Raw genomic sequence first — 223772 nt, forward strand, 5'->3', positions numbered from 1 at the left:
CTTGCTTTAGTTCTCTAAATGCTTTCTTTTTGTCACTTATTGCGCCCCTTACAGCTCTATTTAGCCATAGTGGTTTCCTCCTATTTCTAGCATGTTTATTCCCAAAGAGTATATATTGTGCACAGGTCCTATTCAGGATGTTAATAAATGTCTCCCATTTGCTTTGTGTAGCTTTATGTCTCAGGATATCGTCCCAGTTTATTGCACTAAGATCATCTCTCAACCGTTGGAAATTTGCCTTCCTGAAGTTTAGCGTCCTTGTAACCCCTCTACTACACATCTTATTAAAGGTTACATGAAAACGTATTATTTTGTGATCACTATTACCCAAGTGACCCCCAACTCGTATATTTGATATGCGGTCTGGTCTATTGGTCAATATTAGGTCTAGCAGTGCACCCCTTCTTGCTGGGTCCTGAACCAGTTGTGAAAGGTAATTTTCTCTCATAGTTGTCAAAAACCTATTACCTTTGCTTGAACTACATGTTTCTGTCCCCCAATGTATTTCAGGGTAGTTGAAGTCTCCCATAATAATGACTTCTCCTTGAGTCGCTGCTTCATCTATTTGCTTTACGATGATATTCTCCGCTACTTCCATTATTTTTGGAGACTTATAACAAACCCCTATCAGTAATTTATTATTTTTTCCCCCTCCCCTTATCTCCACCCACAGGGACTCTACATTTTCATTAGATTCACCTATATCCTCCCGCAAGACGGGTTTTAAGGATGATTTTACATATAAACACACATCCCCCCTCGCTTGTTTGTACGGTCATTTCTGAACAGACTATAGCCCTGTAAATTAACTGCCCAGTCATGTCTCTCGTCCAGCCACATCTCAGATATCCCTACTATGTCATAATTATTTTCCTACAAAATTAATTCTAATTCCTCCATTTTGTTGGTGAGGCTTCTGGCATTAGTGTACATTCATTTTATGTATCTCTCTGTACCTCTATTCCTTCTTACTTTATTGACTGTTCTAACCCCACCCCCAATTTCTTTATTTGTGCCCAGGTCACTATCTGCACTATCTTCCCCACCTATAAAATGAATACCCTACCCCCCAATCCCTAGTTTAAACACTCCTCCAACCTTCTAGCCATTTTCTCCCCCAGCACAGCTGCACCCTCCCCATTGAGGTGCAGCCGGTCCCTAGCGTAGAGTCTGTAGCCAACTGAGAAGTCGGCCCAGTTCTCCAGGAACCCAAATCCCTCCTTCCTACACCAGTACTTGAGCCACTTATTTATCTCCCTAATCTCCCGTTGCCTCTCTGGCGTGGCACGTGGTACCGGTAGTATTTCAGAGAATACCACCTTGGAGGTCCTTGCTTTCAGCTTGCAGCCTAATTCCCTGAAATCATCTTTAAGGACCTTCCACCTACCTCTAACTTTGTCATTTGTGGCAATGTGCACCATGACCACTGGGTCCTCACCAGCCCCTCCCAGTAATCTGTCAACCCGATCAGCAATGTGCCGGACTCGAGCGCCTGGTAGGCAGCACACTGTTTGACGATCCCTGTCTTTGTGACAGATTGCCCTATCTGTTCCCCTAATAATTGAGTCCCCCACTACCAGCACCTGCCTGGCCTGCCCTGCTCTCCTATTTCCCTCTTTACTGGAGCTGACACTCCTCTGGCTTTCAGGGGACATGCCTTGCTGCAGCAGTGCTACCCCTGTACCGTCACTCCCCTCATCTGCCAACTTTGCAAACTTATTGGGGTGTGCCAGATCAGGACTAGCCTCCCTGGCACTCTTCCCTCTACCCCCCCTTCTAACTGTCACCCAACTAACGGCCTCACTGTCCTGCAGCTCCCGACTACCACCCTCCCCCACATCTACCCCAGTGAGCTGCTGCTCAGTGAGCAGCAGACTCCTTTCCATATTGTCAATGGATCTCAGTGTTGCCAGCTGCTCATTTAGATCCAGTACCTGGGCTTCCAAACGCACAATGTGCACACAGTAAGCAACCCCGACCGGCTGTTCAAGGAATGCATACATGTGGCCAGATGTACACTGGATAGCATTGTCAATAATGGAGCTCATTTCCTAATGGGGATTGCAATAGACAGAATGTTAAGTAAAAAGAAAAGTAAAGAATTAATAAAATACAGACAGCAATTCAGTCCAAAGTCCTCCCTTCCAAACTCCCTGAATCCAAAGTCACTGAAAAACAAGTCACACACTTACTTTCGTTTGCACTTACTCTCCGGTCACACTCAGCTCGTTCACACTTGCAAACTAAGAGATTTAAAGAGTTTTTTTTTCCCCTTTTCCAGCAATGCACCCTACAGCTCAATGCACTTCCAAAGGACTGGATGCCCAACCAGCTGCCCCTTATAAACCCTTAATTATGACCCCTCCCCCTTAATTAACCCCTTGTGAGGATAGCTACACCTCAGGATTTTAGTGCAATGTAGTTAACCCTTAAATACACAGGTAGTAAACTAAGAAACTTTAAAACACAGTGGTGAATTATAAATTTACATTTGTAATGGTGGGCTGAAAAATAGCTAATTATACATTAATGGTGGGAGCAAGACTGTATTCAGCTGCCTAGGGTGGGGGATTTCTTATTCAGGAAACAAATGTGTACATATTGTTACACGCATGCTGCTAGGTTTAGATAGGGGCGAGACAGGTTATATGAATTCTTTGGAATCCTGGGGGAACCGTTGCTCAGGGCAACCATAGACCATGTGTTGCAGCTTCTCTCCGACACACAGGGGTATTGACCCTCAGGCACAGACAGGTAGGTTGTTTCACTTGCTGACCAGACACACTTGACAAGAGTCCTCATAAACGGTAGAACAGTAGCATTTAATAAGAAGCCGCACAGCCTGTGCAAGTTAAGTCTTATGAGCAACAGGCTCCAGTGACAAACAGTACAGTTTCCTTAGCATCACAGCAGTTCCCAGTAGTACAGGACAGCACAGTTCTAATGCAAAAGCACATTAATGAACACAGCATTCTTTACAGCACAGTGAGATGGAGGGGGGGAGGGTTTGCTGAGGGAGATGATCCCTGTGACACCATTTCTTCCAGTCCTTATCTTTCTGCCTGACAATACTCTGCACTGATAGTTCAGGAACTCTACCTGACCTGTGCTTAGCTTCATTCCTGACTTGAATCCTTTTCACTTGCAGGGGCGCTTCTGTGAGATACAAAACACACACATCACCTTTCTCTTTGGCTCCTGCCAGACAGCAAACAACTTCCCCACAATCCCCCTGGGGCTCTGCTAAAACACTCCCCCTTCTCCTGTGACTGTGTTAACCCCTCTAGTTGCTGGATACTGCTGGAGCACAACACTTCCTGTCTCATGTGCTTGTGTTACATCTAATAGTTGCTGAATGCTTTTAAAGCAACAGCACTACTTCTGCATGTCACACTCTGCAACAGCACTACTTCTACATGTCACACTATATGTGACCTTTCTTATTTTGAGGGGCATGGAGATCATGGCATTAGGACGTGGACATGAAGTTCGACAACATGAAGAAAAAAAAAGCTGTAGTCAGATGAGACGTCAGCAGTAAGTTACTGGATGTAAATATTTCTTCTGTATGGGGGTATGTTTATGTAGCACCCTGAGGATTCGGCTGCTACAGGGGTATTGCACCTCACCCAGAGGTGTGATATTCCACTCCCGGGTAAGGATGGAGTGTGGAACTGAGCTCAGTAGGCTGCATGCACTACACACATCCCATTTCCGGGGGACAGACCAATGGTACTCCCACTAGAGAAATGTGCAGGTACGACAGTGTCTGTCCCTGGCTGGAGTGGGAGGGGGGTGGAACATCCCAGTAGTGTAGGGGCAGATAGGGGGAGCAGTCTGGGTAAAGCTAGGAGCTCATTGGGTGCTGGTCACCTGAGCTCACACATAGAGGGAGTATATAAGGTGGGAACCATCTTAGATCAGGGTCTTTTGTAGAGGTCAGTCAGTCTGTCAGTCTTTGGCAGAGTGAGTCAGAGGAAGAGAGCAGAGGAGAAGAGCAGCTCCAAGGCCAAGAGAGAGAGAGAGGAGAAAGAAGGACCCAGAGGGGGAGAAGAGAGAGAACTCCAAGAACCCAGGATTAGATCAGAGGGTGAAGAGTTGGCACAAGGGTACCGGATCCCAAGCTGGTGGAGGGCACTAATCCTCAGCCAGAGACCGGAGGTCGTGGGCAGGATCTGCCACGACCACCCACTAAATCCACCCGGAAGGCAGACCAAGAATAGGGTCAGGGAACCCAGAGACAAGGGTTTACCAACAAGAGGCCCGAGGGAGCCGGACTTAGGTGGATCCCTGGTGGGGAAGGCCAGAGAGAAGGAACGTCAGAAAGGGAGCTCAGGATCACGCTCCAGAATTACTTGGGAGTTGGCCGAGTCCAGGACCTGGTGGACGCAGCACGGCTCGGGCGGTCACTCAAGGCCGGAGTGACCAGAACAACAGCAGTAAGTAAAGACCCTGAACTGCACAGCCCGACTCTGAGTCTCATTACCATCCTCCCTGCACCTCCACAACCACCATCCTCTACACCTGACCCCCTGAGGCTATACCCCTCCCGTTGGGGGTTATACTACCTAAGCTGCACACACATCACCAGCCTCAGTGGACCCTGCTGCAGCGGCGGCCGTATTGACCGCAATTCAACGGGTGGCATAGTCGACATAAAAGAACATCTAGTAACATCTATAAGGACTGCCACACACTGAGCTTGACACCCTGGGCACGGACCGGGTCACCGCCACTCGGAGACTACAACCCCCATCTGATCCGGCTCCGGGTATCCCCCAAACAACACTGGCCCAGGGGGCGCGTCAACTTTGGCGTAGTCGGCAGGATAACGTGCCCGCAACAACCGGGTACTGCGTGCCTGAAGAAAAGTTCACCGTTACCTTAAAAAGAAGTCTCCCGCCAGTTCCGGAGGGTCCCCGCCAACGGACCCCATCACAGGTCGTTTCCCGCCGGTTGTCCGCCATTTGCAGCTTTTTCCCGCCATCCATGAAGTTTCCCGCCACTGGGAGACGATTCCCGCCATTTCCAAAGATTTCCCGCCTTGGAAGAGCGGACGCCATTATGGGCGTGCCAGAGGGTGGCAAGAGGTCACCTCCCATCGTGGGCCAGGTCGAAGAATGGCGCCAAAAGCGGAAACCGCGCCCACCAACAGAGACTGTGATGCTGGAAGTGTCCATCAGCGTGAGAGAACTGCCCCTGGAACTGACAATCACAAAGTTGCCCCGGGACCACCCTCAATGTGGGCGGAGACAGAACAAGAGAGCAAAGATGGGTGTCGCCTGGAGCAGTCTGGAGAGAGCGCACCCGGAGACAAGAAGTCTGGAGAGGAGTCCAGAGAAAGCCTACCCGGAGATGGAGTGAGAGTCAGGCAGCACCGACCCAGTGGTCAGGAGCCTGCTACAAGCCACAACTCCACTAGGCCTAGTGGAGGTCCTGGCACAGCTCCCCCGAGACCGGGAGTGTGCACAGACTGCGCTGGAGAGCCTCGCACGGAGGATGGCCCGGGTGCAGCGAGAGACGTTGGCGGAGTGGAGCCGAGAGATGGCCCAGCGGACCGAAACCCGACAGCGGAGCACGCCACCCGAGACGAGGAGACAGACCGCCTCTGAGGATGGTGCAGGAGGACTGAAGGCCGGAGACGGCGCCGAGAAGGGAGCTGAACGGACGGAGGCAGGTAAAGGGGACGTCTCTACCCCGAGCCGAGAAACCGTGTACCTGTCCCGGCTCCCCGTCGCAGAGCCCGAAGTTCCCCCTGCCGTGCCCGTCGCTGCATCGTCACCGCCGCCGACTAGGCCTCAACCGGAAGCCGCGGCCGCGACCCCTGTGACGTCACACGCCTCGACCTCGAGCGTGGCCAAGCAGGAAATACCACCGGCCTGGTCGCAAGGCCTAGTACACCCGGGCGCCGCAATTCCAACAGCGCCCCCTACCTCCGCGGAGCCACCGGCCTGGTCGCAGGGCCGAATAACCCAGGGCGCCGCCGTTCTTACGGTGCCCTTTGCCTTTAAGGTGCCCCAGGCCTGGTCGCAAGGCCTGGTTAACCCGGGCGCCGCTACCATCAACGCGCCCTCAACATCTAGAGTGCCGCACCTGGGTGAAGATCTATTCGCCCAGCATACGTGCCCGGATGGGCAGCCCTTCATATGGCCCCAGGAGTATATTCAACTGGAACTCCAAAAGGCAAGGCCCATGTGCGAGCCCCTGATTCCGGCTCCGAAGCCCGTAAAGAGGACCTCGCCCCCGCTGGAGGAGGCACAGTTTGAGTGGGACCCCACCGGAGGAGACCTCATGGGGTTCAATCAGGAGACTCGGGCGGCCGCAGCGGAGCGTGCAGAGTGCTGCCGCCAGCAACTCGAGGTCTTCGAGAAGGAGCGGAGAGAGAGGCGGGTCCGGGAACAGCAAGCACAGATAAGGAGCGCGGAGCAGAAGAGCCGGACCAGGAGGAACCCCCGTGCAGCTCATGGTCCCCGTACCACCGGGACTGTGATAAAATTCAACCTGCAGCATGGGTGGGGCTTCATTAGAGACCATCATACCCCCGGCGACGTCTTTGTAACCCGCAGAGACGTAGAAAGCCATCTGCCGGAGGGACACAGAGGTCGTGACCTGTATGTAGGGGACGAGGTCACCTTCACCCGGCACAAATGTGCCAAAGGACCCTACGCCCTCCATGTGCATCGCCTGACGGAGGAGGAGCTGCGGTGTGAGGAGGAGCAAGAGGACCCGGACGGGTCTGAAACTGAAACCAACCAACAAGAAAGAGCAGGAGGACGCCGTCGTTGAAGTACGGTAGAGAGAGACTGTATAAAGTTGCCCGTCGGGGTACCAAGAACTGTTGCTGATTTAAATATGTCCCCGTTGGGACAAGAGTGAACTGTTAAACCGTGTGTCCCTATTCCCATTATCTGGCCGAGGACTGAGAGCGGCCATACCTCCCCTTGTATATAGTTGCGCTTCCTAAAGCGCCCCCTACTGGTTTTATAGGAAAGCCGAGTTTTTCAAGAAAAGACTGTCGCACTTTACCCGGTCACAAGTTGCACCGTGACCGGAGGAACCAGAAGCAAGAATGTTATTTATGAAAAGTTTTATATGAAAAGTTTTATGCAGATATATATATGATGTTTTATATGTTTATGTTTATGAAAAAAATTGTATGTTTTGGATGTTTTTATCTTTAACAGCCCGAGGACGTGCTGTGATTTACCAGGGGGGAATGTAGCACCCTGAGGATTCGGCTGCTACAGGGGTATTGCACCTCACCCAGAGGTGTGATATTCCACTCCCGGGTAAGGATGGAGTGTGGAACTGAGCTCAGTAGGCTGCATGCACTACACACATCCCATTTCCGGGGGACAGACCAATGGTACTCCCACTAGAGAAATGTGCAGGTACGACAGTGTCTGTCCCTGGCTGGAGTGGGAGGGGGGTGGAACATCCCAGTAGTGTAGGGGCAGATAGGGGGAGCAGTCTGGGTAAAGCTAGGAGCTCATTGGGTGCTGGTCACCTGAGCTCACACATAGAGGGAGTATATAAGGTGGGAACCATCTTAGATCAGGGTCTTTTGTAGAGGTCAGTCAGTCTGTCAGTCTTTGGCAGAGTGAGTCAGAGGAAGAGAGCAGAGGAGAAGAGCAGCTCCAAGGCCAAGAGAGAGAGAGAGGAGAAAGAAGGACCCAGAGGGGGAGAAGAGAGAGAACTCCAAGAACCCAGGATTAGATCAGAGGGTGAAGAGTTGGCACAAGGGTACCGGATCCCAAGCTGGTGGAGGGCACTAATCCTCAGCCAGAGACCGGAGGTCGTGGGCAGGATCTGCCACGACTACCCACTAAATCCACCCGGAAGGCAGACCAAGAATAGGGTCAGGGAACCCAGAGACAAGGGTTTACCAACAAGAGGCCCGAGGGAGCTGGACTTAGGTGGATCCCTGGTGGGGAAGGCCAGAGAGAAGGAACGTCAGAAAGGGAGCTCAGGATCACGCTCCAGAATTACTTGGGAGTTGGCCGAGTCCAGGACCTGGTGGACGCAGCACGGCTCGGGCGGTCACTCAAGGCCGGAGTGACCAGAACAACAGCAGTAAGTAAAGACCCTGAACTGCACAGCCCGACTCTGAGTCTCATTACCATCCTCCCTGCACCTCCACAACCACCATCCTCTACACCTGACCCCCTGAGGCTATACCCCTCCCGTTGGGGGTTATACTACCTAAGCTGCACACACATCACCAGCCTCAGTGGACCCTGCTGCAGCGGCGGCCGTATTGACCGCAATTCAACGGGTGGCGTAGTCGACATAAAAGAACATCTAGTAACATCTATAAGGACTGCCACACACTGAGCTTGACACCCTGGGCACGGACCAGGTCACCGCCACTCGGAGACTACAACCCCCATCTGATCCGGCTCCGGGTATCCCCCAAACAACACTGGCCCAGGGGGCGCGTCATTTACACTGACCGACCGGGGGCACTAAGTGACCACCCATTGGTAAACCATTACCAATCGTCAGTCGTTTACTGTGGTTAGTCTGTTTAAACAGGTTATTAAAGGGGTGGTCCGAAACTAAATTGTATTTTCATCCTAAACTCTATCTATTTAATGTCATCATCTAATCTTTTTTCTTACATACTTTAATTAAAAATTCTCTATCCTTCCCTAACTACACTATCTACCTGCTTTATTTTTTCTTTCTACTATTTTCTCTTTGATGATGCTTTGTTTGAGAATCCCCAGTGCATGCTGTGATACTCAAACAATTCGTCATCAGGCACAGCCTCTGCCTCTACCCTGAAACAAAGCTTCATCAGTGATGTCCGTTTCAGGGGCAGGGCTAGTCCCTGCTCTACTGAGCATGCATCAGTTTTCAATTCCAACAGATGCTCAATAGATCCCTGTCTGTGTGCACTGTTCTTGTTAGTGCACCGTTCTTGTTAGTGCACCGTGACATTGTGCTCTCTCGCCGGCTCTTATCAGAAGTGACCAACTGACAACAGAGCGCACTGTCATTGCACAGTGTAAATAAAGAGCAAGCAGAGACCAGTACTGCCCCAGCAAGTGAAGTCTCTGTCATTTTGCATCTGCAGATGTGCATTAGAGCACCTGTGTGATAATCACGTGACCGTACCTTTTTTATTTTTTGCACATGGAACTGTTTGACGACTTGTTTTTATCATTTATTGTTAGCAAACAAGGTTTGCCTGCCGGCTGCAAGAAAGAGATCCCGTATACAAGGAAAGGACTCAACTGACAACTGAATTCATCCGGCTCTTTTACACCAGGAACAAGAGGTGTCTGCCATCTGCGCCTGATCTGCGCAACCGTGAGTGACCCATCAGCGTGAACTATTAGGGTTTAGCGTAGTTTCCTGTAGCTAGAATGCTGTAGCAGCGTGACCCGACTAGCGGAAAGACAGGGAGAGAATTAGCTCAGAGTAGTTTGTGAAAGTTGTTGTGCACTGTTTGTTCTGATCTCTGCCAAAGTTGTAGCATAGTTTGTGACTTGCTACAGCTATATCTTCCTATGTTCATGTTGATAATATCGTTATTGTAAATCTTGTTATTTTCATCTCCCGGCATATAATTCCTTTGTATATAATAAAGCCGGAGTTTTGTTTCAGTCTTCTCGTCTGCTGTGCTGTACTTGAATCTTGCCTTGCGGTGTTCTTTGGACACCGCTACAAGTGGCGCTGCAAGCAGGGTACGGTCACAGAGATGGAGATGGCTGACAGCAATGTGGCTAATGTGAGTACTGCAGGTAATGGTGAAACCCCTGCAAGGGCCCTCCCTATGAGCATGTTGTTTAGTGTTCTGTCCAAATTTGACGGTCAGAATATACCCCTGACAGACTTGGTCGCTAGATTGCAGAGCGCTGCCAAGATTTATAATGTCAGCCCAGAACTACAAGTTGAAATCGCTCTGGCCGCCCTGGAGGGTGAGGCGCGCAGAAATCTTTTCTTGCAACCGGAAACCACATATAGCACCTTAGAAGAGAAGGTGAAGTTTCTGGAAGAGATATACAGTGAAACGGCTAGTGCGGGGCAGCTTCGGGCAAAATTCTTCTATCGATTGCAGCGAGAAGAGGAGGAAGTTTCCCAAAACGCCACAGCATTGCAGGAAGTACTTGCAGAGGTACAAAACAAGGAGGTAGACAGAGTAGGCGGCATGGGATCTGTAGACCGGATATTACGAGAACAATTTATTCTGGGACTCTACAGTACTTCCCTGAGACAGATTCTGCGTGAGCGAGTGAGAGTGGATCCGGCCTTAAGTTTTTGACAAATATTAGCAGAAGCGGTGACCCGAAGTAAAGAAGACAGCTGTGCCTGCGGAGTGGTGCATACTCAGGCCGTCACAACTGTCGGGGGCGAAGGGAGTGAAGAGACCCTGTTCAGGGTAGTGCAGGACCTGCAGAGTTCCCCGAATATTATACAAGAAAAACTGACACAAATGTAAAGGAGAATGGGAGCCAGCTCCTCCACTGAGATCACATACCCGGCCCTAACAGATCCTTATCAGACCTTCCCTCAGGCCCCTGAACCTAGACCTCTCTACACTGGTCCGTTGAACCCTTACGGTCCCCCGCCTACAACGTCTGTGGGTTGGCCGTGTTATCAAGGTCCTCAATATCCTCCACCAGCGGTCCTCCAGCCTGAGCCACTCTACCCAAGGCCCCAGCTTCTTTCACAGCAGCCAGCTGGTTGGATGTCAAGGGCCCCACTCACACGCGGACAAAGAAAGGGACGTCAGGTTGCACAGTGTTGGCGATGAGGAAGTGAAAGACACTTCGCTAGAGAGTTTCGGAGTGATTTGCAGGGATGTCCAGTGCCGCCGTTAAACTTCCAGCCCCTGCAGTAGAGGGGCATACTGCAGGGGGGGTAGAAGGACAAACCACCCAGCACAATTCTGAACATCTGGTTGCAGGTTGTCCCATCCTGCGAACTGAGTTTGAAGGAATCCCAGTGGACTGTTTGGTGGATACTGGATCACAGGTGATGACTATGCCCGAGTCATACTTCAATCACTACTTCCAGGTGATGGCCAAGCCAGAGCGGGAGACGTTAATTCGGGTGACGGCGGCTAATCAGCAACCGATCCCAGTCACGGGGGTTATGTGGATGAAGGTGCGGTTATGTGGACAAGATGTGGGAAGGAATGGTATCCTGTTGACCATTCAAAGAAGATGTACCAGTGATAATGGGTATGAATATTCTGCGGGAGTTGGACCAGATCATGTTCAGTAAACGGGGGCCTGGCTACTGGAAACAGGCCACCCAGCATAAGCCCACTCAGAAAGCGTTTCAACAGCTGATCCACGTTTGTGGGACTCAGAAGAACGTCCCGATACACCAGTCTGTGGGAATTATCCGAGTGCCGGAAAGGGCGACCCTCACCCTCCCTCCTGGTCAGGAGACCATTCTCCCACTGCCCGTGGGAACTTTCCACAACCTTGAAGGTATGGAGGTGGCTATTGAACCAGTGGGCCTAGGTGAAATAAACCAGAATGCCCTGGTGGCCCGGACCCTGGTTATGGTCCGAGAAGGGAGAGTACCCATCCAAGTCATGAATATGGGGCAGAGAGAAGTCCATTTTCCACTGAGAGTGAAGCTGGCTCGGTTGTACCTACATCGAAGTGAAGTGTTGAGTCCGAGAGACATGACCCTGGCCCCAGTAGATGATGCAGTCTGGACTCTGGCTGTCACGGCCGAAGAGAAGGGGGCATCGACTCCAGAATGGAAAGGGCGAGCCCTCCTGACTTAGATGAGGGTGGATGTGAAAGCCCTAAATTCGGATCAGATACAAGCAGTGGAAGCAATGGTGTGGGAGAATCAGGCCGCGTTCGCCCGTCACGCTGATGACTTTGGCTGCACGGACACCATCACCCTTGAGATACCGACGGGGGACACTCCTCTGATTCGAGAAAGATATCGACAGATACCCCCTAAGTTGTACCAAGAGGTGAAGTCCCTGCTGAAATAGATATTGGATTCGGGAGTGGTGCACAGTAGTCAGAGCCCATGGGTAGCACCAGTTGTGCTTGCCAAGAAGAAGGACGGGACCCTTCATTTCTGCGTGCACTACAGGCGGTTGAATGCGTGCATTGTGCAAGATTCATACCCCTCATACCCCCTGCCCACTATCGAAGAATCTTTGACGGCCCTGGGAAAAGTGAAGTACTTCTCTACTCTGGATTTGGCTAGCGGATACTGGCAAGTACCAGTGGCAGAAAAGGACAAGGAAAAGACAGCGTTCATACTCCCTGTAACATACCTGGCGGCGCCCTTTCATGGTGGTCCATCTCCCACTGTGCAAGAGCGCGCACTTGATCTCCAGTCCAGAATGTCTCTCTGGCTTCCCTCCATGCTGTCTGTTTGTGTCTGTTTCTGCTGCTTAAGGGCGGCGCCCGATCACTTCCTGCTTTTTGTACCTGCTGTGGGTCACACCCCTTGTGCGTCCTCAGCCTATTGCTGTCTGTCACCTGGTATATAACCCAGCTGCTCCAATCAATCCCTGCCTGAGCATTGTGTTTCATTCAGTGTGTGCTTGCACTCTGAAGGTGCCAGGTCCCGTTCTGTGTTTCTCTTGTCTGCCTATCCTGGAGGCTGTATTTCCAGGCCTGTCTGAACATGCTCCTAGCCTGTTCCTCCCACCTTCTAGGGGCCGATTACCTAGACCCGCTCCTGTATCTTGTCTGTCCTGTCTGAACACGCTCCTAGCCTGTTCCTCCCGCCTTCTAGGGGCCGATTACCTAGACCCGCTCCTGTATCTTGTCTGTCCTGTCTGAACACGCTCCTAGTCTGTTCCTCCCGCCTTCTAGGGGCCGATTACCTAGACCCGCTCCTGTATCTTGTCTGTCCTGTCTGAACACGCTCCTAGCCTGTTCCTCCCGCCTTCTAGGGGCCGATTACCTAGACCCGCTCCTGTATCTTGTCTGTCCTGTCTGAACACGCTCCTTGCCTGTTCGTCCCACCTCTCTGGGGGCCGTATTCCCAGACCCGCTCCTGTATCCCGCTGCAGTGTCGGTCTCTTCCGTACACTCAGTTCCAGTCCGAACTCTCTCCTATCCTTTACCTGTTTTGCCTCTATGTCCATTCCTTTCCTTTTTCTGCAGAGTCTGAACTCGTACCTAACTCCTGCTTGTTGTCTCTGTACTCCCGTTTGTGACTTTGTGGTCCACTCGCTACTTCACTGCAAGTACCCTGTGGGTATCTGGCTCTGCCTTTCCCTTCCTGTCTGTTCCGTGTGAACAGAGCCATGTCTCGTCCTGCTCTGCTCTTGCTCACCGCTCCAGGCGGTCTCGTCCTGCTCTGCTCTTGCTCACCGCTCCTGGCGGGCTCGTCCTGCTCTGCTCTTGCTCACCGCTCCAGGCGGTCTCGTCCTGCTCTGCTCTTGCTCACCGCTCCAGGCGGTCTCGTCCTGCTCTGCTCTTGCTCACCGCTCCAGGCGGTCTCGTCCTGCTCTGCTCTTGCTCACCACTCCAGGCGGTCTCGTCCTGCTCTGCTCTTGCTCACCGCTCCAGGCGGTCTCGTCCTGCTCTGCTCTTGCTCACCGCTCCAGGCGGCCTCGTCCTGCTCTGCTCTTGCTCACCGCTCCAGGCGGTCTCGTCCTGCTCTGCTCTTGCTCACCGCTCCTGGCGGTCTCGTCCTGCTCTGCTCTTGCTCACCGCTCCAGGCGGTCTCGTCCTGTTCTGCTCTTGCTCACCGCTCCAGGCGGTCTCATCCTGCTCTGCTCTTGCTCACCGCTCCAGGCGGTCTCGTCCTGCTCTGCTCTTGCTCACCGCTCCAGGCGGCCTCGTCCTGCTCTGCTCTTGCTCACCGCTCCAGGCGGTCTCGTCGTGCTCTGCCCTTGCTCACCGCTCCAGGCGGCCTCGTCCTGCTCTGCTCTTGCTCACCGCTCCAGGCGGTCTCGTCCTGCCCTGCTCTCGCTCACCTCTCTGGGCGGCCTCACTCTGCTGTGTTTGTCCGCCACATCTGTGGTTCTGTTCCTGAGTCCCAGTGTGTACTGGGTCCTATCCCGCCTGTGTTCCTACCTGCTAGTGCCTTCCTGTCTGCACTCTAGCCGTGCTTGCCTGTACCCCCCTGCCTGCATACCCACCTGCCTGCATACCAGTCATGCCTGCCTATTCCCACCAGTCTGTGTGCCAGCCTAACCAGTCTGTTCCTGTATTCCCCTGTGTGGGTCAACATCCGTGTCCGGGGTCTGTCCTGGAGTAGCACCTGGTCCCTCTGCTCGGTTCCTCCTTGGTGCACTGGCGTCGTATGCCGTCGTGCGACCCTGGTCGGATCGGGTGAATACCTAGTTACGCCCCTCCAGGCATTCACTCTCCCGCACGGTCCAGTGGAATCACACGCACACGCCGCTCAGCCCGGGCGTGTGCATTACACTCCCCATGGGACTGTTTGAATTTATTAGGATGCTGTTCGGATTATCCATGCACCGGGGACATTCCAGCGGTTGATAGAGAAGTGTTTGTGTGACCTAAACTTTGACGCTACTCTGATATACCTGGATGATGTCATTGTTTACTCTGCTACTTTTCAGGAACATCTGGACAGACTCTGTCAGGTGCTCAGACGATTGCGGACCCATGGCTTGAAGATAAAAGCGAAGAAGTGTCATCTTTTCAAGAAAGAGATTGAGTACATGGGCCACAAGGTGTCTCAGGATGGAGTCTTGCCTTCCCAAGCGAAAGTTGCTGTGATACAACAATGACCAGCACCTAGAACCCTACCTTGGATTGACTCGGTACTAGCGGCAGTTCATGAAAGACTATGCAAAAATAGCGGGCCCACTGCACGAGCTGCTGAGAGGGACTGATGGGGGACCAAGAAACCAGTGAATACCCTGGGAACAGAAAAAGGAGGAGGCCTTCCAGACACGGAAAGACGCCCTGACATCATCTTGGCCTACGCAGATTTCGACCAACTGTTCCTCTTATAAGCGGAAGGCAGTCTTCATGGACTAGGAGAAGTCCTCTCGCAGATTCAAGACAGCATGAAAGAGTCATCACCTATGCCAGTAGGTCCTTGAGGGATATGGAGCGGAACCCCCATAATTACAGCTCCCTCCGACTGGAACTCCTCGCCTTAGTATGGGCCATGACGGAAAGTTCGCAGAGTACTTAACGGGAGCCAAGATCCAAGTGTGAATGGATAACAACCCGTTGGCCCATCTGGACACTACCAAGCTGGGGACCATGGAGCAGCGCTGGGTTGCCCATCTCGCAAAATTTGAATTCTTGATTCGCTACCGCTCTGCCACGGAGAGTACCAACGCTGATGGATTGTCAAGAATTACCTTCGAGACTCCGGGAGAAGACCGTGATGAGCACCTAGAAGAAGAGGAGATCCCAGATTTCCGCAAATTCACACCCATCGCGGTAGCGGCACAGTCAAGGGGGGAGGTTCGACCTCTACCCAAGTCACTGGGAAGGACTAACGAAGAATGGGGTCGGGTCCAAGATGAGTATGCAGGGTTGCAGCAAGTGAAAAGCTGGGTAGTCCAAGGAAAATGGCCGACAAGGAAGAAAGAGCTACCCTAGATCTCAAAACGAAGTCCGTGACACACCAGTGGGATAGATTGAAAGCTCGAGAAGCTGTTCTATACCGCAACTGGCAACAGCCTGCTGACTTAGAGGTGAGATGGCAAGTAGTAGTCCCTGGAAGAGTGGCATGAGAAATTGCCAAAGAAGCTAATGAGTTTGGCGCTCACTTCGGCCCAGGAAAAACTTACAAGTGGCTGCAGCGTTATGTATATTGCCCCCTGATGGAGGAGACGGTTGAAGAAGAGTGCCGACAGTGTCGAATGTGTGACTTCAACAAAAGCACAGAACAGAGGGCACCCATACAGACCATATGGACCAAAAAGCCATTTGAAGTGTTGATGATATATTACCTCCTAGTGGGACAATCGACTAGAGTTTGGACACACCTTCTCATTTAAAGATTTTTCTGCATTTTCATGACTTTGAAAATTGTACATTCACACTGAAGGCATCAAAACTATGAATTAACACATGTGGAATTATATACTTAACAAAAAAGTGTCAAACAACTGAAAATATGTCTTATATTCTAGGTTCTTCAAAGTAGCCACCTTTTGCTTTGATGACTGCTTTGCACACTCTTGGCATTCTCTTGATGAGGTTCAAGAGGTAGTCACCGGAAATGGTTTTCACTTCACAGGTGTGCCCTGTCAGGTTTAATAAGTGGGATTTCTTGCCTTATAAATGGGGTTGGGACCATCAGTTGTGTTGTGCAGAAGTCAGGTGGATACACAGCTGATAGTCCTACTGAATAGACTGTTAGAATTTGTATTATGGCAAGAAAAAAGCTGCTAAGTAAAGAAAAATGAGTGGCCATCATTACTTTAAGAAATGAATGTCAGTCAGTTCGAAAAATTGTGCAAACTTTGAAAGTGTCCCCAAGTGCAGTTGCAAAAACCATCAAGCGCTACAAAGAAACTGGCTCACATGAGGACCGCCCCAGGAAAGGAAGACCAAGAGTCCCCTCTGCTTCTGAGGATAAGTTTATCCGAGTCACCAGCCTCAGAAATCGCAGGTTAACAGCAGCTCAGATTAGAGACCAGGTCAATGCCATACAGAGTTCTAGCAGCAGACACATCTCTACAGCAACTGTTAAGAGGAAACTTTGTGCAGCAGGCCTTCATGGTAAAATAGCTGCTAGGAAACCACCACTAAGAACAGGTAACAAGCAGAAGAGACTTGTTTGGGCTAAAGAACACAAGGAATGGACATTAGACCAGTGGAAATCTGTGCTTTGGTCTGATGAGTCCAAATTTGAGATCTTTGGTTCCAACCACCGTGTCTTTGTGCGACGCAGAAAAGGTCAACGGATGGACTCTACATGCCTGGCTCCCACCGTGAAGCATGGAGGAGGAGGTGTGATGGTGTGGGGGTGCTTTGCTGGTGACACTGTTGGGGATTTATTCAAAATTGAAGGCATACTGAACCAGCATGGCTACCACAGCATCTTGCAGCGGCATGCTATTCCATCCGGTTTGCGTTTAGTTGGACCATCATTTATTTTTCAACAGGACAATGACCCCAAACACACCTCCAGGCTGTGTAAGGGCTATTTGACCAAGAAGGAGAGTGATGGGGTGCTACGCCTCCACAGTCACCAGACCTGAACCCAATCGAGATGGTTTGGGGTGAGCTGGACCGCAGAGTGAAGGCAAAAGGGCCAACAAGTGTTAAGCATCTCTGGGAACTCCTTCAAGATTGATGGAAGACCATTTCCGGTGACTACCTCTTGAAGCTCATCAAGAGAATGCCAAGAGTGTGCAAAGCAGTCATCAAAGCAAAAGGTGGCTACTTTGAAGAACCTAGAATATAAAACATATTTTCAGTTGTTTCACACTTTGTTGTTACGTATATAATTCCACATGTGTTAATTCATAGTTTTGATGCCTTCAGTGTGAATGTACAATTTTCATAGTCATGAAAATACAGAAAAATCTTTAAATGAGAAGGTGTGTCCAAACTTTTGGTCTGTACTGTATGTGTGTCTGAAGCGGATCCATTCAGACCAAGGAGGGTGTTTTCAGGGTAAAGTGATGGAGGAACTGTACCGACTGTACGGCATTGAAAGATCCCGAACAACCCCATATGACCCCCAAGGGAATGGGGCCTGTGAGCGCTTTAATCGAACTCTGCTTCAAATGTTGAGGACATTAGAAGAAGACAAGAAGATGCATTGGCCTGACTATGTACCCAAACTAGCCTGAACCTATAACAATCGGGTCCACACCATCACAGGTTATACCCCATACACGCTACTGTTTGGTAGAGCCGGCCGAGAAATCATCGAGCTAAATCTGGAACAGCCAGAGGATCTATTTGAACGATCTACCACCTCCTGGGTGTAAGAGCATTGGCGACGACTTCAGACAATTCGCCGACTAGCAGGCCAACGACTACAAGAGAAGATGCACAGCAGTCAACTGCCAATTCAGGACGTTCCGCTCCAGCCTGGAGACCGAGTACTGGTGCAGGAAAAACACCTCAAAGGGAAGCTGAGTGGACATTGGGAGACACAACCACACAAAGTGATCAAGAGAGTGTATCCCAACGGTCCAGTGTACGAAGTGCAAGCCTAAAATGAGGAGTCTGGTCGGAGAACTCTACATAGGAATATGTTACGACCATGCTGCTCCAAGGATCCGACCGGTTTTCCCTGACAGTGACTTTGTTGAAGACTGGTGAACCGTTCCTGAATCCACGGAAGGTCCCCAGTCAGTGTGAATTGACATTCTCGACACGGATGCATTGCCAGCTCGCGGAGAGGAGGAAACCACGGCTCCAGCTGAACATTCAGTTGAGGAGGACAGTCACACGGCCGTTATGCCTATGGAGGACAGTCAAAATCTCCGGCGATCCAGTAGGCCTAATGCAGGGATTTTACCTGAAAGGTACAATGATGATCAGTTTATCCGGTCCACTCATATGTATTGTGATGAAAGTGGTCCTGTGTTGTATACCGCTGCATGAAGCCTTTATTTCTTTCAGCACTATACAGCGAAGCCAAGGACGGCCTTCTTTAAGTGGGTAGGCACGTATGGGATCGGCTCTTTTATTGAACATTGAATACACTGTGACTTTAAGGCATCATGCTCCCCTCTGAGTCTTGTGTTTGGACTAGTCGCCACCCCCTGCTGTGGTTGGTATGTGCTGAGAGAGGTACCTCTTGATTGATTGACAGTTCAGGCCAGCAGCATCATTGTGCTGCTGGCCTGAACTCTGTGCTCCCAATTGCTGCAATGGGAGACAGCTTTGCCTCTGCAGCATTGAAGCCCATGAGAACTAAAGCTGGAAAGGATCAGGAGCTAACAGAACGCCCCAGCTAATCCAGCAAGCTTCAGTGCAGTGTTTAAAAGATCACTTTGAAAGACTTTATAAGCACTGCGCATATTCAATCACCTTGGCACCATTGGCAAAAAACAGTAAATAACATTAAATATATGGGGAGAACAGATCTTAATTTAAAAATATGACAACATTGCTTACTTTAAGGCCACGTTCACATGTTCAGTATTTTTTCAGAATTTTACATCAGTATGTGTAAGCCAAAACAAGGAAAGGAACAGAAGAAAAGTATAATAGAAACACGTCACCACTTCTGAATTTTTCACCCACTCCTGGTTTTGGCTTACAAATACTGAGGTAAAACAGTGACCAAATACCTAACATGTGAACATAGCCTTAGAAGCACTTAGCAAAATGTATCCATCTTAAAAATTTTGAATAACCATTTTAGCCACAATTATATGAACAATACATAGTATAAGTAAAAAATAAAAGATGTAACCTGGTGGACAAAATTGGCGATACCCTTCTGTTAAAATAAGAAAAACCAGCAATGGTCACTGAAATAATTTGAAACTGACAAAAGTAATTTTCAGTGTAAACTTACAGAATATCATCTAATGGAAATCAGACATTGATTCTGAATTGTGGCTCAACAGCAAATTAAAAAAAAAAAACTAATTCAAATAGCCTTGACAAAAGTAATGGTCCCCTTAACTTAATATTTTATGCACAACCTTTGGAAGCAATCACTGCAAACAAACGATTTCTCAATGAGACTTCTGCCCCTGTCCACAGGGATTTTGGACCACTCCTCGTGATCAAACTGCCCCAGCTGTCTCAGGTGTGATGTGCCATCTTCAGACGGCATGTTTCAGCTCCTTCCACAGGGCTCATAGAAGCCACTTCAAAATAGTCCAGTTCTTTGCTCTTAGTCATTCTTTGATATTTTTAGCTCTGTGTTTTGGGGGACCCATGACTAGTGTTGAGCGAATTTGTTCAGCATTTCAAATTCTGGTTCGTGTTCTGGGTTCCGGCTTGTTCACGCCAAAAAATCGGCTCCACCCATGAACATCTCTGATTTGCCACTCTGTCACGCACATCTGTGCCCAAATTTGAAATGCCGAACAAATTCGCTCAACACTACCCATGACCTGTTGGGGACATATGACCTGTTGGGGGATATATGACCTGTGACTCAAACCAAGCTTTCTGACACTGGGCAGCACATTTCGCTCTAGAATGTCTTGAGATTGTACCCTACAGAAATCAAGACAACCTATGTTAGATGCAGCAAAGCAGCTACAAAATATAACTGAGCTTCATGTTTCACTGTAAGCACAATGTTCTTTTATTCTTATGCTTTTTTTCTTCATTTTTGCATCTGTGAACATAGAGCTGATGTGACTGGCCAAAAATCTCCAGTTTTGTCTCATCGGAACCCCTACAGATCATGTGTTGTATCTGATTTTTACAGATACATAGAAATTATTAAAATGGGAAACTGTATTTCATTATGTATATTTTAAAATGTTGATGTATAAATATGGATAACATGTGGATGTAGTATGGACATAAAAAAGGACACATGGATGGAACAGAGATGATAATATGGATGGATATACTCATCTGACCCCTGCCCTAATCTCAGACTAGGGCAAGTATAGATATTAAATACAGCAATCACCCTTTGCTGTTAGCGAGACTTGGCCATAGCGCGAAGATCCAGCATTGTCAATGTCAAAGGGGTTGTCCAATTAATTGCTAGTACAAACCAAGAACAGAATATAGTGTCAGCAGAGGCACAACTACCGGACTTGCAAATTGTTCAGCAGCAGTTGTTAACATTTTTAGATCCTGGAGCACAAATGCACAAGACAAAATATAGAGACAGAACACAATGCATGCTCAGCTGTTGGATGCTTCAGGCTTGTAGAGGCAAATAGACAAGTCAGATGTAACAAATACCATATCAAATTTGGCAGATATGTTTCAGAAAAACATCTGGATAAAGTATGAAAAACCCATTTATTGTAAATAAAAAAATTTATTTAGAGAACAGATTTCAAGATGTAGACAGTTCGACAACAAATTTGCCATGAGTACACTTTTTTAAGCCTCATGCAAACAATATGGAAGCAATAAAGATCCTTTGGGTTCTATATGTACAAATCTCTTCTAAGGATAGTATAAATCCAGCATTTTCTACTGCGCGCTGTATGTTGAAATGCAAATTAAGGGTCATTCATGGGGGAGAGGATAGTGAGTAAGTGATTCCAAAATGTTCACATCAGTTTTGGGATTGTTTTTTTAATTGAAGGTGATATGATTGAAGACTAAACACCAAAGCATTGTGGATGCAGTCCAAGGTAAAGAGATTATAGTGTGGGAGTGGTATGGATATTACAAATCAATATGAAAAAGTGTGGGAGGGAACACAAGATGTCTAGTTTTATATGGGTTAAGTTTCAAGTAGTGTTAACTATTAAATAGGAGACAGGTGAAAGACATCAATCATAACAAAAAGCCAGCATTTATGTGAGGATGTATAGAAACTTGCCATATGTTTTTCATAGCATCTTTGAAAGCAAACAGTCAAGTGATTTAACTTTATTAGGAATATCCTAATCTTCTTTTTATACAGTGAAGACCTGCGGTTTCTATTGGTGTTACTATATGAAGCTTAGAATATTGGTATTTATTTTAGTCAGATCATTAGTAATGTATTTTTCCTTTTCAAACTACTCACGTCATGTGCATTTATAATCATTAAGTTGTAGTGTGAAATACAGAAGCCGATTCATTAAGATTGCTGTTATGCGTGCCAGTCTTAATGACCAGGACCGCTGCAATATGTTGCACCTAATTCATTAAGAACATGCTGCTTAATAAATTAGACAGATTATTTGCAGCATGAGATGGAGCATTGTCATGCATGAAGATGATTTTGTTACGGATGGCACGGTTCTTCTTTTTGTAGAAACTCTATATACTTTGTCAAGGTCATTTTCACAACTTCAGAGACCCTTAAGGGGCCTACCAGCTCTCTCCCCATGATTCTGGTCCAAAACATGAGTCCGCCACCTCCTTGCTGACGTAACAACCTTGTTGGAACATGGTGGATATCCATCAGCCACCCATTACTCCATCCAACTGGACCATCCAGGGTTGCACAGCACTGATCCCATGTATGGGTCCACTGCAACCATTTTTGCTTGTGAGTTTATGGGTGGCCGAATAGTAGGTTTATGCACAACTGCAAGACTCTGGAGGATCCTACACCTTGAGGTTTGTGGGACTCCAGGGGCACCAGCAGCTTCAAATACCTGTTTGCTGCCTTGTATTGGTATTATAATAATAATAATGGTATTATAACAGGTGCTGTCTTAATCCAATGAATATGTTTGACAGAAACCTTCCTCGTTATGCCTTTATCTTCACAAATCTGTCTGGGCTCTGTATCAGCCACAAATCTCTTCACTGTATGATGATCATGCTTAAGTCTTAGGGTCGAAACGTTACTTTTGTTGGATTGCATTATAAATAAAAGCATCACTTCTGACATATTTGAGTGCCGAGTACTTTGCATTAATAGTCTTGTTTTCAGCTATGATCCCTGGCTAACTCTTCAAAATATGCTGGAACATTTCAGAAAATGATATACCTTACTGGAATTAGGCTACCAACTGTGATTCATGGTGCCCATGGCTTAGGCAGCATGAATCAGGTGACAGGTTCCTTTTAAAGCGCCATTAAAAGTACTCCAATCTTAAGCAACAAGTCTGCAGTCACATAGAGTACTGCATGCTGTGATGATTCTCAGACACGAGGAGCTGGCAGGGAGTTATGTGACTGCAAGTATGCAATTTGCATACTTTTGGCTACATTCTGACTAGACTGTACCCTGCCTCGCTCAATACACTGTGCCCATCTATTCGGCACGTGACTGCATGTATGGAAATCACATACAGTGGAATGTAACAGTTTGGGCACCCCTGGTCAAAATTTCTGTTATTATGAACAGTCAAGCAAGTTGAAGATTACATGATCTCTAAAAGGCCTAACCTTAAAGATGAAACATTTGCTTTGTATTTTGGCCAAAAAAAATATTGAATTTTTTTTTTCCATTTTAAAAATGACAAAAAGAAAAATGGGCCGATGCAAAAGTTTGGGCACCCTTGGAGATTTGTGTTCAGATAACTTTGACCTAGGTTTCAGACCTTATTTAGCCTGTTAGGATTATGGTGACTGGCAGTATATACAGGATTTACAGGCAGGTGTAAAGCATAAGGCGCAATGGGTTGTCATCTTTCCCACAGGTACTGGATACAACTTCAGCATGTTTCCCATTCTAAGTGCATGTCAGGATTTCTGTTGCCCTTCTACAGTTTGACCACTAGTGGCCGCTATTGTTCACTTTAATAATTGTGCTGCAGTTTCACTCCTTACCACTGCAGGCTGCTGTTGTGTTCTGCAATTGCCCTTTACCAAGATGGCGAATTCTGACTCTATGGAATCCATCTTGTTTCCTGTTTGGGCCTACTTAAAGCCACATGGAACTCTCACTCATTGCTTCAGTATTGTGTTTAGCTATTAGCCTAGTTTCAGTCTCCAGCTCCTGAACATTCTTACCCAGGCTGTTCTAATTCATTTATGGATTGTTTCCTACAACTCCTTGCTAACTTCAAGAACTTTTGTTACCACTTGCTGTTCCTGCTTGTGCTCCTTCGCCCACTGGTTTCCAGCAGTACTATGCCAGTATCGTGTGGCACCCCTGCGGGGGATTACCACTGGATCCATAGGTGCAGGGAGAGATGTACACTTGGGCACACACAACACCTTCCACCCCAGGTCTGAGCGGAGGAGTCAGTTTCCAGGGAGACAGCAAAAGCGGCAGTAAGTCTAGAGACTGGTGAAGGAGGAGAGAGACAGAGAGCTGTTGGCTGGGGACCAGTTAAGCCCCGAACTAGGAAACTGGACTGAGTTGTGAAGCGCCCTAGAGAGAGGGACGGAGGCTAGAAGGAGAAAGAAAGAGATAAAACTATTATCCCTTTAGCTCACCCGGATTGCTATTAATTCAGGAATAGCATAGAAAACCCGGACAGATCAGGAGGATCTACTTCCCCTGAAGAAGAAGGGGAAAGAGTTGCCAAACTTGACCAAGTATAGGACCAGGGGCTCAGAAAGAGAATTGGTAGCCCCAAGGAAAGGTCCTCATTGTCAGTTGTGGAGGAGGACCCCAAAGAAAGTGAAGGTGGCAGGCTCAGCTTAAGGCAGGACTGATCCCAAACAACGCACACAGTGTTAGAGGAGGCCTCACAAATCTCCAGGGTGAATATCTCTACCTGCACTGAAAACCTGGTTACCCTCCTGAACTGTACCTGTTACCGGACATCAGTAAAAGAAAGGTACTGAAACAAAGACTTAATGTGTGTGTGTGCCTACTTTGACATTACTGCCTATAGCGTTCGTACAAGCCGTATGCCGATCACCTCAGCAACCATACACAGCGCTGGTAACCAATTTTACCAGTTACCACAGGAGGTGTCAGGACACAATACTTCCATCATCCTGACCCCCATCCCTTTACTGACGGTCCAGGGCACGGAACCGGGAACCGACCAACCGTGATCCCCACAGAAGTAACCCATCCATCCCGGTATCCGAGTACCCCTACCCCTGTCGACCGACTCAATCGTAACAGTGAATAATCCCTTCTGCTATCATCTCTAGCCCTAGGGATTCATCTCCACCTCTTGCAGTATTTCTGAATCCTATCTCTCTCCGCCTCTAAGAGTTTGAGTCCTATATCTTCTTCTGCAGCCTCGCAGACAGAATATGCTCCCAGGCCCCGACGTCTACCTCGAGATGCCCAGGCCAGAAAAGGGGACTCGTACGGAGGGGTTCTCTGGCAATCCACTGCACAGGATCCTAGACCCACGTCTACCCAGCCCTTAACGAGAGCTTGCTTCTGGTGACTGGTCACTATACTGCTCAGCACTGACTGTCACTTCCTGGACTTAACAATTACCCAGAGATTCCCAAAGTGCCCACCCACTATGGGCTGTCCTCACACTTAGTTAACTCTCACAACATTGGCTCTGTTCCACTGCTGCTGGCAAAGCTTAACCTTTCACCTGGTTCTACATAGTGACATTTTGTGACCGTGAGTCAGTACTGCAATTTCCAGGGAAATTAACAATTGTTATCACAAAGAAACATAACAGGAACAAAATATTATTCACATTCTATATCACAGCAACATTGATGTCTTCAGGGGGAACACAGCAGCTGATCCATCTACTTACGTTCGGATGGACAGCTACTCCAGTTTTTGCTTGGGAACTCTGCAGCTCCTTCAGCTCCTTAGCGGCCCCCTCTCCCCACAACCTTGTAAATAGCTGGGAACACTTTTTTTGCACATCATCCCACTTCTTCTCTTGTAATCTGCATTTTTTGCAGTTTTGATAAAATCAGTTTTATCTGCTGCTGATCTAATAGGTCTCTGAATGCTGAGCTCTGTATAACCCCACCCACACCGCTGATTGACAGCTTTTTGTGTACACTGTGCATAGGCAGAAAGCTGACAATAAGTATTGGAGGTGGGTTCATACAAAACTCATGAATATGGAGGACTACATGGCAACATGTTTACAAGTCATCTAATGATATTCTCCTGCTGAGAAAACAGTGATTTTATCAAAACAAAAGCAAGTATACCAGTAAGTAACACATTGCTGGATTCAGGGTCTCTGTTTCTACATCATGCTGCTCTCAGATTAGGTAGCAAAAACCTGATGACAGATTCCCTTTAATAAGATCTTCAGATACATTCAACAAATAAATGACCTGTCAATGACCTGTCATGAATGGGATTAAGCGCTTAAGGACACAGCTATTTTGGACCATGAGGGCAAAGAGATTTTTTTTTAAACTGTGTCCAAAAGCCATATTCATTTGTAATGTAACATAAAATAACTATATGAGAGCTTATTTTTGGAGGGGCAAGTTGTGTTAGTCAATGTACATATTGAACTTTATATTTTTTTACAAGGGGGGACCGTAAAAGTTTTTTTTTTTAAGTGTTCACCTTGTGATAATACTGACATGTTAACTATAATCTACTCGTCAATATGATTATGGAGATACTAAATTTACAATGGTTTTAATGTCTTCCTATTTCTGTGTAATAAAATCCATTTAAAACATTTTATGTTGCTATCTTCTATACATTTTTTATTTTTATACATTATGATTTTTCTATCTCTTTTCATTCCACTTTTGGGAAAAACAGAGTCTTATTCACAGTGTGCACCATTGAGGTTAAATCATGCAACATTTTTTACATGAGTTTAGAATGAAAGTGGCAATACTAATTATGTGCTTTGTGTACTATTAAGTTTTATTTCACATAATATATAAATGGTTTAATAGTAACTAGATATGAGCTGATCTTTGGAATTTCAAATTGACCGATTTCACTGAATTTCCCCCAAAAATGTAGATTTGCAGCAAAATAAGTGGGAAGCGCATAAATAAAAATCCTCTAAGGGCCTGCAAAAATGTGTAGAACACTGTGAGTTGCCCTTGGAGTCAATTGAACATGTTTGTTTGCAAACACAGCCTTTTTAATGTCCAAATGATTTACACCTATCTGGCTAGGGATAAATGGAAGATAACCAAAGGTGATGAACAGCATATTTCAAAACAAACTGCAGTATCAGACTTTTTAGGCTACCTAAATTGTATAAACGGTCTAAAAATTATCCCTTTTGTACGGGCAAATGGAAGAAGCAGTGACACTTTCGCACAGTTGGGTGCAACAATTATCACTGTTTGAGGGGTATAAAGATATTTCCACTTAGCAAAATGAAGAAATGATAGCCTTTTTATCAGCCATCCCCCAAATTTTTCCTTTAATAGGGAGACAAAACAGGTGTACTGTACTGTCGATAATAACTTTTAGGATTGCTACTTCCAATAGGTGGCACTAGAGTTCAAGTCCTCTTCCTCTCTGTAGAGGCAATTTGCTTATTTAATTTCCCAGGGGAGCATGCATGGCTTATAAGTCTCCTCACTCTGACATGCCAGGTCTGACTTGTCACTCTCCACAAGGAGAAACATTACCCTTTAGGGTACAAAAACATGAGTACTTTTCCCATCTCAGTAGTATAGTCAAGCACTATAAAACACAGTGGGCAGCCAGGATGCGTGTGACTGGCATTGCTGTGCAGTGGCTGTGGCAGGAGAAGCATGGTAGAGAGTTAAAACGAGGCAGGTAAGGAAATGCTTTGCAGTTTAGGGCAATCAACGGCAGCTCTGGCAGCAGCAGTACAGTCAAGCACTATGAAACACAATGGGCAGCCATGAGGAGTATGGCTGGTATGGCTGTGCAGTGGTAGTGGTAGGAGCCGCATGGTAGAAAAATAAGATTGGGTAGACCATAAAATGCTCAGAAGTTTAGGGCCAGCAATGGCAGCCTCTCCAGCAGCAGTACTACAGTATGCATGACATGATGTACAGGGAAGAGAACAGTGTAGATGACAGTTAACGGACAGACAGGCAGATAGATGGTAAAGCCAATTTAATCATTGACATCAGCCGATGGTGCATGAAAGCCTGCACTGATCCATGCCGGATTCATTTTGACAAATATTAGGTTTTTCTCACTTACAGCGGATAACCTGGTCTGCTTTGGTGAGAAAAATCCACCGGCCATGCTGAACACCCTCTTTGAAATTACACTAGGGCTGGACATGATAGTATGCTCATAGCAAACTAGGCCATTTCTTACCATTGGTCTAATTTGTTGACCCATAAATCCATGGAGTCAGGACTCAGGGCATCTGCTTGAGAAAGGTCACAGTCTAGGTATGACTGAACCTGCCTTTTCAGGTGGTGAAACTCTGCTGATGTGCAACAATTTTGCACCAGCATATAAACCATCTGGTCCATCATGATATACACTGCTCAAAAAAATAAAGGGAACATTCAAATAACACATCCTAGATATGAATGAATGAAATATTCTCAATGAATACTTTGTTCTGTACAAAGTTGATTGTGCTGACAACAAAATCACACAAAAATCATCAATGGAAATCAAATTTATTAACCAATGGAGGCCTGGATTTGGAGTCACCCCCAAAATTAAAGTGGAAAAACACACTACAGGCTTATCCAACTTTGATGTAATGTCTTTAAAACAAGTCAAAATGAGGCTCAGTATTGTGTGTGGCCTCCACGTGCCTGTATGACCTCCCTACAACGCCTGGACATGCTCCTGATGAAGTTGCGGATGGTCTCCTGTGGGATCTCCTCCTAGACCTGGACTAACGCATTCGCCAACTCCTGGACAGTCTGTGGTGCAACGTGACGTTGGTGGATGGAGCGAGACATGATGTCCCAGATGTCCTCAATCAGATTCAGGTCTGGGGAATGGGCGGGCCAGTCCATAGCTTCAATGCCTTCATCTTACTGGAACTGCTGACACACTCCAGCCACATGAGGTCTGGCATTGTCCTGCATTAGGAGGAACCCAGGGCCAACCGCACCAACATATGGTCTCACAAGGGGTCTGAGGATCTCATCTCAGTACCTAATGGCAGTCAGGCTACCTCTGGCGAGCACACGGAGGGCTGTGCTTCCCTCCAAAGAAATGCCACCCCACACCATTACTGACCCACTGAAGGATGTTGCAGGCAGCAGATCGCTCTCCACGGCGTCTTCAGACCCTGTCACATCTGTCACATGTGCTCAGTGTGAACCTGCTTTCATCTGTGAAGAGCACAGGGCGTCAGTGGCGACTTTGCCAATCCTGGTGTTCTGTGGCAAATGCCAAGCGTCCTGCATGGTGTTGGGCTGTGAGCACAACCCCCATCTGTGGACGTCATAGAGTCGGTTTCTAACCGTTTGTGCAGACACATGTGACTCGCCCCCTGGGCCGTGGGGTACCCGGAACCGGGCCTTCTGGTGTACGGTGCTGATGGGGGTAGTAGTGGCAACCCGATCCCGTGGCTCAGGGTGGTCGGACCAAATTGTGGCAGTCTATTTATCAGTGTTTTGAATGTCCAACTACGCCACCCGTGGATTGCGCTCAGGGATAACCGCCGCTGCAAGGCAGACCGCTGAGGCTGGTGTTGGTGTGCAGCACAGGGGTAGGATAACTCCCCACGGGAAGAGTGTAGCCTCAGGGCAGTGTAGGTGGATGCTGGGGGTGATAGTGCAGTCCGCAATAGTAAGAGTTCAGAGTCCGCTTCAAACAGTCCAGGGTCTTTATTGTAGGTATTATTAATGACCCAACAGTAGTACCGGTTAGGAATGGGCCTGGGTATCTGAGAGCATTCAGGCGAGCCCCACTGGTCAGGGTGAGTGTGTAGGCCTACCGTTCTCTCTATGCTCTTTCTGACTATCCCCCTCTTCGTGGTGTAATAGCCCACGTCCCTGAGCTGGCCGTGTACTTCTCGCCTGTATGGCTTGTGACTCGGGCCTTGGGTACCTTTTGCTTTCTCCTCACTGTACTGGTCCCTCTGCGTGGCGGAGCCTCCAGGCTTCTTAGGCCAAGGGACCTGAAATCCCTCACCGGTTGGTTCTCTGCTGCTGGGCTTGATAACCCGGACAGCCTCGGACCCCAATGTCCGGTTAGACTGATTCTCTGCCAGGACCGACTCTTGTCGCCTCTGTCCCTGGCTTGCAGTTTCTCCTCTGCCTCATGGACTCCTCAGCTACAGCTGAACTGTCCCTCTTTCTCTGGGACTAGTCTCAATCCTGAGCTAGGTCGTCCAGTTCTCCCTAACCCTGCCCCCAGTTCCAGCTTTTATAGGGGCAGCCAGCTCCCCCTACTGGCCTGGGACAGGAGGTGCTGTATGCTAATTGTCCCTAACCAGGGAACCTCCCTCCTACTCTCAGACACAGCCTTTAATATTTGTGGCATCGAGGCCTGGGGTGACACATTCCCCCCTAGTAAAATTTAGTACTCCGGACTAAACACAATTTTAGGGAACACAAATACAGGGTATAAATGATAACATAACATATTTACAAGTACATTTTGTCCTTAAGGTCACGGCGCTTCCGTGACCGGGTGTCCATATCACCCAACAAGGTGAAGTTTCGAACGGTGCGGGGACCTGTCTCCATAAACCCCAAGTTCCTGGCCTTGGGCGTGGTGACAAGGCTGAGCTACCTACTTTGGACCACAAGGGAGCCACGCCGGACAGGTTTTTCTTCTGTGGCCATCTTCACAAGAGGGCACCAAGTGCAACTATCTACAAGACAGTTCCGGCCATTCAGTGTCCATGACCTGTCAGTCCATTGTATCTAGGAAAACTGGGAAAACAATATTAATAACCAGGTAATAAACATAAAACATTTGCAATATACAGCATTTAGATCTTATAGCGAGCTGGTATTTGACCCCTAGTGCTCCGGGTTGACCTGCGTAACCCACTGTCTGGTGGTGATCTAACCTGGCTTTCCCCACTAGCATTTAGGGTACAGCTACTAGCTTGGCTTACAGGCAGGGCAGGCAGCTGTCTGCGGGTCCTTTGGTTTACTGCAGGCATGGCAGGTTCACTGTCAGCAGAAGGTTGACTCTCCTGGGCTGCTGGCATGAGTTCTTCTGCCTCCGGGGCTGCTTGTTCCTCTTGTTCTTCCTGCTCTCCTGTAGGTTCCTGCTGGGTTGGTTGAAGGAAGTGTAGGACGGGTACCACTATTGCATCGTTTATCTGAGTCCAGGACTGGGGGAACTCTCCAAGAACTGTGCTGATCATTTCTTCCTTGTCCTCTGCGGGTTCAAGGTCATCTTGATCTTCTCCTGCACTCTGCAGTTGCTCGGGGCACCGTTTCAGGTGGTCTCTGGAGACGGTGCTAGTGGTTTCTCTTCCATCCTTGGTAATTACACATACCTTCGAGTTGTCGTGGTTGGACGGCAGTACTGTGTACGAGTCTCTCTCCCACTGGTCATCTAGCTTGTGAAGCTTTCTCTTCCACTTCAGGACCTGCTCACCAGGTTCCAGGGGAAGAGCTTCTCTTGCTTTTCTCTCGCTTAAGCCAGACTCCTCTCCACACTCTCCTGTACCTTCTTGTACTGTAGCCGCCGTTCCGTATCCCAGTCCGCATCTGGGGAGGTATCCTCGGGTGTCAGGACTCCCATCTCCAGGTCTATCGGCAGCTTACCTGGTCTTGCTCGCATCAGGTAAGCCGGGGTGCAATTTGTAGCATTCACCGGGATATGGTTGTACAAGTCTATCAGGTCTGGCAGCTTCTCCGGCCACAGGCTGCGTTCTTCCAGGGGCAACGGCTTGAGGAGATCAATGACGATATTATTCATTTTCTCACACAGCCCGTTGGTTTGCGGGTGGTAAGGCGTTGTCCGAATCTTCTTACAGCCGTAGAGGTTGCAGAACTCCTGGAAGATTTCTGCCTCGAACGCTGGACCTTGATCTGTCAAGACCTGTTCCGGATACCCATGTGGATGGCAGAAGTGTTGTTGGAAGGCTCTGGCCGCTGTTTGGGCTGTCAAGTCTTTAACAGGAACCACCACCAGGAACCGGGAATAGTGGTCCACTATTGTCAGGGCATAGACGTAGCCCGACCGGCTTGGAGCCAATTTCACATGGTCCAGAGCTACCAGCTCAAGAGGCTGCCTGGTGACGATGGGCCTCAAGGGTGTCTTCTGGCTGGTACAGTCCTTCCTTCTGAGGTTACATGGGCCGTAGTCCCTGCACCACTTCTCAATGGCCCCTCTCATACCGACCCAGAAGAACCGCTCTCTCAGTAGGAACTCCAGTTTCTTCCACCCGAAGTGTCCCGCTCTGTCATGGTAGGTCTCCAGGACCATTGCTGCATCTCGTCTGGGGACCACTACCTGCCAGGTCAGCTCGTGCGTCCGGTGGTTGACAAGCCTTCTGCACAGCTTACCTTCGTAGAGGAATAACCTGCTTTTCTCCTTCCATAACTGCTTGGCTTCCTCTGGAGCGTCCGGGCCAGGGCTAGCGTCTGCCTGGGTTAACAGGTCTTTCACCAGGCGAATTGCAGGGTCACTATCTTGCGTTTCAGCCCAGCCGTGGTGGGGTAAGGGGTTGAACATGACGGTGGTTAGGTCTTTGTCTCTTACCCGGTGAGAATACTGAGGGGCCCCATACCGGTGGAACGCAGGGAGCTCTACTTCCTCCAGCTCTTCCGAGTGTTCTTCTCCCTCGAGTAGGTGGGGCATTCTTGATAGGGCGTCTGCATTGGCGTTGGTTCTGCCTGCCCGGTATTTGATTGTGAAGTCAAAATTTGATAGCCGGGCCATCCACCGCTGTTCTAGGGCACCTAGTCTTGCATTGTCCAGGTGTGTCAACGGGTTGTTGTCCGTGTACACAGTGAACTTTGCGGAGGCCAGGTAATGTTTAAACCGTGCTGTGACGGCCCACACCACTGCCAAGAATTCTAGCTTGAAGGAGCTGTAATTCTCCGGGTTTCTTTCAGTGGGCCTCAGCTTCCGGCTGGCATACGCGATCACCCTTTCTCTGCCCTGTTGGTTCTGTGACAGTACGGCTCCCAGCCCCACATTACTGGCATCGGTGTGGAGGATAAAAGGCTGGCCATAATCGGGGTAGGCCAGGATCTCATCCCCCGTGAGGGCCATCTTCAGCTGGCGGAAGGACTCCTCTTCCGGCTTGTCCCACTTGAAGGGTGGCTTGTGACTTCTGGATTTAGACTGACCTATCAGGAGGTCCTGCATTGGAGATGCCACCATCTTAGTGAACCCGGGGATGAACCTTCGGTAGTAGCCTACCAACCCGAGGAATTGCCTTACTTCTTTGATGTTAGAGGGGCTTGGACAGCTCTTGATGGCTGTAACTTTGTCGGGGTCGGGGGCTACTCCCTCAGCACTCACCATGTGTCCTAGGTACTGTACCTTCGGTTTCAACAGGTGACACTTTGAGGGCTTCACCTTCAGGCCAAAGCCTGCCAAGGCTTCGAACACCTCTGCCAGGTGTTTCAGATGGTCCTCGTAGGTTTTTGAATATACAATCACGTCGTCCAGGTAAAGTAGGACCGTCTCAAAGTTTCGGTGCCCTAGACAGCATTCCATCAGCCTCTGGAAGGTCCCGGGTGCATTGCAGAGCCCGAATGGCATACAGTTGAATTCACTTAATCCCATCGGGGTGGTGAAGGCGGTCTTCTCCTTGTCAGCCTCTGCCACAGGAACCTGCCAGTACCCACTAGTAAGGTCCAAAGTAGAGAAGAAATTAGCTGATTTTAGTGCGGCCAAAGACTCCTCTATTCTAGGCAACGGGTATGCATCTTTATGGGTGATACGATTGACTTGTCTATAGTCCACGCACATTCTCATGGTACCGTCTTTCTTTTTTACCAGAACCAAGGGGGCTGCCCAGGGGCTACAGCTGTCTCTAATGACCCCGGCTTCTTTAATTTCTCTCAGCATGCCCTTTGCGTTCTGATAGTGTGCGGGGGGTACAGGTCTGTATCTCTCTTTTATTGGTGGGTGGCTCCCCGTGGGGATGTGTCGTTCTACCCCTTTCACTCTGCCAAAGTCTAGCGGGTGCTTACTAAAGATTCTCTAGTACTCCTGAACCATCCGGTAGACTCCTTGTTTTTGGTGCAAGGGAGTGGAGTCAGCACCCATGTGGAGTTTCTGGCACCAATCCTCCTTGGGTTTCTGGGAGCCATTATCCTCCGCCTGGGGAGATGGAGGCAAGGGTTCCACGGCCCTGACAGCATTGTGTTCAACAGTATACAATTTGGCTAGTGTAGCGTACCGGGGCAAGCGTACTTCCCTTTCCCCAATGTTTAAGATCCGGACGGGCACCCTTTCATGGCGGACATCGACCACCCCCTGGGCTGTCAAAATGGTGGGCCTGCTGTCTGAGTACACGGGTTCTACCATGGCTTGGTAGTCTCTTCCTCTTAACCCGATTGCAGTCCGACACCAGATCATCATTTCACTTTTGGGAGGCATGGCAATGGGGAACGGGCCGCTCATCCTCACGCTACCAATCTTACCACCAAACAGTTCTACCTGTTGCCGTCTCATCAGGGCTCTTATCTCTTTCTGGAGGACCCTCTGTTGGCTGGAGCTCGCATTCATCGCCACCTGCTGCAAAATTATAATTACTTCTGAAAGACAATTTTCAATCACGCTAGTACCCAAGGTTATTTTAGGGTGACTTTCTCGACGGTCGATGTCCACAATGATCACTCCCTGTGCCGGCAGTTCAACTTTACCAATCCTAATGGTCATCTCTCTGAACCCCACCTGCGGCACGGACTGGCAATTGCTGGCGATGATGCTCAAGTCATTGTCTGGATAGCGGGTTATGTCAGTGTCACTCCAATACTGCTTAAAAAGTACATAGGGGATGGTAGTTACTTGTGACCCGGTATCCAGCAGTGCACTCATGGGGATACCGTCCAGCACTACGGGTAAAACTGGGCGTCCCCCCACGTACTTATCACGCCAATTAGACGGGCCTGATGACCTTATGCCTGGGGGTTGGCCCTCGGCCCCAGGTCGGACCCATTTAAAGTACAGTACCTGGCTATGTGTCCCGGCTGGCTGCAACGGCGGCAAATCGGCTGTCCATCCTCAGTGTAACGGTCGGCGGGCCTCCCTCCTCCGTCGACGCCACGGGACATCCTCCGGACTGGAAGCCAGCTTGATTGGTCCTGACGGGTCCATCTGTAACGACTGTACGGTCCTGGTCAATGCAGCAACACTCTTTGTTAGTTCTTGGACCTGATGGTGCAGGTTTGCAGGCGGGGATGGGTTTAGAGCCTGCGCATCAGCCCCCACAAGGTCTGCGGGGTAGGGCGCCGCCCCCTGGTGGTAAGTGATGGCAGGACGCCGGGAAGCTACAGCGCCACCCGGTGCAGGTTCTCGGAGCACCCGGATGGCCCTATCTTTGAACTGTGCAAAAGTCAAATCGGGGTTCTGTAGGGCCATGAGGCGCAGCTGGGTTCTGTGGGCGCTGGACAGCAGACCTTCTATGAACTGGTCAGTCCATAGTTTATCTGTATCCTGCACACTGCCAGGCTCAGCTTGCTTAATTGCTCCCAAGGCTTCCTGTAAATTTAGGGCATAATCTCTGATGCTATCTTGAGCTCGCTGCTTACATCCATAGGACCGCATTTTGATTTCTGCTGAGGTACGGGTATCAAAGGTGTCCCGTAGACAGGTCAGAACCCCCTTACAGTCCTATTCTCCTCTGCTGTCCAAGACTTTACCTCCCGCTGGGCCGCACCAGTTAACTGCCCTATCAGTATGCTTACTTTCTGTTCTTCTGTCAGGGGATAAACTTTGAACAGGCTATACAGCCTTTCTTTAAAGTCGCCCAAGGTATGCGACTCGCCGGCATACTGTGGCAGCCAGGCCGCTCCAGGGATATAGGGCATGGAAAACGACATCACAGCTGCAGCGGCTACGCTGGTGGTAGAGGGTCCCTCCGCGTCCGACATCTTCCTCCCCCCTAGTTAACCGTGGCCTACCTTCCGGAGATCCTCTTCTGTAGGCCGCGGCTCCGCTCGCGATGCTCTGGGCGAGGACCTTGCGTCGTAGGGTGATGACGTCGGCGTCCGCTGGATCTCCTTCCAGGACCTTGCACAGCGTCTCAGCGTAGGGCGGGGCTTCAGGTCTCGCGCGGTTTTGACGTCCACGCCCCTCTTCTTCCCGCGCGGCTTCCCGAAGATGGCGCCCGATGGCAGGAAATGGCTCCGATTGGCGGGAAATGGCCCCGAATGGCAGGAAACTTCACTCAGGTATGTATATCGCCTCTGTCCCTGGCTTGCAGTTTCTCCTCTGCCTCACGGACTCCTCAGGTACAGCTGAACTGTCCCTCCTTCTCTGGGACTAGACTCAGTCCTGAGCTAGGTCGTCCAGTTCTCCCTAACCCTGCCCCCAGTTCCAGCTTTTATAGGGGCAGCCAGCTCCCCCTACTGGCCTGGGGCAGGAGGTGCTGTATGCTAATTGTCCCTAGCCAGGGAACCTCCCTCCTGCTCTCAGACACAGCCTTTAATATTTGTGGCATCCAGGCCTGGGGTGACACACATGCACATTTGTGGCCTGCTGGAGGTCATTTTGCAGGGCTCTGGCAGTGCTCCTCCTGTTCCTCCTTGCACAAAGGCGGAGGTAGCGGTCCTGCTGCTGGGTTGTTGCCCTCCTACAGCCCCTTCCACATCTCCTGGTGTACTGGCCTGTCTCCTGGTAGCGCCTCCAGACCCTGGACACTACGCTGACAGACACAGCAAACCTTCTTGCCACAGCTGGCATTGATGTGCCATCCTGGATGAGCAGCACTACCTGAGCAACTTCTGTGGGTTGTAGAGTCCGTCTCATGCTACCACAAGTGTGAAAGCACAACCAACATTCAAAAGTGACCAAAATATCAGCCAGAAAGCATTGGTACTGAGATGTGGTCTGTGGTCTCCACCTGCAGAACCACTCCTTTACTGAGGGTGTCTTGATAATTGCCAATAATTTCCACCTATTGTCTATTCCATTTGCACAACAGCATGTGAAATTGATTGTCAATCAGTGTTGCTTCCTAAGCGGACAGTTTGATTTCACAGAAGTTTGATTTACTTGGAGTTATATTCTGTTGTTTAAGTGTTCCCTTTATTTTTTTGAGTAGTGTACATATTGTAATTGGTGTTGCTGCCTCGATTATTTGTAAAATTATAAATTTGGTGAAAGAATATTGCACTTATGGAATTCAAATAATTTAGTTTTGAAATTTTTACACAATTTGACACTTTCTGTTAATTTTTTCCCTTCTGACATGCCTCCTCAGAGGCCACACACACCGAGAAGTGTTGACTCTGCAGGGAGTGGACAGTGGTCACCTGATCATACATGCAGTCGGTAACCGTCCACTGTGCAAATGCTTCACTAATTAGGGAACTCATATTTCCCTGTTAATACGCCAATTTCCTTGCCCAAAAAAATTCTTAAAAATATCTTAAAAAATGTTATTTTTTTATAGAAAATTTCATATAAGGATTGGAATTCAAAGAATTTTGGTTAAATAATTTTAAAAACAATGCCATAGAGAGCAATTAAAAATCCATAAGACATCTCCAGAGAGGGGACATATCACCCTTACATTGAACATATGGAACTAATTATGACTAGGGAAGTGTCACAGGTGTGTCAGATGTGAAAGACAGTCGCCCTGCAGTTGGTTGCAGGAGATCTCTTTGTTTGGCATTACAGACACCTTCTTAGATCTGTCTCACTCTAGGACCCAGCGGCTACCTTCCTCTTGCTAATTAACACCCTGGCCTGGGTGTATAAATACCTTCACTTTGCAATAGGGAGGCGTCGGTGATATTCACATGACCCCTTGTGAAGGCTTGGAGCAAGTGCAGTTCTTACTTCTTCTCTGGTGCTAAGAGGACGTGTGTGCAATCTCTCTGAAGTTGACTCTTGAAGCTAACCTACACTACCGTTCAAAAGTTTGGTTTCACACAGACAATTTTGTGTTTTCCATGAAAACTCATACTTTTATTTATCAAATGAGTTGCAAAATGAATAGAAAATATAGTCCAGACACTGACAAGGTTAGAAATAATGATTTTTATTTGAAAGAATAATTTTCTCCTTCAAACTTTGCTTTTGTCAAAGAATGCTCCCTTTGCAGCAATTACAGCATTGCAGAACTTTGGCACTCTAGCTGTTAATTTGCTGATGTAATCTTGAGAAATTTCACCCCATGCTTACTGAAGCCCCTCCCACAAGTTGGATTGGCTTGATGGGCACTTTTTCCGTACCATACGGTCAAGCTGCTCCCACAACAGCTCAATGGGGTTGAGATCTGGTGACTGCCCAGGCCACTTCATTACAGATAGAATACCAGCTGCCTGCTTCTTCCCTAAATGGCTCATGCATAATTTGGAGGTGTACTTTGGGATATTGTCCTGTTGTAGGGTGAAATTGGCTCCAATCAAGCGCTGTACACACGGTATGGCATGGCGTTGCAAAATGGAGTGATAGCCTTCCTTATTCAAAATTCCCTTTACCTTGTACAAATTTTCCACTTTACCAGCACCAAAGCAACCCCAGACCATCACATTACCTCCACCATGCTTGACAGATGGCGTCAGGCACTCTACCAGCATCTTTTCAGTTGTTCTGCGTCTCACAAATGTTCTTCTGTGTGATCCAAACTCCTCAAACTTTGATTCGCCTGTCCATAAAACTTTTTTCCAATCTTCTTCTGTCCAATGTCTGTGTTCTTTTGCCCATATTAATCTATTCCTTTTATTAGCCAGTCTCAGATATGGCTTTTTCTTTGCCACTTTGCCCTGAAGCCCAGCATCCCGGAGTCATCTCTTCACTGTAGACGTTGACACTGGTATTTTGCATGTACTATTTAATGAAGCTGCCAGTTGAGGAGCTGTGAGGCGTCGATTTCTCAAACTAGAGACTCTAATCTACTTGTCTTGTTGCTCAGTTGTGCAGCGGGGCCTCCCACTTCTCTTTCTACTCTGGTTAGAGCCTGTTTGTGCTCTCCTCTGAAGGGACTAGTACACACCGTTGTAGGAAATCTTCAGTTCTCTTTTTCTGGCCATTTTGAGAGTTTCATAAAACAAACAAATGTAATGCTCCAGATTCTCAACTAGCTCAAAGGAAGGTCAATTTTATAGCTTCTTAAATCAGCCAAACCATTTTCAGCTGGGCTAACATACTTGTGCAAGGGTTTTCTAGGGTTTACTAAACATCCATTAGCCTTCTTACACAGTTAGCAAACACAATGTAACATTATAACACTGGAGTGGTGGTTGTTGGAAATGGGCCTTGTGATGAACCTGTAGCCGCCATCTTGGTAATGATAAATCATATCCAGGGATGGCCACACTTCAGCAGCCCCCACCCTTGGGACCTTCTGTTAAAACGTCAACTAGATAGTTTCCCCCCATCCAGGCTCCTGTAAGATAAGAAGCCTACTTAACACTTGAATGCTAGGAGCTTCAAAGACTTCGAGAGGAAACACAGCCAGCAGGGGGGGGTGCTTCGTCTATCTGTACCTGACCATTTGTCCCATAGGACTAGTTTCTTTGTCTGTCACAAGCATGGAGGCATAAGATATAGAAACATGAATAGTACACGCATGTTGCGTGGGATGGGCCAATAAAAAAATATCACGGCGTCCCGGAGCCATTGCGCACACAAGCCTCCGCGGTAGACGTTTGTACGTGCTCTGGAAGCCAAGATATAGCGCGGAGCCATTCCTGAGGACCGTATGGTATCATAATTGATATCAAAAGGTCGGTTACGGCGGCCCGAATCCATGGGAACCCCTGGGGGTATCATGAGACCATCCCAGAAGAAGTTATTGGGTTCCATAGAATTTGGGCTTCTGATCGAAGTTAGACCTGAGGGTGGAGACTGAGCCAGCTGACCTCACCAGCAGTGGGCGGGACGGGGCAGGTAAGATAGCAGGACAGACAAGAGACAAGTCAGTTTTTGACCCAAGAGTGGGGTGCTGAACATCTGAGCACCAGCTGAGGCCACCAAGGGGAGGAGCAGTTTGACCATGCGGTGGTAGGCCTCAGCCTGTAACAAAGAACCGTGCCTGCGACCGCAGAATCCTCTCCCTGCGTCACAAGAAAATCAAGAAACCGGTAACTGATATGCTGTGGTGATTCTGTGTGTTGTATTCCATTGTTGTATAGTTTAGCCTGACCTTATACCTGTGTATATTTAGTTGTATATCGTGTATCTAGTGTATTATTATAATCAATTACCTCAAGTAATTGTGGGCCTGCCTTTTATTCTGCATAACGAACGCACGTCCGTGTGAGCTCGGCTCAAGCCAAAAACGCTACCCAGGGTTGGTTCCTGACCCGATATAGGCCCATTCACGGACTGGGCGTATATCTAAAATAGGGACTGGTGGCAGCATACCAACTGGGGATTGGGGAAGGCTGGTAGTGACGGTCGGAGGTTCAGATATATATATTCCTGGCGCGGCCAAGGAAGATATATATACCGCCCTCACTACAGAGGGCCCCGATACCCAGTAGGTTACAGGACAGTCTCCCTGGCGACCGCTTATCCTAGGTGCAGTTCCTTGACTGACCTGAGGCTAAGAGGGCGCTAGCGAGTTGTGCTGTGTAGTGACGTTACGGTTTAGTGACGTTGAAGGGATAACACACTACCGTGTTCCCTGCGCTGGTTGCAGCTTCCTGGCACTACTTTCTCTAGGTGCAGTACCTTGACTGACCTGAGAGGTAAGGGGGCGCCAGAGAGCTGCACCCACCGGCCGGCTTTCATCACATTGGTGGCAGAGCGGTGGGATTGCAGAATAATAGTGTTGTGGGACCCCTACTCCCAGGCACTAAAGACTGCCAGTGGTAACTTCCACTGCTGGAGTCTTAAGGTCAGCCCAACGTTAGACGGTCAGGCTAAAAGTATAACAAGGTGTGTGCAAACTCAGGGTTGCAGCGGTGTCGGTTACCAAGATGGCAGACGGCACCAGGAGCAAGACCCTGCAGGAGGCTAATGCTACGGTCCGTGTGGCAGGAGGGGAGGACATTGTTACTCATGGCGAGGAGGAGTCCAGCCCGGGCACCTCAGGGAGCCAGTCCCCAGTATACGGTCCCGCAGTGGGCTGCCCACCACCTACCCAGCCCAGCCTGTCCAGATCACAAGCCCTTTTACAAGCGGCTATGGCAAGTCTCCAGTCTCATGGCGATGCCGTCTACAAAACCCTCCTGGCAGCATCAGAGAAGGCAGCGGAGGAGGAGCGCGAAGCTGCAGAGCGCCGGGAGGCTGCGGAGCGTGAAGCTGCAGAGCGCCGGGAGGCTGCGGAGCGTGCAGAGCGAGCTGCGGAGCGCCAGCACCAACTGGACCTGGCCCAGCGGGGGCTTCCGCTAGAGCAACCAACCCATCAGGAGACCAAGTCGTCCAAAGTCCGAGCTGAGGACTTCCCTCTACTGGAGAAGGATGGGGACCTGGACTCCTTTCTGGTGGCATTTGAACGGACCTGTCTTCAGCACCATCTGGCCCGGGATCAGTGGGCCAGATACCTGACCCCCCGTTTGAGGGGTAAGTCCCTGGATGCCTTGGGGGACTTACCTGCCGGGGAGGTACAGAACTACGACTGCATCAAGCGGGCCCTGATCCGGCAGTACAACCTCACTCCCGAGTCGTACCGCCAGAAGTTCCGGAGCCTGCTGCGTGGCCCCAAGGACACCTGGACCGATCATATGCGGGCGCTGTTGAGAGCCGCAGAGCACTGGACCTCGGGTCTAGCGCTTACTACCCGCCAGGAGGTCCAGGAACTGTTCGTCACGGAGCAGTTTTTGTGGAACTGCCCAGAGGACCTCCGACAGTTCCTCCGTGACCGAAAACCAACAGGGGCTTCTGCTACAGCCGCCCTGGCAGACGAGTATGCCAATAACAGGGCGCCTGAGCTGAAGAAGTCTGCCAGCAGCACCTGGAGAGGGGGTAAGCCCAGTCATGCCCCTGTTTCCCCGGCCCCTAGAACACAAGGGGTGTATCCCCCTGTTGCCCTCTCCAGGCAAGGACCAGACGTAAGACGTTGTCATCTATGCAACAAACCAGGACACTTTAGGGCTGAGTGTCCCCAGCGCCAAAAGACCCCATCCCAGTCCCAGAGAGCGCCCAATGTTTTGTGTGTGGGAGGGGGTGGTGGTAGGTCCCTGGACAACATCCAACCCGTCACCATAGGCCGTTCTGCGGTCATGGGACTGCGAGACACGGGCGCTGAACGAACACTGGTACGGCCTGAGGTGGTGTCCCCCCAGGACTTGGTACCAGGAAAGACTCTTTCCGTCTCCGGGGTTGGAGGCGTGGAGCCGGCACTTCCCGTTGCCATGGTGTATTTGGACTGGGGTGCCGGAAGGGGGATGCGGGAGGTGGGAGTAACGCCAAATATTCCCGCAAATGTTTTATTAGGGACCGACTTGGGGCGTCTAGTATCGCAGTATGTACCCTCTGAACCCCCAAGTTCGGCCCCCCAAGAGTGTATTGATTTGTCTGCTGCTAATGCCAACCATGTTGTATGTAGTGTGTGTCCTGCTGAGGAGGAGGGAGTGAAACCTGAGGGTAACACCTGCACAGACACAACACAAACAGGGTTAGTGAAAGCAGGTGGGGAGTGTGGGGATGCCCGCAGAGGTGCTCAGCCGGCGTGCCGTGACCTCTTGTCCTCCGGTGAGGGAGGGGGCGGGCAGGATTCTGTAGAGGGAAGCTCAGGGATGGAGAGGGGGGCAGCTACCGGCAGTGTAGGGCTCCCAGGGGTATCCAGGCTGCTGAGTATAGGCCCACTGCAGGGGGAGGAACAGGCCATGGGAGGTGGGGGTGTCCCAAGAGAGGAGCCGCCAGGTAAGACCCCAGGGCAGGAGTTCCCCACATCCGAGATGTCCAAAGGCCTAGGAAGCCTGCCTGATCGGGCGGCTTGGTCAGAAACAGAGGGGAAGCAGGCACTACCCACGGTCACAGCGGTCATAGCCGCTGTCACCAGGAGTGGGAGCGCCGGAGCCCAAGGAGCCTTGCAGAGGTCCGACGGCTTCCCCACTTCTGACCAAGTGTCTGCCGGGTCAGACAGCGGCCAGGTGACATGCCCGGAGGGGCTGACGGAGGATGTGGCAGTTTCGTCGATTCTGGCCACATCAAGTCAGGAATTTCAGGCTGCGTTGGAAGCAGACGACAGCCTGAAAGCTCTCAAGGAACAGGCGGCACAGCCTCCCATGGAGTCAGACTGCGAGCGTGTGGTCTGGGACCAGGGACGGCTGTACCGGGTAACGGTCCAGCAGGGTTCACCGGAGGCGTGGCCCAGGGACCGACAGTTAGTGGTACCCTATCCGTTCAGGGCGGAATTGTTGCGGATCGCACACGAGATTCCGATGGCCGGACACCTAGGGATCGCTAAAACCAAGGCCAGGATAGCTCAGCATTTCTACTGGCCTGGGATGGGAGCCGCGGTGGGTGCCTACTGCCGTTCGTGTGACACCTGTCAGAGGGTGGGGAAGGCGGGGCCGCGCCCCAAAGCCCCACTGGTAACTCTGCCAATCATCGAAGAGCCTTTCTCGAGGGTTGCTGTGGATCTTATTGGACCTCTGTCCACTCCCAGCCACTCCGGGAAATGCTTCATACTCACGGTAGTGGACTATGCCACCCGGTACCCGGAAGCGGTAGCTTTGTCGTCCATTCGGGCCGACAAGGTGGCTACCGCCTTACTGGAGATCTTCTCCAGAGTGGGTTTCCCCCAAGAAATGCTCACCGACCGAGGGACCCAGTTCATGTCGCGGCTGATGGAGTCCCTCTGTAAGCAAATGCAGGTGCAACATCTGGTGGCCAGCCCGTATCACCCACAGACTAATGGCCTGTGTGAGCGGTTCAATGGCACCTTAAAGCAGATGCTTAAGATGTTGGTCGACTCCCACGGGAGAGACTGGGAGCGTTACCTCCCACACCTCCTATTTGCTTACCGGGAGGTTCCGCAGGCCTCAACGGGGTTCTCCCCCTTTGAGCTCCTGTACGGGCGACGGGTACGGGGCCCCCTGGCTCTGGTGAAGGAAGCATGGGAAGGGGATTTGGCCACCCCCGAGGTGTCGGTCATCGAGTATGTCGTGCGCCACCGGGACAGGATGATGGCCTTGGCAAAGCTGGTGCAGGACAATATGGCCCAGGCCCAGGCCGACCAGAAGCGGTGGTACGACCAGAATGCTTGTGAGAGGACCTACCAGGTGGGTCAAAAGGTGTGGGTACTGGTCCCCGTACCACAGAACAAGCTTCAGGCAGCCTGGGAAGGTCCCTACTTCGTGCACCAGAAACTCAATGCCGTCACCTATCTGGTCACCCTGGATCACGCCCGTGGAAGGAGGAAGGCCTTCCACGTGAACATGATGAAGGCTCATCATGAGCGGGAAGCGACTGCCCACCCAGTGTGCAACCTTCCCGAGGAAGGAGAGGTAGAAACCCTCCTGGATCTGCTCACCCAAGCCAAGGCGGGTGGGTCCATCGAGGATGTGGGGGTTGGCCACCAGCTCACGGAGGACCAACGGTCCCAGCTGGGGACCACCCTGCACCCCTTCCGGGGGCTGTTCAGCAGCCTGCCCGGAAGGACTGAGATGGCTGTCCACGACGTGGACACTGGCGATCACCCGCCGATCCGGCGTTCAGCATATCGGGTCTCTTTCGAGGTGCAGGGAAACATGCGCCAAGAGATAGACGAGATGCTGAAGCTGGGGGTGATCCAGGCATCCAGCAGCGCGTGGGCCTCGCCTGTAGTCCTCGTACCAAAGAAGGACCGAACTACACGGTTCTGCGTGGACTACCGGGGGCTCAACGCTGTAACGGCCACCGATGCGTTCCCCATACCACGCATCGATGACCTGCTCGATCGGATGGCCGGGGCTAAGTACCTGACCATCATGGATCTGAGCCGGGGGTACTGGCAGATTCCTCTGACCCCCGCGGCAAGGGAACGCTCTGCCTTTATCACCCCTTTTGGACTGTACGAGTCCACAGTGATGCCATTCGGCATGAAGAATGCCCCTGCCACTTTTCAGCGGATGGTCAATACGCTGCTTGAGGGACTTGAAGGGTACGCGGCTGCGTACTTGGACGATATTGCAGTCTTCAGTCCCACTTGGGAGGATCACCTAGAGCACCTGCGGCAGGTGCTCGGTCGGATCCACCGGGCAGGCTTGACCATCAAGCCGGAAAAGTGCCAGCTGGGCATGAGTGAGGTCCTCTACCTGGGTCACCGGGTAGGCGGGGGGGTTCTGAAGCCAGAACCGGGGAAAGTGGATGCCATCGCATCCTGGCCCACTCCTAGGACCAAAAAGCAGGTGATGTCCTTCTTGGGGACCGCCGGGTACTATAGGAGGTTCGTCCCACACTATAGCACCCTGGCCAAGCCCCTGACGGACCTCACCAAGAAGAAGCTGCCCGTCGCAGTCGACTGGACAGTCGCCTGCGAGACAGCTTTCGGGGCACTCAAGGCCGCCCTAAGTAGCTCCCCTGTACTGCAAGCTGCCGACTTCGACCGGCCGTTTGTGGTACAGACCGACGCCAGTGACTTTGGCCTCGGTGCTGTGCTAAGTCAGGTCAACACGACAGGCCAGGAACATCCTGTCTTGTACCTGAGCAGGAAGCTACTGCCCCGGGAGGTGGCTTACTCCACGGTGGAAAAAGAATGCCTGGCAATTGTATGGGCCCTGCAGCGTCTGCAGCCCTACTTGTACGGGAGCCATTTCACCGTGGAGACGGACCACAACCCCCTCAGCTGGTTACACACGGTCTCTGGGTCGAATGGCAGGTTGCTACGCTGGAGCCTCGCTCTCCAGCAGTACCACTTCTCCATTCGCCACAGAAGAGGCCGTGACCACGGTAACGCTGACGGGTTATCCCGGCAAGGGGAGGGTGCAGAAGGACGCACGGGGGAACACAGGAATGTGCTACCCCCTCGCGCCCTCGTATAGGGGGAGGTGTGATGAACCTGTAGCCGCCATCTTGGTAATGATAAATCATATCCAGGGATGGCCACACTTCAGCAGCCCCCACCCTTGGGACCTTCTGTTAAAACGTCAACTAGATAGTTTCCCCCCATCCAGGCTCCTGTAAGATAAGAAGCCTACTTAACACTTGAATGCTAGGAGCTTCAAAGACTTCGAGAGGAAACACAGCCAGCAGGGGGGGGTGCTTCGTCTATCTGTACCTGACCATTTGTCCCATAGGACTAGTTTCTTTGTCTGTCACAAGCATGGAGGCATAAGATATAGAAACATGAATAGTACACGCATGTTGCGTGGGATGGGCCAATAAAAAAATATCACGGCGTCCCGGAGCCATTGCGCACACAAGCCTCCGCGGTAGACGTTTGTACGTGCTCTGGAAGCCAAGATATAGCGCGGAGCCATTCCTGAGGACCGTATGGTATCATAATTGATATCAAAAGGTCGGTTACGGCGGCCCGAATCCATGGGAACCCCTGGGGGTATCATGAGACCATCCCAGAAGAAGTTATTGGGTTCCATAGAATTTGGGCTTCTGATCGAAGTTAGACCTGAGGGTGGAGACTGAGCCAGCTGACCTCACCAGCAGTGGGCGGGACGGGGCAGGTAAGATAGCAGGACAGACAAGAGACAAGTCAGTTTTTGACCCAAGAGTGGGGTGCTGAACATCTGAGCACCAGCTGAGGCCACCAAGGGGAGGAGCAGTTTGACCATGCGGTGGTAGGCCTCAGCCTGTAACAAAGAACCGTGCCTGCGACCGCAGAATCCTCTCCCTGCGTCACAAGAAAATCAAGAAACCGGTAACTGATATGCTGTGGTGATTCTGTGTGTTGTATTCCATTGTTGTATAGTTTAGCCTGACCTTATACCTGTGTATATTTAGTTGTATATCGTGTATCTAGTGTATTATTATAATCAATTACCTCAAGTAATTGTGGGCCTGCCTTTTATTCTGCATAACGAACGCACGTCCGTGTGAGCTCGGCTCAAGCCAAAAACGCTACCCAGGGTTGGTTCCTGACCCGATATAGGCCCATTCACGGACTGGGCGTATATCTAAAATAGGGACTGGTGGCAGCATACCAACTGGGGATTGGGGAAGGCTGGTAGTGACGGTCGGAGGTTCAGATATATATATTCCTGGCGCGGCCAAGGAAGATATATATACCGCCCTCACTACAGAGGGCCCCGATACCCAGTAGGTTACAGGACAGTCTCCCTGGCGACCGCTTATCCTAGGTGCAGTTCCTTGACTGACCTGAGGCTAAGAGGGCGCTAGCGAGTTGTGCTGTGTAGTGACGTTACGGTTTAGTGACGTTGAAGGGATAACACACTACCGTGTTCCCTGCGCTGGTTGCAGCTTCCTGGCACTACTTTCTCTAGGTGCAGTACCTTGACTGACCTGAGAGGTAAGGGGGCGCCAGAGAGCTGCACCCACCGGCCGGCTTTCATCACAGGCCTCTATTCACCTATGTAGATATTGCAATAAAAACAAAGACATTTGCAGCTAGAATAGTCATTTACCACATTAACAATGTATAGAGTGTATTTCTAATTCATTTAATGTTAGCTTCATTGAAAAAAAATGTGCTTTTCTTTAAAAAATAATGACATTTCTAAATGACCCCAAACTTTTGAATGGTAGTGTACTTCCCCGTGTCTGTCTCCCCTTGCTGTCTTTAGTGTTAGTGGGGACTGACTAGTACTCATCCCCCCCATTCCCTAGCCAGACCTTAGCTCTAGGGAGAGACAGGGTTTTAGGTTCCTGCTCGGCGATTGGTGAGCAACCAATATAGGAACGGTAGGGAAGGACAGGGTATTATCAGATCAGCCTAGGAGGTCTCCACCCCCTCTGTCCTTAGTGTCTGGGCTCCCTTCCCCTCATCCCTTCATGTTGCACTTTGTCTTTCCTACACTGTGTGTGACATTATCACCGGCCATGCTCATTTAGAGAAAAAAACAAAAACCTGACACCTGGGTTCAATTGTGTGTTGTTTTTTTCGGGAGTGTTTTTTTTTTTTCCTTTTCCCCCTTGGTATGGGTTCAGTTGCAGAGCTCGCAGAACGGCTGCACAGTCTGTCTCTGGAGGTGAATGACCTCCGCTGTGAGGTTCAGAAACAGGATCAGCGGCTACAGGTCACTAATGTGGGAGTCTCTGCAGGTAGGCCTGTCCAGTCTGAACCCAAGGTTGCCCTCCTAGACAGGTTTTCAGGAGGTAGGGACAAGTTTTTTATATTCAGGGAGGCCTGCAAACAGTATTTTAAACTTCGTCCTTACTCCTCCGGAAATGAGGGGCAACGAGTTGGAATTGTGATCTCTCTATTGCAGGGAGATCCTCAATCGTGGGCATTTTCTTTACCGCATGATTCGGTTTGTTTCCAGTCTGTAGAGGGGTTTTTTTTGGGGCCTTTGGCCCTCATCTGTGATGACCCTGACCGAGTCGCCTTGGCTGAGTCTAGGTAATGTCGCCTTCAGCAGGGGAATCGGTCAGTGGAGACATACAGTTCTGAATTCCGTAGATGAGCAACCAATTTAAGGACGGTAGGGAAGGACAGGGTGATACCAGATCAGCCTAGGAGGTCTCCACCCCCTCTGTCCTTAGTGTCTGGGCTCCCTTCCCCTCATCCCTTCATGTTGCATTGGTCTTTCCTACACTGTGCGTGACAGGGAGAGAGAAACTAATTAAAACAGGGGAAGAGAGAAAGACCTAACACTTCCACCGCCGTTGAAGTAGTGACCTTCAGCAGTGACTAGATAATTACAGCTAAATTTGCTGGGAAAGAGACATCAAGTATGAGATTTGTTTACGCAGAAGTGGGGACGTACGCTTCCAAACCAAAGAGCTTTCTCTGATCAAAGAATCTTTATAGACCTTTTCGAGCCAGTGGTCAGTGATGAATATTGGGGTCTGCATCAATCCGATATTTATGAGAGATATATCTTTGGCTTCACAGCAAATGGACATACATAACGCATTCACTCACATCACTGTAAGGTCGTCGGAACCCCTCCAACTTAATATCAGTAAGATAGATGGTGCTATCTATGCCATGTTTCATCTCTATAGACAGATAAAATCGCAATAAGAAACATGAAGACAATACAACCGAAAACCTCCAGAAGCGAAAATATACTGAAAGTTAGGGATCTCATAAAATTCTAACAGACCTAGCACATCCCACAACCAGCCCACAGATGAGCTCACAAAGGGGAGGTATGAGGGCGTAACCTTGATTTAATAAAAAGAAGAATTTGGGTGTCTGACTTTGTTCATTCGGGAATACATAGTTTCCTGTCACAGTGCTCCATTTTCCTATTTAATTGGAGTGCTTCCCACCGTAAAGATAAGAGCCATTCCTGCAAAATCAGGTTTAGTAATTCTCTTTTGTTATTCCTTTTTATTTTTATATAATTGTAAATACTACCGTATTTTTCGGACTATAAGACGCACTTTTTTCCTCCAAAATTTTGGAGGAAAATGGGGGGTGCGTCTTATAGTCCGAATGTTGGGGGGTGTATATATATGTGGGGTGTGGGGGGAGTGGCAGCGGTGGAGGAGCGGGGCACAGGAGGCAGCAGCCACCCGCTGCAGCCTACAGTGTCCCCGCTGCTAAAGAAAATGAATATTCATTGCTCCCAACGCCCATGGGGCATGGGGAGCACTGAATATTCATGCTCCTTAATAGCAGCACACAGTGTAGCCGCAGCACGGCTACTGTCAGAATCGCCTGTGCCCGCTGTTAAAGGGCATGAATATTCAACCTCTCTCTTCAACCATGGGCGTGGGGAGGGGGTGAATATTCATGCCCTAAGCGGGCACACGCGATAGCCCGGCAGCAGCAGGAGCCGCAGCACAGCTACGCTGTGTGCCGGCTATGAAGGAGCATGAAGTCACTGCTCCCCACGCACACTCTCCCGGCGTGGGGAGCAGTGACTTCCGGCAGCTGATCTCTCCTTGTGAGCTGCGCATGGCAGTGAAGCCATGCGCGGCTCACAAGGAGAGTTCAGTGCGGGCAGACAGGACGCAGCGCTGGAGGAGAGAAGAAAGGTGAGTAGGAGTGTTTATTTTTTTTTTGTGTGCAGCATGATGGGGATTAGGTGGAGCATGCATACTAAGATAAGGATGAGGGGGCCATACATACCAGGGTAAGGATGAGGGGGCCATACATACCAGGGTAAGGATGAGGGGGCCATACATACCAGGGTAACGCTGAGGGGGGCATACGTAACAGGATAAAGATGAGGGGGCCATACATACCAGGATAACGCTGAGAGGGGCATACATAACAGGATAAAGATGAGGGGGCCATACATAACAAGATAAAGATGAGGGGGCCATACATACCAGGATAACGCTGAGGGGGGCATACATAACAGGATAAAGATGAGGGGGCCATACATACCAGGATTAGGATGAGGGGCCATACATACCAGGATAAGGATGAGTGGTGCCATGCATACCAGGATATGGATTACAGGTGCCATGCATACCAAGATAAGGATGAAGGGTGCCATGCATACCAGGATAAGGATGAGGGGTGCCATGCATACCAGGATGGAGGGATGCCAGGCATACCAGGATGGGGATGGGGATCACGTATAAAAGGAAGGGGGGGCATATATACCAGGATGGGGGATATTGTCAGAATTGGGGGACATTACCCCTATACCAGTGTCAGCAGAAGACCCCCTCCCCCTTAAAAGTGCATCATGAACACATTTTTTGCTTAAATGTTTTTTTTTTCCTCCTTTAAAACCTAGGTGCGACTTATGGTCTGGTGCGTCTTATAGTCTGAAAAATACGGTATTTGTTTTGTTCCCATTTCATATCATCTTAGTATATTTTTTATAAACACTGCCTACCTTTCTGGATTAAATATATAACATTTAATAGCTCTGTTCATCTTGCTCTGAAGCCATATGCTACCTGTAACGTGTGTCCAATCAGCCTGTATAAACGATTGATGGTGGTAGGTGGTAGTGGTTCCTTTTTTTGTTGTTGTAGAGCTGGCAGTGCCTGTACCGGGGTATACAGTCATGGCCGAAAGTGTTGGCACCCTTGAAGTTGTTCCAGAAAAGTTTTCCCATAAAATTATTGCAATTACACACATGTTATACACATGTTTATTTCCTTTGTGTGTATTGGAACAACACAAAAAAAAACTGAAAAAAGGCAAATTGGACATAATTTCACAAAAAAAAACTAAAAATGGCCCAGACAAAATTGTTGGCATCCTCGACTTAATATTTGGTTGCACACCCCTTGGAATAAATAACTTCAATCAATCGCTTCCTATAATCATCAACAACTGGAATTTTGGACCAGTCTTCTATTGAAAACTGCTCCAGGTATCTCATATTTGAAGGATGTCTTCTCCCAACAGCAATTTTAAGATCTCTCCACAGGTCTTTAATGGGAGCTAGGTGCTTCTTGAAGTATGTTTGGGGTCATTGTCCGGCTGGAAGACCCATGTCCTAGGAAGCAAACTCAGCTTTCTGACACTGAGCACTACATTGTGACTCAGAATACTTTGGTAATCTTCAGATTTCATGATGCCTTGCACACAGTCAAGGCACCCAGTACCAGAGGCAGCAAAACAACCCCAAAACATTTTTGAACCTCCACCATATTTGACTGTAGATACTGTGTTCTTTTCTATGTAGGCCTCATTCCATTTTTGGTAAACAGTAGAATGATGTGCTTTACCAAAAACCTCCATCTTGGTCTCATCTTTCCACCAGAAGCTTTCCCAGAATTTTGTCTTACTCATGTACCTTTTGGCAAACTACAGTCTAGCTTTTTTATATCTCTGTATAAGCAGATCGGAAAGAGCCAAGGCTAAGCGCCAGAATTGGAGCATCTAATGGATCCACCATTTCTGAAGCGGCTGAGGGATAGTGCTATTAGTCTTGGAAGGGGCCAATATCCATGGCCCCTTCCCAGCATATTAACATCAGCCCGCAGCTGTGTGCTTAGCTTTGGCTGGTTATTCAAAATAAGAGGGGACCCCATGTCATTTTTTGGGGGGTCCCCCCTTTTAAATAACCAGTAAAGGCTAAGCAGACAGCTTAAACAATTAAACAGACAGATGCATGGATATTGGCCCCTTCCCAGACTATTAAGACCAGCCCCCAGCTGTCTTCTTTCTCTTAATTGGTTATTAAAAATAAGGGGAACCCCACACCATATTTTTCTTTTATTTATTTATTGCCTAAATAAAAGTACACATAAATACACACGCAAGACACTCATTATATATCTCACTCACATCTTTCGATCTATTAAATAGATAGTTAAATAATGCTACTCGTATTCAAATAATACACTTAGAGTAGCAGACTTTAATAGATTGGGTCATATTGACCCGAACAGTACAAGTGTATTGTCAAAGCGAACAGAACAGCAGAGACAAATAGTCAGACTGTCTGATTACAGGTTTGTAAAATACCCGTGATGCTAATTATAAGACTCACTTTAGGTTAAGATGTCTCTATGGTCAACTTATTATCAATATTTTCTAGGGTGACCATTTTGTGCAGGCCATTTTCATTAGTTATTTTTTACATTTTCTCTGTTGAACCACAATTGATAAGCAATGTCTGATTTTCATTAGTTGATATTCAGTAAATTTAAATTGAAAGTTACTTTTGTCAGTTTCAAGTTATTTCAGTGACCATTTTGGATTTGTCATACTTTAACAGAAGGGTGCCAACAATTTTGTCCAAGTATGAATGTTGACTAAATGCTACTGCTAATGCATGTTGTGATAGGGCTTGTTGTAACATGTATTTTTACCTGTAGAAACTAATCAAAACCATATAATTTACTGTTTTTTTATAAAGTGTATAAATCATACTGGTCTTGTTACTCAGCCTTATGTATTAGTGTACTTTAATCAACAGCTCCCCCCATACAGTATGATGCTACCACAGCCCCCCCCCTTCTACTTAGTATGATGTTACCACCCACAATAATATGCCTACAGTCAACCTTACACAGTATAATGCCCCCACAGCTCCACACACAATATGATACCCCCTTTGAACCATACACAGTGTGATGCTTGCACCGCTCTCCACAGAGTATGATATCCCACCTACAGTACTAAACCCCTACAGCCCCTCCACACAGTATGATGCCCCTCACATACAGTGGCATGTAAAAGTTTGGGCATCCCTGCTCAAAATTATTGTTATTGTGAACAGTTAAGCAAGTTGAAGATTAAATGATCTCTAAAAGGCCTAAAGTTAAAGATAACACATTTCCTTTGTATTATAGGCCAAAAATATATATATTGCAAATTTTTTAATTTTAAAAATTACAAAAAGGAAAATGGGCAGATGCAAAAGTTTGGGCACCCTTGGAGATTTGTGTGGTCAGATAACTTTGACCTAGGTTTCAGACCTTAATTAGCCTGTTAGGTTTACGGTTTGTTCACTATCATCATTAGGAAAGGTCAGGTGATGCAAAATTCCAAGCTTTAGAAAAACCCAGCCTCCTTTAACCTTGTGCCAAAAAACAGCAGCCATTGGTCCTTCTAAGAAGCTGCCTAGCACTCTGAAAATGAAAATGGTGGAGGCCCACAAAGCAGGAGAAGGATATAAGAAGATAGCAAAGCATTTTCCAGTTGCCCTTTCCTCAGTTCAAAATGTAATTAAGAAATGTTAACAGTTAAGATGAACAGTTGAGGTCAATATAAGGTCTAGAAGACCAAGCAAAATATCAGTGAGAGCTGCTTGTAGAATTGCTATAGAGGCAAATCAGACCCCCGCTTGACTGAAATAGACCTTCAGAAACTTTTAGCAGACTCTGGAGTTGTGGTACATTGTTCTACTGTTCAGAGATACCTGCACAAATATGGCCTTCATGGAAGAGTCATCAGAAGAAAACCTCTCCTGTGTCCTCACAATAAAATTCAGCATCAGAAGTATGCAAAAGAACATCTAAACAAGCCTGATGCATGTTGGAAACAAGTCTTGTGGACTCATGAGGCTAAAATAGAGCTCTTTAGCCACAATGATCAAAGGTGTGTGTGGAGAAAAAAGGGCACAGAATTTCAGGAAAAGAACATCTCGCCAACCATTAAGCAGGGGAGTCGATCAATCATGCTTTGGGGTTGTGTAGCAGCCAATGGCACAGGGAGCATTTCACAGGTAGAGGGAAGAATGGATTCAATGAAATTTCAACAAATTCTTGATGTAAACATAACACCATCAGTAAAAAAAAGCTGAAGTTAAAAAGAGAATGGCTTCTACAAATGGATAAGGATTCTAAATACATGTCAAAATCCACAATAGACTACCTCAAAAGACACAAGCTGAAGGTTTCACAGTCCCCTGATCTGATCTGAACATCATTGAAAATCTGGGGTTAGATCTGAAAATAGCGGTGCATGCAAGACGACCCAGGAATCTCACAAAACTGAAAGAAGTTTCTGAGGAAGAATGGATAAAAATCTCTCAAACAAGAATTGAAAGACTCTTGGCTGGCTACAAAAAGTGATTACAAGCTATGATACTTGCAAAAGGGGGTGCTACTAGGTACTAACCATGCAGGGTGCCCAAACTTTTGCATCGGCCCATTTTCCATTTTGTAATTTTTAAAATGTTCAAGACGAATATATATATATATATATATATATAATATACATATACAGTACAGACCAAAAGTTTGGACACAGCCTCTCATTTAAAGATTTTTCTGTATTTTCATGACTATGAAAATTGTACATTCACACTGAAGGCAACAAAACTATGAATTAACACATGTGGAATTATATACTTAACAAAAAAGTGTGAAACAACTGAAAATATGTCTTATATTCTAGGTTCTTCAAAGTAGCCACCTTTTGCTTTGATGACTGCTTTGCACACTCTTGGCATTCTCTTGATGAGCTTCAAGAGGTAGTCACCGGAAATGGTTTTCACTTCACAGGTGTGCCCTGTCAGGTTTAATAAGTGGGATTTCTTGCCTTATAAATGGAGTTGGGACCATCAGTTGTGTTGTGCAGAAGTCTGGTGGATACACAGCTGATAGTCCTACTGAATAGACTGTTAGAATTTGTATTATGGCAAGAAAAAAGCAGATAAGTAAAGAAAATGATGATATCACCTCAATTGATGTACTGAGACTCAGACACAAGCAGAATGGTGGAAGAGGTAGTCGATGCCACCCAGTTTCACCATTGTATTCAATTGAATCTATATCCTTAGAATGCAGATACCTTTGAAATCAGCGACCACATGGGGCGATATGCCACTATTTCAGCAGGCTGGATGCGACCCGCGGGCCACAGTTTGCCCAGTTCTGCTCTATATCAGTTATTTTACTTAACTATTCTTCTGCAAGCAAATATATGACCAGACCCCTGAAGTCGTGTAATGACACTGGAATATAAAAATCAGTGTTTCCCAAACTCCAGTCCTCATGGCCCCTAACAGAACAGGATTTCCTTAGCATTGCTCAGGTGATGGAATTATTATCAAGGCATCAGAAATCGCCACAGGTTCTCTCACCTCCTGTGTAATAGCTACAGCATAGTTGGGGGGCCGTTTGGGAAACACTTATACAGAGAGATGTTCCTCTCAGACATTGGGACAGCTTGGAAAAAAAACATGTTGGAGCTCTGTGTCAGTCACATACTTGTTCTTCTTAGGGCTGTTGCATACCAAGAAGTTGCTATATTACTAACATATGAAGCTGACTTCAATGACGCACTTTCCTACTGGAGTCAGTGTGAACAGTGCCTTACAGGGGTACCATAAGCCGGCGTACCATTCAGTGTGATGCTAGAAATGCTGAAGAATTGCAGCACAGATATGTATGAGCTGAACTATGCCAATTGTATCGTAGTCCCGATAATGAAAGGAATTAAGTGAAGGTAGAATTGCTATAGTCTGAGCAATTTCTAGATTTTTCTATTATATAACAGTGTAATATAATATTTTCTATTGTGTCAATATAAATATAAAAGTAAACTATAATGGAAATATAAATAAAAAATAATAGATGGAAGTGCTGCAGCAGGTAAGGTCAGAAGGAGCGTTCAGAGCTAGGGATGCTTTGTGCCCTATAATACCATCACTGATTCCTATCTGTTTAAGTGAGCAGCTGAATATAGAAGCTCAGAGATGTTCTCATCAGCCACATGAGATGCAACAAAGATTCTTTCCAAAAGCCGAAAGAGCAGACCGTTCAGACAACAGATGGGAGAGTTCCCATAACTGTCAATTTTCTAAATATTTGCATAGTAAAACAGAGGAGGTGCCAGTGATTGATATGTCAATGCTGTATATAAAGTGGAGGAATTCCTCTCCCCCTCTGCTCACAATCTGACCTCCCTCTCTCTTGTGTGTCTACCTGGCTGCTGGTGAACTGGTTTTTGTTTTGTGGAGAGTTCAATACTCTTTGGGAAAGAGTCATTGATAAAATGCCAGAGCCAACCCAGAAAACGGGTGAGTATCTGTGGAATCATTGCACCATGTTAACATTTCCATGGCTTTAACCCAAATTGCAAAGTACAACTATTGATGTTGTACATGCATTCAATACATAGATCCATCAGCACAACCATTAATACCATTACTGTGTTACCATTCCCAGTCCCATCCATTATTAACCACAGCTTAACTGCAAGATAAAGGAGTAACCCTCAGCATCCTATGGCATAGCACAATGATGAGTACTTCAAATTAGTGTTAGTGCTAATAACTTTTCCAGGTCACTAGAGCCATGTTTGTACATCTCTCTAAGCATATAGATCTTCATGCTAGCTACTTTCTTCACATGTAGTGATGGAGCATGGTCTGTTACTCGGCAAAGCCGCTATGGCTTTACACCATAGGTATGTGTTATAAACATTACATAGTTCATCCCCATCTAAAGAATCTCATCCTACAGACCATACCAGCCACTAAATACCAAAACCAAACTCATTGTATGTACAATGTAGTGAGGACTGAGAATTTTGTAACATTTTATAAGCTAATCACTCCAGTATTTAAATACATTGTGCTAATGTGTAAGAAGAAATGTGTTACTATCCATTTAGCATTATGTGTAGTAAGAATGTGGCTGATCATTTCTTTTTATTACTTTTGTAAGTTTAGTTGCTTGACTGCACAGTATTAGGTAGTCACAACATCGTAGTGATGTTTAATCGTTTATTACTTTCATTGTTTATTATTCTTATTTTATTGTTTATTACTTTTACGTAATTGTTTATTGTTTTTTTTTATCTGTTATTACTTTTGTAAGTTTAGTTGCTTTGTGCACAGTAGTAAGTAGCCACAACATCAAAAAGCTGTGCTTGGTATTAGCAATTAGGACTAGAGCTGTTACAGAAGATGAAGCTAAAGTTTACTGGAAATTCTTGCAGTCCGGACATTCTCCCTAGTAAAACACATTTTATTTCGTACTTTTAAATTGTATACTAAAATTCCAATTTAGGGTTAGTTACTTAGGGTTTATTGTTTTAATTCATTAAGGCAAATCAGTAAAGGTGACATCTTTATCTATCTATTTATCTATCTGTTTGTCATATCTATCTATCATATATCTGTATATTTATCTATCTATATGTCTGTCTATTATGTATCTACAGTAGTATCTATCTATCCATATATCTATCTATCCATATCTATCAATTTATCTATCTATATCTATCAATTTATCTATCCATATATCTATCTATCCATATCTATCGATCTATCTATATATCGATCTATCATATCTATCATCTATATATCTAGCTATCTATCATCTATCTATCTATCCATATATCTAGCTATCTATTACAGTATCTATCTGTCCATATATCTATTATCTATCTATCCATATATCTATCCATCCATATGTCTATTTATCTAACTATGTATCTATCCATATATATATATATATATATATATATATATCCATATCCATATCTATCTATCCATCCATTCATTATCTATCTATATATCTATTTATCTATCTATCTATCCATCCATTCATTATCTATCTATATATCTATTTATCTATCTATCTATCCATCCATTCATTATATATCTATATATCTATTTATCTATCTATCTATCTATCCATCCATTCATTATCTATCTATCTATCTATCCATCTATCTATCTATCTATCTATCTATCTGTCTGTCTATCTATTCCAGTTCTAGATAAGGTAGAGGTTCCATAGGATCTATATAGCTTTCTTCTATGCATATTTATTTTAAACAAAGCCAAAGCATTCTGATCTGAGTGATCTTTGAGAACATGCCTCTGGGAGTATCTTCCACTGCAAAGCATTCCAGGAGATTATTTCAGAATCCTTATATCCCACACTGGAACTTTAAATATTCAGCTCCAGCTTTATGACTCTGAAAATATCTGTAACAGGCAATCTCTTGGCTCACAATTCTTACCAAACATAGCCAGGTTGATCACTATTATAAATGTCTCCACATTGTTCATCACATACACCATGTGGGGGCATTGTACTCATGTCTTGGTGTTAAGGATAGCAGGGATTCCGATTGGACAATGCTTTGTGGTCGATGTAATCTATAATACTTGTCATCTGTATGGATTAGATACATTCTTTAATCTGTCATTTGTTGTCAGCATAGAATTACAAAATAATGTGAAATTCATAGCATGAAAATTATGAAAACTCAAGTAAAAAAAGTGATACTACCGTAATATTTATATCCTAATGAAGGCTGCCTTCATAAAACCAAGGACCAAGGAGTCAGCTTCATATATAATTATATGACTGATAATTCAGCGTATCTGATAATGTAGGAAATCATTCATTGTATAATATTACTATATAATATACCCACATATAACTATCACATAGGTGTTTATCGTTTGTTGTCCGGTTTGTTAATTCGTTTGTTCACTTTTAGATTTTGCTATGGGACTTACTCAGCTTAAAATGCCTTTAAACTATTTAATGAATCATTTTGTGACAAACAATGACAAACTGAAATTAGTACAATATATTTTACGGAAAATAAGAGGCCTTTAAGTAAACTCATGGGACTGTCCTACCTGGGTGTTCTAATTCATATAGTGTAATTAGGAAATAAGGAAATACAATATCACAGTACATGAATAGATTAAAAAATGTAATTGACCTTTGAAAGTCTTCAGACTGTTGACATAGTAAAGTGTAGGTAGAATTTCTACCATCTTCTTGCTATATATAGTGTATGCATGATATATAGACCAAAGAATTTCTGGAAAAATATTGATTTTATTCATATCTAAAAAGTATTATTTTACTCATTGGCCCTTTCATTATAGCATATGACTTATTCTTAACAAAACTGGATTTTTATGGTCCCCTTATGCAGCAAACTAAGAACACTAATCACAGTTTAGCAGTTTAACCCCTTAGATAGCACTGTCAATAGCTGCAGCGGTATCCCTCTGTAAGCCCATCATTACAATGGTAAACGATGGCCACTATGGATGCCATCTAAATCATCCAATTAGACCCAGCCATGATAAATCTGTTGCAAAGTTATGCCTCACAAACCCTCAGTGAAAAAAAAAATGCAAATTTCCCTTTAACTAATTGGGTGTATGCGACCCAACTACTCTATGGGCATCTGCTTTTTTTCTCCATGAAAGAAGTTTTGTGGTATATGTCTAGCTGGTTAAAGGGAAATTTGCCTCTTTTTTTACTGGAGGGCATAAGTTGGAATGGATAAGCACAGAAAAAAAAAGGGAAAACTGTTCCAGAATCAGGGAAAAAGTGGCAATTGATAGTTACTCTGTGTAAATTGAAAAAAAAAAACAAGGGAATGGTTCTCTTTCAGCATTACAGTGTATTACATAAGCAATCAAGCTCAATTACACTCAAGTTCACTAGTCCTGCACTCTGTTCATAATAGCTAGTTTTTTGAATACTTTGCATATGGGAACCTATAAAACAAAAAAAGAAGCTATCAAAATATCATATTACTTAATACTTAAATTAAATGGCATGAAAAAAATAGTGTTAAAAACAAAAAAATGTCATGCACCCCAAAATTGGTACCATTGCAAATGTTAACTCATCAAGCAGAAAACAATCCCAAAACAGTTGTGTAATTAAGGGGTTAAACATCCTAAATGTAGGTAAGTATAAGTGATGTATGCAGAATGTTCGATATCCTATAGCGTGCAGCGTCACGCTACTTTCCATTACTTATATGCAATAGTTGACAGGCAGAAACCTATTGCAAGCAGGAGTCAGGAAGTACAGAATGAAGCTGTAAAACATGGGATAAACTGAGACTCTGCAGCAGGGGTGTACATAGGAATCATGGCGCCCCATAGCAGAAGCTATAATTGCCCCCCCCAAACGAAAATGTAAATAATAGTCGGGTCACCAAAGATCAGATCTCACAACTTTCCATCCTTTACATAGTAATTTCCCTCCTGCTGAAGTCCTAGATCCCTCTTTCATTGCCCCATAAAGTGTGAGGCCAATAAAAGGGCCCCCCAAACACAGTATGATACCCCCATGGTGAATTCCTCCACATACGCAGTATAATGACCCTACTATACCCCACCTCAACTCCCAGGGCAAAGTATGCTGACCCCAACACAGTATGATCCCCCAACTGTGAGCCCCTAGAGCTAGAGAGGATGGTACATAATAAGGGAGGGTGTTATACATAATAAAAGAGGAAACTATATAACTAAGGATGGCGCTATACATAATAAGTGAGTACACTATATACTAAGGGACTGTGCTATACATAATAAGGCTACATTCCTGCATCTGTGTGCAGTGTCGGTGTGCTGCCCTGTTTTACTGACGCATTGAGCATGTCCTATTCTAATCCTCAAAATCAGATCAGAACAGAACATTCTCTGACCCTCTTAGATCTCATTCTCAGATCCGTGATTTTCATGGATGTGTGAATGCATCTATAAAACTCTACGAGTTCGTGGACCATCCTATAAAAAGATCTGGCAGCACACGGACATTTCACACAAATGTGAGAATGCAGCCTAAGGGATTTTACAGATAACATTATCACTTCAAGTCACACAGTGCAGATATAGAATAATATTTACATCCAGGCACTTACCGCTGACGTCTCATCTGCTCAGAGTCCGTTTCTGCTGCTTCTTCTCCATCTGGTCAGACCTTCATGTCGACATCTCCCAGCCACGACTCGTCTTGTCACGATGATCTCCAGCCTAGAAAATAACAAGGTCATACATTGTATGCATACATGTGTCTCCCCCGCTCTGCGTCCTCGAATACAGATATGTACCCCCCCATTAATATACTATTAGCCACTTAGTAATCAAAATATAAAGTGATAAGCAGCACTGTGCCCCCCATTAACTATAATCTGCACTGGCCAATAATATAAATTATTCAGTCTCTGTGACTCTCCCCAATTAACTGTAAGGCTATGTGCACACGGAAAACATACAAGGCTTCACAGTACAAGCAAAGTGAAACCTCCATAATTGCTCTCTCCCAGCACGCCCTTCATTTCTCTCTCCCACCACCTCCATCATTACTCTCTCTCAGCACCCCATCATTGCTCTGTCCCATCAACTCCATCATTGCTCTCTCCCAGCCCCCCATCATTGCTCTGTCCCTGCAACCCCATCATTGCTCTGTCCCAGCACCGCCATCATTGCTCTCTCCCAGCCCCCCATCATTGCTCTGTCCCAGCACCTCCATCATTACTCTGTCCCAGCACCTCCATCATTGCTCTCTCCCAGCACCCCCATCATTGCTCTCTCCCAGCACCCCCATCATTGCTCTCTCCCAGCAACCCCATCATTGCTCTGTCCCAGCACCTCCATCATTGCTCTCTCCCACCACCCCATCATTGCTCTCTCCCAGCACCCCCGTCATTGCTCTTTCCCAGCAACATGTCATTGCTCTCCCCTTCCCCACCATCCCCATCATTGCTCTCCCCAGCCCTATCAGCCCCATTATTGCTCTTCCCAGCCCCATCATTCCTCTCCCCAGCCCCATCATTGCTCTCCCCAGCCCCATCAGCCCCATCAATGCTCTCCCCAGCCCCATCATCCCATCATTCCTCTCCCCAGCCCCATCAACTCCATTATTCCTCTCCCCAGCCCCATTATTGCTCACCCCAGCCCCACCATCCCATCATTGCTCTCCCCAGCCCCACCATCCCCATCATTGCTTTCCCCAGTCCCCGTCATTCCTCTCCCCAGCCCCATCATGGCTCTCCCCAGCCCCACCATCCCATTATTCCTCTCCCCAGCCCCATCAACCCCATTATTCCTCTTCCCAGCCCCATCATTCTTCTCCCCAGCCCCATTATTTCTCTTCCCAGCCCCATCATTCCTCTCCCCAGCCCCAATATTGCTCTACCCAGCCCAACAACCCCATTATTTCTCTCCCCAGCCCCATCATTCCTCTCCCTATCCCCATCAGTCCCATTATTGCTCTTCCCTGCCGCATCACTTCTCTCCCCATCCCCATCAGCCCCATTATTGCTCTTCCCAGCCCCATCATTCCTCTCCCCAGCCCCATCAGCCCCATTATTGCTCTCCCCAGCCCCACCATCCCATCATTGCTCTCCCCAGCCCCACCATCCCCATCATTGCTCTCCCCAGTCCCCGTCATTCCTCTCCCCAGCCCCATCATTGCTCTCTCCAGCCCCACCATCCCATTATTCCTCTCCCCAGCCCCATCAACCCCATTATTCCTCTTCCCAGCCCCATCATTCTTCTCCCCAGCCCCATTATTTCTCTTCCCAGCCCCATCATTCCTCTCCCCAGCCCCAATATTGCTCTACCCAGCCCAACCCCATTATTTCTCTCCCCAGCCCCATCACTCCTCTCCCCAGCCCCATCAGCCCCATTATTGCTCTTCCCAGCCGCATCACTCCTCTCCCCAGCCCCATCAGCCCCATTATTGCTCTTCCCAGCCCCATCATTCCTCTCCGCAGCCCCATCAGCCCCATTATTGCTCTCCCCAGCCCCACCATCCCACCATTGCTCTCCCCCCACCTCCCCTCCCCAGCGTTTAAAAAAAACCAACAACTTACCTAAGCTCGCTTCCCTGCAACATCCTCCTGGTTGCCGGCAGCTTTCTTCCTGACCCAGGCACGCGCTGCATGATGACGTCATCAAGCTGCGCGCGCCTGGGTCAGGGAGGAAGCAGAGGACGAACCCTCCAGCTCCACTGCTATTCTCCTCCTGACAGCAGCAGAGCTCCAGGGATCGCTCACTGACCGCCACGTGCAGGGAGCAGCTGCACCGGCGGCGATATGTCCACCCCTGGACTGCTATGGGGCCCCCCGGCTCACGGGCCCCATAGCAGTCGCGTGGTCTGCCGCCATTGGCGGTACGCCACTGCTCTGCAGTGGTAGGGAACAGCAGTTCCATATATCACTACAGCTGTTAGGACTCAGTGCAAGTGCCCTAATGAGAGTCTGCACTCTGTTTTAACCTAGAGGTATCAAAGGAAATCTAGCCTTCATTATGGGAACTATATCTGAGATCTGAGGGGAGGAAGTAACCAAGTTAGCAGAAAATCAAGAAACGAAAAATCTAATTAAAAAGGTATGCACAAGACACATCAACCTTTGCATCATTCTTTACTAAATAGCCTATTCTGAATGATAACAACAAAACGCATGATACAGTGCTCTGAAAAATGGCGCTCTGATGGAGCTCAGGTGTAACATTAAGTTCTCGGTAGGGAGAAGTGAATAATATTTATTAACCTATGACAATGGGACCTCTCAATGCATGGGATCTATTAGGTAGTGAGTGGTTAGTTTTAAAAGTTGTTGTGTTGTGAACAGGAAAAATGGGAAACCCAATACTTATATCCCTCCAATGGTAGCAAATGGAGCTAGCTCTGATCGCTGCTGTTAAACCATTTAGTTGCTGTTGTCAATCTCTGACAGCTCCATTTAAGCTGTTCAATCCAGGGTGTGGGCCACTTAAGTTGCCCTTCGGCCTCTGTATCTCAATTGTGATGTGCCATTAAGGTTGCCATTGCACCTGGGGGACTATTTCAAGCTGTGGCTGAGCTTCATATGAAATTGTTAAATATACAATTAACTTCAAAGTATTGCAGGATATTGTTCAATTCCAGGTTCAATCCCTTATGGGAAATAAAAAATATGTAAAATATACCATAGTTTATACATATTTTTAAACATTTCTTAAAAAATAAAAAGCAATAAAAAAAATCATAAGTACCCAAAATGGTACCAATAAAAACAACAGCTCTCTCATTAAAAATACTCTCACATAACTCTATCAACAATAAAAATTGAAAAGTTATATGGCAAACCAAATTGAAAAAAAAAGTTCCACATTTTTAAAGGCAGTAAAATAGAAAAAAAATCTCTATAAATTTGGTACCACTGTAATAGTCCTGATCTTCAGAATCAAGTTACAAGTTCATTTTTACCGCACAGTGAATGATTTTAAAACTAAACCCTAAAAAACGATGGATGAATGGCTGTTCTTTAATCATCCCACCTCACTTGTAAAAACTACAACTTGTCCTGCACAAAACAAGAACTCATATGGCTAAGGACATGGCCCCACTATCAGTATTTGGTCAGTATTCAGTCAGTATTTTTTCTCAGGTGTGGGAGCCAAAACCAGGTGAGGAACAATAAGAGAAAAGGTATAATAGATACAAGTTACCAATTCTGCATTTATCACCCACTCCTGGTTTTGTCTGGACAGATTTCATGGACAGTATAGCAATTTCCAATACCAAACCAAGCAGCTGTGGATACTTGGCCTCTCGGCAGCTTGAGAGGCCAGGTATCCACACTAAAGCTTACACATGTAGGGTCTTTCATTACTGGTACTAATTCATTTAGTCATGAGATATGACAGCTGCTGTTTAGTCTCCATGGTCAGATTAGTTAAAGCGTGATCAGAGCATTTAGATTACTAAGGAATTATATTTGGTGGTCACATCAATATCAGAAGACTTTTCTTCCAATGTCTTCTCGAAAATGTAACAAAATTGTTCAGATTTAATGGGGGGCAGCTTTCAATGTAATTATTCCAGTTCAGTAGAAATGCTATTTTGCATGACCCACAAGTAGAAATATCTTCCACCTCAAAACATGGTTTGGCCCCGATTCATCAAAGTGATTATGCCAGAATCATAAACCGCTTTGAAAAGTCTCAACATTTTTGCGCAGAAATTGTGAGAATTTTTGTGGTTTTTAAGCCAAAAAGTTGAGGAATAATGGGGGTGTGAGATGCCACAGCTCGTCTAATTCATGACCAGCTGTAGCAAACTTCTGTCATTGACTGGAGTAAGATTTGTGGTGAGGCGCACCCCACTTATGAAATCAGGAGCGTCTGATTCCAACACACTCCTCATCAAAACCAGAGTTGTTCAAGCCGATCTTGATGAATCGGGGCCTAAATGTTCACCCATTTTTTTAAGAAAGATGCTAAACAATCCAAGGCGAGATCTGACTTGTTTCAGTAGTGTGACATTCTCCTACGCTCATGCATGATGCTGGAAAACAGGACACACTATGCCAGTCATCCAGACTGAAATATCGTTCAGCCGGTGCAGTGATCACCATTAAATATATATCCTCTACTGAACACATTCCATATGCATCCTGCTGTTTACTTATAGAGCCTTCAATATTCACACAATTGCATCCACTTAACAGCCACTTGAAGTTCCAGCCGAGGTGGTTCAAGTAAAACTACCTATGTAAATTTCAAGAGCTGGTGCTCTGTAGACAATTTTATTCCCCTTAGAAAGCATATTTATTGTAAGGGATCCTAATGTGCCCGCTGCTTAAGTAATTATCTAATCATTTTTCATGTTCCTTCTCCCTATGCAAGAAGCCAACATCCTGTATGCAGTGTCCCGCTGTCCCACAAGTGTCCAGCTGTCCTCCATGCCACCCACAGTTGTCTGAACTTAAGAAAGTATAGTGAATGTAACAGTGGCACATATATATAGGAACCAGTTACTGCAGACAGTAGAGCACTAGGAAAGATTACTATGCATAGGTAATCTCACAAAAAGTATTTTCACCAGTGGATGCTACCCTTGGCCACTGAATTAATAAAAGACAGAAAGTGACACCCAGATCCTGCTGCCACTTCCCACCCGTACAGTAGGGACACCCAGTGCCCCTATTATCGGAATAATATCAGCCAAAACCTCCCATAGAAATCACACTAAGGCAGTATACTTACATCCAGGAGTTACCACCTTAGCACCATTTGGCACTCTCGCATCAGGCACTGCCACCACACTATTGTGTCCAGCATCACGCCACCCCTTTAACTGGTGGCAACATCCTATCTCCAGTTTACTATTCTTAATTTATCTCTCCATTCCTGTGTATCTAGATCTGCTCTTCTGTGTGGGGCTACTAACAAAAGTCACCATCTGGAAACCTGCTCACAGCTTGCTAGATCTGGAGCTAATGCACCAAGCTAGCAGACAGCCGCGAGCCACACATCATGGGCCAGCGAGCCATATGTGGCTCCCGATCCACAGTTTGAAGTCCCCTGAACTAGAGCATAAATCCTGAAAGATGATAATCCTTTAAACTATGACAATATTTTTGTAGTGTAACAAAAATAATATCAAACACTTAAGCATCCAAAAATAGAATATAGGCAGAATATCATCTTTAACTGACATGTCTCAGATCAGAAGCCAAGTGATTCCTAAATGTCTCATTAGTGGGATATCTGCATTACATCCTGTATGATCTTTCCTAAATTATTATTCTTCTTGGCATTTGAACTGCTTCAGAAGAAATTATAGAAGAATGGATGCTAACTCATATGCTCATTAGTATATGTTTCATGCGTCTGCTCAGTCCCCAATACACAGTGGCGTAACTAGAGTCCAATGGGTCCGATGCAAAATTTGGACCTAGGCCCACACCTATATGTTGGTCAGAGGTATTAGCCCTTGCTGGCAGTTTTATGTCTCCCCTCCACCCACTGTAATAAAATCTGTAATATAGTGACATACACACCTTGCAATATTTAGCTCCCCACCGGAGTATGATCACTTACACCCCCCTTGCAATATTTACTCCACTCTTGTTGTATATTAAATCAGACCCTCACCACTTGATCAAAGGCGGGACTGAGTATAAGCAGAGGAAGGCACATGCCTAGGGCGTTAACTCAGGTGAAGCAGGAAAGGGCACAATTTGAAAGAAAAAAATCCCATTATTTTAAAGGCAAAGATGACACAATTTATCCCTTGCACTGAGCAGCTCTAACTGAGTTCTAATATAGCCCGCCACTTATCCTTATTCTCTACTTCCAGTGAGAAACCAGTAACTGCCCTGCCCACTAGTGCTCAAAGTTAGCACAGTAGTCAGCAGTAGTTTAGTACCGGCACAGGACACACACTGACGGCTGCATTGCTTTTCAGTCTGGGCACTGCTGGATAGGAGAGGAATACCCTCTCCAGAGCTAAGAGCTGCTTCAACTTGAGTCTGTGCCCAATGCCATTACTAAACCACCACTGACAATTGTGCTGGCAGTGAGCGCTGGTGGGCAGGGCAGTTACTGGTTTCTCTCTGGTAGTAAAGAATCGGGTTAGCTGTGTCAGGACTCGGTCTGCCACAAGTTATAAGCAGTGACAGGCACCACTTATACAAAGCATTAGGCACTGATGAGTCCTCACACCTTACTGGTACGGATAAGTTATCAGCAGCATCAGGACTCGGCACTGCCCTATAATAATCTCACCCTTATAGTATAATAATAAATTCCCCAGATTTAATCATATATTTCCCAACAATAATCGCACCCCTGATCCCCCCCCCACACACACACAATCCCCTGTCATAGTATAATAATCATAGCACCCTCAGCATCTCCCTTCCTTCGAGGATCATAGTTAAATACCCCATTGAAATAATTACACCTCCCCCCATAGAATAATAATCATAGCCCTCCACCATTCCCATGCCCCCTTGCAGTAATCACCCTCCTCCCCCATGGAATTATAATCTCATACAACATAGCATGAATAAATATAATCAGTCACCCTATGGCACAACCAAGTTAGGGTAACATCACAAAATATTGTGGATATTATGTTTTTGGCATGGCATCTACTTTACGATAACAACCATATCCAACATATTGATCCAAAACTTGTTGGAAGAAGGGAGGATTACTCATAACATCCAATCATATTAAAGGTTTTATTACTAGTCAAAGGGTTTTATAAAATGGGATCTGGCATCTGCTTGGTTTTTATGGGTACCTGCCCAGCTCTTCTCTTGTTTTACTTTTCCCCTTTGTACAGTATCTCTCAAAAACCCCTTGGTACTATGGTAGGAAATGTATCCCAATTCCAAGTCTGGCAGCAGATGCTAGTTAGACTTAACACTTATTATTTCATTACCAACCATACTACATGCCTCACCTTATTGAATTGTTTTGTTAATCTTTTCAGAATCTCTAAGAATACTGAAATAAAGTCCTCTTATATAGTGCAATTATAATGGATAAGAGAAGAGATTAACTGTTACAAAACCAACTATTTTTTTATGAAGAACTATGAATAGCAGTACCGGCAAAACTTTGGCACACCTCATAGACTTTACATAATATTTCATACTATTAATTTAAAAAGGGTATATCAATTACACTAACTACGACCCTGTACGTGTTGCACAGTTAATGTTTTTTTCCTCAGCATTGATCTACAATTTTCTTACTATGCAAATAACACAACATTCACCAGAACTTTCTTTGGCTTTGCAATTTTTACATGTGCGTATATGCCAGACAAAAATTCCAACCACAGTGCTTCCCCAAATACAATGCCATCAACAGTGTCATCCACCTAATGGCAGGCATATTGTATAACCATAAAATACAAACAATAGCATGCCACTGTGTAGTATAAGCCACAGTATGCCACCCAACATCTAACCTCAATGCTATTTCTAGTCACAATGCTTCAAGTATCATCCACTCAGAATGTGCCACAGAATAGTGGTGGCCATAATGTTATTCCCATACATTGTCCATACAGTGTGCATCATTGGTCTTTGCCATTGTGTTCCCATTTCCTGCCTCAATGCCCCTCCCTAAACTTTCAGCCAATACCGATCTACCAAAGGGCGTACAAAGAAATCATGGAGCCAAAGCAAAAGTTCTAATTGAACATCCTCTTCCCCCTCAAAAAAATAAATGATTTGTCAGGTTCACAGCACATATGCACAGTCACATACCTCACAACATTTTAAAGATAGGGAGAGGGGCGTGTTGTGGCACTTAAATTGTAATTTTACCCCTACTGAAGCCACTGAAGTGATGATGTTCCGTTATTGGGCCCCATAGAGTATGTTGACCACAAAAATGCCCCCACACACAGTATGATATCACCACAGTGAATTCCCCACAGCACCCCCACACGCAGTATGATGACCCTATAGTGCACCTAGGAATGTAAGATGTGCCACAGTGCCCCCAACATGTTATGATACTGCCACAGTGTCCCAACAAAATATGATGACCCCACTGTGCCCCCAAAAAATATGATGCTCCCAAAACAGTATGATGTCTCCACAGTGCCCCAATCAAAGTATGATGCCTCTACAATTCCATAGTATTAAGCCCCTAGAATCCCCCCTGCAGTGTATGATGTCCCCCTCATCATCCTCTTTAAATAAGAGTTGTACTGCAGATAATAATGATATTCTATGCTCAGAGAATGATCATATTAATGATCGTTCTGTGTGCATATAATTCTGGTCGGCCATTAAATTACAACAAATTGGCTCCTATATACTGTAGGCAATCAACGGTCATTTAACCAGGGTTAGTAGGAGTAAATGCACCTATATTTGATAGATCGTTCATATATCCAAGTTTCTGATTCCTGCTTTAAGCAGTAAATAAAACTATAAGGTTCATAAGTGGAATCATATGTTTTATTGCTTAAATTAATAATTTATGTTAAGTTTTCATTAAAGTATAAACATTCCACTTATCAGCATAGAATATACCTGATGTGTGTATATATAGATAATATGTGGATCATGTAGGGCTATTTCACTCTAAAACATAAAGTGTTTTTTCTCAGAGCTTACAAAAGATATAGAAAAGCTCCTGTTTGTATTGAATGGTCACTGTGTGATGCCACCATAGCTCAGAAAAAGATATTTTTTATTTACATTATATACCTAGTAGTGATGAGCGAGCATGCTCGGGTGCTTTCCGAGTATCTTCGGCATGCTCGTATATTATGTACAAATCCCTGCGTCAGCATGATTTATGGCAGGGACTCGAAGATAATATACGAGCATGCCGAAGATACTCGGAATGGGTTAAACTAGCACGCTCGCTCATCACCAATACCTAGCTCTGTGCAGCACAATAGTTGTCAGGGCTTTTGGTTGCTGAAATTGCCATATAAAGATTCCAAGTAGATACCTATGCTAATTAGAGGACAGGAAGCATTGATGTCCTGTGCTTCAGGGATGAGTAGATAACCACACGTCCAAGTATTGATGTCTACATAGCAGGAGATAAACACTATGATACCCTGATTATATGTGAGGCTGGCTTATAGAAATATTTTATTATTTTATTTTTGAAGATGAAAATTTCTTTAACCCATTAAATGAGTTATCTGGGACTTTGGTACTTTTTTTTTTATGGGACTATGAACTTACTGGCCTGTTACTGACTTGCGATGATCTGTTCCTGCTCAGAGCCGTCACGGACCACTCCTGCTGATGATTCTTCTGCTTTTGGTGACATCACGTTGACAGAGCTGCTCCTTCTCTTACGCTCTGCTCTGTTGATGGGGTGTCATTGCCGACGTCATGCTGAGTGACGGATGGCTCCCCAGTGCCTACTTGCGGATTTGCGACTGTCAATCAGTATGACATTGGCAGTAACACCTCGTCAACAGAGCAGACCAGAAGAGAAAGAGCTGCTTCCCTGACATGAGGTCAAATGAAGCCAGAGAATTGCTGCCTAAACCAAAAGAGCTATCACAGGGCAGAACAGGCAGGTAATTGGCAACTACCTGCCGGTATGTTCTTAGCTCGGGTAACCTCTTTAAGGAGGCAGCTATTTTCTGCCTTCAGGACTCCATTTTTTTTTTAGTTTTTTTAGTAATGTGTTTCAAGAGCCATAGCTGTTTAATTTTTCAGTCTACATAGCCATTTCAAGACTTGTTTTTCACAGGATTAGTTGCATTTTTAATGGTATGTTGGTGTACATGATGTGTCAAAGAAGTTTTAGTATTTTTTTTGGAGGGGGGGATTATTTTTTGCATGATGAGTTGATGTTTCATTAGTATAATTTTTTACATGATTTTTTTCTATATAAAATTTTGCAATATTGAATTTAGATTAAAAACTTGCCTTCCAGTTCATAAATTTGTGACTTCACTTGCCACTGGTCAGTCTTGAAAAGTACTTATAAGGGTATGGTTTACTTATACTGTATGCTGGCATGGTAGGTGTGGTTTAGGGGTAGTGAGAATGGCCTGCAAAGTTTTGACAAATTTCTTAATAATAAAGCCATAAAACATTACAAATTTTCACACAAAATATATTCTCACTCATACAAGACATAGATTTTTTTCTGACTTTAGAATAGTCCAAAATATTATTGATTTGCTAAGATGTATATAGTGTACATATGAAGCAATTTACTCCAACAAACTTTTTTAGGCTGTGCTTTGAAAGTCAGTCTTAATATACGTGGGAAATAATGCACGTCGGCCATTCATCATGAACTTTTTTTTATCACATATTCCATTGGAGATTATGTAGATTGACTTCTAAATGGTTTACTGTTCCATGCAAATTGTACTTGCATAACAACAAAAAAAGCAAAGCTAAAATTAATACATTCATATAAATGCATACTAACAACTCTCATTATAACAATCCACTATTTTTATCACTAAAGATCACAAGACAAGGAGCATGTATAGAGAACAGCCCGGTCTGAGCTACTCGGTAATTACATCAGGGTATCTATCAGAATAGCTGAATCTGGCACTCGTCTATGCTGCACCTGTCTAAAGACTAATAGAGCAGACAATCCTTTTGACGCTTAAATCATCTAAATATAGTACTGAAAAAAAGCTTGTGAAAACACAGCTCTGTCCCTTCTGTAGGCAAGACAAGGTCTTTCTTTTTATATTTCAGGATCTACTTTCACTGACCAACAAAAGACTGTTCATGTAGCAGGTGGAAGTAGAACTGAGATCACAAGCCAAACCGTCAAGACTGGGGTGCAACTGAAATGGCAGCAGGATGGAAAAACAGAAAAAACAGTCAGCCAGACAGAGCACACAAAGCGTACAGTAATCGTTGATAATAAAGTCACCCATCAGGAGGAGTTTTCAGTTGTGAGAGGAGACGCTAAAGCAAAAGCTGGCTTTAAAGAAGGTATGGATCCAATCCAAAACACATATTTGTTAAAGTACTATTTTTCGTGGTTATATCTAGAAACAAAAAACATCCACAAAACGTCTTAAAGAGGTTGTCCTGAGATATAACAAAGGATGGTTTAGCTAATGAACTGAGCCACCTCTACTATGTGTTGACACAAAGAGAGTGTAGAAGCCCCCTAACTGTCTGAACAGCACTGGAGCTGCCGGAATTGGGTAAGAAAAGGGGGTCTGAATTTGGGACCTCGGAGACAATTTTGCAAATATAGTACTACGTTCAAATATATTTGTTTGCATTTTCCATCATAAGAGCAGAAAATGAAAAATAATGTCTTTGAGGTCTGTGGGGTTCCATGGTATTGTCCATAATTTTGGCAGGAAGAATGGCTCTTCGTGCTGTTCTATTTTTCCCATCAAATATGACTAAATCTGATGGAGACCTCCAGGAAGATCATTCAAAACTATTATATCATAGATAGATAGATAGATAGATAGATAGATATATAGATAGATAGATAGATAGATAGATAGATAGAAAAAGAAACTACGAAGCAGCACTAACAAACAGAAAAAGGTTACATTGTGGGTGCAAAGCTTCCAGGCAATTACCAATCTTCCAGATAGTAGTTAGAAGCCAAACAACCCTAGGGACCAAAGATGATAATTATGGAGCAAACATATTATTATTTAGTAAATCAGTGTGGGTGGATATTTAGTAAATCATATGATAGGCCTTGTTTAAAAAAGCCTCTCAGCAACTAAGGTCTTTAGAAGGCATTTATGGAATAACAGTTGGATGATAATTTTAAGAAGGCTAATAAAAGGGATGTGTCTGTCCAAAAATCTATCTATCTATCCATCTATCTCAAAAAAATTGAAAGCAGCACTCCATTTAAAGAATTAGAAAAAAAAGTGATTTAATAGCCCATTGGGGCTAAGCAACATTTCAGTTCTATTGAGAAAGGATCTATTGAGGGCTTGAGGAAGGTTCTCAAAAAAACCGAAATGTTGCTGCTTTCAATTTTTTTTAGATAGATATATAGATATAGTATGAAAAAGCATCAGATATGATAATACAACAAAACTAAAATATGTGTTATAATGGAAACAACAGAAATGGCAAAACTTTATATAGCACAGAGTAATGTAAGGTCAGATTACAAAGTATAGCATTGAAAATGAATGCCAAATTTGTACCATTTAGGCTGGGCTAGACTACGTCTTTGACAAGTCTCTGCGCTGGGCCTCACACTACACTAATAGTTATCATCTACCTAGTGGATAGGTGGTATTGTAGGGTTCATTTCAAGATCAGAAAGATTCGGACATGGCGGTTTTTTTCTCCAGTGTGGATCATGCTGTGAATCCATCCTGTGTAAAGTTCTAATTTTGCAGTAGGTTACCGAAAAGTAAAATCTGTGGCAAATGTATCATTTATAGGGTTTGCTATGTAATTTTTAAGTTCTAAGATTTGGCATGAAATATTAAAGGGGTTTTCCACTATCATGTTTTATGTCCCCAGCCACTCCTATAGTACCTCTAAAGTAAGAAATATAGATGGTACTCACCCTTCCTGGGCTCAGCACCGCTTCTCCGCTGCTGCTTCAGTCTGTTTACTAGCTGCAGCGGTGACGTGTTTTGAAAAAAATCTCTTCACAACAAGGAGCAACCGTGACTCAAGCTTCTACCCAGCCAAAGAAACATAGTTCAAGGTGCCTTGGGCCTTTGGCTATTAGCTGCAGCAGTGACATCACCACTGAGTGCACACCACCGCTAAGCTCAGAGGCCCAGGCGGCATGACAGCTGAGCTCAATGATTGGTTGCACTATGATGTACACTGTAGTTAAAATGCCACTGCTGCAGCCAGTCAACAAAAACCAGAGCAGCACCAAGAGGTGGCGCTGGACCTGGGAAGGATGAGTACCAGATATGATTGTTGTTTTAGAGGTAAGGAGCATTTGCTTACATAAAACTGGATAGTGGAAAAACCCTTTAAGCTCAGAAGAATAAAGTACATAGCCATAAGTGCCCTCCAAATAAAAGAGTAGAGTTCCTAAGATGTTGTACCATTATGAAGACATAAATGTAACAGAATGTTTTACCATTACTGGGAAACTGCTGCTTGAAACGTGTGGACACAAAATCCGTATCCCGCCATAATGTCATGGCATATGTAATGTTGCTATAAATTGCCAATATGCTGACAGCAGTAAGGTTTAGGTAAATGTGTTCATACTGTTCTCGTGGATAAACTAACACTGCTGTCAGCAGCACGCTGTCATTACTTGTCACATCTTGTTATCACATGGCAGCTTGTGACAGCACATTCTTTACTGTCAAGTCAGTAAGTAATCACTATTTCCTTAGTTATATCTGAAATAATCAAACAAAAACATGAAAAGATAAAGTTACAGAAAAATGTATAACAGTTGTGAACAACCTAAAAATACCCTGCTACAAACTACTGCTGTTATTGAGTCCTTCTCAATCAATGGAAGCATTGGGGAATTTTAGTCATAGGAGCATTAAAATGCAGCACCTTTTTATTAGTCCTAAAGAAAATAAATGAAGGACGCATGCACAGACATTGTTCTGTTCCACAGGACCATTTAAAGGGACTCTGTCAGCACAGAATGACTGTTCAAACCAAGTACAGGCGCTCGGTGCATCATGGCAGGGCCGAACATTTATGTACACCTTCCCACCTGCTTGTTTTCCCTCTATCTCCACCCCTCCTCCTCTTCTTTGACAGCTCTGTCTGGATGGAGCCAGAAAAGGGCAGTGATGGATGGGAAACAAGCAAGGAGTATATAAAGGATTGGCCCCGCCATGCATCACCAAACGCCTGTACTTGGTTTTAACAGTTATTCTGTGCTGACAAAGTCCTTTGAAGAGTCCTGTTCTCAGGAATTCCTCCTTTCAGAAAGTTATTACCTATAATTTGGTTATTACTTTCAACGTTGGAAATAACTTAGGCATACGCTAGTGATTTCATACTGCTGTTTTCTGAACGACTTGTTATTTATGGTAGGGCAATGAAATTTGTTGTGGTAGATAACAACACTATATGATAAATCAGTAAAATGCCAGGTTATCATTGCTGTGATCTGAGAACTACTGTGGGCAATTTTATAATGGTAAGCGGGTCAATTGGCATAAATAACTTTTCAATGACACCAGACAGCAGTAAAAAATCCAACACATCAGAATAACTTTCCGCAGATATCTGCCTTCAGCCGGCATCTGTCAAAATCATTCTGCTCATAAAATAGCATCAACAGTTTCCAGAAAATGGACAAAAATGACAGTTTTAACCATCCAATGCCTCTGTATGACCAGATTTACTCCTTATCACATTATGCAATATACTACAGTAGTGGGCAATCCTGTATTAGTGTGTCCAATGTGCAAGTCAGAGCAATAGTGTGATGTGTGATGTGATTTATTAGTCCTTTCTACAGCTGTTAAAGAGGTTGGTCAACAAATAAGATTTATTACCAATCCACATGTTGGTGACACTTGTTCTCAATGGCAATCTCGTTGCTGGATCCCACATCATCTCAAGAATGGAGGTCTATGCATTTGAGTAGCGTGGTGGTCATGTATGTGCAATACCATTCCATTCAAAGTCTGTGGAACTGAAGGATATAGCTAAGCTCTGGAGTTGGTTATCTCCACCAGTCCCATACTGTAGATACTAAATGAAGTTGTAATCTGCATGTGTGACCTGACCACTGTTCCATCCACACAGGAGACACAGGCTACTCATTCTCATGATATAGGGGTCTCACCACTGGGTCCCCCAGCGATCAAACATTTATCAACCATTGTGTGGCTAGGTGATAAATGTTGATTAATGGGCCTACCTCATTAATTTGAGCACAATTCTAGTAGTTCAACTATTAATAGTGTATTAACAAATATAATTACTGTTGTATTAGATTACATTGTGATACGACTGGAAACAATTGGTATATTTTGCATGTTGTAAGCTACAATAGAAAGTGCTATTTCAATATTAAAGAAAATCTGTCATAAGAAATGTATACCTCAAACTAATGACGTATGTGCAGGCGTTCATGCTGAATGAATCCATAACTTTATTGAAGAAATCCGTTTAGCAGTTTCTGAGAAATCTAGCATTGAAATCCTATGCAAAAGAGCTGCAAGTGCTTCTCTCTCCAGCACTGTCGGTGCCTGGGATGGTGCATGTGCAGTAATGTCCTCATGACATCGCAAGACCCAGTGTATCGATCTACGCTGCAATGCCCTTGGCGCTGACATCACTGGCCAGAGATCTCAGTAGGGAGTGTAGGTCACTGAAACAAGAGTGACCTGTCAGTCAGGCCCAGGAGGCAGGGGAGCTGCAAGTGCATTATCCCACCTCAAAGCACTTGAATCTCATTTGCATATGTTTTTGAATTTCTACAACCAAGGTACGGATTTAATCAGCATGAAAGTGCCTGTACATATACACTGTGTGCAGAATAATTAGGCAAATGAGTATTTTGATCACATGATACTTTTTATACATGTTGTCCTACTCCAAGCTGCATAGGCTTGAGAGCCAACTACCAATTAAGTAAATCTGGTGATGTGCATCTCTGTAATGAGGAGGGGTGTTGACTAATGACATCAACACCCTATATAAGGTGTGCTTAATTATTAGGCAACTTCCTTTCCTTTGGCAAAATGGGTCAGAAGAGAGATTTGACGGGCTCTGAAAAGTCCAAAATTGTGAGATGTTTTGCAGAGGGATGCAGCAGTCTTGAAATCTCCAAACTTTTGAAGCGTGATCACCGAACAATCAAGCGTTTCATAGCAAATAACCAACAGGGTCGCAAGAAGCGTGTTGGCCAAAAAAGGCACAAAATAACTCCCCATGAATTGAGGAAAATGAAGCGTGAAGCTGCCAAGATGCCATTCGCCACCAGTTTTGCCATATTTCAGAGCTGCAACATTACTGGAGTATCAAAAAGCACAAGGTGTGCGATACTCAGGGACATGGCCAAGGTAAGGAAAGCTGAAAAACGACCACCTTTGAACAAGAAACATAAGATAAAACGTCAAAAATGGGCCAAGAAATATTTTATGGACTGATGAAATGATAGTGACTCTTGATGGGCTAGATGGATGGGCCAGAGGCTGGATCAGTAAAGGGCAGAGAGCTCCACTCCAACTCAGACGCCAGCAAGGTGGAGATGGGGTACTGGTATGGGCTGGTATCATCAAAGATGAACTTGTGGGAACTTTTCGGGTTGAGGATGGAGTGAAGCTCAACTCCCAGACCTACTGCCAGTTTCTGGAAGACAACTTCTTCAAGCAGTGGTACAGGAAGAAGTCGGTATCGTTCAAGAAAAACATGATTTTCATGCAGGACAATGCTCCATCACATGCATCCAACTACTCCACAGTGTGGCTGGCCAGTAAAGGTCTAAAAGAAGAAAAAATAATGACATGGCCCCCTTGTTCACCTGATCTGAACCCTATAGAGAACCTGTGGTCCATCATAAAATGTGAGATCTACAGGGAGGGAAAACAGTACACCTCTCAGAACAGTGTCTGGAAGGCTGTGGTGGCCGCTGCGCGCAATGTTGATCAAAAACAGATCAAGCAACTGACAGAATCTATGGATGGAAGGCTGTTGAGTGTCATCATAAAGAAAGGTGGCTATATTGATCACTAATTTTTTTGGTTTTTGTTTTTGCATGTCAGAAATGTTTATTTCTAAATTTTGTGCACTGATATTGGTTTACCTGGTGAAAATAAACAAGTGATATGGGATTATATTTGTTTTTTATTAAGTTGCCTAATAATTCTGGACAGTAATAGTTACCTGCACAAACAGATATCCTCCTAAGATAGCCAAATCTAAAAAAAAAAAACACTCCAACTTCCAAAAATATTAAGATTGGATTTATGAGTCTTTTGGGTTGATTGAGAACATAGTTGTTGATCAATAATAAAAATAATCCTCTAAAATACAACTTGCCTAATAATTCTGCACACAGTGTATGTCATTAGTTTGAGGTATAAAATCCTCATCTCAGGTTCCCTTTACGGTTTTGATAGTGGTTTATCAAAGGACTTTACACCTACTGCATAAATATTATAAGGCAGTGCGCACATGTCAAATATATAGAATGAGAGAAATGTATCTAGTTTCTTTTTTGGACTGTGAATTAAAACAGTTTCTATTATTTTAAAGATAATAGTTATTGCGTATAAAATGATTTGTCATAATATAATCTTCTTATGAAATGATGATCACATATTTTGCTGAATATAAGAGCATTTCTATGTTTTAAAATAATAACCTTCTATTTGTTACAGAAGGAAAACTTAAAGAGAGCACTGTAATCCCACCACCTCCTGGAGAAGGTCAGTGTATGTGGAAAATGCTGTTGAAATCAATTATTTTCAACAAGTGGTTTGGAGACTTTACTGAATTACACAGCCCCATCACTCCTACAATACATTTAATGAATTTAATTGGAAAAACTGGTTGATTTTTTCCTTTTGTAATTATTTGTGTATTTATACATCAGATACAGTATATCAATACACTACAAAAGCAAGGTTTGCCTTAAACTAGTATAGGACTATAGATTTTTTGGTATCAAAAGATTAACTTAATTTAGTTCATAGAATGGTTCTTGAGCTTCCTCGTTGTTAACCTTTATACAGGTTTAAAGGGGTTATCCAGGACTTTGTTACTTTTGTGTATGAGGCTAAGAACTAACAGGCAGGTTGTTATGAACGACCTGCCTGTTCTGCACTGGAAAAATCTCTCCCAGCTCAGCCAGCAATTTCCCTCCTTCACTTCACCTTTCATCAACAGAGCAGCTCTTCCTCTTCTGGTCTGCTCTGTCGATGGGGTGTGACACCCAGCATCATGTTGATTGACAGCTGGTTCCCCACTGCCTAACTGCAGGGAGCCGGCTGGCAATCAGCATGACATAGGCGGAGATGTCCCATCAACAGAGCAGATAGGAAGAGAAGAGAGAGGAAGCTGCAAAATTGCCGGCAGGAGTGGTCCGTGACCGCTCTGAGCCAGCAGAGATCGGCGGTCGAACAGAACAGGCAAGTAGTGAGCAACTGCCTGCCTGTTAGTTCTTAGCCCAATACGCAAAAGTAATAAAAGTTCTAAACAACCACTTTAAGAATTTCCTTGCTCGGGAACCTAGGATTCACACATCCATGCTTGCATGGACTGGACACGGGTCTTTTGACCTATCTTGATATCCTCATAGTTATATATGGGGCTGCCGAGATAGAGTCAGGAGACTCATGACTGGTCTATGCATCATGATCTGTACTCAGACCGCAGAACAGAGATGCGTGAATCTGGGTTAAAGTTGATATATAAATGAGTTTTGGAACAGTTTTTAATAATATGGAATTTTTTTACTAACTTCTTAATGATTATGTTTCCTTAAATTATTATTATTATTATTATTATATATTATTATAGCGCCATTCATTCCATGGCACTTTACATGTGAGCTCCCATTGTTCATTGGAGTTCTATTGACATTTCCTCATTTCTCATTTCTTGACATGATGTAAGAAAGTTTTTCCTAGGGTGTGCTTTCAGTGTGATACACGTAGGATGACATACAGTACCACTTCATCGGTAGCAGCTATGTTGACCGCTTTGGGGTTTATGATCTTGCTGAATTTGGCAGCCTGGCCCTTCCTGAGAAAATGGTTAATAAGTTCTTTTGGATTCAAAGCTATAGTAAATCAGAGGCTGGTTTAGGTCTGTGGCCTTAAGGATACGCACAATAGGCTAATGATGTCAGCCTTCTGCAAACGGCTTGGTCATGCACCTACATCCCATCCCCAAATCTGTTTAGAGTTGTCCACTTTTCCAAGTATGGTAGTATTATTTATTCACTATGTGGTGGTTATATGTGTTCTCAGCCTGCGAGTAATATTTGGACATGATATAGTATTGGTATTGGAAACGTTAGTCTTGGTATAATTGGGTTTTGGATAGTAGCAGTGTTGTATAATAGGAACAGTCAAAATTTTTGTATAGTGATCGGAGGTGTTATTTTTAAAGGGTCTGGTCTGAGGTTTTAAAAATGTGGGCTTTGTCCTAGCGACTTAATTAGGGCAAAATATTAGTGCTCGGTGTAGTCTAGCGAGAGTTGATTTTATGCAAGTGTCTTTGTCTTATCTTCTGCATGAAGCTGGTATTTTTTTTGTTGTTCAAGAAGGAAGCCTATAAAAAAGTTAAGTATAGGGCCAGGCATTACTTACTACATCCCTGCATAACTTGTTTTTACACCTTCACAACCATGGTTTTAAATAGTTTCAATGCGCCTAAAATTAGAAATGAGGGATCTTTGCAAATAATCTTAATTAAAAATGTCCTATTCTTTAGTACAGACTATTTGCAGGCAAATATGTTTCCATAGTAACAGACCACAAACAAACTTCATGTAGTCTGAACCTGCAATCATATCCCACTCCACCTGTTCTGTACTTCTTACCAACTCCCATTGAGTAGGTTAGCAAAAAGTAGAGGGCAGCCAAATGGCAACATAACTGCGGAATCCATTTGTTTGAAGTTAGTAACCATGGTGACACATATTTCGTCATTGAGGCTGTAAACACAAACTCTTTGAAAATGATTTCTTTTATATGATTTTGAGTAAATGACTTTACATGACTGAGAAAAAATATATATTTTTTCTACATTTTTCTATGGTCGATGCTTATACAGGAGTATATGTCGGAGTATATGTCAGACAATGCCGAGAAGCTGAAATGAATGTGAACAGAGCTTTACCTGGGACTTTAGCTTGCTCATTCATTTGCTAAATTACCACATTTTTAAATAGAACACAAAATCAGAAAATGCAAATACAATACAAATACGGTACATGGGGTTAATGCATTAAGCTTGAAATACGTGTGTTACTTGCAAAGAGACAGCAGTCTGTATACTTTAATGATGTAGTTCATAATACTTTCTTGGAAAAGCCTGGCCGCCCTTTCTGTGTAAAATTAGAACCCACTATAAATTATCTGCGTTTAAGCCAGAAGCATCCAAACACGTGGATGACCTGAGTTCCTAGAAAACAATTGCATTAGTGCTTCTGTGAATGGCATTGTTGGTAATTGACATGTTAACAAACTCCATAGAGCATCATTAATAATGATTTTTCTGTTTAACACCTGCTAGATTATCTGTAAGAGTAGGCATAATGAAAGTTTAGCATCACATGTCTGCCGGTTACTTGTGGAGTAAACCTACTAATCTCATCTAAGAAATTGTATGACACATGAAAGCATATTTGTTGGCATAATCCAAGTGCCAGTTGTCTTATTGGAGACTACTATCTTATAATTAATCTATTTATTTCACTGTTTGATGTGAGAGATTAGATGATCCCAAGACAGAACATGTAAAAATGACAGCTTTTTGTCTTTACACATACAGCATACAAATGTATAATAAATTATGTATAAAATGGGAAGGGAAAAGATGTGAATGGAAAATAAAATGTAACATTTATTATTATCATTATTATTATTAATTTATATAGCGCCATTGATTCCATGGCGCTGTACATAAGAAGGGGTTACATACAAAATACAGATATCACTTACAGTAAACAAACTAACAATGATAGACTGGTACAGAGGGAAGAGGACCCTGCCCTTGCGGGCTTACATTCTACAGGAATGGGGCAGAGACAGTAGGTTGGGGGGTTGCAGTAGCTCCCGTGTTGTTAGTTGAGGTGGCAGCAAGCAAGGTCATGGCCGGCTGTAAGCTTGTTTGAAGAGATGGGTTTTCAGGTTCCGTCTGAAGGATCCAGGTGTGGTGGATAATCGGACGTGTTGAGGCACAGAATTCCATAGGATGGGGGATATTCAGGAGAAATCTTGGAGGCGATTGCTTGAGGAACGAATAAGTATGGAGAAGAGAAGAAGGTCTTGGGAGGACCAGAGGTTACATGAGGGAATATATCGGGAGATTAGTTCAGAGATGTACGGAGGAGAGAGGTTATGGATGGCTTTGTAGGTCAGTGTTAGTAGTTTGAACTGGATACGCTGGGGGAATGGGAGCCAATGAAGGGATTTGCAAAGGGGGTAGCAGAGGAATAGCGAGGCAAGAGATGAACAAGTCATGCAGCAGAGTTGAGGATGGACTGGAGGGGTGCGAGAGTGTTAGCAGGTAGGCCACAGAGGAGGATGTTGCAATAGTCGAGGCGGGAGATGATGAGAGCATGCACAAGCAGTTTAGTAGATTGACGGTTGAGGAAAGCACGGATTCTGGAAATATTTTTGAGCTGGAGGCGACAGAAGGTGGCGAGAGCTTGGATGTGGGGTTTGAAGGACAGGGCAGAGTCAAGGGTTACTCCGAGGCAGCGGATTGTTGGTACAATGGAAAGAGTAATGTCATTTATTGTGATAGAAGATCAGGTGGGAAAGATATGCGAGATGGGGCAAAGATAATAAGTTCAGCTTTGTCCACATTGAGCTTGAGGTAGCGGGAGGAGAAGAAGGAGGATATGGCTGCTAGACATGCTAGAATTCTGGACAGCCGAGAGGTGACATCTGGGCCAGAGAGGTAGATCTGGGTGTCATCAGCGTACAGATGGTACTGGAAGCCATGGGATTTTATGAGCTGTCCCAGGCCAAGGGTATAGATTGAGAAGAGTAGGGGGTCCTAGGACAGAGCCTTGAGGGACTCCAACAGAGATGGGGTGGGGTGAGGAGGTAGAGTGGGAGTGGGAGACGCTAAATGTGCGGTTAGAAAGGTATGAGGAGATCCAGGATAGGGCAAGGTCTTTGACGCCAAAGGAAGAGAGGATCTGTAGTAGGAGGCGATTGTCAACTGTATCGAAAGCAGAGGACAGGTCAAGATGAAGGAGTACAGAGAATTGTCTGTTAGCTTTGGCTGTAAGTAAGTCATTGGTGATTTTGGTAAGGGCAGTTTCGGTGGAATGGTTGGGGCGGAAGCCGGATTGTCGGTTGTCGAAGAGAGAGAGTTAGATGAAAAGTGGGAGGAAAGTTCAGCGTGAACGTGTTGCTGAAGGAATTTGGAGGCAAATAGGAGCAGCGATATGGGGCTATAGCTGGACAAGGTGGTTGGGTCGAGGGATGGCTTTTTGAGGATGAGCGTGATTGTGGCATGTTTGAAGGCAGCGGGGAAAGTACCAGAAGATAGTGATAGGTTGAAGAGATGGGTTAGGGATGGGATGAGTGTGGGGGTGAGGTTGGGGAGGAGGTGGGATGGGATGGAGTCAAGTGCACATGTGGTGAGGTGTGATTTGGAGCGGAGATGAGTAAGGTCTCTTTCCGTGATTTTGGGAAGGGAGGTTATGGGGGTAGGGAAATGCTGTGGAAAACAAAGGGGTTGTGGTGGTCGGACAGTAAAGACTTGCCATGTTTGGTCAATCTTGTTTTTGAAGTGTGTGGCAAACTCCTCAGCAGAGATGACGGAGGTTTATTGAAAATTTGTCTTAAAATGAAAACATTAAGACAGGCAGTGTCAGACTATACGAATTGGATCAGGTGCAGAACATAGCTCATATTTATATGAGCAATCTATGTCCATTGTTTAATAGAAAACTGGCAATGAATTTTCATTGGGCTAATTTAGGTGTATAATATACAGCCACAACACAATAAATAAGGCACTGGGTTAGGCATTTCCACCAATACTTCTTTCCACCTTACTACGGACCGGGTTTTGTGGTTCACTATTTGATAGATGGTGACCCTGTATGCATTTATTAATGCACGTTTTGCACAAATGTATTCATTTTAACAGCAATTTTCAATAAATGTTACATTTTATTTTCCATTCACATCTTTTCCTCTTTTCCCTTCCCATTTTATACTTGATGTAATGGTGGTGTACACCAGTGAATGGCAGTCTAATGAGATATGATCTCTATTTCTAGGTATAATAAATTATAAATTCAACAGGGATCTGAGACTAAGTCAGGTCTGCCTCAAGTAGCAAATACTGCTTCCTTAGCTTTCCCAAAAGCTTTTAACGGTAGCACTTGAGAGAGTGCCATATTCATTGGAATGTGTGACTGAAGACTGGTAAGAAATGTACCCGCTATTAGCACGACACATTGGTAATGACACCAGTGGCTTGCAGTGTAAAGGAGATGAAGCTAAAATATTCCAGTCTACTCTGTCGTAAAGCAGATGGGGTGATGAGTGCTGAAAAATTACTCACTTAAAGGGAATCTGTCACCCGGTTTTGCTACCTCATCTGAGAGCAGCATAATATAGGGCAAGAGAGCCTGAATCCAACAATGTATCACATAGTTTACTGAGTGCAGCAGTTGTGATACAATCAGTGTTCTTAGATACAGCATGAAGCAGAGCTGAGAAGGCTAACCCCGCCCACACTAGGCTATGTATGTACATTATCTATAGACAGTGAGCTGCTTATCACAGGAGGGGGCGGAGTCAGACTAGGTGTCACGCACTGCTGTTGCTGCGGTAGTCTGGGCACTGATAATCACCAGGTGATAAAACATTTATCGAAAGTAAACAAGAGCACACAGCCTAACATGTGATACATCGTTGAAATCTATGTTTTAACCCCTACCTCATGCTGTACTCAAATTACATAGCAATAACCTGCTGACAGATTCTCTTTAACTAACAATGTTACTGACCTATTATCTTCTCAATGTTTTTGAAATTTCTGCAATCATCACAAGCAACCAATAGCATTCTGTATAGTTAATACAAAACTGCACCATAGTGTAATAATTCACAAGACCAAAAGCAGAAGAGCCATCATCATAAAATAAAAAAATCCTCTGACTAAGAGGCCATTCACATTGCATTTTGTTGTGTGTTACATCAAAATACCTGAAAAACGAGATTCATACAGAACTCCTGATGGATACATAGAGTACAATGAATAAAACAGAGTTAAAATTGACTTTTTCTGGTGGTATCCATCTTTTCAGACCAGCACAAGAACGTAGTAGATGTATGATTCCCGTTCAAATAAGCATTACATTCTTTCCTATGACTCAGTAATAATTTAGAATATTTGATAATCTGACCCCTGTGTGGCATTCCAGCACTCACAAAAACTCATGTATAGGAAGTGAAAATTTACATAATCACCTTGGTTAAAATAGCAATATTGTTGCTAGAAACCTGCAGTGATTATATTATTAGAAATGCAGTGGTGGTAGGTGTCTGTCATTAGTACAACCCCTGACAAAAATTATGGAATCACCGGGTTCAGAGGATGTTCATTCAGTTGTTGAATGTTGTTGAAAAAAAGCAGATCACAGACATGGACACAAAACTAAAGTCATTTCAAATGGCAACTTTAGGGCTTTAAGAAACACTAAAAGAAATCAAGATTAAAAATGTGGTACTCAGTAAGGGTAATTTTTTTCAGACCAAGCAGAGGGAAAAAATTATGGAATCACTCAATTCTGAGGAAAAAATATGGAATCATGAAAAACAAACACACAAAAGAACACTCCAATACATCACTAGTATTTTGTTGCACCACCTCAGAGCTTGCAGTCTCTGAGGCATGGACAAAACAGTACAAACAGTACTCTTCATCAATCTGGCTCCAACTTTCTCTGATTGCTGTTGCCAGATCAGCTTTGCAGGTTGGAGCCTTGTCATGGACCATTTTCTTCAACTTCCACCAAGATTTTCAATTGGATTGAGATCCGGACTATTTGAAGGCCATGACATTGACCTTATGTGTCTTCTTTCAAGGAATGTTTTCACAGTTTTTGCTCTGTGGCAGGATGCATTATTATCTTGAAAAATGATGTCATCATCCCCAAACATCCTTGCAATTGATGTGATAAGAAAACTGTCCAAAATATCAATGTAAACTTGGGTATTTATTGAAGATGTAATGACAGCCATCTCACCAGTGCCTTTACCTGACATGCAGCCCCATATCATCAATGACTGTGGAAATTTGCATGTTCTCGTCATGCAGTCATCTTTATAAATCTCATTGGAACAGCACCAAACAAAAGTTCCAGCATCATCACCTTGCCCAATGCAGATTCGTGATTCATCACTGAATATGGCTTTCATCCAGTCATCCACAGTCCATGATTGCTTTTCCTTAGCCCATTGTAACCTTGTTTTTTTTGTTTAGGTGTTAATGATGGCTTTTGTTTAGCTTTTCTGTATGTAAATCCCATTTCCTTTAGGCGGTTTCTTACAGTTCGGTCACAGACATTGATTCCTGTTTCCTCCCATTCGTTCCTCATTTGTTTTGTTGTGCATTTACTGTTTTGGAGACATATTGCTTTAAGTTTCCGATCTTGACGCTTTGATGTCTTCCTTGGTCTACCAGTATGTTTCCTTTAGCAACCTTCCCATGTTGTTAGTATTTGGTCCAGATTTTAGACACAGCTGACTGTGAACAACCAACATCTTTTGTAACATTGCGTGATGATTTACCTTCTTTTAAGAGTTTGATAATCCTCTCCTTTGTTTCAATTGACATCTCTGATGTTGGAGCCATGATTCATGTCAGTCCACTTGGTGCAACAGCTCTCCAAAGTGTGATCACTGCTTTTTATATGTAGACTAACCAGCAGATCTAATTTGATGCAGGTGTTAGTTTTGGAAATTAAAATTTACAGGGTGATTCCATAATTTTTTCCTCAGAATTGAGTGATTTCATAATTTTTTCCCTCTGCTTGGTCTGAAAAAAATTACCCTTACTGAGTACCACATTTTTAATCTTGATTTCTTTTAGTGTTTCTTAAAGCCATAAAGTTGCCATTTGAAATGACTTTAGTTTTGTGCCATGTCTGTGATCTGCTTTTTTTCAACAACATTAAACAACTGAATGAACATCCTCCGAGTCCGGTGATTCCATAATTTTTGCCAGGGGTTGTAGGACTTTATTAGGGCAGTAGTTCTATACAAGCTTGTACCACCTTGCCAAGCAGCCTCCTGTAAAGAGGTATGAGTAAAGCAAAGCGAGATAGTCAGGCAAGTCTGCGAAGAAAAGCATGTGTCTGGGATCCTAGACTATATTTTGCTTTATATTGGTAGATTAATTAAAGTGGTTTTCTCACGAACGAAAGTTAATTTTAATCAATAGATCTTGGAATAATAATGAGCTCCACAATTGGATGTGTTTAAATAAAATGTTCCTGTGCTGAGATAATCTTATAAATGTTCCCCTGCTGTGTACTGTGTAATGGCTGTGTCTGACGGTACAGGAACATGGTCTGATCATACCACATCTGCTGGGCAGGGGAGGAAGAAAAAGAGAGTATACAGACATTACAGAAGGATCACAGCTGATTCTTTTTCTGAGGTAAAACATTTCCCTGCCTGTATTTAAACAATGTTTTACTTCAAAGAAAGAATTAGCTGTGATCACATGCTGTCCTGTCTGTATACACTCTTTATCTTCCTCCCCTGCCCAGGAGATATGGTATGATCAGACCATGTTCTGTACGGTCAGGCACAGCCATTAGCAGTACATAGTAGGGGCACATTTATAAGATTATCTCAGCACAGGAACATTTTATTTAACACATCCAATTGTGGAACTTATTATCATTCCAAGATCTATTGATTAAAAAGAACTTTTATTTGTGGGAAAACCCCTTTAAAACGTTGGTGTGAACAGAACTACTAATGCTGTCTGAGTAGAGAAGGCTTCCTAATTCTAGTTCTAGTGAGGTCTCTTGTTGGTTTGGGGGTTTCCTGACCTGAAAAAGTTTGTAAATCAAAGATTTTAGGATTGGTAGTAGCAATCTGGGAGGAAGTGTTCAGTTAAATTGCAAAAACTGTGGTTCTATAACATTACTGATGAAGATCCTGTCAGTAGCACCAAGACTGATTGAATAACAGAGCAGAATTACCTGATAGAAGCTGTAGTGTAGGTGACTTCTGTTCCTATTGGTTCCGATTGAAGATAAATCCTTTTTATGCAGTTCCCTAATCATTTCCAAAATGTACTTTATAACCAGAGGAAGTATTTAAATATCTGATGTGTTTCCTGATACCAATTCCTTTTTTGTATCTATGCAGTGGCCTCTTAGTATGCAGGGGATGATCTTTTGTTTTCCGTCTTCTTGTCAATCTCATTTATATATATCACCTTCAACCCTGCACGTAAGATGAGCTAGTCTTTGCATGCTTAAAACTGTGGCTGGCTGGAAACTTGACAGATACTTCAAGGTTGAAGAAGAAAGAATACACATGGCAAGTAGAACTATGATTGACAAGCATCTTACGAATGTGAATTAAACATCATGCTGATAACACTTGAAAACATCACCTTAGGGAATACATGTCAAACTCTGGCCCGTGGGTGAAATCTGTCCCGCAGGGTGGTTTTATTTGGTCTTCAACACCAGAACCACCATCCCTATGTGGGGCCATTATTCCGTATGGAGGACTATGTGGGGTCATTATTCTGTATGGAGGACTTTGTGAGGCCATTATTCTGTATGGAGGACTATGTGAGGCCCATTATACTGTATGGAGGACTATGTGAGGCCCATTATACTGTATGGAGGACTATGTGGGGCCATTATTCTGTATGGAGAACTTTGTGAGGCCATTATTCTGTATGGAGGACTATGTGAGGCCCATTATACTGTATGGAGGACTATGTGAGGCCCATTATACTGTATGGAGGACTATGTGGGGCCATTATTCTGTATGGAGAACTTTGTGGAGCCCATTATACTGTATGGAGGACTATGTGAGGCCCATTATACTGTATGGAGGACTATGTGGGGCCATTATTCTGTATGGAGGACTATGTGAGGCCCATTATACTGTATGGAGGACTATGTGGGGCCATTATTCTGTATGGAGGACTATGTGAGGCCCATTATACTGTATGGAGGACTATGTGGGGCCATTATTCTGTATGGAGGACTACGTGAGGCCATGTATACTGTATGGAGGACTCTGTGGGGCTTTGTATACTGTATGGAGGACTATGTGGGGCCAATATTCTGCATGGAGGACTTTGTGGGGACATTATTCTGTATGGAGGACTTTGTGGGGCCATTATTCTGTATGAAGGACTTTGTGGGGCCATTATTCTGTATGGAGGACTTTGTGACGACTTTGTTCAAGTTTTTCATTTTGGCCCTCTATGTATTTGAGTTTGACATCCCTGTCTTAGGGCAAAAAAATGGGTCAGATTCAACAAGGTGTTTTTGCCAGAATACTGGCACAAAAAACATGAAATGTCACAACTGAAAGACTTTTGTATCATTTTTAGGGCAGTCCTTACCAGCTCTGCACACTTTTAGAAAAGTGTTTGGAACTGGGGTGGTACAGGGGGTGACAAAGCACGCCCCACTAATTTATGATAATCTATGCCACTAAAGTTGCATAAATTATACAAAATATGTACTTCAGAACATGATTGGAAAAACATTTCTGGTAGTGGTGCATGGCAGCTGAAGGATGTGCCAAATTCATTAAGAGGCACATTAAATTCATTAAGTGGCGCGTCTTACTGAAACGCAGTTCCTTAAGACTTGCATATAAAATGCCAAGTTTGATGAATCGGGCCCTACATATCTAAATAAGTCTCTTGCTAGCATCCTGGATTTACAATTTTTATTTTCTTATAAAACCATCTTTCACTAAAGAGCACTATATTCTGATTGGGCAACATTTAGAGGGGCAATGGAAACTTTCATTATAACAGTAGTTAGAAACAGTCCCCACTGATAGCTCTTGAAATAAGGAAAATGGTATACATTAGGGAAGACAACTCCAGCCTACATGACCTACAAGAGCTGTTGACAGTTCTGATCAAGCCAGAATGCAGAGCCGCTATGTAAGAGCTGCTTGCGATCTAGCATATTCAAATCATCCATATGTGAATGGCCATTAGGCTAAACTACATTTCTTCTGCAGTTGTCAATGATAGAAGAAAGGCTTCTCCTTAGCTAAATTGGCTTTTTTTGCTTGGGGTGGAGAGAGTCAGATCTAAGAGACAATTTCTTCATTGAAGACTATAGCATACTTCCTTGAGGAAGTTCTACCAAGATTTAGGCTTTATGTAAAATGAGAGGTACACTCTTAAAAACCTGGTCAATGAGAAATAGTAAGTAAACAATAGACATAGACAAATGGTATAAGGAAACAGATCTATATTAGTCAATGCCAGTGTTGGGGAAGCATGATCTCTCAGTGGTTAGCACTGACAACTAGGAGCAAAGGATTCTTTGCTCTGAATACAATCATGGGCAACATCTGAATCTCCAGGTATTCAAGTTTCATTCGCATTCCAAGAGCTTATAAAAGTTGGCCCAATTTTTTTATTTCAGAGACACGGACATTAGATTGTGAGTCTGACAAGGCACAATTGTTGGAGTGAGTGGTGATGAACTGCTAACCTTTCTATTCATTATAGTGGGTTTGCTTAAAGAGTAACCGTCATAATGGTTTTTATTTCATAAATCAATAGTACTCATGAAAAAAATAAGAAACTTTCTAATATATCAGAGAAATCTGCTTCTTTCGACTCTTCGACTGAAATTACATTTTCAATATTCTCAATTCACGGGTAAAATCTAAGCATCTGTATTCAGTGAAGACACATTTTCCCATTCCTGAGGTAGGAGATGGAGGTTTATGCTTATAAAGTTCTATGGAAAGAGGAGGAGGGAGAAGCTCGAGACAGAAAGAGACATTTTACTGCAAGTTCTCCTGAAACAACCGTTACACTTTAAGGCCTCCTTCTCATGTCCTGGTAATTCCTGTACAGGAAAAAACAGTAATGGTGAGATCCGTGGTTCGTGTCCGTGTGCCATCCGTGTGTATTTATGTGATGTCCATGTGGCTTATATGTGACATCCATGTGTCCATACAGTACAGACCAAAAGTTTGGACACACCTCATTTAAAGATTTTTCTGTATTTTCATGACTATGAAAATTGTACATTCACACTGAAGGCATCAAAACTATGAACTAACACATGTGGAATTATATAGTTAACAAAAAAGTGTGAAACAACTGAAAATATGTCTTATATTCTAGGTTCTTCAAAGTAGCCACCTTTTGCTTTGATGACTGCTTCGCACACTCTTGGCATTCTCTTAACAACAGCTCACAGCTGTTTTATTAGCCTTTACTGGCTAGATTACAGGGGGACCCCTGAAAAAAATTGACGTATGGGTCCCCTTATGAATTCTAACCATCAAAGGCTAAACAGACAGCTGCGGGCTAATACTAATATCCAGGGAAGGGCCATGGATACTGGCCCCCTCCAAGGTTAATAACATCAGCCTCAGAAATGTCGCTTCAATAAAATGCGCCTCGCTTCTTTCCACTTGCCCTTATGCGGTGGAAAGGGGTAATAGGGTTGGACTTCTTGTCAGCCTTGTATTGGCAACTGACATGAAGGCCAGGGGTTAGTAATGGAGAGGCGTCTATAAGAAGCCCCCATTACTAACCCCATAGTAAATGTTTGGAAAAAAACACACAGCCTGAATACAATCCTTAATTTGAAATAAAAGTCAACACCCTGTTTTACACATTTATTTAAAAATTAAAAACAGTTATATTCACCTTAACATGTAATCCATTGAAGCCAATGTCACCTGTAAAAAAAAAAAAAAAGCAAATTTATACTCACCTTAACACCTATTCCAATGAAGCCATTGTCCCCTGTAAAAAAGCAAAAATATAAAAGAACCATATTCCTCACATGTCTGAAGTGGAAAGAATCCATACTGTCCCACACCGTAATCCACCTGTGCGACATGTGCTCTTCAGCATAAATGGTGGCATGATGCGACCGTTCATGCTGAAAAGCATGGGAGAATGAGCTGCGCTGAGTGGGCCCATGAACTGCGGTCACCTCAGTGAGATCTCCACTAGCACAGTGAGAAAAATTCTCACGGTGTTGTGCTGAGCTCAGTGAGTTCACCGTGAGAATTTTTTTTACCATCATGCCATTGTCATCCGTGTGCCATCAGTGTGCACGTGTGCAACACGCATTTTGTCTGTGCTGCGCAAAAAAACTGACATGTCTGCAGGTTTTTCACATGGACACATGGTCCGTGTGAAAAACCTGACATGTGCACACACCCATTAAATACAATGGGTGTGCGTATGTCCATACGGACATTCAAAACGGATGTGTGAAGGGGGCTAAGTCCGAAGTTTCTAGTCACAAGAAGTCCAACCGCATCAGATTTTTTGCGACTTGCTTGATTCAGTACCTTCAGGGTCACAATGCAACTGCATTTACTTGTATTGCGATGCAGCAGCGACACCTAGCAAATTTTTGTCACGCAAATGGCACTGCCAAACTCATTGTGTAGCACTGACCTAAGTGTTATTTTTATAAAATTGTATAATACATATGGTACAGTCTTATAAAATACACACACACCATTAGTTCAAAAATTAGTGTAAAACTAACAAATCCAAATTTATTTATTCTAAATCTGGAAAATAATTTAATCTCAGCAGAGGAAATCAAACCTAATGATGAAGTCCCTGAGAATGAGAAAGGTAAGTGGAGCCTGGTATGTGTTTTGGATAGACCGGTAGTATAGGATAGTAGTGGTATATTAGTTTGAATTTTGCACAATTCTTTTTATGCATGATGTCACAAAAGTTTTAGTGAATGTTCTGCATCCTTCATGCATTACCAGTTTTTTCTTTCACCTCTCATTTAAAACACAAAGAACTAGAGTAATTAAAGGGGTATTCCCATCTTAAACCTTTAAGCCATATTAATGCATGAATATGCACTAAAAGGTGACAGGGTCCTGTGACCCCTGTTTACCAACTCTGCTGTCCCCGCAAATTCCAATAAAGTTGTGGAAGCACATGCAAAAGACTTGGAGACAAGATACCCTTTTAATGTTTTTCTATTTTGACCTGCTAGATTCAAAAAAAGCATGTAAAAAATGCATGATTTTTTCTCTTGACTCATATACTGATATCATCCAGTGGCATTTGGCAAATGTAACAGCAGCCTAAGGACAAAATCACATGCGATATGAACAGACTACACTGTGTGCACAATTATTGGGCCATTTGTATTTTTGATGAATAATTTTATTATTGAACAACTACAGTGCTGTATTTCAGACCAAAAGGTTAATAGACCTGTATATTTAAAAACGTAAAAGTGAGATTTTGTCTTTCTTAGGATAATATCTAAGTGTGCATAATTAGTGGGTAACCATTAGGTTATGGGCACACGTTAAGTAAATGAATGCAGGAATTTCTGCAGCTCTTAGCAGGAAAAACGCAGCTGCAAAAACACGCGTTTTTGGTGCCATGTCATTATTCCTTCATCTTTAAGGCCTTTACTGGCTAGCCAAACAGTGGAGAACTTTGAAGCATGCGAGGGATCATTGTCATGATAAAAATCATGGTTTTCTTGAAAGATACAGACTTTGTTTCCCGAACCACTGCTTGAAGAAAGTGTCTGCAAAATCTGGCAGTAGGTTTGGGAGTTAATTTTAAGTCTTTCTACAATAAAAAAAGGTTCAACTTGCTCATCTTTAATAATACCAGTACATATCAGTACCCCACCTTCAATTTACTGGCGTCTGAGTCAAAGTGGAGATCTGTACCCATTACTGATCCAGCCATGGATCCATCTATCTGGTCCATCAAGACTCACAATCATCTCATCAGCCCATAAAACCTTTGTGAAATCTGTCTTCAGATAGTTCTTTGCTCAGTCTTGTTTCAGTTGTGTCTTGTTCAGTGTTATTTGGGTTTCCGCCTCCCTTACCTTGGCCATGTCTCTGAGCACTGAACACCTTGTACTTCTGGACCCTCGAGGTAGGTTGTAGTTCTGGAATATGAGACTTGTCCATGTCTCTGAGCACTGAACACCTTGTACTTCTGGGCCCTCGAGGTAGGTTGTAGTTCTGGAATATGAGACTTGGCCATGTCGCTGAGCACTGAACACCTTGTACTTCTGGGCCCTCCATGGAGGTTGTAGTTCTGGAATATGAGACTTGGCCATGTCTCTGAGCACTGAACACCTTGTACTTCTGGGCCCTCGAGGTAGGTTGTAGTTCTGGAATATGAGACTTGTCTATGTCTCTGAGGACTGAACATCTTATACTTCTGGGCCCTCCAGGGAGGTTGTAGTTCTGAAATATGAGACTTGGCCATGTCTCTGAGCACTGAACACCTTGTACTTCTGGGCCCTCCAGGGAGGTTATAGTTCTAGAATATGAGACTCTGCCATGTCTCTGAGCACTGAACATCTTGTACTTCTGGGCCCTCCAGGGAGGTTGTAGTTCTGGAATATGAGACTTGGCCATGTCTCTGAGCACTGAACACCTTATACTTCTGGGCCCTGCAGGGAGGTTGTAGTTCTGGAATATGAGACTTGTCTATGTCTCTGAGCACTGAACACCTTATACTTCTGGGCCCTCCAGGGAGGTTGTAGTTCTGGAATATGAGACTTGGCCATGTCTCAGAGCACTGAACACCTTATACTTCTGGGCCCTCCAGGGAGGTTGTAGTTCTGGAATATGAGACTTGTCTATGTCTCTGAGCACTGAACACATTATACTTCTGGGCCCTCCAGGGAGGTTGTAGTTCTGGAATATGAGACTTGGCCATGTCTCTGAGCACTGAACACCTTATACTTCTGGGCCCTGCAGGGAGGTTGTAGTTCTGGAATATGAGACTTGTCTATGTCTCTGAGCACTGAACACATTATACTTCTGGGCCCTCCAGGGAGGTTGTAGTTCTGGAATATGAGACTTGGCCATGTCTCTGTGCACTGAACACCTTGTACTTCTGGGCCCTCCAGGGAGGTTGTAGTTCTGGAATATGACAGCACTGGAGGATAATTGGTCTCTGGACATTACAAGTTTGATTGTTCTGAAATCTTTGGCAGTTAATGCACATTTTTTCTTTCTGAACACATTGTTTGCGACTCTGTTGACTATTTGCAACAAAATTTCAAGAGAGCTACATGCCTCTGTAAGACTTAATCATTTTTGAGATTTCAGAGTCAGTTAAATCTTTCTGGCCCATTTTGCCTGAGGAAAACAAGCTTCCTAATAATTCTGCACACCTTGATAAAAGGTGTTGATCTTCTTAGGCTGCACTATCCCTCAATACACAAATACACATCACCTGATCTGCTTCATCCAATAAGCATTCAAGTTTATACAGCTTGGAGTTGGAAAATCTGCATAAAATGATGAGCTGGACAATAATTGGGTCTAATAATTGTGATCTGGTCAATAATTGTGCACACAGTGTACTATCAATCACAAAATGTCTGTTTTAGAAATACTTGCATCCCTATTGAAATAACAGTTCTGGAGCATCGTTTCTCATAACTCTGCATTGTGCATCCCTAATGTGTAAAGTTTAAATATATCTTGTGAGGTTAATGTACACCCACTGGAGCTTGAAGGGAATCTGTCACCATTTTTTGTCACTTAATCTGAGAGCAACATAATGTAGGGCATAATACCATGATTCCAGTGATCTGTCACTTACTGTTTTTTTTGCTGTAGTTTTGATAAAATCATTGTTTTATCAGCAATAGGTTATCACTAGAGGACTAGTAAATCTGCAGCCACGTAGTCCTCCATATTCATGAGCTTTGTATAAACCCGCCCCCACTGATCGGCAGCCTTCTGCCTATGCACTGTGTACTCACAAATCTGTCAATCAGTGGTGTGGGTGGGGTTATACAGAGCTCAGCATTCAGAGAATTGCTAGATCTGCAACAGATAAAACAGTAATTATATCAAAACTACAACAATCAGCCCAGTAAGTGATACATCACTGGAATCAGTGTCTCTGCTCATACATCATGCTGCTCATAGATGGGGTAGCAAAAATTTGGTGACCGATCCCTTTAAAGGGTTACTTAAAGAATCATTTGTATAATCCCCAAAAAGGCACATTTATGTGGCCACAGTGATGACATAGCCACATCAAATCACAGCCACACAAAGAGGACAGTTTATCACTGCGGCCAAGCAAACAAGAAATTATGGTGCTGAAGAGGTGGGGGATTCAAACGGTATTTGGTATTTTTACTCATTAGTACATAATAAGAGGAGTCTTGTGTAGCAGAGCCGGGTAGGCAGAAGCCACATTGGACCCACCCAGGTGATTGTCCTTCTTATTCCCAGCTCTTTTCTAATCTATGGTTTCTCTGAAAAGCGTAAAACATGGATGCCCACACTAAGAGAGGCTGTCACTGTACATGCTGCCTGTGGTTTAGGCATGAATCACTGCACAGTCCTCCTCGGGTATGCCACATGTTATGAAATACACTGCATAAAATATTTTTGATGCATTTTTTCCATTTCACTTGAAGAACTGACATGCTTCAGTTTGAATAAAAAAAACTCCTTAATGGTTTAAATCCGCAAGTAAGAAATAAGCAGCATGTGCATGAGATTTCAGAAATCTCAATTCCTTTTCTGGTACTGTAAGACCTATTTTTTTTTATTCCCTTGAAAAATGTGCTGAAAAATCATGGCAAAAATGCAGCGTGTGAACAAGCCCTCATGTTAAAGTGTTACACTGGTAAACTATGAATCACCCATTTAAAAACAAGCAGCAGTGATTTAATTCATTTATATGAAAACTTACATTTTTTGTAACATAAAAATAATTATACTTCCTGCACAGAGCAAAGCAAACCTAATGATGCATCGCCTGAACAAGAGAAAGGTGAGTGGGCTATAGCTGGGGGACGCCTGTGTGCAGCAATGGCTTTACTTCCATACATCATTCTGAATATACTGTAGTAGTCATAGAGTCTGCAATGTCTGAACGTTCTGTATTTTTGCATGCATGACTATTAGTAGAAGAAATTCTAGTTTAATGTTTGTAAAACTTTGTTTTGCTACTTTGTTTCATCGCCTCAATTTTCATAATGAAGTTTCAGTATTACTTAAAGGGAAACTATCAGGTCCAAAAACGTTATTCACCTGCAGATAAAGGGTTAATCTGCCAGTAAATAGCATTAAAATGTTGCCTGGCAGCCAAACTGAAAGTGTCGGCTACAGAGAGAAAATGAACTTGTATCCGCTTGGGAGCCGCTTACTTTCAGACATAGGGGCGGTGCAGGGAGCGGTAATGGTCATTGCTCACTATACTGTGAGCGGCTGGAATCAATCCCCAGCACTTTCACATTTCTGCAGAGTTCAATCAAAGTGCCAGGGTTTCATTACAGCCGCGTACACAGTTTAGTGAGTGAGGGTACAAGCGACCAGACAATCAAAGTTTCCATTCCCCAAGGAGGGCTAAAAAATATTAGAAATAAATAGTTTTTAAAAACATGAAAAATAAAAACTTAAAACAGTTATGAAAATTTGAATGCCCCCCCCCCCCATTCATCAGTTAATAATAAAGACATTGTTTTAAAAAAGCTAAGCATGTTTGGTATCTAAATGTCCTTAAAAATCCATTACATCAAAATATAAAATTAATCAACCTGGACAGTAAATAACAAATCTCAGAATATGGCTACATAAACCAATTTTTTTCCCCACTGTAAAAAGAAATCCAAAAAACAATGGCTGAATCATGTTTTTTTTTTACAATTTTACTACACTTTGATTTTTTTTGCTGTTTTCAGGGGCGAACATATCATTGATGCAACCTGTGCGGCTGTACAAGGGGGCAAGAGGTAAGGGGGCCCATTTCTACCTCCAAAGCAGGTGCAATTTTGCATTTGTAGGAGCTCTTGGGCTGCAAAGGGGCCCTTTTCTCTCTGTGTCCTCCAGTGATTACATGGTATAATAAATAGTGTCATTCAAATCTCCAACTTGCCCCACAAAGTCCTTTTATGACTATGTTGACAGAAAAGTAAAAAAAAAAAAGTTAGGGCTTTTTGAAGAAAAAGAGGAAAAAAACAAAAGTGCGAAACCTAAAAAATGTTTGGTTATGACGGGGTTAAAGAACTTATCCATCAAATTGAAAAAAAAGGGCAATGTACATCATTAATTTAACTATTTAAATAAAAAAAAACTGTTTCAAGTTTAATTTTTACCGCTTTCAGCCTCTTTACTCATTCGTCTACAATTTTGGTCTCTTCGTTCCATGTGGGCGAGTAGCAGCTTGTACCACATGACCAGGAGGCAAAAGAGTTTCCCAGGACTGCATTGCAGTCATCTTCTGCTACCTCTTCATCTCCTGTCCTCCTCACTAATGAATAGCTAATGTTCTACCTATCTACCTATTTATCTACAGTGGCATGTAAAAGTTTGTGCACCACTGGTCAAGATTATTGTTAATACCTATATGAGACCTACAAGTCAAAGGCTCTCCTAAAGATCAATAAATATACCCTACGTAGCAAATTAGGAGCATACATCCAAGAATAAAATACAGTACATTTTATTGATGTTTTCATTACATTTTAAAATTTGATCAATAAAATTTACTGTATTTTATTCTTGGCTGTATGCTCCCAATTTGCTATGTAGGGTATATTCAAAATGATTGTTATTGTGAACAGTTAAGCAAGTTGAAGATGACATATATTTTTCATCTTTTACATTTTAAAAATTACAAAAAGAAAAATGGGCTGATGCAAATGTTTGGGCACCCTGCATGGTTAGTACCTAGTAGCACCCTCTTTTGAAAGTATCATAGCTTGTAAATGCTTTTTGTAGCCAGACAAAATCTTGTTTGAGGGATTTTTATCCATTCTTCTTTGGAAAATTCTTTCAGTTCTGTGAGATTCCTTGGTCATCTTGCATGCACTGCTATTTTGAGGTCTAGCCACAGCTTTTCAATGATGATCAGATCAGGGGACTGTGAGTGCCATTGTAAAACCTTCAGCTTGCGCCTTTTGAGGTAGTCTATTGTGGATTTTGACATGTGTTTAGGATCATTATCCATTTGTAGAAGCCATCTTCTTTTCAACTTCAGCTTTTTCACAGATGGTGTTATGTTTGCATCAAGAATTTGTAGAAATTTCATTGAATCCATTCTTCACTCTACCCATGAAATGTCCCCCATGCCTTTGGCTGCAACATAACCCCAAAGCACGATTGGTGTCCACCCCCATGCTTAATGGTTGGCGAGATGTCCTTTTCCTGAAATTCTGTGCCCTTTTATCTCCACACATACCATTGATCATTGTGGTCAAAGAGTTATTCTCATTGTGGTCAAAGAGTTATTCTTTAACCTCAACAGTCTACAGGACTTGTTTCCAAAATGCATCAGGCTTGTTTAGATGTTCTTTTGCATACTTCTGACGCTGAATTTTATGGTGAGGTCGCAGGAGAGGTTTTCTTCTGATGAATCTTCTATGAAGGCCATATTTTTGCAGTTGTCTCTGAACAGTAGAACAATGTACCACAACTCCACAGTCTGCTAAATCTTTCTAATGGTCTTTTGCAGTCAAGCGGGGGGGTTCTGATTTCCTTCTCTAGCAATCCTATGAGCAGCTCTCACTGAAATTTTGCTTGATCCTCCAGACCTTATCTTGACTTCCACTGTTCTTGTTAACCGCCATTTCTTACTTACATTTCAAACTCAGGAAAGGGCAACTTGAAAATGCTTTGCTATTTTCTTATAGCCTTCTCCTCTTTTGTGGGCCTCCACCATTTTCATTTTCAGAGTGCTAGGCACCTGCTTAGAAGAACCCATGGCTGCTGTTTTTTGGCACAAGGTTAGAGGAGGCTGGGTTTTTAGAAAGCTGGGAAATTTGCATCACCTGGCCTTTCCTGACAATGATAGTGAACAAGCCATAACCCTAACAGGCTAATTCATGTCTGAAACCTTGGTCAAAGTTATCTGAGCACACAAATCTCCAAAGGTGTCCAAACTTTTGCATCAGCCCATTTTCCTTTTTGTAATTTTTAAAATGAAAAAAAAAAAAGACTATATATTTCTTTAAAATACAAAGGAAAAGTGTCAGCTTTAACTTTAGGCCTTTTAGAGATCATTTCATCTTCAACTTGCTTAACTGTTTACAAGAACAGTAATTTTGACCAGGTGTCACGGGTGTATCAGAGGTGGAAGACAGTCGCCCTGCAGTTGGTTGCAGGAGATCTCTACATTTGGCATTACAGACATCTTCTTAGGCTGTCTCTAGAACCTAGTGGCTACCTCCCTCTGGTAATTAGCTCCCTGGCCTGGGTGTATATATACCTGGTGTGCCTTAGAGGGAGGTGCTGGCTATATTCATTTCTGCTTGTGAAGGTTTAGCAAGAGCAGTACTTCGTCCTCTCTGGAGCTTGAGGCCGAGTTCGCATTTGTCTGGATTCGTCTAAAGCTAAGCATTCTCCCCCTGTTTGTCTACCCTTGTGGTCTATAGAGTTTAGTGGAGATCGACTAGTGCTCATCTCCTCCAATCCCTAGCCTTAGCCATACGCCAGGGAAAGACAGGGCGAAGCACGTGTGCGGCGATTGCTGAAGAGGCAATATAGGGACGGTAGTTGAGACAAGGTGACACTACACCAGACTAGGAGATCTCCACTTCCCCCTTTCCCTAGAGTCTGGGCTCCCTTTCCCTCTTCCCTCTGTGTCGCACTAAGTCTTTCCAACACCTAGCGTGACATTAGGGGTGCCCAAACTTTTCCATGCCACTCTATCTATCTAGCATCTATCCATCCACCAAGTATAATCTTCCTCAAACTATCTATTGTCTACCTCATATCTACCTTTATGTCTGCCCCTATCTATCTCTCTCCTCTCGTCCTCGCTTGTCACATCTATCTCGCATGCGATAGTTCTCCATCTCCTCTCATTACCTCTTCTCTGTCAGATCACTACGCCACATGAGCAGTACTAATGTCAGTCAACCACTAAAGGTGGAACTATAACAAAGCCACGGCAGAAGGGTGAATATGTAATGTACTCACAAAACTGAACACTATTTTTGATGTCTAATGCATATACACTTCTATTCACGCACTCTGCTGAGTTTTGAACAATACTGTTTGTGCTGGGTTAGAACCTTTTCTAATGTTATAACTGTTGCCCTAGAACACTCTCATTTATCAAAAAAAGATTAAAAAAGCATCCATTAAATAATTTCAGGATAAAAAAAAATTTAATGTATTGTAAGATGGAAAATAATTTATTTTCCTGTGTAGAGCAAAGCAAACCTAATGATGCTGAGCCTGAAAAAGCAAAAGGTGAGTGGACTGTAGCTGTGGATGCCCGTGTAGACTAGTGCCTGCCTGATGTTACTTTTCCTGCATCACTATGTAGAACTACCATAGGGTTTGTATTCTCTGGATTTTTTGCATGTATGACTTAGTAGCTTATTGTAGTATTCACTCCTCTTAGATTATGTCATTGTGTGGCAATATTGATTGACTATGGATTTTTTTTCACATTATGGACAAGGGTTGTAGAACGTTGATATATGTTAATTACAGTCATTAAATATAAAATTGACTTCTTTATAACTACCGTAAATACAATGCTAAAGTCATTTTTGGCAGTAATTATACAAGACTGTTTGGTAGGTCTCTCAAGATGTGCAAATGAGATCATTGCAGGTTGTAACTGGGCTGAGTAAGCACCAGTTTTTTAGATTACGTTTGTATAGTTTTGGGTTTATATTTGGGGGTTGTTGTTTTTTTGGAAAGGAATCTTAGAAGAATGAACTTAAGTGTCCATGTTTCACAGTCAGTATATGGACAGCAGTATCCGGATTGATTGCTGGTCAACTGGAATCACAGACACATGAATTTGTTTTTATGGACAGGGTAAAAAAGTGCCATATTTTTATGAACTGTCCAGGAATTTATGGACAGGTGATAACCTTGCTAAAAGGGTTTATGTAATAGACTGTAACGGGTCTGGGAGGTGGAACCTCAGAGCAACTATACAGTCCTTGTAAGGAAGCGGGTGGCTCCCAGGGAAGACGGGCAGGTAGTCACGGCAAGTGACAGGGACAGTCTCTGGGTAGAAGGTCAGGAGGTCACGGCAAGTGACAGGGACAGTCTCTTGACAGTCGGATGGTCACGGCAAGTGACAGCAGGGTAAGAGTCTCTAGACAGGCAGGTGGTCACGGCAAGTGACAGCAGGGAAAGAGTCTCTAGATAGGCTAGCAGGCAGGTAGCAGGTGAGCGCTCCCGGGTGAGCGGGCAAGAGTCTCTGGACAGGCAGGTGGTCCCGGCAAGTGACGGCAGAGCCTCCAGGTAGGCTAGCAGGCTGGTAGCAGGTGAGCGCTCCCAGGTGAGCGGGCAAGAGTCTCTGGACAGGCAGGTGGTCACGGCAAGTGACGGCAGAGCCTCCAGGTAGGCTAGCAGGCAGGTAGCAGGTGAGCGCTCCCAGGTGAGCGGGCAAGAGTCTCTGGACAGGCAGGTGGTCACGGCAAGTGACGGCAGAGCCTCCAGGTAGGCTGGCAGGCAGGTAGCAGGTGAGCGCTCCCAGGTGAGTGGGCAAGAGTCTCTGGACAGGCAGGTGGTCACGGCAAGTGACGGCAGAGCCTCCAGGTAGGCTAGCAGGCAGGTAGCAGGTGAGTGCTCCCAAGTGAGCGGGTGGGCAGATCCATAGACAGACTGACAGGTGTTGGAAGGCAGACTGTCGGACCACAGGAATGCAAGCAGATAGACAGGAATCTGGTAGGTATCAAGCAGAGGTCTGGCAGGTAACTGGCAGGTATCTGGTAATGGAACCTGAGGGCTGAAGCAGAGTTGAAAGGCTTTGCAATAACATTGCTCGGGCACCTCCATTCTGGAGGAGGTGCCTTATATATGGTGAGGTCCTCCGGCCATTGGCCGGGGACTCCTTAGGACGGCGCGCGCGGCCCCTTTAAGAGAGGGGGAGCACGCGCGCGCCCTAAGCACGGAGGCCGGGAAGCAGCGCGCGCTGCCAGCAGAGCGGGAGGAAGCCACCGGGCACGGAGCGGAGAGGTGAGGGGAACGGCGTCCCTGTCTGGCAGGAGGCAGGGACGCCGACGCTACAGTACCCCCCCTTTAGGCCCCCCCTTTTTTAGGCCAGAGAGAAATTTATCAAGGATGAGAGGGGCATGGATGTTCTCCCGGGGCTCCCATGTTCTCTCCTCAGGGCCAAACCCCTTCCAATCCAATAGAAAAAAGGACATTCCTCTTACCCTTTTGGTGGCCAGAATGTTCTCTACCTCAAACTCGTTTTCAGCGGAAACCGGAGCAGGAGGCGTACCTGTAGACTTGGAAAAAGAGTTAAGTACCACGGGTTTGAGTAGAGATACATGGAAGGAGTTAGGAATCCGCAAATTGGCCGGGAGTGTCAATTTATAGGCCACCGGGTTGATTTGTTTGATAACTTCCAGTGGGCCGATGAACCGAGGCCCTAACTCGTAGGAAGGAATCTTGAGCCGGATATATTTGGACGAGAGCCAGACCTTATCTCCAGGACGGAATTGTGGTGGATCCAGACGTCTTTTGTCAGCCTGTTTTTTCATCCGCTCGGATGACTGAAGGAGTGCGGATCTGGTACTTTCCCAAATGGAGGAAAATTCGTTAACGAGAGATTCCGCAGCCGGATTGTCCACCGAGGTGGAGACGGGAAACGGGATCCGAGGATGCTGACCGAAGACTACAAAAAACGGGGATTTGGAGGAGGATTCACTCTCGTGATTATTGTAGGAAAATTCGGCCCACGGTAAAAGATCCACCCAGTCGGAATGGTGAGCATTAACAAAGTACCGGAGGAAACTGGTTAAAATTTGGTTGATCCGTTCTACTTGGCCATTGGACTGTGAGTGATAAGCAGAAGAAAAGTCCAAGGTGACCCCCAGCAGTTTACACATGGCTTGCCAAAAGCGAGAGGTGAACTGAACCCCTCGGTCGGATACGATGTGGAGAGAAAGACCATGAAGACGGAAAACATGATGGATAAAGTCTTTAGCTAACTCTGATGCAGACGGGAGACCCGGCAGGGGAATAAAGTGAGCCATTGTGGAAAAGCGGTCAGCGACCACCCATATGACTGTACAACCGGCAGAGACAGGGAGGTCCGTTATAAAGTCCATAGCTATATGCTGCCACGGGGCAGCAGGTACAGGAAGAAGAAGGAGACGGCCGGCTGGCAGATGTCTCGGAACCTTGTTGCGGGCGCAGGACACACAGGCTGAAACAAAGTCTATGACGTCCTTGTGCAGGGTAGGCCACCAGTAATGCCGGGTAATAAGCTGGAGGGTCTTTTTCTGACCAGCGTGGCCAGCTAGCTTGGACTAGTGTCCCCAGTGTAGAACCTTCTCACGATCAGGTACAGTTACGAACGTCTTACCGGGTGGAAGACGATTTAGGTTCACGGGGGCCACCAGCATTACTTTGGCGGGGTCGATGATGTGTTTAGGCTCCTCCTCAAGATCAGAGACCAAAAAGGATCGGGACAAGGCATCAGCTTTGATGTTTTTGTCAGCCGGGCGAAAATGAAGAATGAAATTAAAGCGGGCGAAGAACAAGGACCACCGGGCTTGGCGCGGGTTAAGTCTCTGGGCACTCTGGAGGTAAGCCAAGTTCTTGTGGTCCGTGTAAATTATTACCGGGTAAAGAGCCCCCTCGAGCAGGTAACACCACTCCTCCAGTGCCAGCTTAATGGCCAACAATTCTCGGTCTCCTATAGAATAATTGCGCTCAGAAGAGGAGAAGAGTTTGGAGAAGAAGCCGCAGGTTACCATTCTTCCGGAAGACGACTTCTGGGTAAGTACCGCTCCAGCTCCGGAGGAGGAAGCGTCGACTTCTAGGAAGAATTGTTTGTTGCCGTCCGGACGATGCAGCACAGGGGCTGAGGAAAAAGCTTGTTTTAAGGAAAGGAAGGCCTCCTCTGCTTCGGGCGGCCATTCTCTGGAATTAGCGCCCTTACGGGTGAGCGCAGAGATAGGGGCAGTCCGGGAAGAGAAGTGCGGAATGAAGAGGCGGTAGTAGTTGGCGAAGCCCAGGAACCGCTGAATAGCCTTCAACCCCTCTGGTCGGGGCCACTTCTGGATGGCAGACAGTTTCTCAGGATCCATTCGTCTGAGCGCTCCCAGGTGAGTGGGCAAGAGTCTCTGGACAGGCAGGTGGTCACGGCAGGTGACGGCAGAGCCTCCAGGTAGGCTAGCAGGCAGGTAGCAGGTGAGCGCTCCCAGGTGAGCGGGCAAGAGTCTCTGGACAGGCAGGTGGTCACGGCAAGTGACGGCAGAGCCTCCAGGTAGGCTAGCAGGCAGGTAGCAGGTGAGCGCTCCCAGGTGAGCGGGCGGGCAGATCCATAGACAGACTGACAGGTGTTGGAAGGCAGACTGTCGGACCACAGGAATGCAAGCAGATAGACAGGAATCAGGTAGGTATCAAGCAGAGGTCTGGCAGGTAACTGGCAGGTATCTGGTAACGGAACCTGAGGGCTAAAGCAGAGTTGAAAGGCTTTGCAACAACATTGCTCGGGCACCTCCATTTTGGAGGAGGTGCCTTATATATGGTGAGGTCCTCCGGCCATTGGCCGGGGACTCCTTAGGACGGCGCGCGCGGCCCCTTTAAGAGAGGGGGAGCGCGCGCGCGCCCCCTTTAAGAGAGGGGGAGCGCGCGCGCGCCCTAAGCACAGAGGCCGGGGAGCAGCGCTCGCTGCCAGAAGAGCGGGAGGAAGCCGCCGGGCACGGAGCGGAGAGGTGAGGGGAACAGCGTCCCTGTCTGGCAGGAGGCAGGGACGCCGACGCTACATAGACTACATAACCACTGAGGTAGAAAGATAGCGAGGGAGATATATAACTGAAATAGTTCAGTATAGGTCCAATCACTAATCAGACTCCACCTCTCATATATCAGCGGACTCCTAGAAAATGACTGCAGTGACCTCACAGATTGCCAGAAGAAACTACTCTTTTCTTTTGCAACAGTTTTGATACATCTGCCCCAAAATCTTCTGAACTGAAAAGACTGATTCTCCTAACTTTTGTCACTAAGTTATGCATGAAACAACATTGTGTTTTTGGTAAACTTTGAAAGGAACCTGTTATGTTGAAATTGGTCTCTGATCTGCTGGCAGGATGTTATAGAGCTGTGGGAGCTGATCAGGTTGATAAACATTTTGGGGGGAAAATTTTCAATAAAACTTTCATTTTATTAATTGAAATCCTGGTGTTTGTATAGATATGAGTCCAGTGGGTGATCCAACTGTAACGTGGCATGGGGAGGTAGCTGTGGGCGACGTACTCATCTCTTACGCCCCTGCACATTACCTGAAGGTGGGGATCCTGGCTGGGTGTGTGGACTTCATCTAAAGAGGCGCTACGCCCTTGCAGGCTGCATGATGCCGGTGACTTCGGCTGGCCTGGAACAGACGTTGAACAGTTCAATGAGGGAGACCACCAATCAATCATAAAATGGATTTTAGTTAACAGTAACCTGGTAGGAACTATGTACATTCGTGTATAACTTCACAAACGTTTCATTCGCAATATGGAGCATCTTCACACACAGTCTCTCTACAAGTTTACTTGTTCCTCTCGTTTCTCTGTCTTCACCACCACCCAGCTCACTAGTAGAGTCCAGTTAGTGAGAATGTGGGCACAACTTCCATCTACATATCTCCCCTATGTGACTGCATGCAGAGTTTGCTGTCAATCACTAGTAGGACCACCCAGTGGACTCATTCATACAATCACCAGGATTTCAATGAATAAATTACAAGATGTAGTGAATCTTTTCCTACAAACCTATATATCATTCTGCTCAGGTTCTCCTTCTCTTTATCATTCTTTCCACAAATCAGACTTTTTGTACAACATGAAGAGTTCCCGTTAATTATAATACTTGCATTATATTTCTCCGCTACAAACATAGATATTTTTTTAACCATTTTTTTCCCATGACTTCATGCCTCGTATACTTGAGCTACGGCAGCAGCAACAAGAAGTTGTCATAAGAAGCCTGATTTGCTGTGACATTTTCTAATAGATGGGTAACATGATAGATTAGTTTTGTTGGCACCTTCTTACGGGGCATCAATCATTGACCTTTGGTTCAGCCTTTCACTAACATTCCAATATATCGCTTACAGTCACCGCTTTGGATTTGTGTTGCTGGTGACACACGAGTCAGAATATGTGTTCCTTAATGAGGCCTCAGTTCAAGGTTAATCTGTTTGTATTGCATTGTACCAATAATAGTCCCAAAAAATCTTGGACACTTGTGGCATGGAAGTAAAAAACGCTGGTAAGTTTTACATACACTCAAGTAGGTTTTGGCTGCCATTTCAGTCATGAAGTTGGATTCTTTTCAGGGAACGAGGAGAGAACATGTGAAGATCCCTGGTAGAAATGCCTTCATCATCTTGTCTATTAACTTCCTGCACTGCAGGATATGATATGCTTAATTGGTCTTCTGTATGATCCCATTAATGCTATGTAATTCAGGTCTCCTACCTCGTCAGGTGTCTTGATTTGAATTGCTACTTTCGGAAAGAGTAAGCACAAATGCAAGGAGTTATACAAAGGAATATGTTTTTACCCAAGAATAAGACTTGTGCAAGCTTATGCCTGGATTTTATCATACTTTTATTTATCACAGTTAGGGCTTGTGCACACGACCAATCTTGGATGAGAGCTATCCGTGGTTTTCATGGATAGCACGCGTACCCTTGATATTCTATGGGGCTGTGAACATGTCCGATTTTTTACTCGGACCTAGTGGTCATAGAAAGAAAATTGGAGACACAAAATTTTGACACATCGGATCAAAATCAGCAATGCAAGTTTATGGGTCTGTGAGAAACATCGGACCACACTCGGATGAATCTCTGTGCGGTCCAATTTTCAAGGACTGACATAATGCAGAACATGGAGAAAATTATTTTTCTCTCTCCACATCTGATGAAAAATTGATGCCACTGTGGTCAAAGTCTGATCAGGGTCTAAACAGAATAATCGGACTGTTTTTCTCAGACGATAAATAAAGGATTGTGTGACCCTACCCTTAGGGTGCATTCACACATCTGTGTGAATGTCGGTGTGCTGCCCAAATTTTTTTTTCTGACCCATACAGACCCACTGAGTATATTCCATGATCTATGTTTCATGGATCTCATTTTCAGATTCATGATTTTCACAGATGTGAGAATAGTTCTTTGAGACTCTATGGGTCAGAGAGCCATCCAATAAAAAATCAGACTCCACTCAAACATTTTACATGGATGTAACACAGTTTACTGAAGAGTTAGGGCTCACTCCCACTTGCGATTAAATCCGATGAATGCAATCCGATAAAAAAATATATTGCAATCATCATATTATATAGCACTGTGTACTTACAATTGCTCATTTTGCCTTTGTACCCAGTTAATTCTTCTCTTTTCCGTTAGGTCTATGACATCACATGATTAAAAACTGACTAGCTGAATCCTTCTAAGCTCTATGTAGAAACAGGTGGTCAATTTTCCCTGTATGAGCAATGAGTCACTGCAAAAGTCCCTGGCAGGGGAGAGGAGGGAGCAGCTGTGTCTGGAGTTGGAGAGGGGGATGATAAATGCAGGGACAAGAGATTTTCTGTTTCTACATAGAGCAGAGAAAAGAGAATAGTTAACTGAGTAGAAAGGCAAAATGAGCAATTGTAAGTACACAGTGCTATATAATATGATGACTGCAATATATTAACAGGATAAAAACTTTGATAGGAGGAGCAGTGCTTCTTTAAGCTATAATATCCTGCATTCGTTTCCACCTCATTGGTACAGTGAGAGAATTAGCGTGTTAGAATCTTTGGTTTCCTACAGTGTAGATGTGTAACAGATGGGACTGAAAACCTCCAGCTGTAAAAGATATCCTGGCAGATATCGCTGTCCAGTTTGTGGCCTGTCAATAAAGATCAGGGAGGTTTAGTTCCAGATTATCACATGGCATCTTTGCCTTTGTGAGATATGTACCACTCCTGGATCTGTGGTGACGTGATGCAATTACAACTTATTGCAACCATACCAGTATAAAGAAACTTTACTGGGGTAACTTTATTGCAATATAGCATTTAAAAAAACCATGACAATAATTATGTATTATGATGAATGAAGAACAAACACAAGTTCATACAAATTGGATTTACTGAACTGTTAATGATGAAAAGGAGATTAGAAAAATATGGCGGTTTTCTTCTAGAAACAGCGCCACTTCTGTTCATGGAGTATGCATGATATTGCACTTTAGTCCCATTCACAAACATTTGGATAATCTGCATTATTTGATAATAGTCATTGCTGTTTCACTGAAAAAAACAGCCACATTTTTCTAAACTTCTATAGCTCTAACATATGCAAAACCCCTGTTGTGTTCAGGTACGATTTACTTCATCCCAATAATTTTTTCTTTCATAAACTCAAAATGTCTCCTTTTCCTTTGCAGATTTCTACATGTTTAAAGTCAACTTTCCCATCATGTTTTTGTTTTAGATGAGTTAAAAAAGGAATATTTATAGTATGGGATACATTTACTAATCTATTGAAAGTATACAAAAGCCTTTCCAATATGTGGTCAATCCAAGTCTTGGATGGTTAAATTTACCACATACCATATACAGTGGGGAAAAAAGGATTTAGTCAGCCACCAATTGTGCAAGTTCTCCCACTTAAAAAGATGAGAGAGTCCTGTAATTGACATCATAGGTAGACCTCAACTATGAGAGACAAAATGAGAAAAGAAATCCTGAAAATCACATTGTCTGATTTGGAAAGATTTTTTTTTTCAAATTTTGGTAGAAAATAAGTATTTGGTCAGTTACAAACAATCAAGATTTCTGGCTCTCACAGACCTGTAACTTCTTCTTTAAGAAGCTCCGCTGTCCTCCACTCATTACCTGTGGTACTGGCACCTGTTTGAACTTGTTATCAGTATAAAAGACACCTGTCCGCAACCTCAAACAGTCACACTCCAAACTCCACTATGGTGAAGACCAAAGAGCTGTCGAAGGACACCAGAAACAAAAATGTAGCCCTGCACCAGGCAGGGAAGACTGAATCTGCAATAGGCAAGCAGTTTGGTGTGAAGAAATCAACTGTGGGAGCAATAATTAGAAAATGGAAGACATACAAGACCACTCATAATCTCCCTCGATCTGGGGCTCTTCACAAGATCTCACCCTGTGGGGTCAAAATGATCTCTAGAACAGTGAGCAACAATCCCAGAACCACACGGGGGGACCTAGTGAATGATTTGCAGAGAGCTGGGATCAACGTTACACATGCTACCATCAGTAACACACTACGCCGCCAGGGACTCAGATCCTGCAGTGCCAGACGTGTCCCCCTGTTTAAGCCATTACATGTCTGGGCCCGTCTGAAGTTTGCTAGAGAGCATTTGGATGATCCAGAAGAGTATTGGGAGAATGGCATATGGTCAGATGAAACCAAAGTAGAACTGTTTGGTACAAACACAGCTCGTTGTGTTTGGAGGCGAAAGAATGCTGAGTTGCATCCAAAGAACACCATACCTACTGTGAAGCATGGGGGGTGGCAACATCATGCTTTGGGGCTATTTCTCTGCCAAGGGACCAGGACGACTGATCCGTGTACATGAAAGAATGAATGGGGCCATGTATCGTGAGATTTTGAGTGCAAACCTCCTTCCATCAGCAAGGGCATTGAAGATGAAACATGGCTGGGTCTTTCAGCATGACAATGATCCCAAGCACACCGCCAGGACAACGAAGGAGTGGCTTCGTAAGAAGCATTTCAAGGTCCTGGAGTGGCCTAGCCAGTCTCCAGATCTAAACCCTATCGAAAACCTTTGGAGGGAGTTGTCAGTCCATGTCTCCCAGCGACAGCCCCAAAACATCACTGCTCTAGAGGAGATCTGCATGGAAGAATGGGCCAACATACCAGCAACAGTGTGTGCCAACCTTGTGAAGACTTAGAGAAAACGTTTGACCTCTGTCATTGCCAACAAAGGATATATAACAAAGTATTGAGATAAACTTTTGTAATTGACCAAATACTTATTTTCCACCAAAATTTGTAAAAAATTTCTTTACAAATCAGACAATGTGATTTTCAGGATTTGTTTTCTCATTTTGCCTCTCATAGTTGAGGTCTACCTAAGATGTCAATTACAGGCCGACCTCATCTTTTTAAGTGGGAGAACTTGCACAATTGGTGGCTGACTAAATACTTTTCTTCCCCCATTGTAGTAATATTTGCATATTTTTATATAGTGACATTACATTCAAATTAATTAATGGAGTTATCTGGTCCTCTGCTAAATGTCTGTAGTCACTCTATGCGACTGCAGATTTCTGATCCTTGACAGCATGACAGGATTCACCTGTGTAGGCGGTGAGAGCGGGCAGTCACATGAACATAAGTATGTGATGTGCATACATGCAGCCACATACTGACAAGTTGAGCTCATCTTCCCTTAATTGACTTGTCTTGAGAGAAGCCAGGCACGTCTAGTCGGAATGTGTCAGGAAGTATGCAAATTGCATACTTGTGGTGACGTGATCGCCCGCTCTTGCCGGCAATATTGGTCAAGCCTACAGATTGACTACAGACTATTGTGTCATGCCCTATAATCCAAATACATCTAATGCTCAATTCCCAAAAGGAATAGACAAATCACTTATCTCTAAGGCCACATGCACACGTTGAAGTCAGTATTTTACCTTAGTATGTGTAAGCCAAAACCAGGAGTGGGTGATAAATACTGAAGTGGTGACGGGTTTCTATTATACTTTTCCTCGGACTATACCACTCCTGGTTTTGGCTTACACATACTGATGTAAAATACTGACCAAATACTGAACGTGTGAACGTGGCCTCAGTTTGAAAAAAGTAGACCCTTGCTCTTCATCAATGATCACCCCTATTATAATCCCCTATCTAATGTACCACTGACATTTTGCATGTGATTAATATAAGGAAGACCAATTCACTGTGTATATGGTACGCATTTACTTGCAGACGTGGAAGACAGTGATGTGACGTCGTCTTCAGAAGGTCAGATGTGTGGTTGACCATTATTCCAATGTGTTTCCTTTTCCTTGCTGTTGTGTACATTCCTAACATTTCCCAGGCTCCTGAAAGCTCTCCGTGTTTCCATTTAATACCGGGTCTCTTTCTGTACTTTCATTTTTTTTGTCTTCATTTCCTCTCTACTGACAACTGGTTTCTCATTTCAGCTACTGAAAATTGAAAGCTTTTGTTCCCATAATTTGCAGCTTTTTGCGTGTTTCAGGCTTCCGCTACAACTTCTTTTTGCAGGACTTTTTACAATCGTTAGCACCACTACGGAAGTGAACAACACTTGACTTTAAGGTTTGCATTGTTTATTAACTGTATTTTATGTTTGCAGATGAAGATGAGTCTTCTTCAACTAGTACTCCTCCTCCAGGTAGAATTTCCTTTCATTACACCAATATATTTTTTTCTTTTTTGCTAACAGTAGAATAAGTTTGCATGATAGTAATAGAATAATACTATTTATAAGCAGCTGATATAGCAGAACCTATTATTCCTTCTAAGATCCCATTAATGGGTTTGTCCAGGACATTTATTGACACCATTGAGAGAACCGGTAAAGAAAGCGGTTGACATGTGATCACAATTCCGCAAATCATATATGGGCGGTCTCTGGATGAGCAGTATAATCCTATAACTGAGCATTGTTAGGAATCCCTGCAAATTATAAAAATGTCCTAGAAAACTCCAGTAATCATGGGATATAAAATCTGATGGACTGCTATAGACAACACCTCTAGTTCTTGTCTGTCCTAGTTTTAAAACATGAGATCTATTGTGATTCAGTTTGTTATGTTTATTTCGCATAAACATAAGTTCTACCATTCATTTGCTTCTTTTAGGCTTTATGCACATTGCATTGGTACTATTAGCTAAAATTATAAAACAAAAAAAATCCCAGTGTGTACTTTAATGTTCCCATAGGATGAGACAGAGGTCAAGAGTGTCTGTTTGGCCCCTAGCGGGTATCTACATATTGATTATTTAACTGTATAGGAAAACACAATAGATTTCACTTTGACATATAGAGGTATATAGTTTGCTGTAATGGCTCCCTGTAGTGGTTGGATGCCACGGCATCCAACCACTATATGGCCAATGTTAGACATATAACATAAACTTATATGCCTCCATTAGGAGTAGATGATATGGGCCCTTAGCCTAACCACCCTTCAGATGGCAAAGCTAGAATAATAAGCCAAAGATGAATCTCTAATTAACCAGTCACATATCTTAGAGGGGTTGTCCACTACTCGGACAAACCCGTCTCAATCAGCATGATTGCTCTGAGTAAAATAACACTCATACTTACGTCCGGTGCTCTTCCAATGGTGACGACACTCGCTCTTCTGGTGCTCACGTCACATCATTATGTCATGCGAGCCCTGCAGCCAATCAGCGCTGGCTTCACTAAATTAGGATTAAATCAAACATCAAAAGGAAGTGAGCGGTCAGCTGTAGCTCTCACTTCCTCCGGATGTCTGATTCATCCAAAGGTGGAGAGAGTGAAGCCAGCACTAATTGGCTGCAGGGCTTGCATGACATAACGATGTGACGCGATCCCCAGGAGAGCGATTTCTGACACCATTGGAACAGCGCCGGCACCGAAGGTGAGTATAAGTGTTGCCAGATCATTTTGTTCTCAGGGGAGATAAATCACTGAAAGAGTTGTCTGGCAGCGGCTTGCTAATGTCTTCCATTGAAAACACATGCTCACTTGGCCAAAATCACTGTGTAAGGGAATTTCACTATTTGTAAAACATGAGTCTGTCCAACAGATATTAAAGTATATTACCAGCTTCAGCTGGTACAGATTTCCTCATGTCCAGGAGTTTCTTGCCTATGGATTTAATTGACTTTTTTGAACAAACTTACAATAGTCATTAGAAAGGCATTTGCTTTATGCTTTCCTTATTTGTCAAATTGGAAAAAAATGTTTGTGATTTTATGCCATGTCCTTGACAATGGTGTTGTCTGAGGACATGCACTGTAAAAACATTAAGAGACACACATGCCTATGGAAAACATGTGATGCCTAAGGAAGTTTAGATCCAAGGTATTAACACCCGAGGGCACTAGAGAAAGGATTAAAGCTGTATTACATAAACCTCCCATTAGAACAGCAGTAAATAACATCCCTGTTATGGCACATCCCATCTAGTCAGCATTGCATGAATAGTTGCTAAGAGCCAGAACATTCATTAATTAACTTTTCCATCTGCCTTTTGGAAATATTCCTTTTACCTGATATACTATTTCTCTTGTGTGTTACCACTTATAGATATCACTTACCGGGACCCCAGGAGAACTTAATTACATCAAATTTGAATTTTAACTAACTAAATTGAATTTACTTTTCAATCAACTATATATAATATAATGTACACATAATATTTTTTTATGTTTTCACTTTTATACTGGTTTACACTGTCTACTTTTATTACTTACAGGATATTTTACTTTGTCTACACTCCACTACAATATAACTTTATTTATGGTTGAATTTATTTCTACACTATTCCGACTCCACCCAACTATATGGCCACAGTGGCTAACAACACTATTTAAAGTTAATCTGTCAGTAGGCTTTTGCTATGTAATCTGAGGACAGCATGAGGTAGGGGTTAAAACACTGAACTCAAGGATGTGTCAATTATCAAGCTGTGTGCTGTTGTTTACTTACAATGAATGTTCTATCACCAGGACATTATCATTGTGTAGACTAGCTGGTATGCACTTGCTAGTCTGACTCCGCCCCCTCCTGTGATAAACAGCTCACTGTCAATAGATTATATTAAATCTTAAAGCTCTGATTGTGTTAGAACTACTGCACCTAGTAAACTAAGTGATACAAAGTTGGATTGAGGGTCTCTTTGCCTACTTTATGCTGCTCTCAGAAGAAGTAGCTAAAACTTGCTGACAGATCCCTTTAAACTTGAAATTGCTGTATGGTTGCTGGTTCCTAGAAATATTTCCACTTTTTCCCACTGGCAAATTTGTGCGTGTTGTAGCTCATTCCCATTCAGTTGAAAGAAGCTGAGCTTGACTACAGACCACCCAAGGATAAAAATGGTGCATTTTGTGGCGAACAGCATGCATGGATCTTCCATCTCAAATAACTCCTTGAAATGATGTGAACAAATATAGTACAGGAAGTGTTTAATTCCTCTTCGATACTGGCATGATTATCAATCACATTGTAAATCAGTTTCTGGTTATCATACAGAACTCTGTTGGACGTATCAACATATGCTTGATACAATTTCCCAATCCTGTTTCAGCACATTCTATAGCTTCATATTCATTTTTATTACTACCAACTCATGTTTCTTCCAGATGATTCTCGTTCTTCAGACAGAAAAGGCTCTGGTAAGTCACCATGGTCCTTCACACCATATAGAACTCGTACTTTACAAGCCATTCAAGCAAAATATAGCCAAAATCTATTACAGGAATAAAAACTGCCTAACAGTACATATAAACTACTTTGTACAAGTTTACATAGGTCAGTGTCAAACATCTTATCTTAAAGAGGTTTTCGTCTTTGGAAAACCAATTTTCAAGTATCCTTTTAAATAAATCTAAGGAAAAAAAAAGAAAGTTCTTCTTCAGGACCTATTAGCTAGAATGAAGGACAGCTACAGACATTGGAACATATTTAACATTCAAAAAGTGCCATAATTGTAGCTTAAATTGAGTCAGAATTGAGTCAGAATTCTGACATACAAGCCATTAGCCACATTCACTGTATGTTAGACACTTTTTGATGCTTGGTTGGCAGGAGACATGGCTTTGTATGGAAGTAATATGGCTTTGTGTGGACTGTGTGACTAGAGATGCATTTGTACTGCAAGATAATCATGAACGGATGTTGCTAAAAACACTCATTTCACAATTATCTTGCTGTATAAAAAGGCTGCTGATCACCCAATAAATGAGGAAAACGCTCATTGATCGGGCGAAATGATATTTTATGCAGCTCAAAAAAATCATTGTTCAAGGCTTTACATCATCCTGTGTAAACAGGACTCACACTACCGAGAACTATGGCAGCCGGTGTGCACTGTGCGATCTAGTATAGATTGCTCAGAGCGAATCGTTTACTTCTGTTCTGCCAGTGTAAACAGGTATTTAAACGACCGCCAATAGGTAAAAGTTTACTATTGTACTACTGGTGGGTCCATGTAAATGGACCCTTAGGAGTTATCACTTTGTTCCAGAATTTGGTGACAAACAATCTGATCTACATTGATCAAACTAAGAGGAGGTATAAAGTTATACAAAAGTGTATAAATATGTACCAAATTTATCATCCATCATGAGCCACTGTGATACATTTAGTGCATGTAGTGTAATTCCGAGCTGTTTAAAATTAAGACAGTGTTAATAAATGTGCCCCATTGTCTTTCGTTCTGAAGGACCTATTATAATTCTCCATTATACATAGTTTGATGGTAACTGGGTATCACTTAATTTCCCTTGTAGGGACACTTTAGGACATCTGAACACTTTCCACAAGGTTTTCCTACAAATTTCAACTTATCACTAGGGGTCCCGCCATTGGGATACACTGTCATTAGCTTTTTGTTGAGGTGTAACGTCTAACAAAAAGGCATTACCAAGATTAGATCACCCTTTTGAATTTTATTTTTTCTGTATTTCTACCTGTTTGTTCACAAAATGCAATTAAATTCGTTTTCTGCCAGTTTGATATTGACGAACCAACCTTAGAATAGGTCATTGATATCAGATTGTTGGTGGTCTGACACCCTGAACCTCCACCAATCAGATGTAAAGAACTTTTGCACAGGTCGAATATAAACAGTACATGGAGTGGAACAGTGCCACTCCATCAAATGAATAGGAGCTGATCTGCAACACCTGGGAGAGGCCACAAAAAAAGTGTACATTGCTTTCCGAAGCTGCTAAAAGGTGCTAGGTGGTGGATCTGATATTGATGACCTACTCTAATAAAAGTAAGACCAGTATCATAGTGTGGATGGAAAATCCTTATAATTAAAGGCTAGCAGTCTGTTGCATTAGTTACACATTCTTAAAAAGGAAAATTTAGGTAAAATGAAATGTAGAATAAAATAAAAAAGGAGACAAAATTCTTTGGTAGCAAAGATGGAAAACTTTTTCAGGTTGACACCTATTCCAGATAATTTTCTTGCAGTGTCCTTATTATAGACTAGTATAATAGTAAATATTCACGCCATACTATGGTCGACGGGCCAATCACTGTGTTTACATTTCAATGGTCTTCATTTGCATGCAACAGGGAAACTGCATTAACTGGAAAATAACACATAACTTTTTTTCATTGATTTTACAGATATCTTTTCTATCTTATCTATAGAAACAAAAATGTAATCTTGAAGATAATTTTCATTTGAATCCCCTTTTTCCAGCAGCATCCTCAATTATCCTGATTGACAGTGATAACAATGGGTATCGAACAAAAGTTCTATGTCCCCAAGTCAACTATTAACAACTTGTGATTTTATTAATTTTGCATAGCTTGGTCTCATGGAGACGGACAACCAGAAGATGCAGACAAGAGGGACAATTCTCAGCGATCAACTTTATTTATTGAGAAACCAAACAGTGGAACAGTGAGTGTGGGTAAGTACCGTAGTTACCCCATATATTTATATTCTCTTTGATATATATATTTATCACAAAAAATATTCCATGAGTTTTTCCATATTTTAAAATGTATTCCTTATGGGCCCATTGCTGGGTAATAAAAAAAAAAGTATTCTTCTGTACATCACAATTTTCAGATTTATATTTTTAAAATAATTAGAAAACCATGTATCATTTCCTTTACACTTCACAAATACTTTCTACTTTGTGTTGGGATTTCACAGAAAATCCCAATAAAATATATTTAAGTTTGTGGGTGTAACGTAAAAAAATGTGGAAAAGTTCACAGGATATGAATACTTTTTCAAGGTACTGTATATTGAATGGAAACTACAACACCCGATCCTTTGTCTATAACATACTGCTACAGAACAAAGTAGAAAATCAGGGAGTACAATGAGGACATGTTCTCTAAATTCGAATCATTGTGAACACTTATAGAGTAGTTATGTTTTAAACAAACATGGGTGGTTTTAGTAATCATATTATTTGATTGAACTGTAACAGGTTTATTCATCACAGGACACAGATCACAGATCAGAAGTTGAAAGTTAGACATTTTTAACCCCTTTGTAACGGAGCCAATTTTAACCTTAATGACCAGGCCAAATTTTTGAAATCTGACCAGTGTCACTTCATTTGGTAATAACTCTGGAACGCTTCAACGTATCCCAGTGATTCTAAGACTGTTTTTTCATGACATATTGTACTTTATGTTAGTTGTAAATTTAGCTTGATATTTTCTGCATTTATTTGTGAAAATATCGGAATTTTGGCGAAAATGTAGAAAAATTCGCAATTTTCAAACTTTCAGTCTTTATATCCTTAAACCAGTTAATCATGCTGTATAAAATAATAAATAAATAATATTTCCCATATGTGTACTTTACATCTGCATTATTTTTCAAATGTAATTTTATTTTGTTAGGATGCTAGTATCAATTTCTCATTTTTTCAAGAAATTTACAAAACCTGTTTCTTCAGGGACCTATTCAGATTTAAATGGACTTTTCGGGGCCTATATTTTGGAAACTCCTCAAAAGGGGACAGCATTGCTGTCACGAAAATGTTTTAACTTTTCAGGTGCTACACAGGAATTAATGCGAAGTCGAAAGAAAAAATATATATTTTTTTCCTCTAAAATGTTGCTTTAGCCCCAATTTTTTCACTTTTACAAGGGGTAGAACAAGAAATTGGACAGCACAATTTGTTAACATTGCTTTCTTATAAGCGCACTGATACCCCACATGTGGTCAGAAACCTCGGCAGGGTTCGGAAGGGAAGGAACACCATTTGAATTTTTTTGAGATGTGTTCCTGCCATGAATTTCTAAATTAGTTAATTTTTTTCAAATTAAATGGAAAAATGTCTTTACCTTCTGAACTGTATTCTATGTTCTGCTGTGAATAAAATATGGCTATAAGAGATTTCCAAATCATTGTATTCTTGTTTTTTATATATTTTAAACAGAGTGGCAACTTTTTTAGAACTGGGGTTGTATTCTCCATGAAGCTCCTACCTTAAACTCTCTTTTCATTTAATCCTCATTCATATTTTATGATTATTAAACTGAGAAATTGATGAATAAATCTTCTGTGTGTATCCAAGGAGATCACCTCTTCACTTTCTCCCTTACCTGTATGTGGCTGACAATTTCTGCAGCAAAAGTCTCTGTCGAGCCCGCATTAGCCATTTCCTGCACTGGCCATTTTCCCCTTTAGCCATTCCCCAAAGAAATGGAAAAGTACAAGATTGTTTATATAAGCATTATATGAAATATTAATTATTTATGACTTTATATATAAACTTTGTGGGTTTATAAGTACCATGTTTCCCTGAAAATAAGCCCTACCACAAAACTAAGCCCTACCATAATTTTACAGGATTTTTGGAATATGCTTGAATTATAAGCCCTACTCCAAAAATAAGCCCTAGTCATGACCGGCATTTGGGGGAGGAGGAACTGGTCAGTTGCCCAGGGCCCCCACTCTTTTTCGGCCCCCCTGCCATTCTGTTCCAAGGTTAAAACCGCTTAAGGATCTTTGGTGACATCACGGTCATGTGACCATAATGTCACAAAAAGTCCTTTAACTGTAGGACTTTAGAGGAACTATAGAGGAAATAGGCTAGTATGTAGTGCCGGCATTAGAGGGAAGAGAGGGAAAACTGGGCAATTTCTCAGGGCTCCCACTCTCTTAGGGGCCCCCAGCATTTTTATTCTGAGGTTAAGACTGCTTAAGGACATTTGGTGATATCATGGTCACATGACCATGATGTCACCAAAGGTCCATTAACTGTAGGAGTCTAGAGGAACTGAAAAGAAGACAGGCTGGTATGTACCATATGTGTAGTGTGTGTATATTTACATGTGTGTTTGTGTATACATGTGTATGTGCAGTGTCTGTATACATGTGTATGTGCAGTGTGTGTATATACATGTGTATGTGCAGTGTGTGTGCATATATGTGTATATGTAATGTGTGTGTATACATGTGTATGTGAAGTGCATGTGTGTGTATATATGTGTATGTGCAGTGTGTGTATACATGTGTATGTGCAATGTGTGTATACATGTGTATGTGCAATGTGTGTGTATACATGTGCATGTGCAGTGTGTGTGTGATGACATCATTATATTTGAATAAATGTTGATTATTTTGTTAAAGAAAAAATGGTGAAAAAATAAGACATCTCTTGAAAATAAGGCCTAGCACATCTTTGAATTAAAAAGTAATATAAGATCCTGTCTTATTCTCAGAGAAACACGGTATGTTACTTCAAGTAAGGTTAAAATAATGGACACAAAGTGTAAGTGCCCAATAACAATGTAGCAAATAATAAAATAATTAGATACCATAAACAGTACACAACATAAACAGATGCATGTTGTACATTTTAATAAAGGTGGCGATATAAAGTTTGTTGCAAAAGTAGAGGCAAAAGATCTTCTTCGTAAACCAGTTGTAAAATGGCTGAAAGGCAAATGGATGGACTTGGCAAGTAAAGCTGGAAAGCATCTTCAACTGAAAGACACCTTTGATCGCATTAACAAGGTATGGCTTGTTGTTATTGCTTCATATTTTCAGTAATAAGAGACTAATATTTTTGCTTGCTATGTCTGACAATAAACTTGTATGTGAAATTTCTAATTATATTTACTGAAAGTAATACGATTTTTAAAGGATTTTAAAAGAAGAATTTGCAGTTATTCGCTAGTCAATCCTATTTTACTGTTGTTTTGTTAGCATTAGAAAAATCAACATAGATTAGGATATTTTTTTATCTTGACCTTATAGGGGTTATCTCATGATCACAAATGGGTAAAATTACAAAGTGCTTCTAAGAAAAAGAAACTTTGCATTTTAACTATTATTATTATTATTATTATTAAAAACTCTGGCACCTGGTTACATGCCATAATTATAGTCTGTCAGAGGGTGCCAGATTCCTAGGTATGGAGCATGCGCTTGCAAGCTCTTTGTTATACAGCTTGTAAGCACTGCTGTGAATCTGGCTGGACAGCTCGATCTAGCCAGCTTCAGTACCCCAGCGCTCAATCATGCCGATGGTCTGAATTACCAATCTTCAGCGCCCCACCCAATAACAAGCAGGAAGCAAGGTTCAGGCCGCCAAAAGCGGCTGATCAGCGGGGTTGCCGGATGTCAGACCCCGACCGATCAGACATTGATGACCTATTGTAAGGATAGTACATCAATGAAAAAGTAGTGGACAACATCTTTAACAGTCTGCTCAATTTCATTTGTAGTGAACATATTCTTGTCACAGGCCACTACAAAGGTCAGTACAAAGGTATTATAGTTGTTCCAGGATACACGCATTAGTCTATAGCCACATATTAAAAAAAAAAAGAACAACAGTGATCGCATAGAAAAATTATTTGCATTGACATATGTCTTACCATAAACTTATCATGTAACAGTAAACGTGTTCTTTTCAGACATACACATATGAAATGCAAATCATAAAAGCAAAAGAGAACTATGCTGGGAACTACAGATGTGAAGTGACTTATAAAGATAAATTTGACAGCTGCTCATTTGATCTTGAAGTTATTGGTAAGTATTAGACGGTTATGGCTAGGCTCACATAAAATTGTCAGATGTATGTGTATGCAAAAAAATATAAAACAAAAAAAAGTACATAAAGAATTGTTTTCTATAAGTAATAGTCAAGTAATTTACAAGACATGTTCTTTTTGTTCTGTTAAATTGTATATAATCTTAAAGGGATTGTATAGGACAAGACAATATTCACCTGTCCAATAAATGAATAAAGGACAATCTTTTGGAATATATTGGCTCATGGAAACTTATGAAGATATCACATTACACATTTGTATACTTTGGTTAGCTGGCTGCCTATTATCTTTTACCATGATAACTTTTTGGTAGTAAAAGCTCAAAATCCTCTGCTAAGTACTACTGTCATGCTAGGTATAAGAAGAACCCAGCGTACAACTACAGGAAAAGGGGGAAAGCCCTGTAACTAGGGAAAGGGAGAGAGGAGACCCCTGAGCAGATCTAACGACACCCTGACTCCCCTATTGTCCCTAAATAGGTACCGCACCTATCGCCGAGCAGGATACCTAATCCCTGGCTCACCCTAGAGCTAGGCCCTAGGTAGGGAGGGGGATGGGAGAGCACTAGTCAGCCCCACTGCAACTGAAGAAAAACAAGGGAAATAGACAAGGGGATACACTTAGCTTTGAGAAGACACCAGAGAGATCACGACTACAATCCACAAAGGAACTCCAAGGAGAATCTAGCCGAATGCTAGAATACAGACCTGAACACAGGAATTAACTCTATCACCAGCAGCTCTTTGGAGAAACTGATTGTATCTAAGGATCCAGCAAGGGTGTGTTAATTAGCAGCAGAAGGTGGAGATCACCCCTGGGTCCTAAAGGGAGAGGGATGATGAAAGGATCAAGAAGGTGTTTGCAAGGTCATACGTAGCGACCTTCTACAGCCAGATCCAGTATGACTGTCTGTCAAACCTGGCACACCCGTGACACCTATGAATACAAAGAGGTTCAATCAGTCTAGGACATACTTTGGGATATTTTGTAATAATCTAAGTCAGCATGAGTTTTTGGCCATGGTCATTAATGATTATTTGATATTTAGCATTTCAGAAATACATAAGCTATTTTTTTTCCACTTAGCTTCTTCTGATTCGTCTCAAGCTCTAGACATCCGATCTGCTTTCAAAAGAAGGTAAATTATTGCACTCGTCTGTTAAGTACTTGAAATATAAAATGCCATATCAGAAAAGAAGGATGGGAGTAGATTGGCAAAAGTAAACTCTGGTTTCCCAAATACACACAGCTTTTGGACACAGCAAAAAAAATAGATCTTATTTCAGTGGAAGAAAAATCTAGTCATCATCAAATAACGCCTGAAAAATCCTAGAAAATAATTATTGAAATTAAAAAATAATTCTAAGAATAAATCAAGTGAGAAAGTCATCAGAAACAAACCTTCAGAAAAAAACTTATGAGCTTTCCATACTATGGAGCCCACACTACAGAACCAAATTTAATGGGCTCTACCCAGTTTTGAATAAACTCAACAGAACTTAGAGTTTCTTTAGACACATGTAAAGATGGAGTACAAATACTAGAAAAATGGATTTTCTTACTTTGCCTGCTTTTCCCCAGATTTTCCAATCTGGTGTCAAATGAAAACTTTACAGTATGTTCTTTCCAATCTTTTTTTAATAGCACGTTGCACTAACAATGAAAAACTCATGTTCAGCTCAAACTTGCTGTTTTTTTCATTGTTATAGGTGACTTCCCCCAATATTTGCACCACAAATGGGGAAGAAAAGTTTCTACATACAAAATCTATGTACACATTGCCTTGTGATAGTATCTTGAGTAGCCACAATATAGAAGAGCTTATTTAAGTAGAGCAAAGAGAAAACATGTTTTGCAACAGAGTCAGATATTAGATTTATCTATCTCTTATCTAGAAAGCTAAAATCTGTCTGATTGCTATGGATTAAAACATGGCTTCTGCTTGCACTATTAATAAGCCATATTGTGCTTGCCTTTCACAAGCAACAGAGATGGGACTGTTTCATCACAACTTTTATGCTGACATCTCCGTGTGATCATATGCTATTGCTGAGTGTTATGATTGTTCCAATATTGATATCTTTATATTAATAACAGTGGTGAAGGACAAGAAGATGCAGGAGAACTTGACTTTAGTGGTCTCCTGAAACGTAGGTGAGGAGCCAAGTCATGCAGTTCACAGCTATTACCACCTATTACAATGCAGGTTTTCAGTCCGCAGTTGTCCCTTTCCTAATTCCCTTTCTATAATGTAACTAAAAATAATACAATGACAATATAAGTTCCTATAGGTTCCTAAAATGCATGAAATTGCATGTCTAACTTAATGAATCCACATTAATCATCTCTGCATATTAATGTGTGTGTGTGTGCATATAAATTCTACATTAAATCATTTGTGTTTAAGTTACGGACAGCAGCAGTAATACTGTACCGGATCTTACCATAACTGATGCATCAGCAAAGGTGAAGGGTCAGATACTGTTGTATCACGCCTCCATGCAACTTCCAAATTGTACAGAACTGTAAACCAAGTCATAGTCTATGAGGCTCCACTGCACCTGTGTATGGGTCACATTCACCAAACCTCTATAATCTCCTGGTTTATGAAAGTAACATATGGCAGCACATGAAGAGCAATATTCCATCAGTCACTATGTGTCATGCTAGGTGAGGGGAGGACCAAGTGTACAACAATGGGAAAAGGGGGGAAGCCCAACAACTAGGGAAAGGGAGAGTGGAGACCCCTAGGCAGATCTTACAACACCCTGACTCCCCTACCGTCCATAAATAGGTTCCGCACTTATCGTCGAGCAGGATACCTAATCCCTAACTGTCCCTAGAGCTAAGCCCTAGGTAGGGAGGGGAAGGGGTGAGCACTAGTCAGCCCCCACTGCAACTAAAGACAAACAAGGATAACAGACAAGGGGATACACTTAGCTTGAGAAGACACCAGAGAGAATAATCCACCTAGAAACTGAAAGAAGAAACTAGCCAACTGCAAGTACTCCAGGCCTGAGCAGGGGAAAATAGTTCTATCACCTGCGACTCTCTGGAGACACTGAAGGTTTTTATATATGCTGTGTCAGTTAGCAGCAGAAGGTGGAGATAACTGTTGGGTCCTAGCGAGAGAAGGATACCACTACACTACAGAGATGAAAGGATTAAGAAGGTGACTGCAAAGCCAAGCGCAGCAACCTTCTACAGTCGGAATCCAGAACGACTGTCTGTCAAACCTGAAAACCTGTGACACTATGTGATGGAGATAACTACAATAGGTGCAAGGGTTGCAATCGCAGAGGAGCCTAGGTGGCCCAAAATGTCCCTTTGCCTATATGAAAAGACCAATGCTATTAAAGACTTGCAATAATTGGGGGACGCGTTGGAGCTTTTTCATTTGGACCCATGAGCTTCAAGTTACGCTATTGCTCTGAGGCATTACTACTACTGGAACAAACCTCTATAGTCCAGTACCATGCAATACTATAAGGGCCATGTGATACTGACATTAAAATACAATGGCCCTGATTCATCATGGTCTTTGGGCCTGTTTTTTGTCCAGTTTTCTGTGTTTTGCGCCTTTTTTTGCTTGCACCCAATGCACTACTTTATTTACGCCTTTTTTTAAGTCTATGTTATATATGCTTGCCTGGTGTTTTTTTGTTTTCTGCTTTGTGGACGGACTTTAAAAAAAGGTGCACAATTTGGCGCAACTTTGGTATATTTTTGAGTATGCAAAACTTTTTGCCAACATTTTTGCAAAACAAAGTCACAAAAACATCTCAAGACAGGAAGAAAGCACATTTTTTATTTTGTGCCTATTTCATGAATGGCGTGCTTCACTTTGATGAATTTGGCACCAAAAAGGGCAACTAATACCACAAGACAAAAAAAGGAAAGTGACTTGAAAAAACCCCTCAAATGATGAATCGGGGCCAATGTGATTACTGTAAACCTAGACTTATGTTTAGGCTCTCTAATACTAAAATTAATGTTGCCCTATATGAAAACTTTATCATATTCAAAAATGCATTCAGTATATGTGATATGTATATCTATTTACATATTACTCTATATAAATGTATGTGTTATTTCTTTAGATGTGCAATTAAAATGATGCTAAGTCGACAATAATCATTTATAGATGGATTTTTAGTATATGATTTTTTTCATATTTTTTCATATACATTAAATGATTGTTGTTTGTTCATATTGGGCAACAATTTATTTTAAACTTCTTTATCTTTTATACTATTTTAGTTAATATACCAAAATTAAGAAACAAAAATATGAATATTTTTTGTTAAGGGTTTCTTTATTAATATGATGTAAAAAGATATTGGTGACCAAGGATCCGTTTACACAGATCAACTGGCGGCAGAAAACGAGCGCCAAACGGTAAACCTTTAAGAACGCTCATTCACGAAAATCAAAGAACTGCAGCTATTTGCCACTTTCAATACCTATTATAATATTTATGACTAGACCATCGGTCATCAAGATCAACATTTCTTTCAACCGACTTACTACAAGACATAAACCAGATTTCATATTTCTATACAATTCTGACCCTATGTTTTGTAAACTTTGATATGTCTCTCAACATGTTGCATGCACTTTTTATTCTTGATGTTAGAGAAGTTAAACCTGAAGAAGGTCCAGAGATAGATGTGTGGGAGATCCTGAAAAATGCAAGTCCCAATGAGTATGAGAAGATTGCTTTTCAGTATGGAATCACTGACCTAAGGGGCATGCTAAAAAGACTAAAACGCATGCGTCGGGAGGAGAAGAAGAGTGCAGGTAACTGGATAGTTTGTAAAGGAATTGCTAGTGATGTGATAAGTATTATGTCAAATGTTTATGTGCCTGATAAGCAAAGTAGCATACAATAATTAACAATGGTTACGCCTGGGTTTTTTATTGCCACTTGCTAAGCTACACTTGGCTTAAAGGGAATCTGTCAGCAGGTTTTTGATATTTAATCTGAGAACAACGTAATGTAGGGGCAGAAAGCCTGATTTCACGGATGAGTAACTCACTCAGCAACTTAGTGTAGTTCCAATACAATCAGTGTTTTATCAGCCGGATATTTTCACTGTTGGACTAGTGTGCAGGACAGTCAAGCTAATCTGTGTAACCCCGCCCCCACCACTGATTGGCAGCTTGCTGACAATGCAGAGTGTACACAGGATGCTGAAAATCAGGGGTGTGGGAGGGGTTACACAGGGCTCAACATTCTGACCACTGCTACAAATACAACAGAGAAAACAGGGATTTTATCCAAACTGCACCAAGCAGTCCAGTAAGTGACATCGCTGGAATCAGGCTCTCTACCTGTACATTATGCTGCTGTCAGATTACATAGCAAAACCTGCTAATAGATTCCCTTTAATTTGCAAAGTCACATTTTTTAGCAAGAACCACAGAAGGACTCTCATACTCGCATGGAGCCTTACTGACAAACCAACTTTATACATTGATATGGTATTTTTAGTTTTTAGTTCCATGTTTAGCACAATTCTATACTGTCTTTCTATTTTATGCATTTTATGTATCTGCAGTTAGTTGGGACAGGACATCACTTAACTCAGCCAGGTTATGTCTTCTTCAATGACTGTGTAGTAGAGTCCAAGGGTTTGGAGTTCAATATGAACCTGTCAGTTTCATACACACTGGACTATCTATCTATCTATCTATCTATCTATCTATCTATCATCTATCTATCTATCTGTCTGTCTGTCTGTCTGTCTGTCTATCTATCCCATATCTAACTATCTAAAAAATAGCTTCACAAAGGCTCACTTGCTCGTGAGCTGAAACACTGGCACCTGTTCACATGGGCCAATAAATACAATAAATTATTTTTTTTACATGAAATTTGCTATTGAGTGCTGCCCACTTTCTTTGCTTTTTATGTACCATAGGTTGGTGGATTGCAACCTGTGGACTGACATCTATACCTACACTTTTGCTTGTGCATCTATCTATCTAGAAAAAAAAAGAAGCAGGCACTATAAAGTCTTTTATAAAGTGCAAAATCTTTCAGGCAATTGCCAAACCTCCAGATAGCTAAAAAAAATGAAAGCAGCTCTCCATGAAGAATTTAGGAAAAACTGTGATTTAATAGCCCATTGGGGCTCAGCAACACTTCTCAAGCTTGAGGAAGGTTCTCAACAGAACCACAACGTTGCTAAGCCCCAATTGGCTATTAAATCACAGTTTTTCCTGAATTCTTGATGGAGAGCTGCTTTCATTTTTTTGTTTTTTATCTACCTATCTATCTATCTATCTATCTATCTATCTATCTATCTATCTATCTACAGTTTTATGAAAAAGTTTGGGCACCCCTATTAATCTTAAGCTTAATGTTTTATAAAAATTGGTGTTTTTGCAACAGCTATTTCAGTTTGATATATGTAATAACTGTTGGACACAGTAATGTTTCTGCCTTGAAATGCGGTTTATTGTACTAATAGAAAATGTGCAATCTGCATTCAAACAAAATTTGACAGGTGCATAAGTATGGGCACCTCACCAGAAAAGTGACATTAATATTTAGTAGATCCTCCTTTTGCAAAAATAACAGCCTCTAGTCGCTTCCTGTAGCTTTTAATGAGTTCCTGGATCCTGGATGAAGGTATGTTTGACCATTCCTCTTTACAAAACAATTCCAGTTCAGTTAAGTTTGATGGTCGCCGAGCATGGACAGCCCTCTTCAAATGATTCCACAGATGTTCAATGATATTCAGGTCTGGGGACTGGGATGGTCATTCCAGAACATTGTAATTGTTCCACTGCATGAATGCCTGAGTAGATTTGGAGCGGTGTTTTGGATCATTGCCTTGCTGAAAGATCCATCCCCTGCGTAACTTCAACTTTATCACTGATTCTTGAACATTATTGTCAAGAATCTGCTGATACTGAGTGGAATCCATGCGTCCCTCAACTTTAACAAGATTCCCGGTGCCGGCATTGGCCACACAGCCCCAAAGCATGATGGAACTTCCACCAAATTTTACTGTGGGTAGCAAGTGTTTTTCTTGGAATGCTGTATTTTTTGCCGCCATGCATAACGCCTTTTTGTATGACCAAACAACTCAATCTTGGTTTCATCAGTCCACAGGACCTTCTTCCAAAAAGAAATTGGCTTCTCCAAATGTGCTTTTGCATACCTCAGCCGACTCTGTTTGTGGCGTGCTTGCAGAAACGGCTTCTTTCGCATCACTCTCCCATACAGCTTCTCCTTGTGCAAAGTGCGTTGTATAGTTGACCGATGCACAGTGACACCATCTGCAGCAAGTTGATGCTGCAGCTCTCTGGAGGTGGTCTGTGGATTGTCCTTGACTGATCTCACCATTCTTCTTCTCTGCCTTTCTGATGTTCTTCTTGGCCTGCCACTTCTAGCTTTAACAAGAACTGTCCCTGTGTTCTTCCATTTCCTTACTATGTTCCTCACAGTGGAAACTGACAGGTTAAATCTATGAGACAGATTTTTGTATCCTTCCCCTGAACAACTATGTTGAATAATCTTTGTTTTCAGATCATTTGACAGCTGTTTTGAGGAGCCCATGATGCCACTCTTCAGAGGAGATTCAAACAGGAGAACAACTTGTAAGTGGCCACTTTAAGTAGCTTTTCTCATGATTCCATACACCTGGCTATGAAGTTCAAAGCTCAATGAGGTTACAAAACCAAAAAAAGTGCTTTAGTAAGTCAGTAAAAAGTAGGTAGGAGTATTTAAAACAAGAAAATGATAAGGGTGCCCATACTTATGCACCTGTCAAATTTTGTTTGAATGCAGATTTCACATTTTCTGTTAGTACAATAAACCTCATTTCAAGGCAGAAACATTACTGTGTCCAACAGTTATTACATATATCAAACTGAAATAGCTGTTGCAAAAACACCAATTTTTATAAAACATTAAGCTTAAGATTAATAGGGGTGCCCAAACTTTTTCATATAACTGTATCTATATCTATCTATTAATGTATCCCATATCTATCTGTCTATCTATTTATCTATCTCTATCTATCTATCTATATATATTTATCTATCTATCTATATCTATTTATCTTTCTTTCTATATCTATTTATCTTTCTTTCTATCTATCTATCTTTCTATCTATCCCAGATCTTTCTATTTATCTATCTATATACCCCATATCTTTCTATTTATCTATCTATATACCCCATATCTTTCTATTTATCTATCTATATATCCCATATCTTTCTATTTATCTATCTATCTATTCCATATCTATCTATTTATCTATCTATCTATTCCATATCTATCTATTTATCTATCTATCTATCTATCTATCCCATATCTATCTATTTATCTATCTATCTGTCTAGCTACAGTCATATGAAAAAGTTTGGGCACCCCTATTAATCTTAAGCTTAATGTTCTATAAAAATTGGTGTTTTTGCAACAGCTATTTCAGTTTGATATATGTAATAACTGTTGGATACAGTAATGTTTCTGCCTTGAAATGAGGTTCATTGTACTAACAGAAAATGTGCAATCTGCATTCAAACAAAATTTGACAGGTGCATAAGTATGGGCACCTCACCAGAAAAGTGACATTAATAGTTAGTAGATCCTCCTTTTGCAAAAATAACAGCCTCTAGTCGCTTCCTGTAGCTTTTAATGAGTTCCTGGATCCTGGATGAAGGTATTTTTGACCATTCCTCTTTACAAAACAATTCCAGTTCAGTTAAGTTTGATGGTCGTCGAGCATGGACAGCCCTCTTCAAATGATCCCACAGATGTTCAATGATATTCAGGTCTGGGGACTGGGATGGCCATTCCAGAACATTGTAGTTGTTCCTCTGCATGAATGCCTGAGTAGATTTGGAGCGGTGTTTTGGATCATTGTCTTGCTGAAAGATCCATCCACTTTGTAACTTCATATTTATCACTGATTCTTGAACACTATTGTCAAGAATCTGCTGATACTGAGTGGAATCCATGCGTCCCTCAACTTTAACAAGATTCCCAGTGCCAGCATTGACCACACAGCCCCAAAGCATGATGGAACCTCCACCAAATTTTACTGTAGGTAGCAAGTGTTTTTCTTGGAATGCTGTGTTTTTTTGCCGCCATGCATAACGCCTTTTTGTATGACCAAATAACTCAATCTTGATTTCATCAGTCCACAGGACCTTCTTCCAAAAAGAAATTGGCTTCTCCAAATGTGCTTTTGCATACCTCAGCCAACTCTGTTTGTGGCGTGCTTGCAGAAACGGCTTCTTTCGCATCACTCTCCCATACAGCTTCTCCTTGTGCAAAGTGCCTTGTATAGTTGACCGATGCACAGTGACACCATCTGCAGCAAGTTGATGCTGCAGCTCTCTGGAGGTGGTCTGAGGATTGTCCTTGACTGATCTCACCATTCTTCTTCTCTGCCTTTCTGATGTTTTTCTTGGCCTGACACTTCTGGCCTTAACAAGAACTGTCCCTGTGTTCTTCCATTTCCTTACTATGTTCCTCACAGTGGAAACTGACAGGTTAAATCTCTGAGACAGCTTTTTGTATGCTTCCCCTGAACAACTATGTTGAATAATCTTTGTTTTCAGATCATTTGACAGTTGTTTTGAGGAGCACATGATGCCACTCTTCAGAGGAGATTCAAACAGGAGAACAACTTGCAAGTGGCCACTTTAAGTAGCTTTTCTCATGATTGCATACACCTGGCTATAAAGTTCAAAGCTCCATGAGGTTACAAAACCAAAAAAAGTGCTTTAGTAAGTCAGTAAAAAGTAGGTAGGAGTATTTAAAACAAGAAAATGATAAGGGTGCCCATACTTATGCACCTTTCAAATTTTGTTTGAATGCAGATTGCACATTTTCTGTTAGTACAATAAACCTCATTTCAAGGCAGAAACATTACTGTGTCCAACAGTTATTACATATATCAAACTGAAATAGCTGTTGCAAAAACACCAATTTTTATAAAACATTAAGTTTAAGATTAATAGTGGTGCCCAAACTTTTTCATATGACTGTATATATCTGTCTCACATTTATCTATTTTAAATTCTTTAAATGTACTAATCTCTTGATACATCAATTTCATGTCCATTCATTTCACAAAATCAATGTTTTCTATTTTATTTCATTCTATTATATAGTATCCGTGCACTGATAAAATATTTTATTTTTGTTTTCTATTGATTTATTTTGTGCCTTAAGCATTTTCCAAGATATTAGACCCTGCTTATCAGATTGACAAAGGAGGACGAGTGAGGTTTGTTGTTGAACTCGCTGATCCAACAGTTGAACTCAAGTGGTATAAAAACGGTCAGGAAATCCGTCCAAGTGCCAAGTAAGTAGAGGTTTTAATTTCTTAAAGAAAAAAAACTCATTATTTTTAATGGCAATGTTGGATATACACAATGATTCTGATAGAACAAGGAAAGCATCAAGCAATAGGATAAACATTTTATTTAGCCATTCTCTATAGTAGAAGATAAAATGGATTATTTCCTGATCTTTCACAGCAGATTATGACATTTATTGTTTAGGACCCTGCTACAAAGCAAAAAGAGCTTTCAATTCCAAGTTGCCATATAAACTCTGATATCTTTTATAATTGTATTCCTATGTAAATGTATTTCATTCCATATAAATGATCACAAAATGTTTCTTTCAGATACATATTTGAACACAAGGGAAATCAGAGGATATTATTCATCAACAACTGCACATTAGCTGATGATGCGGCTTACCAAGTGTGTGCCGGAGATGAGAAGTGCTCCACCGAGCTGTTTGTCAGAGGTACGTTCTGATCTCATATTTTAATGCTGGTTCTCATCAAAAAGTCATAAAAAAAGTCAGTGGCTAGGTTTTTGTATTCAATCGCTGTAATTTAAAAAAATGAAATTAGATTCTCCTTGGTAGTACAGATTGAGAAACGATTTTTGTCACTTTTGATGACAAAAAACGCTCTTGCGGCTGAAATAATGCAAACCTCAAAATGGGCTCATCTGGATCCATGGAAGCAATGATTAATACCTAGCATTAATTCAATCGCACAATTAGATAAGACAGGTGGGAATTAAGCAGTTATAGCATAAGATTCCCTGATAGGTGTTCACGTTTTACAAAATATTAGTTAACTAAACAAAGAAGTGTAAAACAAAAGGCCCGTAATGTATTGTTATTGCCTTGCTTTGCTCTTCATATCAGGAAGCAAAGTCAGTCCACAGATAACTGACTTCACTAAAGCCCCTTTCACACTAAGCGAGATCGCTAGCGAGATCGCTGCTGAGTCACAAGTTTTGTGACGCAACAGCGACCTCACCAGCGATGTCGCTTTGTGTGACACTTTGCAGTGATCAGGCCCCTGCTGTGAGGTCACTGATCGCTGCAGAATGTCCTGGACCTTTTTTTGGTCTTTGCCCTCCCGCTGGTCAGCACATATCGCTGTGTGTGACCAGCGGGACCAGCGATCAGGCTGGTAACCATGATAAACAGCGGGTTACTAGGGGCACACGCGCACTTAGTAACCCGCTGTTTATCAAGGTTACCACTCTGCTACGGTGAGGGGGAGGTAACCGCTCACAGTAGCAGAGTGGTAACCATGATAAACAGCGGGTTACTAGGTGCTGCTCCCCTGATCGTTGGTGAGCCTGCCTGTTTGACAGCTCACCAGCGATCACATAGCAACGCAGCAACGATCCCTGACAGGTCGTATTGTTGTCGGGATCGTTGTAGCGTCGCTAAGTGTGACGGGGCCTTTACTGACTCTTATTGTTATTGGCCTTTTAGCTAAAATCAAGTGTAGTATCTGTTCTTAACAGGTTTTTAAATGGGCCATGGAGCAGATACTGTACTTATGCACAAAGCAGTTCAGACCTAAGTATACACAGATTGGCCTCATAGCTACACCAAAACTATAGAAAAAATACCAGGACCACACTTATAAATATACATTGATCTCCTGTGAAACTGAACACAAAGTTCTTATTCAACAGTTTGATCAGAATGTATAAGCCCACTGCCATGTTATGGCTAATCTTTTAGTGGGTGACACAGAATCAGAAAGGGTCATGATGTGGCCGTCCAGTCCGTGTGGCCGACTAGAGGGCGCGACCTCGCGCCATACAAGTGTATAGAGTGAGGCTGCGCCCACTGGACGGGCTCTGGCTGGGAATATGTATAACACATACATACCCTCTGTTACCGGGTCTCATACCAGCGAATCCCCGCAGCACACAGTGCCTGCGCTGGGGGGATTCATAAGTCTGCAGTCACACAGAGTGACTGCAGACTTATCGATTTGGACCAGACAACACCTTTCAGAAAACTTTAAGTACTGTTCTTTCACCTAGCTGTTAGATAAATCTGGTAGAAGGACTTGTGGTTGTTAAAATATGTTTAAAGCTGTTAAAGACTGACAAGTATTGTCTGGTTTTAAAGTAAAATCCTGTTTCTTTGGCAGAGCCGCCAGTGCTGGTTACAAAAGAACTGGAAAATATTAGCACATACTGTGGAGAGAGAGTGGAGATGGAATGTGAAGTATCTGACGAAGAGGCAAATGTAAAATGGTAATTATTATGTCAGCCACATTAAACATCTACAATACAATTTAGAATTATTTTTTAAGTTATTATTGGTGGACATTTATAGTCAAATACAGTACAGACCAAAAGTTTGGACACACCTTCTCATTTAAAGATTTTTCTGTATTTTCATGACTATGAAAATTGTACATTCACACTGAAGGCATCAAAACTATAAATTAACACATGTGGAATTATATACTTAACAAAAAAGTGTGAAACAACTGTAAATATGTCTTATATTCTAGGTTCTTCAAAGTAGCCACATTTTGCTTTGATGACTGCTTTGCACACTCTTGGCATTCTCTTGATGAGCTTCAAGTGGTAGTCACCAGAAATGGTCTTCCAACAATCTTGAATGAGTTCCCAGAGATGCTTAGCACTTGTTGGCCCTTTTGCCTTCACTCTGCGGTCCAGCTCACCCCAAACCATCTCGATTGGGTTCAGGTTTAGTGACTGTGGAGGCCAGGTCATCTGGTGTAGCACCCCATCATTCTCCTTCTTGGTCAAATAGCCCTTACACAGCCTGGAGGTGTGTTTGGGGTCATTGTCCTGTTGAAAAATAAATGATGGTCCAACTAAACACAAACCGGATGGATTAGCATGCAATATGCTGTGGTAGCCATGCTGGTTCAGTATGCCTTCAGTTTTGAATAAATCCCTAACAGTGCCACCAGCAAAGCACCCCCACACCATCACACCTCCTCCTCCATGATTCACGGTGGGAACCAGGCATGTAGAGTCCATCCGTTCACCTTTTCTGCGTCGCACAAAGACACGGTTGTTGGAACCAAAGATCTCAAATTTGGACTCATCAGACCAAAGCACAGATTTCCACTGGTCTAATGTCCATTCCTTGTGTTCTTTAGCCCAAACAAGTCTCTTCTGCTTGTTGCCTGTCCTTAGCAGTGGTTTCCTAGCAGCTATTTTACCATGAAGGCCTGCTGCACAAAGTCTCCTCTTAACAGTTGTTGTAGAGATGTGTCTGCTGCTAGAACTCTGTGTGGCATTGACCTGGTCTCTAATCTGAGCTGCTGTTAACCTGTGATTTCTGAGGCTGGTGACTCGGATAAACTTATCCTCAGAAGCAGAGGTGACTCTTGGTCTTCCTTTCCTGGGGCGGTCCTCATGTGAGCCAGTTTCTTTGTAGTGCTTGATGGTTTTTGCAACTGCACTTGGGGACACTTTCAAAGTTTTCCCAATTTTTCCGACTGACTGACCTTCATTTATTAAAGTAATGATGGCCACTCGTTTTTCTTTACTTAGCTGCTTTTTTCTTGCCATAATACAAATTCTAACAGTCTATTCAGTAGGACTATCAGCTGTGTATCCACCTGACTTCTGCACAACACAACTGATGGCCCCAACCCCATTTATAAGGCAAGAAATCCCACTTATTAAACCTAACAGGGCACACCTGTGAAGTGAAAACCATTTCCGGTGACTACCACTTGAAACTCATCAAGACAATGCTAAGAGTGTGCAAAGCAGTCATGAAAGCAAAAGGTGGCTACTTTGAAGAACCTATAATATAAGACATATTTTCAGTTGTTTCACACTTTCTTGTTAAGTATATAATTCCTCATGTGTTAATTCATAGTTTCGATGCCTTCAGTGTGAATGTACAATTTTCATAGTCATGAAAATACAGAAAAATCTTTAAATGAGAAGGTGTGTCCAAAATTTTGGTCTGTACTGTAAGTGGTTCTATCTAGTATCTGTATAGTTATGCTAAATGTGGGAAATTGCAGTAGTTATCAGTGTTACATAATGTAATACTTTCGGAAGTGCCTTACAAATACCCATTGAAGATCTTCCTATTTTTTTTAGAAGGGAATTGGAAAGTAATACTACCACATCACAGTACAATAAACTGCAAAGTACTTGCACAGAGTATCTAAAATATATACAGCATGGTATATGACTCGCGCCCTGGGCCGTGGGGCACGCGGATCCGGGCGATAGGGGAACGATGGGGGTAGTAGTAGTGGCGGCCCGGTCTCAGGGTGGTCAGACCATTGGTAGTCTGCTACGTGCTTTAGATAATGTCCGACTACGCCACCCGTGGATTGCGGTTATTAGGAACCGCCGCTGCAAGGCAGTCCGCTGGGGCTGATGATGAATGCAGCTGGGATGGTGTGACTCCCCACGGGAAGAGTGCGGCCCCAGGGCAGTGTAGTGGATGATGGGAGTGATGGTGGTGAAGGTCCCAGTACCGGTAGTGCCGGAGGAGCGAAGGAGCACACGGACAACAAGTTACAGTCCAGGGTCTTTACTCACAGTTCGTTTGTCCCGGGTCACTTCCATCGGCAGTGACCGCCCAAGCCGTGCTGCGTCCACCAGGTGTGGGGCTCGGTCAACTCCCAAGCAGTCAAGAGCATGGCACAGGACCCCCTTTAATCCTTTCTCTGGCCTGCCTCACCAGTGACCCACTTTTGTCCGGCTGCCGCGGACTTGTGCGGTTAAACGTGGGCCCCGTCCTCCGCTGTCCTATATGGTGCCTTCCTAGCAGATTTGATGAGGTGTCGCACCAATAGATGATCACGACAACCGGTCTTTGGCTGAGGGTTGTTTCTCCTCCACCAACTTGGGATCCGGTACCCTTAATCTGCCTGACCCTGCACCCTGGATTCTCGTGGGTTCTTAGGGTCCCTTCCACCTTCTTGTTCCTGAGCCCTTCTGTTTCTCTGTCTCTCCTTCTCTTTCTCTGTTCCTTTCTGTTCCTTTCTGTTCCGTTCTCTTGGAGCTGAGATGAGCCAAAATCCCAGCTCCCCTTCACCTCCTCCTCGGCCTCTCACTAGGCCCTCCTGGAGTAAAGCTACTACAGAGCCTCTACTCCCTGTCTTCTCCTCTGGCTGAACTGACCCAGAACTAAGATGGTGCCCTCCTTTTATACCTCCCTCTGACCATGAGCCCAGGTGACCAGCAACCAATGGGCTCCTTCCTACGCTCAGGAACCAACCCCTATCTGCCCCTACAGCACTGGGTGTTCCACCCCCCTCCCCACTCCAGGCAGGGACATAGTCGGTCGTGCCTGCACTTATGTCTAGTGGGAGCACCGTTGAGCTGTCCCTCGGAAATGGTGTGTGTGTGCTGTATGCAGCTAACTGAGCCCTGGTCCATACTCCATCCTTACCCGGGAGTGGAATATCACACCTGTGGTCTGAGGTGCAATACCCCTGTAGCGGCCGAACCCTCGGGGCGCTACATTCCCCCCTGGTAAAGCACAGCACGTCCTCGGGCTGGAAAAGAGCAAAAACAGATAATTACAGGACATGCAAAACTTTTTCAATAACTTTTCACATCAGAAAACAGGCAATGCGGTTCAATTCCCTTTATGGGAAACACTTTTCTTTTCTTGTCACTATTATAAAACACTTTGCTAATGCCTCTGGAACTCTTTTGTCATATAAAACATCTTGTAAAACATTTGCATTATTACCTAGCAGCATATAAAACTTTCTCATGTAAAACATTTTTAAGTAAAGCACATTCTTGGATTCTTGGATCATGGCCGCGGTGCAACTTGCGACCAGGTAAAGGTGCAACAGTCCAGTAAATCTTGAGGTAGACGTTGCGGTTTTTGTATAAAACCAGTAGGGGGCGCTTTAGGAAGCGCAACTATATACAAGGGATTTGACCGCTCTCAGTCCTCGGCCAGTTTTGGGAAGGGAATGGCTGCTCACAGTCCTCAGCCTGGTAGGGGATGAGGGGCACACAGGTAACAGTTCAATATTTGTCCCAACGGGGACCACACTTTCAAGACGGGAACAGTCCCAAAAACAGTTCTGATACCCTGACGGGTAACTATGTACACAGGTACTTTGCTACTTACTAGTAGTGGTATCCTCCATATGCTCCTTCTTCCTCCTCATATGGTTCTTCAGACCCGTCCGGGTCCTCTTGGCTCTCCTCATAGCCGCGGTATTGTAGCTCCTCCTCGGTGAGCCGATGGACATGTAGGGCGTATGGTCCTTTTGCACCTACGTGGCGGGTAAAGGTGACCACATCACCAGGGTACAGGTCACGGCCACGATGTCCCTCAGGTAGATGACTCTCCACGTCCCTGCGGGTCACAAAGACGTCGCCTGCGGTTTCTGGGCCCCTGATGAAGCCCCAGCCGTTCTCCATGTGGAACTTGACTATGGTCCCGGTGATTCGGGGACCACGGGCTGCTTGGGGGTCTTGGCGGGCCTTGCGCTTTTGTTCAGCACTCTGGGCTTGGAGCCGTTCCTCTCTGATGCGCCTCTCTCGTCGCTCCCGCTCAAAGGTCGCCAGTTGCTGATGACAGGCCTCCAGACGACGGACCGCGTCTGCCCGGGTCTCTTGAGAGAACCCCATCAAGTTCTCGCTGGTGGGGTCCCACGCAAATTGGACGTCCTCCAGTGGGGGTAGGGTGACCTCGACGGGTTCAGGAGCCGGTATCAGAGGCTCGCGCGGGGGCTGGGCCTTCCATGGCTGATTGCCGGTCACTTCAGCCGGCCACTCCAGCGGCAGTCCATCCGGACCGGTGTGATGTGCCAATAGGTCCACGCCCAGCGATGGTATAGTGGGGGGACCTAATCTTGGAGCAGCGCCCGGGGCACTCGGCCTTGCGACCAGGCCGGGGGTCTTGTGGCTGCGCTAGGTGGTAGTCCCATCCGGGACAGGGGCGCAGGCTTAGCGATGGCGCCCGGGTCATCCAGGCCTTGCGACCGGGCCGATGATGCTTCCTGCTTTACGGCGCCCGGGGTCAAGGGGCGTGGCGCTGGGCGGGGCGTGGCCGCGGAGCTCGCCGCTTGAGGCCTAGCCGGGAGCAGTGGCGGCGCGGCAACAGGTGCGGTGAGTGGGGCTTCTGGTGCTACGACGGGAGGCTGGGGCAGGCTTGCGGGTGCTGGGCTTGGGGTGGTGACATCCCCTTCACTTGCCTCAGTCCTCGTGGCTCCCTCCGCGGCGTCGCCTCCGGTCCTCTCTCCTCTTGCGCCGTCCTCAGAGGCAGGCAAACCCCGGGGTGCGGCTGAGGCCTGTCGCTGGTGGGTCTCGGCCTGCCGGGCCAGTTCCTCTCTCCACTCGGTGAGTGCACTCCGCTGCACCCGGACCATCCTCCGCTCCAGGTCCTCCAGTGCAGCTTGCGCACGCTCCGGGTCTCTGGGGAGCTGCGCTAGGACTTCTGCTAGGCTGCAGAGCGGTTCGGCCTGCAGCAGGCTTCGGGCCAGGAGGCTGGTGCTGCTCAGGGCGTCCATCCCCGGGTGCGGTCTGTCTGGACTGATCCAGACCACCCCCTGCCCCGCAGTTTTCTTTCCTATCCGCCCCCATGGGGGGTGGTCTTGGGGGCACCTGCTGACAATCACTCTCAGGGGCAGCCCCCCACGTTGACGGACATTTCCACAGCAGTGCTCATGGTTGTTGGGGGCGGGCTTCCTCTTTGGCGCCATTCTGGGACCCGGCCCACGATGGGAGGCGGCCTCCTGTGGTCTTTTGGCGCGCACATTATGGCGCTCGTTCTTCTAGGGCGGGCGCCATCTTTAGTACAACGAAACAGTCTCTTTTGAGGCGCGCAGTACCCGTGGTTAGCGGGCACGAAATCCTGCCGACTACGCCAAAGCTGACTCGCCCCCTGGGCCGTGGGGCACGCGGATCCGGGCGATAGGGGAACGATGGGGGGAGTAGTAGTGGCGGCCCGGTCCCGCGGCTCAGGGTGGTCAGGCCAATGGTAGTCTGCTACGTGCTTCAGATAATGTCCGACTACGCCACCCGTGGATTGCGGTTATTAGGAACCGCCGCTGCAAGGCAGTCCGCTGGGGCTGATGATGAATGCAGCTGGGATGGTGTGACTCCCCACGGGAAGAGTGCGGCCCCAGGGCAGTGTAGTGGATGATGGGAGTGATGGTGGTGAAGGTCCCAGTACCGGTAGTGCCGGAGGAGCGAAGGAGCACACGGACAACAAGTTACAGTCCAGGGTCTTTACTCACAGTTCGTTTGTCCCGGGTCACTTCCGTCGGCAGTGACCGCCCAAGCCGTGCTGCGTCCACCAGGTGTGGGGCTCGGTCAACTCCCAAGCAGTCAAGAGCATGGCACAGGACCCCCTTTAATCCTTTCTCTGGCCTGCCTCACCAGTGACCCACTTTTGTCCGGCTGCCGCGGACTTGTGCGGTTAAACGTGGGCCCCGTCCTCCGCTGTCCTATATGGTGCCTTCCTAGCAGATTTGATGAGGTGTCGCACCAATAGATGATCAGGAATACCGGTCTTTGGCTGAGGGTTGTTTCTCCTCCACCAACTTGGGATCCGGTACCCTTAATCTGCCTGACCCTGCACCCTGGATTCTCGTGGGTTCTTAGGGTCCCTTCCACCTTCTTGTTCCTGAGCCCTTCTGTTTCTCTGTCTCTCCTTCTCTTTCTCTGTTCCTTTCTGTTCCGTTCTCTTGGAGCTGAGATGAGCCAAAATCCCAGCTCCTCTTCACCTCCTCCTCGGCCTCTCACTAGGCCCTCCTGGAGTAGAGCTCCTACAGAGCCTCTACTCCCTGTCTTCTCCTCTGGCTGAACTGACCCAGAACTAAGATGGTGCCCACCTTTTATACCTCCCTCTGACCATGAGCCCAGGTGACCAGCAACCAATGGGCTCCTTCCTACGCTCAGGAACCAACCCCTATCTGCCCCTACAGCACTGGGTGTTCCACCCCCCTCCCCACTCCAGGCAGGGACATAGTCGGTCGTGCCTGCACTTATGTCTAGTGGGAGCACCGTTGAGCTGTCCCTCGGAAATGGGGTGTGTGTGCTGTATGCAGCTAACTGATCCCTGGTCCATACTCCATCCTTACCCGGGAGTGGAATATCACACCTCTGGTCTGAGGTGCAATACCCCTGTAGCGGCCGAACCCTCGGGGCGCCACATATACATTTTTGAAATATTGAAGCGTATGGCACAACATTTACTACTTAAAGTGTGAAATCAAAAATAATTCCTCACAAAAATGAAGAACGATCCCTTCATAATAAGGATATAAACCTACAGCGACCATGAAGGAGCAATACAATCAAGAGTATAGATATACATAGTATACATATATGATTATTATTGGGCTATATGGCTCTTTCTTTTGTATTTTGTATCTATGTCCCTTAATATGTAAGTGATTTTATTAATCTAAATAGTTGAATCTATTGTGCACTGGTTATTATATATTTACTCATTAATAAAATTAATATTTTATATATTCTTGATCATATTGCTACTTCATGGTCGCTGTAGGTTTATATGCTTAAAGGGGTTGTCCAGCGAACAAAGTACATTTTAATCAATAGATCTTGGAATAATAATAACTTCCACAATTGGATGTGACTCGCCCCCTGGGCCGCGGGGCACTCGAGACCGGGCCTCTGTATGATGCTAGGGGTAGTAGTGGTGGCAGCCCGGTCCCGTGGCTCAGGGTGGTCAGACCAAATGGCGGTCTATCAATCAGCGCTTTAAATGTCCGACTACGCCACCCGTGGATTGCGGTCAGGGATAACCGCCGCTGCAGGGCAGGCCACTGGGGCTGGTGTTGGTGTGCAGCACAGAGGTAGGATAACTCCCCACGGGAGGAGTGTAGCCCCAGGGTAGTGTAGCTGGATGTTGGGGGTGATAGTTCCGTCCGCGACGGTCAGAATGCAGAGTCCGCTTAAACAGTTCAGGGTCTTTATTATAACAGATGGTAATGACCCAACAACAGTACCGGCTAGAAGGGGGCCTGGATGTCTGAGAACACTCGGGAAGCCCCTCTGGTCAGGGTGAGGGTGTAGGCCTACTGTGCTCTCTAAGCTCTTTCTGACTATTTCCCCCTTTAGTGGTAAAATAGCCCACGTCCCTGAGCGTGCCGTGTATTCTCACCCGTATGGCTTGCAACTTGGGCTCCTTGTACCTCTGGCCTCTCTTGGCTTTGCTGGTCCCTTCTGTTGTGGCGGAGCCTCCGGGCTTCTTAGGCCAAAGGACATGAAATCCCTCGCGGATTGGTTCTCTGCTGCTGGACTTAGAGTCTTTACAGCCTCGGACCCCAATGTCCGGTAGATTATTCTCCCTTTCTGCCAGGACAGGCTCTCGGCGCCGTACGTCCCTGGCTAGCAGTTCCTCCAATGCCTCACGACCTCCTCAGCTACAGCTGAACTGTCCCTCCTTCTCTGGGACTAGTCTCACTCCTGAGCTAGGTCGTCCGGTTCTCCCTAACCCTGCCCCCAGTTCCAGCTTTTATAGGGGCAGCCAGCTCCCCCTACTGGCCTGGGACAGGAGGTGCTGTATGCTAATTGTCCCTAATCAGGGAACCTCCCTCCTGCTCTCAGACACAGCCTTTATTATGTGTGGCATCCAGGCCTGGGGTGACACAGATGTGTTACAAAAAATGAACAAAGTACATTTTAATCAATAGATCTTGGAATGATAATAAGTTCCACAATTGGATGTGTTACAAAAAATGTTCCTGTGCTGAGATAATCTTATAAATGTGCCCCTGCTGTGTACTGTGTAATGGCTGTGTCTTACTGTACAGGAACATGGTCTGATCATATCTGGGCAGGGGTGGAAGAAAAAGAGTATACAGATATTACATTATCCAAGATCTGTTGATTAAAATATACTTTGTTCATGGGAAACCCCTTTAAAGCAGGAGATTTACCAACATATGTGGGAAATGTAAAGTGAAAAACGCTATGTGAACGGAGCCTAATTCAGGCATTGAATTTCAACAAGACTGATCCCTCTATTTTCAACTATCTTCTGAAGATGAAGAATTGAGGGACCCCATGTTTATTATATGGTTGGCCAGTCCCAATGAAATCAAAAACTTTGACCAACATTAAAGCGAATCTGTCAGCAGGTTTTTGCTATGTAATCTGAGCACAGCATGAGGTAGGGACTGAAACACTGAACTCTTCCATGTGTCAGTATGTGTGCTGTTGTTTACACTGAAGGTTTAATTACCTTGTGCTTAACATTGCTGTGATTATCTGGCCATGTGCTTGCAAGTCCCTCTTCAGTGATAAGCAACTCACTGTCTATAGCTATGTGCATACAGTGTCTGGTGTGGGCGGAGTTAGCTTTCTCAGCTCTGCTTCATTGTTAAATCTAAAAACTCTGATTGTGACCGAATGACTGCACCCTGTAAAAAAAATGTGATATATCGTTGGATTCAGGGTCTCTTTGCCTACATTATGCTGCTTTCAGATGAGGTAGCAAAAACCTGCTGACAAATTCCCTTTAACCTGTGTATGGGTTCCTTAAGTGTTGTTCTCAGTTCACTAGTTATGAAAACAGTGATATATAAATGTTTAAGTGACAAATATTATTTCTGTTATTCTAGGTTTAAAAACGGTGTGGAGATTACAAATGAGCCTAGGTCAAGATACAGACTAAAGGTAGATGGTAAAAAGCACACCCTGATTATAGATGAGGCAGACAGAGGAGATTCCGCCACCTATTCTGTGATGACCACCGGAGGTCAATCAGCAGCACAACTTCAAGTGGACTGTAAGGGGTTTTCTTGGATGTCTCATTTGTCTTCTGCTTTGCAAAACTGTAGCTCTCGTGTATCTCTGATCTCTATTTCATTGCCTTTATGAAGTGATAGAGCTGAACGCTGTTATTACTATTTGTAAGCAGAGACCAGCAGTGAAACCTAATGTTTGGTTATATCTCATACCTCTGTTTCTTATTAAAGTGCGACCACTCAAGATATTGCAACCCCTGACTGATATGACTATCAATCTTGGCAAGGAGATCCATCTGAAGTGTGAGATCTCTGAGAATGTGCCTGGAAGATGGTATAGAAATGGACAACTGATACATGGCAGTGACCGTGTGAAAATATTTCATAAGGGAAGGTGAGATCACTCTAACAGAGCGGAATAATTCATTATTTGATTAACACATGATTATGTTTCACAATATTTTTTTATTTTTATTACTAAGCAGAAGTGTCGCATAAACATTCATGATATAATATTATATACAGTATAAGTTTAAAGCCAATCTGTCACTACATTTCACAATACAAACTGTATAAGTAAAATAGATCTCTAGACCCTGGTGAGACTGGTATACTTACTTTAAAAATCCAAGTCAGAATGGCTGTATAATGGTAAATTTGAAATGATCATCATAAAAAGCTCAGTTTACTATTAGGCATGGAAAGTATGGAAAAATCTGAAAATGATTATAAACTACCGCCATTATGACACAGATTTTGAAAGTAAGCATAATGTTTATAGCTTGTACTATCATCAGAGTCTGTCATTCATCAAAGCATGAGGACAGGTCTGCCGTCCTGTTAGCCCAAAAAGCCCTTGGCTACTAGGAGATAACAAAGAATGCACGAGACTCGTAGTTATGTCCATTGTATTCACAAGAGGAGTGTTTTTCTGATTCTTATAGAGATTGATGTATGGCTATATATATATATATATATATATATATATATATATATATATACAGTGCCTACAAGTAGTATTCAACCCCCTGCAGGTTTAGCTGGTTTGATAAGATGCAAATAAGTTAGAGCCTTCAAACTGCAAACGAGAGTAGGTTTTAGGAACAGAAGCATAAATCTTACAAACCAAAAAGTTATGTTGCTCAGTTGAATTTTATTAAATTTTAAACATAAAAGTGTGGGTCAATTATTATACAACCCCTATGTTTAATATTTTGTGGAATAACCTTTGTTTGCAATTACAGCTAATAATCGTCTTTTATAAGACCTGATCAGGCCGGCACAGGTCTGTGGAGTTATCTTGGCCCACTCCTCCATGCAGATCTTCTCCAAGTTATCTAGGTTCTTTGGGTGTCTCATGTGGACTTTATTCTTGAGCTCCTTCCACAAGTTTTCAATTGGGTTAAGGTCAGGAGACTGACTAGGCCACTCCAACACCTTGACTTTTTCCCTCTTGAACCAGGCCTTGGTTTTCTTGGCTGTGTGCTTTGGGTCGTTGTCTTGTTGGAAGATGAAATTACGACCCATCTTAAGATCCTTGATGGAGGAGCGGAGGTTCTTGGCCAAAATCTCCAGGTAGGCCGTGCTATCCATCTTCCCATGGATGCGGACCAGATGGCCAGGCCCCTTGGCAGAGAAACAGCCCCACAGCATGATGCTGCCACCACCATGCTTGACTGTAGGGATGGTATTCTTGGGGTCGTATGCAGTGCCATCCAGTCTCCAAACGTCACGTGTGTGGTTGGCACCAAAGATCTTGATCTTGGTCTCATCAGACCATAGAACCTTGAACCAGTCTGTCTCAGAGTCCTCCAAGTGATCATGAGCAAACTGTAGACGAGCCTTGACATGACGCTTTGAAAGTAAAGGTACCTTACGGGCTCGTCTGGAACGGAGACCATTGCGGTGGAGTACGTTACTTATGGTATTGACTGAAACCAATGTCCCCACTGCCATGAGATCTTCCCGGAGCTCCTTCCTTGTTGTCCTTGGGTTAGCCTTGACTCTTCGGACAAGCCTGGCCTCGGCACGGGAGGACACTTTCAAAGGCTGTCCTGGCCGTGGAAGGCTAACAGTAGTTCCATAAGCCTTCCACTTACGGATGATGCTCCCAACAGTGGAGACAGGTAGGCCCAACTCCTTGGAAAGGGTTTTGTACCCCTTGCCAGTCTTGTGACCCTCCACGATCTTGTCTCTGATGGCCTTGGAATGCTCCTTTGTCTTTCCCATGTTGACCATGTCTGAGTGCTGTTCACAAGTTTGGGGAGGGTCTTAAATAGTCAGAAAAGGCTGGCAAAAGAGATCTTTAATCCACACATGTGAAGCTCATTATTCTTGGTGCCTGAACTACTTCTTAATACTTTTGGGGGACCAAACAGAATTCTTGTGGTTTGAGGGGTTGAATAATAAATGACACTGTGAATTAACTTTTAACGTTTTTAAAAAAAACAAAAAAAAAAAACAAAAACAAAATTTGCTGCAGTGCATTTCCCACTTCCAGGCTGATCTACAGCACAAATGTCACAATGCCAAGTTAATTCCGCATGTGTCAACCAGCTAAATCTGCAGGGGGTTGAATACTACTTGTAGGCACTGTATATATATATATATATATATATATATATATATATATATATATATATATATATGAGCCCTTCAATCACGGTTTAGCATCAATGTAGGAAGGGGGAGACGGGGCGAGTGTTCCCATCGTGTAGCGGTATCACATGAATCTTTTGGGTCACAATACAAAATGTCCAACAGGACCACCAACTGTAACAGGTCTTAAATGGTATTGGTCTCATATGGACCAAAAAAAACCTTTGAGACCGACAAGGCTTCGGGGCATGGATGCAACTGCAACCCTTGCACCCACTGATGATTCTGTTATATTTATTGATAGCTCCAATTAGCCACAGAGTGCAATATGTTTTGTATTGTTTGGGCAAATACTGTAGGTGTTTCCTTCAGTATAGAATGCACAGTTTTCATCATCAGGGTCATGTCCCTATCGATGAATCTGCCATAGTCTTAACCAAGCTTGATGTAACTTTGAAGTCTCACCCACTGTCCCCTACTTATTTGTAGGAGTCTTAGCTGAAACTTTCCACATATGGTGCTCAACCCAAACAATATATTGCTCAATGAGACTTCTGCCAAAATAAGTTTAAATAGATGCACTACAATCCCACACACGTAAATTTAAAAAAATCCAACACTTGCTCCCTAACACAAGGGAGGCAATCAATAACCAAAAGAGAAATGTAATCATAATGAAGGGTTTGTTTTATCGTTTCATAGGAATCACAGATTAATTATAGCAAGTTGTTTAGTGGAAGACGAAGGCGACTATGCATTCGTTCCAGATCTTTATTTAATCAATATTCCGGCCAACGTACATGTTATTGGTGAGAAACAAATTAACTATTACAAGTTTTTAAACATTTTTAAACTTTTACAATTTACCAATTCATTGTTCTTAACTGCTACTTTTTTCACAGATCCTCCCAAAATCCATTTTGATTCTCTAAATTACCCTGATAACACTGTGGTGGTTGTAGCAGGAACAAAGCTGAGACTTGAAGTGCCAGTTACTGGGGAACCGGCACCCAAAATTATTTGGAGTAGAGGAGACAAGGTACGTTTTATGTGCACCTGTTGCTGCTAACATACAGTAGATACAATTATATGAAAAAGTTTGGGCACCCCTATTAATCTTAAGCTTAATGTTTTATAAAAATTGGTGTTTTTGCAACAGCTATTTCAGTTTGATATATGTAATAACTGTTGGACACAGTAATGTTTCTGCCTTGAAATGAGGTTTATTGTATTAACAGAAAATGTGCAATCTGCATTCAAACAAAATTTGACAGGTGCATAAGTATGGGCACCTCATCAGAAAAGTGACATTAATATTTAGTAGATCCTCCTTTTGCAAAAATAACAGCCTCTAGTCGCTTCCTGTAGCTTTTAATGATTTCCTGGAACCTGGATGAAGGTATTTTTGACCATTCCTCTTTACAAAACAATTCCAGTTCAGTTAAGTTTGATGGTCGCCGAGCATGGACAGCCCTCTTCAAATGATCCCACAGATGTTCAATGATATTCAGGTCTGGGGACTGGGATGGCCATTCCAGAACATTGTAATTGTTCCTCTGCATGAATGCCTGAGTAGATTTGGAGCGGTGTTTTGGATCATTGTCTTGCTGAAAGATCCATCCCCTGCGTAACTTCAACTTTGTCACTGATTCTTGACCATTATTGTCAAGAATCTGCTGATACTGAGTGGAATCCATGCGTCCCTCAACTTTAACAAGATTCCCGGTGCCGGCATTGGCCACACAGCCCCAAAGCATGATGGAACCTCCACCAAATTTTACTGTGGGTAGCAAGTGTTTTTCTTGGAATGCTGTGTTTTTTGCCACCATGCATAACGCCTTTTTGTATGACCAAACAACTCAATCTTGGTTTCATCAGTCCACAGGACCTTCTTCCAAAAAGAAATTGGCTTCTCCAAATGTGCTTTTCCATACCTCAGCCGACTCTGTTTATGGCGTGCTTGCAGAAACGGCTTCTTTCGCATCACTCTCCCATACAGCTTCTCCTTGTGCAAAGTGCGTTGTATAGTTGACCGATGCACAGTGACATCATCTACAGCAAGTTGATGCTGCAGCTCTCTGGAGGTGGTCTGAGGATTGTCCTTGACTGATCTCACCATTCTTCTTCTCTGCCTTTCTGATGTTTTTCTTGGCCTACCACTTCTGGCCTTAACAAGAACTGTCCCTGTGTTCTTCCATTTCCTTACTATGTTCCTCACAGTGGAAACTGACAGGTTAAATCGCTGAGACAGCTTTTTGTATCCTTCCCCTGAACAACTATGTTACATAGTTACATAGTTTATAAGGCCGAAAAAAGACAAGCGTCCATCCAGTTCAGCCTATTTCTTGTGCACTGCAGCTATTCCGCAGCGTTGATCCAGGGGAAGGCAAAAAACCCCCATGCAGTATAGGCCAATTTACATCATTGAGGAAAAATTCACTTCCCGACTCAAATCTTGCAGTCAGATTAAATCCCTGGATTAATTAACTATCACTAAGCATAAGATCTAATTTTATTGTTCTCAAGAAAGGCGTCCAGGCCTCTCTTGAACTCATTAAGTGAGTTGGATATCACCACTTCCTCTCCCAGAGAGTTCCAGAGTCTCAAGACTCTGACCGTAAAGAATCCCTATCTATGCTGGTGCAGGAACCTCCTTTCCTCCAGACACATAGTGTGCCCCCTCGTCTTTGTCACCATCCTTGGTATAAACAGGTCATGGGAGAGATCTCTGTACTGCCCCCTGATGTATTTATACATGTTTATGAGGTCTCCCCTGAGCCTTCTCTTTTCCAACGTAAATAGGCCTAATTTTGACAACCTCTCTGGGTATTCTAGTCCCTCCATTCCCTTTATTACCTTAGTCGCCCTCCTTTGTACCCTCTCTAGCTCCAATATGTCTTTCCTGAGCACCGGAGCCCAGAACTGTGCACAATATTCTAAGTGCGGCCTTACCAGCGCTTTATACAGAGGAAGAACAATGTTCTCATCATATGCCCCTATTCCTCTTCTGATGCATGCCATGACTCTATTTCCCTTCGCAGCTGCTGCCTGACACTGGGCACTCCAATTTAATTTGCTGTTAACCAAGACGCCCAGTTCCTTCTCCATGTCAGATTTCCCCAACGGTTTCCCATTTAATATGTATGGGTGACTGCTGTTTTTCTTTCCCATGTGCATGACCTTACATTTATCGGCATTGAACCCCATTTGCCATTTTTTGGCCCAACTCCCCAATTTATCTAAATCCTCCTGTAGCTGTGCCCTATCCTCATCTGTATTAACTACTTTACAAAGTTTAGTATCATCTGCAAATATTGCTATTTTACTATGCAACCCTTCCACTAGATAATTAATAAATATATTAAATAATATAGGGCCCAAGACAGACCCTTGAGGCAGCCCGCTAGTAACCCTGACACACCCTGAGCTTACTCCATTGATAACCACCCTCTGCTTTCTATCACTCAGCCAGCTATTTACCCACTTGCACACATTATCCCCCAGACCAAGCATTCTCATTTTATATACCAACCTTTTGTGTGGCACGGTATCAAACGCTTTGGAGAAGTCAAGGTATACAACATCCACTGACTCTCCCCGGTCCAGCTGTGAGCTCACCTCTTCGTAGAAGGCGATCAGGTTTGTTTGGCAGGAGCGATCCCTCATGAATCCATGTTGATATGGAGTTAGACAGTTATTATCATTAAGATATTCTACAATAGCATCTCTAAGAAATCCTTCAAACAATTTACCCACAACAGACGTTAAGCTTACTGGTCTATAGTTCCCAGGGTCACTTTTAGACCCCTTTTTGAATATTGGTACCACATTTGCTTGGCGCCAGTCTAGTGGGACAGTCCCTGTCCATAAAGAGTGCTTGAATATAAGATACAGCGGTCTGTCTATCACATTACTTAATTCTTTTAGTACCCGGGGGTGTATGCCATCTGGGCCTGGTGACTTGTCTATTTTGATTTTAGGCGTTTCTGAACTTCCTCCTGGGTTAGGTGGGTGATGTTTAGCGGAGGGTTTACTTTATCACTCTGCATTTCCACCGATAAATTGTTTTCTTTTGTGAAAACAGTGGAGAAGAAGCTATTGAGTAGGTTTGCTTTACCCTCATCGCCCTCTATGATTTTACCCAGGTTATTTTTCAATGGGCCAACTCCATCAGTTTTAATCATTTTACTGTTTATATAGTTAAAGAACAGTTTGGGATTCGTTTTACTTTCCTTGGCAATTAGTCTCTCTGTCTCCTCTTTTGCTATTCTTATTTGTTTCTTACAGATTTTGTTTTTTTCCCTATAAGATATTAGCGCTTCCTCGCTGCCTTCTTGTTTAAGTTTACCGAAAGCCCTTTTTTTGTTTTTCATTGCCCTCTTGACTTCCTTATTTAGCCACATTGGCTTCCTCCTATTCCTAGCCCTTTTATTCCCATCAGGTATGTACCTTCTACAATGACTATGTAGGACTGTTTTGAAAATTTCCCATTTTCTATCCGTGCTCCTATTACTGAAGATACTATCCCAGTCTATAAGGTGAAGGGCATCTCTTAGCTGATCAAACTTTGCCCTCCTGAAGTTCAGTGTTTTTGTGACTCCCTTGCTGGGCACCCTACTGAAGCACATGTGGAATTGTATAATGTTGTGGTCACTATTTCCCAGGTGCCCCCCGACCTGCACCTCAGTTATTCTGTCTGGCCTGTTAGTTAATATTAAGTATAAAAGGGCCGTCCCTCTAGTTGGTTCCTGCACAAGTTGTGACAAATAATTTTCTTTGATAATTGACAGAAACCTGTTTCCTTTCTGAGATCTACAGCTTTCGGTTTCCCAGTCTATATCGGGGTAGTTGAAGTCCCCCATAATAATCACCTTGTTATTTTTTGCTACTTCGTCTATTTGTCTCATTAATAGACTTTCCGTGGCTTCTGCTATATTTGGTGGTTTATAACAGACTCCTATGATAATTTTATTATTTTTTTTTGCCCCATGTATCTCCACCCATAAGGACTCGACCTCCTCATTTCCCTCCCATACATCCTCCCGTATTGTAGGCTTTAGACACGTCTTACATATAGACAGACTCCATCCCCTTTCCGATTTCTTCGATCCCTTCTAAACAGACTGTAACCCTGTAAGTTAACTGCCCAGTCATAGCTTTCATCTAACCATGTCTCGGTTATTCCCACTATGTCATAGTTACCTGTAGATATTTCTGCTTCCAGTTCATCCATCTTGTTTGTCAGGCTTCTGGCATTTGCTAGCACGCAGTTTACACGATTTTGTTTTGTTCCAATCTTAGAAATTTTCTTACCTCCCTTCCGAGTATCTTGTCTTGGACCTTCTTTGTCACACTTCATATCTTTCATTAGTATGTTCTCTGGTTTCATGTTCGTGTCCGGCGTTTTTCTTCCCATCCCCTCTTCTTCTAGTTTAACGCCCTCCTGAATAATCTTTGTTTTCAGATCATTTGACAGTTGTTTTGAGGAGCCCATGATGCCACTCTTCAGAGGAGATTCAAACAGGAGAACAACTTGCAAGTGGCCACTTTAAGTAGCTTTTCTCATGATTGCATACACCTGGCTATGAAGTTCAAAGCTCAATGAGGTTACAAAACCAAAAAAAGTGCTTTAGTAAGTCAGTAAAAAGTAGGTAGGAGTATTTAAAACAAGAAAATGATAAGGGTGCCCATACTTATGCACCTGTCAAATTTTGTTTGAATGCAGATTGCACATTTTCTGTTAGTACAATAAACCTCATTTCAAGGCAGAAACATTACTGTGTCCAACAGTTATTACATATATCAAACTGAAATAGCTGTTGCAAAAACACCAATTTTTATAAAACATTAAGCTTAAGATTAATAGGGGTGCCCAAACTTTTTCATATAACTGTATATACAGTCTGAAGACTTATAACAATATGCACAGCAGTAAAGTCTTTACCAAGCCTTATTGTATCCCTTCAGTGGATCACCGATCTGAGCGGTCGCATCAGGGCAGAGTCATACCCTGATCATGGGCTCCTAGTTATTGACTCTGCTGAGAAAGATGATACCGGAACATACAGAATTATGGTAAAAAATGAGGCCGGAGAAGCTGTAGCTCACATCAAAATTAAAGTTGTTGGTAAGCAAAGTAATTCCAAGAAATTTTCTTATGGAAATATCCAGTCTGGATCTCATCTTTACTAACCATAACCAACTACAGAAAACACAAAAAAGCATGGCCCCCTTTTTGGAACAGAGATTCCTTTAAGATCAAATATGGAAATTTTTGTATTACAACAGATAAAATAGATGCGTTTTTGAGTTGTATATTTGGAGAATAAATGGCAAGTATATATGACTGTTCGTGGAAGCCTGGTAACTGTTCATAGGGCTTCCACGGACAGGCTTAGCGTATGCCACTTATTTTACCAGATTACAGGGTTGCCCTGGCTTTCACCCTTTAACCTCTGACCAGGGACCGGGGCTGAGTCCACAGAGTCAGCTGCCTTCCGATGGAGCAAACTGGCGGCAAGAAGGGTCTTCACGCGGGGTCAATACCAAGAAGTCACGTCAGAGACAAAATCAGAAAGAAAGTGGGTGGTCAAAATACAAGCCAAGGTCAAAAAAAGGATAAATCAGGAAACGACATCAAAAGCAAAGAATAGGGCTATACCAAATAAGCAGAACTTATCGCCTGGCAGCGGGAACTGATTCTCATGGGTTTAAATAGCAAGCAGCCCCACCCAGTGCCAACATCAGAAAGAAACATAAACTAAAAGAATTTAACCCAAAAGTTTCTGGCTTGAAGCCACAAGTTCCAGGGATAAAACTGGACTGTTGAATAATCACTTTGCATCGGTCGATGAGCGAAGCAGGAGTATAGTGGACAGGCACCGGTATGGATGTCACAGTTATATTGTTCTTGGAATATGCCCAACAGCACACATATATTTATTTTTTTAATAATTTATGCATGTATTTCTAATATAATGTTTGTCTTTTTTAGACATCCCCGATGCCCCATTAGCACCCGATGTAACCGAGGTCGGAGAAGATTGGTGTATTATGAAATGGGAGCCACCAATATATGATGGAGGTTGCCCAATTCTAGGTGTGATCCCAATTCTCATTTATAACTCAGTTCAGATTGAGGCATATTAACATTTGCCTAGATTTGATCATATGTGACATCACACATGACAACATTTGCTCTTTATCACTGGACATCTTTAGTGTGAGGGATGCAACAGTGAATTGTAAGTTATTTCATAAAATTTTCAATGTGTTAACAGGAAAACAACTAATTGCAATTTATTTCATAGGATACTTTATTGAAAGAAAGAAGAAGCAAAGCTCCAGGTGGATGAGGCTCAATTTTGAACTATGCAAAGAAACAAACTTTGAACCCAAAAAAATGATTGAAGGTGTTGCATATGAAGTCCGTGTCTTTGCTGTCAACTCAATAGGAATTTCCAAACCAAGCATGCCCTCCAAGCCCTTTGTCCCACTGGGTGAGTGTCTGTATGAATGAAATAATGCAACATATTACACGTACCAATAGCAATTTTGGGGATCTGCATGAAAGTTAGAAGTTGTAGATTCCCTCTATCTCCCCCCACACAAAAAAGCAGCATAGTTAGATATTAATGAGTTAGCCTTTGGAATTGCTCCTTTCATGAGTGGGAGTGTAAAGATAATAGAGCAGGACTGTGCCGATAAAATACAATGACTCATTGTTTCTCTGATACATCTTCTTAGTCTCTATTTGCTATCATGAAGGCCGTGGGGGAGGGGGCAGTTTAATTCATAATGTTGCTTTTCATATAGACTGTTGAGTCTTGCTGAGATTTTCTACAGTACATGCTGTTTAAGATTCTGATGCTTCGCACTTTCATCTTGGAAAAATACAAAAACAGACTGTAGTCTATAGGTGGCACTAGAGTTCTCTTCCTCTCTGAAGAGGCAATTTGCGTATTTCCCAGAGGAGCATTGCAGCTTAAAAGTGACCTCTCCCTGATATGCTTAACCTGTCACTCTCTGCAAGGAGAAACGTTACCCCTCGCTCTGACGCCTCTCACCCAGCCAAACCAGATCTCACACTTTGCACTGAAGAGGAGCATTACCCGAAACACAGTGTCTGCAAATTGATATTCTGGTTCTGGCTTTTATCTTAAGTCATGTGACAAGGCACGTTAGAGAGTCGATATTGACTTTTAGGATTTCTGCTTCCTATAGGTGGCACTAGAGTTCTAGTCCTCTTTCTCTCTGAAGAGACAATTTGTAGTTTGAGAGTCAGAAGTATATTGCTAAGGAGCAAGTGAGAATCAACTGATAGACATGTGACAGTTTACTTAACCTGCCCTTAAAGTTGTATACTTATCTCATACATTTAGTGCATATTCGACAATGTATGGTATATAGAGATGAGCGGATCGATCTGTGAAGGATTCAGTTTGAGTCAAATTTCCTGAAATTTGTGGTTTCACACAAATTCCAAAATTTTAAGATTCGATTAGCGGTTTGCACAAAAAACTTTGCAGGCACCATTTTCCACATGACTGAATTGTTAGAGAGCAGGCATATATGTGGCCATGTGAGCCCCCCATAATATCCTGCAGCAATGACATCTAGTAGATTACCATACCTTGTACACTGGTGGTCAGTACCTGGGCCATCACAGATCAGCAGTTCCCAGTAGAGCAAAGTTTCTAGTTATCTTCCATCTTCAATGTCTCTCTATTGTGTAAGTTCTTATGGTCAGCAGTGTCCCCTCTCTCTTTCTGCTGTAGTGTATGAGCCCTTATGGTCAGCGGGGTCCTCTCTCACTCTCTTGCATGTAGAGTGTAAGCTCTTATGGTCAGCAGGGTCCTTTCTCTTTCTTTTTTCTGTAATGTGTAAGCTCTTATGATCAGGAGTGTGCTCTCTTTCCATCTTACCTGTAGAGTGTAAGCTCTTATAGTCATCAGGGTCCTTTCTCTCTCACCTGTAAAATGTAAGCTCTTAGGGTCAGTGGGGTTCTCTCTATCTCTCCTCTACCCTATGTGTATTTTCCAAGCAATTACAAGCTTTCTGGCATTGAGATTGAATGATCCGCTCATCTCTAATGGCATATCATTACAATGTGACCCGCATCTATCTCAAGAACAGAGTCGTGAGAGGCATCCCGTCACATACTGTTAGCAGAGAGTTGACCGGAATTTATAATCATTTTTGTGGGAATCCTGACCCCCTTCTCCAATGACTATAGCATATGTTGTGGACCCATTTTCAAAACAGATTCACAATCCATTAAAAAGACCTGCATCTACTATACTTTTATGGCATATCCTCTGATGAGAAGACCCCATTGAATTGGAATCACTTTCTCAAGTCGTCTACACAAGGCTAGACTGCAGGATAACACCTGGTCAATTCCACTGTTCTGCTCTATCATAGCTAAGCAGATCAAGAATAACTGTAGTGCTGGATTCATCACATGATGGACTCCAATAGAGTCTATCGGATCTCGTAATGGTGTCTATCATTTTACTGGAAAGAAATTGCTAAGATGTGAGCAAAACTTTCCAGGTTGGTATTAAAATATTATAAGCTAAATCAGGATGCAACAAAAAATAAAAATATTTCACAAAAATGCATAAATTCTGTTTGTTTTCCTTCTATGGTGGTTTTAGGTTTATGCAGTGTTGAGCATTATCACTAAAATACATGTTATACGTATTAATTGAACTGGCGGTTCATGCTAAAATTGTAGAATGGGGTTACTTCTTACTAGCTTACTAGTCAAATATATGAGTCATTGACAGCTCAACAGCATAATGTTTTTTTATTATATTAGACTGTATTGATCTATTCTTTTTTTTTGTTTCCTTCTAGCTGTCACAAGTGCTCCAACCATGTTAACACTAGATGGAGTAACTGACAACACAGTGACGATGAAGTGGCGCCCCCCAGACCACATTGGTGCTGCAGGTTTGGATGGCTATGTCATTGAGTACTGTTTTGAAGGGGGTGAGTATACAACACTTGCATTGTTATCTATGCAGTTTATAGTTAACAAAACAAACAAAAATTAATTACAAAAGGGTATCCCCATGGATATATTCCTACATGCATATTATACAGACTAATATTATTTTAACTTTTAGCATTGTCCAGCACTGTCTTGGGTTTTAATATAGGCATTAACTGGAATGTTCTTACATTGAGTGATACATTTATATTATTATATCCATCCTATGTCAGGTAAGTACATTGAATAGACTACAATAAAATGACATGCAAGTGACAGTGATTGCAAGCATGCTGTAAAAAGCAATTTAATTCCTTAATCATCTCTGACCCTTATACACTCCTTGCTTGTGGATCAAATAGTCACTTTCACTTACAAGATTTTCTAAGCTACATAATGATCCCATTGATCAATAGTACCGAAAAGCTGACACTAGTGCAAGTGCCTGGTTTGATGCTTGCATAGAGTAATTGTGTTTGGTATGCAAGGAAAAAAACTAATGCACAAAGTCAGACCCAATTGCAGGCCCAACGCTTAACCCTAAATACAGTATTTCTGAGGTTGGTGCCTCTTTACCAGGAGGAGATGAGAAGCAGGAGAAGCCAGAATTTACAAATCAGGAGTTGGATTTATTAGTGGATTGTGTGTCTAAGAATGGGCCAAATATATGTGGTGCATTGTCGGCAAAAACCACCAAAGCAGAGAAGAGTAAAATATGGGCAGACATCCAAGCCAAGGTCAACGCCAAGGGTGGCAAAAACAGGTCCATTGCAGACTTGAAAAAAAGGTGGAACACTCTCAAAAAACAAACCAAGAATAAAATGTTGCAAAGCAAAAAAGAAAGTAATGTGGAGAATACAGTAGTGCCCGAGCCTACAAAGGATCTGTCTGTTTTGGAGAAACGTGTGGAGGCTATGCTACAGCTTGAGGAACTGGAAGGAACCCCTGACATTGAAGATGATCTACAAAATGATATATCTGGAGGTAAAACAAACAGTAAAACTAAGGTTTTGCAATGTGTTTTTTTAATTGTTGTTTATACTGATGAATGTTTTTAAAAACAACCTCGTATAGAGAAATTTGTTTTATATAGCAGTTGCTCTACTCTCCCAGCTTGAAGCTGTTTTTTAGATTATGTTCCATAATATTATTGAAAACTGTATGCACTTTGGATTAAACTCGGTCCCTTACATTTCTAAGTGTAGTCATCCCAATAACACTGCACTGGAATGCTTTTAACGGGAATCTGTCAGAAGCATTAGCCTTTTTAAGCTGTCTGTTGGGCTTTCAGGTCATAGGAATAAAATGATACTTTGATATCGGTGATCCAATGTCTTATTACAGAGAAATCCACATTTTTCCTAATATGTAAATGAGCTGTTACGATCTCTGGGCTGGACATAGATCTCCTTGAGATTCTGCCTCCAGGGCTTATATTAAATAAAAGGTGGGGGGATATTACCAGTGTGAGACATGTAATAACTGACAGTCTGCTCTCATGATTTCACAGCAGAGCTGTGTGTGATTATTACTAACACAGTGCAGAAAACCTAAGCTTTATCTCATTACAAACACATATCCACCTGCAACTATCACCTCATAGTACTGTCAACTTAGCTGTACTACTCTTCCCCTCACACATGATGCCTGTGAGATGGAATCTGAAGATGTATTAGTTAGTTGTAATCAGGCTCAGTTCTACAGCAGAGTTGACAGCACTATGAGAGGAGAGCTATAAGTGCAGATGTGTTTGCAATGAGACTAAGCTCAAGTTTGCTGTACTGTGTCAGTTATAATCACACACAGCTCTGCAGTGAGATCAGTCACTAGATGTCTCATAGTGGTAGCGCCCACTTTCATTCAAAATAAGTTCTGGAGACAGATGTTCCGGGAGATCTATGACTGGCCCAGAGATCTTAACATGCATTTCTCTGGAATGAGACATTTGATCGCAGGTATAAAGGTATCACTTTATTCATTTTTCTATAACCTACATGCCCATATAGACGACTTATGAGGATTGATTCAACTGACAGATTCCCTTTAAGAACATGTCAGTATTCAAATAATTGCAATTTAGTGCTCTTGTCTAATACCAATGAATATAAATGTAAAATGTCAAATATAATTAAAGAGCATCTGTCAGCAAGCATGTCCTAATTGTTTTAGAATGAAAAGGTAATCTGTTATTTTCTTCATAAGTTTTCATTTTAACACAACTTACATGGTGATCACCAAAATTTCATTTTCTTCATGGGGTAAAAAAAATAAAACATAAAAAGTATTGTGGATACTGCCTAAATAAAAATGAGTAAACATATTACTATACTTTTATTTGAAGACTGTCATGATTTTCTGATTCCATACCCCATCTATTGGTCTCATTTCTACTGCTTCCACCTTTGTTGCCTCAACCTCCCTGTGGCAGCACATGACCTGAGATGTGTAAGAAGAAGGCTGTCTGAAAGGCTCATTTCAAAACAGCACTCTTCTATATCCATGAATCAGCTGTGATGGAAAAGAGGACCATCTTAGCTATTGAAAAGAGTCAGCCAGCCAGCTGCGTGCCCACTATGCGTTTTTTAAGCGTTTCCGCAGCGTAATTTCCGCCGCGGAAACGCTTAAAAAACGCTTGGTAACAGGTCTGCAATGGTCCCCAATGATAATCCGCATGTGCTGTGCATATGCTGCAGAAATTTCCGCTGCGGATTATCATTGCGAAAAAATCCGCAGCACGTCCATTAATTTTGCGCAATCGCAGCGTTTTAGCCGCCATTGACTTGCATTGGACCGCATAACATCCGCATGACTACAAGTACACATGCGTATATTATGTGATTCAATGTATGGATGGTACTCAGGTCTGGAGAAGAGGAGACTCTCCTCCAGACCCGGGTACCATAGTACCTGTAGTTAAAAAAGAATTAAAATAAAAAATAAACATATACTTACCTTCTGATGGCCCCCTGTCTGCTGCCGGCGGTGCTGCTTGCTCTTCGGCTGCTCGCAGTGGTAAAAGGACCTTCCATGACGTCATTTAGTCATGTGACAGGTCACGCGACTGCCGACGTCAGTGGTCGCGTGACCTGTCACATGACTAAATTACGTCATGGAAGGTCCTTTCATACCACCGCGAGCCACCGAAGACACCGGACGCACTGGAGAAGGAGACCGGGGGCCATCGGAAGGTGAGTGTAATGTTTTTTTTATTTTTCACCATTTTTATTTATTTTTTTTTACTATTGATGCTGCATTTGCAGCATCGTAACTTGGTCACACTGGTTGCATATTTATATAGTGCGACCAAGTTGTCAAGCACTTTTTCAAGTGATGCTAAAATCGCTTGGAAAAGCGCTTGACAACCCGCATGCGAAATCGCATGTCCTCTTCATACTGTTACTGACACAGAGAGGGGAGAGAAAGCTCTCTGCCTATGTCCTCTTCATACTGTTACTGACACAGAGAGGGGAGAGAAAGCTCTCTGCCTATGTCCTCTTCATACTGTTACTGACACAGAGAGGGGAGAGAAAGCTCTCTGCCTATGTCCTCTTCATACTGTTACTGACACAGAGAGGGGAGAGAAAGCTCTCTGCCTATGTCCTCTTCATACTGTTACTGACACAGAGAGGGGAGAGAAAGCTCTCTGCCTATGTCCTCTTCATACTGTTACTGACACAGAGAGGGGAGAGAAAGCTCTCTTCTGTGTCAGAACAAAACAAGAGTGTAGGTGGAGGATCTGGAATCAGAACATCAGAGAAGTTTTCAAAATGAAGATATTATCTGCCAAATCAGTTTTATTACCTGGACAAGCCCTTTAATGTACAAGTTCATTCAAGAATGGAAACTTCAGCTTTTCACCAGAATTATGGAGCCAAGTTTCACTTATCTGAAATCCTAAACTATGAAAACCATTGCTGCCCTCCTTCCCTGCAATTAATGCCTATTAGCCATTGTTATACTAACTATAGCTCTAACACAAGCCACTTGGCAAGAAATACTTCAGCTGTCTATTGCATTAGTTTGTCCCAAAATAAACAAACTTATATTTGTAGACTAATTAAAACAAATAGGAAAATACCATAAAATAAATTAATCCTAATTTGAATCCAGTGAAAAATGGAGACACATGCTCTTTAAAGGTTTTTAGGCACTATGGAGAAAATGATTGCACTGTACATTACATTATACATGTACATACTGTTTTTTTTTTGTTAGTAGTCAAATGATCCTATTAAAGCAAAGTTTTATAGTCTGGAGAATATTTGTATCAATGAGTATGTCTGAGGTTGCCCCATCTTTACCAGGAACTCCAGAAAAGCCAACCCTTACTGATGAGGAGCTGAATACTTTAGTGGATAACATTGCCAAACTAGGGCCCCAACTATTTGGAGCCCAAGCAAGCCCAGCAGATAAAGATAAAGTGTGGGCGGACATCCAAGAGAAGCTAAGTGCTGTGGGGGGCAAAAAAAGGTCAATTGAGGAGATTAAAAAAGCTTGGAATAACCTTAAAAAACAGACAAAGAAAAAAATAGATCACAACAAGACCCAGAAGATAATGGAAAACAAAGGACAAAAAGCCAACTTCATGGAGCTAACGCCCATAGAGAAGCGGGTGGAAATTATGATACAAGACAAACAAATCTTTTCTGAGGACTTCCGGGAGGAGCCTGATGAAGGTAAAACTCATATTCCCTAAGAGTCCTTGTTAGGCTACGTATGCATGCTTCACTAGTCTTACATTCATATTTTGATTAATGTACCTGCAGCCAGCTTTGCAACTGCTTATCTCTAATGCAAATTGCAGTATTCCTAATAGAATTCTATCATATTTTATAACATTCGCTTTAGAGAAATGCTAATGCTCTCATGCATTTTCTACTGTTAGTAAATTCCATGCCAGTCCAGACAAAAAATCATGGTGTAGAAAACCCCTTTAAATATGTTTAAATTTTGGGGTAAATAATTTAAATGGATGGTCCTTCTTAGAATATTTAGCACCGACCCACAAGATAAGGATACATGTCTGATTTCTTTGGGTCTGACCTTAAGCCCCCATCAATCCTGAAAATAAGGGTTGTGTGTCTCCAGTTTGAGAACTGAGTTTGTACCTGTTCTCAAAATTGGTGGAGGGTTTGCAGTGGAGCGATCAGTAATCAGAAATCCATTCCCTATCATGTAAATGGGTGAACCATGTTATTAGTGGTCCAGTCCTTTTTAATAAAATAACTTAAAATTTCAAATCCATGTATATTGGTTGTTCACCCCACACTGAGAAATGAAAAAATACAGTATATTCACCTTTCTGATCCCCCACTAGTCTTCTAAAAGGGCTTTCATGGTCCTTGGCGGTCTCCCTGCTTCCTCTTCCCTTTGGTTGGTCATGTGACTGCTGCAGTCAATCACTGAATGCAGAGGTATATGATGCATTGTGTCCAGTGATTGGCGGTTACATGCTTGTACAGTTCGTAAAAGAAGAATGAAGCCCAGCAGGGGACCTGGGTAGCACTGGAAGAGTAGCAGTGGGTGATCAGTGAAGTGAGTTTTCCTTATATTTTTCTTCAGCATGCTGGGTGATTTTTTTAAACAAATTCAGTGGTGGGCAACCCTTTTACAGCACACGTAAGGCTGCGGCTATACTGCAACTTTGGCCACAATACCTGTGGCACAACAAAAGTTTGCTAGGTGTTGCTACTACACAGCAGTGCAAACAAGTGAATGGGATCACATTGCAACCTTCAGGGTACTGTGACCACCACAAGCAAGTAACAATAATTCCAAACACTTTAGATTTTTTGGGGACTCTGCTTGTCACAGTGACAGTACACTCAGGGTCCCAATTAAACCCCATTTACTTTTATAGCGCTGCAATGTAGCAGTGACACATAGCGAACTTTAGCCGCATGACAGGTGTTGCAGCAAAAGTCGCCATGTAGTCCCAGCCTTAAAGGTTAAAAAACAGTTTAACATTTACATGTAGATCTACATAAAAAAAAACCAGTAAAATATAGTTATATTGTATTCATTCTAAGCCATAACCTATATAATAGCCAAAATTGCATCCATAATTCTGCATCTTACAGAAGTGAAATCCTGCACCATTTATTGCAGGGTCAAAGGGGTATTCCCATCTCCAATATCCTATCCCAATATATAGAAAATGTAATAATAATAATATTAGCAAATACCTCCAATTAGCAATGTAGTATAGTTCTTCTGATTTGCTATGTTGCTTTCCCCATGTGCAGGGCATTGCAGTACTTAGGTATCCATGGTTAGGCTACTAATATAGTGACAGTTAGTTAATTGTTAGTGATTGTAACCAGGGATACCTAAGCTACTGCAATGCCCTGCACATGAGGTAAGCGGCATAGGTTATCAGGAGAACTATACTACATTTCTAATTGGAGGTATTTGCTAATATTATTATTATTACACCTACTACATATTGGGATAGGATCTTGGAGATGGGAATACCCTTTTAATATCTGCACAGAGTTAGCTTCCTATATTCTGGAGAAATGCATATGTATATGTAGCGCCCCGAGGGTTCGGCCGCTACAGGGGTATTGCACCTCAGTCCAGAGGTGTGATATTCCACTCCCGGGTAAGGATGGAGTATGGACCAGGGCTCAGTTAGCTGCATACAGCACACACACCCCATTTCCGAGGGACAGCTCAACGGTGCTCCCACTAGACATAAGTGCAGACACGACCGACTATGTCCCTGTCTGGAGTGGGGAGGGGGGTGGAACACCCAGTGCTGTAGGGGCAGATAGGGGTTGGTTCCCGAGCGTAGGAAGGAGCCCATTGGTTGCTGGTCACCTGGGCTCATGGTCAGAGGGAGGTATAAAAGGTGGGCACCATCTTAGTTCTGGGTCAGTTCAGCCAGAGGAGAAGACAGGGAGTAGAGGCTCTGTAGTAGCTCTACTCCAGGAGGGCCTAGTGAGAGGCCGAGGAGGAGGTGAAGGGGAGCTGGGATTTTGGCTCATCTCAGCTCCAAGAGAAAGGAACAGAAAGGAACAGAGAAAGAGAAGGAGAGACAGAGAAACAGAAGGGCTCAGGAACAAGAAGGTGTAAGGGACCCTAAGAACCCACGAGAATCCAGGGTGCAGGGTCAGGCAGATTAAGGGTACCGGATCCCAAGTTGGTGGAGGAGAAACAACCCTCAGCCAAAGACCGGTCGTCGTGATCATCTATTGGTGCGACACCTCATCAAATCTGCTAGGAAGGCACCATATAGGACAGCGGAGGACGGGGCCCACGTTTAACCGCACAAGTCCGCGGCAGCCGGACAAAAGTGGGTCACTGGTGAGGCGGGCCAGAGAAAGGATTAAAGGGGGTCCTGTGCCATGCTCTTGACTGCTTGGGAGTTGACCGAGCCCCACACCTGGTGGACGCAGCACGGCTCGGGCGGTCACTGCCGACGGAAGTGACCCGGAACAAACGAACTGTGAGTAAAGACCCTGGACTGTAACTTGTTGTCCGTGTGCTCCTTCGCTCCTCCGGCACTACCGGTACTGGGACCTTCACCACCATCACTCCCACCATCCACTACACTGCCCTGGGGCTGCACTCTTCCCGTGGGGAGTCACACTACTCTAGCTGCACACCTCATCAGCCCCAGCGGTCTGCATGCAGCGGCGGTTCCTAATAACCGCAATCCACGGGTGGCGTAGTCGGACATTATCAATAGCACATAACGGACTGCCACTGGCCTGACCACCCTGAGCCACGGAACCGGGTTGCCACTACTACTCCCATCGTTCCCTATTGCCCGGATCCGAGTGCCCCACGGCCCAGGGGGCGAGTCATATACAAGGCACTGTAGAGTTAGAAAAAAGTGTCTGACTGCATTATTAAAGAAGTTGATTACTTTCTGTTAAGAAACTTGTAAAATATCATAAACTAATGTGTAGTAACATAGAAAACAGGCAGAATTTTCTGTATCTGCGCTTCTGCTAAATGCTTTCAGAGCTTGAGCAGAAGACGACACAACTGGAAAGCTGTCACATCACTAAATCACTCGAACACCGCCATCTTTAAAGCGCTGAACAGGCCAAACGCCAAGCCCAGTGCTTACACACCTCATGTATGTGCGCCAAAGGGGGGATGAACTAAGCTATGCAGTAAGGAAAGAGGGAATTCAGCATTTTCTATGCCAGTGTAAATTGGTTTATGGCACTTTAGAAATGTTACCAGAAGGTGGCCAACTCCTCTAACGATGTGCAAGACAACAACTTTATCAACTGTTCCAAGTGAAAAATGGCATAACTGGTAACAGAGCTGTGGCATATTATACAGACTTTAATTTAAAGGGAACCTGGTAGTAGATTCATGCTGCCTGAACCACAGCCAGCATGGATAAGGGGTTGGCTCCGTTATTGCAGCTGTGTATGTTTTATGCCGAAAAATATAGTTTTAAAAGCTGGCCAGAGACTATGCTTCTTAGATGACAAGTCCAGGAGGCAGGTCCTCGGTGGCTTCTCCCCGCCCTGCACCTTAACACTGACAGGTGTTTCCCTATGCACATACAGTACATAAGGATAGACCTGTCAGTCTATGGGAAAGGGGTGGGGAGAAGCCAGCAGGGACCTGTCTCCTGGTCTGCTGGTCTAATCATTTTAGTCGCATCGTCCCCAACTTGATTATAAAGTATATGGTTTTTTCCAAACACTGCGGCATTACAGAGTAAACCATGTATGGCTCCAATAACAGAGCCAGTCTCTGACTCATACTGCCTGTGGTTAGGGCAAAATGAATCAGCTGTCATTTTCCCCTTAAGATCAATGCAAGATAAGAAAAATACTGTAATTACATAGTTACTTAACATCTTAGATAGCTAATATGTATAAATATTTTCTAATTGTGCTTCAGGGCTGTATAGTCTTAACATAGCTGATTGAGCAGAAATGGATTTCAAACTATTATAATTACTATCACTTCAGCTGCAATCTGTTATACTAATATGTAACATTCAGCCTTCAAAGAGTAACTGCCATTATAATTTCTATATCACAAATCCATAGTACACATAAAAATAAGCAACTTTGTAATACATCTTATCAGAGAAATCTGCTTCTTTCTCCTCCTGGACTGATCTTTTTTTTCAAAATTCTCACTTCACAGGAAAATGTGTATTCAGTGAAGAAAGTTTTCTACATTAGATTCCATGTAGAGGGGATAGGGGGGAGCTCTGCCTTTATCTCCTCCTCCTCTCCCTTCTATCTACATAGAATTTTATCACTACCAGCTGCCATCTCCTATCACACTAATGTAAAATATATCTGCACTGAATACAGATTTTACCTGTGAATTGAGATTTTTGAAAATAAATCATCAGTCCAGGAGGAGAAAGGAGCAGATTCCTCTGATAAGATATATTACAAAGTTTTTTTATTTTCACACGCACTATTGATTTATGAAATAGAAATTAACGACGGTTACAACTAGGATGTGAGTGTCCAGTGATGATGAATCTATGTCCCATCACATAATGCAACAAGGTTTGACTTTTCAAATTAGTAATATTTACCAGGATAAAAATGCATTATTATTACTGTTCACTGGTTATTTGCATCCCTCCTATACTGTCTCTATACTATCAGCTGGCTATATTTCCTAAAATGTGTTTTTTTTGCAATAAGTTAACATCATCATTCTGCTTACACATCACATTTATTGATACATAACCTTTCCTGACGGCAGGCTGGAGCGTAGTAAGTATTTTAAGACACTGATTTCGGAAACGTGTAATTTGTAGCTAATATTTTCTAGTTAGTAACTAACAAAATATCATGGATTTTCATTGGTATCATAATGGAGAAAGGCTGTTAGACATTCTTAGATACAGTATAATCACCACTGTCCAACAAGATTTAACAGTATACACCTTGTTAACGAGGTATGAAATAACCAAATTAAGGGTATGTGCACACGATGCAGAAATGAAGCAGAAAATTTTTGCATCATTTCTGCATCTCCCTGGCAGAAAAAACGCATGCAGATTGTGCATGCGTTTTTCCTGCAGAATACATGCGGATCCACATGCGGATTCACATGCGTTTCCGCATGCAGATTGACAAGCGCTTTCCAGGCGATTTTAGCATCACCTGGAAAGTGCTTGACAACTAGGTCACACTATATAAATCCATGCAAACAGCATGGATTTATATAGTGTGACCCGAGAGAGCGTATATACTTACCTCCGATGGCCCGCGCTGTCCGGCTTTACACTCCGTTCTCCCGGCTGCCGGCAACTTTGAATTGAAAGACCTGCCGACGTCGGCGTCACGTGACCCGTCACATGACTCTGACGTCAGCGCAGGTCCTTCAACTCACTGCAAGTGCCGGGAACCAAGTAGGAGCGCTGCACGGGCCGACAGATGGTAAGTATATATATATTTTTTATTTTATTCTTGTTTTACAGCTTTTTTAATGGTACCTGGGTGTGGAGGAGACTCTCCTCTTCTCCACACCCGGGTACCATCCGCACATTAGAACGCGCCAATAACCCAAGTACAGATGCAGTCTTGCGGAATTGGCGCGTTCTAATGCAAGTCAATGGCGGCGAAAACGCCGCGCTTCCGCAAAATTAATTGACATGCTGCGGACTTTTGAGCGCAGCGTTTACGCTGCGGAAAAATCCGCATCATGGGCACTGCACATGCGGATTTCAATTGGGGATCATTGCTGCCCTTCTACCATGCGTTTTTCATGCGTTTCCGTGGCGTTTACGCAACTGCAAAAACGCCGCGGAAACGCATTAAATACGCATCGTGTGAACTCAGCCTAAGATGCTTACTTCTCAAGATACTGGAAAACCATTATAAATTATTTCTACTGCTCAAAATATTATACTCACTGCACAAAGATTGCAACTCCCTTTGGATCTTTTACAAGTCAATTATTAGAAAAATAAATGTACCCTACAGGTAGAAACCAGAAAAAAACACTTATTTGGCTATGTTCACATGTAAAATACGTGTTTTTGCCATGTTTTTTATGTGTTTTTACTTGCATTTTTTCTCATTCATTTGCTCCAGATTTGAAAAAACCCTTTGAAGGTTCAAATCTGCAAGGAAAAATAAGTAGTATGTGTGTGAAATTTCAGAAATCTCATTCACTTTTCTGGAACTGTAAAATGCTCTATTTGTTCCCCAGCAGCAAAAACACAACGTATGTACAAGCCCTTTTACTCAGCATCAGATCCTTGGACCAAAACCAGTTTGTCACTACATATATTTTATTATAATTAAAGACTCCATAACCATAGTAAGCATTTAAAGGGGTTTTGCCACAAAAAAAGTTAATTTTAATCAACATTTAATCAATAGATCTGGGAATAATAATAAGTTCCATAATTGGATGTGTTTAAATAAAATGTTCCTGTGCTGAGATAATCTTATAAATGTGCCCCTGCTGTGTACTGTGTAATAGCTGTGTCTGACCGTACAGGAACATGGTCTGATCATACCACATCTCCTGGGCAGGGGAGGAAGCAAAAGAGTTTACAGACATTACAGCAGGAGATCACAGCTGATTCTTTCTTTCAGGTAATACAGTACATTGTTTAAAAGCAGGCAGGGAAATGTTTTGCCTCACAAAAAGAATAATTTGTGATCCTCTGCTGTCCTGTCTGCACACTCTCTTTTACTTCCTCCCCTGCCCAGGAGATGTGGTATGATGAGATCATGTTCCATACATGGTCAGACACAGCCATTACACAGTACACAGCAGGGGCACATTTATCTCAGCACAGGAACATTTTTTATTAACACATCTAATTGTGAAACTAATTTTTATTCCACGAACCATTAATTAAACTGAACTTTGTTCTTGGGACAACCCCTTTAAATGATAATTTTCCAGAAGCTAAGATTATACAGCAGATTATGTATGCAATATACTACTGTACATACAGTTAGGTCCATATATATTTGGACAGAGACAACATTTTTCTAATTTTGGTTCTAGACATTACCACAATGAATTGTAAACAAAACAATTCAGATGCAGTTGAAGTTCACACTTTCAGCTTTCATTTGAGGGTATCCACATTAAAATTGGATGAAGAGTTTAGGAGTTTCAGCTCCTTAGCATGTGCCACCCTGTTTTTAAAGGGACCAAAAGTAATTGGACAGATTAAATAATTGTAAATAAAATGTTCATTTCTAGTACTTGGTTGAAAACCCTTTGTTGGCAATGACTGCCTGAAATCTTGAACTCATGGACATCACCAGACGCTGTGTTTCCTCCTTTTTGATGCTCTGCCAGGCCTTCACTGCAGTGGTTTTCAGTTGCTGTTTGTTTGTGGGCCTTTCTGTCTGAAGTTTAGTCTTTAATAAGTGACATGCATGCTCAATTGGGTTGAGATCAGGTGACTGACTTGGCCATTCAAGAATATTCCACTTCTTTGCTTTAATAAACTCCTGGGTTGCTTTGGCTTTATGCTTTGGGTCATTGTCCATCTGTAGTATGAAATGACGACCAATCAGTTTTGCTGCATTTGGCTGGATCTGAGCACACAGTATGGCTCTGAATACATCAGAATTCATTCGACTTCTTCTGTCCTGTGTCACATCATCAATAAACACTAGTGACCCAGTGCCACTGGCAGCCATGCATGCCCAAGCCATCACACTGCCTCCGCTGTGTTTTACAGATGATGTGGTATGCTTTGGATCATGAGCTGTACCACACCTTCGCCATACTTTTCTCTTTCCATCATTCTGGTAGAGGTTGATCTTGGTTTCATCTGTCCAAAGAATGTTCTTCCAGAACTGTGCTGGCTTTTTTAGATGTTTTTTAGCAAAGTCCAGTCTAGCCTTTTTATTCTTGATGCTTATGAGTTGCTTGCACCGTGCAGTGAACCCTCTGTATTTACTTTCATGCAGTCTTCTCTTTATGGTAGATTTGGATATTGATACGCCTACCTCCTGGAGAGTGTTGTTCACTTGGCTGGCTGTTGTGAAGGGGTTTCTCTTCACCATGGATATTATTCTGCGATCATCCACCACTGTTGTCTTCCGTGGGCGCCCAGGTCTTTTTGCATTGATGAGTTCACGAGTGCTTTCTTTCTTTCTCAGGATGTACCAAACTGTAGATTTTGCCTCTCCTAATATTGTAGCAATTTCTCGGATGGGTTTTTTCTGCTTTTGCAGCTTAAGGATGGCTTGTTTCACCTGCATGGAGAGCTCCTTTGACCGCATGTTTACTTCACAGCAAAACCTTCCAAATGCAAGCACCACACCTGAAATCAACTCCAGGCCTTTTATCTGCTTAACTGAGAATGACATAATGAAGGGATTGCCCACACCTGTCCATGAAATAGCCTTGGAGTCAATTCTCCAATTACTTTTGGTCCCTTTAAAAACAGGGTGGCACATGTTAAGGAGCTGAAACTCCTAAACCCTTCATCCAATTTTAATGTGGATACCCTCAAATGAAAGCTGAAAGTCTGAACTTCAACTGCATCTGAATTGTTTTGTTTACAATTCATTGTGGTAATGTCTAGAACCAAAATTAGAAAAATGTTGCCTCTGTCCAAATATATATGGACCTAACTGTACAACATATATATTTTTACATATATTCCAAATATTGAATATCTAATTTTATCAGCTTTGGCAAAAGTAACTGCAATAAACTAAAGTGATTCAAATAATGTGATGTATAAAACAGAAGAAGTCCCCAAGTAGTGCCTTATGGCAAAGTTGTACTAGAAAGCTGCTTCACCATCTCACATAACAGCTCATACAACAGCCTTCATTTCTGTCACTGCTTCAAGTTGCCATATGCTTTTGCTTGCTTCTTTGTCGCTTATATCCATTTGAGTGATTTTTTCATAAGCGACATTTGGATAATACTACTGAAGCTGATTCTCAACCTGAAAAATAGTAGAAGACACTATGGAAGGCATTAAGTAAGAAGACCATTGCTTTTGCTATGTGATCGATGGAATTTCATATGATCGTGATGCTAATTCTCCTCTTCGATGAATTAATAACTCAAAATATGGAATCTATAACCGAGAAGCTGATGAGAAAAAACTCATGAAATCTTGGAAGACCATGAGAATGGAAATACCTCACAGATGACATCTCGTTGGTGTTCTTTTCAGGCTTGTTTTCAAAAGAAATGCAATTGAAAAATGTAGAGCTATATGGGTATAATTATATGATGAGATCAAGCTACCTTCATCTTGTAGTATCCACTTAGACTGAAACAACAGACAATGACCACTGAGGGAATGAATAAAGAACTACACTAGTATATCACAACCGTATTTATTAAGGTACCATGTCCTGTTCCCGGCAGCGCAGGTGGCTCTCTGACTGCTGCTTGCAGCAATTCTAGGGCAGGGATGTAACTCTTGGGCTACAAGGCAAAATAATGTAACAGGACGCTGCTTGCCATCTGCCATTTTTAATACCGGACTTTTCTGACGTATAATAGTTGCCACTTCGCAAGCTTAACCCACAGAAACTAAATACCATTACTATTGTTATAGCACTGAACTAGTCTTAATTTATTAGCCTTATTATAACGTTTAGACAATGAAAATAGAGATTTAATCTGTAAACAATAACAGCATTAACATGCTTTGCTATTTTATACAATTTGCAATAAGCTGATTGTCACAATATGTTTTACATAGTAATTAGCATTCATACACAGTGTAAAGCTTCCCCATACACATTAGACTAACGTTGGCTGGACCCGCCAATACCGACAGGATTGGCCATCAGTCTAATACATTTGGGTGCCCCAGAAAGATGATTGTCATGGAAGTTAAGGATCCGGTATGTCCAATTTCAGACTGACTATCCTTTGTCCTCCCTGAGATAAACTGCTGCCACGGAGCAAACTCTTCCATGTATGGGAGAATCAGCCAATCAGCTGCCATCTAAGGTGTGTGGGGACATCAATTTATGACATCCATCTAAGGTGTATCGAGGCTTAAGTCAGAATTGTTGAAATATATTTGTTCAGAATGATTGATGATAGATAGATAGATAGATACTGCAGAGATAGATAGATAGATAGATAGATAGACAGATACTGCAGAGATAGATATAGATAGATAGATAGATAGATAGATAGATAGATAGATAGATAGACAGATACTGCAGAGATAGATAGATAGATAGATAGATACATAGATACTGTAGACAGGACTAGATGTGGTTGAGAGCTGTCGGCTCTACTTTTTGCCTGCATTACGTGCTATACCTGTTGATATTTATGTTTTATTTTAATTATTTACAACTCACGCACAAGACTACATTAGAAGTTTGTAAAGAAGTCATATATTTATTAGCAAAGATTCGATTAAATTCAATCCTAAATTATAAAGGTATTTCCTGGTGAAAGTCATTGTGAATGGCTTTCCAGATCTACCATGACTGGATCGGATCCTGTCCTTTGCATTAAATATACAGTTCACGCACACAACCATAATACAGCAAAGAAATTCAAGCAACGCTTTGCTTACGGTTCACAATCCAAAAGTTGAGTGTCAACACTGGCAAATATACCTTGTTTATGTGCTATCTATATAGCTATCATTACGTAACACTTATGATACAGACTTTAAATGGGGAACTAAGATTTGTTACAATTACATGTTGAATCTGCATGGATACTATGTTACATTACATGTTTTATACAACTTTTTATTAGCGGAAGAGTGGATCACTGCCAATTCAGAACTTACTGACAAGACAAGGTTTACCATTACCGGGCTTCCTACTGGATCGAAAATATTTGTAAGAGTGAAAGCGGTGAATGCTGCCGGTCAAAGTGATCATAAATTACATCCCAATCCAATCCTGGTAAAGGAAGTGATAGGTAATGATCCAATTTAATGTTGTGAATTACAGACAATGATTTCATTTGCTGGATATGTTGCGTGTAATTTTCCACTTGTTAAATTAGCAAACTTTAACTTTATAAATAAGTGTTTATTGCATAGAAAAAAAAAAGTTTCTAAAGAAAGTCATCTCAAGGAAGCACCAAAAAGTAGAGATGTACTATCCTTCCTTCAAGGGAATCTGTCAGCAAGTTCTTGCTATGTAATCTGAGAACACCATGAGCTAGGGTCTGAAACACTGATTTCAGTGATGTATCACTTACTAAGCTGTGTGCTGTTGTTTCCATACAATAATTGTTTTATTAGCAGGAAATTATCACTGCCAAACTAACTGACTGACTCAGTGCCTCCTGGTCCAACCTTACCCCTAGCACTGATTTGCAGCTTTCTGTCAATATACAATGTACACAGAAAGCTGTGGTGTGGGTGGGGTTAGCTTTCTCAGCTCCGCTACATTCTACATCTAAAAACTCTGATTGTATCCCAATTGCTGCACCCAGTAACCTAAGTGATAAATCGATTGAATCAGCATCTCTTTTCCTACATTATGCGACTCTCAGATGAGGTAGCAAAAGTCTAGTGACAGATTCCCCTTAACCTGTTTCTAAACCCAACATATCCTGAAATGCTGTGAGAATTTAGACTAATACCAGCGATCTATCATTCACACGGGAAAAAAATAGGCATTAACATATACTGTATATATTCGTGTATAAGCCGACTTTTTCAGCAATTTTTTATGCTGAAAAGGCCCCCCTTGGCTTATACTCAAGTATATACTTATATTTATAGTATATTACGTCTGTGGAGGGTCGTGGGAGGGGGTGTTGCGGAGGCGGAGGAGCGGGGCATAGGCGATAGCCGGCTGCTTGAGCTACCACGTGTGCCTGCTGCTAAAGGAAATGAATATTCACTCTTCTACATGCCCATGGGAGTGGAGAGGAGTGAATATTCATTTTCTTTAATAGCACACACTGTCAGTCGCAGCCGCTGGCTTCCTGCTGTGGCTCAGCGATCTTCTGTGCCCGCTATTAGAGAGTATGAATATTTACTCCCCCCCACTCCCATGGGCATGGAGAAGAGTGAATACTCATTTTCTTTAGTAGCAGGCACACAGGATCTCTGAGCAGCAGCAGGATCTGCGTCCGCTGCTGACAATGCGCGCTATTAAAGAAAATGGATATTCACTCCTCTCCACGCCCATAGTCCTGACGTGGAGAGGAGTGAATATCCCCGCAGCTCACCTCAACATCTGAGGGCACATGGCATAGACGTCATGTGCTGCTCAGATGTTGAGATCAGCTGCTGGCAGAAAAGGATGCAGTGCTGGAGCAGAGGAAAGGAAGGGGAGTAGAAGTATTTTTTTTTTCATGTGTGCTGTGATGGGGGGGGGCATGCATACCAGGATAGGGGAGCCATGCATACCAGGATTGGGGATGAGGGGGTCATGCATATCAGGATTGGGGATAATGGGGCAATGCATACCAGGATGGGGATGATGGGGCCATGCTTGCCAGGATTCAGGATGAGGGGGCCATGCATACCAGGATTGGGGATGATGGGGCCATGCATACCAGGATTGGGGATGATGGGGCCATACATACCAGGATTGGGGATGAGGGGGCAATGCATCCCAGGATTGGGGATGATGGGGCCATGCATACCAGGATTGGGGATGATGGGGTCATGCATACCAAGATTGGGGATGACGGGGCCATGCATACCTGGATTGGGGATGAGGGAGCCATGCATACCAGGATTAGGGATGATGGGGCCAAGCATACCAGGATTGGGGATGACGGGGTCATGCATGCCAGAATGGGGGATGAGGGACCATAAATACCAGGATTGGGGATGAGGGGGCCATGCATACCACGATTGAGGATGAATGGGCAATGCTTACCAGGATTGGGGATAAGGGAGTCATGCATACCAGGATTGGGGATGAGGGGGCCATGCATACCAGAATTGGGGATGAGGGGGCCATGCATATCAAGACAGGGGGGCCATGCATACCAAGATTGGGAATGAGGTGGCCATGCATACCAGGATTGGGGATGAGGGGGCCATGCATACCAGGATTTGGGATGAGGGGGCCATGCATACCACGATTGGGGATGAGGGGGCCATGCATACCAGGATTGGGGATGAGAGGGCAATGCTTACCAGGATTGGGGATGAGGGGGCCATGCCTGCCAGGATTGGGGATGTAGGGGCCATGCATACCAGGATTGAGGATGAGGGGGCCATGCATACCAGGATTGGGGATGAGGGGGCCATGCATACCAGGATTGGAGATGAGGGGCCATGCATACCACGATTGGGGATGAGGGGGCCATGCATACCAGGATTGGGGATGAGTGGGCCATGCATGCCAGGATTGGGGATGAGGGGGCCATGCATACCAGGATTGGGGATGACGGGGCCATGCACACCAGGATTGGGGATTAGGGGGCCATGCATACCAGGATTGGTGATGAGTAGGCAATGCTTACCAGGATTGGTGATGAGTGGGCAATGCATACCAGGATGGGGAAATTTACCAGTAGCTGCTGCATTTCCCACCCAAGGTTTATACTCAAGTCATTAAGTTTTCCCAGTTTTTTGTGGTAAAATTAGGTGCTTCGGCTAATATTCGGGTTTTCTTATACTCGAGTATATACGGTGCATTATTTTTCCTGATTGGTGCAACAGATTCCACTGATGGTACCCATAAGTCAGCCGTCTGTCACCTATAGACCCTTATGTGTGTTTTTTTCTTTAAGTATACTGTCCGTTATATACATTGAAGCATACGTTTTTTACTTGATGTTGCAAAATTGTCCTATGTGAGAAAAGAGACAAATCTCCTCTTTCATATGTGAATAATTTTCCCCATGTATTATTATATCCTTAGAATACTTATTTAAAAATACTTCTGCCCATGTACATTTTTAGATCATTAAACATTTCACAATGTGAGGCGTTAATATAGGAAAAGAAACACATGATTTGGGATTGCCTTTTTCTCATTGAGAACCACAATACCTAGTGAAATCCAGCTTAGGATCCTAAAATAACGTTTGGGGTATAAACATGAAATTTCTAATTTCTTTTTCTTTCTGTATTTTAATAGTATATCTAACCTTTTTTTTCTTAGTTCCTCCAAAAATTCGCCTTCCACGTCATCTTAAACAAACCTACATCCGAAAAGTAGGAGAAGCCGTAAACCTTGTAATACCTTTCCAGGCAAGTTAGGATCCCCTACCTTCATACATGTTATCTCTTGTTATATGTATTTATCAAATTCAAACCTTATGGGTAAATGTTTCATGTACTTTATTTCCTGCCAAACTGCACCTAGAACTAGAACTTTCAGGTTTGACCTAAAGAAGCACTCCTAGCTACATTTGCATTCCTTAATCCTTTCTTAATAGAGTAGATACATTAAAATACTTAGCAATCGCTGTCTTCTCCAGTTTCCAGATCTGTTCAGGTCTTCTTCTCGACCATATGACTTGGCTTTGTTGGGTCATACAGGGTTGGGCAGTGCTCCTTTCCAAGAGTAAAGCCCCTATACATTTTAGAATAATACTGACACTCTAATGTATATGGGGTCCAACAGATCATCGGAGGAGAGATATCGATCGGGCATGTCTGATTTTGGACTGCTGATTTTGTTTTCCCAGAGATAAGTCACAGGCAGATACTGCGGGTGAAATAAGTATTGAACAAGTCACCAATTCTCTAAGTAAATATATTTCTAAAGGTGCTATTAACATGAAATTCTCACCAGATGTTGGTAACAACCCATCCAATCCACACAGGCAAAAAAATCAAACTATAACTGTCCATAAATTAAGTTATGTGTAATAATGAGAAATGAAACAGGGAAAAAGTGTTTAACACGCTTACTGAAATTAAATTAATACTTTGAACAAAATGTACTTATACAGTATTTAGAAGGGGATTAGGAAATAAATAAAAAAAATAACTGTAAGTGCTATATGAAATTAACCTTAATTTTGCATAATGTTCTTTGAACATGATATCTCTGCTGTTTCTGACTGATTTTTAACTTGGTGCTCTCCAGCCCATGTAAAATAGCTAAAATACTGCAGGTTGGAGACCATTAGTAGCATGGAAATTACTTAATCATCAGTGAATTGCTGTCCCCAAAAATATACCTGGTAATTCATGGATATGTTCCTGTTCCCTTTATTACTGAAAAGCTTGTATGATTACTAGCTATTCAGGAGTCTAGGTGACAATACCTACTGGACTGTGTATGCCGTTACACCTTTTGGAAGAAATAGTTATAACTAAGGAATGGCTAAGGTTATGTGCGCATGATGTTTTTTAGATGTATGCGAACCCCACAAGTTTTTCAGGAGTAAGACCATTCTGGACACGCTGGTATCTTTTGTCCTAAAGCGTCTTTTTTGCCATCCTTTCTTTTGATTTTTGCAAAGTCTTTTTTGAACTTGCATTGAATAAACTAGCGAGTGGCTTCCAAGCTGAAGCCGCCTGAAGAATGCTCAGGTTACTGCCTTTATCCGCTTCTTTGGAAACCGGAAGTGGTTGCAAGAAGCTCAAAAGACCGAACATATGAACAGCGAGTCCTTTTTTATATTGCAGTATAATTGTTCATTCTTTTTAGCGTTTATTTAGCGTTTTTAGAGTATTTGTAATATGTTATATTTTTGATACAATTCGTACTCACTACAGATTGTTCCATACTAGATGAAAATGCTGTCCAAATAATGAACAATTTGTGAAGTTCACATGAAGCACCACATGAATAGGGGCCCTTTGGGCATTAGCGGAACCATCGGGTCACGTGCCTGCATCTCCTGACCATGCAATGAACATGTTCATCCAGACCTCCACAGTCCCTCAGCACTAGCTCTACACTTTATGTCTAGCTCACTGGCTGAACCACACGTGACTCGGGTAATATGTGATACTTATCATTTCATTACCAGGGTAAACCCAGACCTAAGGTATCTTGGAAAAAGAATGGCTCACATGTGGACAAGACACAAATAAGTATTCGCAACAGTGAGTGCGATACTATTCTCTTCATTCGGAAAGCGGAAAGAAGTCATTCTGGAAAATATGACTTGAAGGTGAAAGTTGAGAACCTCCAAGATAAGGCATCAATTTACATTCAGATTGTTGGTATGTTTTATCCTAAATATTACATAATGATTACATACAGGAACATTTTTCTAAGTCTTTGCATGGCTATGACTAATATTACCATCCTTAGACCACGTGCACACGTTCAGTATTTGGTCAGTATTTTACCTCAGTATGTATAAGCCAAAACCAGGAGAGGAACAATCAGAGGAGACGTATAATAGAAACCCGTCACCACTTCTGTATTTATCACCCACTCCTGGTTTTAGCTTACAAATACTGACCAAATACAGAACGTGTGAATGTGGCCCAATTGTGATTCTCAAGCCGAGTTCGGATGAGTTTAAGAAGAATCATCTGATTTCCATCAAGAAAATGTGAAAGATTGTCATCTGTATTGTCATATGTCCATCCGTATGCCATCCACGGGTCTATTTATTACATTGATATGACTTCCGAATTGCATCTGTATATATACATCAACATTTTAAAACGTACATAAATACAATTCCACATGTTAATAATTGTAATGTGTCTATAAAACTAAGATGCAATATGGATGATCAGTATGTGATTTGTTTTTTAGTGCTCATCCATAGACTTGAATAGGTGAGTCTCATTCAAAATATGAAACAGAATAGCGCATGCTGCGATTTATTTCACACGGGCACACGGTCCATGTGAAATAACTGTCATCTGAACGACCCTATTGAATGACATTGGTTAATGTGCTATCCAACCACGGACCAATGTTATTCAGTAGGGCTGTTTTTTCACATGGACCAATTATCTGTGCAAAAAAAAATGACAGAATGCACTATTGTCTTCCATATTTCAGAAGAAACTCACCCATTCAATTCTATGAAATAAAATCAAATACCGTACTGATCATTTTGCATCAGATTTTTACAGATATATTACAATTCTTAACATAGGAAACTGCATTTGATCATTGACATCTTTAAATTTGATGTATAAAAACGGATGCTGTAAAAGTGAATACACAGATGGCAAACGGATGGAATACACATGTCAATAGGGATGAAAATCATCAGTTTTTTTAGTGGATGAAAACTGATGTTTTTTATATGCTCCTTTGAACCCTGCATAATCTACACGACACATAAGACATAAGCGTAGAGCATCTATGGAGGCGCATTAACACCTTGAGCTATTATACCACAAATGTTCCCTGTACCACTACTTGGTACCTTTGTACAATGTCACATACAACAATGCAAAAGTTCTTGACTTTTTTTGAAAAATGATGAATGGAACTGATGATTGAATTTATTATAGTTGCCATTCTTTAAGAAGGACAGGAAAATAATTGTCACCAATAAAGCATTAAAAGATATTTTAGCAGGTTTTTACTATGTAATCTGACAGCATGGTGAAGTAGGGTCAGAGATCCATATTCCAGCTATGTCTCACTCAGTTATGATAGAATCACAGTTTTCTCTGCTGCAGATCTAGCAGAGCTCTGAACGTTGAGCCCTCTGTAACCCCGCCCACACCACTGATTGGCAGCTTTCTCTGCACAATCAATGGTGGGGGTGTGGTTTAACTAGGAGGCATGAGACTGTCATCCTGTAGTGATAATCTCCTGCTAATAAAACACTCATTGTATTGAAACCGAAAAACACAACACAGTAAGTGACGCATCACTGTAATCAGAGTCTCTGCCCCTACATCATTGTGCTCTCAGATTACATAGCAAAAACCTGCTGACTGATTCCCTCTAAAATGATAAGGTGTTATTTGTTGATTTTTCCAGAAAGACCTGGACCTCCAGAATCAGTAGTAATTGAAGAAGTCTGGGGAGATAATGTTGCACTAGAATGGAAACCACCAACGGACAATGGCAATGCTGCTATCACAGGATACACTATTCAGAAGGCTGATAAGAAAACAATGGTTTGTTTTTTTGAGATATTTTAATTTTACTACTAATATTACATATCATCTTACAAATTTGCAAATGCTGGAAATAGAATATTGTACTATGGTGTAAAACGTGTGAAAACCTTCTCTAAAGATAGCAGTTATTAAACCAGTCATGGATGAATTATATGACATGAAGGCATTAAATGAGTGTAAAATTGGAAATTTAGACCAGGCTGTAGTAGGCATCTACTAGGTAAAGGAATTTTCTTTATGAAAGTATAATATACCCAGAGTACTAAATTGAAATGCAAACCATAATTAAAATAGAAATGATGGAAGCCATCAATAGCAGCTAGTGGTTTCCATAGAGTAGAGAAAATATATTAAAAAAATATTAAAGGTATTACTTTGTCATGCTACCTGACAATACTCAAAGGTGAAGCATCAGTTCAGATATAAGGGGGGTATTTATCATCCTATGTATGCAAGAAAATTGGCATTAAAAAGTTGAAAAAATTTGTTGCGAGTGGTAATTGCAGCAGATTTTGTGACTTTTTGCTTTTCTGTTCCCACCCCAGCAAATTCTATTGAAAACTGGGTGGGGCTTAGTAAAAGGGGGCGTGACCTATTGCCGCACAACAGATTTACTAGGAGCTTAGTTTATATTCAGATTAGTTGTGGCTACTGGTGTTCACCAACTGAATAGCAATTATTTTTAGTGTATTTTTTTTAAATACTTCCTGTACCATTATAACAATTTTTATTGATACTGGTCCCCAGAATGACTTGTTATCATATTTGACCATGCTGTTGTGCATTTTCAGGAATGGTTTACAGTTTTGGAGCATTACCACAGAACAAGTGCAACCATTTCTGAGCTTGTGATAGGAAATGAATACTACTTCCGCGTATTCTCTGAAAATATGTGTGGCCTCAGCGAGATGGCAACAAAGACACCAAACAGCGCCCTTATTGAGAAGGAAGGTCAGACATTTGGTTGTTCTCAATACATAGTGCTTCTCAGATTTAGCATTCTGCAAGTAATTTGTGTCATAAATTAACAAACTTTACATGGAAAATTTCCGCAGGGTGTGGATGAGATTTCTTTAGATATTATCCAATTTCCTAAAACTGTGTTGTGCTGCAGATTTTTCCATATAAAAATGTGTGGGGAAAATCTCCAGCAATTCTGGTACGTGTGAACTTGCCTTAAAGCGTTAGTTATTCATCTGTTCCTGTTCTGCAACAGGCAAAAAAAATATCACTGTTTCTTATTGGTCCCTTTTTCATCAGTTTACGTTCTATGTATTTGTTCTTAAAATCTGTATGTCATTTGTTTTTCTCATATAGGAAAAAAAAGATGGAATCCATTTGCTGTATGCTTTTGAACTGACCCAAGCAGCTATTAACTACCATTATTATTACACATTTCTGTGCTGAATAATATATCTTCATTGCTTATTTAGGCTGCACACTCCGGCCGGCAGGATTTGTGGACTCAGTTCATGTGATCCTGATGACATCACAGATCCTTTTCCACTTCTATGCTGCTGCCTGCTTATGATTGGTCAGCATCATACAGGAGGCAGAAGTGAAGTAACAATGGAAGAAAAGAAGTATGCATGTGAAGGGATAACCCACAAAATAACAATGTTTATTAACATATAAGCCAAGACAAACATTAAAAACAATTAAAAAGCCCCAAAACTGTATATAATAATGATAATATATAATAATGACCAGACAAACCCTTAATAGAGTTTGAACCTGTGCTATCTATGTGTCGGAAAAATTTTTGTCCCCTGAGGAAGCCAAACTCCCAATGGCGATACACGTGGGGATACTCTTCCTGCCCTATCTGTATATTTTCACTTCACAGGTTACTCCTAGCATGATTTATATTTTACGCTTTGTCTTTTATATTTCAATTTGTCAGGCTGCACTTGCAGTATCCATTTATGGTATACTCATTTCCATTTGGGAACCTGTATTACTCTCCTTTATTCCTTGCTTCTTGCTTCATTTTCCACTTTATGTATATTTATGCATGAATTTACATAATTCTTTGGATTTTACTAGGTCTATCTTGTTTTTACTCTTGCAAGTCTCAGGCATATTTGACCTGGTTGTGGTGTACAATACTCTTTATTGTTTTTGAATTTATTCATTCTCGCAGTGTTGTTTCCCATGGTTTACTTCATTTTGCAGGGCTAGTTCTTTCAATATTGTGACCCATTTTTTTTTGAGGGGGGGGGGGTCCAGCGCCTGGCACGTATCTTCATTTTGGCATTTGCACCATCTTCTATGGGATTTTGTTTATTTCATTAACATATAGAGCAGACCCAAGCTCTATTAAGGCTTTGACTAGTCATTATTATGTACAGCCTTTGGGCTTTTTAATTGTTTTTAATATTTGTCTTGGCTTATATGTTAATAAATATTGTTATTTTATGGTTGATCCCTTCATGTGCATACTTTGTTTCTTCCATTGTTACTTGCATTCTTTTGGTATGCTTTAGGTTGATCCCCTTATACATTGGTGGTGCTCTCTAACTTGTTTTCACTGGGGGAAGAAGTACACACCCAGTGAAAACTATCTAGCAACACCCACTTGGACTTACCTAAATTTAACTTATTATGTGTAAAATAATAGAGGAGAAATAAATAACAAACATGTTTTATTCCACTCTGGAACCACTATTATATGCTGTGTCCAGTTTAACATGAAACATTTGGAGAAAGGTCCTCTTTAAGGACAGTCTCCAATATGAACAAAAAAAAAGTTGCAGGTCTTTCATGAATATATTTTACTTACTCTACTAGGTAAACCTTATAAACGTCCGGAATACACAGATTTTGACTTCACAGAAGCTCCACAATTCACTCATCCATTAATCAATACAGTAGCCATTGCTGGATACAATGCTACATTGAACTGCAGCGTACGTGGAAATCCAAAGGTAAGTTACAAACAATGAGAGTTTAGTCAGTGTCAGTTTTTGCCCTCCGAGTTTTGTCAGAGTGTCAGTTTTTACCATCTGAGTTTGGTCAGAGTGTCAGCTTTTACCATCAGAGTTTGGTCAGAGTGTCAGTTTTTACCATCCGAGTTTGGTCAGAGTGTCAGTTTTTGCCATCAGAGTTTGGTCAGAGTGTCAGTTTTTACCATCTGAGTTTGGTCAGAGTGTCGGTTTTTACCATCAGAATTTGGTCGGTGTCAATTTTTACCATCAGAGTTTGGTCAGTGTCAGCTTTTACCATCTGAGTTTGGTCAGAGCGTCAGTTTTTACCATCTGAGTTTGGTCAGAGTTTCAGTTTTTACCATCTGAATTTGGTTAGTGTTTCATCATTGTTTTTTTTTAGTTAAAAAAATGGATGGAGGTTTCTCAGGCTTCTCCAGACCATGAAATACAGACAGCACAATGATGGCATCTGAGTGTAAAAAAACATGAATAGAACTCAAATGCAAAAAAACTGATGTCTGAATGGGCCCTAAATCAATCTGGCCATTCTACATGTTGCACTGGGAACTTGCACTCAATGTCCAATTCTTGTTTTACAACACTATTATACTCTGTTCCTCTGACAGAAGGCACAAAGGTGATAAGAACAAAGCCTTATCTCTAAGCTCTGCAGAAAATCCATGAATATAAGAGATCAGCCAGCTATCTTTCACAAAAAAAAATCAATGGTCAAAGTCAATGTGTTGACGTTTTGTACCTGATATCTTTAATTGCAAGCTTGGTTGATTCCATTAATAACAATGTGTATAGGCTCATTCAGATATCCGTTTTTTTCACGTACAAGAAAAATGACCATGTATCATCAGAGTTTCATTAGAGTTTGCTTCATGTTCCATCAGTTTTTCTCATATGTGAAAAAAAAAACTATCCACATTCTCCTACTTAACAGTTTCTTAAAATCAGAACACTCAGATGTCACCCGAGTGTTGTCTGATTTTTTCACAGACCCATAGACTTGCATTGCCGATTTTAATCGGATCTATTTTGGACAAGTCTTCAAGATGTTGCTCGGTCAATGAAAAATCACTGACATGTGAACGGCCTCATTTACAATTATAGGTATGAGTGCTATCCATGAAAAACACAGATAGCACTCGTACGTAAGAAATTGACGTGTGAATGAGCTCTAAGGCTGCAGACAGACAAGGAGTGTATAACTAATGGTATGTTCACACTGAGTTTTTTTACTTTAATTTTGAAGCAGATCCGCTTCAAAATCCATATCAAAGAGTATTCAAAGTATACTCATTCAAAGCATTTTTTTTCTTTTTAATGTGGATTGTAAAGTCAATCCATCAATATGGATTTTCTATTTACATCAATAGGGAGAGTATTCAAAAAGTATTTAGGCTATGTGCACACCTCGTCTTTAACACTGGCACAGCAGCCAAGTTTTCCCAGGCGAAGTCACTTCAGGAAAATTTCGACGGTCGTTTTCCCGAAGCTGCATTGCCATCGTTCTTGCAGCATCTTTTACTCTATACTGTGAGGTATAAGGCCACAGCCCACCTATCAGTATTTGGTCAGTATTTGATCAGTATTTTTTCTCGGGAGTGGGAGCCAAAACCAGATGAGGAACAATCAGAGAAAAGGTATAATAGAAACAAGTCACCAATTCTGCATTTATCACCCACTCCTGGTTTTGTCTCTCAATCCTGAGAAAAAGTACTGACCGAATACTGATCAAATACTGATAGGGGGGCCGTGGCCTAAAAAGCGGCGGCTTCCAAACAGAAGCTGTCCGAAGAATGAGCATGTCGTTTCTTTTAACTGCTTTAGCGCTCTGAAACCTTGAAGTACTCAAAAGAAGTGACAAAAGATGGAACCTGTGCACAACAATATCGTTTTGGCACTGCGGTGCATTATGCTCATTTTATAGTGTGCTTTTGCGGCACTTTTTCAGGCAGATTCCAGACAGATTTCACCATTCCTCTTATGTCATTACATGTGAGTTTTTTATGTCTTTTAGGTTTGATGATTCTGCTAATAGTTAGACTATAAATATATTAAGAAACAGCATTACATCAGAGTAGCTACAAGCTTCCTCTGACGATTCTACTAATAAAGACTTGGTAAAAAAAAGTGTACATTAGTGTTCATTGTTCTTTTTTCCCATTATATTTGGGACAAGTATTTGACACAGAGTCTAAGTGCCCTTACAATAGGAAGGAAAAATGTATGGATGCTGTGCACTAAAACATAATCAATTTATTTTTTTCAATTACTTGCAGCCTAAAATTACCTGGATGAAAAATAAAGTGGTTATAATGAATGACCCCCGATACAGAATGTTTAGCAACCAAAGTGTATGCACATTGGAGATACGTAAGCCAAGCCCGTATGATGGTGGTACTTACAGCTGCAAAGCAGTCAATGATCTGGGTGAGGCTGAGGTTGACTGCAAACTTGAAGTGAAAGGTAAAATGTCTCATGTGCATGTAAGTTTCATAAAAATTCAATCTAAAATAACATTAAAGTCATTTAGCACCAACATATTCTGTAGTGCTATATTCTCCGGCTTAATGTTATCTTTTTATGTCAGGCAAATACACATACAAATACAGATAGCATTGTAATTTCTGGCTAATCTTTTTATGACATACTATATTAATGTTACTTCTTAGCTGAGCATTCAAAGGCAACTTGTCATGTTGGATAACGCAGGGGACAGGAAAGTGCCTGTCCTCTCTACTGAAAGTGCAGAATTCGGGAGAAAATTACCTTTATTTCTCCTGTGAGCCGCCGGCTTTCAGTTATACAGGCGTGCCGGCATGGCCATGGTCACCACTCACAGCACTGTGAGCGGAGGGTGTAAGGATGCCCCAGCAGTTTGACTGACAACCGTCTTTGCACTGATGGACTGAAGAGCCGGCTATCAATCATAGTGCCAGGGTGTGGTTACAGCCACGGTGATGTGAGTGATGACCAAAGCCATGCGGGAACGCCTGCATAACTGAAAGCTGGAAAGAACAAAGTTAATTTTCTCCCGGGAGCTTCACTTTCCATACAGCGGCCAGGTACCTTCTGAATACTATTCACCTGCAGATTAACCCTATATCTGCAGGTTAATAGCGTTACCGACCTAATACGTTCTCTTTAAATGAAGAAAATTGCTAAAAAGGGGACACATTAAATGTATTTGTGCATACACTGTAGGATAGCTTTCATCCTCATCTCTATCAATTGTCACTTAGACAGCAAGCATACTTTTCTACTTGACAAAGGTTAAAGTGTTTTACTTAGATTTACTCCTTATATGATAAAAATTCAGCAAGGTCCTGGAGAATGACACATTTGATTGACATCTAGAAAAATGACGAGTTGAGCTTCCGATAACAGGTAAGAATGGGAATGTATTCTAGATGGAAATATGGATGTAGTAGTGATAAGTCAAAATTAATGGCACTTATTTTGGAATCTTAAGGGGGTTGTCTACTCATTGATGACTTAGCCAGAGGATATGTAATCAATATCGGATCTGTGTAGCTGCACTTTTCCATTCAATGTGCAGCGATCACATCCATAAATGTTTTATATATGAAAAAGCGTAGAAGAGAAACTACAATCCGTTTTAAAACTCAATCTACACACGTCACAAACATTTCTAACAGATTTCTGCTAATTCCTTGGCCAATCCCCTGATAAGAGATCACTTATTAGAGTGGAAGGTAGTGTTCCAGATTACGTAAATTAACCTTAAAGAAAATGAACGTGACGGAAATGAATGAAACAATTCCATATATATCATTTGACATGTTCTAATTCTACAGGCTCAATAGGCGGAGAACCATTCGACTTGTGGAAACAGAAGCAGGTTTACCACACAAATATTACACTCAGTGATACCTCATCATGAAATAATCCATGCTCACATTAAACCTGACTTTGCATGTAAAACTGGTATTTGTAATCTGAGGCCAGATTGCAAATCTTGCTTCATGGTAAAACATGGCCATATTCATTTTACCATGAAGGAAATAAATAACACTCAGTATAATTTCTAATAGAAAATAATAATAAAAAATCTATACCTTAAAATGTATGAATGTTAAAAACTTCATATTCTAAATTATGGATGATACATTCTGGAATTTATGTATCAAGACTGGTCCAGAAGTATCAAAGTCATAACAACCAAATGGAGTCCAAACTAAAGTCTCAATGGCTACTATGGGCAACATGGCTTTTGTTACATGAGGCCCAAAACGATATAATATAAAGGGGTATTTCCAGCTTTTAAAGTGATGGCTTTGGGACCCTCATCAGTCCTGATACTGAAGGGGCTTGCAGCTACCCGATTGAAATCAATTCACTTTAATGGAGATGTGCGCAGTTCCCATGCATAGCTGGAGTCCATGATGCTACTCTCCAAGATAAAACAGTGAAGGGGTCACAGTGTGGCCCTAGCGCTGGGGTCCCTTCATTCTAGTGCTGTGACTCCTAGAGGCTGCACCTCCACAGGTCAGGATGTGATAACATTTAGATACGCCATTACTTTTTAAGATGGCAATACCCTTTTAACTACTGATTAACATAAATTGATCTGTTACATAGTATAGCATCTGAATTTGGAAAATAATAGGGTCCATTCACAAACAGTTTATTTAGCTGCTTTTAATAAATTTAACACCTATGTTAGGCTGGTTTCATATATCAGTCCAAGAACTGAACAGCTTCTTATACACACATGGACAAAATTGTTGGTACCCTACTGTTAAAGTAAGAAAAATCCCACAACAGTCACTGAAATAACTGCCAAAAGTATTTTCAAAGTAAATTTACTGAATATCAACTAATGAAAACTAGAGATGGCTTCTAAATTGTGTTTCAACAGAAAATAATTTTTTTTTTAAATGGCCTGGACAAAAATGATGGTCCCCTTAACTTAATATTTTGTTGCACAATTTTTTGAGGTAATCACTACAAGCAAACAATTTCTGTAACACTCAATGAAACTTCTGCCACCGGTATTGTGGACAGCTCCTCATGAGCAAACTGCTTCAGCTATCTCAGGTTTGAAGGGTGCCTTCTCCAGACTGCATGTTTCAGCTCCTTCCACAGATGTCTAAAAGAAATTAGATCAGGGCTTCTAGAAAGACACTTCAGAAGAGTCCAATGCTTTTCTCTTACCCATTCTTGGATGTATTTAGCTGTGTGTTTTAGGTCACTGTTCTGTTGGAGGACTCATGACTTGCAACTCAAACCAAGCTTTCTTAGACTGGGCAGCACATTTCACTCCAGAATGTCTTGATAGTCTTGAGATTTCATTGTACCCTGCACAGATTCAAGACACCCTGTGCTAGATACAGAAAAGTAGCCCCGAAACTTAACCAAGCCTCCTCCATGTTTGACAGTAGGTACAATGTTCTTTTCTTTGTATGCTTGTTTTTGCGTGTCTGAACATGGTGCTGATGTGACTTGCCAAAAAGGTCCAGTTTTGTCTCATTCTACCGGATATTCTACCGGAAGTGTTGTGGCTTGTAAATATGCTTTTTGCCAAATTCCAGCCTTGCTTTTTTATGATTTGCTTTCAACAGTGGTTTTCTCCTTGGTCGTCTTTCATGAAGTCCAGTTTGGCCAAGACCGTGACGGATGGTGCGATCTGACACTGATGTTCCTTCACCATGGGGTTCACCTCTAATGTCTTTGGGACTTGTTCTGGGCTCTTTTGTTACCATTTGTACATACATTTTCCTCTTGTGGCCACTTCCTGGGAGGTTGCTACAGGCTACTTCTGAAAAATATGTGCAACTCCAGTAACTGGAACCTCAAGCTGTTTGGAGATGGTCTTATAGCCTTTACCTTTAATATGTTTGTCTATCATTTTACTTCTAATCTCCTGACAGAACTCTATCTTTGGTCCATGTTCAGTGTTTGTACACACCATGATACAAAACAGTACAGTGACTACTTTTCACCCTTCTAATAAGCAGACAGACAGATTATAAATTTGGACACATCTGTGATGCTAATTACAGGACCCACTTTAGTTTAACATGTCAAATTATTTTCAATATATTCTAGGAGCTACCATCTTTGTTGTCCAGGCCATTTTCATAAGTTTTTTTTTCTGTTGAACCACAACTCAAGAGCAATTTCTTATTTTTATTAGTTGATATTCAGTACATTTTTATTCAACATTACTTTTCTCAGTTTCAAGTTATTTCAGTGACCATTGTGGTTTTTTTTTTAGTTTACCAGAAGCGTACCAACAATTTTGTCCATGTGTGTCTAAGCATTAGGCTGTTGAGTTCAGGATAGGAGACCAGCGGCTGATCCAGACATTCTTGTCCGTACTCAGACCATGAATGTCGGATGTGAGAAACCGACCTTAGACAGTGGCAGCAAGTCCCTGGTCATCTTAATGCCAATTTGGCTTCTAAGATCAATCTTTGTAAATGAACCCTAATATCTATTTACAGTATCAATCAATATTTAAAATATACGCATATACATTATTTCTATAAAATAATCTATATATGTATATATTTATATATTAGGTGTGATGTGTGTGTCTATAAATATATATGTATGTATATATATATATATTCTTTTAATTAAACTGGCCTTTTCCAAAAAGGTTAACCAGATAAAGTGCTTAAATTTGAACAATCTGTGTGCATTAATATGATTAGTTATTAATTAATGAAATATTCTTGGGTTCCATTATCCATATGCTTTATCCACATTTACTAAGCTCTCATGACATCACAGCGTGCTCCATTCAGTAATCACTATGTTCTTTCTTAGCTTCTAAATGTTCTTTACTTCTCTTTCTCTCTCCCTTAGTTGCACAATAAGGATTATTGAATGTGTATTGTCACCTAAGGTAAGCTTTCATATGGTCATGTCATATGAAGCTTATGTCTTTCCATGCGGTCCATTACTGACTGTCATTTCCATATCTAATGGTAGTTTGCATTATGAGCTAACACACTATTGTTATTGCTTCATAGTTAAAAAATATGGTCCAACATTTTACTAATAATATTGGTTGATTCTGGTTTTCTCAATCACAAGGTTCAGATTTTTTGTAGACCACCTATAATCTGTGGAAACTTGGCTTGGCTTTTTGTATTTATACACCACAAGGTCTGAGTATAACAGTTGAATATCGATATGTTGTAGAAGATATTGGAAATCAATCTCCAATAATCAATGATGCCAATATCTTTACATTTCAGAGAATAATGGGGGTCAAATAAAATTCCAGACTTCTCATATCCCATTATTCCTATTCTATAGCATGTCAATGCCGCAGGCTTGATAACAATGGAGAAGAAGTCTATGGACCCAATTCATTATTGCATTTGCACCTTTTTTGTCTTCTTTTTTGTGTTTTTCACTTGTTTTTCATATGTACCTAATTGTTATTTTGATTTGCACCTTTTTCAAAGTCTATATTTTGTACGTTCACTTGTTTTTTTTTATGTTCGCCATTGTGGGCGACAGGATTTGGGGTTTTCAGATGTTTTCAGCAAATTCATTAATTGCAACTTTTTAAAAATCATAAAATTTATGTATGCCAGGTATCAATTTTGTGCCATTTTTGAGGAATGTGCAACTTTTTGCGCTAAAGAAATCGCTACACAGTGTAAACATAAAAATAAAAGCTTTTTTATTTTGTGCAAAATTCATGAACCACATGCACTATTTTCCCGAATTTGGCGCAAAAAATGTAAGCGAATACAAGACCAGAAAAAGAAATGTGACTTAAAAAAAATTGCAAATGATGGATCGGGTCCTATGTGTTACACTGATACTTTCCCTGCTTTTATCATTTATTTCTTTACTTGTCAACTAAAAGTCTTCATCTTCATATATGCTGTTCATATCAATTTACATATGAAGATGATGCGTCTGTCAGCTACTCTACGTGGAATTAAGACATGATGGCAAAGCTACATGTCATATCCACAGTAGCAGATTAATCTACACATCATGTGTACATGACCGCTGATACATCTACATGTATCTACATGGCTATGCGGTGTCATCCACATGATATATTGATGGCAGATTAATCTTCATGTGATGTTAAATCCAATGGATCACCAATTCACTTTCACATAAAGACTCTTGTACAAATATGACATTACAACACACAGCAGACACACTCTTTATGACTCTTAAATACATCAAACTTAACTGAACTGGAATTGTTTTGTAAAGAGGAATGGTCAAAAATACCTTCATCCAGGATCCAGGAAATCATTAAAAGCTACAGGAAGCGACTAGAGGCTGTTATTTTTGCAAAAGGAGGATCTACTAAATATTAATGTCACTTTTCTGGTGAGGTGCCCATACTTATGCACCTATCAAATTTTGTTTGAATGCAGATTGCACATTTTCTGTTAGTACAATAAACCTCATTTCAAGGCAGAAACATTACTGTGTCCAACAGTTATTACATATATCAAACTGAAATAGCTGTTGCAAAAACACCAATTTTAAGAAAACATTAAGCTTAAGATTAATAGGGGTGCCCAAACTTTTTCATATAACTGTATGTATCAGTTTGATGGGATCTAATGAAATCATTGAAGTTACACCAGAAATTCATGCAGTCAAGCCACATTATTAACTGATTTCTACTCTGTTATGACTGACTACTTGGTTACAAATATTATTTAAAAAATAAATTATACTTTATTGTTGGTAACAATTGTAATGACCCCTTTTGCCAAAAAACAGACTCACTCCTGATTCAAATACAAGAGTCTCTGCTGTTGCATTACTTACTAAAATGATGTATTAAAGAAGCACTCCCAACAAAGTTTTTATCCTCTTAGTCTTTTACAATCATATTATATAGCACTGTGTACTTACAATTGCTCATTTTGCCTTTCTACCCAGCTAATTCTTCTCTTTTCTCTGTTCTATGTAGAAACAGGAAGTCTCTTGTCCCTGCATTTATCATTCCCCTCTTCAACCCCTGAACAAGCTGCTTCGCTCCTCCCCCTGCCAGGGACATTTACAGTGACTTATGACTCGTACAGGGAAAATTGACCTCCTGTTTCTACATAGAGCTTAGAAGGATTCAGCTAGTCAGTTTTTAATCATGTGATGTCATAGACCTAATGGGAAAAAGAAGAATTAACTGAGTAGAAAGGCAAAATGAGCAATTGTAAGTACACAGTGCTATATAATATGATGATACGAATATATTAAAGAGGGTAAAAATGTTGATGAGAGAAGTGCTTCTTTGAGGAAGGAGTAGTAGTGTTACTTAGAGCATTAAAGTGTGCCCCCAGCCAAGGATGAAAGCTTGACCATGCACTTGATTACTAAGCTACCCATACACTTAAGACAGCTATCAACCCACTGTTTATTTGACTGATATTTATTCCTCCAAACTCCACCACAGACGCTGGGTCTTGACCAAGCGTGCATGTGTTTTGAATAGGAGGTGGAAAAAAGCCACAAACATTAATCTGACAGACAGTGCTCTCTTTGATGGGAAAGTTAATAACAAACATAGCTTATCTTTCCCTCAACATCTACCGCTCATGTAGAGTCAGGATACCCCTTTATATATTCGATGATCATGACGATTCACCCGACATATAACGAAGGTTTACAGGCAACCTTATTTGAAGTCATTATATGCAACATCTCAATTTGCTATGATTCCAGATGGCCCATGGTTTAGTTTCTAGGACAGGACGTAACTATATGACAGCTAACATTGACAGCCATATTAGATTCTATATCACCTAATAATCCCCTTCCAATTTGATGATCTTCCAAAGATGATTCTATAAAGAAATGCAACTACCAATGTTTTTCCAATAATATATATTTAGATCACTGTTATAGAGGACATTGTCGACAGGTGAAAAATGGACAGTTTTTGCTGTTATTTTATTCCTACAGTCCCAGAGATATGGGCCTTTATATTTAGTGCTAATTTTGATGGTCTTTACAAAGGGGCGTGGCTCGCTGGAATCTCTGGGGCGTGTCTTTAAGCTGTTTTGCATTATTACCCTGTAAGCCACACCCCCCTGTAAGGACCATAAACATAAAGGTCCACATCTCTGAAACCGTATGGTGGATTTAAAAGAACAAAAAAAAGGGATACTCAGGGAAGCAGAAGGATAAAAATAATAGCAAATATGACCACTTTTGACCTGGTAACAGGTCCTCTTTACTGTATTAATGAGCCTTCCTTGTTTTTGCAAGTAATATGTCTACACGTAGTATTTTATGACAGATATATTTTGAATAGCATATTAGAATACAATTTGTATTTTCAGTCATTTTACTATTATACATCTGAAGCTCATTTTTGCTATTGAAAGAAAATCGCAGGTCAATAAATCTGCTGCCAGTAATAATACATATTTCAGGAAAGTAACATACATACAGTATACAGACACTCACCAGCTTTAAACACTTTCCTTTAAATTCAACAGTTAAATTAATGTCTGTGTTTCTCAAATTGTTCATCGTTGCTATTTAGTGTTTATTTTACCTAAATCTTTTCCTGTAATACCAAGTGAGAACTATTACAGGCAGTGATGTAACTTGTAGCTTACAGGTCTCATTCCAAAATATCCTACAGGTCCCTCACTGGCGCTGGTCTTTAATAGTATTGGTATTCTCATATAGTCCAAAGAGTTATTTTGGGCCCCCTTTGGTTCAAGGGCCCAGGTCTGACTGCAACCCCCACATTTATTATAGTTTTGCTCCTGATTACAATTACTATAGAGTTTATCGCCAAGTTTCCAAGAGACTTTCTAGGGAATCTTCACTCTTGAGAACAGTTTTCTGTTTTTATTTTTTTCCTTCTGATTAGCTCCAATATTATACGTTGATGAATTTCATAACATATCTTTATTGGGGCCTGAGTTTTAGTTTTCTTCCTTTTTTTTTATTTAATGCTTTTACTATAAAACCGGAATCAAAGGCACAATGAAGAAGGTAAAGGGTTTACAATCAATAATACAAAAGGCAAACAGGGCCATAAGAAATTACATGATTGTACCAAGTATCCCAGCAGACTTTTTGGTGAATTTCACCCTTGAGCACAGTTTTCTGTTTTTATTCTGATTATCTACAATATTATATGTTGATGTATTTCATAACACATCTTTATTGGGGCAGCAGTTTTATTTTTCTTTCTTTTTTGATTTCAATATTTTTACTATAAAACAGGGATCAAAGGCACGGTGAAGAAGGTAAAGGGTTTAAAAAGAAGGCAAACAGGGCCATAAGAAAATACACCATTGTATCATTGCTGATAAAAGGCAACCCAATAAAATAAAGCTAGGAAAGAAAAAAAAATAAAGCAAACAAGTAAAAGAGCGAAAATAAAGAAATAAAAAACACGTAGATAAAGGTTGGATGGGGGGATTTCTCAAGTTCCCCACCAACCCCTTCCTGAAGATAGACCAACAGTACTTAGGCGCAGCTTTGTGTTTTTGTTAAAAAGAGCTCCACATTTTCTGATTAGACATAAAGTTCAATGATAAAATTCCGGCTGCCTCTCATCACTAGTGGCAGGTGAAAAGCTACTGAATACTAGTTATACATTGAACTCAATAATAAAATTGTATGCAGCATGGATCTAAATTCTATTATTTAAAAAAGTTATCCAGTTTCAAAAAATTGTCTTTAGATATGTGGCAAGTAGCAAGATATACAACTTACTCATATACTTTAATCAACATATTTCGATATCGGTGTTAGTCTCAGGAGCTAACAACTCCAATTTCGGCTTGTGTTCAGTATAAGAGTGGTTTTTTATGTCAGTAAGTGACCAGTGCTGTGTGTACTGAGGGCTGGATAGCTCACTTGACTAGCCACGTCAGTCCCACTATCTGTCATGGACTATCCATAGACGAGCAGGGGACTAGCTTAGCTCTCTTCTGTGTTGAACACAAGTCTCTTGCTATTTTCCACCTAAACAAACCTAACTTTATTGTCTAAAACTAACAACACCATAAGGATCTATGATGATCTTAGTCTGCGTCATTAAAGGAAACCTGCCACGTTCCCTAAGTATTGGAAACCTCTACTTCATGGCAGGACAGTTGGAAATCACATGCATGCAGTGGGGCATGTTTGACATCCCTCAAACAATCCACTTTGTGGTTAGACCACCAACACCTCACCCGCATGTGCAGGATTTCTGGTGGTTCTGCTATAAAGTCGAGTATTTAGAATATGTTAATCATGCCCAAGGGGGTTTGATTAGAGGATCACAGCCAGGACTAGCCTGGGGCGAGTGATGCCTGTTCGACTAGTCCTGGATTATTTACGTATGACAAGATGCAAAATAAAAGAGCTTTTGTTAAACACAGAAACGTTAGATTGTAACTTGTAAAGCTTTACTGCAATGCTGTTACCAGCATATATGCAGGATATATCTAGAATGACTTGTGCTCTATATGCTAATGAGGCATCTAGGAGTCCAAGGTAATATTTCTCTGAGCTTTGGAGTCTTTCAGATGCATTACAGCATAGAGCACAGAATTTTTCCTTGCATCCTGCAGGGAGTGAAAATAAGTTCAGAGATAACAATGACATTATTCAATGGAAGTCTCTTGAAGGGAACCTATATTCTGAAAATGACCTATTGTTTAAATCAGGTTTTTGTATTTATTGGTACCATTATACTTCTCCAACAAGGCTATTTTATTGTGTTATTGATTACAGTATATGCCAAAAATCATTTTTATAACTGTAGTGGTGATATGCTAACTCTAATCATGATATCACTCTTCTCTGAGCATGATTACCAATGATTTGCAAAATTTGCATCACTGCCAGCACTATGCAAATCCCTCTTCCCTGATAATGCGCAGTAAGCCGGGTGTGCGCAACCCCGCTTTCATCGCCGAACTCTACGTTCCTAGGGAGGCAGTGTTGACGCATGACCCAGCCAGCCGTTTCCACCGGCTCTGCAAATCTTACAGCTGACTGTGTCCTGTCAATACATCCAACGAAGAAACAATGCCAGGACCAAAATACATCCACATGGTTTAAAAAGATGTAAATTTTATTAAATAAAAGACAAAAACAAATATTATTATAAGAATCCAACAACAGGTGTAATGATGCACAGAAGGATGAGTGAGCAACAGAGATAGCCCAATACTATATATACTCTAATTAATTCTGTAGGTATAAAGTGATATAGTGCTCAATAAATCTCTGATCATATAAATAATACATCAAATATATATTTATAAAAAAAAGAATATAACATAATCATAAATCAATATATTTGTGGATTAAACCTACATACATAATTGGGTACCATCCCTCAGCTTTAAACATATAAACAATCCATGAATATAGAGTAATATAGTCACTGCTCACCAACAACCCAATGCGCTTTTCGCAATAGCTTCATCAGGGGTCATGTCCTGTGTTACCACTGTCTCCCTAGATGTGCACAGTGCACCAATGAAGCCAGGGTGCGTACTACCGGTTTCACTGTGCATTGTCAGGGAGGCATACATTTCCAAAACAGCGATGCGCTCTTGCCTAAAGGGGCGTGATAACATGATTAGTGGAATAAATACATGGTGACACTAAGGGGACCTAAGGAAGCTAGCAGATTCCCTTTAACCAATAGAGATGCATAACTAGCCAGATAGATTGATTGAAACCAAACTCTGTAGAAAGAAATCTAACAAGGAATAGTAGACAATGATTTTTGACCATTCAAGAATTTATACTTGGAGGCATTGGTCCACAATCCCCAACATTTATGCTTAGTTTGCCACATTCTATACCATGTTTCAGCTGTGCAGGGTAATTGTACCATTTTATGAATATGGAAAATTGTTATTGGACAAGAGCAAGAAGTTGAACCCCTTTTGTGGAAAGAAGCACAATAAAATGACAATACAAGAAAAAGTTTCATGGAACAGTTGATTAGTCATTGACGGTATGCCAATATATAGCTGAATACATATATGGCTGTTATCTGTGTATTCCTTAGACTTTATTTTCCAAGAAATACCTTTGTTAATTCAGCATGATCATATGTTGTTTTTAACTGCATGAACTGGATTTTATGATGCGACAGTTGGTAGAAGGTACATAACAATAAAGTGTGGTAAGATTAAAGTATGCAATGACGTGAGCAGAACTGTACAATGCACAGAGATTACCAGGCCGATGCTAATCCTTTCTATACTCTGGTTTCAGGTGGAGTGACATTTTACCGCCTTCTAATGCAAGGTGTGCCTCTGTCTATCATCGACTCTTATTTACGAGAGATGGATGCTAGTAAGCCGGAGAGAGCATGAGCAAGTCCAGACAGTCAGCTGCTTTTTCTACTGTTTTAGTCTGGACATCAGTGTGAACATGTTTGATGGTGAAGCCTCATCTATAGAAGTTTAGTCAATTTCTGTCTGCCGTCTTTCAGTGTTAGATATATACAAATATTGCATGAGTTGGTCTACGGAGGGATGGGTGGATGAGCATAAAGTTTGGCTTGGGGCTTTTTTACTTCCAGAATCAGTATGGATCATTGGTATCCTTACTTGGAGCAGCAAAACACTTGACTTAATGGCAATGAACTGAACTGCTTATGTAACACTGATAGATTACAAGAATGTTTTTTTTCTCTGATATAAATTACTGCAATATTTAATTCAATATAACATATACTAGTAACTGCTTATCAAAGTTATTCTGCTGGGGAGAAGCTGGAAAACATTGTGTAATTCAATCAATGTACAATAAATAAGAACATTTTTCCATGTTTGATTTATATTGTTTTATTTTTAAATACAAGTTTCTACATATTTTATAAAATTGATGCCATATCGCTAGAATGTAACAGTACAGAATGGGAGGACAAAATGGTAACACCATGCAAACACTGGGTAGATAACCTAAAAGATTGATGCACTTGTTCTTCAAGAACGGCACAAACCAGTTTTTCACAAAGAAAGACACGAGAATGTAATAGAGGCAAACATATCCATTGCCTTGTAAATCAATTCTTTATTATTTGGAAACACACACACTTAACAGCACTCAAACTGGTTCCAATCAAAAATAAATTGGAGCCGCCCCATTACTGTACTGATATACCTAAAGTATTAAAAGCGGTACTGGAAATAAATACAAATATACTGATACCATCCTATGCCCAAATAATTGAAAGAAGGCCATAAACAGTTATGGCCAAATGTTTTGAGACTGATGCAAATTTTAGTTTTTACTAGGTTTGCAGCTTCATTGATTTTAGACCTAAAGTCGGATGTTTCAATGGTTACTGAAGTACAATTATAAGTATTTCAGGAGTTTTTAGACTTTTATTAGCAAATTCATCAAGTTCATGGAAAAACTCAATATTTATAGTGTTGATACTTATTTTTCAAAGCTTCTGCAGCTCGCACTGACATGGTGGATATCAGATTTTGAGCCAAATCCTGACTGATGACAATCCATTCTTGTCTAGTTAGTGCTTGGAGTTTATCACATTTTCTGTTTGTCCACCCACTTTTGGAGAATTGGCAACAGCTTCTCAGTGGGATTGAAATCTGAGGAGTTTCCTGGCCATGGATCCAAAATTTCAATGTTTTATTCACCTAGCCACTTATCTATCACTTTTGCCTTGTGATATGGTCTCCATCATGCTGGAAAAAGCTTTGTTCATCACCAAATTGCTCCTGGATTATTGGGAGAAGTTGATCTTGGAGAATGATGAACAAATTGTTCCTGGATTATTGGGACAAGTTGATCTTGGAGAATGTTTAGATACCATTATTTACTCATGACAATGTTCTTAGGCAAAATTGTGAGTGACCCCAATGCCTGAATGAAAAGCAACTCCATGTCTGAATGGTTTCAGGATACTTCACTGCTGGCTAGGCACAGGACTCATCTTTTCTTCTTCAGACAATCATCCTTTCAGATGTCCAAAACAGTTGGAAGGGGGCTCCATCAGAAAAAACAACTGCAGGAAGCACAGGGATTACGTACTGATATCTCACAGTGTGTAGCGTCGGCGTCCCTGCCCTCTGCTAGGCAGGGACGCTGTTCCCCTCACCTCTCTGCTCCGAGCCCGGCGTCCTCCTCCCGCTCTGCTGGCAGCGCGCGCTCCTTCCCGGCCACTGTGCTTAGGGCGCGCGCGCTCCCTCCCTCTTAAAGGCGCCGCGCGCGCCGTCCTAAGGAGTCCCCGGCCAATGGCCGGAGGACTTCACCATATATAAGGCACCTCCTCCAAAATGGAGGTGCCCGAGCAATGTTGTTGCACTGTTCACTACTCTGCTTCAGCCCTCAGGTCCCGTTGCCAGTTACCTGCCTGATTCCTGCCAGAGTCCTGCCAGTTTGCTGTCTGTTTCCTGCCTGATATTCCTGCTACCTGCTTGCTAGCCTGAGGTCCGACGGTCTGCCTTCCTACTCCTGTCAGTCTGTCTATGGACCAGCTTGGCCGCTCACCTGGGAGCGCACATCTGCTACCTGCCTGCTAGCCTTCCTGGAGGCTCCGCCGTCACGTGCTGTGACCACCTGCTATTCCAGAGACTCTTGCCCGCTCACCTGGGAGCGCTCATCTGCTACCTGTCTGTTGGACTTCCTGGAGGCTCCGCCGTCACATGCTGTGACCACCCGATTATCCAGAGACCCTCGCCTGCTCACCTGGGAGCTCACGTCTATCATCTGCCGCCACAGGTCGTACCAATCCTTTACTCAGAGACTGCCCCGGTCACTTGCCGTGACCTCCTGCCCGTTCATCCAGAGACTGCCCCGGTCACTTGCCGTGACCTCCTGCCCGTTCATCCAGAGACTGCCCCGGTCACTTGCCGTGACCTCCTGCCCGTTCATCCAGAGACTGCCCCGGTCACTTGCCGTGACCTCCTGCCCGTTCATCCAGAGACTGCCCCGGTCACTTGCCGTGACCTCCTGCCCGTTCATCCAGAGACTGCCCCGGTCACTTGCCGTGACCTCCTGTCCGTTCATTCAGAGACTGTCCCGGTCACCTGCTGTGACTGCCTGCCCGTCTACCCTGGTCGCCACCCGCTCCCTTACAAGGACCGCCCCCTTGTATAGTAGCTCAGAGGTTCCGCCTCCCAGACCCGTTACACAGTGCATAACAATTTACTATATTTTTATATATAATATATATATACACCCTGCTCAAAAAAATAAAGAAATAAAGGGAACACTAAAATACCACATCCTACATATCACTAAATTAAATATTCCAGTTGCAAATCTTTATTCATTACTGTAAAGGGAAGTGTCCTAGGTTGTACATGAATAAATGTAACGACAAGTGTAAAATAATGAGAAAATGCAAACGTAAAATTGTTAAAAGTGCATCCCTAGTGATGGAACAGTTTAAAATATCCAGACAAAAGGAAGCATGTTCTGTTAGGGGCCCTACATCAAGCATGGCATCCATTAGATGTTATGCCTGTGATGGCTCAGGTCATATTGCCAGGTACTGCAAATTGTCAGGTACAATGAGAGAGAGGAAATATTGCTCTGTTAAATGTTTTAAATGTGGTCACTTTGGGCACATTGCAAGGAATTGTCATTGCACAATTAATTGTGAGAAGTCCAGCATGGAGAACAGACATTTACAGAGACAAAATAGTATTTTCTCTCAGTCTCATGTGCCCCACCATGTGCAGATGTGTCAAAATGGCCGACTGCAAGCAAGGGATGAAAGGGTAAATTTTGCTCCCTAGTAAGGCCTTGATTTAAACTATCAGCAGAGTGTCTAACAGTCCTGTACTGTTCTTTATGTATACAGTTGTTTTGTCTTATTAGTTTATTTCACTGTTCTGTTGTTTACTAGGTTTGTTCTTTTACAGTTTAAATATATTGTGAGACCTGTGAGGCTCCGGCAGGTGGCAGAAAGACTTTATAGGACTCTCAATGTGTATGCAATTTATAACAGGATTTGTTAGTATGCTGGTTGTTTTCTGTTTTCCATCAGACCCCCTTCTCAAGTAAATGAGGAATTTTAACTCCAGTTTTTCCATAGAATTCATAAGGTTAGGAGTAGCACAGATCACAGGAATGTGTATTTTATTTTTTTTGCTTTCATTTGGTAATAGAGCCACATCCGTGGATGAGCCGGTTTTGCTGCATGGACTAAGATAGGCAGAAAGGTGTGGACAGGTATATATTGTGCACCTAGGCCTTGAAGTTCAGTCAGATAATTTGTTAATGTTTTTTTTTTCTGTGCATTTTGGATTGAATAAAGGGTGTATTACGTGAGCTAAGACAGGCAGAGAAGCATGGACAGGTAACTGACGTACATGATGGAGTGTCGTGTTATACTGTGTGCTTAGTAGTGTTGAGCCACCCCCGTAGTGTTCGAGTTCGGTTCGGTTCGTCGAACACCCGTGTGTTCGCCGAACTGTTCGTCGAACTGTTCGTCGAACACCTTCGAACACCGTTAAAACCAATGGCAGGCAAACAAAAACACATAGAAACACATAGAAAACACCTTCAAAGGTGTCCAAAAGCTGACAAACTGCTCAGAAGACACAACTAACACATGGAAAAGTGACAAGTACATATAGTCATGCGAAAAGAAAAGAGGTGGAGGAGTAAAAGGAGGGGGAGACACAGATATAGGCATGTCATGCCCTTCTAAAATCCAAAAAGTGAGAAGCCGACACGTTCAGTCCGCTCCTGCCCGTGCCACCTCCGCGTCGCCGGGTTTGTGCCAGAGCCGCGGTGAACCCTGACGGCCAGCCCCCCTCTCCCAATACTGGTGCCTGTCCGCTGGTGGGTCGAGCGAGCCCCCCTGTGGTGGAGGCAGCTCTAAGCTTTTTAATTTAAATTGTCTCTCTAATTTGAATGAATACACTTTAAATCCATTTACAAGGATCTATTGGAGGGCAAGTCTCATGCCAGCAGCCGCGTAATTCCAGCTCCAGTAGCGTCCACTAAAGCTGCTGCAGTTAAAAAGCTTTTATAAGGATCGAGCTCGGCTGTCCACCACAAGGCATCTTACTGCCAGTCCCAGACCCTATGCCTTGGGGTGCCTCCTGATGCTCTTCACTGAGTATCCCGTGGTCCCGAAGCATTTCCTTTGAAAAAATTAAGTGTCCAAACTACAGGTGGTGTAGCTTGCTTAACAGCCGGGATAATCCGCTGACTAGCAGACACTGCTACTAGGCACAAAGTATTTCCTGGGCTAGATGCAGTTAAAAATTTGTAATTAGATACTCTCGTTGGATGCTGAGAAAGCATTCCATAGAGTCTCCTGGCACGCCATATATGATTCTCTTAAAAAGCTTGGGGTAGGGGTCTAGGGGACCCTTTTATAGCCAAAATCACGGCCCTGTATCGCAATACGTCACCTAGGCTGAAGATAAATGGAACTGTAGCACCCTGAGGGCTCGGTTGCTACAGAGGTATTGCACCTCACCCAGAGGTGTGATATCTCACTCTCAGGTAAGGATGTAGTGTGGATCAGGACCCGACACCTGCATGCATTACACCACATTGCCGTGGGGCAGGGCGACCAATATGCCCCTGAGATGGGCACGACAGTCCCTGTCCCTGGCTGGAGTGGGGGGAGGGAACACTGAGGAAGGGGAACCCTGTAGTGCAGGAGCAGGGAGGAAGCAGTTCCTGGGTGCATTGAGAAGGGAGTATAAAAGGTGGGCACCATCTTAGTTCAGTGCAGAGAAGTCTGAGCAGAAGTGGCAGGGAGCAGGGGCTCTGCATGAGCTCTGCTCCGGAGGCGGGCCTAGTAACAGAGGCCCAGGCCTGGAAGAGGGAGAAGGAAGAAAGAGGAGCGGAGAAGGCTCCAGGAACGAGGAACGAAGGGATCCCAGGGGTGCGGACGGGCGAGTCGCCACCGCACGCCCGAATCCACCTGCGTGGAGGGGTCAGGCCAAAGGGGGAGACCGGTCCCCGAAACTAGTGGAGGCAGGAAACGACCCTCAGCTAGAAACAGGAGGCTGTGACATTTTATGTGGCGCAGCCCCTCGCTACACCCGCTAGGAAGGCACCACATAGGGTCAGGGAAACTGGCGCCAAGTTTACCAAGAGGAGGCCCGAGGCAGCCGGACAGAAGGGTTGGTAAGAAAGGCCAGACAAAGGACACACAAAGGGGGTCCTGTGAAGCGCTCCAAAGTTATCTGGGAGTTGTCTGAGCCCCTCACCTGGTGAGCACAGTACGACGTGGGCAGCCGTTACCTGCAGACGTGGTCTGGATAATAAGAACTGTGAGTAAAGGCCCTGGACTGCATCACTGACTCCGTGTCGTTACTGCTGCTGCCCTGCACCATCACCCCCATCCTCCGCATACACTGCCCTGAGGCTATACTCCTCCCGTGGGGAGTTATGCTACGCTCTGCTGCACCCACAACACCAGCCTCAGCGGTCTGCCCTGCAGCGGCGGTTCACTCTGACCGCAATCCACGGGTGGCGTAGTCGGACATTTAAACATCAAAACCACATAAAAAGTTCCGCCACTGGTTTGACCGCCCTGAGCCACGGAACTGGGTCGCCGCCACGGAGACTACAACCACCAGCATCCACCAAAAAGGGTCCGGCTCCGGGTGTCCGAAGGCCCAGGGGGCGCGTCAGAACATTTTCATCACCTTTCACAATCACCAATGGGACAAGGCAGGGATGTTCTCTGTCCCCTCTCTTATACATCCTAGTGACGGAGCACCTGCTCTCATCAATTCGCCATAACCCCAATATTAGGTGGATTGAGGTGGGAGGCACCGAGTACAAGTGCTCTCTATTTGCTGACGATGTCCTAGTATATATCACTCAATCACATATATCCATCCATGCTGTTATGGCTGAAATAGATCACTTTGTTACATGGTCAAATTTTAAAATCAATGCAGCGAAGTCTGAGGCCCTCGATGTCTCCCTCCCCAAATCCATATAGGATTCCATCCAGTCCAACTTTCCCTTTGCCTGGCCCTCACAGGGTATCAAATACTTAGGAATTCCTATTCATAGAGACCTCTCCCATCTATGTTATCTTAATTTTGGGCCCTTTATTGAACAACTCCATACAGACCACGGTTGGCAAGTTAGAACTGTAAGATTCACTACGTGAACCACTGGTGTTTTGTGGAAAAGCACATGTACACTGTGTTCCAAATTATTATGCAAAAAGTGTTTAGGAGTGATAAGGGAAGAATTTGTTTGTTTGTCAGTTAAACTCATTGATGGTGATGTGTGTCAGGGCTCTTTATATCACTGTAAGCAATTGCAGACACCTGTGCTAATTAGTTTGGCAGGTGTGTCCAATGAAAGGCAAGACTACTTAAGAAGGCTGTCTCACATTATTAAGCAGCCTACATTTTCTGCCAAAATGGGAAAGAAAAAGGATGTGTCGGCTGCTGAGAAGCAACAAATTGTGGAGTGTTTAGGTCAAGGCATGACTACAATCAACATTGTGCGATGATCAGGATGAAGTGTCTTGGCAATCAAGAAGTATGTAGCTGATTCACAGTACACACGTGTGCGTGCTGATAAGGGCAAATTGAGGACTCTTTCCTACAGGCAATTACGTCAGGTTGAAAGAGCAGCGGCAAAAAAGCCTTGTCATAGCAGCAGACAAGTTTTTGAAGCTGCTGGTGCCTCCAACGTCCCCCGAACAACAAGATGCAGGGTCCTTCAGAGGTTTGCAGCTGTGCATACGCCATCCTGTCGACCTCCTCTATCCACTTCACACAAGCAGAAACGGCTCCAGTGGGCCAAACATTACATGAAGACTGATTTCAAAACTGTTTTGTTCACGGATGAGTGCCGTGCAGCGCTCGATGGTCCAGATGGATGGAGTGGAGGATGGCTGGTTGATGGACACCCCACGCAAACACGGCTACAGCGCCAACAAGGAGGAGGTGGAGTAATGTTTTGGGCTGGAATCATGGGGAGAGAGATTGTCGGCCCCTTTAGGATCCCTGAAGGCGCTAAAGATGAACTCCATAATGTATGTGGATTTTCTCAAACAGCACTTCCTGCCATGGTTCAAGAAGAAGAACCGTGTATTTCACAGCAAGATCATTTTTTTGCATGATAATGCACCATCTCATGCTGCACATAAAACATCTGCATCTCTGGCTGATATGGGCATAAAAGGGGACAAACTTATGGTGTGACCCCCATGCTCCCCTGACCTCTACCCCATTCAGAACCTTTGGAGCATCATTAAAAGGAGTGTCTATGATGGCGGGAGGCAGTTCACATCTAAGCAACAGCTCTGGGAGGGTATTCTGTCCTCATGCAAAACAATTGAAGCAGAAACCATCCAAAACCTGACAAATTCAATGGACGAGAGAGTTCTGAAGCTCCTTTCGAACAAGGGGTCCTATGTGAAAATGTAACATCACCTAGAATAAAGTTTTGAGTTGAAAACTGTTTGATTTCAGTTTCTAACAACCTGCTAATGCTTATAATTTCAAAAATGACCATTTTTTTGGTCTTTATTAAAATGAAAAGGTTGATCGAAAAGTTTGGGGGATCTAAGAGTGTTGCAACCCAGTAGTCATGATTACTTTGAATTCTGACAATATGACGGTCATGCTGCAGGTAGTGCAGCAAGAAGGCACTTATGTGTCTTGCGCATCTCGGAGCCCCAAAATTATTTTCCGGGCTAGATGCAGCTAAAAATTATTATTAATTTTAAATCTGGTGAAGCTTTAGTATAGATGGCCTAATAGGATCAGTGCTGCACACTGCTACAAAGCCCAAATTATTTTCCAGTCAAGATACAGATAAACATGATTAGTAATTTTAAATCTGGTGGCGCTTATTATAGATGGCCTAATAGAATCAGTGCTGCACACTGCTACAAAGCCCAAATTATTTTCCAGCCAAGATACAGATAAACATGATTAGTAATTTGAAAGCTTAAAACGGTTGGTAGGGTGATTTTAACCAATCATCAAGCTTTTACTCTCCCCAGGATGACACAGGGGTAGAAAAGTCGTTTCGGATCCATGATTTGTTCATCTTTATGAACGTGAGTCTGTCTACATTATCAGTGGAGAGCCGCGTGCGCTTATCTGTCAGCACACCACCAGCAGCGCTGAACACACGTTCAGACAGAACGCTGGCTGCGGGGCATGACAAGATCTCCAAGGCGTAAGTGGCTAGCTCCGGCCATTTATCCAGATTGGAAGCCCAAAAAGAGCAAGGGTCCAGTGACACAGTCATGGCTTCAATGTTTACTTGGAGATACTCCTGTACCATCGTCTCTAGGCGTTGACTATGTGTCAGACTTCTTGTCTCCTGTGGCCTTGCAAAGGATGGGCTAAAAAAGTGGTGAAATGATTCCGCAAAATTGATGTTACCAGCAGATACTGTGGTTCTGTTACGGTTTGAGTGCTGAACACTTGACGGTCCCACGGTTGGCAAGTTGGAACTGTGAGATTCACTACGTGCACCACTGGTATTTTGTGGAAAAGCACATGTAAGATTCTGCAACTGTCTCTGCTGATACTCCTGCATGCGTGCATCCCTTTCTATGGCAGGAATAATTTCTGCAAATTTACTTTTGTACCGGGGATCTAACAGTGTGGCAACCCAGTAGTCAGGATTATTTCTAATTCTCACAATTCGAGGGTCATGTTGCAGGTAGTGCAGCAAGAAGGCACTCATGTGTGTTGCGCATCCAGGAGCACCAAGTCCCTGTTGTGTTGGTGGCGAGGTAACAATCATGCTTCCTTCCTCTGTCCTCTCCCCCCAACCTCGCACAACAGAAATGTGATCAAGGTCTCCCTCATCTGATGAGTCTTCCATCAGTTCGTCCTCCACTTCTTCCTGGGCTCCTGCACCTTCCTCACTAGTTTGGCTGCTACCATGCGCCCTGGTAAAACCATCTCCCCCACCCTCACATGCCTGCCGCCTTGGTGCTGCCGACCGTCTGGACCTTGCAGATGTTAGCCCTTCCGCATACAACTCCTCCTCCTCTACTTCCTCCACCTCCTCTTGTGCCACCACCTGACTCCGAATTCTGTTTAACATGTGCTCCAGCATGTAAATCACCGGAATAGTCATGCTGATAATGGCATCGTCAGCACTAAACATCTTCGTCGCCATTTCAAAACTGTGCAGAAGGGTGCATAGGTCCCTGATCTGAGACCACTCCTCCAGCGTGATTTGCCCCACCTCTGGATCTCGTTGGCCCAGGCTATACGTCAGAACGTATTGCACCAGGGCTTGTCGGTGCTGCCACAGTCGCTGCAACATGTGCAGAGTTGAATTCCACCGGGTAGGCACATCGCATTTTAGCCGGTGAAGTGGCAGGCCCAACGACTTCTGTAGAGATGTAAGTCGCTGAGCTGCGGGATGCGAACGGCGGAAGTGAGCACACAGCGACCGTGCCCTCTGCAGAAGGCCATCTAGTCTGGGATAGTGGGCTAAAAATTGCTGGACAACCAGGTTCAACACGTGAGCCATACAAGGCACGTGTGTGACATTGCCCCGGCGAAGGGCCGCACCCAGGTTTGCAGCATTGTCGCACACGGCCTTCCCTGGTTTCAGGTCCAGTGGAGACAACCATTCATGAAATTGGTTCTCCAGAGCTGACCACAACTCCTCAGCTGTGTGACTCACATTTCACAGACATTTCAATGTAAAAACCGCCTGATGACGTTGAGCCCTACTGCCAGCATAGTAAGGAGGTGTGCAGGATCCCTTCTGCGCAGTTAGAAAGCTTGTGGCATGACCAGACAGGCTTTGGGTGCAGGTGGAAGACCGAGAGGAGGTTGAGGAGGCAGAAGCAGTGGAGGAACTTTGACATAAAGAGGATTGACGCACAACTCGTGGGGACGGCAAGACTTGGACAGCAGCCCCTTGTCCTGCTGTCACCATAGTTACCCAGTGCCCAGTCAGCGACATGTAACGCCCCTGTCCATGCCTACTCGTCCAAGTGTCTGTGGTGAAATGCACCCTGTCACACACAGAGTTTCTCAAAGAAGCGGTGATGTTGTGTGCGACATGCTGGTGGAGCGCAGGCACACCTTTCTTTGAGAAGTAGTGCCGACTGGGCATCTGGTACTGGGGCACTGCGACGGACATAAGGTCTCGAAAATCCTCTGTGTCCACCAGGCGGAAAGGCAGCATTTCTGTAGCCAAGAGCTTGCAGATGGTGAAATTCAACCTCTTAGCTTTCTCATGGCTAGGAGGAAATGGTCTTTTACTTGTCCACATCTGAGGGACCGAGGGCTGGCTATTGTGCTTAGACGGGGTTGATAAGGGTGTCCCCGGCAAACTGCCGGTCTGTGAGGAAGATGCAGGCGGACATGTTAGGTTGCCTTGATCCAAAGGTGGTGCTATCGATGTCGGACAGCGCTCAACACCAGCTGGTGTTACCACCGCCAAAGAAAATGATGACCTGCCAATCACGCTGGCTGTTGCGGGTAAAGAGGTGGCAGGTCTGCGCCCCAAAACAGGTGTGACTGCTGTCCCCCCAGTCACAGAGGATGAAGAGGCCGCGGATGCACAAGATATGGCAGACGGTGGTTGGCCCGGCCGGCTAGGCCGCATTGTAGCACACTGAGCTTCCCACTGCAACTTATGCTTCATGTCCATGTGCCGGTTCATGCATGAAGTACTCAAACTATGTATTTTTTGGCCTCTACTTAGCTTTTGCTGACAAATGTTACAGATAACACGAGTTGGGTCATCTTTATCGATCTGAAAAAATGCCCAGGCTATGCAAGGCTTAGCACCCATGCGACCTGAAGAGCCACCACGACTTGTGGTGAGAGGCAGAGTTGTGTTTGAGGATGCAGTTGTTGACGTGCTTCCAGTACTACGTCTCTGTCCAGGAAGGCGCAACCTGACCTCGTCGTCACTAGCATCTTCCTCCACCTCCTCTGCTGACCTCATCTCTTGGCTGACTGTGGGTTGACAGTAAGTGGGATCTCCAACCTCATCATCATCACCCTGTGCGTTATCACACCCGTCGTCCTCAGAGCCAACCTGTTCCTGCCCTGACAAAAAACTAAAGTTGTCGCTCCAATCAGGTATTTGAGTCTTATCATCGTCTTCCTCATTGTCTCCACCAACAGGAGTTACAGTTTGGGAATGAGGGTCTACATTATGGTCAGAACCTTCTGCGTCTGGTCCTGGATCCGACTCATAAAGATTCTGGGCATCAGTGCAGATCATTTCCTCGTCTGGATTCACAGAAGCGCTGGAGTCGACCTCTGATTCCCAGGACCATCTGTTCTACCTCATACTCAGACGGGCAGCTGGAGATTTGGGAGCTGTGAGGAAGCAAGTGCGATTGGGGTGACACCTTTGAGGACTGGAGTATTTGTGATGTTGAAGTTGATGTGGAGGAGAGCCCACTTAAAGGAGCACTTGATATCCGTTGAAGCACCTGCTGTTTTTGTGCCTCATCTGGAATTTGTAGCGATTGGCGTGGCCGTAAGAAAGGGATCTTATCACATTGTCCGCTAAAAGAAGTAGACATTTTAGTTTGGCTGGAAGATGGTCTTTCTTCTGCAGATGTTACTGTTGCTTTAACACCTACCCCACGGACACAACCTTTTTTCCCCTTCCCAACACGCCTATTCCCCTTTCCACCAGCAGCAGGCCTTTTTCCACTCATTTTGGTGGTTAACTAATTCACAACTCTGGAGTTGTTTGCACAAAAAAACAATGGATGGGAACCGAGCAGAGCTGAGTGGCCAAACTGTGGTATTAGGCCAAAACTATTGGCTGGGTTAGATGCAGAAAAAAATTATATTCAATTTGCAACCTGATGGAGGTCAGTATAGATGGACTTATAGAACAAGTCCCACACACTGCTAGAAGGCCAAATATTTTTTCAGAGCTAGATGCAGTAAAAAATTATATTCAGTTTGCAACCTGATGGAGGTCTGTATAGATTGATTAATAGAACAAGTCCCACACACAGCTAGAAGCCCAAATATTTTTTCAGAGGTAGATGCAGATAAAAATTATTTTTAATTTGCAACCTGATGGAGGTCAGTATAGATGGACTAATAGAGAAAGTCCCACACACTGCTAGAAGGCCAAATATTTTTTCAGAGCTAGATGCAGATAAAAATTATATTCAATTTGCAACCTGATGGAGGTCAGTATAGATGGACTAATAGAGAAAGTCCCACACACTGCTAGAAGGCCAAATATTTTTTCAGAGCTAGATGCAGATAAAAATTATATTCAATTTGCAACCTGATGGAGGTCAGTATAGATGGACTAATAGAACAAGTCCCACACACAGCTAGAAGCCCAAATATTTTTTCAGAGGTACTGTAGATGCAGATAAAAATTATTTTTAATTTGCAACCTGATGGAGGTCAGTATAGATGGACTAATAGAGAAAGTCCCACACACTGCTAGAAGGCCAAATATTTTTTCAGAGCTAGATGCAGAAAAAAATTATATTCAGTTTGCAACCTGATGGAGGTCAGTATAGATGGACTAATAGAGAAAGTCCCACACACTGCTAGAAGGCCACATATTTTTTCAGAGGTAGATGCAGAAAAAAATATATTCAGTTTGCAACCTGATGGAGGTCTGTATAGATGGATTAATAGAACAAGTCCCACACACAGCTAGAAGCCCAATATTTTTTCAGAGGTAGATGCAGAAAAAAATATATTCAGTTTGCAACCTGATGGAGGTCAGTATAGATGGACTAATACAACAAGTCCCACACACAGCTAGAAGCCCAATATTTTTTCAGAGGTAGATGCAGAAAAAAATATATTCAGTTTGCAACCTGATGGAGGTCAGTATAGATGGACTAATACAACAAGTCCCACACACAGCTAGAAGCCCAATATTTTTTCAGAGCTAGATGCAGAAAAAAATTATATTCAATTTGCAACCTGATGGAGGTCAGTATAGATGGACTAATAGAATGATGCTATGCCCAAAAGATTTTACTTCACTAGGTGCAGTAAAAAAATTGGTATTCTATACACAGGTGGTATATCTTGCAACACAGATAGGCTACTCCACTGACTAACACACTCTGCAATAGGCCAAAAAGGATTAGCTTTGCTAGATTCAGCCAAATGCTGTGAAAAAAACTTGCACAGCACTGGCACAGACCTGCCTGGCAAAAACTGATAGGAACTGATGTAACCTAGTCCTGAAAAGGACTCCAATTACAATTAGTCTTTACTCCCACAATCTATCTATTTAAGAGCACAGACCTGCCTGATAAAAGTCGTAGGAAATGCTGTAACCTAGTCCTTAAAAGGACTGCAATCACAACTATTCCCTACTCCCAAGCTATCTGTAGATTTGTGCGAAAATTGGCTTGAAATTAACAAGGTATAGCGCACACAGCAACAGCGGTGCCGTCTAACACGCAGCTGCAGCAGTGAGAAAATGGTGGCGACGGGGAAAATGGCTTGGTCTTATAGGGCAAGGACATGTGACATACACTGCCAATGACACATGCTCTTGCTTGTGTGAAAAAAAGCACTTCGCTCCGTGTGTGCGCTGCTGATAGGCTGACAGATTGCACCTCCCCACTGTAAATGCGGGAAAGAGAAAAAAAAAATGGAGATCTTCATTGTTCCTGCAGAGATCCATCCCCTGCCCCTCCCCCCACCCCGCTGTACACTCAAACTGCGTATTAACATTAATTTTCATCATTACTGAGAAAGAATCCAGTTATGATTTTGGTGCACGAACAGTTATCGAACATGACCTCGAACAGCCGAATTTTTCTCAAATTGTTCGTGTTCGCCGAACGGCTCGAACACCGCCCAAAACAGCTCGAATTTGAGATTGGCGAACAGTTCGAGTAGAACAACGCTCATCTCTACTGCAGAGATCCATCCCCTGCCCCTCCCCCCACCCCGCTGTACACTCAAACTGCGTATTAACATTAATTTTCATCATTACTGAGAAAAAATCCAGTTATGATTTTGGTGCACGAACAGTTATCGAACATAACCTCGAACAGCCGAATTTTTCTCAAATTGTTCGTGTTCGCCGAACGGCTCGAACACCGCCCAAAACAGCTCGAATTTGAGATTGGCGAACAGTTCGAGTAGAACAACGCTCATCTCTAGTGCTTAGACCTTGAAGTTTGGACGGATAACCTGGTTTTGTTTAAATCTTGATGCAGGATACAACTTAAAACAGTGAACCTTAGTTTGACGTTTAGTTTTCCTAAGTGTATTAATATTTTCCCTTTGATAATAGAGCCATATCCATGAGTGAGCTGGTTTTTCGGCATGGACTAAGATAGGTAGAAAGGTGTGGATAGGTATATATTGTGCACCTAGGCCTTGAAGTTCCAGCTGGTTGTGGTTGCCTACATATCTTAATCGGTAGTATGTGGCAACGGGCAGTACCAAATCCAGGGATGGGCAGTTTCATGATGAGGCATGAGGCTGGCAAACTGGGTGTAGCGTCGGCGTCCCTGCCTTCTGCTAGGCAGGGACGCTGTTCCCCTCACCTCTCCGCTCTGTGCCCGGCGTCTTCCTCCCGCTCTGCTGGCAGCGCGCGCTGCTTCCCGGCCACGGTGCTTAGGGCACGCGCGCGCGCGCTCCCCCTCTCTTAAAGGGGCCGCGCGCGCAGTCCTAAGGCGTCCCCGGCCAATGGCCGGAGGACTCCACCATATATAAGGCACCTCCTCCAAAATGGAGGTGCCCGAGCAATGTTGTTGCAAAGCCTTCACTCTGCTTCAGCCCTCAGGTCCCGTTTCCAGTTACCTGCCAGTCACCTGCCAGATTCCTGCCTGTTACCTGCCAGTCACCTGCCAGATTCCTGCCTGTTACCTGCCAGATTCCTGCCTGTTACCTGCCAGTCACCTGCCAGATTCCTGCTTGATACCTGCCAGATATCCGTTTACCTGCTTGCAAGCCTGCGGTCCGACGGTCTGCCTTCTGACACCTGTCAGTCAGTCTATGGACCAGCCTGCCCGCTCACCTGGGAGCGCTCGTCTGCTACCTGCGAGCGCTCGTCTGCTACCTGCCTGCTAGTCTACCTGGAGGCTCTGCCGTCACTTGCCGTGACCACCTGCCTGTCCAGAGACTCTCGCCTGCTCACCTAGGAGCGCTCACCTGCTACCTGCCTGCTAGCCTACCTGGAGGCTCTGCCGTCACTAGCCGTGACCACCTGCCTGTCCAGAGACTGTCCCTGTCACTTGCCGTGAGTACCCGTCCTTCTACCCAGAGACTGTCCCTGTCACTTGCCGTGACTACCTGCCCTTCTACCCAGAGACTGTCCCTGTCACTTGCCGTGACTACCTGCCCCTCTACCCAGAGACTGTCCCTGTCACTTGCCGTGATTACCTGCCCGTCTTCCCTGGGAGCCACCCCCTTCCTTACAAGGACCGCCCCCTTGTATAGTTGCTCAGAGGTTCCGCCTCCCAGACCCGTTACACTGGGATGTTACTCCAGAAATCCTGAATTAGTTCAAGCCAACTATACGCGATGAGCCTTTGTCTCTGTGTAGTCTTCTTGAAGCTATGTATAGGAGAATAATTAGCTGCGAGGGCTGTGTGTTACTCTTTTGTATTGTGAAAAACTGGAAGGGGTGTCTGTATGGGAATCAGAAGCAATTGACTAGGAGCATACTAAAGAAAAATTGCATTAATTTTGTGGGGTTCAAGAGAGTCAAGGCATTGCCTATGCAATAGGAACTTGCTAGGCAGCTGAGGAAGGTTAACAGGGGGAGGTCACCCTAAAGGAACAGGAGTTTGATGGGACAGGGAAGATATCCAATGTCAGGATGTTGAATAACTGCACCGGGAGAACTCCCAGGAGCGTATTGTTCCCTTAATCCCATTTTAGGTATCGATGTAGCAGAGCATAGTGCTGAAGAACACCTATCACTCCTGAGAGAAGTCTTGACCTTCACCCAGATACCCCTGAGAGATGCCCGAAGACCCCTCTTTGTGTTTGTCACAGAGCTGAAACATCTCTCATATTTTAGCCATGAGGAGGAGACTGTAATAAAGCCCCAAAGCTGCCTCTTCCGGTCATTGCCTCCTGGTCGTAATCTTATATATTGGACTGTTTCTGATTTGCAGGAGGATCAAAAGACTGTCTGCCCAACTGCACAGAAGTCAGGCTGAGCACCATGAGCTCAGCCAGAGACGGGGGTTAAGGACATAAGACAAACACAGTCCTTTACCCCGAATCCAATATATTGTGTATATATAATTTAATGTAAATTTGAGTTTTACTGTATACTGAAATTCCATATGTGTACATATAGACACTTTAGGTGTAAATGCAGAACTACATGTGCATGGACATACTCAGTCCACAGTAAGTGTGTTCATGTAACGGTGTTCATGCATTTGCAGCCGGTAGTGAACTTTAAATTGCACATGGGTCAATGATCTACATGTGTTTTATGGATCAGTTAGAATACATACTATTTTAGCTCAAGTCTCTATATGCATTCAAACCAAAAGCTTATTTTGGAATGGAATTGTAATGTGTGTTCTGTGTGAATGGGGGAATAGAGTTAGGTTCTCTAGGGACAGGTCCCCTCACTTTATAAGGTATTTGCCACTTTAACCCTAGCTATTGTGAAGTTCGTAAGGGATGGATTGAATGTCTATTAGAATCAGACGGTGTTTCTTCCCGCAGTCAACTTAGGCATTGTGACATCACTCCCTACTTGAGAAATTCTGACCTGCCTAGTAAAGATCTGCATATCTATCCATGGAAGAAACTTATCAACGATCTTCAATCAAGACTACAGGAAAAGTGCCTGATGAAAGTCGTGCCTGAGGGATGTCGTGCCTCTACTGAAAGACCACGATTGACCGTACCCCAAAAAGAAGGAGGTGCTCAAAGAAACCACGTGGTGAGGCCCAGCTACAGACTGACACCCAGCAGTCTCATCACGCCAGACCTACTCATAACCCTGCAGAAGCAAGCTGCGGGAGAGGAATAGAAAGACTGGCAGGGTGAGGGGTGTACACAGGATAGTGACTTGGGCCAACCTATACACTGAGGGTAAAGCCATTCCAGAGTCTGACCAGCAAGACGACTTTGGGATAGGCAGATACCTGAAGACTGGCAATGACAGGACCACAGCAAAAAGACTTTAACAACAAAAAGACTTTGATTAAAGACCCAAGAAAGAAGCAGAGTGTATTCTGTGGAGGGATACGTTGGATTACGGTGAACGGCAGGGAAGAGTTGATGGCCGTAATGGCTGATGTCTAGGTACCTAAGTGCAGTATTATACTTCATTCCATCCTGAACTGTCACAACTTATAAATGGGGCTTGAGTAGGCAAATATATCCCAATAAAATACTTCCCTCAAATTTCATTGTCGTGTTCTCAACAACAGGGGGATTGTAAAGGGAAGTGTCCTAGGTTGTACATGTATATATGTATCTGCATGCTAGCCATGCTTGCAGATAAGTATACATGTATATATTGGCCTCACATCTCCCTATGTGTTTCAGTCTGTTTGCTGCTGCTGGGGGAGGAACAACAGAATGTCCAGCCATGTACTAAAACAGGTTTGGCTGGACATGAACAAAGACCTTAGCCAGTGGGTGGGGAATAATACCTCATTTCCTGTGCTGGACTTAAAACCCCAGAGCCCACATGTGCTAGGCCCTTTTTTTGGACACTTGGAGAGGATGGACACAACACATGGCTGAGTATCTCTCTTCCCTGTAACTCTTTACTTACTAGCCCTACATACCCTGTACTAACCCTCCTAGATATTGATATCCTTGTATCTGTATACTGTATATATAGGGAAAGTTAGTATAGTTGGGTGGGCTGATATTGCATGAGTGATTAGGAAACGTGGGTGGAAAATACAGTACAGACCAAAAGTTTGGACACACCTTCTCATTTAAAGATTTTTCTGTATTTTCATGACTATGAAAATTGTACATTCACACTGAAGGCATCAAAGCTATGAATTGACACATGTGGAATTATATACTTAACAAAAAAGTGTGAAACAACTGAAAATATGTCTTATATTCTAGGTTCTTCAAAGTAGCCACCTTTTGCTTTGATGACTGCTTTGCACACTCTTGGCATTCTCTTGATGAGCTTCAAGAGGTAGTCACCAGAAATGGTTTTCACTTCACAGGTGTGCCCTGTCAGGTTTAATAAGTGGGATTTCTTGGCTTGTAAATGGGGTTGGGACCATCAGTTGTGTTGTGCAGAAGTCAGGTGATAGTCCTACTGAATAGACTGTTAGAATTGGCATTATGGCAATAAAAAAGCAGCTAAGTAAAGAAAAACGAGTGGCCATCATTACTTTAAGAAATGAAGGTCAGTCAGTCCGAAAAATTGGGCAAACTTTGAAAGTGTCCCCAAGTGCAGTTGCAAAAACCATCAATCAAGGGCTACAAAGAAACTGGCTCACATGAGGACCGCCCCAGGAAAGGAAGACCAAGAGTCACCTCTGCTTCTGAGGATAAGTTTATCCGAGTCACCAGGCTCAGAAATCGCTTGTTAACAGCAGCTCAGATTAGAGACCAGGTCAATGCCACACAGAGTTCTAGCAGCAGACACATCTCTACAACAACTGTTAAGAGGAGACTTTGTGCAGCAGGCCTTCATGGTAAAATAGCTGCTAGGAAACCACTGCTAAGGACAGGCAACAAGAAGAAGAGACTTGTTTGGGATAAAGAACACAAGGAATGGACATTAGATCAGTGGAAATCTGTGCTTTGGTCTGATGAGTCCAAATTTGAGATCTTTGGTTCCAACCACCGTGTCTTTGTGCGACGCTGAAAAGGTGAATGGATGGATTCTACATGCCTGGTTCCCACCGTGAAGCATGAAGGAGAAGGTGTGATGGTGTGGGGGTGCTTTGCTGGTGACACTGTTGGGGATTTATTCAAAATTGAAGGCATACTGAACCAGCATGGCTACCACAGCATCTTGCAGCGGCATGCTATTCCATCCGATTTGCGTTTAGTTGGACCATCATTAATTTTTTAACAGGACAATGACCCCAAACACACCTCCAGGCTGTGTAAGGGCTATTTGACCAAGAAGGAGAGTGATGGGGTGGTACGCCAGATGACCTGGCCTCCACAGTCACCAGACCTGAACCCAATCGAGATGGCTTGGGGTGAGCTGGACCGCAGAGTGAAGGCAAAAGGGCCAACAAGTGCTAAGCATCTCTGGGAACTCCTTCAAGATTGTTGGAAGACCATTTCCGGTGACTACCTCTTGAAGCTCATCAAGAGAATGCCAAGAGTGTGCAAAGCAGTCATCAAAGCAAAAGGTGGCTACTTTGAAGAACCTAGAATATAAGACATATTTTCAGTTGTTTCACACTTTTTTGTTAAGTATATAATTCCACATGTGTCAATTCATAGTTTTGATGCCTTTAGTGTGAATGTACAATTTTCATAGTCATGAAAATACAGAAAAATCTTTAAATGAGAAGGTGTGTCCAAACTTTTGGTCTGTACTGTATATTAGGTAATTGGGAATTGTATATCCATTTTGTGTACTGTGTTAGTGGGATAAATAGTAGTATATTAACTGTAGACTTTTGTGTAATAAATACCTTTTATTAGCACACGGTTTTGTCTCTGTTGGTATATAGTATAAGGCACAGATAAGTTAGTGGATATTAATTATTAATAATCAAGTATGATGTCAATAGTTAATATCGGACCTGAATAGAGGTATAAGAGAGTTCCCCAATTCCACTGATATTTTTGGAGGGTACCCGCCCTTTAACAATTGCACATTGGAATGCATTAAGAGCAATAAAACATTAAAAATGATCAATGTAAATCAAAATTAATATCCCATGGAGGTCTGGATTTGGAATGAAGTGTAAAATCAAATTACAGGCTGATCAAACTTCAGTGGAAATGTCTCAAGACAAGGAAATGATGCTCAGTAGTGTGTGTGGCCTCCACGTGCCTGTATGACCTCCCTACAATGCCTGGGCATGCTCCTATTGGTGCGGCGGATGTTCTCCTGAGGGATCTTCCCCCAGACTTGGATTAAAGCATCAGTCAACTCCTGGACAGTCTGTGGTGCTACGTGGCATTGGTGGATGGAACGAGACATGATGTCCCAGAGGTGCTCGATTGGATTCAGCTCTGGGCAACGGGCAGGCCAGTCCAAAGCATCAATGCCTTCATCATGCAGGAACTGCTCACACTTCAGCCAAATGAGGTCTAGCATTGTCCTGCACCAGAAGGAACCCAAGGCCCACTGCACCTGCATATGGTCTCACACTGGTTCTGAGGCTCTAATGCAGGTACCTAATGGCAGTCAGAGTACATCTGGCTAGCACATGGAAGACTGTGCGGCCCTCCAAAGAAATGTCCTCCCCACATCATTACTGACCCACTGCCAAACTGCTCATGTTGGAGGATGTTGCAGGCAGCAGAACATTCTCCACGGCGTCTTCAGGCTCTGTCACGTCTGTCACATGTGCTCAGTGTGAACCTGCTCTCATCTGTGAAGAGTAGTGTTGAGCCACCCCAGTAGTGTTCGGGTTCGGTTCGGTTCGTCGAACACCGGGATGTTCGTGGAACTGTTTGTCGAACACCTTAGAACACCGTCGAACACCGTTAAAACCAATGCCAGGCAAACAAAAACACATAGAAACACATAGAAAACACATAGAAAACACCTTCAAAGGTGTCCAAAAGCTCACAAACTGCTCAGAAGACACTCTCTTTAAAAAAGTCGGCCGGCAATTCAGCAGCGGCATACACCGGTACCCGACAATTTAGAACAGAAAGAATAGAGCATCACACATAGATTAGATAGATAGAAACATGTCAGTCATATATATAAGAAGTATAGTGACAGTGTTGCTTACTGTACTTGTCATTTAGTGTTAAAGGATTTATTAAAAAAAATAATAGTGTTTTCATGCACCGTCTCTTTAAAAAAGCCGGCCGGGAATTCAGCATCGGTACCCGACAATTTAGAATAGAAAGAATAGAGCATCACACATAGATTAGATACATAGAAACATGTCAGTCACATATATAAGAAGTACAGTGATAGTGTTGATTACTGTACTTGTCATTTAGTGTTAAAATAAAGGATTTATTAAAAAAAAAATTGGCGTGGGGTTCCCCGTAATTTTAGTCTCTAGCGGAGGTTAAGCAGACGGCTGGGGCAGATGTTTGAAGCCTGGGAAGGGGGTAATACCCACGGAGCTTCCCAGGCTACTAATATCAGCCCCCAGCTGAATACCTAGCCTTTACTAGCTATTAAAATGGGGGACCCCCAAAAAAATTACGTGGGGTCCCCCCTATTTTAATAGCTAGCAAAGGCTAGGCAGACAGCTGGGGGCTGATATTAATAGGCCAGGAAGGGTGCCATGAATATTGGCCCCCTCCCAGGCTAGAAACACCAGCCGTCAGCCGCCCCAGAAATGGCGCATCCATAGGATGCGCCAATTCTGGCACTTAGCCTCGCTCTTCCCACTGCCCTGTAGCGGTGGCAGCGGGGTAATAGGGCTGGGGATGATGTCAGCTTACAATGCCAGCTGACATCAAGCCCAGATTAGTAATGGAGAGGCGTCTATAAGACACCCCCATTACTAACCCCATAGTCAAAGTTAAAAAAAAACCCACAAACACCCAGAATAAAGTCCTTTAATTGAAATAAACACACAATTCTTTATTGTTCTAAATTAAACCATACTTACCATCACGCCCATTCCAGCTGAAGCTAATGTCTTCTGCAATAAAAGTAAAATAATAAACCAACATCATCCTTACCTTTCCATGGTTCCCACGATGGCTCCAGCTCTGCTACATTCACATGACAGGCTGGAACGCAGCCGAAAGCTGCCATCCAGCTTGCCATGCCGCAGACACTGAGAAGCGCAGGCATGCTTGCGCTCCTCAGTGTCTGGCTGTGACGGCATAAAGATGAGCCGAGGTCATGTCCAATGAACTCAGCTCACCTCATGCACGTCACTGACAGCGTGGGAAAATTCTCCTGCGCTTGCAGTGAGCATGAGAGAATTCTCCTGCTGAAGCGCTGAGCGCAGGAGAATTTTCCCACGTTATCAGTGACGTGCATGAGGTGAGCTCATGTCCAATGAACTCAGCTCACCTCATGCACGTCACTGACAGCGTGGGAGAATTCTCCTGCTGAAGCGCTGAGCGCAGGAGAATTCTCCCACGCTGGGATGGCATTGAGATGACAGGCTGGATCGCAGCTCAGCGCGGCCATCCAGCTTGTCATGCTTCAGAGACACTGCAGAGCGCAAGCATGCCTGCGCTTCTCAGTGTCTGCGGCATGGCAAGCTGGATGGCAGCTTTCGGCTGCGATCCAGCCTGTCATGTCAATTTAGCAGAGCTGGAGCCGTCCTGGGAACCATGGAAAGGTAAGGATGAGGTTGGTTTATTATTTTACTTTTATTGCAGAAGACATTGGCTTCAGCTGGAATGGGCGTGATGGTAAGTATGGTTTAATTTAGAACATTAAAAAATTGTGTGTTTATTTCAATTAAAGGACTTTATTCTGGGTGTTGTGTTTTTTTAAATACTTTACAAGAAATTCATGGCGGTCATGTCTAATATTGGCGTGACCCCATGAATTTCGGGCTTAGGGCCAGCTGATAATGCCAAGCTGGCCCTAACCTCTTTATTACCCAGTGAGCCACCGCATCAGGGCCCTGGATGAGTTGGGTACAGCGCCAGAAGATGGCGCTTCTATGAACGCGCCATTTTCTGGGGTGGCTGCGGACTGCAATTTGTATACATACACACACACAGTCATCAAAAAAATAAAGAGAACACTCAAAATGAGGCTCAGTATTGTGTGTGGCCTCCACGTGCCTGTATGACCTCCTTACAACGCCTGGGCATGCTCCTGATGAGGTTGCGGATGGTCTCCTGTGGGATCTCTTCCCAGACCTGGACTAAAGCATCCGCCAACTCCTGGACAGTCTGTGGTGCAGCGTGACGTTGGTGGATGGAGCGAGACATGATGTCCCAGATGTGCTCAATCAGATTCAGGTCTGGGGAACAGTCGGGCTAGTCCATAGCTTCAATGTCTTCATCTTGCAGGAACTGCTGACACACTCCAGCCATATGAGGTCTGCCATTGTACTACATTTGGAGGAACCCAGGGCCAACCGCACCAGCATATGGTCTCACAAGGGGTCTGAGGATCTCATCTCGGTACCTAATGGCAGTCAGGCTACCTCTGGTGAGCACATGGAGGGCTGCGCGGCCCTCCAAAGAAATGCCACAGAACACCAGGATTGGCAAAGTCGCCACTGGCGCCCTGTGCTCTTCACAGATGAAAGCAGGTTCACACTGAGCACGTGACAGACGTGATAGAGTCTGAAGACGCCGTGGAGAGCGATCTGCGCCTGCAACATCCTTCAGCATGACCGGTTTGGCAGTGGGTCAGTAATGGTGTGGGGTGGCATTTCTTTAGAGGGGCGCTCAGCCCTCCATGTGCTCACCAGAGGTAGCCTGACTGCCATTAGGTACCGAGATAAGATCCTCAGACCCCTTGTGAGACCATATGCTGGTGCAGTTGGCCCTGGGTTCCTCCAAATGCAGGACAATGCCAGACCTCATGTGGCTGGAGTGTGTCAGCAGTTCCTGCAAGATGAAGGCATTGAAACTATGGACTGGCCCGACTGTTCCCCAGACCTGAAACCGATTAAGCACATCTGGGACATCATGTGTCACTCCATCCACCAACGTCCTGTTGCACCACAGACTGTCCAGGAGTCGACGGATGTTTTAGTCCGGGTCTGGGAGGAGATCCCACAGGAGACCATCCGCAACCTCATTAGGAGCATGCCCAGGTGTTGTAGGGAGGTCATACAGGCACGTGGAGGCCACACACAATACTGAGCCTCATTTTGACTTGTTTTAAGGACATTACATTAAAGTTGGATCAGACTGTAGTGTGTTTTTCCACTTTAATTTTGGGGGTGACTCCAAATCCAGGCCTCCATTGGTTAATAAATTTGATTTCCATTGATGATTTTTGTGTGATTTTGTTGTCAGCACATTCAACTTTGTACAGAACAAAGTATTCAATGAGAATATTTAATTCATTCAGATCTAGGATGTGTTATTTGAGTGTTCCCTTTATTTTTTGAGCAGTGTATATATATATATAGTCATTTCTTAGATTTTAAAAATTACATAAAGGGAAATGGGCTGATGCAAAAGTTTGAACACTCGTTTATATTTATATCACCCAGGATCCAGGACATCTTCAGAAGGGCAGTGATGCAACAAACTAGTAAGTAACTGCAGCGCTGCCCCCTGGTGACATTCCGATCAAGGAGGGGCGATGGACGCTGTGGGGAGTGAGTGCAGCTCCAGCCTCCTGTGATGTCACATTTGAGACTCCTGTCACACGAAACGTCACAGGAAGTACAGTAAAAAAAACACATTTAGAGATTAGATAGATAGGGAAAAGTGTAGGATGCTGTGTAATAAAGCAATTTACAGAAGTGAATAAGGTGTAAAGATAGATATTTAGAAAATACATTTTAGGTGCTGGACCACCCATTTAAAGCTGCAGTGAATTTATCAATTGGGCAGGTAGAAGAGTGATTTACTAAACTTAGTGGAATAATAGTAAAGTAATTAAAAAAAAGCCATTTGAACATTATATCAGTTATGAACCCATTTTAATTGCCAACTCCATCATGAAGAAGCATTCTGCAGAACATCGCTCCCCTCTTCCTAACACAATATATCCACTACAGGACAGCCCCTTCTTTACAGATTTTTTAAACTGTTAATATTTATTGAGCGTTTTGGAACAGAGGAAATAACATTGAAGAATGACAAAAGCACAAACTTTTGATTATAGGAAAAAAAACAACACAAGAGATCGGTGTAGTGGGGGATAGCTAAAGAAAGAAGGGAGAGGAAGGAAATAGGGTTGAGAGGGAAGTATGCCCAAGAGGTGAAGGAATCCTAGCCAGAAAAGGGACTTGTTCAGGAGAATCGGAGGCTGGGGAAGCCTGTATGCGTAGCGATGGTGGAGCAAGGGGGGCATGATTACTGTAGTCTGCCCACGCACACCAAATTTTACTTGTACTTTATCAGACAATATGGCTGACAATTTTTTACTTAATCATATACCATTAGACCCGATTCTTCACTTCCATTAGGTCTAATCCTGGTTTTCTCCAGGTTGAGGAGATGGTCTTTTTAGTAGACAAGAAAATTAAGGAAATGAGAGCATGGAAATATTTAGGAATAATCGGGATACATTTATTTACCCATTTTAACAGCTCAGGGGCCTACATAGAAATCATGGGGCCCGATAGCAGAAGTTCTACTTTGGCCCTCCCCCCAAAAAAAACAACTTAATATTTGGCGGGGTCACATATCCCACAACTTTGCAGCCCTTACAAAGTAATTTTCCTCCTAACTGAAGCCCCTAGATTGCCCTTTCATTGCCTCCATAAAGTATGATGCCAACAATGGTGTCCCCCCAAAACACAATATGATACCGCCACAGTAAATTCTTCCACTCTTCACACATACAGTATGATGACCCTACTGTACCCCCCTTCCCCTCAACCCACCCCCGGAAAAGTATGGTGACTCCAACACAGTATAATGCCCTAACTGTGATCGCCACACAGCCCTCCATACAGTATTATGGCCACTACACCCCTCCATACATATGATTGCCCTAATACAACCATCTATACTGTATAATGGCCCCCACTAGCCCTCCAAACAGTATAATAGCCCCCACCCTGCCCTCCAAACAGCATACTGGCCCCCACACAGTATGATGCACCCCACAAAAACCTTCACACTGTATAATTGCTTGCATACAGTATAATGGGCCCCACATATTCCTCCATACAGTATAATGGGCCCCATATAGTCCTCCATACAGTATAATGGGCCCCACATTGTCCTCCATACAGTATTATGGGCCCATATAGTCCTCCATACAGTATTATGAGCCCCATATAGTCCTCCATACAGTATTATGGGCCCCATATAGTTCTCCATACAGTATTATGGGCCCCATATAGTCCTCCATACAGTATTATGGGCTCCATATAGTCCTCCATACAGTATCATGGGCCCCATATAGTCCTTCATACAGTATTATGGGCCCCATATAGTCCTCCATACAGTATTATGGGCTCCATATAGTCCTCCATACAGTAGTATGGGCCCCATTTACTCCTCCATACAGTATTATGGTCCCAATATATTCCTCCATGCAGTATTATAGGCCCCATATAGTCCTCTATACAGAATTATGGGCCCCATATAGTCCTCTATACAGTATTATGGCCCCACATAGTCCCTTCATACAGTATTATGGGCCCCATATAGTCCTCCATACATTATTATGGGCCCCACATAGTCCTCCATAAAGTATTATGGGCCCAACGTAGATTCTCCATACAGTATTATGGGCCCCATATAGTCCTCCATGCAGTATTATGGGCGGCATATAGTTCTCCATGCAGTATTATGGGCCCCATAGAGTCCTCCATACAGTATTATGGGCCGCATATATTAAACCCGATTCTTCACTTCCATTAGATCTAATCCTGGTTTTCTCCAGGTTGAGGAGATGGTGTTTTTAGTAGCCCATACAGTATTATGGGCCCCATAGAGTCCTCTACACAGTATTATGGGCCCCTTATAGTCCTCCATGCATTATTATGGGCCCCATTGTAACGCTCACATGTGGCGCACGTGGTTCATGGATCCACTGTGCCACGGGGCCGGGCTTGCCTAGGAGCAGTGTAGCTAAGCGGATACATGGTGTTCACTGAGCTCCTGATGGTCAAGTCAGGCTTGAGCTGCAGGTAGTTGCACACACATTACCACTAAGAAAATATAGGGGTTGCTCAGGCACCTCCCTATTGGGGATGGTGCCTTTTATACAAGATGCCTCCCAGCTATTGCTTGGGGGCATCTTTTCAGGTGTGCGTGCTGCCCCTTTAAAAGTAAGGGAGTGCGCGCACTGGAAGCCTGTGCAGCATGCACAGGAGAAGGAGGGAGAGGAGAACAAGGATGCTGCTGGGGCGGTGTGTATGTCGGCGTCCCCACATGGAGAGAGCAG

At 43.3% G+C, this 223772-nt stretch overlaps 1 protein-coding gene across 31 annotated transcripts; it reads left to right on the forward strand.

Moving 5' to 3' along the window:
• The first annotated feature begins 55608 nt into the window (after window positions 1–55608).
• On the forward strand, window positions 55609–196557 carry MYBPC1 (myosin binding protein C1). Of its 31 annotated transcripts, none has more exons than XM_073651473.1 (39): window positions 55609–55769; window positions 71471–71713; window positions 78049–78096; window positions 92177–92221; window positions 96350–96391; window positions 97302–97352; window positions 100774–100815; window positions 111533–111568; window positions 111924–111962; window positions 114926–114958; window positions 117110–117214; window positions 120143–120291; window positions 121197–121314; window positions 122424–122475; window positions 123435–123491; window positions 125974–126137; window positions 131536–131668; window positions 131996–132120; window positions 133787–133892; window positions 143216–143382; window positions 143573–143735; window positions 146642–146748; window positions 146842–146978; window positions 151907–152066; window positions 152934–153038; window positions 153250–153438; window positions 155801–155935; window positions 156516–156920; window positions 160241–160612; window positions 171618–171785; window positions 174947–175035; window positions 176772–176967; window positions 178706–178845; window positions 179640–179799; window positions 181639–181775; window positions 184067–184253; window positions 185606–185649; window positions 188625–188664; window positions 195999–196557. In XM_073651473.1, exons 1-38 carry the CDS (start codon window positions 55745–55747, stop codon window positions 188643–188645), a joined length of 4695 nt encoding a protein of 1564 aa, XP_073507574.1. In that variant the 5' UTR covers window positions 55609–55744; the 3' UTR covers window positions 188646–188664; window positions 195999–196557. The 31 variants fall into 31 exon arrangements, with proteins under 31 accessions (XP_073507574.1, XP_073507575.1, XP_073507580.1 ...); XM_073651474.1 differs by having other exon boundaries at window positions 92180–92221; XM_073651479.1 differs by lacking the exon at window positions 185606–185649.
• Window positions 196558–223772: the final 27215 nt, after the last annotated feature.

This window comes from Phyllobates terribilis, unplaced genomic scaffold (genome assembly GCF_046119375.1).
Source record: "Phyllobates terribilis strain yellow unplaced genomic scaffold, ASM4611937v1 Scaffold_11__3_contigs__length_659146591, whole genome shotgun sequence".
NCBI lineage: Eukaryota > Metazoa > Chordata > Amphibia > Anura > Dendrobatidae > Phyllobates > Phyllobates terribilis.

What these genes read in the sequence shown, in the direction of transcription:
- MYBPC1 (XM_073651473.1), top strand. Translation starts at nt 55,745, where the DNA reads ATGCCAGAGCCAACCCAGAAAACGG. An exon ending in AGTGGTCTCCTGAAACGTAG is followed by an intron (nt 123,492 to 125,973) that starts GTGAGGAGCCAA and finishes TCTTGATGTTAG; the next exon opens with AGAAGTTAAACCTGAAGAAG. An exon ending in ACCTTGTAATACCTTTCCAG is followed by an intron (nt 175,036 to 176,771) that starts GCAAGTTAGGAT and finishes TTTCATTACCAG; the next exon opens with GGTAAACCCAGACCTAAGGT.